Source organism: Camelus bactrianus, chromosome 32 (assembly GCF_048773025.1).
Source record: "Camelus bactrianus isolate YW-2024 breed Bactrian camel chromosome 32, ASM4877302v1, whole genome shotgun sequence".
Classification (NCBI taxonomy): domain Eukaryota; kingdom Metazoa; phylum Chordata; class Mammalia; order Artiodactyla; family Camelidae; genus Camelus; species Camelus bactrianus.
The window spans coordinates 3173885-3462242 of record NC_133570.1 but is presented as its reverse complement, the minus strand read 5'-3'; the positions used below and the strand labels follow the sequence as shown (position 1 = coordinate 3462242).

At 46.3% G+C, this 288358-nt stretch overlaps 2 long non-coding RNA genes and 1 other non-coding gene across 4 annotated transcripts; 2 read left to right on the top strand and 1 right to left on the bottom strand.

The window, feature by feature from the left end:
- Positions 1 to 117945: 117945 nt before the first annotated feature.
- Positions 117946 to 253183, top strand: LOC123614927 (uncharacterized). 2 transcript variants are annotated; one of them, XR_012503580.1, is made up of 7 exons: positions 117946 to 118162; positions 155776 to 155830; positions 155913 to 156012; positions 183526 to 183620; positions 206694 to 206765; positions 223976 to 224098; positions 245704 to 253183. It is a non-coding gene; the product is annotated as an uncharacterized LOC123614927 (long non-coding RNA). The 2 variants fall into 2 exon arrangements; XR_012503581.1 differs by lacking the exon at positions 206694 to 206765.
- TRNAA-UGC (transfer RNA alanine (anticodon UGC)) lies at positions 135149 to 135221 on the top strand. Its single transcript has one exon. It is a non-coding gene; the product is annotated as a tRNA-Ala (tRNA).
- On the bottom strand, positions 241532 to 287502 carry LOC123614923 (uncharacterized). The gene is made up of 3 exons (XR_012503582.1): positions 275679 to 287502; positions 271208 to 271322; positions 241532 to 244585 (listed from the first exon to the last, which is right to left on the bottom strand). It is a non-coding gene; the product is annotated as an uncharacterized LOC123614923 (long non-coding RNA).
- Between the last annotated feature and the right edge of the window lie 856 nt (positions 287503 to 288358).

The window sequence follows — 288358 nt, the reverse complement described above, 5'->3', positions numbered from 1 at the left end:
TCAAGTCTGCTTTTGGATTCTGCCACCACTCTCTGTTTGGTATTGGCTGTACCCAGATAATCTAAGATCATCTTCCCATCTCAAAGCCCACCACCTCAGTCACTCCTGCAAATTCCCCTTTGCTGGGTAATGTAACATATTCACATGTTCTGTGGACTGCAGTACGGACATCCTTGGTGCCCGCCACACCAATAAGCATTCCAGAGTTTTAAAGATGAAGAAACTGAGGCTACAGGTTGCCCATTTGCCGAAAAGCTTGTACATCATAGTGCTGGGAGCAATTGAAGTCTCTTCATACCTCCACCTCTGTGACCTACAGCCCAGCTGGATTATTTCATGTCACATTTCTTCACTTAAACACACATTTACATTCTATTCCAAACATATTTGCCATTCCTGCAAAAGTCATCAGGCATGCAAGATATATGAGCAACCAGTAGCATGTAGTCAAGAGTTTTATGATGTCAGCACAGTAGTATTTGACGACCTCTGCTTCTATCCTTTTCATTTATCTGCTGAATTTCTTTTCTAATTAATGTTTACCACATCGGTCCATTTAAGACATTTAATCCACCTCATAAGAGCTGGTGCCACATGGGAGCAGAACAAACATGAACCTCACCAGCTGTATTTGCTTAAACTATGTTGGAAGACATACCTGGCATCTCAGTGGCTTTAATCTTCACAGCAGTGGAATCACTTTTATGATAAAGCAAAAATCTTGGTGGCCTCAAGCCATCGTGAAGATAGAATTCTGCATGTTGTAGTGATTATAGAGCGAGGACCAGAGCAAGACCGCTTGCGTTCAAATTCAGATTCCATCACATACTGGATGGAACTCTCCGCAAGCTATGTAATCTCTCTTTAACTTGGTGTATCCATCCATAAAATGGGTGCAGCAAAGAGTTATTTTGAGAATTCATTGCATTTCTCCAGACAGCATCTAAATAATGCTTGTTATGTGTTAAGTCCCAGGTAAGGGTTCTTTCAGGTGGGGTAGGGTAACTTTTAGACTATTAATTTCCCCCTCAACTCTAACTACATTCTCTACTGACTTTTACTTAACCTTCTAATCGTGACTCAATACAGTAATTATCAACATGCATTTTGATAGTGTGAAGAAACATGGAAGCAAATGTAAGGTTTATCGAAGTCAGAAGAGAGATTTGCTCCAATAAGTAGTGGCCAAAATGGATGCCTTTTCGAATTCTTATTTCTGCTGTGGGTATACGTGTGCATGTTTGTTTGTCTGTATTGTCTCTTATTAAGCCATCATATCACCTGCCTGTCGCTTAATCCCATTTGCTGGTTTGCTGTTTCTTATCTGCTGTGGGTTGAGACACCCAATAACTAAATTCATGGTATTAATGTGCAAAATAAATTTCTTGTGGAGCCCTGAAGGGCCCTTCTAACTTGATAGAGATGAACTTAATGGGGTTCAGTGGAAGTTTCCACCACACAGAGGTCTCTGACTTGGCACATGTTCCCACACCTTAAAACAGAAGGCAAGAGAGGAGATCCTGGGGCCGAGGGGTGGGTACTGCCCAAATCTGCTCGTGCCAGGAAACAGGAACACCACCAACCGCTGTCTCCACAGGGTGAGACCACCATCTGGCCGCGCAGAGCCCCGCGCATCTCAAGCCAGCCTCCCCTGGTCTCAACGGCCGTAACTTGGACGGTGCTACGCACCGTCCACCCAATCACAGCACGTTCGGAGATCTCACTCACTTCGTCACCTCCATGAACGTCCGACTGACTTACTGACATTTATGTGCGTTAACTAATTAGTCTGCAGCCAGAGGTCAGGACAAGAACTGAAGAGAAGCTATTTCTGGGCAACAGTCAGCCCAGGACTGAAATCTGTCTATCTCTGAGACCCGAGGACGGAAGAATGTCACAGCTCCTGGGGTTCAGCAGCCTTAGGGGTTCCTTGGCTTATTAATCTCACCCAACATTATCCTCTGAACCGAGGTGATAGACAATGAGAAAAAAAAATGGACGGGCCACTTTATTCCTGTTATTATATTCTTGGTTCTAGAATTTTCATTTTTTTCCTCTAAAATTCAACTTTTGGAACTGCTCTAATTCCATATGATTGAGTTTCTCAAAAAATATTCATCACAACACTTAAGCCCAAATTTTAAAAACTACAATATTGATATCGCTCAAGAGTTGGTTCCTCTCTGTTAGTTTTTTTCCCCCTCTCTTGGACTAGTACACTGGAATTCCCTGAGGGTCTTCAATTTTATTTATTTTATTTTTATTAAGTGTTTGAACACCAATATAAACCAAGTGGAAACTCTGGGCCACGTCATATTCTCCTAGAGAGGTTTTATTTTAGTGCTGACCTGCCATTGAATTGGGGGCAATTAACCTTCATCCATCCACAGACTGAGTTGGTCTGAGGTTGCATTTTGGTCTTTCTAAGGTTTTATGGGGGGTTCACTCCTAACCCGAGGTCATAGCCATTCAGGGCTTCCAATGGCAAACATGTCCTTATTATATTTTTTATAAAGGCTCAATTTCTTGGTAGGCTCCAACACGAATTTTCAACCATTTTTAGCCAAAAGCTCAGCTCAGCTTCTCAGCCTCTTAGAGGCAGCTTTCTGTACGCTCCCCAGCATCCTGCCACGAGCCATGTGGGAGTTGGCCAGTGCCTTAAAGGCAAGCAGAGGCTCAGTCTGGTCTTACAGCCTGTCTTCCTTTCTCTGTGGGACTGCATTTCTCTCAACTGTCAGGTGCCTCGATAGCTCTGGACTGCACTTTTTGTCTCCCCATCTCCCGAGGTGCCCAGAAGCCCTCCTTTGCTGTCATCTCCGGCTGAGCTGTCCTCTGGGTGCCCCAGGGTGCTGCCTTCTCCCAGTTTCCGTGCGCCAATGTGCCTCAAGGACCCAGTTTGCCAGCATCACTGGTGCCAGTTCCCCTGCTTTCCATCCTATTTCTCTTATCTCAGACCTTGGAGCTGCTTCACATCTACTGAATCTGCCTGTTTCCATGGCAACCACATCAGAGCATCAGGGCTGGGGAGCAGGAAGTCCAGGATAAAATAATTTTACATAGGTCACTGAAATGTGGGAATGTTGATGGGGAAGAACCAATCTGATTCCATATGAGATCTGTTCCTTTAGCTCTAACCCTGGGCTCTGTTTCCTGGGCTTGGTCATGTTGGTTCTGCACTTTTTGTGAAAGAATGTTGCCTAGAGCTATAAATATACAAGGCAGCCCATTCTCAAGGCTCTGGCCTTTGAGGGTGTAACACTTTTCTATTCATATAGAGATTAACAGTTACAGAACAGAGAATAATATGTGTCTTGTTGGAGGTTTACAGGAGCGTGGTGACCTGACCTGCCTGGACAGCTGCAAGAACAAAGGATTCCGACACCGAGAAGTTTGCAACAACCAGCCACACCCTCTTCCCTCTGAGTATAAAAGAAGCCTGAATTCTAACTCGGTTAAGAAGGTTCTTTGGGACGCTAGTCCACCATCTTCTCAGTCTGCTGGCTTTCCAAATAAAGTCACTATCCCTTGCCCCAGCACTTTGTCTCTCGACTGGTCGTGGGGCCAGCGGTATGAGCTTGGATGCGATAACAATACTGTTTTCACAAAAAAGACTTTGCTGGCCACCCTACCTGCAATAGCCAGCGCTCCCTCTCCAGGCGCTTCTGCCTTTCCTCCGCTGTGTGTTCCTTCAGAGCATGGTCACTCTCTGGGGGTTAGTACGTATTTATCTGTGTATTTGTTTTACTGACCATCCTTCCCTATTTGAAGAACACATGTCTTAAATGAGAAGAGAGGCTCTGTCCCTTTGGGTCACAGTTGTACAATGGTGCCAGACACAGGCTGGGACCTTGACACACACGTTTATTGAACCGAGGGAAAATAAAAGAATGCTGTGAGTGTCTCTTCTCCCGACCCTGTGCTCAGACCAGCCACGTCCAGTCACCTGCGGTGTCCCATTTCCCCCTTTAGGTCAGATCATCATTTTAAGGCACTTACCCAGAAGCTGCTCCCGGAAGCTACCGAGAAGGCACCGGAGCTGCCGATCACCAGAAAACACTGGCCTCGCCAGTCTAGGGTCTGATGTCTGCGACGCTGAGAACTGCAGAACCTGGGCACCGAGAGAGCACATGCCAGTGCAATTGTTAAGATCACTCCTAGTCCTTCCTGATCTGCACTCTCAAAAGTGCGTGCACCTTCAGCCTCAGTTACATCAGAAGGAAACACGGGTGAGAAAGACAGCGTTTTATGTCCCATTTATAAGAATTATAGACTCTCCACCTGTTTTTGAATTCTGGCCCCCCAGCTTCCTTCTTTCTTTTCACTGAAGTTTTCTTGACTCTAAAATTGGGATAATGACGGTCCTTACCCCACAGAGCTGAGCTGTAGAACTGAATGTTAACATACGCAGAGCGCTTAGAAATCCGGCACGTGATCATTTTATATATTTGCTATTATGTTTATTATTGGTTATTATTATTTTAATTTTAACATTCAATAATAAGAATGTGTGTTACCAGCACCATTCAACATATAGTTTTCCTTCACTTTTAACATGAGCATTATTGATCATACTTACACGTTCTAAAGGGGTGGGTGGCAAATATTTTCACTGCAATACACGGGAAGAAGTAGGCATTTTATACCTTGAGCAGGTGCACACACACACACCAAAGCAAAATTTCACAAATCTATTTTTACCTTCCCTAGACGCAATGTTGCCAAATATTTCCTCTTCTGTTCTAGTGTATTCTATTCAGTTCTGTTCGATTGTAACCTAGGATATTCTATCTGATTTCCGAAGTAAATGTTGGTTCCAATCCATTAACTTATTTCACAGCACGTGTGTGCCAGGGACTGCGGTCTGAAAGACACTGCCCTACAAGCGGATCTTGGCTCTTAAAGCAGCAAAACTTACTGGATATTTACTTTTCCTTATTCTCTGATTCCTAACGGCTTCATCACATTTTCTGTATTCGATTTCATTTTTCCCACTGGTTTCAAATAATGTTTCATGTATGTTAGCTTACTGGGTTAATCTTAAAATTTTAAAATACATTTTAGATTTAACCCAGGCAATTTCAATAACAAAATGTGTGTTCCTGGATCTGGGCCTATTCCTACTAATATATTTTAATATTCAAATTGTCTGTTTTACATTTTTACAAGAACAATTTCAATTCTTGGGCGTGGATAATGTATATATTTTTTTAAACCAGCACAAATGGCAACTAGAACGCCCCACCGGGGGGATGGGTCAGACCCAGACTCAGGCACAACTTGTCTCAAATAGCCTCAGGCTTAATTAGGCATAAGTCACCACTGTGGGTACTGTGTCTGATTCGGGAAATGCATCAGAATGGATGAAAACTTAGCAAGACATACATGGAAACTCACCCAACAAATTAAAAAGACTCCACTTGAGTCTGAGTTGGGCAGATACTGGCCACATGATTTTGGACACTTCTTTTAATCTCTTGCTATCCCAGGTGCATTATGTGTAGGAGGGAGGGGCTCCTTTCTGCCAAGTAATGTTGTTACGGAGATTAATAGATTCCCCCCCACCGTGTTGCAAAGAAACATATTGTTTTCTTCAGACAAAGAAGATACTCAAATACAAATTTTATGGCTCCAAACAAACAAACAAACACAAAGGGATGCAAGGAAACTCTTGGCGGTAGTGATTGCGTCCTGGGCGTGGCATGTGTCTAAACTCGTCAAATCATACGCATTAACCATGTGCAGTTCTTTCTATTTCAGTTATATCTCAATAAATCCATTTTTTAAAATGAAAAATATGGATCATTTGATTTTTTTTAAAAAAAACTGGAGGTTTCCAAATAAACTCATTACCAACAAAACCTGTTCATCGAGGGCCTCAACAAGTTTTCAACCACTTTGCGTAGTTTGCAAAATGAGCTGTCAAGCAGAGCATCTGTCTTCTGAAAATGTTAGTTGCATAAAATTGATTCTTTTTTTTTTTTTTTTTTGCATAAAAAGACCTCACTTTTGGCTGAAGTTTTCCATAAATTATTATCATTATAACAAGTAGGTCTTTTTCGAAGTATATTAGTCAGTGAAAGTTACTCTCCATCAGCATCAATTTAGGATGCAGAAAGCTCTTGAACAAAGAGACTGATTCGTTTAATATTTGGCCTGAAAGGGAAACTTGTGTTAGATGCACCAACACTGGGGCTCCAGCCGTAAACTGGCATTGGTCTCATTGTTGTCTTTCTCCCTGAATTGCTGCTGCCACAGGAAAAGAACACATTGTAACCTTTCTGTCGTTATAAAGAGACACTCGAGGGGGAAACAGAATTCAACATCAGAAATTTCCCTTTACAACCAAATTTACCATAGCTCATTAACTTTTATGGCAAAAGCCAAATGAATCCTTACCTGTAAATGTGAAAAAGGAAAAACTAAAAAGCAGAGATTATGCCGTCTTCATGAGACAGTCCACAGAAGAAAGACATTTCACTTAGAGGGCCTTTAAAGGAATTCTTTTTATAGCAAGTAAAACTACTCTAAGTACATCAATTTCCAACAGTGAAAAATTCCACAATGAGTCATAAAGGGTGGGGGGCACTTTGTTACTGACATGTGCAAACACAAAAACATATTTTTTAACCATCAGAAAAACCTCCAGCGCGTTTAACGGTCCCAATGATTTCGGCTCCACTTGCGTTATAAGGTTCTCGTCCAAGTGAGAAGGGTCGTTAAAACCAAGGAAACGTCTCACTATTTGCGGTAAGATCTAGCGTCCGGCGGAGGAGCTGGGGAGTCGGGGGCATCGCCTTAGAGGAAGCAGAAGGACATTGTGGCTGGCAAAATAATGACCCCTTCCTCCCAACGCTGTCCACGTCCTAGTTCCCAGAACCTATGCCGACATGACCTGTTACATGACAAGGGGGGATTAGGGGAGCAGGTGGAATTAAGGTTGTCAATTAGCTGACCTTCAAATAGGGAAATTGTCCAGGATTATCGGGGTGGGCCCCATGTAGTCACAAATACCAAAGACATTTGAGTCATGTGGACAAGAGAGGTAAAATGAAAAAGGGTCACCTGGCCGATGCTTTAAAGATGGAAGAAGGGACCATGAGTCGAGGAGTGCAAGGCAACTTCTAGAAACTGGAAAAGGCAGGAAGACAGACTCCCCTCTGGGAACTCGAAGAGTGACGGAGGCGTCCGGCACCTTGCTCTTAGCCCAGAGGGGCGTGTGGAGGACCTCTCGCCCACAGAGCCGGAGGTCATAAATCACTGTTGTTTAAGCCACCAGGACTGTGGTCTTTAGTTATAGCAGCACCAGAAAGCTGACACAGGGTGTTTGATCCAAAAACCTGGGAGGAGAAAATCACATGTGAAATAAACATGTCTTCCTAAATTGCTGAGTGAGGTTTCTGATCCAGCTCAACGGGGACGTCGGGTTGCCTGTACCTTCATATGAGAGCTGTGTCTGAGGTACGACCGAATGGATGCGACCGTTCTCTGCAAGGCTGGCGTGCGTGTTAGTACTCGTGAGCCAGTGAAGGTAGCTCTGGCCCAAAGTCTGTTAACAAAGTAGCGTGGAAATCATTCTTTATAGAATGAAAATCTCAGGCCTGGAACAGTCAAAGCAGAAACTCCGACATCACGTTCACTGGGGGCTGAGGGGAGGGACCAAAAAAAAAAAAAAAAAGCAGCAGAAATTGTGGTGATTGTGCTCTGTCTCCTGAGATGCAGGTACTGTGCAGGGGTGAGTAATGGTGACCATGAAAATGCATCGGTTGAAGACTTTAAACTAGACATTCTCTGTATGAAGATCATATCAGGAGGGGTTGGCAGCAGCCTCCAACCACTCCAGCCACAAACCCCTGTGCTGTCTTTAAATACTGGACGGAAAAAAAAAGAAAGAGAGAAAGAGTGGAAGGAAGGAAGGAAGGAAGGAAGGAAGGAAGGAAGGAAGGAGGAAGGAAGGAAAGAAGGAAGGAAAGAAGGAAGGAAGGAAGGAAAGAAGGAAGGAAGGAAGGAAGGAAAGAAAGAAAGAAAGAAAGAAAGAAAGAAAGAAAGAAGAAAGAAAGAAAGAAAGAAAGAAAGAAAGAAAGAAAGAAAGAAAGAAAGAAAGAAAGAAAGAAAGAAAGGAAAGAGAGAGAGAAAGGAAGGAAGGAAGGAAAGAGAGAGAGGAAGGAAGGAAGGAAAGAGAGAGAGGAAGGAAGGAAGGAAGGAAGGAAGGAAGGAAGGAAGGAAAAAACAAGAAAATCATACCAAAGATTTTGGGAAATTCATTCATTTCCCTAAATACTTCTCTTTGTCTGTCTCTCTGCCTTGTTCTTACCCTTTAATCTCTCTCTCTCATTCACACACACACACACCCTTACCTAACCACATATTTCCGTGCAGGGCATTGGCTGAGGAAATCTAAGAAGATTTACAGGAACTGGCAGATCTTGAATTTCCAGGTTCATCCAAAATGCCCTCATCAGGGAGCAAATCCTCAGTGGCTGAGAGATCGTAGGCTCCTCCTCCGGGAACAAGGGAGATTTCTGTGTCATTTTATTGATGGAACAAACTCAGTCCGCTGAGTCAGTTGCATTTCTTTTTGCATTCTATTATTTGGTTTTTGTTTGTTTGTTTGTTTTGATTTTTTTTTGATTTTTAATCATTTTACAATGTTGTGTCAAATTCCAGTGTAGAGCACAGGTTTTCAGTTATACGTGAACATTGCATTCTCTTACTAACCAGTGCCAGTGGTTCACTCCCTGGGCCCCGGGCTTTGCTAAATAGGACGGCGGGGGTGCCTGGAATGTCGCCATTTCTACAAAGCTCTGCCCATGATCCCAGAACTCTAATTAAAAACCCCGAGCTGCAGGGCTCGGGTTAGAACTGACAAGCAGAGGGAATTCCAGCTCAAACCTGTCTTAAAATACAGTCCCTGACCTCCCAACCCCCACTCTAGTAAATGTGCTTGAAAGCGGGAATAAACAGGGCAGAGATGTGGCTCGGAGGGGGGAGTGGGGTGTTGCCCTGCAGAGATGCTCAGAGAGCCGGCATTTTCCAAATCACTGGCCCATTTTCACTCTCACGGCCGTCCAATTCCTAGCCAGCTCATCAATGTTAGATACGTTGGAATGAGGGGAGGCAGAGGGGAAAGGTGTTGTAATTCCACCTGCCAAGAGGCTGCAGGAGACTCAGGTAAAAGAAATCGAGAAGGTCTCATCACAGGAAGGGACCCGCCCCGCCACTCCCTGCCTGCTGTCTGCAGGGAAACCTGCACAGTGGCTTGTCTCTCCCTTTTATATCGGCAAGAGGATGCAGACTGGGGAGGTGGCTATTTTTTTCCTTTTTGATGTGGGGAGAAGGGGGAGATAATTAGGCTTTATTTTTATTCTTAGAGGAGGCACTGGGGATGGAACCCAGGACCTCATGCATGCTAAGCATGCGCTCTACCACTGAGCCACACCCGCCCCTGAGGTGGCTATTTTAATCATGTATTTATTTGATGAATTCCCTGCAGTTGAAGTAAGCATCGCACACACGAATCGAACGGATTTACGTGATATCCCATAATATCTGCTTCTACCTGGAGGCGGTGTAAAGACACTTTCGGGTACCCCTGTGCCGTGCGGCCCGCCACCAGCACCCCGCACGCCCACCTCTCATCAGGCCACACTCCCCAGCATCTTTTCGAGCAAAGAGCTGCATCGAACACAGAAGGGGCTTCATCAGAGAAACAGACGAGCTTGTTAATGAAAGGGATGAAAATTGAAGCCATAATGAGCCCCTGTGTCATAAATGAGCACACACTGCATTGTCGGTGCTGTTTGCAATCTCGCGTGCCACGGAGCCTCGTCATGGTGTCTGCCTGGCTATTCCATTCAGAGCACTTTGCAGCAAGGGGTCTTGTGATGGCCAAAACCCGTTTGGAAGCTGGACACGGAAGTTTGAGCCTGCTGTAAATGCCAGGGTGCTGTGTATTCTGAAACCAAACTGTGGCTCGAACGTTTAAAGATGAACTGGTTTCTAGAGAAAAGAAACTCAAAATTTAGACTAAACACTTAACGGTTGTGGTCTCTGTGTGGGAGCAAGACTGAAATATTGCGTTAAACTCCCAATAGAGTTGCCAGGTCAGCATAAGTCTTCCCAGAGAAAGTAAAACCTTGCAGATAAGCAGAGACCACAGGTTTTTATGAGCTTGGAAAATCTTTTAAATAGTTATTTGACATATCGTAAGTATACAGTGGTGCAGTTTACTGCTAAGGACACAAAAAGGCATACTTTCAAGGACTTACAAGTTAAGGACACCTTAAAATAGCCATGATCTACTGATCTCGCTTAAAATTAATATTTCTTACTATTATCAAATTTCATGTAAATATTAAACAGTCCCCCACATCTAGTTATAAGTTGATAGCACGAGATCCCTCCCCCACATGAACATGCCAGGCTTCTATTTCAACTTATTTTCATTAAACGCAACAAATCCTGTGATTGGATTATTTTTCTAAAACTGTCCATGGTTGCTTGTTCTGACAGAGCTTGCTTTGTGGCTGGAATTAAGCTAAATAGCCCAAGGGACAAAACAGTGGTTGGTTTTGTCTAAAAAGCTTTTTGTCTTCATCCTTATGGAAAACGAAAGTATTGACTGGAAGATGTGCAATCAGCTTTGACCGTAACAGGCGTGCACATGAAGCTTCCGGCCCCTCCAGCAAAGGTCAGCGTCACAGCCGCAGGGGGGATGGACAACAGGGTCGTCTTGACCTGTGGAATTTCCAGGGCAGCGCCCCACAAGGCCAGGTGCTGGGGGGCAGCCGTACTGATGCACACACGTGAATGACACCCCCCTGCGGGTGACAGACTGCTCAGATCCTGTCCGACCCAACAGCCAAGAACACGGAGTCCGCCCTGGGGATGCTCAGAGGGTCCTGGCTGGGCACGGTGTCTTCCTTCTGGAAGCGGCACTGATCCCCACTCGTGATGGGGAGGATAAAGGGGGGAACGAGCTTATGGAAATAGGACCTTCGCCAAAAAATGCGTGATGTCCTTTCATCAAGCTAATTGAGTCAACAAGAGGTTGAACATCCCACCGGTCACCAAGGAGGTGGATTTCTTTGAGAGGCTCTGTTGGAAGCAGACAGCCTTTATGGATCTTGGAAGTGTTTTATTTTGTGGACCCTGGGGCTGGGATAGTGTGAAAGCCAGCGCAGGTGGCTCTCCCATCATCACCCAGGCGGCAGGTACGCTGGGAACCCCCACCCCCTCCTCTGCCCGCAGGTGCATCCTCTCTGCTCCCCTGGGGGGAGGGGGAGAAGCTAATCCGCTCCGCCCACCCTAAGGAGACGGGTGGACCCGCGCATCCAGCCTTGGGGGCTCGGTGCCGCATGTCCTGCCGAATTGCCCCAGAGCCGGCGGACCAGACTGCGGGGAGCGGGCAGATGCCAAGCCCCGCAGGACGCCAGCCCGCTTGTCTCCGTCTGGCGCCCTCCTCTCCTCCCTCGGCTGCCCCTGCACGTGCCGGGTCGAGGCTGGTCCAGCAGGACCTGAGACGCTGAGACCAGAGGAAGCCGCGGAGCTCCGCTGCTGGGAGAGGGATGGGGCGACTCTGAAATTAGGAGACGGGGTAGGAGGGGGCGGGGGCAGGTGTTCACAGCAGAAGAGAACGTTCCAGGCCCGGGAGGCCCAGGCCCAGAGTGAGCCTGACTCCACCGTGAGAGGCCAGGCTGCCACCAGCCGCTGCCCCGCGCGGGCTGAGCTCCCACCCCGCACAGGCGTGAGCGCACTGACGGGTGCGTTCATTGATGCGCTCCTTAACAGGTGCATTGATTAATGCTCTCATAAATACACCCATTAATACACTCAGTAATGAAGACAGCGCTGAGCCCCGGCCCTGGCCACATCCTGTGAGGAACTGGGTCTCCGGGCCCCACTTCAGGGAAGCACCAAGGCCTCCTTCCAAACAATGCACTTGTCAGCGTGCACTTGGGCCCTGAGGGTGGAAACCTGGAATCTCCCTTCGCCTGCTTCTTCCTTGGGGCGGGGTCTTTGCTCTTGGCGCCGAGACCTCGGGGCCTCACTGTGCGTCGCACAGGAGCTGCGTTTAATCAGACACTGCGCTAGCCTCGGCCAGAAGACGCAAACCCATCCCGGGGATGTTTCACTGCAATTCATCGTGAAGGAGGACCAAAAGGAGACACTGAGAATCATGTTGCCTAAAAGAGCCAGAGATAGAAAACAGAAGGAGGGGTGTGTGTGTGTGTGTGTGTGTCTGTGTGTGTGTGTGTGTGTGTCTGTGTGTGTGTGTGTGTTTGAGGAGGTGGGAGAACACAATAATGGAATTATTAGGGAATCACCTAAAGGATGAATTTAATACCGCCTTTGCAGGAAGAACAGCTCCCTGGCATCTATGTACATCTTAGACACACTCCATTCAGAAGTTTAAAATGTTTTTTAGGAGAACAACTTTCTGCGTTTTATCTCGTTGGGTTTGAGTGTCAGGCACTGCCCCAGGAGCTATGATTATGCCCATTTTACAGACACGAACACGGAGGGGCAGAGAGGCCGAGAGGGCCCGCAAGGCCGGGAGCAGCAAGGCCCGGGATCCGACCTGGGCAGTGTGGCTCTGAGTCTGAGCTCCCGTCCACACTCCGACTCGGGGGCCGGCTGGGCTATCCAGCCCCCAGGTGACCCTGAATCTCAGTGTACCCCTCTGTGTAGTGGGATAACATGGTTTAGCTTGTGGATACCACTGGGACAGCATATCCTGGGTACGACAGGTTAATCTTCTTAGTCATGCCAGGCTGGGCAGCTGTGTGCCAGACTCCACCCGGGCCATTTGGTCTCTCTGCCCCCCCGTCTCTCTGTGCACGGCACACACTACTCCTTTGGGCGAGCAGCTTCCCGGCTCCACCCTTCCCCCCTAAGGCCCCCCTACTCCCTCACTCTTGTCACTTCTTCTACCTGAAAGGGTCCTCCTAGGAATCCATGAACCATGTATTCTGAGAGGACCCCATCAACCTTGTGGCTCCACACTGTACCAGCACACACAGTCTGCACCTTCTGTGTGCTTGTGTCTTGTCGTCCCAGCCAGAGCTCAAGCTCTCCAAGGGGCAACTACAATATTTAAGGCGTCCCGCCTAGATTTTGCTTCCCAGTGGGTGAAGGTACCCTGTGCTGAAATCTGACGGTGTCACTCACAGATGTCCCCTGGACCACTCTTAATGCTCACTGTATTCCAAAGCTTAATGTCAGTATAGCTCCTCGACATTTTATTCGCTGTAATCAACTCCCTACTCAGGTCGTCTGAACTCCCTAAGAAGACTTCTCTGGGGTAAATCCTCCCCTAGGCAGCAGGTTGAGAGCCTTCGGGGCTAGGCAGACCCCAGCACATCCAGGTGGATTCTGCCTTTTGCAAATTAACCACAAGTATATGACTTTCTATAACATAAATTTCTTCTTCAAAGTGTTTACATTCAGTCGGAAGAGATGGATCTTCGAGAAAGACGATGTTAAGTATTTTGAAATAAAAGTTTAGGTGACTATGGAAACAATTTAAAACTCAGGAATGTCAGGACATAGAACCCTAGCTCAGAATCTTCCCCTGTCTCTAAAACCTGGCACATGCAATTACACATTCTCAGTAGGTCATTCAGCTGTGGAGGGAGGAATGCACTTAGATTTAAAAAAAATTTTTTTTGGCTTCAGCAACACTTAGAATCCAAATTCCCCTGGCAGGGGTGTGTCATATTTCTCCCTGGCACTTCCATACTGGGTGGGGAAGAATGATCGCATGTGTCGATCTCCCTGACTTCCTGCCTATTCGTGGTTTCCAGAGATGTGTGGGGAACACATTTTCTTTGACGGCACATGCTTCCGATCAAGTGAAAACCTCTGAGAAAAATCAGAAGCATCCTTGAAGCTCCAATCCTACTCAAAACTCCTGAATACACAGGGAGTCATGCACGTAAAGGATATGTTTCATGACACTTAAGGATTTTCCTCTAATAAAATTAAGTTCATCAGAAACACCGTATTCATTTAGTGGAAATTGAAAAGAAGATCATCCACCTAAGAAAATGATAAGTTTGGGATTAGCAGGTACAAACTACTACACATAAAAGAGATAAACAACATGGTCCTACTGTAGAGCACAGGGAACTGTATTCAATATCTTGTAATAACCTATAATGAAAAAGAATATACCTGTGTATGACTGAATCACTATGCTACACACCAGAAACTAACACAACACTGTAAATCAACTCTACTTCAATTTAAAAAATTGTAAATCAACTCTACTTCAATTAAAAATAGTAATTTTTTAAATAAAAGAAAATGAAACCCTTTCAGAATGCACAAACACAACCAATAATAATCGACAATTGTTAAGCATCCTATTCTGTTCCAAGCACTTAACACGCATTGAGTTACTTAATTTCACAATCTCTGTACTGACTGGACAAAAGCATACAACCTAAAAGCTGTGAGTGAAGTCTTATTCGGGGAGCTTACTGAGGACTATGGCCCGGGAGACAGCCTCTCAGATCGCTCTGAGGACCTGCTCCGAAGAGGTAAGGGAGGAGCCAGAATATATAAGAGTTTTTCCTGGGGGGAAAAAAGCATACAAACATCAAAAGATTACTGCTGATCACAAAACCCGGACATCTCAAGTAAATGATTTTTAGTGCTTTTCTGCGTATGGGAAGATGCAAGAGTCTGCACTCATTGAAATTACTCTTTAAAGATGAATCTTCGCTATCTAGGGCCAGTCTCTGAAGCACAGAATACTTCCTGTTTCTCTCCATCCTCTCTGGGCACACCATCAGGGGAGGGGGGACACCTGTAGTGGCCGGTGGCTTGGTCCTTGTAGGACTGGAATGGCAGGCAGTGCTCCCTTTCCACAGCAGTAAATATTCACTTTCATTGCATTTTAAAGGTGAGGAGAGAGAGACAGGGAACGTTCACACAGCGAGTGAGCAGCAGAGCCAGAGCTCTGAGTCCCAGGAATCTGACTTCAGAGTCCATTTCCTCAACCATCACCTTGAGTGGCATTTTGACCTTCCAGAGATTAGTCAAGGAGCCCAAATATTGCAAAAAAACATCAACCCCAGAGCCCCCTTTAAAAAGTCCCTCTTGAGGAATAATTCCAAAGGTCACAGGTTGACTCTACTCTAGGGGTGCTGAGAACCTCTCCTTGGCTCCCATGAAAATCAACCCCAACTTGTGTAGGTTTGTGACAACTACATGGGAAATGGAATATTTTTTCTTTAACACAAGAACAACACCTGGTGCTCACCAGCGAAGCCCACCATCCAGAAGTCATGCTAAGGATTCAGTCCTGGAAGCATCGTGTCTTCCAAATTAACCCCAGGGCATTTACTAAAGCCTTCATGGCGTGAATGCTTAGTCATCAAGGAAGAATCCCACGTTAAAATGTTTAAATGCAGCGTGAAGGCTGTGTGATTTATCCAAGCCAACAATGTGTCCACCTATTCCTCCTCTGGCACTTTTCGGACATTTCCTGGGGAAGGAAATTGTATTTTGCTTTCATGGTTAGCTGATTTAGAGCCCTGGAAATGGGGGAAATAAGAAAACAATGACCACGGTGGCTTTAGGATTAACAGGGCGGGAACAGGAACTCACTACTTCATCATCATAAGCATCCTCACCAGGGGACTTGGCTTTGTCAGGCTTCGAGTGAGTTTGTGTTTTGGAAAAATACAAGTGATGGCATTTAGAATAAGAACAGCAAAAAAGACATTTGAAGACTCTTTGGAAAACAGGCTGGAATAAACTGTATTCCCCCCAATTCTGCTTCTTCCTTGGCCCCTTAGCGGCTGCTCTCTGCTGGGTCTTTGCGTCTTGACGCTTACTGAGGACAAGTAAGTGACTGGCTCAGGGCTAAGGGGTTTATACTGTGATGGTCGCCGTTCCGCGCCTCTGTTCTCTCGGGCATGTGGGCGCCTCAAACTTGGACAGCCTTAGTCACCCCGAACTCGTGTTCAGTCTTCTCCAAGTGACGGGGTTAGTGAAGGCTCTGTCCAGCATCTCTGTTTCGGCACCACGTTCTCCTCAGCATCTCAGCCTCCGCCTTGACCGCTGATGATTCAGCCAACGCTGGGCTCGTCTTCAACTGCTTCCTTTCCTTCACGTGGGCTTGGTCCCTCAAGACCTGATGGAGCGGCCAGCTCTGCAGTGCTTTAAGCGGATGTCATTTCTCTGAGCAGTTTATTCATTTTAACATCCCTGTCCTTAGCGGGAGAGTTGGTCTACTCTAAGCTAGCTATCATGGTGAGAATGACATGTTTTTCTAAGAATTGTCAGTTTTTGAGAGTTACTTCTTTTTTTTTATTGAAGTATAGTCAATTTGCAATGTTGTGTTAATTTTTGGTGTACAGCATAGTGATTCAGTTATAAATATATATATATTTTCCTGTTTATGTTCTTTTTCATTACAGGCTATTACAAAGTATTGAATATAGCTCCCTGTGCTATACAGCAGGACCTTGTTGTTTGTTGTATATATAGTGGTTAGTATCTACAAAGCCAAAACTCCCAATTTATCCCTCCCACTCCCTTTCCCCCCTGGTAGCCATAAGTTTGTTTTCTATGTCTTTGAGTCTGTCTCTGTTTTGTAAATAAGTTCATTTGTGTCCTTTTACCCACGTTGCTGCAAATGGCATTATTCCATTCTTTTTATGGCCAAGTAATATTCCACTGTATAGCTATACCACAAGTTCTTTCTCCAGTCATCTGTTGATGGACATTTAAGTTGCACATTTTTAAAATCTCCACAAATAGAAATTAGCCTCTTTGAATACAACTTTTTCAATAAATTTTTTTTGTGTTCAAGTTTTGGGCTAGAAACAACAAATACTGTTAATTAAAATTAAATTTAAATTGATTTGGGCTGAGGCCAGGGAGCTGATAGCTGAATGGAAGAAAAGAGAATATAAATGAATTTTCATTCTATTTGGGGAGAGAAAGTTAAGTCATATAATCTGTACTCTTTCATACTAAGTGAAAAAAAACTATGCCATGTCCTTCCATGGGCGAATGGGTAAACAATCTATATGTCTCATCCATACAGCAAGGTGTTATTCAGCAATAAAATACGAGGTGTCAAGACAGGAAAGGCGTGGAGGAAACTTGGCTGCCTCATACTGCTAAGAAAGAGAAGTCAACCTGGAAGCGCTACATACTGTATGATTCCAACTATACGACGTTCTTCAAAAGACAAAACTATGAAGACAGTAAAAAGATGAGTGGTGGCCGGGAGTTAGGAGGGCTGGAGGAAGGGACAGACAGGTGAAGTGAAAGCAGGGTTTGGGGAGCAGTGAAGCTCTTCTGTGTGATACTGTAATGGCAGAAACGTGACACTATACATTTGTCAAAACACATACAAAGTATAACACAAAGAATGAACTCGAATGTAAACTGGGACTTCAGTTAATAATAATGTACCATTACCAGCTCATCGCTGGTGACAGATGTGCCACACTGATGCAAGATGTTAACAATAGGGGAAACTGTGTGTCGGTGGGGGAGGGGGTATATGAGAATGCTGTACCTTCTGCTCAAAAATTTTTAAACCTGAAACTGCTCTTAAAAAAATTGTCTATTTTTTTTTAACCATGCCGGAAACAATCAGTATTATATGCAGAGTATTGCATGATGGAATTAGTCATAACAATATAATTACATCTTTTCAAGCTTGGCATTTAAAGAAATCATCAGATTTATCTCTCAATGTATTTTTCTGATTTTTTAAGCAACAGTATTAACTGAGCTAACAGAGTGATGTGCATCCTTGAATTTTAGGTAACAGAGCATGTTTGCATGAGTCACCTCTTGGTATTTGCAAAGGATTAGCTCCAGGACCCCCATGGATACCCAGATCTAAGGATGCTCAGGTCTCTTATATAAAATGGTGTAGTATTCACATCTAACCTATGCACATCCTCCTGTATACTTTAAATCATCTCTAAATTCCTTATAATACCTAATATAGTAAAAGTGCTATGTCAATCGTTATAAATTTGATATAAACACTATATAAATAGTTGCCAGTGTGCAGCAAATTCAAATTTGGCTTTTTGGAACTGTCTGGAATTTTTTCCCCAAATCTCAGATTTTTGATCTGGGGTTGGTTGAACCCGGGGATGTAGAACCCATGGGTACTGGCTATACTTGAAGCACTCTGGGGACTTCCATTGAGATACATCCAGAAAATAACTTGGGATAAAAATGGATGAGAGAAAATGTTTTTCAGAGGCATCGACCATTTTCTCAAACTTTATTTGACCTTAGTTTTGATTGCAGGAATTCACCTTGAGCAATTAATTGCTTATTTTTGACATCAATATCTTGCTGTCTTCAGTTCATTCGTTGGATTCCCATCATCTTTCATGTGGTGAGAAACCTGCTTGAAGTAACTGCTCTAGAATCTATTTCCAGGAAAGTGTGATTTATCCGAAGCAGGAGCTGACCTGAACACCAGCGGTAAACCCATTTGGAGAGTTTCAAGGTCAGAAGTAGTGAGGAGCATCCTTCAGGGAAACCAGTAGTCTCTGCTGGAAAATTTAGTCCTTGAGCGCACAGACCAGTGGTCCCCAGCTCTGGCTAAGCACTGAGATCATCTGCGGAGAATGTTTCTGAAATATCAGTTTCTGGGGGATTCTGATTCAGGACGTAGAGATCTGTCTGTCTGTGGCACACTCTTCTCTAGTCACTAAAATTAACAAGGTTCGGGAGCCGCTGGACAGACATACTGCTTCTCCATCTGCCTTCTCGCCTTACTGATTCAGAATTGGTGGACACGCAATAGCTACAGCATAAGCCAGAAAACACGCAGAGGGCTTTTGCCTCCTCTAATATGAGGCCTCTTACATTAGCGTTCTGACAGAGCCTCTTATATGGCCCGGTTCTCAGGCACTGTAAGCCACGACAACAACAAAAATCACTGTTTGGAGAAAACCCATTCAGCCTGAAATGACCTCCAACCAGGGCAGGTGTTGGATGCTCAGAGATCACACAACGTAACTGGCTCAACAAGAAGAGGAGAAGGAGGAGGGGGGCGGGGAGCGGGAAGAAGAAAGGGAGGAACGATGGAAACCTTTCGAAAGATTTTTGAGAGAAATAAATACGGACGTGATGGCATTAGATCAGGTGTTCAAGCCTCTAGGGCATGAGAAATGCGTCTCCCTGTGCACAAATATGTGTACAAATGTGTGTACGAAGCTTTAGGCAACTGGACAGCTCAGATATCAATTCAAGCTGCTCCCTCGCAAGATGGGAAAATGATTGGGTTCCTCAAAACTGCACTAGACAAGGACTCAAGGCTGAGGGGCCACGGTGGCGAAGGGATGGAGGGAAGCTGGGAGCAGAAAAGACAGTATTTCTCAATGCACTAAATTAAAATTTGTAGATATGATTCAATTGCTGCGTTAATTATTATAAATAGATATTTGACTTCATCTTCTACATTGTTTTTAAAATTTATTTTATAATTTTGATTTATTTTTCTTTTAATTGAAATACCGTCAGTTAAAGTGTGTCACTGTCTGGTGCAAAGCACGATGTCTCAGCCATGCAGACACACCTACGTTCATTTTCATATTTTTTTGTTAAAGGTTATTACAAGATATTGAACATAGTTCCCTGTTTTATACAGCAGAAACTTTTTAAAATCTATTTTTATATATGGTGGCTAACATTTGTAATCTCAAACTCCCAAATTTATCCCTTCCCACCCTCTTTCCCCAGTAACCGCAAGATTATTTACTAAGTCTGCAAGGCCTGCTTCCGTTTTATAGATGAGTTCATAGTGTCCCTTTCTTTTCTTTTCTTTTCTTTTTTTTCAGATTCCACATATGAGTGATATCATAAGGCATTTTTCTTTCCTTTTCTGGCTGACTTCACTTAGAATGATGATTTCTAGGTCCATCCATGTTGCTGCAAATGACATTATGTCATTATTTTTTATGGCCGAGTAGTATTCCATTGTGTGTGTGTGTGTGTGTGTGTGTGTGTGTGTGTGTACCACAACTTCTGTATCCAGTCCTCTGCTGATGGACATTTAGGTTGCTTCCATGTTGTGGCTATTGTATATAGTGCTGCTATGAACACTGGCGTGCAGGTGTCATTTCAAATTTGTCTTCTACATTCTTAAAGTGTATGCCCTCCAATTTTTCTTACCCTCTCATGTTGAAAACAAAGAAATGCCTTATATTAAGAATCGTCTTGTTTTGATTCTATGGTATGTAATAAAGATATGCAGGTTTCTGGGAAGTCACAAGATAATATTTTCTTTTCATTTAGGCTGATAAGGAGAAGGCAGGGCCCCTTCCTAGAATGCAGACCCCAGTTTTACAGGCTCTGGCGTGCAACTGCCTGCGGTCAGCCCTCTCCCAGTGTGCAGCCACTGTTTCATGGGAACGACAGCAGTGATGGCTTTCCACGTTGTAGGAATTAGCCGACCTCCCAGGGGACTTTTTAAATTGCTCTTCAAAGACTTACTGCATTTTTAAACATACAAAATATTGATATGTCAATTACACCCCAATAACACTGTTAAAAAAATAAAGGAAATAGAAGAGAAAACTCATTTTTTCCTTATACATGTGAATATAAAAAGTGACTCCACCCTCATCACGTTGGCAGCTCGTTTCTGTGGAGTATAGCACCGTTCTCAAGATGCAACTGCGACCCACCTGCTCCTACGACCTTTCCGTGAATTTAGCTCTGCTCTTAGTGACGTGAATTAGAATCAAGCAGAGCCTCGGGCCCCCTGGCCTCACAGATGGAATCTGTTTATTTGCAGTGAGACTGTTCTTCAGGCACCTCACAAAACAGTGAGAAAGAGTAATTTGGAATTGTGCTAGGACGTACATTTGTGTTGCCCACTGGGGGTGTTGAATGCAGGAGTAAGTCCTGTGGCAGTGGTCCAGCCTGACCCCAGTCTCCTCCACTGCGGTTCCCTGCACCTCCTCTCTCTGCTCAGTGCTGAGCAGCCAAGGATGCTCAAGAAACGACTTTTACTTTAAACCCTCTAAAATAAGCTCTGGTTTCTTGTACAAAAAGGCTAGCCACCGAGGTGGAAAGAGTCAATGAAGGTTTGAAAGCACCAGAACCCATCCAGGAAGTGTCATTTGGGCAGAGCCAGGAAGCCATGCACACGTTTCCATACCTAGTGGGGAAGCTTTCTGTTACATCAGCATATATGTCTTGAGCACCTACTGTGTACCAGGCCTTAGAATGGGCAGTGGAGATGCATGGAGCTGTAAGACACTCTGCACAAAAAAGCCAAACACCCCAATCCAAAAATGGGCAGAAGACCTAAGCCAGCAATTCTCCAATGAAGGCATTCAAATGGCCAATAGGCACATGACAAAATGCTCAGCATCGCTAATTGTCAGAGAAATGCAAGTCAGAACTACAATGAGGTATCACCTCACACCAGTCAGAACGGCCATCATTCAAAAGTCCACAAGTGACAAACGCTGGAGAGGGGTGTTGAGAACAGGGAACCATCCTACACTGCTGGTGGGAATGTAGTTTGGTGCAACCATTATGGAAAACAACATGGAGATTCCTCAAAAAACTAAAAATGGACTTAACATATGACCCAGCAAAAATCCCACTCCTGGGCATATATTCAGAGGGAACCATAATTCAAAAAGACACATGCACCCCAGTGTTCATAGCAGCACTATTTACCATAGCCAAGACATGGAAACAGTCTAAATGTCCATCGACAGATGACCAGATAAAGAAGACGTGATATGTATATACATATATATATAATGGAATACTACTCAGCCTTTAAAACAGAATAAAATAATGTCATTTGAAGCAACATGGATGGCCCTGGAGATCATCATTCTAAGTGAAAATCAGCCAGAAATAGAAAGAAAAATATCATATGATATCACGTGGAATCTAAAAAAAAAGACACAAATGAATTTATTTACAAAACAGAAACAGACTTACAGACACAGAAAACAACCTTATGATTAAGAGGTGGAAGGAGGTGGAAAGAGATAAATTGGGAGTTTGAGATTTGCAGATACACACTACTATATATAAAATAGATAAACAGCAAGTTCCTTCTGTACAGCACGGAGAACTATAGTCAATACCTTGCAGTAACCTATAATGAAAAAGAATATGAAAAGGAATGTATGCATGCGTATGTATGACCGAATCACTCTCTGCACACCAGATACTGACACACATTGTAAATTGACTATACTTGAATTTAAAACAAAATATGCTGTTTGCGATCATAACCCACGGCCAAGTTAGAGGTGGAGGGGATGTAAAGACAACTTCTATTACCACAAGACAAAGTGCTAGCGGAAGGAAAAATATGTAGAATCTGAAGTAGAGACTGAAGGCTGCCAGGGGAGAGTCATTACTGAAATTAAGCTGAAATTCATTTTAGAAACGGAGCAGAAATCCTACAGGCAGGTAACGAGGGATTGGGGGAGGCTGGCTGAGCCAAGCGTGCAAGCAAGCAAAGGCACAGAAAACCCTGGCACGTTCCAGGGAGAGGAGACCGTCCAGGGGGTCTGAGGACCGTTTGCCCGCAGGGTAGAGTCAAACACTTGGGAGCGCTGCCTCCTGTCAGTAACCTCCTTGCGCATCTCACTCTGTCATTAGCAACTCAGGCACTGAGCCGAATGGGTCTGCGTTTCCCTCCAGCCTACTTTTTAATGACACAATTATCTAAAGCTATTATGTCATAAGCTTTAAAACACCCACTAAAAGCTTCCCCCATTATCTGTCCTCCATTTCCTGCCTCACGCCTGCAAGGCGTTCATTCTGTATCACTCTGGGCAAGAGGAAATAGAAGATAGCTCTGTATCCTTTAATATTTATCTTACAAGGGAAATTTCGATTTTGATGCAAGAAAAAAAATGCTATCTCTATACCTGTGAAATCAAATTTCTTCTGTGATTTATTTGTGTGGCGCTCACAGGAAGGATTAAAGGACCATCTCCAGCTCCTTCTAGACTCAGTCAAGGATGGCAACCATCTGGGGCCGGCACCCCTGGGTGTGCACTCTCAGAGGTCTCCCCGTGGCCATCTCTGTATCCTCTACCTCGTCCCCTGTGCACGCACTGGGCTCTCTGATTAATGGTGGGGATATTTCATCCAAGCAAGCCCCATCAGCTTCCACCCTCCTGGAGTCACAAGACTGGAGTACAGTTGTCCAGGTTGTCTACTGGAAAAAAAAAAAGTACAACCTAAAAATTGAGAGTTATGTTTCATTCGGACACCTTCCTAGGACTGCAGCCCCAGAGACCAGCTCTCTTTATGTGCCGCACATGGTGCGAGTTCTCTCATTGAATCCTCACCACTGCAAGGGCTGGGGGAGTCCATCCTCCTCTCTCTGTACAGATGATGGCTGTTAAGTCTATTCGGGCGGTGCTCCTGTCTCCAGCTTCCTTGTACAGTACCTCATCAACACTGGAGATTCTTCAGTAATGAGTTGCGGACTCAGAGAAGGCTGTGTGCATGAGAAATCATTTTTATCGGGGACAGGAGCCAAGAGGAAGAAATTGGCACTTTTTGTGTGTGAAACTTGGTCCGTGTTCAGCTTTAACCTACTTTGCTTGAGAAAAGCCACCTGAATTCCTTGTCTGCAGACACCTGGGGATCTGTGTCCCCTCCCAAGACACTTTCCTGGCTCAGCAAATGAGCATCGCAGGAGGAGGGAAATAATAACACTTCTCTGACGCCGTGTCCAGGATGAAGCGGCCACATTCAACAAGGATAATAGCCACTTTCCCCTGCCCAGCTTGAAAAATAGGTCAGGAAATTAGATAAAGGAGTCGAGAAGCCCCACATATCCCTGTGCCTCGAATTTCAAGGGCGGGAAGTGTGTGTCAGCCTCCCAAAACCGCAGGAGGCTGCAGGGCTGGAAGGTAATTATGACTTTTCCTTCCCTTGTTCGTTTTGCTCTGAACAGGTGACCCTTTATATATATATATATATATATAAAAAATCTTCAAGTAGCATGGCAATTTCCACTAACTTTCTATCATACAATAAAAAACCGCGCTGGGAGCTCTGGGCAGAAAAAGGCAGTTATTGTGTTCAAAGCTCTTTACTGGCCACCTGACAGCGAAAGGCAAGAGTTTGGGGTGGGACACGTCAGTCCCTTCTGCTCCGCCCTTGCTAGCGGTGCTGCTCACCTGGGAGCCTCCCACCAAGGGGGACCCTATTCAGGTCCCTTTACAGAGGGTCTCAATTTTCAGGAAAGAAGAGGGATCTCAGGGATGGAGATGAACAGGAAGGAAAGCGAAAAGCTGGAGATGGCGCTTGATTTTCCACTGTCCAGACGGTGGGACTCAGGTGAATAGTCCGAGATGGGATTTTACAAAACCTTGACCAGCCACAATAGATTGCCCGGGGTTCCTGAGACGTGATGGCAATAAACGTGGCCCCTGTCGTAATTAACCTCATTCTGGCAAGGGGAAAAAATGGATTTTTGTTCCAAGTAACATAATATTTGCAACAGGATGAAAGTGTGATTTATATTCTTCGTTCATCGGAGAAATAAATTACAATGTTGGGATTTGGTTGCAGGAGCAGAATTAAGATTCTTACTTTCTGGTTGACTCACTGGGACCAAACTGGTTTCTGAACGAGGCAATGGACCCAGATGGGTTTCTGAATTTTCGAACACGGCTTCTATGAACTCCGGCAGAGGCTCTTAGCTGGTTCTCCAGCAGCTAGTTCCCTTCCCTTCACCTGGCAACCAGAAAATTACAGTTCTTATTTTTTAAGTGATTTATCACTACCATAATAAATCAACCTGACCACGAGTACATCTTCGTCAAACTGTGTAAAATTATTTACACAAAGCAACAGTAAAATAGAGATATAACTAATACGGCATGAAATCAATATTTCTTTCAAATCGATCATGCAGGATAGGACCCTTGCATAAAAGCAAAGCAACCAAAAAAAGCAAACAAACATGGACATTTTAAGCTAAAAAGGGTTATGTAATTGCTTCCACTGATACAACTTAATTACAGCCTCAGGTTAATAGTCTCAAAACTTACTTAATAACAATTTACTTCACGCACTTATTTTTTTATGGGTACGAAAGCAAAATATACTCATTGCAGAAAATTTAGAGCACATAAATAACTTGGAACATTAATCACAGACCCACCAAGAACAACTGTTTTATTGTCTCTTCTTATATCTTATATTCTTTGTATAAATGTGTACTTTTCTTTGTCACGCGGTATATGTAAAATTACAGCCCCGTTTTCACCCGACAATAGATCACGAATACGTACAATGTATTAAGCGTAGTTTTACAGCATCTGTTTTAATGCCTTCATGAACTCAGTCGAAAATAGATTATATTTTATGTATCTAGTTTCACAAGGTTGAAACTTTAGCTGCTACTTTAACAACTGTGTACAGGTCTGATAATTACATCACCCATAGGATCTTTGAACACGTATCCAATTACACCCCAGGGTAATTTCGAGAAGTGGAATTCCTGGGATTTGCACACCTTTGAATACATCTGCCCCTCCAAAGGTACCATTAAGAGTGTTTCTTGACTTCTATTCATTTTACCCTTGGGCAGAAATTGTCCTCCTGCAATTGCCCCCTCGGTGTGTGCGTTAACAACACCTGGAAAATCACAGGCTTGTGGCAGCAAACCAAATAAAGGCTAGAGTCTCTGTGTGGAGGGGAGGCACCCACCCTCCCCCTAAGATTGGCTCAAAGTCGTCGCTCCTGAGTTTGCAGACAAGAAGCTGAGGGCTCCTGCGAGAGCCCGGGAGGACCTCGGGGACATCGCAACACCTAGGACACCGTCAGGAGGGAGACAGCGTCCCAGTCTCTCCCCAGCCGGCGGAGTCCTCTGTGTGCTGTGTGTACGTCTATGAGCATGTGTGTAAAATTCAGACATCACAGATACAGAAGGCAAGAACAAACAAAAACAAAATTTAACGGCAAATTCAATACTGAATGAAGGTCAAGTCAATTAAACTCTAAACACAGGTGTTCAGAGCAGGATGAAGACTCACAAGCTGCCCGTACCCGTGAGAGCAGCTCCCAGCTCGAGAAGCAGCACGTGGCCAGCCCTCCTGAGGTCCCCGCGCCCCTCCTCACCCACCGCCCTCACTTCTAACAGCAGCCTGGACTGCCTTTTGCCTGTATTTGAACTTTATATAAATAGAACCATACAGCATGTATTTTGATTTTCCTTTGACTTCTTAAGCAATCCTTTGATGCCTAAAAGATTTACAGCTTTTATTTGTGTACATGAATCTGGCTTCTTTTGCAAAACATTATGGTACATGGAGTTACGGACAATTTATTCTTATTGCTATAGTATATTTCTGAGTGTGACTATACCACAGTGCGGTTACCCGTTCTGTTCTTGAGAGTCACTTTACTTTTCTTTGTATCATTTCCAATAAATACTGCTTGAGAATCTCTTTTTTTTTTTCTTATTTCAGTGGGGTGGAGGTAATTAGGTATTTATTTATCTGGAGGTGCTGGGAATTGAACCCAAGACCTCATGTGCGCTAAGCACGTGCTCTACCACTGAGCTGTGCCCTCCCCACTTCTGCTTGAGGACCTGCTGTGGGCCAGCCGTTTTCTTGATTCTAAGAACACTAAGGCGACCAGGACAGATAAAGCTCACGTTTCACTGGAGGCATAAATGACTAATTATTTTGGGAAAAGATTAGGATTCCAGGAACAACGATGCAGTGAGCGTGAAGGGGTGTGAGATGGTGGCTGGGAGATGCTCTGCGGAATGAGAATGGTCCCTGGAGATACCTCCAAAGACAGGGTGTTTGGGCTGAGATCCAAGTGAAGACCAGGGCTCAGACAAAAGGTGGACTGGCAGATCGTTACATGAAAAGGGGTTAAGGAGACAGAGGCCCAGAGTTGGACGCAAACCCAGCCTGTCTGGGGCGCAGAGGGAAGTTTCATGTGACTACATGAGATAATAAGAGAATAAGAGAAAAGAAAAAAAGAATGCATGGTGGGATTTAAAGCTTGGTGAGAGCCAAATGCTGAAGACTCCCAGAGGCCACGAAGAGAAACTGAGGTTTTATTGTGAGGTTAGTGGGGCACCCCTGGGATGCTTCTGAGCAGAGAAGTGACATAATTGTATGCACCATGGAATACTAACTCGTTTTCTGTACTCTTTGCCATCTTAACCTCTGGTTGCAAATAAATGATGGAATAAGTAGGAACATAAGAGAATAAATTGATTTTATTGGGTGTTGGGAACCGAAATTCAACACACGCTCCTTTCAAGAATTCTCATTTCCAGCCTAGCAGGGCCACTGGACACAGATTAAATTCGCTCAGAGAAGTGCTGGAAAATGCACAAACTCCTGTCTTTCTCAGTGACATTCACGTTCCAAATTGGCCACTCTTTGTAGTTCAGCGTGAAGTTTTTATAACTTTGCTAAGCACACAACACATTTCTATGAGATGAGACCAGACTTCTGAATTTCCTTTTGATTGGGAGAGGCGAGGAGGAAGACTGATAAATAATTTGCTTCAAGTTGAAGTCATTCCAATCAAATTGTTTCTTTTCAGATGAGTTACAGAGATGGATTTTACAAGAAACAATTACTCGCCCAGGGGCAGAGTGGACACATTCTCCTTTGCAGCCAAATTCCAAGAATGTCTTCCAGGCAGTTAAGGACCTCTCAACTCTGAACATTCTATTCTGTTGTCTGTGAACTTATTTTTAGGATAGCACCTACATTTGTTATTTTTTTTCCAGCTTTGAACTTTTGTCATTATTAACATGCTGTATTATCACTCATTTGTATTCCGTGTGGCATACTAATATTCATTTAGGAGTAACTGGCTTTTAGGATGCTGTCTTTTGAATCAGTAAAGAAGTATTGTAAGTTACTACAAGATACTGAGTACAGTTCCCTGTCCTGTATAGTATAAACTTATTGTTGATCTATTTTATATATAGTAGTTAGTACCTACAAGTCTTGAACTCCCATTTTGTCCCTTCCCACCCTCTTTCCCTCTGGTAACCATGAGTTTGTTTTCTACATCCATGAGTCTTTATTCTGTTTAGTAAATAAGTTCATTTGTGTCTTTTTTTTTTTCCAGATTCCACATGTAAGTGATATCATATGGTATTTTCCTTTATCTTTCTGGCTTGTTTCACTTAGAATAACGATCTCCAGGTCTATCCATGTTGCTGGAGGTGGCATTATTTTAGTCTTTTTTACGGCTGTGTAGTATTCCATTGTTTAAGTATATCACAGCTTCTTTGCTGTACACCAGAAATTGACACAATGTTGTAAAATGACTGTACTTTAATATAAAAGAAAGTAATGTGAGAAAGAATGTCTTCCTCTCCTGATCACTTGCTGATGTTGCCTCTAACTGGTAATGTTCACAGCATTAATTCACTGCTAGTGGAATTGCAGGACTCCTTAAAGCAACTTATTGGACTGAAGTCCACATTAACTTACTTGTTTATTATCCATTTAACAAAATATTACCGATGCCTTTCACGGTCTAAACACTGACCTTGGCAATGAGGTTACAGTGATAAATTAAAGAAATCCAATTCCTTCCCTTAGGAAATTTAGAAATAAGTGGGAATAAGAGACCATCAGATTGTTGCAACTGTTCCAGGTGCCACATAGGAGAAGCGGAGGGTGCTCCAAGCCCACATGGAAATGTATGTCAGATGCCTTTCTTATGGTAGGAGAGTTTTACTTGAAAAAATCAAGTCTGTTTCTCCTAGAGCCAGTATTTTAACATGATGTTTTAAGAATGCATGTAAATACTTTATTTCACACCACGTAATTTGCATTGATAGCTCTTTTCATCCTAGGTATGGTTAATAGAATTGGAGAAAGATGGACACACACAGAGAAGTCACTAGAGATTGGTGGGGAGGCCCCTTTGGGTGCTCAGCAGAAAACTGATCAGCCCCTGTGTGTGGGAACTGTCTGAGGCAGGAAAAGACTTAGAAGGAACAGTGCTGTGTCATACAAAAGCTCAGGACCATCTCTGCCTTGTCAGATAAACGGAAAAACCTTATAACACAAAAGGAAATATGGTAAAAAAATCAAAAAGGTCTTCATTCCTACTGAGAAATAATTAATGCTGCTCTGAATCTGCCTAATAAATCCTAAAAGCCCAACCCGGCCCCAAATCAAACTGTTTCCAAATGCCTTAACAACAGCAAAGCTCTCAAATATCTATAGACATATTTGTAAAAAATCAAGCCACAATAAGATATATTTATATGACGGAATACTACTTGGCCATAAAAAAGAATGAAATAATGCCATTTGCAGCAACATGGATGGATGGACATGGAGTTCGTCATTCTATGTAAAGTAAGCCAGAAAGAGAAGGAAAAATGCCATATGATATCACTTATATGTGGAATCTAAAAAAAAAAAAAAAAAGACACAAAAGAACTTATTTACAAAACAGAAACAGACTCACAGACATAGAAAACAAATTTATGGTTACCAGGGGTGAAGGGAGTGGGAAGGGATAAGCTAGGAGTTCGGGATTTGTAGATACTGACTAATACATATAAAATACATGAACAAGTTTATACTGTAGAGCACAAGGAACTATATTCAATATCTTGTAGTAGCTTACAGTGAAACAGAATATGAAAATGAACATATGTATGTTCATGTATGACTGGAGCACTGTGCTGTACACCAGAAACTGACACAACATTGTCAACTGACTGTACCTAAATTAAAAAATATAAGATAAATTTCATAGCACATTGCATCCCATCAAAAATTACCAGGCATGCAAAGAAGCAGGAAAACGTGACACATACTGAGAAAAAACATCAATTAATCAAAACTGACCTAAAACAGGTAGAGATGTTAGGGTTAGAAGAAATGGATATTGAAACAGTTATTCAATAGGTTCAAAGAGCTAAGAGAAAGTTTGAAAACGTGACTCAAAAACAAGAAAAGTCTAAAAAGAACCTAGTTGAAATGGATGGTACCCACAACGTGTGAGATGAAAAAAATAATGCTGGTAAAGTGAATGACAAATTAGACCAAGCAGAAGAAGGGATTAATGAACTTGAAGACAAAGTATCAAAACCCCATAAACTGAACCACACAGAGAGAGAGGGAAAAAAAGGCTCATAAAAAAGCAGAAACAAAAGCAACTGAGAGTCATTATGCTGTAGGAGTAACTCAGTAAAGGTTTAACTGGAGTTCCCAAAATAGGAAAGTAGGAAGAATAATATTTGAATAAGTAATTGAGTGAAACTATAAAACCACAGATCTATAAAACTCAATAAAACCCAAGCCCAAGAAACATGGAGAAAACGACACAAAGGAATATCATAATCAAATTGCCCAAAACTAATGACAAAGAGAAAAATCTCGAAAACACCCAGAGTGAAAAGGAATGCTGCACTCGGAGGAAAGACTCTAAGAATGACAACGCGTTCCTTATCAAAAGCAATGCCAAGGAGGAGACAGTGGGGTACCGCTTTCAAAAGACAGGAAAAAAATGTCAAATTGGGATTTTATATCCACAAATACATTTTTTAATCGAAGAGAAAAATGAGGGCATTTTTCAGACTTCCAAAGGCTGAAAGAACTCATTGGCACAACACGTCACTGCAATAAATGGTGAAGGAAACCAGTTTGACCGAAGGAAAGCAGATATGGATGGAGGTGAGACTCTAAATCAAGAAACGAAGACTCAGAAAAGGTAACTACATCGGTCTACATTTGAGTTTTACTTTATTATTTAAATCGTTTTAAACGATGAGAAACTGGACTTAATTCATGTGACAAATTCTTATTAAGCACCAATTAGGTGTTAGGCTTTCCTGGTGGCTTTGGGGACTATTTCAGGAAAGCTGATGTGAAAAAGTAACCCGAGAGAGCTACGTGAAAACGATATTCTACAATATAAAATAATGTGCAGTTCCCGGTCGTCACCATGACCCGCTTTATTAGAAATGCAAATAGTCAACCCAGCGCTGAGTCAGGAACAAGTACGAATTTAGGGCAGCTGCGTTCCCCCGCGAACTCAACGCTTCGATGGCTCCCAGACCCGCTGAGAGGTATGAATTGATGCGTATTGATGGAATTAGCAGGGGCTTTTGAAATAGTTCTTGGTTTCGACAAATGCTGTATTTAGAATGATTTCTCTTTCTATATGCTAAAGGGCTCCAGTCACTGAAAATTACACAGTTATTTTGATTGACTTCTAAAAATTCTGCACGGGTGGTGATGTAACGTTCATACTGTTCAATACACAATTTTCTAGCTCGATTATTCTTTTCCTAACCTGTCTGTAAAACCCAGGAAAGCAGATACGCTATCTTTGCTTGTTTTAAAAGCTCTACGTCCAGCTGTCAAAGTGAACACACAGGGAGAAGGTCTTGATGGGAGAGCTCGGTAAGAAGGCAAGGTTGTTTAGGGGGTGAGAAACAGGCTTTGAGATCAGAATGACCCACATGTTACTTATTTCTCTACCACTTACTAGTTTTAGGACTGCAGCAGCTCCCTAGAGCTACGATAACAAATTATCATAGAATTTAGACAACAAAAGTATGTTCTCTTACAGTTCTAGGTGCTAGAAGTCTGAAATCACAGTGTTGATAAGACCATGCTCCCTCCCACGTCTCTGGGCGAGGACCCTGCCTGGAGTCTTCGGCGCCTGCTGGCCCTCGGATTTCCTTGGCTTGTGTCAGCATCCCGCTGATTCTGCCTCCATCAGCAGGAGGCCGTCCCCTCCCCGGGGGTCTTCCCACCGTCTTCCATCCGTGCACCTATGTCCCAGTGCCCAAATCCCCCCTTCATAAGGACTGCAGTCAGATTGGATTAAGGCCCACCCCAATCGCCTCCCCTGGACATGATTGCATCTACAAAGGCACTGCTTCCCAGGAAGGCTGTATTTACAGCTACTGAAGGCTTAGAACGTCAACGTGTATTTAGGGGGACACAATTCAACGCATAAAAATGACCGTCGGCAAGATCTTGAGTTCTCTGAGGCCTCAGATGCCACCTCAGTGAAATAGAAATGATGAAATTAGCAACACCCACTGGTTTCCTCTAAGGGCTAAATGAGATCAGGGTGTAAACGTCACCATTCTGCAGTGACGGTCCTTTGTAGTGGAAGGAACTGGATGATATTACAAAGTCCTTTTCCTGGTTCGGGTCTTTAAGGCGGAAGAATGTGGTGGTGGGCAAATTATGGGGGGACAGGAAAGGAATGGATGTAAGATAAAAAAAAAAGTTACTTTTTTAAGGCTATCCATAAAATCTATAACAAAACAAGGAATTTTAAAAAATGGGACACTCTTAATCCAACTTGGGAAATCGTAGCATTTCGGACCTTTGAAAAATTAAAGTGCTACTAACTTAGATCAAAATATGAAAAAATGTCCTAAAAATAGCTTGCATTGTAGAACATCATACGCTAAGTGATCTTGAAGTGCCTATACAAAGAAAATCATATTTATTGATAAAGGGCACGATACCAAGCAGATAGAACTAAATTCTGTGTTATATGCCCAAATGGGTATTGTTCTATATTAGATTCCAAAGTCTTACTTTATTTTCAGATATGCCCCCAGGCCACCAATAACTTGATTTTTGCTCAGGGAAAAAAAACACTCGTTTTAGCCTCCTGCTCATCACTGTGGCAACACTTCCTTTGCCTTTGGAATCTCCTCAACGTTCCGCTAACTCAAGGCTCCCATGCAATTAGGTTACACATTTTCTCAGTGAAGAGATTCTCATGGTCCCCAGTGGGTATTTGCAAAGGATGAATTTAGAAGACTGCCGGGCTTCTGGGTACTTTGTTCTAAATACCCATTTGCACATTTGCCAGCAATCCGCAGGTGCACATGGCATAAGTAAGTGTAATAAACCTACTTCAAGAACGATGCAAGATTCTGTAGCTCCAGTACATTCAGTCCCAAGCTGACCATTTGTGCACCTGTTAGAATTACACGTCCTTCTGCCAGGAACTTTCAAAGTCTTTCAGTGGTGGCATCCACACCTAGAAGGAGGCACGCAGGAAGGTGTTAATAGGAGACCTTCATGTGAGATGCCAAGAACGCTGGAGCCACGTGTTACGAATATAATATGTATCCTTCACTCTCTGAAAGACACGGTCCGAGGGGCTCGTGTTCAAAGGGAAATAATTCACCATAAGCTGCTGTGTTTATTACTAAAACAGGAACATCCTATAAGCGCAGGTTCTGATCGGAGGAAGTTGACCCAGGTGGCTGGCTTGGGGCCAGCTAGTCCTACAAGCCATGGGTGCTGCAGGATTTCCAGGAAGTTGGGAGAGATGTTTGGGTTTCGGGGACTCATTTGTATGGCCCGCTAACAACGGACACAGCTTTCTTGCCTGAGCCTGGTTTCCATGCCAGGATATCGCTGGAGATTACAGTTAGTTACTGGACTTAGGGCTGCTAAGCTAGTCTCTGCAATTTCCAGAATCCTTTTTTTTTTTTTTTTTTTTTTTTTGGCTCGTCTTGCTTTGAGTGTGATGGATAATGCAATGGACTTACAACCCACAAGGCTACACCAATCCACTTACTGAAGTTTGTCTGACTGTCCACTTCGGAGAGTCCCTTACTTGGTCAGTGAAAGGCAGACAGAAACCAAGGATTTTTTTTTTCCCAAGCCACCTTAGCATATCTTTTCTCCTGAGGTTTTACGCGTGTGTGTGTGAGTCAAATAACACAGTACAGATCCCCGAATCCAAAAATTAGCTTTTGAATAATTTGTCCACATCTGAGAGAGCAGTTTGCCTGGCAGGCAGGTTGACGGCTGGGAGGCTGAAATACGTCCTGTGGCTCATTTAGTCTGGAGACCTGGTCTTCACTCCTACAGGGCTGATAAGAGTGTCTGTCTTATTGGGACTAAAGGGATGGAAAGTCATGGTCTTCGCAGCTGTTTCCCACCGTCAACAGCCCAAGAGAGGGAGTGGAGGGCAGAGATTCAAAACAGGCACACGTTTGACTTGAATTCAGGCCGCACCTCTGACCTGTCTTCCAAGGCTTTCAATGTACCAACCTGCTCACTAATATTTATCCCACAGTCCATTTTCCATGGAGCATCCAGGCTGATGGGTTTAAAACGTTTAAGTCAGGTTTTGTCTTCCATGCTTAAAACCCTCCACGGATTTCTCAGGTTCACTTACAGTAAGATGCAAGCACCTGGCCACAAGCCACCAGGCTGTCTGGGGGCCCCTCAGTCTTGCCCCCCGTCCTGCACCTCCATCCTTCCCCTTAACCCTCCGCTGACCACCTCCAGCCACCCGGCCTTCTCCACACTGAGTCATTTCAGACAAGTTATCAGAGTAAAACTCTCTAAGATGACAACTCAGCTCACTTGTTACCATAAAAACTCATCGGGGGTTAGAAACAGCTCTTTACAGATTTCCTATTTCTTCTATGATGTTTCCTACACTTGCACAACAGGTCATAACTGATGCATGGTTTGTAAATTCAGAACCCAAGTGGAAACGTTGCATAGAAATGGGCCCCTGAAAATCTCTTAAAATGCCCCTAAAGCAGGCAGTACGCATGTTTTGTTGTGTGTGTAACATTGCTCTCTGTAGGAATGGCGCCCCACAAAAATGAAAAGAAAATGTAATTATCATCGGACTGCTATACAATCTGAGACGAGGGAAAATCTTTCCAAAAAATGACTGCAGCTGATGGGAGAAGCTGCACAGAAGACATCCCTCAGGTCCGAGACCCAGCTCCCCCCTCACGGCTGCCCAGATACACCCGCTGTGCTCCCAAGACCCTGGAAGGTCACGATAGAGCTGAAACAAAAGCTCTCTTTCAAGGATGGGGACAAAGCACCCACAGGCGTATCTGCAGGTAAGCAAGAATTAGCATAAACAGCAGTTGCAAAAGCCCCCCTGGAACGGACGAATAAAGACCATTTCTGCTCCTGAAAGAATCTGCCTGGAATGGTGAATTCATTACCAAGTGCTAACCCAGACAACCAGAGCACAAAAGAGCTATTTTCTGCTGCCCTAGACATTTTTCTGGATTCATTTTTCTAATGAAAATTAAATCTATATTTATGATTTTTTAAAAAAAGCAATAGAGTAATAGGACTGAAGGAATATTTCTTCTAAAATAAGTGAATTTATTATTCATTTTAACTGCTTTTTTTTTTCAGTCTAGAGTGTAATGGGATGATCTTACTCATTTAAGAACAGAGGTCATCAACATTATATAAAGTAGATAAACAACAGCGACCTACTGGACAGCACAGGGAACCAGATTCAATTTCTTATAATAACATACAATGGAAAAGAATCTGGAAAGAAAAAATATGGATGCATGTCTATGTATAACTGAATCACTCTGCTGTACACCTGAAACTGATGTAAATCAACTACACTTCAATAAAAAAAATTTTTTTTTAAAGAATAGAGATGATTAAAAGCAGCCTCACTTGTCTCAGCCCCGAAACTAGGCTGGTGCATCAAACCAGTGCAGAGCTCAGCCCTGCTGAGTCAGAGGCGAGGGAGTCTGAGGATGGAGTGACGGGTAGGTTAACAAGCACGTGCTCTCCTCTTCGCTGGGATCAAGAAAAGTCCTTGAACTTCAATCACTGAACTTCTTTTTTTAATTGATGTACAGTCAGTTACAATGTGTCCATTTCTGGTGTGCAGCACGATGTCCCAGCCGTGCATAGACATACATATATTCCTTTTCATATTCTTTTTCATTAAAGTTTATTACAAGTTGTTGAATACAGTTCCCTGTGCTGTACAGAAGAAATCTGGTTTTTTATCTATATGTAACTTTTAAAAATTATGATTATTTTCTTTCGATCAGACCAGATTTGTTCCAAATTTGATGATCAATAAAAAGCAGATCTTTTCCCCTCAATAAGAACCTGTTTTACTTGATTGTCTCTGTTGAATGGAGGAGAAAGTCCCCTCTAAGGAATCTGTTTTGTCTCCAGTTCCCTGTATTCTGTGAGCTACTAAAGTTGCACTGCATGCACACTCTCTTTTCCCAAAATGTTAATACTGTCTTTGAAGACAGTATTAATAGATCACTCTCCCGTTAAAATAAAGAAATGGTCCTCGAGTCTCTCTTTCTTGCAACTCATTTCCTGCTGAAACCCCTGGCCGCCTTTCACAGGCCACAGTGGCTGCCTCGTGCATCAGGGCATCTCACAAATCTTTCCGGGCTGCTGGAGTCACGATCTCTGGAGGTTCAGCAATTCCAGATGCTGCTCCTCTTTTTTCCTGCAATGCTACAGCAATAACTTGCCCGCAGAGTCTCTTGCATCTTAGTGATGTCAAGTAAGGAGAGAGTCGATTTAAGAAGACACCCAAAAAAGTAGGCAATGGCACCAATCGCCAGCAAGCACTGGATTTAATCAGCGGAACCAGATGTGGCCCAGGATGTGAGGAAGTGATGGGGTGAGAAGGGCCAGAGTGTTTTATTAGCCGGTGGCCTATTTTCCATCAGTGTCAATTTCCTACAGCTACAAGCAACATAAACCCCGAGTCAACCCAGTTCAGCTGGTAGAGGGATTTTTGTTGACTCATGGCTGAAATAATAGGGATGGAGCTGACTGGCTCCAGGCTAGCCTCGAACCTGGCTCTGACATGAGGGCATCAGTCTTGAGTTTCCTCCCTCTCTTCATCCTGTCTTTTGCTGGGCTGGCTTCATCTATGGGGCCATGTGATGTAGCCTCATTGTTTTAGGCGACACCAATCATTTTAGGATTTTAAGCAGAAAATAAATCATCTCTCTCTAAGGCTCCAGAACAAATAGCTGGATTCACTCTGCTCAGAGTTTGACCAATCTGCGTTCGTTTAGGAAGAATTTCCATGCGTAGGACCTCTATCTGTTTAACTCTATCTGCGTTTCATGATCCAGTCCCCGAATCTGGGTATGGAGACCTTCTGAAGTACATGGATTTAGAATAGGAAAAAAGTGTTCTCCAAATGGAATTGGGTGCTTGTACCAGAAAAAAAGCGAGGTTGTGGGGGATGGATGCTTGGTGACCAAGACCCCCCAGTTGTCCACCAGAGCATCTGAATGGAGAACAGTGGGCAATGAGCAGGTGTGTCATCTTGAGATCACAGTGTGTGTAGAAGGTAATTTATTCTTAGCTCTAAGTAAATAATACAAGTACAGTGATTTATCAAAGGAGAGCATGAACTGAAACATTGATTATGATTGGCTTCATTAAATAATCTTATGAAGACTGATGTTAGTATCTCTCACACATAAGAGTCCAGGGGAGAGCAGCCCTGGGGTTCAGGCACTTATGCGACTGAGGGCCTACCACCACACGGTTCCTGAGCCACCTCTCCTGGTCAAGGTTCAGCACAGTCACTAGGGCTGCTCCCGCCCCAGGTATGAGCCAGGCCAATAGGAGAAGGAAGGACAAACGCCGAAGGACCAAATGAGCAAATAAATTCAAGATGGCTTAAAGACTTAAATATAAGACAGGTCACCATAAACCTCTTAGAAGAGAACACAGGCAGAACATTCTCTGACATGAATCGTAGCAATGCTTTCTGAGGTCAGTCTCCCAAGGCAGTAGAAATAAAAGAGAAAATAAACAAATGGGACCTCATTGAACTTACAAGCTTTTGCACATCTAAGGAAACCATAAACAAAATGAAAAGACAACCTACAGACTGGGAGAAAAAATATTTGCAAATGACGTGATGGACAAGGGCTTAATGTCCAAAATACACAGACCACTCATACGAATCAACAACAAAAGCAAATAGCCCAATCAAAAAGTAGGCAGAAGAAATTGCAGCAACATCGATGGACCTAGAGATCATCATACTAAGTGGAGTAAGTCAGACAGAGAAAGACAAATATATGATATCACTTATATGAGGAATCTAAAATAGGATACAAATGAACGTATTTACAAAACAAACTCACAGACATAGAAGACAAACTTAAGGTTACCAAAGGGGAAAGAAGGGGCAGGGATAAATTAGGAGTTTGGGATCAGCAGATACAAACTACTATATACAAAATAGATAAATGACAAGGTCCTACTGTAGAGCACAGGGAACTACATTCAGTATCTTGTAATAACCTATAATGAAAAATGTATAACTGAATTACTGTGCTGTACACCAGAAATTAACACAACATTGTAAATCAGTTGTACTTCAATTTAAAATAAAACAGGCTGTGCTAGGCTCCCCACCCCCGCCGTCTACACACCGAGCTCACACCGCAGTGATCTATGGTGATGCTCCCTTCCTGGAACAGGTCCTCCGTCCACTTTCTTTTAGTCAGTTAAGGGGAAGGTCAAAGGTTCTTCCTGAGTCTTTTGGGGATTGATTATTTTCAGCTTGAAATCACTGGCATGCCGAAGAGACATTCAGGAGTGACAGATTTTGCTCCCCTACACAAACATCCATTATCCTTTTTTTCTTTGAAGCAGATGACTGGATGTCTATCTATCTATCGAGAGAGAGAGAAAAAAAATCGTCTGGAGTCAAGTGTCATTCCTTACAACTATTGAGATTTTCCATGATTTTTTGAGCACCAGCTTTTCCTACCGTCAGGTTTCTCTCCCGTGGTGTTCACACACACAGCCCAGCGCTGATATTTACATGTTTCAGGCTTGGCATAATTCGTTTCTATTTGTGTTTAATTTCCTCATGTAATATTTCACATTTTGCCACAACCTGTTAGGAATGGTTGCTGTTAAGTTATCCAGAGGTGTTATGTTGCTCCTGCATGCCTGCATTGATGTGGTTATTAAAACGGTGACAATACGAATTACCATAGCAACACAAAGAATTTGTAGCCCCTTCCAAACTCTGGAGGCTACAAACATTTATGTCCATGGAAAGCTCGGGCACAAAGAAATTCATACATTTAGGTTCTGAGAAACCAGGGTCCAGCAATACATCAACTTAGATACCAAACCCTCTGAGGCGTCAATATTGGGTAGAGGAGGTTATTTATGTCTAATTGTCCAGCCATCGGAATGCTTTGAGCCCGAGTACGTGTTCAATAATTTCACCTGCAGGGTATGTTTGTGTGTCTTTCAAAAGCAGGCTGCCTTCTGAGAGTTCATCGTGTGGGCAGGAAAAGTCATCACCTTATAAAGGACGCTCTCCTTCACTTGTAAATTTCCTTGAGTGTTGCCCAGAACAGAGGCATCTTTGTCTCCATGGTAACCAGTGCTATCAAAAGGGGAAAGCATCAAAAAGAGAATATCACCAATGCCATATGGTGATGTGCCTAGAAATAGATGAGACACCAGGAGATGATGTTTTCTTGCCTTTCTTTGACAGGGCACATAAAATGACTGTTGAATTGCACACCTATATCTTAGAGCTAAAAACGTAAGATAGCACCAGTGTTCTTACAGAGACTTTTTATTAAAACTGACTAGGACTATGTGATTCAAGAAGCTTCTGTGCCCCGTGTCTTACTGGGTGAGATGTGTCTTCCTTTCATCAATTCATCAGTGGATCTGCTGTGACAGATGAGGTGGACATGAGACCACTGATGTCATCTCTGGATCAGAATTCGTTTTCTTCATGCACATGGTAAATATTCATGGCTACTGACAGAGCCTTTGATCTACTTGCTCTTTTGAAGAGGGGAACAGCCTTGACCTTTCATCCATACCGTCTTACAGAGCTGCTCCATTGCTATATTCACGTCCAACTTTTTGAAAAATTATCTTCTGCCTCAGGCTGTATCTTTCTTGCCCTTCCCTATTATTAGCCTTTTTCCTCCCAATTCTCTACTGCGAAAGTCCAAAGAAGATTTCTATGATGCGGAAGCTCTATGGGATATAAGAGAGTGTTGGAAACTTGGCAAGGCATGCTGGAAGCTTTAGTTGAGGGTAGGAGGGAACATTTATATGGTGAACAATTTTGGGTGGTTACAGATTGATGGATGGATGGATGGATGGATGGGTAGATGGATGGATGGATGGATGGGTGGGTAGATGGATGGATGGATGGATGGGTGGGTAGATGGATGGATAGATGGGTGGATGGATGGGTGAATGGATGGATGGAATTGGGCCCTTTTAGGACCATGGTTAAGTGGGCTCACCTGTAGGAATAAAGGACTCCCAATCAAACCAGAGCACTTCACCACTTCTGCTCCAGCATTCCTGAAAGGGGTATTACAGGCATTTAAAGCAACACAATTCTTCACTGCCTGGGACTGTTCATGCATTTCAGGATGTTCAGAACCCCTGGCCCACACTCACTAAATGCTGTGAGTGCCCTTCACTTAATGAGAAAATCTTAAGTTTCCCCATCGAGTTCCAAATCTCCCTAGGGGTTACAATCCCACCTCTGGGTTGAGAACCAATGAGGACCATTTAATACTGAACTTTCAAAAATGTCATAATAACTCAGTAATGACTTTGGAGGGCAAAGTACTATGTATCTAAAGCACTACTTGGTGTCTGGTTGCAGCACATCCATGTGGGAAATGAGAAAAATTCATTTCAAGAAGGTTAAAAAAAAAAACCTTTAAATTACTCCTCTGAGTATTTGAAAATAATCTTGCTGTTACTGAAGGCAAGTTTATGTGCTCCACGCACAGTGAGGCCAGACTGAAAGGTTAGAGTTTGGAGCAGAGAAAGATTTATTGCAGAGTGCAGCAAGGTGCGCCAGTGGCTTGTGCCAAAAATAAAAACCCCAACCTTCCTAAAGGGTTTTCAGCAGAGCATTTTTAAAGGCCAGGTGGGGTGGTGGTGGGGGGTTGTAGGGGATGTGATCAGTCTGTGCACAACTCTCTGGTTGATGGTGAAGTAACAGCCTCTGATTGGTTGACAGTGAGGTAACAGCCTCTGGTTGGTTGATGGTGAGGTAACAGCCTCTGATTGGTTGACGGTGAGGTAACAGCCTCTGGTTGGTTGACGGTGAGGTAACAGCCTCTGATTGGTTGATAGTGAGGTAACAGCCTCTGGTTGGTTGATGGTGAGGTAACAGCGGTCCTTAGGTGCCAGAAGGTCTGGGGGCTCCTGATCATCAAGTAGTTAATTTCCTCCACTTGGTGATGGTTTTAGCATCTGTAAAACAACTCGGGAAGTGTGCATCAGAGGCTACTGTCTGGGTACTTCAGAGAGGAGCCACAGCAGAGGATGTGGGGGTGGGGTCTCTCCCCGGAAGGGCCATAGGGTCCTGCTTGGTTCCATCACTATGACGTCTCCTCCTCGTCCTTCTTTATCGTAAGTCTTGGAACAGATGAGCTTTAAGAGATACATGTGTCAAAACTCTTGGACGATAGAGACTAGAATCAAAGAGTCTAATCTTGATTAGATTGAGATGCGAGTAGTGGGTCAATGTCACAGTCAAAGAATGTGTCTGCTCATCTCTGTATTTTGCTGGAAAAATTCCCATCACATTGTCTCCCTATGTCCCCAGCTCTAAAAATGACACACCTCAAGGTAGACTTTGTAGAACTGAAAATGTAATTTCCTCTTTAATGACCAGAGTCAAGGCAGAAAACAAGAAGACTTTAAAAACTCAAACGCTCCAAAAGTACACTTGCAGAATTTGCAGAGATGAGTAGAGTAACACCAACTAGTTGCATTTTCCCTTCAAGATAAATTTCTTCTCTGTCCATCTCTCTGCTTCCTGCTGCCTTCACAGACAAGCTCCCTTCCCTGCAAACATCTAGGTTCAAGTCCTAGCTTTGCTACTTAAATAGCCATGGAGCCTTGGGTAAGGGGTCAACCTCCCTAAACTGTGCTGTCCCTATTTATAAATTAGGAATTAAATCCTCCTAAGCAATTGACTTTATTCTAAGGAGAAAATTACCAAATTAACACAGAACGCTGGTCACGCTAAAGACTCAGTAATGCTTAAACGATTGTTTGTTATTAATATTGTTGTAATTTCTTGGGCAATTCATAATTTTTTAAAATCAAAGTACAATCTACATACATGGTCTCATGTCCAAATCTGGAAAACCGACCTCGATGAACTTAAACATAGTGGTACCCACATCTCTACAGCCACTTCCAGACCAGATCTGTAACACATCAAAACGTCCTCACGTCTTCTCCAGTTAACACCTCAGTCCTCATCTCTCCCCGGGGGGACGTGGGGAAGAGGAGAAATCTATTCCCACCGTTGTGTGTATTCCTGAGATTCACGCGCAGGGACTCAAAGGAAATCATGCATATGAACTACTTCGTGCTCGGCTTCTCCTGTGCTTTTCTGTGTGAGGTTTCTGCGTGTTGCTGTGTGAAGCAACAGTCCACGTCTACTGCTCTATTCGGCCCATTGCTATATCACAATATTTGCACTGTGTAAACAGAACCGCCAGCTCTCTTACGGATGGTCCGATTGGTGGGCATTTGTGTTGTTTCCAGATACGGCTCTTATGAAGAAAGCCTGAGGGTCTCGTTCCTCTTGGGGACACACCCAGCAGGGGCCCTCTGGGTCATCAGATACGTGTTGGTTTAGATTTAGTAGATGACGTGGCTCCACATTGTTAAGACACTCAACGTCATTTTTTTTTTCAATTCAACATTTACTAACCTTCCCCTAAGTGCGTCCTCACCAAAAGCGTTTTCCTGACATCAAACTGAAGACACCATTATACTACATGACCCTTATTCTTGTCTTTTATTCTTTACTCACCAGCTTCAGAAACTCCCTTGGGTACTGCCTGTCCCATGAAGGGCAGGAGAAAGAAAAACCAGCACAGCCATCCCCCATCGTTGCCTTTTTTTAAAAAAGAAATTCTGCTCGTCTTTGATTGACTGAAGCTTTCTCCATCACTGTACCTGGAAATCGTCTCGTACTTTGACATCCCTAAACATTCACGGTACTTCAAGTCCTTGTTACAGGGAAGGAAACCCCTTGAAGGGGAAGAAAGATAAGAAAGGAAAAGTAGAAACCTGTGACCTCAGTGCTCCCTCGGGAAATCTCAATCAAACAACATCAAGACACCTCGCCAGGGCCACTGTTTTTATTGCTCTTGAAACCCCCTGGGAGGGTCATGGTTCCAGAAAGCGTAAACACGTACGTTGTAGGCTCCACGCCCACCTGCACCATGAGCCCGCCTTCTGTGTCTGGGCAACGCAAGCTTCTGCAGCTCCGATTTGTGCCAGTGGCTGAGCCAGACCCATTGGTCCAAAACATTCAAATTAAGGACCTGCTGTGTCTTGGCTTCTGGAGAGCAATCCTCAGTGGAACACTTCCGCGGAAGTGTGAAAACAGACCTCGGAATGGGTACATTTTAATCAGGAGGCATGGCCTCATCCTCTAGCAGTTCCAACTGCCTGTATTTCTAAGGTTCCAAACGGGAGAAACAGTACTCTGGTTTTACAAAGGTGCGAAAGAGGCTAACGCGCGTCCCGGGCTGGAACTTAAAAGAGTGTTGGTGTGAGTGTGTGTTTCCCAGCAAGAAGCTCTGAACTTGAGTGTGGGGCTGGATGTTGGAGGGTGGGACACCTGTTGTTGTTTTTCCTATGTGGCTGCCACCACGTGGTCCATAGGACACTGGATCTCGTCCTAGGCTAAGAGGCTGCACGTGTCATCACCAGCCCCAGGCGGGCAGGAGTGGAATTACAGACACAGGTTCATGGTGCTTCTCAGAAAATGAAAATGAGGCAGAGTTTCTGAAAACGGTGATGGGAACTGGACATGCACCCCAATGTTCATAGCAGCACTATTTCCAGTAGCCAAGACTTGGAAGCAACCTAAATGCCCATCCGTAGATGAGTGGATAAAGAAGATGTGGTATAGATACACAATGGAATACTACTCAGCCATCAAAATGAATGAAATAATGCCATTTGCAGCAACATGGATGGACCTGGAGGTGATCACACGAAGTGAAGGAAGTCAGACAGAGAAAGACAAACACCATTTGATATCATTTACACGGGAAATCAAAAAATGATACAAATGAACTTATTTACAAAACAGAGACTTACAGACATAGAAAACAAACTGACGGTTACTAAAGGGGAAAAGGCAGGGAGGGATAAATGAGGAGTTTGGGATTAGCAGACACACACTACTCTATATAAAACAGATAAACAACAAGGTCCTCCTGTAGAGCACAGGGGACTGTATTCAATATCTCATAATAACCTATAATGAAAAGAATACGTATATAACTGAATCACTGTGCTGCACACCAGAAACGGACACAACTTTATAAATCAACTGTACTCCAGGTTTTAAAAAACCCTGTAAAGATAATTGTAGATTCACACTGAGCTGTCAGAAATAGCACACACAGACACTGTGGACACTTTCTCCCAGTTTTCCCCAAAGCATCCCCTAAAACGGAGCAGCCAGCCTTGAGTGAAATGCAGCGTCACACAGCACACGTTAAGGGGCAGTCGGTTTCTTTTGAGATTCCTCTCGTGAAAGATACAGCTTCACGATCCCCATCCCCTCCCGTACAGAGCGGGACGGAGGAGATGGGTCCAAAGGACCTGCTCATTTATTTTAACATCAGCTTTAGTTTCTGGTCTGCTCTTAAACACACCTGAAACTCAGCTCCCAGAGTTTGACAAAATCACTATGTTCAGGGCTGACTGCTCTCGGATCAAGTCCCTGACTGGGGACAGTTTTTAATCATTAACGTGCTAAAGACCAGCCTTTAAAAAAAAAAAAAGTAAAGAAAATCAGGCACAAACATACACCACTTACCATGATTTCTTTCTCTTTGTTTTAAAACTGTGAGTTTGAGTCCTTGGCCCTTAAAAACTTACATCCAATTTATAGATTAAAAAAAAATCTTCCAAATGCTATTTCAATAGCACCCTTACATTTCTCTGTACCTTTCCTATACTTGCAGTGTTGTAAACAATAAATAGACAGTAACAGAAAGTATTCTGAGCCAAGCTCCAAGGAGGCATAGCTGCTTTTGTAAATGCATCAACATTTTATTTTTACATTAATTATAGAGGAAAAAAAGCAAAACAAAACAACCTCCCCCCAAAAACAAAACCAAAATAAAGACAAATGCAGACACACGCACCAAGTGCAGAGCCGTCTACCTGCTCCTTGCTTCTCCTAGTTCCTCCCTGTGGGACTTTCATGTCTTCAGATTTCAGTCTGGCTCAGTGTCTTACACTTGGAAAACCTCCATCGCACATAAACACAAGATAGCATCGTATTACTTAATGTCTCCCTGCTCGTTGAAGACATCTGCGTTATGTTTATTTCGTTTGGCTTTTGTGTTGCTAGATTTCCTCTCTTCACATAGGCAGCCCCCTTCTGGTATTTGCGCCTGATTTCCTTTGGAGGTGCACCCTCTCTGGTCCTGCCTTCATCCCCTGCATCTCCTAGGACCTGGTCCAGAGGGGAGCCTGACCTCAGCCCCAGGATGCAGGAAGTCACCTGACACAAGCCTGGCCAATCAGTGTGTCACATCCCCTAGGGAGTACACATAAATGACAGGCACGAAGGCCAGTGACATCTGCCCTGGGACTTGGCTGGGTCTGTTGAGAGGAAGTTGTTCTTAATTCACTCAGGTTTCTCATCCAGTAGGTGGACAGTTTGGAATTGCATGGATCTCTCTCGTTTTCACTCGGGAAGGGTCTACCTGAGAATTACAGAATAAAACAGAGCCCAAAAGATGAAAGCCCCGTGACCTGAAAACCAGTTTTGAGAACTTAAGTTCTCTCCTGTGCTTTTCAGCAACAGCAGGTGATGCATTATCGTTTTTGTTCATTTAACTTTCATTTTTGCTCAAGCACAGTCAAGTCGGGTCTCGGTCACTTGCACAGAAGAGGCTTCACAAATCCACTCTTGATGGACCTTGAGCCTTAATTACCCTCAAGTCAGCCGTCTCTTGCTTCTTCACCTTGAAGGTGCTGCTTCTTGTCCTTGAGATGCTTGTGCTTCTTGTCAGTCTGGAAACGTAGCAGCGGTGACTCCAGCAATTGCCTTTGACCGATCCCACTGGACTGTGGTGGAGGGTGTGGGGAATGAGTCTGCGCCCCCATCGTTTCTACAGCCTCCCGCACAGCGCTGGCCAGGAAGTAACTCAGTGACGTGCTGAGAGGATGGAGGGGCCGCCACATACGGTTCTTTGTGGATTTTGATCTCTGCCAGGTGTCTGGCTGTCTGAAAAAACGTCCCCTCGATCTTTGGGGATTTCTGAGTGCCTGGCTCTTCATGAGCACAGCCTACTGTACCCTTTCCATCGGGAGAGATGCCAGACATTTACTTCCCGGTTCTGGAGCCTGGAAGTCAGAGGTCAGGGTACCACCGTGATGAACATGCAAAGTTCACCAACCCCTGAAGTAAAGTCTGAGGCTCCTTTCTGTCGTAACCAACGAGAGCAGACGGGAATAAATAATCGTAATATTATCACTTTCCATTGCACCATCAAACTATAATCCAACGTGGCACCCCATTTCAGGAGTGCCCCTCGAACCAATTAGTGGTGAATTATTTATATTAGCAGCTGTTGGAAAGTACATTCCAGCTGTTGCCTCATGCAGAACACTATGTGCATTTCAAATATGGCCCAAGGCCCATGCGAGAAACCAAAGTCAACATCAAAGGGAAGAGATTGCTTATCTCATTTTCAAAGTCAAAGACAGTCACACACAGAGACCCTCTACATGCAAAGCTAAAACAGCCATCCTTCCTGCTCAGTTTTAGCTTTAAGATCACAGGCTAGGGCTCTTCTTGGTCATTGTGTTCTGTGCAAGATCCGGTCTTAAGAGGAAACACAAGTACAGATTCTCCCACCGCCAAATGCAGATGCTTTGAGAGTCAGTCTTAGGTTAGAACTCACCAGTTTATATTGTAGAACTCACGGGATGTCCCCCGAGTACTCTGACATTCCTTTTAATTGCAAAATAAAGTCCCACTTATGAACACGTACACCAGAGGAAAACCTTACTAGAAAGTCAAATTATTAACATCTGCAAAAGAAATGAGATGCAATATTTCTTTCGATGACTCTCCCACATGAATACTGGTCCGTGCATAGGATCGTTCCCTCGATACGCCTCTCCCATTCCCAGGGCGGCAGGGCGGTAACAGGGCAACTTACTTGGACTTGTCTATTCAGTAAATTGTTAACAGATTGACTGAGCTCAGAAGGCAGATTTCCATTTTACTGGGAACTTTTTGAGAATGGAAGGTGGACTCTGCTGGTGGGAATTTTAGCAACAGTCACAAAAATGGTGATGAGAAATATGATCGTCTAGGTGGCGTTTGAGAGGCCCCAAGTGTCCATCTATGGACGTGTGGATAAACAAAATGTGGTCTATCCATCAGTGCATCCATCAGTGTGGGGTTAATACTATTTAACCCTAAATTGGGGGGAAATTTCAACACGTGCTACAACAGAGAGGAAACTCGAGGATATTATGTGAAATAAGCCAGTCACAGAGAGACAAATACTGCATGACTGTAGTTACATGAGGTCCCTACAGTCGTGAAAATCGTCGAGACAGGGTGGAGAATGGTAGTTGCCAAGAACTGGGGTGGGGAGGAGTTAGTGTTTAAACGGGACAGAGTTTCAGTTTTACAAGATAAAAAGCATTCTAGACACATTATAAATGTATTTAATACCACTGAATGGTCTATTTTAAATTGTTAAGATGGTCAATTTTATGTTGTGTGTATTTACCACAATAAAAAAAATGGAGAAACAAAGCTAATAAAGATAAATAATATTCCTTAAGGGAATTCTGAAAAGAAGTAAGCCTGTGGGTGTGCTTAACCCGGTGCAGGAAGGATGGGACCATCCCCTCCCCGCAAAAAAATGAGTTATGGTTCCTAAATCTCCCGGGTTGTTTGTTAGTACTGAAAAAATATTTAAACTGTTCATTTTCATATACTTTTATATCAAAAATAACATATAAAATAATATATTTTAGACTGCACCATATAAACAAGCAAAGGTGAGTCTGAGGTTTTTCACTGAAACACTTTAAGGACAGAGAATGGCATTGGGTGACATGGGATTGGCTGCCCAGGACCCAGGTGCCAATGGCAGGGGAAGCTCAGAAAAGCGAGGGCTTACGACTCTGCCTCCCCAAGGTGACCTGGGGACCCCTATCATGGCAACCCCAGCAACCAGCACTCTGGGGATGGACCCTGGATGCATGGGAGCCACCAGGAGGGACAGAGCTAGGTGACCCGTGAGGAGCAGACTTAATGGGACCTAGAATCGTAAATGGTGGCTGTTAAGAAGCAACAGTGTGCAGATGTCACTGGTTGACCAGGTCACCGGTCAGCATCCGCTGAATCCTGATAATCTCATGTGCTATGACAGTAATGAGATGTCCACTTTACCTAAATGCATACATTTTAAATTGGCTTTAAATATTTTCCTCCACATAATAAAATATCAAATCCTATTAGTTCCATCTCAAAACCAGTTGGCAAATCAGACCCTCTGTCGCCAGCCTGACCCACACCGCCATGACCCTTTCTGGGACATTCGTAAGAACCCTGAGTCTGTTCCCATGATTCCTTTTTTTGCCCAGGGCCAGAGATGCCACTTTAGATCTGAAGTTGCAGGATGTCACTCCATCTCCTCCCAGCCTTCAAGGACATTTTATCACACTTAGAATTTTTAAAAATCCCAAGTGGTCACTGAGGCTCTGAATGACCCAACTCCACTCATTCCATCTCTTGTCGCCTCCCTCTTCCCCACTGAGCACAGCTACCTGGTGTTAATTCCTGGATGCAAAGCAACCTTCACCTTTAATAAAGGGAATCAGTCAGAATGGCCATCATTAAAAAGTCTATAGATAGTAAATGCAGGAGAGGGTGTGGAGAAAAAGGAGCCCTCCTACACTGCTGGTGGGAATGCAGTTTGGTGCAGCCACTGTGGAGAACAGTATGGAGGCTCTATGAAAAAGCAAAAATAGAGTTACCCTATGATTCAGTAATCCCACCCCTGGGCATATATCCAGATAAAACTATAACTGAAAAAGATACACGCACCCCAATGTTCATAGCAGCACTATTTACAGCAGCCAAGACATGGAAGCAACCTAAGTGTCCATCAACAGATGAGTGGATAAAGAAGATGTGATACATATATACACAATGGAATACTACTCAGCCATAAAAAGGAATGACATAATGCCATTTTCAGCTACATAGATGGACCTGGAGATGATCATACTAAGCGAAGTGAGTCAGACAGAGAAAGACAAATACCATATGATATCACTTATACATAGAATCTTTAAAAAATGATACAAACGAACTTTTTACAAACCAGAAAGAGAGTCATAGACATAGAAATTAAACTATGGTTACCAAAGTGGGAAGAGGTGGGTGGAGGGATAAATTAGGAGTTTAGGATTAGCAGATACATGCTACTATATATAAAATAGATAAACAGCAAGGTCCTACTGTACAGCACAGGGGACTATATTCAGTATCTTTTAATAACCTATAATGAAAAAGAAGATGAAAAGGAATATATATGTGTATGTATATCTGAATCACTTTGCTGTACACCTGAAACTAACATGACATTGTAAATCAACTCTACTTCAATTGAATTTTTTAAAAATTAAGACATATTACTATATATAAAATAAATAAGCAACAAGGACCTACTGTAGAGCACAGGGAACCAAATTCAATCTCTTGTAATAACATAATGGAAAATAATCTGGAAAAAATATATATATGTACGTATATGTGTGACTGAATCGCTTTGCTGTGCGCTTGAAACTAACATTGTAAATCAACCGCACTTCAATTAAAAATTTTTAAAAACATCTAAAAAAGAGAATCTTGGTTTTGGCTGCTTTTGTGTGATAAAGCCTAAAATCCTGACTAGGCATCCAGAGAGCTACAATCAGAGGCTGTGTTGAGCAACTTTGTGTAAAAATCAGAATTTGTGGAGCGAGTCTGCACCTGGGCCGCTTCGGGAAAGACGCACGTGGGTCGCGGGCGGGGAGCGGGCGGCAGCTGCCGGCGCACGGGGGACGCGCTCCGGGACGCGCGGGACAGTTCATCACTCCCGGTGGCGAGGCCGGATGCTGATCTGGAAGCGAGCGCGCGGGGGTGAGAGACGCTCCCGGCCTTCGTCTCGGCGCCGTCTTCTCTTCTCTCCAGACGCCCGGGCTGGGGCGCGTCCCCCCGCAGGTGACACGGAGGCTGCTCCGTGGCCCAGAGCTGGAGTAGAAACAGCTGGAAGGAGCGCACGGGTGGGGCCGCTCCCCGCCTCGCCCTCTCTGCCCGCGCTGTCAAATCGGGTACCACGGATTCTAGCCAAGAGGGACGTTCGGGGGAAGCAGGCAAGCCAGCTGTCACGGGGGTGTAACTGGATCGAAATGGGGTGGTGACGTTTTAGGAAAAACCACAACACACACACACACACCCCTCCGAAGCACGCCCTCTGCGGGGTGCGGGGCTGGGGGACTTCTGCTCCCCCCCTGAGTCACTGGTGGAGCGGTGCTCGAGGCCGGGATGCAGTTACACCGGAGGACTCCCAGCGCAGCCCACAGTCACAGAGTAAACTTTCTCACGGCGGTGGGGGCAGGCGGAGCCCTGGGGCCCGGAGAGGCTCTTCTGGGAGGTTGCAAGTGGAGGGCAGAATGGACGGTTCAGGCTGAAACACCCAGGAGCGATGGGGAGGGCAGACACTGGCTGGAGGACCTCTGCCTAAAGACCCACCTTCACTTCCTCCGCCTGGACCACTTGTGCACATGTCATCACGGCGGTGACTGCCCTGCGCTGCCATTGTCTGGGTATCTGCCCATTTGCACTAGACTCCACCCTGACCGCAGGCTGGGGTCGCCGGATTTAGCGCATAAAGTTGCAGCACATCCACTTCAGTTTGAATCTCAGAGATGCAGGAATATATTTTGAGTCTAAGCACGCACCGTGCATGTTACAGAACATTGTGTCAATTGGGAATCTCGTGGTCTGTGGCACTGGACAGGCGCTAATTCTGATGAATGGAGGCACAAGGCATTCGAAGCAGTGTTTAGCTAATTGTCTAAAAGGTGGACACGCCTCTGATTTCACAGTGAGCCTGTGGTCACCTTGCCATGGCGAAGCCAGCACACCAGTCACTTTTTCTCAGCAACACGATGTTCAGCGTGCACTGTCTTCAGGAGAAGCCCTGACTGTCTGTCAGGTGCAATCATCACCCGTTCAGGGCAGTAACGTGGAAACCGCAGCGCAGCCAAGACAGGGAGGCCGTGGTCCATCGGCAGGCGGGTGAACAATCTCATCGCTAAACAGCCGCAGTTTTCGTGTCTCTTGTGTTAAATCATTCAGGGAAGCGACTGCGTGGTTAAATTCGATCGAATGTAACCGCAGTCACGAGGCTCATGAGGGTTACTTTCCTCTTCACTCCATCAGTTAAGACATTCGCCCTGAGGTCCTGTCAAAGGTGAGGTGCCTTTTACGAGGTGAAGGTCTCCTGCTTCTGGGGAGGAGGTCACAGAGGACACGCTGTCCCAGGGCACCCGCCAACAGGCACCGACCGCACAAAACTGATGACGCCGGTAAGTTTCCATTATTTTTTTTCCATTTAATCCACCCTCATCATAGCTATTAACCTCATTTTATGTGGAATCTGAGTCCCTGGGAGATTAAGTCTCATGGGGTCATAGAGGGAGAGAGGGTCCGAGCTGGGACTGAAACTCAATTTTATCTGAATTAAAAAATCTATGCTGAAAGGGGAGGGTACAGCTCAAGTGGCAGAGCACATGCTTAACATGCCGAGGTCCTGGGTTCCATCCCCAGCACCTCCTGCAAAAAATAAGCAAACCTAATTACCTTCCCCCCAACCAAACAATAAATAAATAAAGTGAATTAAACATCTACGCTGAAACAAGTTTATACTGTAGAGCACAGGGAACCATATTCAGCACCTTGCAGTAACCCATGGCAAAGAAGAACGTGAGAGCGAATGTGTGCATGTTCCTATGTGACTGAAGCACTGTGCTGCGGCCCAGAAATTGACACAACGTTGTAAACTGACTACACTTCAATAAAACTAGATTTTTTTTTAAAAAGTCGGCGGTGTTAAGCACCACGTCAGGCCTTCTAGTAAACTTCCCAGGGAGTAAGTTGGGTGAAGGAGGCGAACCTGGGAGGGCTGAGAGGCTCCTGGTCTATAGAATCAAAACCTTCGACCAGTCCCTGAACTTACAAATGGGAAACACCGACTGTTTGCAGCGAGTCTCCGTCAGGGGTGCGTGGGCTGCCTACTGGGCGACTTGACGCTGACGTTTCTCTGCTGCCTTGGCTCTTGTCACATGTCCATTAAGTACCTTCCTTTATCCATTTTACTGAAAAAGCTCAGTGCTGCAAGTCTGGCTTCTATTGGGCAAACAGTGTACTTATTTCTTGTAACTCCTCAAGGCTGAGTGTCCCCTAAAGAAATAGGGGCTTGGGATTATGCTGCAAGTCTCGATCCAGATTTTATCAAGAGCCCTACTCTCCAGTTTCCACAGTCCTCACACCCCTCCTCGTGCACACCTGCGATCACCTCTGCTACCCACTGGGCACCAGGACGTACTTGAATTCTGGATACCTGGAACTTTTGTGGAAACTGTTCTTTTTTTTCTGTCTCTGTTTTTGTGTTCATGCATGCTGATAACTGATTGTGCAAATGGTTTTTTTTCTCCCCAGTCGGAGGGATGTGTGTGAAAATTCTTTGAGAAAGACCAGACAGATAGAAGCAAAGGCATCAATCAGTCGCTGTCCTGCGGGTAGCGCTGACAGAAGGCTCGGTCCTCGAGAGCTCAGAGAGGACACTACGCCTGGTGTCAGACTGGCTGCCCCGTCAGTCCCGACTCGGGGACTCTGTCTGGCGGGAGATGGCACACCCTTGAAACTGACGCACTGGCATACACGGAACTCAAGCCCACCTTCCTGCGGGGGCAGCAGTGGCCACAGGAAGTTAAGGAGCCTACATTTACAGGACTTTGAAGCAGCAGGAAGGTGACCCCCCTCCTAAATAAGGGCGTACATGATACAGGATCCCCAAAATGGAAGTTTCAGCTGTGCCCCCGAGACAATCGATTTCTAAGTAAGGACTAGCAGCGAGGCAGGGACACACATTAATAGCCAACTTCTCACCCTCCCTTAATATTCGTAAATGTGCTTCAGTGCCCCTCAGAGTATAGAAGTTTCCTAAGAACCAGAATCAATGGGGGAAATTAGATTAGATTTAGTTCATTTGATGACTCCTTACCTGGTTGCTGGTTCTGGGAAGCAATGGACTTCCTGAAGCCCCAGCAGGAAGCTGGTAAGAGCTGGCATATTTAACCCCGTAATTAATATGAACGATTATTAATAAATGAGATTTTTGCAACTCAGTAATGGTATGGGAAACCGTTTTTCCCCCTACCGTGGACAATTAACCATGAAGAGAATAATTGTAGACCTCATAAAAGTAAAAATCCAATTAAGTGATTTTCTGTGCTTAGGGAGGTATAAAATGTCCTACTCGTTCACTTTCATAATTAAGAACAAGAAACATAAAACTGCTCAATGATATGATGATAAATAATTTAATCTTTTATTTGGAGTCCACATTATGGCGACTTAGGAAGAAAATGGGATTAAAAGAGGGACAGAGACTGAGAAAATCAGGCTGGGTTTACCGAGGAGCTGCACTCTCTCACACGAGTCACTCCTGTTGTAAAACGAGAATATTAGACTCAGTCGTCTCTTTGGTCTCATCTGGATCTATCTGTGAACTGGGGTCCAAAAGGAGGGAGAAGGACAGAGAGAGACAGGGAGAGGTGCTTCTGATTGTTGATACAAACAGAAAACTTAAAATTGTCTCAAATATTCATGGAGCACATGTCAAGATAGACCATATTCTGGGCCATCATAAAAATTCAAGTAATTTTAAAGGATTAAAGTTATATGATTCATAGCCTCTAACCAAAATGGAACTAAATTAGACAGCAATAACCTATTTTAAAAATCCCCAGGTATTTGGGGATGAAATAACACGATTTTAAAGAAGAACTCAAGCCAGATATGAGAAAGTGCTTTGAACCAAACGACAATGAAACACAATATACCAAGGTTATTGGACAACGCTGAAACCGTGTATTAGGGGAAAGTTTGTTGCGATAAATGCCTTTATTCGAAAAGAAGAAAGGCCTTAAGTGAATGACTTCAACTTTCGCCTTAAGAAACAAAGGGGAAAAAATGAGGAAGAAGAGCAAATGAAACCCAAAGTCAGCAGAAGACGACAAATGATAAAGATCAGAATGGGAGCCAACTGAACTGAAAAGAAGAGTAATGGAGAGAAAAATCCATGAAACAGAAGCCAGTTCTTTGAGAAGATAAGTTGAGAATCCTTAGCCAGACGCATCGGGGAGAAGACGAGAGAAGGCACGATCGTCAGCGTGAGGGATCAGAGAGCACGTCCTACTGCAGACCACAGGCAGCAAAGGAACCGCAAGGAAACATCACGAAGAAGGCTATAAATCCAACAATTTCGTTGGAACAGATACATTCCTTGAAAGACACAGTATCAAAGCACACACGAAAAGAAATACATGAACTAGATACTCCTATGGTTATTAAAGAAATCATATTTGTACTTAAAACCCTCCCACCAAGCGAATTCCAGGCCAGAGTGCTTTATGGAAGAACTCCGCCAAATATTTTAAAATTAAGTAACTCATTCCTGTCCATTTCTTCCAGAAGATTGAAGAGGGAATGAATACTTGCTTTCCAACTTATGAGGGCAGCCTTGTCTTCATGCCAAAAGCTGTCACAAACATTATAACAACGAAAACTATAGACTGATAACTTTCATGAAAATGGATGCAAAAATTATAAATAAATTTAGACTGTTGAATCCAATTTAACATGTATGACTGATCATTCATCATCACCCACTGAGGTTTATTCCAGGAATGCAAGGTTGTCATAGCTTTCAAAAATCAATGTAACCAATGTATTATCAGAATAAAAAATAAAAATAAACCTGAGGGGGTATGTCTTTCTTGTTGGGTTTGGCTGTAAGGGACAGAAAATCTAACTTAGACTGGCTTAAAATATAAAAGCATTTGTCATTGATTTAATGAAATGTCCCTTAGAGGCTATCTTAGGATTCTTTCATAGTGGCTAGATGATATTATCAGGAACACAGGCTCCTTCCACTCTTTCACGCTAGTATATCCAACCTGTGATTTTTCCTCCTAATTCCTGGTGCCTCATGGTCACAAAATGATTGCCCGAGAGCCAGGCATCACATTCTCATAGACCTCATACAAAGCAGTATAGAACGTGAGATCGGTGAAAAGAACATCTTTTTGTGTATCTTTTTTTAATCAGGAAGAATTTTTGCCCAGAACTCATCGGTTCAGACTCTCTGGGATCTCTTTTAAAAGGGCACAACTCCCACTCACAAGAGCTCCATCCGTATGACCTCATCACCTCCCAAAGGCTCCACCTCCCAATACCACCGTCTTGGGGAACAGGGCTTCAACTTATGAATCTGGAGGCGGGGGGAGCAGGGAATGCAAACATTCAGTTTATGGCAGCAGCCAAAGAGAGATGTGGGGGCTTGAAATGATTAAAAAAAATTTTTAAATAATGTTTGATTTTGAATTGTGGACAAATAGAATTCTTTCATGATTCCCTGAGCAAATCAAGAAACTATAAAGTACTTTTAGGCAGAGAGGGAGGTTTTATTTTATATTCAAACAAAAAACAGATATGATTTGTGACTACCTTATCGGTTGAGTTTTCCAGGTTAAATCTGATCATTTCGTGACAAATCATAGTCTACAGTCATTAAAGGAAGTTGAGATGATCCTTGGTGAAATGTAAACACAACCACAATGATAAACTTGGCAATTAAGTCAAAAATATCCTTACAAATAATATGCAAAATTCATGCGCTGTGGTGGCACCAATTTTGCAAAATTGCATCCATTTTTCACAGATGACTCAGATGTGGAATCCATCCATGTGGAATCAAGCCTCGATGAGCGTATTGTGGTCATGGTGATAGCTAAGCCTCTGATGAGAGGCATCAGGAAATAATCATCACACTCATTCAGAGCTCTCCGCTACAGTTGCAAAGTCAGTGATTCATGTATCTGCAACTTTAAAGGGAATAAAAAAAAAAAAATGAGGTCAGGGGAAGTATGAGCCCAAGCGAGGGTGGTAGAACTTGACCTGATTGACTCACAGCGGCAAAGAGCATCGTTCTCCCACCAGCTTCTGTTCCCACAAGACTGACATGAGATGTGAACACTTCAGTATGTGGAGACAGGCCTCTGACCTCCCTTCTGCAAACTACTGACCTCTATCCTTTCTTTAGATGACATTTTAATTTTACTTAAAGAAAGATTTAATACAGAAATGCACATTTATTTTAAAAATGAATTTAAACATAGATTCAAAAAGAAAATGAAAAAAATCCTTCAATTCCGACCATCCAGGGAAAAGAAGTAATCTTTTCACTGGTACAGGGACAGACAGAAAACACACAAAGGGTGTGTTTTCACCATACGGTGCCCCCAGTGACTGGGGTGAGATTGCCTACAAATAGCATTTCATGGACATTCAGGTGGCTTCCATGTCTTGGCTGTTGTAAACAGTGCTGCTGTGAACACTGGGGTGCGTGTGTCTTTTTGAATTAGAGTTTCCTCTGGATAGATGCCCGGGAGTGGGACTGCAGGATCATAGGGTAAGTATTTTTAGTTTTTTAAGGAATCTCCATACTATTTGGCTAAACCAAAGTACATTCCCACCAGCAGTGTAGGAGGGCTCCCTGTTCTCCACAGCCTCTCCAGCATTTATCGTGCGTGGACTTTTGAGTGACGCCCATTCTGACAGGTGTGAGGTGACACCTCACTGTAGTTTTGACTTGCATTTTTCTCTGATGATTAGCGATACTGATCATCAACAGATGATTGAACAAGTGCCACTCAGCCATAAAAAGCATTAAAATAACGCCATTTGCAGCAACATGGATGGACCTGGAGGTCATCATACTAAGTGAAGTCAGCCAGAAAGAAAGAGAAAAATGCTGAAAATTATGTGATGGTTTGTCTTTTAAGAAGCAAGTAGCCTATGGAAAATGTTAATATGACAAACTTCAAAGTGAGTTAGATTAAGCAAATTACTTTGTTTTCTCTTTTGAAATATGGTCAAGTGTGTGTCATAAAACTCCTCTATAAGAATGTGTTTCTGCATTTAAATGATGTTAAATCATCTTTAAACATATTTTTTATTCCAATGAGATTACTCACACTTACAGAAATAGATTTAAATTTGGCGCACAAATTAAATTTTGCATTTATACTCAAAGGAGAAAAGGACTATATTGTGTACAAGCATACAGACACTGATGAAACATGTTTTTTTGAGGTGGGGCAGGGGTCTCTTTTTAAGGTGGGAGAATTGATGGAAAAGTCTTACATCTATCTAAGTCCAGGAAGCACACATCTGGTCTCTTTGCCCTATTTTGCATCAACTCCCATATTTAGCTTAGTGCATTCTTGCAATTTTGCAGTTTGAGAAAAGCATTTCTAATCATGAGGTTCCGTGGATGTGGGCTCACCCCCTACATTGTGCCATTTCATCAGCGGCGGTGCGGTGGTGTGGGCCAGTGTATGGATACAATGAAACAATGGCTTTTTCTCGAATGCTGTTCTCACATCAACGCACAGTACATTCTCTTGAGTTCTGTTAACCAGCAGCTGGAAAACTAACTTTAATTTCTGCCAACCCCTGGCCAGCAATTTCTAGAGTGTCTGAAAGAAACGCTCTAGAAAATCATGGCTTTCCTCAGCACGCAGGAAATAACTTCCTGTGCAATGAAATTCATTTTTGTAGGTTTACAGCAAATGTCAGCAGTCCTAACGGGTGGCTTGAAAAATGTTACCCCATTTGTCTAAGAGCAGAGACTGTCTGCCAGTATCAGGTAACAATAATAATAATAATAATAATAATAATAATAATAATAATAATAATAATAATAATAATAATAATAAATAATAATAATAACTTATCTCACACACATCTATTTACCCAACAATCACCCACACTGTCGGCACTAATGTGTCATTGCAGTAGGCTGCCAGTTGCTACCCCCTCATACCCACGTCCTCAGTCTTCTTTTTTTCACTAACAAAATCCCCAATTTTAGCCGGTTGTGCAGGATAAACACCGCATCCTCCCGCCTCCCTTGCAGCTATCTGTGGTCACATGATTGAATTCTGTCCCACAGCACATGGAGAACCGTGCACACATCTTCTGGGTCAGAGCTGTAAAGGGAGGGGACATACCCCCCTCTCCCTTCATCTCCCCTCTCTCCACCAGCTGCAACAGGATGTGAAGGTGCCTCTTACGCAACCGTGTAGGTAATGACAGTCCTTAAGGGACAGAGAAGCTACAAAAGAGAAAGTGCTCTCACACAAACGTTTCTTAAAGGACGCCTAGTGTTTCCGGAGACTCACATCGGTATGAAATGACCACCAGTCTACACACGAGATGAATTGCCACCATCACTGTCTGCAAGGTGCACAGCCTGGCAATCGGAGAGATGCCCCTTTGAGTTAGTGGCGACACCAGACCTGGACATCAGATTTTCCAGCTGGGGCTCCTGATAAGGTGCTGACAGGGAGAGATAAGAATTTTAAAAGCTAACGAAGGCCATTTCCCCGTGAGAGCCAGCATGCCACTCTAACGGGCAGAGGATTTAATGGAGGAGGTGGTGAGATTATTAGAGAATTGATACCTGGATGTCAGAAGCATTGGCCAAGGACCACATGTAATCAAAGAAAGGGAGAGAGGACCGAAGTTACCATTTTTTTTTTTTTTTTTTTTTTGCCTTGTTCAAGGACAGCTTTCCCTACCAACAATGATGGACTTGCTTGGCTCAGGGATTTTCCACACACATTTGGTTCCAATCAACTTAGGGTACAGCTCTCCCTTTCTTTACTCTGATGAATGAGAATTTTAAAAAATGAGTTTCCCTTCTGCAGGCATGAAGCTGAGAAAAACACTGCCACTTTGGACGAATACACATCCTGCCTCATCTGGGCAACAGAGGCTCTTTAGATCGTCTGCTGTGGGTGAATTATTACTTTTTTTTTTTTCAGGGAGCAAGAGGAAGCTTTCTAGAACGGCTGAGACCAGCCGTTACCCGGGTGGTTGGTCTTGTACGCACACACGGAGCCTAGTGGGAGAAGATCCCTCAGGTTGCCTGAAAGCAAATCTCTAAAGCTTTCTGGACAGCTGTTCATGAATGTTGAACTGGGTATTCTGGGAGGTGGGTGAGACAGCGCTACGGAGATTTCTGATAGGTTTTGATTATTCACATTGAGAGTTCTGTCTCCTGGTACTTCTTATTTAAGAAGATGCTTCTGCTGGTCCTTTATAAAATGAAATCAGTGAACATTTCTAACCCGGTAATGAATGTCTGGTACAGGACTAAGTAAACAGCTGAATTAAATACCAAGAGGGAACGCTCAGAAAACCACTAATTTTCCCAAAAAGAGGTCTGATCTTGACATTTGACCCTTAATACTTGACCCTAGAGTAAAAAAAAAGAAAAATATTTTCTCAACTAACAAATATATATGTATTTATATTTATATATATGTATAAATTTTTGACATAATTGTTCATGGAAGAATGATTCCTAATTGCCAAAATGAGGAAACAGCCCAAATGTCCATTAACTGATAAATAAACAAAAGTTTGTATATCCCTGCAGTGGAAACATATACAGTCATAAAGAGGAATGAATTAGTCATACGTGTTACGACATGAATGGACCTTGGAGACACAATGCTAAGTGAAAGATGCCAGTCACAGAAGGCCACATGTTGTATGATTCCACACATACGAAATAACCACAATCAGAAAACCCACAGAGACAGAAAACCAACCAGTGGTTTCCAGGGGTGTGGGGGGGGGAGGGCAAGTGATTGCTCATGGGTGTGGAGTTTCTTTTTGGGGTGATGAAAGCGTTCTGGAATTGGATAGCGGTGATGCTGCACCCTTATGTATGTATTAAGCACACTGTACACTTTAAAAGGTGAAGCTTATCAAATGATTTTAATCTCAGTTTTTAAAGAAGAACTGATCCAAGCATCCCTTTTGGCGTCTTTCCCTCCCTGCCTCACTCTGCTCTCCACCAGCGTTTCCCGGGAACACCTCTCACCTGAATGACTTGATTGGAATACTGGTTCCCAGGTTTGATCGTGAAGGAAGGCAAATTAAGGCAAAATCCCTCTCGTTCCCAGTTTAAAGTGAAAGGCAAGTGCCCCCTGCTGGTCGCTCAGGGAGGAGCAGGGTTACCACACAGGCGATGCTCTGCAAAGACATCCCCTCTCTAGTATTCAGCTTCCTGGACTGTCGCCCTCTAGGAACGGTGAAGACCTACAGGCGCCGTCTTTACAAAGATGGTCCAGGACCCCACTTTGGAAAGTGGGGGTTCTTACCTCCCCATTGCTTTGCTGAACCTTTAAGTGTCCCTTTTATAATATTCTATTAAAACTGTGAGAATAATGTCGCAGCATTCCATAGTGACTCAGGAATAAAATGATATAAAGCCACTTGGATGGGCTCTGTCTCTCCACCACCATCCTGAATTTGCTGCTGGTCATTTTTAGGGTTTGGTGTGCTTCTTGGCACAAGAACTTAAACACATCACTCAGAACTTGAAAAAAAAAGTACCCGTAAAGTAGAGATTTCAAATCTAGACTTACAATGACCAGATCTCATGCATTTTAATTTTTCATAAAGAAACAATCTATTTCATTACAATTTAATTTGTTTGACCCGACCAATCCACATTCGCAGGCAATGCTGACAAATTCAACAGGCTTTATAAATCATTCATCAATATCCAGTTTGTCATAAATTCACTCCAACTTTGGAAACAGGCCCAGAAGCTAATTTTGTACCACTTCTTGCAAATGATCCATAATTCATAATTACTGTTTCCTTCAAGTCTGACAGGTATTTCATGCTGTAAAATGGCAAAGTTTGCTGACCATTCACAACACACACACACACACACACACACACACACACTCTCTCTTCCCTCAAAAATAAAAAGGGTGTAGCAATTGCCAGCCACTCTTTTAAAAATACTCTAGGGGAAATAAAAACAGCTTTTAGAGGGGAAAAAAAAACATGTCAGAGGAACAGGAAGCTACAAGGAGAATTCCTGTTGCTTATTTCAGCAAAAAGATGTTAGTTTAAGCTTTATGATTGTTGGTGGTATGTGACCTAGAATAACTTTGTCAGAGATTGAAATTTATTTCGGGTGTTCGGAGAGGTAAATTGAAAGCCCTGGGAATTTTTAGCACCGTCAATTTCCGCCGTGGCTTTGGAATAAGTGGGGCATATGGACTTCATCCTTTTTTTCTAAAACAAGAAGTTATTTACTGAGCGCAGGCGCGGGTAAAGTAGCAATCCTGGGACGCGTTCAGCGTTACCCAACTTGGAGCACTTACCCTCCTTGAAAATATGTGAAGAATACCTTAAAAAAATATTTGACTATCTTGTGAATGCAAAGGAAGCAATCCGTGTGAGCCTCAGAGACCATAGTAAATCCTTCCTTGTTAAAAATGTGATCACAAAACCAAGAGTCCCTTCAGAGGCAGGGAGGGGTGTGACGGCCACAGTATTTTTCTCTCCAGATACATTGTTATTCAGTACTTGATGGCTACATAAAAACAGACTGAAAGCGGTTTCAAGTGGGGCTGGCTGGATCAAACGACACTACCCTTTTACACTTCTCACGTTCAGAAGCTGTTGGACAAACTCCCAATTCACTCTTCAGATCTTGGCGATCATGTTCTTTAAGAAAAATGAAATGAGTGGTACCCGTACTGAGTAGTCAATTTCCAACCTGCTCATCCTCGACGAGACTCAGAGTCGGCTCTCAGATCTTCTGTGGTCAACATTCTGCCCGTTAGAAGTGGTGGCCATTCCCTAGACAGGCACAGGCTTCTTTCGGATGAAAATGAAGCTCACAACATATTCTGCGTGAGAGACAGTTCAGGCATCAATGAGTGAATACGGTACAGGGACCAGTGGACCCTGACCAGGTTGCCTGTGTCTATGGACCGCGGTCCATCCGCATTCCTCGTGGACACAGGGGCCGCGCAGCTTCGTGGCGCCCTTGGAGAGGGGGGCGGTGTCCCGAGTTCACTGCTGAGCATGGCAGAGCGGTAACCCGCCCACCCTCCTTGTCGATTCACCCAGTTGCTTTTTTTGGCAACTGGATTCCTCCATCCTCACGGCGACCCTGCTCTAGCGTGACATCCGAATCACCTAAGGCATCTCATTCCTGAAGACCGGACCATCACATGTGAGCTTCTGAGTCAAAACATGGAATTTAGCACTGGCCCCCACTCTCTTCTTTCTGGTAAATTCTGCACAAGTCGTGTACCCACTTTATGTTCAGATGTCCATTAGCTCTCACAAGGGTATAAGGATAGTGAAAGGAAAGGCTCTTTGAGAAAAAAATTTTTTTTTCTGAGACACTCTGAGAACACAACGAAGTCTTAAGGTTATGTTCTTCTGTTGTTGCCTGTTTCAAGTTTTTCAGACAAAAGTCAGCAAAATCAGAAGCTGTTTCATAGATCAGGGTCCAGAGAAGTCCGGACAATCCCATTTGGAAGGTGCGAACACAGGCGGTAATATTCTCAGTATTTTCCATTTCAATAAAGATATGAACTATGTTAAACGATTCAGTGAAGAAATGGCAATCGAGGGTTTAAGAAATTATGATTCATTTTAGATATATAGGTTTCCCAAATTTAATTCCCTCAACACATGGAGATATTTTTATTATAAATATGCTGCTCCTGAGATAACGCCAACGTCTGACAACGTGACGGAGGAACACATGGTAGAGATTTTAGTTTGATGCCAGCACATGGTTTTAAGATCGTTTAATATCATCAATGGTCATTTTTCTTCACCCTTTAGTGTGATGTCGTTAAGTAGCTGAATTTATAGCTTTCTTGAATTTTGTGTCCTCCCCAAAATCATCCCTTCCAGTATGAGCTACCCCGCCCTACTCCGAGAAGGGACTTGCTGAAAAGTGTCTCCACTGATGGTTACAAAAACAGCTGTGGAAAAAATATTTTAAAAATCCCAGGTCTATATCCTTTATTACAAAATTGGAACTCATTAAGCAAAATAATATCCTTTTATCCCCCAGCTCAGACTCTCAGCGCAATGCGTCAAAGCAACGCTGGCTGGACTTCATGCCAATTTTCAAGCCTGCAGCTTTCCTGTTGTCTCTAGAGCCTTATTTTTAGCAGAAAATATTTGTGCTAAAAATGGACATTCTGAAAACACAAGAAACTCTTAACGTTAGGTTCTCCTGTATTTATCAGTTTCAACTTTTCAGGCAATGACCAGCCAGAAAGCAAGGGGGCTCCGTTTACTCAAGAAATTTGAATTGATGTAACTAGGGGCAAATAAGACACTAAAACACGTTAAGATTTAAAATAGGAGAATGGTTCCTAAGGTCGTGTTTTGTGAAAAACAAAAAGCATGAAGCTCTGGCAATTACATACCTGGAAGGGTTCTCCCTAGTCTGAGCGCAAAACAGCACACATAAGAAAGTGTAATCGTTGTCTGGGGATCGCCTGAATGTTGACACTGAAGACCTGTACAGAGTTATACAGACAGAGAGGGAAAAATAATTTTCCCGAGAGACGTGGGAAAGACGAACCGTGCAGCAAGGCTGTGGTACCCGTGACATGCAGTGTTGCATCCCCCGGGAAAGAGCCCAAAGTTAAGAGGCAATTTTAAATCTTCTTAAAAGAAGTTTGTGTCTTCGACAGCTGAGCTTTGACTGGGGCATTTGGTCCATTGCCATTTACGGTGATTATTGACAGACATGAGTTTACTGCCATTTTAAAATTTGTTGTCCAGTTGATTTTGTATTTCTTCTTTGTTCGTTTCTTTTTCTTTTCATTTTTCTTTTTTTGTGGCTTGATCATTTTCTTTGGTATTAGCTTGATTCCCTTTTGTTTTTTATGACTCTTATTGGATGCTTTTGATACCTGGTTGCCCTGGTTTTCAAGCGTGTTGACACATGACTATGTCTGTTTATTTTAGACTGGTGACCCTACAGGCTTTGAACATAGGGCATTCCTTTGAATCCTTGGCACCCATGTACTCTTACATTACACGCAATGTCAATACACTCAACTATTCATTCAACAAACATTTCTTGATTAATTTAAAACACCCTGGTTCTGTACCACCTAGGTGCTAGATGAACAAGGTGACAAGATCTCTTCCTTCAGGAGCTTATAGTCTAGAAGTCACGTGATCTCCTGGGCAAATGTAATTTACAAGAAACAAACTAGACAGTGTAGGACCTGATACAAGGGGAAAAAAAGAAAGAAAGAAAGAAAACGAATGAACGAGCAGGGACAAGTGCCAGCAGACAGGGGGTGGCAGCAACACCATCAAAACTAAAGGTGGAATTTCAAAGAGCTCGTCCTTTGGGCCACTTATAAGGGAACAAGCTGGCTTAGACCCATGGCCTCAGTGACAGTCAATACATTTTGCACTGGTTACAGCAACAACCAGTGAACCTGGGGTGATTCTCAGTCCTGCACCCACTTTAGCCTAAATCCTGCCCCTCATTAAGATTGCAAGAAAGTGGCATGCTTTTAAGTCAGTTGACTCCCCACGAAACATGATTAATATTTAAAGACATTCGCTTTTGCAATGATACATATAGAATCACTCAGCTTTAACACTGCTGGAAACACGAGATTTCTCATCGTCACCTGACAGGGGTCTGGTTCTTTTTGTCGTCCCCACATGCCAGGTCGATGGCTATTTTCCCTTGAACACTTTTTTATTCCCCATCCCACATGGCCAGTGGTGCTGCTATTCCGTCATATCCAACTGCCTCATCACATGGAGGAGGAGAAGGTTGAGGAGATGAAGGTTGGAAGACCCTTCCAATGGCCCCATGTTCTGAGTGGCACAAACCTGCAGGCCCACCTGGGTCGGGGAGGCAGACTCAGGACCATCCAGGCTGAGGCCAGGGAAACACGCAGATGGAGATGGCCCCGCCCCCAGTGTTGCACATGACGTAACGATATAACAGCATTTCAGAGCAAGGGGGTAAATGGAAGACAAACCCTAGGAACAGAGGACCTGTTTCCGGGAATGGGCTTATAACTTAAGAGGCGTTGGGAACTTATTTAATTAAACACGTGGTGGCGGGCATATTCCACAGAGGCGTTAAAAATCACCAAACTTATTTCCAGAGCAGAGCCATTCTTGAGCTACAACTTGCAGCCAGACCTTCAGCCTAGGGTAAGCTAACCGCCAACACTGCTATCCAGAAAAGAGTTCTGAAATGATAAACCACCAGTCACTACAGGACGAGCAGAAGCTCACCGCTATAAAATGCAAAACATCGCTGAATTTTCTGAAACACTGATTGCAACCACCCTAAACCAAACATGTGAGCAGGACTAAAGCCCGTCTCTGTAATACGCCAGACATCCACATGAAACGCACAGATTCCAGCCCAATATTTAGATGATCGGTCTGCCTGTCACCAGTCCTGGGATGAGGATGTTTAAAACCCCAGATGTTTGACATCACAGACACGCTGCTAACTGCATCCCGAGGGACGGCTCATCTGGGCGCACTTACGTCTACCCACATCCTCCAGATTGGTGCCAATTAGTCATCTTTGTGTGAGATTGCATTAGCGCCTCTGCTCGCCAGCATTTCCCTTAAGTAATTTTCTTTAGGGAAGCAGAAAGCAATCACTGCAAAAAAAAAAAAAAATTAGGAGAAGTTCTGATTTTCCAGTAAAGGAAAAAAAAAAAAAGGTGACTCTCAGGAAAATAATTTTCAGATCATGGCTGCCTTCAACGGGTAATGTAGATGGAGTGAGGAAAGATGCGACTTTTCGAAGCTCAAGTACTGAAACAGAAATTAAAGGTGGTGGCTGGTTTATAATGCACAAGGGGCAATCGGCCATCTGACACAGTAACCACAGTAACCCCTTGTCCATGGAAAGGGGCCGGATACCTACATGTTCGACAAGAAGGGGTGGGGGAGACGGGGGAAGGAAAGAAGGGAGAAATACATGCGTCCCCTCTAACGTTTTGCTTTTAATCTTGCCGACCAACAGCCACTAACCCTTTACAGTGAAACAGTTTGGTATTAAACTTGTAAAACATACCAAAATGCACCACTTACACAGAAGGTATAATTTTTTATGGATTGAGTACACTGAAATGACAAATGTTTATAAGATGCCAAGGGAATTCATCATTGGAATTGTCCAAGTGAAATGAGCAGTTTACTCCCTGGACAGGTTCCGTATTCAAATGTGATCTTACTTCCCCGTTAAGATGAATCTCTGCAGACAGTGCAAATATTTGCCGTCTAACCCGGGTCCTTCATCCGCGTGCAGCGTTAGCAGGGTAAGACCTTGGGATTACTTGTTCTTTGCCACAGACATGCATCCAGCCGACCGAGCGCTAGGTGGAAAAGGCAGTCTGAGTGCGCACTGACCCCCCGGCCTCCAGGGGGCAGAGTCCCACGACTAGCTGGCTGGCCATGGGTCTGTTCGCCCATTTGACAGATGGGAATCTCCAGGGAACACACTGTAGCCAAGCCTTGGCAGAAAACTGATAAGCACATCTGAGTTTATTTCCTTGTTGCTCTGATTCCCGCCACTCCCCCCCACCCCCAGTTCTGTTGCTTTTTTCCAATCTTAGCCATGGCTTGAATTTTTCTTTTTTTTTTTTTCTTTCCTTTTCACTTATTAATAGGTACTTACATCTGGAGAATCTGGCCTGATGAAAGGAAAGGCTTGAAACTACCTGCGAATTGCACTGTCATTTAGACATTGACTTTGGGGGGCCGTTTTAGTATCCCCTACGTCATTGAAATCAGTCAAACAAAAGTGTGAATTTAAGAAATCAGAATTTTCGCTTTCTCCCAAAAGTTAAAAAAAAAAATTAAGGGGAAAATGCATTAATTTTATTTTTCGTTTAAAGCCAAATATGTAAGGACAGAGGGGCTGGAAGGGGATACAAGAAAGACACAATTTGGAAAGTTAAATCAAATGCCAAGTGTCAGGCGATCCAAGAAGAAATCCAGTTTATTCTACAAAGATCCTACAGGCTCAGGAATAAACCAGGTACCACCGATGCTCTACTAAGCTCGGCCCCACTAAGCACATCCCTCCTGGACCAGCTTGCTAACCAGAGCATCTGACTCGGAAGAGGGGAGGCAGCCCTTGCTCGATCCACACCCTGGGAGATGGTTGTGTCCCCCCTCGGCTCTGCTGACAGCTTCTAACTGGACATCCCTCAGCTCTGACCCCAGAAGCACAGTGGACTCCTCTCTCCAGGGCATGCTGTCCTCTTGGGCAAGATCTTGTTTGAAATATCAGGCCAGCATCCCTACCCCTGTGTGGGGTCTATTCTAGGTTCCAGGACTCGCACAACGTCAGCCCCCATGGGAGAGACGCACTCTCTCCCCGGCTCCCCCAGGGATGGCTCTCTGTGCTGCCACCGTGGCTGCTCTCTCTTTCTCAGTGTGTAGGACACCTGTCCGCGGTGCCCACCTCCCTGAATGGGACACACATCCAGCTCTGCCAGGGTCCTGGTCGAGACGCTCTCACCAGACCAGGCGTGGGGACAAGCACCCCACACCCCCTGCTCCAGATGAGATGGCACTTACAGTCCGGCTTTGTGCAAATGAACCCTCCTCACCTCCCCCCGTCACCTCACTTTGGTCCACGACCACTTCCAACAAGGGAGAGTCAGCTCATTGGTCATCAGTACATGACTGTGGAATGACCACAGGGCGGCCGGTCTCAAAGCTCACTGAGAAATCTGTTATCTACCCCCTCTTGGTGCCTTAGTCTAAACTCCTTAGAAACCATTCTGTTACCATAATTAACAGAAAACTTCTGTTTACAGTCCACCTCTCCCAACAGACTGGGAATCTTTGAAGTCAGGGGTAATATCCTCATGGCTGTGTCACTAGGTCCCAACACAGAGATGACCACAAGGCAGTAACTGCTTGTGAACTTGATGCCAGAGGGCCTTATAACTGAGGAAATAATAAAACCAGGATGAGGAGGGGCCTGATGTTGAGGTGTTAGAAAGGCTACCACATACTGTTGTTCAGGTTGTGCACTGCTCAACTAAGACGGCTCTATTCACATACACGATCATCTGTCTCTCTTAATCTCTTTCCCATCTCGGGCAGAATCTCGGCTGATGTAACTGAAAGTCTATCAGAACACAGTTGGCTCGAAGATGAGCAAGTGAATCATAGAACTGAATCATAAATCCCACGGGTGTGAGCTCATAGCCGGGACTCTATTCAACAAAATCAACATCGAAACCATCTTATGTCAAACAACAAGCTGCTGCTGTAGAGCACAGGCGACTACGTTCGATATCTCATAGGGACCTGTATGAAAAAGAATGTGAAAAGGAATATACGTGTGTATATGCATGACTGAGACATTGTCAACTGACTGCACTTCAATAAAGACACATAAATCAATAAATAAATTTTAAAAACTATCTTAAGGTAAAAAAAAACTGTTTTACAATGACCAGCACGTATATGTAAACTAAAAAAAAGTGTGCCGTATATTGTATATATGTATTTACATGCAATATAAATGTATCTGTGCGGTCACACTGTAATAATTCTACCTAATGCAACTGAAAAAGGAAAAAAAACCGTTTCATATCACAGTGTAAAGACAATTGCACAAAAATGAATATTCATGCTGGATCTCAAGAGTTGACGATACAGACACGAAGAATCATCTCCTATGAGGAAGGAGAAAATTGTTCTTGATCCAGCATCTAATGCAGCAAAATCTTAAAAGGAATCTCTTTACTAGCCGTTATGAGGGGTAAACATTGGGAAAGTGGTGAAATTATTCTCGGCCAAACTGCCAGACAGAGTAGGGAAGCCCTGAAAAGGAATCTTTCTACAGTTTGTTTTGATGTTTTTCCACAGCCGATTTAAAAAGTCATAAACTGTTTGTTTGTTTCAAAAAGGTTTCTACACAGAGGATTTTTCAAAAGGTTCTGTGAAGCCCGTAGTTCGTGGCGGCGTCCCTGAAGCCTGGCTTGGACGCCGGCGCTGCCGGGCAGGGCAGCCCTGGGCCAGGCAAGGCTGGTGCGAACCAAGGGGCAGAATGGCCAGGGATGAATTTACTAACTGAGGAGACTTCTCGGAACCACAAGGCTCAAGCCTTGAACCTAACAGAAGGCAACCACAACGAAAGATTCTCCTTGAGAAGGAAATGACTCGCCAGAAGGCTGCTAATTCGTAAAGCATGCTCATGAGCTATCTCACCAACGAGACCTAACACAGTGAAATCACTGCCACTGGAAGAGTGAAAACAGAATGTTGCACTCCCCACCAGGGAATGGGAGAGACAATGAGGGAAAAAGAAAAAAAAACACAATTAATACATAACTCTAAAGGCGGCAGGAATGCAGAGGGAATACGCGTTCTCCTCGGTCATTCTGAGTCCTCCAACCGGGTCCATCTCAGCCCACCCCATCTGGAGGAAACTCTGACACTTTATGGACGAACGGTCTCGTTCCCGCTACCCCAATCCCAAAGAATGCGCACGCCTGCCTCATAGCATCCGTCACATGATTGCGACTATTTGATATCTTATTGTTTTGGACACCCAGCATCCATCGCCTCTCCTTCAAACCATGGCTGTGAACAGGTGTAGGGACAACAGCCCCCCTCCCCATTCAGGCTTCAATATGGCACCACTCAGGCTGTTGGGTGAGCGAGTCAAGGCAGCCAGTGAGCCCAGAACCTCCTTGAAGGTTCCCAGTGGCCACCATTCTTGGTTCAGAGATAAACACATGGCATAGAAACCCCAGAGAAACAGCGGTGGTGACTTGGGATGGGGGGCGGTAATGAGCCCTCTGGTGCATAAATCTGAGAGCATTTACCATTTACCACATTTACAAGTGTACGTATCTCAGGAGACAGCAGACGGGGACTTATGTGACGAGCGGCATCTTGATTCTTCCGTTTCATTTAGAGTTGGAAGTGGTGACACTTGGACTCTTCAAGTGGAAGTCCTGTTAGCATTTAGGAAGTCCCGAGGGAGGCTCACCAAGCTTCTCGTCCCCCCAACCACCTCCCGCTAAAACCCTCGCCTGATTAGCTGTGGATGTACAGACGCTGCCTTGGCTACCCACCTCATCAGAATCCAACACTCAAGTTCGGTTCCACTTTCTTGCTACCCGTCCTGTACCATCCTTCTGAATGGTCCACGTGTTATCAACGTTGATTCATTGATACCACATCTTCGCAAATGATTTGCAACAAATTCGAATACCCAGTCTAAGGACAGACCCCACCACCTCAAGACCTAAGAAGGGCTGAGCCTGGGAAGGCCTCACCCATGCTGCAGTCAGACTGAAACCCAGAACTGGGTGGGTGCTACTGGAAAGGAGGAAGACCAGCGTCTTTCCCACTGGATATGAGCCTGGAGAGGGTAGGGCACTCTGGATCTGGAGATGTGTCACATACTGGAGGAGCCTGTCTGACAACAGAGTCCACACGACAGAAGGAAGAGCTGGGAGGTGGAAAGAGAAACCCCGTCGCATTAGCGCCTGGATACAGCTGTGCCTGCAATCCAAATTTCCATTAGATGTTCCAATTCCCAAGCTAAATATATTCCTTTTTTAAGTCAGATCCATTTTTTGTGCATCACTTGCCAAAGAAACAGAGCAACCTGATTCCACGAAGTCAGGACCTCATATTTATCTTGGTCATGTCAAACATGAGATGATATTAACACAAAATGTCGGAAGAAAGAAAGGAAGGGTGGAAGGAAAAGACAGAAAGGAAGGAAGGGGTAGCAGGAGTGATATCTGGATTTTAATCAACAGGAAAAGTAAGAAATAGAAAGGATGTAAGCTGGCAGCCTGAGAATCACCAAAAACCCTTGTACTTCCCTTGGGGCGGCTGCCCATGAAAGAACATACACTGTCTACAAGCTTGATATCACAGTCCCATGGGTGCTTTGCCACTAAACCTCCTCTTTTAAAATCTCATTATTATTTCAAAAAAGTAATTTTAGTTGGATTGTGAATTATTTGGATCAGTGGGTTTTGATAAACAAGCTTGTTCTAAACTGATACACCAGAAAAACCATTTCTAAAGACAATTAAAAATGAATTGCTTTTCAAGCATCAAGAGAACCCTCGGTGCAGGCCTCCTAGGGGACCCAGGTGGGAAATATTCATAACCACAGCACAGAAGACCCACGGCCAACTCACTGATCCCGAAATTTCTGTAATGACCACAGAGAGCAAAATGAAATGAAGGATTCTGGGTCGATATTAAAGCAAAACTTCTTTTAGAATATTTGAAGCGTTTGGGCATCCTTTTTTTTTTTTTTTCCATGGAGGTCCTGGGGATTGAACCCCGGACCTTGTGCATGCTAAGCATGCACTCTACCACTGAGCTGTACCCTCCTCCACCCCTTGCTTTTTTTTTTTTTAACTCTCTAAAAGGGAGCTGAGGGGAAAAAAAAAAAAAAAACTGACAGCCAAGATCACTTTTCAGATGCACATTTTGGAAACACCAAACGAGTCGGCGCTCCACGCTGTTTTAGGGTGGGTACCACAAGCCAGAAGGGCCGTCAGGCAGCGTGAGTGACGGCCGGGGAAGCGATGGCCTGGAGACCCCATGACTCACCCTAGGTCAGCACCTGTGAGTGTTTTCCAGATGTGCCAGGCGTTTTCATGAGTCTGTCCCTTCTCTGCGGCAAACTGGGCGGGTTTAAATGCCCGTGTTATCTCCTGGCTTCCCTGGGTCAGAAGCTTGGCAGGGCAGCTGGGTTCCCTGCTGTGAGTCTCCCGAGGCAAAAGCCCAGGGATCCGGAAAGCAGCTTCCCTTCCCGGGGAATCCGCTCCCCTGCCCACTCAGAATGTTGGCAGAATTAATTTCCTTCTTACACCTTCCAAGTCTCCAAGCCACACACCAAACCCTTCTCGTGTTTCCAATCTGAGTTCTTCCTCTCTCCCCTGGATACAGCTGTGCCTGCAATCCATCTTCCTCTCTCAGGCTAGAGAAAACTCTGCTTTTTGAGGGCTCAGGGATTACACTGGGCCCCCCTGGAGCATCCGGGAGGCTGGCGCAATTTAAAGAGCAACTGAGTAGCCAGAGAGCTGCAAGGTCTTTCTCGGAGTGTAACTCACGGATCCCCAGGTGAGACCTCAGGGGCAAAGGTCATCGCGACATCTACATTTCACGTGAAATTCTGAATGTTCAATTATCTATCGACAGCTCTTCGAAATTTGTTTGAACATTTTGTGAGCCCAGGAGTCCACTGCTTGGGCCCGGCCACAGGCTTTTCAAGTGCATCCTCAAAACACCAATTTGGGTGCTGAAATCACACTCGGTTTTATGGGGTTGCACTTGCCTCAGGGGCACAGCACGGTGCAGCCCTGCTTCTCAGCGCATCGCTGGCCGGGGCAGGGCCGTGGGGCTTCCTGCTCCATCGTGTCATTCAGGGTCCCAGGTACGTTTTTTTTTTTTAATCTTGTGCATCGGCTGTGTTGTCAGGACTCACTCTCTTTTACAATCAGCCATGGATGGGGCAGAGGTGGGGGCTGGCGAAGTCACACCTGCTCTTAATTGCTTGAGCCTAATGTCACACATCATTGCTGCTCACATCCCAAGGGTGAGAACTAGTGATGGGGCTCCCGTGGGAGTAAGGTGTGGGGTGGAGAGACGGCTCTGGGGGGTACTCAGGAAGAAGAAGATGTAGGTATTCCTGGGCACCAGAAGAATCTGCTACAAAGACAAACGAGGCAATCCAAAACGTGCTTTATTACTGGAAAAAGAATTATAATGTCAGCACGATTTAAAAATCGTCAGACTCAGCCACAGAAAAGAATGAAATCACGCCATTTGCAGGATCATGGATGCGCCTGGAGATGATCATACTAAGTGAAGTCAGCCAGAAAGAGAAAGACGGGGGAGGGTCTAGCTCAGGGGTAGAGTGTGTGCTTAGCAGGCATGAGGTCCTGGGTTCAATCCCCAGTGCCTCCGCTGAAATAAATAAATACACCTAATCACCTTCCCCCAAAACTAGAATAAAGTAAAAATAAATTAAATAAAAAAAGAAAAAGACAAATGCCATATGATATTACTTATATATGGGAATCTTAAAAGAAGACACAAATGAACTTTTCTACAAAACAGAGACAGACTCACAGACGTAGAAAACAAATTCATGTTATTGTGGGGAACGGGGTGGGAAGGAATAAATCGGGAATTCCGGATTCGCAGATACTAACTACTACATATAAAATAGATAAACAACAGGGTCCTACTGTGCAGCACAGGGAACTGTATTCAACACCTTGTAACAGCCTATATTGAAAAGGAATACACATATGGATCAATGAGTCACTGTGTTGTACACCAGAAACCAATACAACACTGTAAATCAACTAGACTTCAATTAAAAAAAAAATCATCGTAGAAACAATGGACAATGGGAAATGCATCTGTGGATTTCAATTTGAGAAACTTTGAATTAAAAGCTATTTGGCCAAATACCCTTCCTCATAAAAGTGCAAGTGCTGGGGGTCGCTGTAAAAGTTAGTTTGACTCACAGAATGATGGATCGAAACACAACTCCTCAGAAACCTGGAAGCATCACCAAAAAAAGGGGGGGTGGCCTCTGTAGTGGAGGAAACACTGCCCCTGTGATCAGCCAGGAGGCGTTCGGGGCACACGAGCGGTCGAAGCCGGATGGGAGCCTGAAGCTCCCCCCCCGCCCCGGACGCCTCCTGCGATGTGGGAAAGGAGAGTTTTCATTCTGGACAGGGTGGAGCCGGGAGACCCGGGATGTCGGCTGGACCCCACCCGCAAGGACGGGGACCACAGAGCAGGACGGCGCCGAGGAGGGCAGCAGGAACGGAGCCAGCATCGTGAGCCGGGGTCCGCTCCTCAAATCGCTTCTTTGGGGAAGACTTCGAAGGCGGTTTTCTCTGCTCAGCACCCCAAACGTCCTGATGGAGTCAGAGCTGCCTCCGAGAACGGTCCTCTCCATGAACGGTCACCAGCCTCCCTCATTAAGTGACAATGAAGATTCTGCCCACACAGAGCGCTGTGTGCTGGCCTTCGGGCAGGTCTTGTCTCAAGTAGCAGAGAAACAGAAGTGAAGAAATAAGGACAGGGCAAGAGCTTTGCTTGAAGAGAATCGTCGTGTGAGCTGTTAAGGTCAGTGTCATGCGAAGTTGACTCTCATGGGAAGACATTAGCACGCAGGAGGTTCACCTGCCGGGGCCCCCAGGATGGACACCTGCAGAGGTCGGTGGTGGTCGTTGGAAGAGGCGGAAGGGGTCTGTGTTGTAGCATCAGCACCCGGCCTCAGCGAATCCCGGGGGAGCGTGGAAGCAGCCTCCCCGCGAAGAGAGGTAATGTGGCCACAACTCCTGGAGAGGGCAGGCCGCTGTGGGGTGTCACCAGGATGCACAGCCAGCATCTGGGGAATAACGCCTTCCGTCTTTAAAGGAGGGTCCGCGTGGCGCATCACAACAGCTGCTAACCGCAGGGAAATGCTGCTTCCCTTGCAGGCAGCATCCCTGAGCGTCTTCCCCAGCCTCCCGCGGCATCTCTGCCCACAGACGCCCCTCCCCATTCTCAAACCTGGCGAAGCTGTCTTTGGATGGGAAACCCACTCGGTGGGGGCATGTGCTGAGGCTGGGGGAGAAGGCAGAAGGCAGGCAGGAAACAGCCTCTCCGACTCCCACCGGGGCTCTGCTAAACACCACCTACCCTCATCTTTCACTTCTTGAAATCCCAGTCCAAATGCTTGTCACTAGTGGGTTTTGTGAAGGTGTCACACGGACAAGAGCAACGACAAGTTGGTGCTCATGCCCTCTCCATGGTCAAATAGGTGCGCTGGCTCCATCCTGGGGGGCGTTCTCTGTTAATATCCAGAGCAGCCACAGTCCCAGACTGGACCACACTGCAGGAAAGTTCCACAGTGTCCCCTACAAGTCCTGGCCACGGTCAGGAGCATCAGGAGTAAGTATCTGGGAGAGGGTGCAGCCCGGTGGTAGAGCGCGTGCTTAGCATACACGAGGTCCTGGGTTCAATCCCCAGTACCTCCTCGAAAAATAAGTAAATAAACCTAATTACCTCCTCTCCTCCCCCGCAAAAAAAAATCCCACCAAAATAATTAATTAATTAATTAAAAGAATAAAAATCAAATCAAGTGTTTATAGCAGGCATCCTTTTCAAAACAGAATTCTTTGGAAGTCATTAGGATATGACTGTCCCAGGCGGACAGTGGTGCTTTGCAACGGGGAAAAACAAAGCCAAACTGGCCACAGAGAGGTGAGGTCTTAGCGGCAGGACTTAGGGGGAGAAACAGGAGCACACGCTTGCCGGGGCCCCGTGCTCCCTTCCACGGCTTCCCAGAGGAATGTCGGCAGATTCTGGATTCAGCAAGTTCCAGGGAGACAGAAGCCGGAACCCAGGGGACACGTCACCAAGGACGGTCAGATACAACACAGGATGAAACAGCACAATTTCAATTTCAGAGAAACGGCAAATGCATTTTCAGTATAAGTACGTCCCGAACATTGTGTGGGACACATTTACACTAAAAATAAAACAAAGCGGCACTGTTTATCCGAAATTTAAATTTACTTCGGCGACCAGTCGCTTTACTGGCCAAAGCTGCAGACCTAGGTGGAAGATGAAAAAGGCCACTCGTTGGCATTTCAGCCAGATTCAAATTTCAGTAGTGTGGACTCTGGATTGAAGTGTGCCCCCATTTGGATTCTAACATTTCCACTGGCGATATCAATTTCTTTGGCTCAGTGAATTTCACCCCATTCAAATTTCAACAGCCCCATCTGGAAATTGGCTTTCATGACACTCTCAATCAACCAAGATGCGTTGCTACAACAAACAGTCCCTCCAGCTAATGGCTTAACACCAGGAAGGCTTATTTCTCATGCACATCAGGGTCTAAGTGGTCAGTGACTGCCCCCCGGGGTGGCACAGGGGCCCAGGATGCTTCTCCCACTGTCAGTTCTCGCGTGGGTCCTCATCAGCTGGCCAACACGTGGCGCGCCTAAGCCATGACTTTTATTAGGCGTGTGTATCACACCTTAAAATATGTTTTAAAACTTCCTGGCACAAAGGAAGATGCATCCTAGACCTCGCCTGTTACGGTAATTATTTAAATTGTTATTATACCATATCGTTGTGTTGCTAGAAAGATTACGCCCACCGTTTTTGGTTTTTTTTTTTCCACCCCAAGGTAATAGAACATTGTGGGTAAGAAAGCCGTGTTCCTGAGCTCAGATTTGAGAAGGGGGACATTCTCTTTCTTCTCTGCAATGATGTAGCCACTTCTGTACCATTTCTGTGATGGCTTCCAAAGTGGCCCTGGCATTTATCCCAGCAATAATGAAATGTGGTCTGTGCCATGCCCAGGGGTCACCCAATTGTCTGCTTTTTTTGTGCTGGGATAATACATAACAATCAGAAAATGAGCCTCACAGCACAACGGAGAAGGGGAAGGAGGCTTGCAAGCCCTGGGAACAATGATCAGGATTTTGCTCCAAAGCACCCACCATGTGGGCTCTCTGAGGATGCGAACTGGGGAAACAGAGGGGAAGAAAGTTCACAATAAAATGGACAAAGAGAGCAACATCGTAAGCATTATTATTTGCTACATGCATATAATAGAGATACATTATATAATATGTACTATGTATCATATGTCATATCTTATACCTTATATATATAATACATTTGTTATAATAAATTCCTTGGTTGAAAGACAAGTTAATTACGAAAAAGGACAAATGTCTAATTGGCCCCGTGGCTGAAAGTCGGCTGTGACCAAGGGAAATGTTTCATAGCAAAGATGATTTAGTGATGCCAGTTTACCAGGTCTTAAGTCTTACAAATCACCCCCGATTGAAAACTGCTAGAAATATAACACAGCCTCCCAGGAATAGACTAAGCAATGTATTCCTGTGTCCCCATTTTTGGGCTGAAATTCCCGTGGCCTGGGAAACCCTACAGGCATGGGAAAGCCGGGCCAGTGAGTCACCCTTACTCAGGAAGAGGTGATGTGTTTACCCAGAGAGCAGGAACGCCAGTGGTGACTTGCAAACTGTGGCATTTGCGCATTCAGAGTTTCTCCGTCCATCTGTGCGTGTGGCCGTTGCTTTCCCTGGGCTGGGAGCATCTGGGGGCAGAGATAGGGACATACGCATCTCTGTGCTGGGGATACAGGGGGCCTGGTACGGGGCCAACACTCGTTAAAAGTTCATCTCAATTATAAATGGCACTTAATTGAATGGATTCATATAGAAATTAATGACATTCAGTTGGGAAGAACTCCAGGCTCAGGCTGTGAAATGGGAGCTGTCCAGGGTCTGAGGCTGCGGCCCCAATGCCCTTGACAGGCCTTGCTGCTTTTAACCCCTCACTTTGAGGGGAGCTACCCAACCCGACCTCGAGTCTAGGGCCCGGCCAGGGACCCAAGTGGCTCTCAGGGGACATCAGGCATTCCTTCCCCAGGCAGGAGAGAAGATGAGGGCTTAAAAAAAGACATTTCTCACGGCTCTTTGATTCACTCAATACCTCAAAAAGCTTGCCTTTCACTTTAAAAGGTTCAAAACTGACCGGCAAGAGCCTGCAGCAAAACCACTCTGGCGCTAATGGTGAGATGGCTGCAGGCGGGCAGCCTCCCGGGGCCGTGCTGTGAGGCGCGGGCAGGCTTCAGGGGTGGAAGTGCGTGTTCATTTCTAATGACAATGTGATCTGTGAAGTCACAAGGGCAATTTATACAAGCGAACAACAGAAAAGGAGAAACATCACAGATGGTCCCTACGTCCTCCTTACCAGAACTTTTCGAACCAGGACGCCCCTACCCTCCCTAGACGGAATATAACTATAATGTGTGTGTGTGTGCGTGTGTGTGTTTCTTAAATTGTGAATATGTATATTGTTCGCATCATTTTTGGAAAGAAATGCACTCACACAATATACATCTATACCACCATGTAAGCACCAGGATTTGCACTTTGCCCAGACCAGCTTTTCCCAGCAGTAATGAATGATACAAAACCCCTCTGCTGAAATCACCAGACTGACAGAAGTACCGATAAAATGAAGACCAGAAATACAGAAAACCATGAATTCAATTTAGACTCAGAACAATTTAAGAAAACAGTTCTAACTAAATCAACCGAGCATTTGAGAAGGTTTCGCTCTCACCTACCAGCAAGCAGACTGATTGCTGAGAAACAGCGACCAGAATAACTGCCATCTTTCCTTTATTTTTTTACTTCCATGTTTTCTCTAAATTTAAAAGCTCAGACTGAATATTAATATTGTGTCTTTCCATCTTTCTAGCTTAAATGTTGAAAATGAATCAGTCAGACGAATGTTTTTTGTTTTAAAAATTCCTCCAGCCATGTGATTTTAAACTATCTCAAGAAAAAAAGAAAAAAGAGGGGACACCAAGAAACACAGCCAAAAACCAAGAGGTGAGTAAGAATGTTCTCAGATCTTTTCAGTATTTGATGGGGATCCTGGCTGTGAGCACTTTTAACTGCACGGACTTTACCTAATGTGATGAATGGCCAGAGCTTAAAGTTATGGAGATTCATTTGTCTGGCTTTTTTTTTTTTTTTTTTTTTTCTCCAAAACCTGCTTGGTGACTGGAGGAGGGCTGTTTGCTGTTGGATGTTTAAGCCAAACCCTCCTTAGCGACCTGCTGCAGACTCCTGCCCTGGAAGGCAGGAGGTGGATGGCTGAGTGAGGAGGAAGCTGATTGGCTGGACCAGCTCCAGGTCTGGAGGGGACTTTCTGCAGAGGAGGAGGAAAGCATGTGTTTCATCCTTCGCCTGAGATTCCACCATCCCGATCCAGAGAGAGAGAGAGAGAGACCCCTCCTCCGTTCATTGTCCTGGGACAAGACTCAGGGAGGGAAGATACCCTCCTGATGACAGCCTCTCAGAGAAACGGCAGAGCTGGGCAAGGCCACGAACCAGGAGCAACGATCAGCTCTTGACTTGTGAGGATGCCAGCTCTGTCTCTAACACACCCGGGAAGAGCCTGGAAGAGAAGGAGGAATGCAGGCTGATGCAGTGTGTGTGTGTGAGGGAAACACAAGGCAAACTATAATGAAAAAATAGGAAAAAGAATATATATATAAACTCAATCACTATACTGTACACCAGAAATTGACACAACATAGTAAATCAACTCTACTTCAATTTAAAAAAAATTAAAAATAAATAAATAGGAACAAGCAAACCTCTGGGCACAGTGATTATCCGCATCATCTGTGATTTTCCTACATGCAGAAATGCCCGGATAAAGACTTAGAATCATCCACACTAAAATATTAAGACTGGTCATCTCTGAGTTGGACACACCATGAGGTAGAAACATACCAAGTTGAATTATTTCTATTAGATGGCAGTTTAATTTTAATTTAGCATATTTTATATTTATTTTTAGACCTTTTGCCCTGTAGTCCTTTTTCAATTAAAATGTCTAATTCTAGTGTTTGTATACGTTTGTGTGGGGGCATTCCTTGTAATAAGTAAAAATCCATTTAAACCGACTTTCTTTAAAATGAAAACAATGCTGTTTTCTACACAGGAACAGTGAAAGGCTCTCACACTGTTTGCCAGAACGACTGCAGGTCACGCAACTCACCCACGGGTGCTCACGTCAAATGGCCAACCTCAGAGCACCGATCAGCTGTCGTGCAGAAGAGCAGCGGGGGCGGGGATGGTGCAGACCTCAGAGGGGCACATCTCCTCCTCTGGAAATGCTGATCACGCATCAGCTAAATGCAACTTGTCTACCGACAGGTGGCAATAAACTCCCCTACTCTTTAGCAGAGAGGGATCCATGCTCGCCACCACGGATTCCAGGGGCCCGTGCTCCCCTGGGAACCTCAGACGGGTCCCTGGTCAAGGTGCCTCTAACCCCTCCCTCCACCCATCCCCCATCCCCGAGAGTGTCCATCTGCAGTGTCATCACCTCTCCAGGACAATGTGGTGTCTCCAACATCTGGGGTATATAAATCATACCTACATATGTGTACATATGGTGTATGTGGGTATGTGTGCACATACATGTTCCTATCACCTAAATATATATATACTCCTATACACACACACACACATACATATACATGCCTGTATACTATATCTATCCATTCCTATATATAGTATGGATAATGGATCATTAGCTCTCTGTGGGTTTTATCAGTCTCAGAGCTGAGAGAAAAATGCACATAAAGGGAAAGCAATCAGCCAACAGGAGCCTGGCCCAGACTCCAACATCTTACTAGGATCACAGCTGGCTCACTGTCCCCCCAACTCCAGCCACGCTCCTCTCCGCCTTTGCATCTACCTTCATGCATAATTTATGGGTGAAATTAATAGAAACCAATCAAGCAAGGCTGTGCACACAGTGCCGTGTTCGGCGACAGATGTTCCTGATAACGATCATGTTAGAGTAATCACAACACGGAGAAAAACGCCTGGTCACCAGTATTGGATGCGGAGCGCTAGCAAGACTGATGGGCGCGCCGGTAACCCCGCCAGCGAGGGAGCTCGGAGGCTGCTGCAGGCGGGCCTGCTGCCGTGGGAGCCGCCAGCCCCACTCCCTGAGCCTCCGCTTCAGTTTGTGCCCATCCTGGGGGAGTTGTTCTGGGAGAAAGTGGGGAGGCGCGTGCTTCTCGGGCCGTTGAAACAGACTTCAGCCAGTTACCTGTCCGCCTCTGGGCCGGAGGATGGGGAGCTGCCCCCTGCCCGCTCCAGTGGCCCCGACTGCAGGTCTGCGCTCCTCCTGCAGAGCCAGAAGGTCACCCTTGCGTAAGAGAGAGGCGGGTCCGAGGCCTCATCCCACCACGGCCCCTGCGATGGGATGTTACGGACTTTTCTGCACCTCTCAGCCCCTGGGTTTCGTCATCCACGACGGGTTACAGGGTGTCACACAGGTGAGGCACTCAGGAGAGCACGTGGCCCACAGCCAAGGCCCCAAGGTCAGCTGAGGTCACTCTTACATTTTCTAGGGAGCTTCCAACACGCCCAGCTGCGTGCCCTGTAACAACACGAGACTCCTTCACCTCGTGATGGAATCAGCTAGAGAAACAAAGAAGAGTTTGGGTTCGGTCCTCACACTCGTGAAAGGCCTCTCAGAATCATTACACTTTTGAAGCCGTCTCCAAAGGAAGGCGCGAGCCCACTGATGGAATCACACAGGGTGGATTGCTCCAAGACCCTTTCATCGTGACACTTAAAACCGTAACGCGTGGCCCCAGCTGCGCGTCCACCTGCAGGACCAGGCGCCGCGCGGTGCATTCCCGCCCTTCGGCGCTAGAGGGCGCGCCCGCGCACAGCCCGCCCGGCACCGTCTCCAGAGACGCTCCAAGGGGCCGACAGGGGGCGCTGTAACAGGGACGGCCGGAGCCCAGCCCGGAGATGCAGAGCTCTCCGCCACCTGTCCCGATGCAGGAGGCTCCGCAGCCCCGGGACGTGGGCAGGGCGGGAGGGAGGTTTTCCCTCTTCCCAGAGGAAGAGACCCCACCTCTTCCAAATTCTAAGGGCGCCTTTTGCTTTGAGGAGGCTGGAGAGAGTGTTGCAAAGAGTCCAGTGATCTTTGCAAAATCCTCTCCCAGGATGTTTCCGAGGCAGGTGTCCCTGAAATAGAATCTCAGCTCTTTCCTTCGCTGTGCGACCTTGGACAAGGAATCCACCTCTCTGAACCTTGGTTCCCTCCACCCCTAAAATGGGGATAATACTATGCCTGGGTCACAGAGTTGGGGCGAGAGTTAACGGGCCCCTGCACCTGCAGGGCACCCACGTAGCAGCGCACCTGGTACATGGTAAATCCTCAACTATTATCTTATCATTATTAATGTTACTCTTATTACCTATCATTGCTACAATAGTATTATTACTATATGATTACTGTTACTGTATTATTGTTTTTATACATTGGGCTGCAGTCTGGCCATTCTAGACTCTTGCCTCAAAAGAAATGTTTCTTTGGTTAGAACAAGTGGTTCTAAAATGTTTTGATTTTTCACATTCTTTTTCTGTATTGTGGTATAGTTGACTTACAACGTTGTTTATCTATTTTATACGTAGTAGTTTGTATCTGCAAACCCCAAACTCCAAGAGGAAAAGGCGGGGAGAAGGTGTAATTTTACATTCTTAAAAGTTATCCAAGGGCCTAACGTGTTTCTGTTTACGTTACTCCCAGGCAATTGAATTTAGACCCACTTAAGTTGATTTGGCTAAAATACCTCTGTGGGCAGAGCATTGAGATAAGGACACGCAATTGCTGGCTTGAAAGATTCCTGTTGACTCCTTGTAGGAAAGAGCAAAAAAAGACAAAAGACAAAAGACAAAAGACAAAAGACAGCCTCCTTAAAGGTACTCTAGAAGGAAGGCCGTTCAGCCCCAGGGCCCCGGGCTGGGAGGCAGGGGCTTCAGATTCCGGCGCTGCCCCGAACTCCCGTGTGACCTCAGTGGGGTGCCCCGCCTCTGAATGTGTGCTCGGCTGCACACAGATCAGTGCAGTAGCATCTCTGTGGCTCCTGGTTCTTCCCATCTGTTAGAAGAGTATGGTATTTACACTGCTGGATGGGGTCTGAGGAAGTAGAACCCAGCAGTTACCAACCGAAGGCCCCTCAGAGAGAGGACACGGATTCTCAAAGGCCTCTGCTGGACCCTTGGTTCAGCCATTCACTGCACGAACTTCGCAGGTCATTCCTGACTCTTCTCCCAGGGGTCAGCGTGTGGTGACATTAAGGGCAGGACACATGACCTGCAGCCAGAACCCCAGCCCAGAGCACTGCAGAGAGAGACATGGCCAGAGGCGTCTGTCACCTGGAGCTCAAGGCCACCAGGGCCATGTTATGAAGGGAAAAGTGCCCAGAACTGATTGATCTCAGGGTCCGGTCGGCAGGCAGGTCTCTCTCTCCCTCACGGAGCCCTCCTCCAGCTGAGCAAGGTCACATGTCCCCTGCAAGGGCTCTGGATAACGGAAGACTGGACCATGTCCTGGCTCCGTGTGTAGCTGTGTGATGCTGACCCAGGGGCCTCACCTCCGAGTGCCCCCTCCCTCCTCTCCACCCCGCCCCACCCACCGTGCTCACCCTCAAAGCTCATGGCAAGAGTGTAAATTGTGAACCAGGTTCCAAACACCAACGATAAAAAGCCTCCAGGAGACGCCGGCACAGGGGCCGCAGCGGACCCTGCCTGATGCCCGACACGCAGTCACAGACCCGAGTCTCCAGGACACCCCCGACCGAGGCCTGAGCAGGGCCGGACGGAGGGGAGCAGGTGGGAGGCGGCCGGAGACGGGCAGGAGGGAGCCCGGGGCTCTGCCTCCCGAGGGACCGAGGCCGGTGGGGCGGGGGTGGGGGTTGCAGGGCTACACCCGGCTCGTTCCAAGACTTCCCCGCTTTAGGCAAAAACAACTCCACTGTGTTCGTTCTTAATTAGCGATGCTAAAGGTGGGGGACAAAGGATGGCGTTAACACTGGCACCGCAGTGATGCTGAGGGGAGCTGGGGGACGGGGAAGCGGCAGTGCCCGCCCTCCGGCCAACAGGAAACACGCGACACGTCTCCACTGAGGGCGGGACAGTGGAAGCCCCGTCACCTGCAGAGAGAAGGGCGGACCGGGCAGCCACGTCCCCGCGGCCTGACGGCGTGTCCTCAGCTGCCCGGCCCCCGGGGAGGGGCGAGGGGAAGAGGGTCACGCCCAGAAACAGAAGGTCACTGTTTTCTGCAGGAATGTTTGCCAAGCGTCGCCGAGACAGAGGGAAACGGGCGTAAGCCTCCTCAGGACTCCTCTCCGTCTCCTTCCAGTAAAATCAGGGCCCGTGTGAGCGGTCCCCTGGGGGCCCGCGGGGCCCACGGCCGACCAGGGCCCTCCTGAGACACATCAGTGCCGACGGACTGCTCTGAACCGACTTCATCAACTCGGTGGGGCCTCCCAGGTCCTCACGCCACCTCGCCTGTGACTGGGTCACCTCACGTCAGGTTTACCTGCTCCTACGGAGCACGACAGACGGAGAAGGTCAGACTAACAGCCCTGGGCGAAACGCATCTCCACATCTCTGTCAACTGGATGGCTTGCCAATATTGCAAAGTCAAAAATCTGACACAAAAATCTGGATTTTTGGAAACATCTGTCCTTAACTGAGAGATGAAACAGGAAGGGGCTGTTTGTCCTATGAATTCGGATACACAGTGGACTAATGTTAATTCAAAACTCACCAAGTCCAGACACTTAAACCCCTCGGGGCCTCAGCTTCCCGGGCTGTAAAATGGGGATAATGCTGGTGCCCGCTGTGCAGGGGCGCTGGGCGGGCTGGGTGCTGCGGTGTTTAAAGCAAGTGGAGCAGAGCCTGGCCTGGTGTCGCCGTGTGTGCGGCTGTTCTTACTGCTCCTTCCAACAGACACTGCGGACAGGAGGAGAAGGGAGGCCGGGACCTGTCCTAAAAGGGGCAAACCTGCCGCCAGCGTGGGGACACACAACGCGCTGAGCCCCGGACCCCTGAGGGGGTGCAGAGCGGCAGGAAGGAGGTGTCTGCACAGAGCAGGGGCCCCTGAGCTGAGTCCAGAGGACAAATGGGGTTCCTCCGGGTGCAGAGAGCCAGGGAGGGAGGGAGGACAGGAAACAGCACGAGCACAGGGGAAATATGCGCAAAGCCTCCGCCTGTCAGGGACCCAGGTGGGTCCCGTGCTCCTGGGACACAGCGGGATGAAACCTCCCCTGAGGAATGACCCCCCCACTGTCTCGTGCCGGGTCCACGAGCTTCAGGCTAAGCTGATCCCACATCCAGCCCCACAGGTGGACGTGTGACCCAGGCAAGGCCAATGCACATATTCTGTTCTGTGACCACAAGGCTACAAGACCAAGAGTGGACACTGGACCCAATTCTGATCAAACCTGGGACTCCTATTGGAGGCGTAAGAGAAGAGAAGCTTTATTTTTTTTTTTAAACTTGAATAAGAAATGACATAAACCTCTGGGTGTTGGAGACCAATATATAGAAAGTCCAGGTGAGTATAAATAGAAGATAGAGGCTGTGGGGGGAGGGTGTAGCTTGGGTAGAGCGCATGCCTAGCATGCACGAGGTCCTGGGTTCCAGCCCTGGCACCTCTGTCAAAAAAAAAAAAAAAAAAAAAAAAGACAGAGGCTATCGGAACGAAGGGCTGGAGAGGAACCGATTCCTCCTGAGCTTCTGACCTAATTTTGCCTGAAGCCATCACGGCCCCTTTTAGTCACTTGAGCCAGTGGACTTTTTCTTCCCTGCCTCAAGCAAGTGAGAGGATTTGAAACAACGACATTTGCCTGAAAGCTTAACCAAGGAAGTCACTCCCCTCTGCATTCTTTTTCTTTCTTGGGAGCTAAAAATGGTTCCTTTATAACATTCACTGTTGGACTCTAAAAGGCACCAGTCTGCTCCGTGTTCCAGAGGATGGCTCTTGAAAGACCTGAAAGGAGCTGTCACGTCTCCCTCCCTCGTCACCTCTCCCTGGGTCCTTTCTTCTCATCCGCAGGCTAAGCACTCACACTTGCTTCCATCACTGATCCTGTGCTTTGACTTCAAGGGCCTGCAGCCCCCAAGACGCTCTCTGACAGAACACAACCCAATTTCCAGCATCCCTCTTATGCCCAGAAAGTTACAGAATTCTACTCACAGAGTGAGCTCTATCCTCTGTCGCTTTTGCTCTTCTAGAGGCCAGGGGGCAAGAAATGTCTCTTTCCTCTGAAACCTACTATTGGGAAAGGAGCAGCGCAGGTGAGAGGAGAGATCTCAAGTGTCCCTCAGCCTTTGTGCGGGGACGAGAGGGAGTGGTGGAGCGTGCAGACCCGCCCTCTGCACAAGGTACTGACCCATCATCTCCGGACCATCGTAGCCCAGTATTTTCCTCTGAAGATCGGGCTGTCTTTTCTGGCAGGAAAGTCCCATCTTTCTGCAGCTATAAGAGTGACCAAGGAGCACCTAACGACTGTTTTCCAAAATGATGTGATCGCTCAAGTTGGGCAGAGGGGATTTTGAGTATGTTTCTGTAGAGGAGAGACAGTCAAGTAACGTGGTCACAGCATCTCAGCCCTCCACGAATTTGGACTCTCCTCTGCAGGGCAGAGCCCTCCAGGGCAGGGGAGTGGGGACCCCACCCTGAGGGGAGCTCCACACCAGGCTCCCAGGAGGAACAGGCTGAGGGAACTGCGGAGGGGGGCCACCTGTGTGAGCCCATGACAGCATCAGCGCACGGATGCCGCCTGCACGGGGGTGATGCGGAACGTGCATTGTCAAAGGCAACCAAGGGCAATGGATCAATATTTTTCATTCTGTGCAGATGAGTTTGGATGACTTGGCTCTGATCTTTCCAGGCTCAGAACGCAGAAGGTGTTGGACTTTTTTCATCAAACCTGCCCACCGAGCACAAGGCCTGCCCAGAGCCCCAGGGCAAGGCCATGTGTATCTGAAGCTTGTCCACCTGCTGTCTCCAGGGGGAGAACGGGCACCCCCAGCCCAGGAGGCAGGCTGCACCGAATCTGGGTTCCTGAGGACTCATTTCTTTCTTTAATTAGGCCTCACAGACACATCAACTCTTCCCTAACAAAACCACCTCTGGCTGCAGGCACAGCCCCCTGCAGGCACAGCCCCCTGCAGGCCACAGCAAGAAGGAGGCAGCCCCTCCCAGATCTTCTCCACCCCGGGGGAGACACAGCGGCCTCTTCTGTCCACCACAGAGTCCTTCAGCTGGGGCCCACGTTTCACTTAACCTCTGAACAGGAGCCGGCCGATTGTAAGGACGGCCGGCCGGACCTCAGCGTTGTTGTGGTTTTGTGCTGTGTTGGGTTACCGTGTTGTGTCGTCTAATGAATGAAGAGGACCTGGGGGCTCTCCTAGCAACGTAAAGGAGAAAGGCTAGTTCTGAAGATTTCTGTCCTTCCTCCCTGAGTTCTCTGCTGCAGAAGGAAACTGCCAACCAGGGTGCCAGGAGAACACAGGCAGAAAGTCTAAATTTGGTGATTCAAACAGATTCCCACAAAGATATGAAAAAAAAAAATTCATGGGCTGATTCCTGGCTGAATTTGGAATCATAAATCCAGCTAATCAGAACGGAGAACCAGCAGAAATGTCCCCTGACCAGATGCCCCAAGCTGTGAGCTGTGTCCCACTGGTACCCATGTGAAGTCAGGGGCACATGGATGTATGTCTTCCAAATAGTCTTTGAATTTAATGTATACGAAGAAAAGAAAAAGTCGATCAAACGCATGATTTTTCTGTCATGTAGTGAGGTTGAAGTTGATCTTCCTTCCTTCCTTCCTTCCTTTCCTTCCTTCCCTCCCTTCCTTCCTTTCCTTCCTTCCTCTTTCCCTTCCTTCCTTTTCTTCCTTCCTTTCTCTCTTTCTTTCTCTCTTTCCTGTGTTTAAAGTGTGTTTTTATTTCGCTCAGCCTGTTTTGCAGAAACCACGGTCAATACCTTGTCATTCAGAACATGTGAAACCTTCTAAGTTATTTGGCATCAGTTTTGTAACACACACCACATAAAGTTGATTTGTAAGTTGAAAAAAGTGAATCATGTAAAGAAAAACTATGCTGAGAAATAACATGTGACATGAGGCGTTGGCAAAAATTATGAAGGGCGTATGCGGAGGTGGGGGGTGGGGGGATGACTTCTGCTCGAGACTGAGGCGGGGTCCCCATCCCGGGGAGGGAAGCAGCGGCGAGCAGCCTCCTCTGATCCCCGGAGAGCCCCCCCCCACCACCACCACCACCGCGCACTCACTCCCCGGGGTCCTCCCGCCTCCGCCCCTCGGGCCCCGGGACGCCCGGAACACGCCCGGGACGGCGGAGGAAGGGGCAGGAGCGGCCCGGGCGCGGGGGTCTGGGCGTCCAGCCCGCGGTACCTTGACGACGTCTTCGTCCGCGGACCTGCACTCCACAGCCTCCGACACGTCCACCACGGCGCCGTCCTCCTGCACCGCCACCACCTTCACGGGCACCGAGACCGCTTTTCCGGTGAGGATGGCCGTGTTCAGCAGCTCCGCGTCCTGCGCGGGGGAGAAGGGGGCGCGCGTGAGCCCCGGGCCGGCCGGAGCCCCGGGGGCCTCGCCATCGGGCGCCTCCCACGTGCTGGCCCGCGGAGGTCGTCCTCCTCGTGACCCTGTGACCTCTTCCCGCACAACCCGTTCAATTGCATGTCTGTTTCTGGGCATGTCAGGAAGTTACTCCTTTTCCCCGCCCTGCGTTTCCCGCCCAGTTTTCCTCCCAGCTATGTTAAGCCAACTCGGTATCCATCCTCCTTCTTTGAATAACAACCTTCCATTGTTCGTTCGTCCCACGTATGTCCAGATCTTCCTGCGCTTTTGATGGGGGACGGGGAGGGGGGTGCGAGGGGGTCCCAAACCAATAAACCCATCCTAAGTTGAAAATACCATCAAATTGAAAATGCATGTCATGCTCTGCCTTTCTCTGCCACAGGGACAGTGACGCTGTACCAGCCCGGGTCCCGGCGTGAGGACAACACAGAGTGAGGGCCCAGCTGGCAGGGGCGTGGGGACTGAGAACCCGGCTACCTACCTCTGCTGTTTTAACGATGAAAACTCAGGGATCACGGGTAACATTTGCACTTGGACTTGGTCATCTCAGTTTAAAGACAGGAAAAAACAAAACAAAACAAAACCTTGCAACAAATACTACACATATTTAGTTAGGCTTTTAAAAAAAAACTTTTCCCCAGAGATAGGGGTTGGCTATTCCAAAATCATTTCGCGCATTGCAGGATTGGGAAACCCATCTATCGTGACTCGTAAGAGCGCCGTCTCTCGCTGACGGAGAACGAGTTACAAAGCACCTGACGCTGTGGCTGTATTGGAACTGGACGGAGAAAGACCGAACACACTCGCTTCTTCAGGGCAGGAGAGGCCAGACAGGGAGAGGGGGCCCGGGAGATGGTAAAGAAAACACACTTTTTTGCCTTTGTTTACATTCTATTTTTTAACAGCTTTATGGAGATGTAACTGCTAGACATGTTTTTAAACCAGTTAGACGGCTAAATAAAGAGACACAGGAAGAGAGACAGAAGGACGGTCGGGGGCGGGGAGGGTATACATGAGCTGAAACCCCGGCCCCTGCTCTGGGCATCCCGCGTGCCCCCGCTTCTGCTGACCCCATGCGCGCTGTTCCTTCATGCGTCTCAGCTCTGACAGCAGATGACAAGTAGAGAAGTATTTTGTCTAACCCTCTCCTGTACTGTACGTACTATTATCACTTCTCCAAAGCTCTGCTTCACTGCAGTGGTTCCTCTGTTGTCTGAAATACACCTCCTTACACATCTTGGGCCAAATGAAAACTGAATCAAGCTTCCGGTTGCCACAGAACCAGCAAACAGAGCACAGCTGCTCAATGAGAACCCGGACCTGATTAGCTGGCGTCGCCGAGAGACATGCCCCAAAGGAGAAGCAGAGAACTATGGAAACTCAAGTCCGCGGTCATGATTGCATTTGAATATGAATAAGCCCTTCTGTGCATGTTTGACTGTGAGCTGGCTGGTGCCGTGGTGACTTCACTGAGCGGCGAGGACCTTGGCTGGAGGCTCAGGGCTCATTCCCAACCTTATGGTCAGTCCTTAACCTTGGGGGGATGGAAAGAGGAGGGAGGGCAGAGCAGGGGTGAGAGGAAGATGAAGACAGAAAAGTACAGGGGGAGGGAAAGAGATGGAGAGAGAGAGGGAGATAATGTGAAGAAAAAGAGAGCATGGAGGGAGGGCATAGCTCAGTGGCAGAGTGCATGCCTAGCATGTGCAAGGTCCTGGGTTTGATCCCCAGTACCTCCACTTAAAACAGAAATAAATAAGCCTCATGACCTACCCCGCCAAAATTTTTGTTTAATTTTTTTTAAATTAAAAAAAAGTTTCAAAAATCTTTTAAATATTAAAAGAGCAAGAGAACACGTAAGTTTAAATGAAATCAGAAAGACTCAGAGACAGGCAGAGGGAACAAATGTGTGACAAACTGAGAACCGACATCAGAAACAAGGTGGTGAGACCCACATGGAAAGTCCTGGAGCTGACGGGGCAGAGGCAGGAAGTCCGCGAGGCCGGGAAGGGCAGATGGACAGACAGACAGAGGTACCAAAAAGACAGCACACGGAAAAAAACAGACAGGTCTTTCCACCTCACCAGGCAGGGGCTCTTGGTTCCCAACCAAGAGAAGAGCCGGCGTGGTGGCTTCCTGGTGGGCGTGTGGTGCAGTCAAGGTCTACTGACCACTGTGCTGTGTGACCGTCCAGCTCAGGCTGGACTAGCCCCGCCCCACCTCTGAGACGCACGTCCACGGTGCCAGGACCCTGGGGAGAGCACCCTTCAAAATGGGGAGCACGGGTCAGGGATTCTCCACCCGTAACATCTCCTGAGGCCTCCCGGTGGCCACAGACAACACAAGATTTGTGCAGCCGGCGCTGAGGCCTGTGGACAAGGGACACCAGGGAATACAAAAGTGTCCCCAAGTACTTAGGATGTGCAAGAACTGTTTGCACTTGGCGGGCCCTACGTATGTAATTCTCACACCGAGGACAACCTCTGCGTGGCCCCCCTGCACGAATGAAGCCATGAAGGCCGAGACAGTTTGCACCACATCCAGCTATGAGATGCTGGGCCTGGTTCTCGAACCCAGGTGGTCATGCTCTTAAACACTCTGCTAGTTGGCTTATCAACATCAAAATAGACGGGGGAAGGTACAGCTCAGTGGTAGAGCGCATGCTTAGCATGCATGAGGTCATGGGTTCAATCCCCAGTACCTCTGTTAAATAAAATAATAATAATAAATAAGTAAAAACCTAATTACCCCCCTCAAAAATAAAGTTTAAAAAAGTAAATAAAAACCATAATGATAGGACACTAATGCCTAAAACCCATTCACCACTTCCAACTGTGCATCATGGCGTAACGCACTTTGCACAAAATATGCCATTAATCCCCCGAGAGAGAGCCTTTCTTGAGCACTAGATCCCCTGCATTATTTACGCATCATCCACACTAATTTTTATAGCGATAACAACTCTCTTTATTCAATTTGCATATGATCTGTCTTGTCCATTAGATTAATTCCAGCCTTCTAGAAGAAGTGTGTGCTACCAGAATTTCCCTGTATGCCATCCATAGGGAAACAGACAAAACTTATACAAAATACCTGTATTAGGACCCGGCACGGTGGGTAACTCAAGCCTGTGCTGGCTGAGAGATGGACCAGCACCAGGGGAGCCCTCCAGCTGTCACAGCCGGGCGCCTGGTGGCCGTTCCCAGGCAGCAGCGCGCGGAGGAGGTAAGCGCACAGCAGTCGGGGGTCAGGCTCAGCGCAGGACGCGGAGAGTGAGGCTCAAGGTGGCTGAGGGATGCGGGCCGCAAGGGGGGTGCCCGCAGCGAGCACCTAACATCTTCAGAGACGGGCCCGTTCTTCTCCGCGGAGTGCTGGGTTATACTGTCTGCGTGTGCAGGAGCCTTCGTATCCCACTCTAGAAACAATAAACACAAACCTACGAGAGGAGTCCCCTTGACCAAACTGGGTTCTACTAAACGCAGGTGAGTTCAGTCGTGGCGTCACTTCATTACGGAGACGAGTCTGAATGTGAGGCCAGACCCGCCACACACCCGCTCCCCGCCCCCCAAAACTGGAACTCTTCGTACGACGACTTATCCGGTTCAGACTTTTTTAATGAAAAATGTACCAAGGGAAGATGTCATTTCGGGCAAATCTGACAGAACTGCAACATTTTTTTCAAAGTGTCTGAAATTTCTATCACTGGAAAACAAAAAAAAGTCTGAAAGAAAACAGCAAAAAGCAGAACTCAGCAAAAATGAACCCCAGCCTCCATGTCTCCTATGTTCACTTGTCAAGTGGAGCACTGTGATGTTCGGATCAAATCCAAGCTACTGTTATTAAAAAATACAAGTTATAGGACCTATTAGAACGTGTACTCTTTTTCTACATCATAAATTATTCACTATCTTTTTCTTAAAAGACAGAAGTCTATGAAAGTGACTGCTTTGCGTATTTATTATTATCTAAATTCTAATTCTAATTAATTCTAATGTGCTGCCCCAGCACTTACGAAGTGCATTTGAAGAATCAAATAACTGTTAGCTATAGATCTATTTTTGTCTTCACAGCTGTCTGCTGTTAAAGCCAACTTCGTTTCTTTTGCCTGAATCTTCAAGCATCTAAGTGGGCTGATTTCTCAGGAATGACCTATATTTTTCTAAAGAAACACACACACACACACACTCGCGCGCACGCGTGTGCAAACTCTTTGAACCTCTCTTAAATTTAAAGAAAAGAAAAATTCAGTCTTTCTCACGGACTATCAGTTCTCTGTGTCAGATAAATCAACATTCTTTGCCATTTGCAGAACAAACTCAAATTGCAAAATAATAGATCACCTGCTCTCTTAATTCCTTACTGAATCATAATATCCATTAACGTCTAATAAGAGCTCATCACACGAGAACTCTGGTTTGTCAAGACAATAGCTCCTAATCAGGCTGCCACCGTGAACTGGCTAAAATGTGGAGCCAGGCGGACAGCCCCGTCCGAAACCTCCGCACAGAGGTCCCCACTGCCATCTCTGCTGAGAAAAAAAAGTCCAGTGACCCCCCCAGGCATCCAGTAAAACTGCGTTAGCTCGGGAGACCCACACCACAAGTGGGGCTATTATTTCAATCTGCGTTTTCACCAGGAGGTCAGAGCCACTACAGATATGGTCAGGACATTATCTAATACTCTGGCATCACTTGAGAAGCAAAGTGTACAGGTTATTTTGTTAGACAGAGTTGGGGGTTTTGGAGGGTCATTTTTTTTTTCATTAGTATTTCTCTTGCTCAAAGGTGGTGCATCGTTTCACGTTTGGGTCATTTCTTCTTTTTATTTGGGGTTGGGCTTATTTATTTACTTAATTTATTTTTGGTGGAGGTGCTGGGGATGGAACCCAGGACCTCGTGCACGCTAAGCACGCGCTCTACCACTGACCTACACCCTCCCTGTCCTGGACAGTTTTAAATGAGCTTGAGTACTGATGTAGAACACAAAGTGACAGGAAATGTTTCTCCAAGGAAAGGAAGGGAAGATGGAGAGTTTCCTTCTTTTTCTCACAGAGACGATCAGACAAAAAAGGACCCGTTTAGCCTTTGGTTGAAATCATTCTCTTAGTTCAAGATGTCGATCTGACAGGTAAAATCGGACTCCAGTCACCTATTTAAAAAGTCATACATATATATATATAAAATAGATAAGCAAGTTTATACCATACAGCACAGGGAATAATATTCAATATAGCAGCTCACAGTGAAAAAGAATATGAAAATGAATATACGTATGTTCATGTGTGTGAAGCACTGTGCTGTGCACCAGAGACTGACACAACCTTGTAAACTGACTCTTCTCCAATAAACAAAAGTAGAAATAAAAAAAAAGTCACACATAGACATGTACGATTTGAATGTGAATTCTGTCTACAAAATGTATTATGCTCTCAAAAGTCCACACCTGACTTTAAGTTTTTGCACATAGAGTACATTTTGAATTTTATAAAAAACATTAATTTTTATTTTAAACAGTTCATATAGAACTGCATTCAGTGTTACAGACTGGGGGTCTTGCGGGATGCATAGTGAATATTTAAGGCTTGCAGGCCACGTGACTGTTGCAACTACTCCATTCTGCTGTTGCAGTTCAGCAGTGACAGGTAATACACAAACAGGCATGGATGTGTTCCAATAAAACTTTATTTACAAAACCAAGCAGCAGGCCAGACTTGGCCTGATGTTATAATTTGCCGACCTCTGCTGTCAATGATGGTCTTTCTAGATGCACCAAAACCACTTCTCCTTAAAGCTTTAGGGTCCCAGTTAGCTGTGACTCTCTCCTGTTTTTTGAGACATAAATCTTGGTGACATCACTTTCACATCCCACAAGAAATTCATCAAGGAATTGTCTCAGATCCCCCTTCGAATATCCAGACAGCGGCCCCTCCTGACCAGCTCCACCTCCGGAACGACATCCCTGACTTGAGCTACCATTTACTGCCACACAGTAAGTGCCACCGTCTTGGCTTTTGTCCTTAACTCCTGGTGGGTCTCGGTTCGATATGGCGGACAGAGCAATTCCATTAACATATCAATCTGATCTTGCTCTTCCCAAACCCTGTCTCACACAAAGAGGAAAGCTTTATACAAAGTCAAAAGCCCACCACGGGACCTACCAGGTCGGACATAATCTTTCCCCCTCTCCCTTCCTCACTAACTTACCGCCCTGGGTTTCCCTCATCCTCACTGGCCTGAATGCTTGCCCCGCACCCCCTTTGTCTAGCTGTCCAGTTTTCGTTTACTCATTCAACAGCCATCAACTCTCGTTTACGATTGTATGCTTGCTTAGATGATGATGTAATGAAGGCCCCTTCACACACACTGTCTGCGTCCACGTCCCTCATGTCTTGGCAGGGGCGGGTTCATCTTGCCCCTCTACCACCCACGGCTTGACCCAAAATGCACTGTTATAAAAAAGATGGGAGAGCAGTGAAAATAAAGAAGAAGACATAGGAGGGGAAAGTAAAAGAAAGAAGGGAAGGAAAAGAGTGGGATGACAGAGCAAAGGGGACAGGCAGAGGGGACACTCGTCAGAAGACGGTATCCATTTAGAAAGCCAACATGGCTGAAGTTGTTATTTCTGTCCTTTCTCAGCCTACTTCTTTCAACAAATATTTATTGAATGCCCACCAGACATCAAGTTGTCTGCCACGCAGTGTGGGTACAGAAACAGACAGACAAACTTGACCTTCCCTTAGGGACTTAACATGCTGGGCAGGAGAGAGATACAAGAACAAACAATGGAACAAGATGATTTGGGTGCTAGGAAGGAAACAGAAAAGGCAGGTGTACTGGGGCAGACGAGGGACTGGTCAGGGGGTCCTTACAGCCACCCTGTCAAGAGAGGATGTGGTTGGGCTCAGGTGTTGTCAGGCGAGATGGGATGCAGTGGTTGGATTCTGGGTAGATCTCTGAGGTCCCATAGGATGGTTAAATGTGGAGAATCATCATGGATGTCCCCTAGATTTTTCTTCTGAGCACCTGGGCGGATGGGGGACAGTTCTGCCTGTCAACACGAAGAATGGGACTGGAAGGACCTCCTGAGCCCTGGCATTACCAAAAGCTCAGAAAACCCTTCACAAATTAGATTTCCAAATCCAAATGCTGCTGAAAGGGCTGGTGAACAGGAATTTCGCTCTATTAGAGGCTTGTTCTCAGACTTACAAATGAAGCCCTTTGAACTGGAACTCACATCAGAATCACCGCGTAATCACTCACGGACCGGGAATAAAACACACAACCGATTGGCAGTGGAAAGAGAATGAGCTTTTGGTGAAACAGCAGTGGCCTCTGTCTAAATGGCTGCCCAACGGCTAATTACTTGGGATGCACGTGCTGGTCGGGTGCTGATGGAGGCCTGTGTGTCCTGCCTGGGACCCTGGCATCCGACAGCCGCATCGCGGAAATGAGTGAGACCGCCCAACCCAGCCACGGTTATCTTCACAGATGACTTTTCACACCGTTATTCCTCATCCCAGGAAAGAGGGCTGGGGCTGGGGGGACAGTTTGGGGGTCAGTGCAGCTTCTGCCTGGCCGGGTATCATAAATTTCTGAGTCTGGAGAAGAGCAAACACATGACCTGGCAAAGTCACCCCCATGCCTCGGTTTCCCTCGGAGGTTGAGCCTGATCTGATGCTGTCTCATGTCACCATCCAAATCAGATACCATCTGTCACCCCTCAGCTGTTGAAATACATCTGATTGAGACAGGGATTCAGATTCCAATGTCAACAGGAGCTGAGCTGGGGGGATGGTAGAGCTCAGTGGTAGAGCACATGCTTAGCATGCAGGAGGTCCTGGGGATCCCCAGTGCCTCCATTAAAAAAAAAAAAAGATTATGTTTCTAAAAAAAAAAAAACAAAAACAAGAGCTGAGTGTGGAAATGAGGGAAGCAGACCTGGGTGGGGGTGGACTGGGGCGTGGCGGGGGAGGGGTGGCAGGTGGCAGTGAACTGGGGTAGTGGTTGAAGGTGGATTCTGGAGCCCAACTGCCTCCGGCCCTCCCAGCGGCCTCTGACCCGCATTATTCGGCAGGTGGGCACATCAGGGCTCAGCGGTGTGCCGGGTCTCGCCCCAGCTCACACAGCCGGGGAAAGCGGCAAGGCAAGATCTCAACCCAAGCTGGCCTGACTCCAAATGCCCCCCGTGTCTGTAATTCGGTGCTTTGCCGTCTGCCGTCTCTCTGATCCACCACCTCTCTCTCCTCCGCTGCTCAAAGAACTTTACAAGTCAGTTTTCACCCGCAGGGCCAGGCAGCCCATTGACGAAGGCTGGGAAAGCACTGCCAGCCACCCCCGCGGGACAGCGACACGCGGTCCCAGCTGGTCCGTCACGCTGGGCTCCGGGGGTGGGGACACAGAATGAAAACGCGGACCCCCTCACTGAGGGCACCGTCCACTGTCAGCCACCTTCCTGAAAATGTTGCCAGTCGGCCACCCTGCGCGTTACTTCTTTTTACAAATTTGAGATAGCAATTGTATATTGGGGGGGAAAACCCACTTTTTAAAAATCTTTTTTTATCTTAAAAAAAAATCTTTTTGTTCTTTTTATCAGCCGTCCTGGGCTCCGCCTCTCCCGTGGAAGCTGCGCGGAGCTGCGCGGTGACGCCCCTTCGGCGGGAGCGAGCCCGCTCTCCCGTCTCCTTCCCCCGCCCGGCGCTCACCCCACCGCCTTCACGCTCCGCCTGCGAACCTGGTCCTGGCGAGCCGACGTTAAGCCCCGTGCCCTGCAGGCAGAGCGGCGTTTTACAAGCCTGTCCTCGGAGGCTTGTGACCCGAAAGACAGGAACCCGGTGGAGCGGGTGGCGGGGGGAGGGGGGCCCAGCCGCGCCTCCTGTTGTCTCCCTGTCCCTTTGCCCCTGGGAGAGGCAGACCGGTGGCCGCCTCCCTGCAGACTTCGCTTTGGCTCTGACCTCTAACCGCCTGAGAAGCGTCACCACCCAGAGGAGCACGCGGGCGGGGTCGGCCCCACCTCTCAGGACCCGCGTCCTCCCTCCTCGGGGGTCAGAGGAAGAGAAGGTCAGGGCCAGCCCGCCACGCGGAGACCGGAGCGGGGCAGCTCGTCCCGCCCGGGCACCGCTCGGCTGCAGCGGGAGCCGGGCTCCGTGCGCGGCCTCTCCGGTGGGAGCCCCGGGCGGCCCTGGGGGAGCCTTAGGGAGCTCGGAGGTGGGCGCGCGTCCCTCCCCAACCTGGACCGCGCTCCCTCCAGTCCGATGTCTAGGGGCCCGACAGCCCCTCCTGCTAATTTATCCCTCCATCGCGAGCTCCCCTCCCGCAGAGGGGGCGGGCCCTGAGAGCCATCCCCAGCCAAGGCTGGACGTCTCCCAGGCGGCTCTGGGGACGTGGGAGAGGTGGCAGGTGGGCCCGAGGCCCGGAGCCCCTCCCTGGTCTCTTCTCAGCGCCCGGCCCTCTTCTCAGGGAGGAACCGGCAGCCCCTCCCGCCGGGCCCAGAGCAGTAAAGGGACAGTTACTCCAGGCGAGGACGTCAGGGTTTCTAGTGCGGTCTTTCATCGTGGGGTGGAACGTTTCATCCTTTGATAAAGAAATGAAAAAAAAAAAAAAAAAAAAGAATTCTCTTCCTGAGCAGAAAGCCCTCGCTGAAGTCACTGATGCCAAGGACTGTCCCTCACCCGTCCCGGCTCCCGCCCCGGGGCCTGACGCACAGGCCACCAGCAAGTGTGTCAAGAAGTGATTGACAGCCTACCCCCTAAATCCGAACAGCGCTCTACAGCCTCAAAAGAACGTTGGGATCCTGGTGGACGAACTATCGGGCTAATCTCATTCATCCTCTAAATCACATCAAAATGAGAGCAAAGGAGTAAAAACATCGTGATGGCACAACAACAAGGGGAAAAAAAGGGCCATCGGCAGATAAAAGACGCGCATCATCTCTGAGGACGGAGAGAAGCAGATGGCTGAGGGTAACTGGCGAAGCAAGACCTGAATAGTCAGCGAATTAACAATGAAGGGACGCGGGAACGGGGCTCCGCGACGGGTGATCATTACAGACGCTCACGGTGTAAAAACTACAAAACCAATAAACACCCAGGTGGGGGAAGTGGCAGGAAACCTCAGAGTGCCGTTTCCTGTACTTTCAAGGCAGGGAGTCGATCTGGCTGGCTAAAATTGCCTCAGGAAAGAAATAAGAGATGGTGTGACAACAACAACAACAACAACAACAACAACAACAACAACAACAACAACCATAAATTGTTCCAAACCTTGGTGGGTTTTATATACAGACTTTTCTTTCACAACCTTACTAGGATATTTTAAAAATCAAAATTTCTTCTTGCCAGCCGATTTTGCATGTGTTTGTTTTATGAAATACGACAACTCTGCTTTGGATTCTCTGTCTTCTTTTATCTATAAATAAAAAATGAATTTAACACGTTCACAATAATGTCAGCTTCTAAGATAGAGTAGGATTTCCTCGCTATAAAATATGATGTCAAACCACTATCCAAGCAGCCATCCAGCCATTCCTCTCGCTGTGTATTTGGAATGATGGTTCTCTAACATAAACCATGTCATATGGGGGGGGGGGTGCTGGGATTTGGGTTTTTTTTCCCTTATGTTTAACATTTTTATAATGACTATGTATTTTTAAAAATTAAAATGATAAAGTCTTTCGAGAAGAGAAGCCACACGCAGGCGTCCATCCAGCCGCAGGGCGGGCAGGGGTGCTGGCTGAGAGGCAACCCCTTTCCCAGCTGCCAGATGCGCGCGCCAGGTGCGGTCAGGTGCGCGGCAGGTGCTGTGCCGAGCGCCGGGTGGGGCTGCAGGAGGGACCGTCACGTCTCACACTTGAGGACATCTGGAGTCCCAAGTGAGCAAAGGGCTTGATGAAGCAGTTGACTGGGGAGAAGACTGGGCCCCGGAGGGCAGGTGCGTTCGGGAGCTAGCGTGGAACCAGCTGGTCGGTCTGTGAGCGCCATCTAGTGGGCACCTCGGGGACTGTCGCCCGTGATTCCCTCTCCTCGGGGAAATAGTTGGAGCCAATCAAAAACGCCATCTTGGCAATTTGCAAAAATAAAGCTACTTGGAAAAAAGTGTGCTGGGCTTTGCAATGAGCAATGCGGGAAAAAAAAGAGCGCTTTGAACATTTTCTTGCCGTTTCAGGCGGGGCTGATGTACAGCTGATTGCACTGGGGGGACGGCGTTGCAACAGTTACAAGCTGCAACTATTCCGCTGTGTCAGTGACCATGCCGCCCTGCTAGGAAATATCTTTAATTTCACTGCTATTCTTAGGTGGCCCCCGTTTGATCACGCTGGCATAATAATCAAAAGAAGTTGCTGGCATCCATTATGTTCTTACCTGGTAACAAGAACTGTGCACATAACGTTGCCTGATTTCATCCTGGAAGTAACCAGATGAGGTTGTCCTGGGAGGAATTACACTGTCCCCTTTACAGAGGAGGAAGCCAGGGCTCCAGAAGGCTCAGGAGTGTGTCTGAGACCACGTGGCTCAAGTTAATGTCCGCACTTAATCACACGGGCTTGCTTCCCTCCTTGCAGAAGATGAGGAATCCTTCCTCTACTGATCAGCGCAGAGGCAGAGAAACACTTGGTAGGCAGGGCCCAGGTTTAGCATTTCTAAGCAGAATCTCGAAATCAGAGGAGATGGAGGTGGATTCGACAGCGACCAGATGCCTCTCGGTGCTCATAAATGTTTGCATATTTATGATTCTGCCTTGTGATAAATAATTCAGTTCCCCCCTCAACAGGAAAGGTGATTCTTTTTTTTCCAAGAAGAAAATGATTTTCTCTGAATACAGCTTCTTGATGATTTTACCACCTTTAAGGGTGAGTCAAACAGACGCATAAAACCCGTCACATAATCACTCTCAATGTTGTCATTCGGGGCTCAGCACCCAACAAACAGAACAATTCCTGGGCAGGAGTCTTTGATGGATGTGTTGCTGACGGACCTTTTTTTGTGAGACGGGTCATAAATATTAATGGTATTGACAGAGTCTTAGAAATTTGTCATGTCACATGCCTGCAACAGAAGCACTCAGAATTCCACCACTTTGTTCCTCGGACTGACGCCCCCAGTTTCTTTCACGAACTCGCTCCCTGGTCCCTTTCTTCCCGAGCACCCTCAGAAGCTCTCCGCCAGCAAAGGTTTCCCCGAGCAGGCACAGGTCGGCTCCATTCAGCGTCTCCGTAGGCTTTCCCTTTTTCTTTCCTACTTAGCTGACGTTCGCCTGCATTCAGCCCTCAAGCCCTTTGTTTTCCTATTTTTTAAAATTATTTTTAAACCCTTTATTGAAGTAGAGTTGATTTACAATGTTGTGTTAGTTTCTGGTGTACAGCATAGTGATGCGGTCACACATATATATTCTTTTTCATTATAGGTTATTACAAGCTACTGAATAGAGTTCCCTGTGCTCTACAGCAGGACCTTGTTACTTACATGTTTTATATACAGTAGTGTGTATCTGCTAATCCCAAACTCCCGATCCATCCCTCCTCACTCCTGCATCCTTATATTTTCGATTGCGAACTAAAAGATGGCATAACATCACCCCCACCCTCCCATTAAGCGAATGTTGCAGAGATAAAAAAAAAAAAAAAATTCCGCTGTGCAGCACAAGGAACTCTACTTAGTATCTCGCAGTAACCCGTAATGAAAAAGAAAATGAAAAGGAACATATGTATGTGACCTTTTTAGACTGGCATTTGTTCTTCACTAAGCAGGACGTCCTTTGCATCCACCCGGACATTCCTGTGTCTCCGGTCATTCCTTTGCCTTGCAAATCGCGATTCTGTTGTATGGGCACAGCAGCCAGTGTTGAACCGTTCACCCCCTGAAGGGCACTTGGGTTATTTCCCTGTATTTTTCTCCCTACAGATAAAAGCTACGTGTAAACATTTATACTCAGGTTTTTGCGTAAAGCTGGGTTTTCATTTCTATGGCATAAACGCCAAAGAGGGTGATCATTATTGGGTTCTATATGGTTAACTATAACTCTGGAAAAACTCTTTTCCAGAGCAGCCACACCATTCTACATCCCCTCCAGCAAGGGAGACCCGTTTCTCCGCATCCTCACATTTTATCTTCCGGTAGGTGTGAAGGCTGCTTCACTGTGGTCTTCATTTGCATTTCCCTCAGGGCTAATGATGGCAAACACCTCTTCCTGAACGCATCTCCCCTCCTTAGCGCCTCCACAGCGAAACAGCTCTATTTTTCACCCATTTTCTAATAGGATTGATGGTCTTGGTTGTCTTTCCGCTGAGTTTTGTGAGTTCATTCCATATCAGGTCCCCTTGGCCCAGAATGCTCTGCTTGACTGATTTTGTGTGTGTGTGTATATCTCTTTTTGCCTTAATCAGGTCCTCCCTTTCTCGCTCACTTGTGATCACCGCTCGTAGGTCACACGGCTGTCTGTAATTCGAGCTAATCTCGAATTTCCCAACTGGATCCCAACACTTTGTTTCGTTACCAGGTGTCTCCCCGGCACCTCGCATGGTGCCGAGTATCCAGTCGGTGCTCAGTGAACGACGTGTCTACAATCAGAGCCCTCACTCACTGGCTGGATGGTGCTTGCTTGCCTGGGGCAGGGTCCCAACCGTCCCATTTGACCTTCTTCAGGCTACACAGTGGTACTCTGCTTCCCCTTCCCCTCGTGACCTGCCGGGGCCTCCCCAGGCGCTGGCCTGAACCAGCTCACAGCTTTCTGCATCCTCCTCCTGTGGCTGGAGATGCCCTTTGGACCTTGCTGTCATCCCCAGTCACCCACCACCTCTGACAGCGCCAGGCCTCTGGGGACATCATCCTCCCGTCCTCAGGAAGCACCTTGTCTGCACTCTGTTCTTCCAGAAGGTCCCACAGCAGAGCTGCTGGGCTCAAGGAGCTGTCCCATAAAGAAATAGGACAGGAACCCCGGACACCACTGACTGGGGAACACTGGTCACAGCAGGGAGACAGGCAGAGACAACCAGCATCTTGACTTTGTACTGCCCTCCGTTCAGCTGGGATCCAATCTGTGGGCTCTTTGCTCTTCCAATCCCTCCCCAGACACCTCCCTCTCCAGGTCTGTTCTCTCTCCTCCGTGCCGTGTCCTGCCATGGCCCGCACCTCAGTCAGCACCCTGGTTCCTGGGGGCTCCCCCCAGGGCGCCATGCTGGGCCTTGAGGCAGCATCACGAGGTAAGACTTCTCACCACAGAGAGAAACTGACTATTGGTGGCAGACTTTTCTGCAGGAGAGACTTCCCCAGACAAGAAGACCGAAATCTCCGATTCTGGGAACAACCACCAAAGTCTGGCTCCCACGCACCAGCACTGCTGTCCCTGGGGCTCCACATGCACACCAGATGCCGACCTCGAGGTCCTGGCCAGACGCCAACATGCCATCGTGTATTTTAAAAGAGGCTCTAAACCACGAGCAAACTTCACAAGGAAGGTCCTTGAAATTGCACACCCGACTCACGTTCATGTCACGGTCAAAAAAAGAGGAATGACGGCTGGAAAGGGAGGGGAGGACTAATGAAAAGGACGGTGTTCTGAGACATGGCCCCCGAGCCCGGTCATAAGCGGAGCTTCACCCAAGTTCCCAGCAGAGACGTGGTCACCTCCAGGCCAGAAACAGAAACATAAGTGGTTTGACGGACTCTGGGATCCTATCCAGGTTCAGCTGGTCATTTCCCAACAAGGCTCTTTTGGTCCATCTGCATTTTAAAGTCGGCCAGTCCCCAAGCTACCTGCAAACTGTCAGGGCAAAGCTGCTTGGCCAGGGGCCGGTCACTCAGCACACAGAGCGGCTGTCCCCACCACCCACCCCGGATGCATTTCAACGCGTCCGTCTTCACCCAGCCCAGCACTTGGTCCTGAGATGGACACAGGCTGATACAATTTTAAAACAAAAATGAAAACACACACACACAGGCTCCCCGGGAACCAGTTCAGCCACATCCACAAAGGAAAAGAGGATTTACACAGCAGACCCTGAATAGTTTCCAAGGAGGCGGTGTGGAAAGCAGGTAAACAAGATGTAATCAAAGTGCATTTCCCTTGTTCAAACACCTTCATCAGGTGCACAGAAAACAGCAGATTATAAAGTGCTCGTTTGTCTCTGGATATTAAAGTACTCTAAAAAAAAAGTCTTCGCGACTCCGATTTCTGAACCTGGACTTCTCACCATGGCGAGAGGCACGATGCCCACGAAGGAGGTCTGGCTGACGAAGATCTCGGAGACGACCAGCTCGCTCACGGAGTCCTCCACCGGGTACTCCACCTGCCAGGTGATCTGCTGGGCCCCGGCCAGGCCACTGCTGTTGTCAACTCCGAAGTCCACTTGCAAGATCTCGTAGAAGGAGCCGTTTGCTCTGGAAAACAAACACACGGTAAAGTGCAGTTTAAAACGGGAGACTCAGCAGAATGTCAAGAACGCGGTCAATGTGCCGTATTCCTCTCTGTCAACCCAAGAGTGATGGCCAAGTTCAGCAAGTCGTACGGCGGCACTGGGAGGGCCTAATTCACAGGCTGCCCGTCGGTGACCCACTCCCCAGCGTGGACGGACCATCCGTCTCCAGGGCTCTGTGGAAGCAGGCTGTCCTTCCCTGAGTGAGCAGCTCGGACAGCACCTCATCTCTGAGCACCGCCACAGCTCTGTCCTCCCCAAGCCCACGCGCGCGAACGCCACGACCCAGGGCCACACACGGGACCTGGCCCCGGACCTGCATCTGGTGTCACCAGTACTCCTGGCACGAGGCGCGTGGATTCTGGCTGTTTCTAACTCTGCCTTCTACTTCGACCCCTGTGTCTACGGCCCGTGGTTCAGACTCTGAGCTTCAGGGTTTGGGGAGAATATGGGTGATCCCACGGGCTTGTGGGGGCGTCGTGAGATCAAGAACGGGAAAGGGCCCCATCAAGTGCATGGTTCATGGCATAAACCATGAGCCACATAATAAGGTGCTGTAGTGGATTCTTTATTTCATCAGCTTCCAATGACATCTCTATGTGCAAAATTTTCCTTTAAAATATTGGAGGACACATGCCCACAGATGAGAGCAATTTCAGGTATTGGGTACATAGATTATTTTCTAGACCTTTCTGAAATCTGGCATGTTCTTTTAATTGACAGCGCGCATCCCCAGGTCTCTGGTTTGGTGGACCCTGCTGTTGTCAGTTTCATCTCGAACACGTTTTCCCAGCCAGCGTGTCCTGAGCAGCATCCCACCTGACTCTTCCATTTTCCCTGAACAAGTCATCCAGCCCCTTGCCCCACTTTCTAATCCCAAGAGAATAACCTTTTTCCTCTCTCTCTCTTTTTTTGGAAAGTAAAATTTACCCTGCAGACGAGTTTGAGTGAACTTGTTTTTGCTTTACCAACAACTTCCCAGAGCTGAAGGAAAACAATACATCTTGATAATGAACAAACACTTAGCTTTCTTCTGCTTTCTCAGCTGCCAAACCTGCAACCATTTCTCAGGTTAACAACTCCCACTCTCTTCCAGCTTAGCTGATTTTATCAGCATCATCGAGACCAACTCCAAACATAGCTAAGGAAATGGCTGTATTTTTTTTTTCTTTGCCTCTATTTTTCCTGACAAATCCCAGACCGTCCCAGAAAACAATGGCTCAGACTCATTTAAAACTAACTCCCTAAATACAATTTTTAGAAGTTGTCTTTTTAGTTTCCTCTTGTTATTTGATCTTGATAAAAACACTTACTTTGCAGAAGGACTTATGGAATCCATTTCTGTACAGCTCTGTGTAGCTCTCCCTCCTGAGGTAGAAAGACATCTTAATCTGGGTGATTTAAGAAGTGATGCAATGGTACAGCACAGGGAGCTACGCTCACTTTCTTGGAAGAACATATAATGTTAAAAGAATCTGAAAAGAAAATAGATGTTTGTGTGTATGTATATGTATAACTGAACCACTTGGCTGTACACTCGAAACTAACATTGGTTTTTGTTTTTGTTTCTGTTTTTTGATGAGAATTTTTTTCTGTTTTTCAAATTGAGTTATAGTCAGTTTACAATGTTGTGTCAATTTCTGGTGTACAGCACAGTGCTTCAGTCATACATGAACATACACATATTTGTTTTCATATTCTTTTTCACCGTGAGCTACTATAAGATCTTGTACATATTTCCCTGTGCTCTACAGTATAATCTTGTTTATCTATTCTATATATACCTGTCAGTATCTACAAATCTTGAACTCCCAGTCTGTCCCTTCCCACCCCCCCCTTCCCCCTGGCAATCACAAGTTTGTATTCTATGTCTGTGAGTCTGTTTCTGTTTTATATTTAAGTTTATTTGTCTTCATTTTTTTTTAGATTCCACATATGAGTGATATCATATGGTATTTTTCTTTTTCTGGCTTACTTCACTTAGAATGACATTCTCCAGGGACATCCATGTTGCTGCAAATGGCATTATGTTGTCATTTTTATGGCTGAGTAGTATTCCATTGTATATATATTCCACAACTTCTTTATCCAGTCTTCTGTCGATGGACATTTAGGTTGTTCCCATGTCTTAGCTGTTGTAAATCGTGCTGCTATGAACATTGGGGCATGAAACTAACATTGTAAATCAACTACACTTCAATAAAAATTTTTTAAAAAGAAAGAAATGATGTGATCTAAGCTGGTGACATGCTCAGTGGAAGGGTTTTGGGGCATTGATTGTTTTCAGCTTGAAATAATTAGCAGGCCAAAGAGACATGTTCGGGTGGCAAATTTTGCTCCCCTGCAGAACTAGTGTGCAGTCTGGGTGGGAATGTAAAATGGTACAGCCTTTGTGGAAAACATTATAGTCATTCCTCAAAAAATTACAAAAAGAATTAGCATCTGACCCGGCAGTCCACTTCTGGTTACATGCCCCAAAGAACTGAAACAAGGTCTCAAAGAGATACACATGTCCTCGTATTCATGGCTGCATTATTCACAACAGTTAAAAGGTAGACAAAACCCAAGGGTCCTCTGAGACGGATGAATAGATCAGCAAAATGTGATGTCTACCTACAATGGAATACTGTCAGCCTTAAAAAGGAAGGGAATCGTGGCATATGCTACACCATGTATGAAACTTGAGGCCATAATGCGGAATGAAATAAGCCAGTCACAAAAAGATAGAAACTGTATGATTCCATTTACAGGAGATACTGAGAGTGGTGGCTGCCAGAGGCTGGAGGGAAGGGGTGGGGATGGAGACATGGATTCAGAGTTTTAGTCTCACAAAATGAAAAGAATTAGGAAGATGGATGGTGATAACGGTTGCACATTATAAATATATTTAATACCACCGAAGGGTTCACTTAAAATGGTTAAGATGATACATTTATTATATTTTTATTTGATCCAATAAATATAAATTTTAAAAACAGAGAGAAAAAGCCAGAGGCAGGCACGTTTATGGGCTGAATGTCATCAGTAAGAAATCAGAAGTTATCCTTGTGACTTTCAATTTATCTGGTTTTCAATACTTCTCAGTAGGGCAGAAATTCAATGGAAGAAATTTTTATAGGCTCCTGAAATCCCAAAGGGTATAAATCTGCCTGAGTGAAGAGCTCTCCTTTGGGAAACGTACATTTCCCCAGAATCTAATTCATTAAAACCCAATGATTCCATCACAGCCACTACCTGTCCCCACTGTATTCATTGCGAAGACATCAAAATCTCTCTTATAGGCCAATCACTCCAAAGTATTTAGGTCTTAAGTCCACCATCCTTATAAGGATTGTGTGCATGTGATTTCTCCGACTTCTTCACTAATTACACCTATGCAAGTACTCCTGAACTTCTTTTGATGGAAATGTGCTCTTATCTGTAATGCACTGATTATGATATCATTTTGTCTGGCAAATCAAGTATCAGCTAGAATCAGGAAGGAGGATATGGTAAACTCTATTAAAGAGAAGTGTTTCTTGAGGGGAGGGAAACAGATCAGAGGTAGAGTGCATGCTTAGCACGCATGAGGTCCTGGGCTTCAATCCCCAGTAACTCCATTAAAAAAAAAAAAAGTGTTTCTCTTTTGCCTTGCAAAAGCTGCTCAGATCCAGGGAGAGAAAGCAAAAGAAAAGATGGCCCAAGATAGAGAAATGGCTACTATGTTTCTCACTGGAGCGGTTGTTTCTCTAGACTCTAGGGAAGGGAAGCTGAGTTCATGGAGGGTTCAGATGCCCCTGCTGGTGCACCGGCCCCGATGCTCAGCTCACATCAGCAGAACTGGGAAACCTCATCTGGGGAAACAGATTTATTAATGCTTATTTCCAAATCAAAACTTGGGTCTGCTCGCCAGCCTGCAGTTAAAGCCAATCTACCAACACCGGGGTTGTGAGGATGGAAAGTGCAGCGTTTATTACAGGGTGCCAAGGAAGAGCAGGCTTTTTGAGCCACTGATTCTGAAGAGTTTCAGGATCCGCCTGAATCACGCCGTCTGAGTCTCTCCACACAGGATCAGACGGGTGGGTTTGAAAACACAGACAAGACGTGGCCTATCAATCACGTCTTTTTCTACAATAGCAACCATCTCTTCCAGAATGTCATAGATTGCACTTCTAATGCATGCTGATAAGCCCATTCGCAGCAAGATGAACTGTTTCCAGCCAAAAATGAGCCTTATGCTGAACAGACTCCTGAGCACATGAAGGACGTTGCTTACCACACTCTGGGTTAATTGGATGCCTTTCAACGACATTGGCTGGTTTATTGCTTTATTTTCCCAGTGTAAATGGTTTACTGCACACAAGCAGGGCAACTTCCAAGCAATAATTCTTACAGAGAAATGCCAAGCTTTCAACTCTTAATATCCCCATGCAGATTGGATCATCCTTTACTGTTCTTCCTATTATTCTAATTGTTACTGTTATTCTAACGATACTAATTGTTTTTCTGATTATTCTCCAGCCTTGTGACAAAGACACTTTTCCGACCTGCTGGTTGAACCTTCATCTTGCCGGTAAGCCCTGAGTTTAAAATGAACGCACTTTTAAGATGTTAAAATCACGAGTAACAGAAGCAGACAATGGACTTCCTGATAAAGCACTGCAATTATTTTTTCCTCAAAAAAATAACATCATGAAAAAATAGTTGAGGGGCTGCCCAAAGGCCTTTTAGGTCATATTTAAAATAATAATAATAATAATAATAATAATAATAATAATAATAATAATAATAATAATAATAATAGACAATTGTGCTCTAAATGGCCAGCATAACTGACAACAATTTCTCTTGCCAAGGCGTTCTGACGGATCCACTGGGAAGTCTTTCCCAGAAATCCTCACTTCAGTGAGCTGCGTGACGGTCCCGCGGGACCCCCCAGAGTCAGATGCATTTACACTCAGTGGATGGACCCTGAGACCCTACTGCGTGGCTGTCTGGCACCGCTACTCTGTCCTTGGATGCATATCCACTTGCAACTGTCCAGTGAGGTACCTGCATTCCTGTTCTGACTGTGGATTTCAAGCCAGAGTTTAACAAAAGGGGGGAAGAGAGAGGGGACCTCTGTTCCCAGGGCCGGTGTCCAAGAATGGCATGGATGCTCCAGTGGAGGGTGGGGGGGATGCATGAATTTGCCCTGGGACCCCCCCTACCCACCCCAAACCACTGTTTCTATGTCATATCTCTCCAGCTTCCCTTCTTTCTCTACACAGTCCAGCCTCACCTTCCACAAAAGTCTCCAAGGTCAACCGAAGCAGAGGTTTACGTTTCATAAAGTCGACGAAACCATCACCATTTCCCCTGGTTGGATGACCACCCCAGTTTGCACGTATGTGCTCGGCAACTTCTGATCACTGGAAGGTAAGAAACGGAACTCCACAAGAGGGTTCCAGCAGAAGGATTTTCTTGTTCCTCTCCTGTGTTCATTCCACCTGACCAGTAACAGCAAGAGCCTGGTAGGACCAGGACAGGATGATTCCCAAATTCATCCTTTCAAACATCTGGGGTCCTGACATTTGGGATTCTTGATTCTGGGGATAACCCAGATGCTGAGGATTTGGAGACGCAGAAAGATGGCAAAGATAATCTATTTGATATAAGCAAATATTGAAACCCAGGGAGAGATCAACACGGAGACTTTCAGAAGCACAGATATGAGACCTCCAGGAGGCTGTTTGAAAATATTCCTTTTTTGCCGGTTACATTAGTAAATCCAAAAAGGATTTCAATATTGTCATCCAGCACGGATGGACCTAGAGGTGATCAGACTGAGGAAGTGAGCCAGACAAAGACAAATACAATATGATATCACTTATATATGGAATCTAAAAATAATAATAATACAAATGAACTTATTTACAAAACAGAAACAGACTCACAGACAAAGAAAACAAACGTATGGTCACCAAAGCAGAAAGAGGTGGGGAGGGATAAATTAGGAGCATGGGACTAACAGATAGAAACTACTGTATATAACACAGAGACAACAAGGATTTACTGTACAGCACGGGCAACTATGTTCAATATTTTGTAAAACCCCGCAATGAAAAAGCATTGGAAAAAAAAATACATATAATTGAATCACTTTGCTGTATACCTGAAAGTAACACAATATTGCAAATCAACTACACTTCAAATTAAAAAAAAGATTTAAAAAATATACACCCTCGAACATTAAAAAAAAAAAGCTTTCAACCCAAAGGGCATTACCTACTTTTGTCAGTAAAATTTATCAAATCTCGTTCAAGAGATACACCCATCGCTCTTCCCAGCAAAACTACTGTAATTAAGCCACAGCAGGTCTGCGTTCTTTAGCAAAAGAAATGATTACCTGTGCCCCTAAGGCTGATTGCTAATCTCAGTCTTGGCTGCTACTCCCGCCTCTGGTCTGGAAATTGATTCAACATTTGCTTACTAATGGAGAGAAGCCTTTCATTGCAATACAGACCAGGAAGACTAAAACCATATAAAGATTGACAACTCAGGCAGGGGCATTCATTAGGATGCTTTGCTTTTCAGGTAAGATAATACAAGCATAGTATTCTAAATAATGAAGAAAGGTATTGTTATTCATAACAAGAAGTCTAGAGATAGCGTTCTGGGGACTGAAGTGTGTCATAAATGCACGGAGGGAAGACCTTAAATGGGAGAAGAGAAAAATATTCGTAGTGGTTCTTTATACTTCGTACTTTCCAATTTTTTTAACTGTGACCTATATCGGGTTTTCTTTTTAACCGTTATTTAAAATTTCTGAGACTATTATGGATTCTTACACAGTTGTAAGAGATGAAGCAGAGAGAGTCCATGTCCTGCCCATTAACTTCTCTCCTGTGGTAGCCTCTTGCGTAAATAGAGCACAGTATCACAACTGGGACGTGGACACTGATACAATCCACTGACATTGTTCAAACTTGGCTAGTTCTGCACACACCCAATTGTGTCTCCCGTATTTAGTTCTGTGCAATTTGTGTAATCACCACCACAGCCAAGAACAGTGTCATCACTACCGGGGACGTATTCCTTTTATAGAAATGCCCACCTTCTTCCCAACTTCCGCCCTCAGTGGTCCCTAATCCTGGCTACCATGAATCTGTTCTCCTCCCCTAAACTTCTGTCCATGCAAGGATGGTCTATAAATGGAGTCATTCAGTATGGAACAATTTGGGATTGGTTTTTTTCACCCAGCATAATTCCATGGAGATTCATCTAAATTGTAGAGTATATCAATAGCTTGCTCCTTTTTCATCGCTAAGTAGTATTCCGTGACCTGGCTGTTACCCTGCTTATTTAACCATTGCCTCACCGAAGGACAATTGTTGTTTCCAGTTGTTGGCTATTACAAAGACAGCTGCTATGAGTATTCATATACAAGGTTTCGTGTGCTCCTAAGCCTTCATCTCCCTGGAATAAATGACCCAGAATGCCACATTGGGTCACATTGTGCCTTGTATTACTTTTAAAAGTAAAATAAAGGGGAGGAATCCAAATACAAAGCATGTATAAAAGTGAGATATTCCAATACTTGGGATTCCTTGATCTACTTACAGGCCCCCCAATTTTACAGGCAGATGAGGGTAATTACTTAACTTCATCTTTAAAGGAAAGGGTTGAGAGGATTTATAGCGAAGGAAAGATATTTCTCCAAACCAACAAACTCCATAAATAGAGGAAACTTTTCTCAACTCATAGAAAGACAGGTCAATAAATTTCCACAGAAAGAAGAACGCTTTTCATGAATCCCACTTTTCCACTATCCAGCTCAATCTCACAGTGCACAACTGTCTTCTTTTTTATTGTCACTGAGGCTCCAGAGAAAACAAATGGAATAAAGACAACCATTATTAACAGGTAATAGGTATGTTTCTTGCAGTTTCGCCGGTATATTTAACTTCAGTGGCACCTGTTCAAAATGAAAAATGTGACTATCTTAGTGACAAATACGCCCAAACTGCAAATGTTTAATTATAACCTATTTCTGTTTCAATTTTAAATAACTTCACTTTCCATCTTCAGAAAAACATGTTCCCAGAAAAACAGACTGGAAAAAAATATGTAGCTCAGTGGTTGTCCCCCAGGTCCCTGGAACTTCCCAGCAGGGACCCCAGAAGTGCCACTTCCAGGCAGTTTTGGTCTTTCACGGACTGACAGGTAATCGCAGAGGAGAAGCCATCAGCGCCCCCTGCCCAGTTCTCAGGAAGTTCTCCGGCTCTGCCGGAGTTCACAGAGAAAGAGGTGGTCCTAATGCCCTCCCTGCACCAAATAAAGCAAGTTTGCAACAGCGGACACCTCATGAACGCTTCTCCCGCAGGCGTGAGCATTACCAGCAGCCCCTCCTCCCCAGTGCAGCTGGACATGGCAGATTCCTCTAGAACCCCAAGAGGCAATTTCCACTGCACACCTGGTCCCCTGCTATGGATCGGGGAAAGGAAAACCAACGGAAACCCACTGTCTTCCTTGGAGAAGAAAAACAACAGAAGCGCCTCAAGCAGCATCACCCAGAAATGCCGCTCAGAGACTCCCCGGTCTCAACACGATCTCTCAGCAAGAAAGGGCCACAGCAACCTGAGGTGCTGAGCAGCATGTAAGGGAATCGTAATCATAAGTGAAAACCTGAATGTATCTGTCAACTGAAGGAAAACACACAACCCAAAAGTCGCAGGTTAAGTTTTGTTGGGGGAACCTTACTGAGGACTAGAGCCCAGGAGACAGCTTCTCGGATAGCTCTGAGGAACGGCTCCGGACAGATGAGGAAGGAGCCAGGACGTATGGGAGGTTTTTGATTGGGGGGATAAAAAAACAACACATAGTCAGACATCAAAAAATTACCACTAATCACAGAGAACAGACATAGCAAGTTAATGAATTAAGCACTTTTCTATATATGGGGAGATGCAAGGATCTGGGTTGATTGAAATGATCCCTTAGATATGCACCAACTATCTGGGACCAGTATCCAAAGCACAGAACGCTTCCTGCTTTTCTGCATCCTGAATTTCTGGTTAGAACTGTTTTTACCTTTTCAACACCGTTTTTACCAAGGGCTGATTCCACTGTGGTCTGGGCTCCGACAAAGCAGTTATTTTATTTGTTGTTGCCCTTGAAGCACATAAAATGAGAACCCAAAGGGGTTTCTGGGAAAAAACACAAAATACAGCATGAAATTATCTTTGAGGATCTGCTTTCATTTACCTAACTGTGTGTTGCCATTTAAAAAATAAATCAGTTTTGTCTTCACGGTTGAGGAAGAATTTAAAAAAAAAAACAAACTGCATTTGGATTAAATTCTTTAGGGTAGATTTTTACTGAGAGAAAAAAATCTTTAATGTTTTGAAGCCTGGGCTGTTCTTCCTGTTTTAATTCATTTAATCCCACGGTGAGACTGCAAAGGAAATTCCCACTTTACAGAAGAGGTTCAGAGAGAGCATGTCATCTGATGAAATTCACACGGCGGATCACAGATGGAAATGCCACCATGGAACCCAGCTCTCTGCCTCCAAACCCCAGGCTACCCCTGTTCTAAAAAGTCCCCTTTTCCCTGGATCTGAGTGACTCTTTCCAGGTGACAGCGGGGGCTGTTTCTGTCACAGCTCGAGGGTAGGCGGTGGGCAGGGGTCTCGATGCCTGAGGGGCTGGTAGACATGCTCAGTGGGCGAGACCACTGCAGGTGCAACACACAACACCTGGAAAGCAACACTCAGCTTATTTGCATGTAGAAAGGAGCCCTGCTGAAATCTCAGCCTTTTTATAAGTTCATTATATTTTTCATCATCTGTCTTTTCTGTGAATTTATCACAGTGGTCCAAAGGTTTATATCTAATGGATGTTGTAAATGAATCCTTTGAATGTGTTTTTCTGACATTTGCAGGGTAATCATAAAAGAATATTTTCTTTGGTACAAAAAGGGTGCTTTCTCATTTATCTTGAAATCCGTTGCTCTCCTCCTGTCTGTCCTCCCCCCACTTCTGATACAGCGTGAATAACAAAAATATTAATTTAATCAATACTTAGTGCCAGACACTGCAGCAAGCACTTTACATAGATAATATACATAAATAGTTTAACCCCACAGCGCCCCCGTGGGGTGGTGGGACGGGCTGGTAATGTCTCCCAAGAGTCATGTCCATTCCCTAATCCCAAGAACCTGTGAATGGGACCTTCCTTGGAAACAGGGTCTTTGCAGATGCAGTCCAATTCAGGATCTTGAGATGCAGCGATAACCCTGGATTATCCAGATGGGTCCTGTAGCGGCTTGGAGGGTTCTTTTAAGAGATATGTCCACTTATATACATGTGACCAGATTTGGGAAAAGAGTCTTTGTAGATTTTTGGCTAAGTGACCGAGTTTGCCACACACTCATGGATTAGCCAGGTGGGCGCTAAATCCAGTAACTCGTGTCCTCGTAAGAAGAAGAGAAAACACAGAGAAGAGGGTAGGACCACGTAGAGATGAAGGCAGAGATTGGAGCAATGCTTCCACATTCACGGACAGCCAGGAGCCAGCAGAAACTGGAAAAGACAAGAAAGATTCCTTTCGGCACTGCTTTTGCTTCTTGGCTTCTCCCCGTGCCTTCACATGGTCTCCCCTCGGTGTGTACCTGGGTCCTAAACTGCTCCTCCTTTAGAGACGTCAATCAGATGGAATCAGGGCCCATTCATATGGTCTCATTTTACCTGAATCATCTCTGTAAAGCCCCTATCTCCAAATACAGACACATTCTGAGGTCCTGGGAATCAGGATGTCACCATGTGAATCTGGACAGAACACAGGTCCACCCACAACAGTTCAGGAGGCCCGGCTTGCTATTGAAAGCAGTGCCTTTCCTCAGCCGTAACTTTTTATTCCCTCTATTAACTGGAAACTGACAATTGGCTGTAATTACTCACTCAGAGGCCAAGTACACCAAATCCATCACTCCTGTTCCTGTTTTTTTTGCAAACGATGAAATATTACTTTCGTTCCGTTCGTCGCGTAATCGGAGTGACAGCCGATCCGTCAGCGTGTCTGCTGTTGTTTAACGACAGCATTTTGCATTCATTATTCCCTACTTATCATTCTTTAAAAAAGAGGAATAACTTAATTCTGCCTCTTGACAGCAGGGAAATTAAACGGTGAGCCATAAAGATGAACATTACCCTGGAAAATAAAACACCAACTGCAGAACTATAAAACCAAGCCACATGTGCAGCGCCCCGAAATGAGATACCCAAGCCCTCGTTTCTGGAGAAATCCTCCCCTTTCAGGGACTGAGGTGACCTTCTAACCGCAAAGGCCACCTGCCAATTGGCACCACCATTTCGGGGAGCAACATGGCAACGTAGAAAGTTACAGATAAGTTTACCCAAGGATGCAAAGATGCTACGGCCGTGTGCAGACTCTAAAAGCGTGGCATCCCATTTCTTACTGTAACGCCCATTATTAAAGAGCTGTTGCGTACAACTCAGAACACACAGACGTGCACACACACACACACACACACACACACACACACAAATCTTTATGGGCACGTGGTTGGACCAAAATATTAGTTGACAGTGCTGCTCAGGACTAGATTAACACTCCCTACTTTCACAATAGAATCTACATAATCAGCAAGGTCCTACTGTAGAGTGCAGGGAACTACATTCAGTATCTTCCAATAGCTGATAATGAAAAAGAATATGAAAAGGAATATATATATATAACTGAACCACTATGCTGTACACCAGAAACTAACACAACATCATAAACCAACCCTACTTCGGTTAAAAAAAAAAAAAAAGGAAGAAAAAAAAACCAAACAAAATATACTCTACAGAGCTCTGGACTCCCTGGACATCCCACTGAAGATCGTGTTGGTCCACTGCATCAGTGACATCGTGCTGATTGGACAGAATGAGGAAGAGGTGGCTAGTGACTTTGACTGGAGGCCTTGGAAAGACACCTGTGCTCCAAAGTGAGAGGCAAATCGCTGCATCTGATACCACAGTGAGGAAGGCCCGGTGTCTGGCGGGTCTCTTTGGATTCCAGAGGAAACACGTTTTACACTTAGGAGGGGCACTGCTCCCGGGGGATGGCTATAGCTCAGTGGTAGAGCACGTGCCTAGCATGCACGAGGTCCTGGGTTCAATCCCCAGAACCTCCATGAAATATGAATGAATAAACTGAATTACCTTCCCCCTCACCCCAAAAAAGACAGAAAACTAACCACTTAGAAGTGCTCCTCCAGACCATCAACCAAGTGATGACACACATGGAGCCAACAATAGGAAAGGGGACTCTATTCAGAGCAGGGTTTGGTGCAATCAGTTCTAATGTTTGGGGCAAACCCTCAGGTCCATGATGCTGGAGGCACCCATGGGGAGGAAGGTGCAGCATGAAGCTTACAGAAGCCCCAGTAGGAGAATCACAACACAGGCTCTTGGTATTCTAAAGCAAGACCAGGCCACCCAAGGCCAGGCCACCCAAGGCCAGGCCACTCAAGACCAGGCCACACAAGGCCATGTCACCCAAGACCAGGCCACCCAAGGCCAGGCCACCCAAGACCAGGCCACCCAAGGCCAGGCCACCCAAGACCAGGCCACCCAAAGCAGCATGCTGTATACTTTTTAAGAAACAGCTCTCACTGGGCCCTCCTAGAGACAGGACATTGGATCACAGGGGAACAGGAGCCCTGTGTCTGGAAATTCCCAAAGGCGGGATTCTGTCCAAGTTTTAAAGTGATGAGCGCAGAGATGCAGCCCTTTTTAAGAAGAGTCTTCCTTACCCAGTCTGGGTCCAGGATCCCAGCCCCAGGGAGCTGGCAGAGGCCATAGGTGCCAGGGTTGAGGGCTTTAAATCCACCCCTCCCCCCAGGCTTGGCTCCTGTTTCTCTAGGAGGACTAGTATTGGGGGAAAGAGATGGATTTGTGTTTCTTTTCTTGTTTGGTTTTTGAAAATATTTGTTATCAGGATGCTAGATGGTCTCTCATAACCAGGGAAGAGGGTGGCACGTGAAAAAGACAGGCTTCCTTACCGCCTTTCTGATGCTCCCCTGAGCCAAGTTAGGGGGAGCAGGGCCCCTCCTAGCCCCGTGGGTGGGAAGCTCGGACCCCCAGGCGAGGGCCAGGTGTTGCGGCTTGGGGAGGTGCAGCCTGCCGGGAGTCCAGGCCTCTCCCTGCAGGTTTCTGACTTCTCATTTGTTCCTCTACCTGTGACATCCAGAGAAGTGTCACAATCCTGCCCTACTGAGGCTCGGCGTCTTCCAGGGCCCATAAGGCGTGAGTGGCACTCCTCGTGGGGGGCAGCAGGGACTAGGTCCTCAGAGGGCGCAGCACGGGGGGTGCGGGCGGGTGGAAACAGAGGGAAAACGTGCTGAGGGTGGAGCGTGGATCTCCCAGCCTCACTACGCAGAAGCCGCTACTGGGCAGCCCGGGCTCCTAGTTGTTTCATCTGTTTTTTTGTTTTTTAAATTTGTTTGCTTATTTTCTTGAACAGACAATACAAGCATATTAAGAAAATAAACCAAACAGTACAGAAAGAGCACGAATTAATCAGCTAGTTTTTCCCCTGTCCCCTTCTGCAGGGTACCACGGTTTCCGGTGTGAAAATATGGACGTATATAGTCCCGAATTTTCCACCTTGTTTTTTCCTGTTTACAAATACAACCTGAAACTAACATTGTAAATCAACTACAATAAAAAAAAATAAAGTTAAAAAAAACGGCAACTATAAGAGAGTAAATCTTAAAAGTTCTCATCACACACACACAATTATAACTAGGTATGGTGACAGGTGTCAACAGGAAAAAAATGCAACTATGAACCTGTCCATGTTAAACCGCAGGGGGCGTTTTTAACCCCACAGCTTCCCCGCGCCAGGGCGTGACCCGAAAGTCGCGAGCTGCGGCCGGCGTGCTGAGTGCCCCGCCCCGCAGGGTCTCGGGAGGGTGAAGGGCCATCTCCAGGTCAGAGTCCCGGGGACCCGGGCCGAACTCTGCAGGGCTGCGACCCAGAGCGCGAAGGCAGCGGGCGGCCACAGCGGAGCGCTTCCGTCGGAGGAGCGCCTTCTCCCGGCGCCGCGTCCTCCCCTCCGCGTCTCCCTTCTCAGCACCTGTACCTGGGATTCTGGAAGGGTGCTCCTGCCCGCGCGCGGACCCCCCGGAGCTCTGGCCTCACCCCCCGACCGGGTGAGCGCGGCTGGCGGGGCGGCGGGGCCGGGCGGGAGGTCGAGGACCGGGGCTGGGGGAGCGGGGAAGGGGCGGTTCCGAGAGGTGGGGAGTGGGGTGTGGGGTGCGGGGTGCGGTCCGGGGCGGTGAGGAGGGGGAGTCCAAGCTGGGGCGGAACTGAAGGCAGGACCGACCTGGAGGCGGGGGCGGAGCCTAGGCGGCTGGTGGGCGTGGCCGGGGCGGTCCTGCCTGGAGCGCGCGAACCCCAGCCCCGGGGAAGCGGTGGCCCTGTAGCTGCGCGACCGGCGGCGCCGCGGCGTCTTCCGAGGGGAGGGACGGCGCGGGGTGGGCGCGGGCCGCCGAGGCGCAGCCGGGCGGGTGACTGCGCTGCGGGTGGCGCCCCGGAGCCCGAGGAGGCGGCGGCGGACGCAGGACGCGCTCCGAGGGCGCGGTCCCAGGCTGGGCGGGCGCCCCGGGCCGAGGTAAGGCGGGGGCGGGCGCTGTCGCGGGGGCGCTCGGGGCTCGGGAATCCCCGGGGGCTCCCAGGCGGAGGGAGCCTGAACCAGGAGTTGCGCGGCGCACCTGGCCAGACGGCTGGTCGCTGCATTTTGGGGGCCCTTCTGGGACCCACAGCTGAACCTAATCCTGTTTGGTAAACCAAGCAAAAAAGTTCAAATTTTATTTCAGCCTAGAGGAAGTGTTCGGAGGCTTTTAAGCCAAGGAGTGACATGACTTGTGTCAGGTTTTTAAACGCTCACTCTGCCTGTTAAGATCAAGCAGTGAGGCTCCAAGATTAGAAGGAGGGCAGTCGGTTGAGGGCCCTTATAGTTACTGGTAGAAGGTACTAGTTGGATTAGATGATGGTGGAAGTTCTGGAAATGCATTTGTGTGCTGTGTATGTTTTGGTTATCAAATGTGTGGCTTTTTTAAAAAATTAGCTTTATGGAGATTTAATTTATAATTTAATTATTTTCAACGTAAAGACTGATGCGTTTTGATAAACATGTTTATATTTGATAATAAAATATATATTTACATATAAATATGCATATCTGTGTGTGTGTGTGTGTATATGTGTGTATATATATATATATACACACAACTACCATCACAGTCAAGGTCTAGAACATTTTCATCACCCCCCACAACTTTCTTGGTTTTCCTTCTTGATCAATGCACCCATGAACTCTAGAACCAGAAGTTGTTCTTTCGGTCACTATAAATCATATAAGTACAATTGTGAAGCGTGTTGTATCTAGCTCCTTTCAGTCAGCGAATGCTTACAAGATTCACGCATCCTGTTTTACAAGTGTGTGGTTTACTCATTTTTAGTGCTGAGAAGTAGATACACCACCATTTGTTTATCTTCTCTTCGTTTGTTGACTGACGTTTGGATCGTTCAGATAATTTACAGGTTCCTACTCTTCTGAGCAAAGCTGCTACAGACATTCACAGGCAAGCCTTCATTTGCTACGAGTGGAATTGTTGGCCCGTACGATTCTAGGTTTAAGCTTTTAAGGGACTGCCCCGCCTTTTTTTTTTTGCAAGTGGTGGTACTGTTTTGCGTTCCCACTAATGATCTGTGGGAGTTCAGGTTGCTCTTCATTCTCACCAACGCTTTGTATTGTCAGTGTTAAAAACTCTATCCTTTGCTTACAGAATCCTGGTCTTGTTCCCACTGCTGATGTGCCTAGGCAAAAAGAAAAAAAAATCATTTCCCAGCAGACAGCGCGGCCACACGACAAAGACTAAGTTGCAAGCAGGGGTTCCTGGGTTGGGCTACGGAGTGGGGGGGTCTCTAAGCTGGACACAATCCCCTCTGTCCTAGGTGGTGGCACTGGGAGAGGCCTCCCCCCAGCTACGCGGCGTGTGATCAGGGCTCAGGCTCTGAGATGCTCTTTTTACCATCCTGGTGGTTTCTGGTCCTGTGTAGACAGCTTGGGGGGCTCCTGCCTGGGTCCTTATTCTCCGCAGCCGAATGAATAATTCTCAGAGCAAGTTTTCATTCCTTGAAGCTCCCTGTTGGGGTCTGGGATTAATCCCTTTGGGAGAGGTAGCCAGTCTGGCTACACCTTCCTCTACTTGGGTGTTGGTGGTTCCTGTGTCTACAGCCCAAGGACTGAGAGGCCCGAGTTGGGCAGAGATTCCACTTTCTTGGGTGATTTATCCAACCTTGGTGAAAAGACAACTTGTGAATTTTAAAAAGAGACATAGGAGCCTCCAGTCTTAGCTGCTCAAAGAAAATAGACTCTGAGTGAGAGAGGAGGAAATGGAAGCTCATTTAAATCCAGGCAGACCTCGCAGGTACCGCAGGTTCCGTTCCAGACCCCAGCAGTAAAGCAAGCATCACGGTAATGGGACCCCCACACGTATTTTTGGTTTTTTCCCTTGCCTGTAAAAGTTATGTTTACACTATACTGCCATCTGTCAAATTCACTGTGTCTAAAGAAAACAGTACATACCTTAATTAAAAAATGCTTCATTGCTTAAAATGCTAACCATCGTCTTGACAACTCGGGGCGGCCGCAGACCTTCCGTTTGTAAACAACACGGTATCTGCAAAGCGCAGTAAAGCGAGGTCTGCCTGTCCACCACACGTAATCAGGCAAGCAAGTAACACCTTAAACTCATTCGTCACTTGCCAACTTTCCACGGTGATAATATTTCTGGATCTTGTAGAATCCTTTGTGGGGCAGTTCCCACAAGGAGTATGGCATTTCCAACCAAATGGAATTCAGGATTTCTAGTGCCCATTTGTAAACTACTCGTTGACCTAACTCAGCTTCCAAGAATCCCATTCATAACTCTGTGGGTTTTTTTCCTCCTTTCCACTGTAGTGACAGAAGGTCCAAGAGTCCATCCATATACAGACTTTTCTCATCACAGCCTTGTCTGTCTGGCAGCCTTCCTGTAAGAAGTGCAGAAACTTCCTTTTTCTTAGGTCAGAGGTCAGAAAGCTACAGGGCGGGGCCAAGAGGTCCAGCCCATCATCTGTTTTGTAAATAACATTTTAGAGCTCAGCCACACATTTTCGTTTATTTATCTTCTCTGGCTGCTTTCAGAGCTGTGTGGGTCTGACAGAGCCTTGAAGTTCTCTTTTTCTTCTTCAGTCCTTAAACTACTTGAGTTGTACAGCGTAAAGCACAAAGAAGACCTGGCGAGTACTTGTCTAATGAAAGAATTTGTGAGTGCTGAGTGAACGAGGGTGTGCAGGATTGGCTGGAACTTCTTTTTCTGGTGGAATTATACAGTGAGGGCTCTGTCCTTGGGGACCCCAACAAACCTTGTCTGGGACAGTTTTTCCCTCTGTTTTAGAGGATCTCTTTCAAAGACTAAGAAGTGACTGAGGCTGAGTAGTCAAAACCTTCTAAGTAGGTAGCAGTTGTTCAAGATTCTTAGGAACCCAGGTGATTCCAAACTCAACACTCTCATTCTCATACTCAATACTCCGTGCTATCCACTGAGAAAGCATTTCATGGTGCAACTTTGTGATGCCACGGGGCTTTTGGAAACCTACACACATCTGATGAACATTCCCCAAGTCTCAGTTGCAAATTCATGGAGAGGGCATGAGATCTGTGTGTTCCTTAGGATGAGGTCAGCTGCAGTTAGTATAATACCACCCCAAAGTGGCTGAAATGATAGGAGTTTATGATATTTCATAATAAGAAGCATGGAAGTGGTTGATTCTATGGTTTATTAATCCAGCAGCACACCAGTGTCATCCAGATGTTTTGTTTTTCCACTCCAAGATCCAGTGCCCTAGCTGTCATTCTCCAGCTTTTTTCCTCATGATCGCAAAATAGCTGCAGCTCTTCCGGACATCACACCCTCACCCAGCTGTATCCAAAGGCAGTGAGAGGGATGTTTCTCTTCCAGTATATCTCTTTACCAGGAAAGAAAACCCTTCCACAAACCCTGCCACTAGTCTTCCGATCCCACTGGTCCACAGTGGGTCTTGGATTCAAAGGAGTTTAGTAAGGTGAAGACTGGACATTTTTAGGATCTGTAGTTGGGAGCAGGCCCTGTGGTCAAAGATGAGAGGAGGGACTGCTAGATAGGTAGCCAGTAATCGTCCTCACTCTCCAAAGGCCATATCTGTTTGATTCTCTGTTTTTCACAAAGGCCCTGGGTGTATGTGTCCCTGCTTCCTTTGATTGCTGAGGGTGTTTATCCAGTGGGCTTTGTCTGATTAATGCCCTTAGCTACTGCATGAATGAAGCCCCAGCAGAAAGGGCTCCTAGGCTCCTGGTGCATATGGAGACTTTGGGGAGGAAGGGGCAGTACCAGGGCTGTCTGGGTGCTGTATCCTTAGCAGCCCGTCTCCTTTTCTTCGTCTGGGTTGGCATCATCTTCAGCAAGTTGACCTCCAGCAGCTCCGAGTGTCCCCCCTGCTGGCTTGGTCGCTTCAGGGAGATCACTGCTCTTCCCCATCGGGTCCAGCACAAGTCCTGGGGCTGCAGGTTCCCGGCTCTGTTGGGAGTAACTTGGATTATGGACACACCCAGAACCAGTCTCTGTAGCCAGCCCCAGGAGCAGGGTTGCGGGAGTGGTGAATAGATGGACCCCACCTGGGCTTTGAAAGCAGCAGACGGGTTCTAGTTGGGAAGATGCTGGGGGCGGAGAAACCGGAGGTGGCCAGGCCATCACTGTAGTCATACTGATCCAGGTACTGGGCCTGAGAAGTCCAAATGTGATACTCCAACTTTCTGCCCTCTGAAAACACTGTCTGTCTGGAAACTAGTGCTATCTATGGATTTTGTCTCGTAGGGCATATATTTTCTTAAACTATTTGATCAAGTAGTGATGTTTTCAAACTCAGAGAACAACACAGATGGTGTTTATGACTTCTGTGAGAATGAATTTTGCATTCCTTTCCGAAGAGAGGGGAAAGATTGCCTGAGAAGAAGTAAATACATAACCGGAGTTGCATCACTGGGAGGCATCCTCCCATTTCCAGCTTCTTCCCCTTTTCCTCTTTGCCCTTGTGAGACGCGCAGGACTGTCTGCTTTGGGAAGACAGGGTGTGCCTGTCTAGCAGACCTGAAAAGCCCATCCCATGATATTAATAAATACTGCTTATTTTAGCCTTTTTGTTGAATTATGCTATCAGATGAGATGTTAAATGCAGGCTCATGGCATGTGTCTGGCAGAGTCAGTATATGAATATATTCCTAGCAAAACAGCCTGCAGAAGCTGTAATCTTCCGAATTGTGACAACCTGGGGTGGAATCGTTTTTTAATAGAATATAACATAAAACTGCCTGAAATACTGTGATAAGCAGTTCAAAAGCTGTTAAATGTGAAGTCCCAACGCTTTGGGTGAGAAAGGCAGCTAAGGTCCTGATTTAAAATTGTATTGTAATGAACACTCACGGTGAGGCGATGTGAGTAAATGAATTTGAAAACCACATGATTATAAAGGAGGACAGAAGAGAACAGAAAGACAAGTAAATGTGAAAGTGTTCTTACAGCTCAGGCCAAACCAGAGGAAGTGGGAGACAGCTAACAGACTCCTTGCATGGAGACTAAATACATCCAGATGGCTTGGCAATGGGGTTGTTCCTTCAATAAACATTGCTGTCCCTGTTTCCTTGTGTACACCTGTGGATTCCTAGCAATGAAAGTACTGGGTCAAAGTATATGTACAGCTGACCCACAGAGGCACAGACTTGCAGTCTGAAGAGCTGCCCCAGCTAACGTGATAACTGATGCTTATTATTTATGCTAACCTGTTGGGGGCTGATTTGTTATGCAGCAGCAGCTAACTGATACACCCACATTGATTTCTTTTTTCTCTTCAATCCTTTGACCCTTTACTATGTATACAGCATGTTTTAGAAACAGTTTATCTATTTCCCCCTAATAGTCTCTAGCTCCATTAACATATTATTTTAGACTGAAACTGATAGAGACTTAATGAAAACTAGCTTCATGCACGGGGGCAGTTCGTTCACTCACATGGTGAGAAATCCACATGGATCAAGGTGGTGAAATCATATTATTAGGATCTCCTTTTGCTCAGCTCAGTGCGGCTTTATCACTTTCCCTTGTGGTAGGAAGTTGAGCCCCCAGAGGCTCCAAGCTTTCGTTCAATCAGTTTAGGAGACTCAGAAACAGAAAGGAAAAAAAAAAGGGGCTTTTCTTTTCCAATAATTACTTAAAGGATCAGGTTCAAATTTACAGATCTAGGGGAGCCCCATGTCTCTCTCTAAACTGTGCTGATGGGGTGGGATGCCCTGATTGGCTTATCAGTGGCTGGCATCCAATTAGCAGTATGTTAAGCCTCCCCCTGAAGCTGGCGGTGGCCTTGCCCCGTTTTCATTTCCTGGGCTGAGAACGGGGAAGAGGCGGTTTGCGTGGGAATGTTAGCGTGCTGACGTCAGAAGAAAGTAAAGGGGATGGTGGGTGGGCTGAAGCCATAGACGTCTGTCCCCTGGAGTTGTCACCTGAATTAGTAATGCTCAGTTGGAGTCTATAAACTGGTATATGTAATCACTCATTTAAAATTCCCTAACAGATATGCAATCATTTATTCTCTTTTTCATTATTTATTCAATCTGTCTGTTTGTTTTTTCTCAGAGTGGGGAGTTAATTAGATTTTTTTAACGGCAGTACTGGGGATTGAACCCAGGACCTCGTGTGTGCTAAGCACCCATTCCACCGCTGTGCTAAACCCTCCACCTCCATTATTTATTCACTTTTAAGAAAACTGAGTACCTTCGGTGTGCCAGGCCCTCCACTGTTATCATGTGTGGTGCTGAACCACCCGGGCACGGTTTCTGTATTCAGGATGTTACAATTCTAGCCGTAGAAGTAATTCTTAAAGACATAAATAATGAGTTACAACTATGATCAGAATTTTAATAAAAATTGTATCTATTCAAGGTGTGCAGTGTGATGACTGTCTGTCTACCTATTGACAGACACAGGTGTATCATAAAATGATTATAGTCAAGCCCAGTCACATGCCATCTCTTCGTGTAGTTACCTTTTTGTGTGTCTGTGTGATGAGAGCGTCTGGAGTCTACTGGGAGCAAGTTTCCAGGGCTAAACGCGGGGTTAGTAACCATGGTCAGCGTGCTGTGTACTGGATCTCAAGACGGTTAACCTGCTGGCCTTGTGCAAACATATCTGCCTTGAATACTGGAGCGCAAGTCTTTTTCTAGACCCTCCGATGCCATATTTTGTGACGCTGCTCCATCTTTGAGCTGATCTGGGGAATTCTTGATAATCCCCTCATGTAGCCGCTCCGCAGTGTGGCTGGAGTCTCCTCCCGGGCCTGGAACACGGAAGTTAAGTTAACACCCTTGTGTCTTTCATTATCAAAAAAGACAGTGTGAGCGTCTGTCAGTTTGCTGTGTGACCTGCCCCTCGCCGGGCGGTGTTGCTCAGGCACTAATGAATCTTCTGTGTGAGGCAGTCCCCTGCCCCGAGCAGCGTCCTGCACATCGGATCATCCGATTCCGTTTCAGACAAGAGTGCCCTCAAGGCGCCCAATTAGCAGTGTGTCTCAAGGGCGTCGTGTAATTGCTTATTTTCCTAAATAACACAGACACACTGCGACTTAATTACCATTGTTTCACCGTGAAATAGAATTGTGGTAATTTCCAAATTAGTGTAGCTTAACATTAATGAGATTTGCTCAGTCTTATTGGCCATACTGTGACATGCCTCTACATTTGAAATTATTTTGTAAATTGCTAATGTCGTCTGTAGAAGAAAAACATTTCCAGATCTCTTTCTGGAGGTGAAATGGGGGTGCTTCAGGAAAAGTCTCTGTGCTAAACTTTCCTGGGTGATAAGGCTTGACTGCAAACAAAGGAAAACAAAAGACAGCTATAGTCTTTCCAGTCTTTGTGTATCTCCAACATACCAGTGTTTGCTTTAATATCCACCGCTGAACACCCAAGTATGAGGAAATTTTTTTTTTCACTAGGAGTCTGGAAAGCTGAATCCACCAAGAGTCAAGGGTCTTATATTTGAGACCTATCTCTGCCTGTGGGGTGTCCCCATGACCTTAGACAGATTAGGTAACATTTTTTTTTTTCTCCAACAGGCTTATTTTATAAGTGAGCCACTCATTCCTAAGTAGCTCCTGTGTGTAAGCACTTTTCTAGGCATTCAAGGAAGGAACAGCACAGGGGGTGAGACTAGATTCTTAATTTCTCAGAGTTTACATTCTAGTCTAGCAGCCTAGACAGAAAAATAAATAAATAAATAAACACAGAGATGAATAAATAAAGCATCATTAAGCAAAGGCTAATGCGAGGATGCAAATACAACCAGGTAATATAATTGAGGTGGGAGCTGCGGCTTTGGCAGGAGGACCGGGAAAGCTGCTCTGAGCATGGTAACATTCGAGAGGCTGTGTGATTAATAGGGAATCAGCTGTAGAAAACTCCGAGCAAGAACAATCCAGGCAGACAATGGCACAGAGACCCTTGAGGTGGGAACTTACTGATTTCTTAAGATGCCTTCAGTTGCACATTTCAGTGGTTTCTGCTCTGCAGAAGTTGCCAAGCAGTGTCCCACACGCCGCATCCTGGGGTCCCCCGTTGTCACGGGCTGGGATTGAACCGACTGAGCTTTCATTCAGATGGTCTCACCATGAGTTGGAGGCGTCTAGTGAATGAAATGTGCGTGATCCCTGGAATGTGTGTCCACCCCTCCCAGCCTAGCACGAGCCCCCTTTCCTGCCAGTTTTCCAGGGTCATTAGCCAGCCAGTACAAAGGCAGAGAGGGACAAGACAGACTTGGCTGCTCAGACCTTACAGAGCGCTGTATCCCAGTTCCTTCCCGTTCCCCAGCAACTGCCCAAGAAGGTGTATCCAGTTTAAGTTGCTCATTTACAGCAGGGTATGATGATGAAACGCCCCAGCACCTCTAGGTAGGAGCGGCAAAACCGACATTGATAGAGGTGGTTAAAATCAGGCAGCTGGTATGTGTCTGACACGTTGATGAGGTAAGGCGTTGACTCTGCGAGGGAATGCGTGATGCTCTGATGGGTCCACCTGCTGCCTAGAAATATACCAGTCAGCAACGGTCGATGCCCAGTTCAACTCAGCCCACTGCCAGAACAGTCAACAGCCAAGAGTCAAAAGTTCTGTTGCCATCACTCCGTGCCCTGACGCAGTAATGTGCTGCTCTTTTTAATCCGTGATTCAAAAAAAAACCTTCTCGGGGAGGGAAGAGAGAAATGATTAGGAGTTTGGGATTTGCAGATACTAACTACTATATATAAAATAGATAAACAACAAGGACCTACTGTAGAGCTCAGGGAACTCTATTCAATGCTATGTAATAACCTATAATGGAAAAGAATGTGAAGAGGGATATATATACATGTGTATAACTGAATCACTGTGCTGTGCACCGGAAACTAACACAGCATTGTACATCAACTGTATGTCAATAAAAAAGAAAATGCTTCAGCAGTACGACAGCCAGCTACTAGTGGGGTGACCTTATGAAAAAGGTAATTCAACTTTTGCATTCCCCTTAAAATCAGAGGTAGGAACAGAATCTCCTTTGCAGGATTGCATGAGGTAGCTGACGCATGCCAAGTGGTGAACAGGATACCGGCCAAGGGGACCGATGGTTGTCACCAGTTCTCTCCCTCGTCCTCGTCCTCGGTTGTCAGCTTCAGCGGTAGCTTCTCAGTAAAGCTCTCCTCGAATGCCCTATTTAAAATAACCACGTTTGTCTTCAGTCTCTTCCTTTATCCTGCTTTATTTGGCGTCTTTGCATTTATTAGCATCTGACATGTTGTATGTGTCTTTGATCGGGGTCTGTTACACTCTTAAAAAACAACAACTTCATGATCATCGAAGCTTAGTTCTCCTCCTGGCAGGATTATCAGTGTCTAGAGAAGAGCTTGGCATGTAGTCGGTGCTCCGTAAATGCTTGTGGATTAAACCAGCCAATGTGATCCCAGTCTGTTGTGCCCTGCTGGGGTGTTACTGAGGTGAGCTCTGTGGACTGGTCAATGGCTGAGTTAGAGACGATGTTTGTCTCCTCTCAGCACATTCGCAGTCGGAGAATGAGCTGGAAAAGAATTTGGATCACTAGTTCAGGCTGCCAACTCAAGGACTTTAACTTTGGGGGGGGGGGCGGGGAACGTCCTTCTGATACGCCAAGCATCACAGATCGACCGTATCACATGGTGACCGTCAGGGAGTTCTCCCATCTCCCTGCACTCCGCTGAGCTCAGATCCCTGCAGGAGAGATCTGGGGTCTACGGGATTATGAACCTCCCCTCTTCCACAAGAAGGAGGATGTTAGGAAGCACCTCGAATGTTCTATCCCACTCAAGGGCTGATGGGGGAGGAAGAGGCAGTGGTGGATGGAAGCATCATTGAATGGCTTTGGAAGACATGGCATGTGAATCGCTAATCTGGATCCTAAATCCATGGGATGAGTTGAAATCCCATGCAATTAAAAAAATAATAAAATGCTGGACCTCATAACAATTCACTGAATTTCTTGCCTGGCTGTGGATTCTAATTTGGAAGCCTTTTGTTTTCCTCATTGCAATCCATGAAATATACTGTCCTCTTAAGTTAATTTTCTTACAAAATGCACTTATTAAAATGCCACAAAAATTAAATCTGCTTAATTAACTTAAGCAAATGTAATTTTTTTTATGGAGTCCCTGAATATGACCTCGCATATCCACACTTACTTATTTCTGTTACGTGCGTCGGAAGTATGAAGAGACTAGTTTAACGGTCCCTCTGCAGACTAATACTTTTGTTTTAATGGAAAACAGAGTTCATCTTACAACAGCTTCCTCTAGCAGCACAGAATGAGTAAGTCACGGGAGACGGTCCTTCTAGATAATTAAAGTTCAGATTTAGCGTCTTCTTTCAGAAATGTCTGACTTGATCATTTGTAATTGACAGTAAATACAGACTATCTGGAAGCCGAATTTCCCTCTTTTTTCCTAGCCTGTCGGCACGGGGCTCCATGAGCCTGTGGTTTTCCTGGATGGCCGGAGGAACGTTAGGGACAATGATGCTGGCAATTATACAGGACACAGACATGTTCCACGTAACATGCACCGTCACGGGATGTCTATGGTGGGTTGGGGACCTCACTAAGGGCTTCATGTGGCCATTCAGTTCTTCCTGCACCCATTCTTATGGATGAGTAAACCGAGGCACTGAAAGGTTCATTGCTACCTCGTAGGCTGACTGGGGTTTGAATCCATAATGTCACGTTACGGCAAACACTGGTAAATAAATAAGTCAGATGGATTAGGTAAGGGCAGTGAGAGAATGGCCGTGTCATAGAACCCCAGGCGGTAAACGTCCGGCTCCCTGAATGGAGTGGGAGAAACATCTGTCTTCCCAGGTGCGTCCCGCAGGGAGCCGGCCTGGGATTCACGGGAGGAACTGCTCTCTCGTCGGGTGCCCGGTGGCCGCTGGCTCCAGCTCCTCCGGGTGTCTTTGGGTCCGGATGCTCAGGGAACGTCGTCAGGACCCTACTTCCCTTTTTTCCACATCTGAGCTCTGCTGCCGCCTGTGCGGTTCTTCCCCACCGGGTTTCCCCCGCGTGTTGACGGGCAGGACCACCAGCGTCCATGCCTTTCCCTTCCGGCTTAACGACTCTGGGAGGAAGGACATTTAGAAGGTCCCTGTCAGCAGCGCATCATGCAGACTTGGGTCCTTTGCTGTGAAGGGCAGACGTGGGACATTTGGTGGAAGTCGCATGAGATTTGATTACTAAAGTGTGAGTCATGTACCGAGGTGAAAGTCTCGATTTCTGTGGCTGTGCTGAAGGTTTGTCGGTTTCGGTCGTGTGGTGTGACATACACACTCCGGTCACTTCAGAGTGCTCAGGCAGGAGACGGGCAGTTTGCTCTCAGGGGGGAAAATATTTAGTTCCTTCTACTGTACTTACAACTGTTATAAACTTTGAATATTTCAAACTGAAGAAATATTAAAGTTGTTAACTTATTATCTCTCAAACAGCTGTGCTCTGTTTGGGCCCCAGGGGTGTGGCTGCGCTCTTGCTAGAGGTGGCTCTCCTCCGGGTGTGTCCCATGTGTGTCCCACCGGCGCCAGCAGACCAGCCCCGCCGTGCTCTTTTCAAGAAGACCGCAGAGGCTTGGGGAGCGGTTAGAACACCCACGACCTTTGAAATCCGAGGCTCAGACATGGAACCTCTTTCTGTTGGCCGGATCAGAGCTTTGGTTGAACTCCCAGTCCAAAGGGCCTTGTGGTGGGGTGGATTTGCATCGTCCTGTGGCAACAGGGCTGAGCACTGAGGCCAAGGACACAGCCCTGCCGCCGTATTGTAGGTGAAAGGCTGGGGGGGGGTGGTGTGGGGGTGCTGCAGGGGTGTCTTCCCCACCTGTCCAGTATGCCAGGGTGAAAAGCTCATGGAACAAGAATAGAGAACACCCAGCACCATGTTTGATCCATAACTAGCAATTAATAAAAGTTAGTTCTTTTTTTTAAATTGAAGAATGGTTGACTTATAACACTGTGTTTGTTTCTAGTGTGCAGTGTAGTGATTCTGTTCCACATATATACATATGTATTCTTTTTCATATTCTTTTTCATCATAGGTGATTACAGGATATTGAATATAGTTCCCTGTGCTGTACAGTAGGGCCTTGCTGTTTATCTGTTTTATAGGCAGTAGTGTGTCTGCTAACCCAAACTCCTAATGTGTCCCTCCCCCTCCCCCTTTTGGTAGCATATGTTTGTTTTCTATGTCTGTTAAATGTTAGTTCTTTTTATTTTAATTAGGTCCAATCGCCAAAAGTGCCTATTTTTAAAACAGGTGTTGGACCAAGAAGAAAGACTGAAGAAACATCTTAATCCTCCCTGTACCTGCCTTTATGAGGATGAAAAGAAATTAATTTTTTTTTCTGGTTCCAAGCAGATGGTTGGAGTTAAATGTCTCCAGAGCATTAGGGTATCATTTGCATCATTAATTAAACTTTATACAATATTGCCTTCATAAATCTCGAGTATAAAAATAGCTGAAAAAAAGGTAGCTGCAAATGGACGTGGCTCTGGTTTCTAGACTGGTGATGTAAAAATGCCATCTACCTGCCTATCTTGTATTTCAACCACAGTGTGTTCGTGTTAAGATTTGGAGAGCGTGGTAATAAAAATGGAGTTAAACATTTGATAGTATGAGCCAATTTCGGGTTTTTTTTAAAATGAAAGAAAATAAAGGAATAATGTTTGAAAACAGTTATAAAAATGGAAAGCTTAATGTGCAGGCCTGGATGCCAGCGGAAACACTTACTTTTTAGGACCCCCTGCTGTTTGAAGCTTGATTTTTCTCACAAACACAGCCCCTGCTGATTAGAAAGTATCCGAGAATTCAATCTAATTACATGCACCATTTTAGGACTTGGAAGTGATTCTTTTTTCAATTTTTTATTTTATTTTTCAAATTCTATTTTTTATCGAAGTGTAGTTGGTTTGCAATGTTAGTTCCAGGTGTACAGCAAAGTGATTGTTAAACGTATACATACATATGCACGTACATACATATTTTTTTTTCAGATTCTTTTCCATTATAGGTTAGCACAAGAAATTGAATACAGTTCCCTGTGCTCTACACAGTGGAGGACTTGGAAATGATTTGTCTGAAACATAATACAATTTAATCTCCCTCTTCACCCAAATTTATGCTTGCTGGTGGATGGGAACTTAGCGGATGTGGAGGACTGGGTCTATTTCAGAAGGAAATGCCTGCTTCCGGTCAGACTCAAGAAGCCACCAGTCTAATTCAGATGTACCACCAGCTCTGCCAGGACCAGTCCCTCTTCAACCCCAGGCAGATAAGAATTTATGTCTGGATGATCTGAACTGCTGACAGCCCACGGAGATTTGAATCAAGCCTGAATGCCCAGCCTTCTCTGTAGAATGATATATATTTTACTATCCTTTAGAAGAGGTTGAGTGTGTTATAAAAGATTTCAAATGCAAAGAAGGATCTCCTCTGAGTTTAAAAATTTTGACAGGAGAAAATTGAGCCAACCAGATAGTGAAATAACTCAATCATTCTGATGTGCGGTACATAATCTGTCTTTCTCACTTAATCCACCCCTGTGCCTTCCAGGAGAGAATTCTGGAAAAGTATTTAGCTAAAATGGGGAACTCTGTCCTTTGCCTGATTTATCTTTCTCAGTAAAATCCATTAATTTTTTTTTCTACTAGAAACTGAATTTATTGTTCACTTTTTGAGGCAAAATTCATTGTTGGGGCAGGAGGGGAAGGTCTTAAATTTCCTCAACTTGAGATACTCTTGACCAGCTACTGAGCATCATGTGAAAATTCAAACCTAATCATCTGGGCATTCTGGATTTGGAATTTGTCTCCGTTTCAAGTGAATCTAACAGACTTTGGTCTCATGGATTTCTGTGGACTGGAAAGTCTGGGTGTAGACCGGGGCTGAATCCTTGAAGAACTGAAAATGCTTCATGATTGCCCAAAAGTGGAGGAATGGGTTTTTCCTGAGCCCACCTTGGATGTAACAGCACAACAGCTCAAACTGAGCCCATGAAAGGAGCAGAAATGAAAAGAGAAGGATCTTTTTCTGCAGAACAGGGTCAGACTCGAAAAAGGACTCTACAGACAGCTGTCAGAGTGGAAATCGATCCAAGTTAAAAAAAAAAAAAAGAAAAAAGGAAAAACGGAGCGGCAGAAAGTGACAAGGAAGGGCAGCGGGTAATCAGGGAGCAGCAGTCATCCTGCCGATGGAAAGTGGCCCGTCGTGGCCGGGATCGCGCATCCGTGGTTTAGGAGGTCATCCTCCTCACCCCCCACACAAGACCAGAGCCCTGAATAGTGGTGGGTTGTTTTTTTTTTTCCCAGCACATTTGTCAGAATTGTGATCTGCCAGTTACGACTGGTGATGACAGCTCCGTCTTTTATCTGTTCCCCGACACCGCCTCCAAAGGCGTCTGTTTCAATGTGCATCAGCGAGCCCCCCGCAGCATCCCCCCAAACAGCGCCTCCCGGCTCGGAGGCGGCTCATTACACACGTCTGGTGTCTGGCAGCGTGTGCGCGAGTCCCTCTACCCAGACCTGCCGACTGCCTGTGACACAGGCCAGGGCTTGTCTGCAGACTTGGGTGAGGCTCCATGTGTGTGTTGTGTGGACTGGCTGCTGGTCTGCGTGCTTCAGCAAGCCGTGGATAACTCCCAAGTCAGCGGGGTAGTTCTTCCTCATAGGTTCGTGGACCTCCCTCCCCTGATGGGATAGTAGGAGTGTCAGTGTCAAGTGAAGATGACGTGAATGTCTGCTTGCAGACATCTTTGGTCAATGCAATCTGCCATAGGTTTTACCCTGCAGCAGGTGTAAAACTCCAGTGGCCTTGAGGGAAGTGCCCTATTCAAGATGAGGTAAAAGATGCTATAGTTTTTTAATTGGGAACAGAAAGGGAGCAGGAGACTTTGGGAAAGATCCAGAAAGGGGCGGCAGAGATTCGCAGGGCAGACTTGGCCACCTTTTCTCATCTCCCTAGAATCATCTTGCTTCTAGAAAATATTTATCATTGGCTGACGAGGCGGCTCATTCATGGAGGATCTGATTACGAAGCCCCGATCTCTGTCCAGGGGAGCACAGTTTGCGGACGGGAACAGTTACTCAGCACAGCGAGCTGGCCAGGCCGTCGGAAACCTAATGGGACAAAAACAAGGTCGAGTTTTCTGGGAGAGCCAGGCCGCCGCCCTGTGATTTTACATCCAGTCGGAGTCCCTGTGGGCTGTTCGAAGTTCCCATTTAAGAGGCAGCTTTGTAGACCTGGGGCAGGGGGCGAGGGCTGCACCTAACCCTGGGTTTGTAAGGCTGCCCTCGCGATCCACCTGTTAGATACCCGGTTTGCCTGCCTCTGCACCCCTCTGACCTGCCAAGGCACCGGGGGCCCAGAGCAGAGTCGCACCAGTCTGTGCACATCTCTGCTAAACAAGGTCAGGCCCACGGCTCCGGAGAGGAGTGGGGTGTCCACCTTAAATACATGCACACTCACAAACAAGCCCACGTGGAAATCACAGCTCAAGAAATGAAGTGTTACCAGGGGGAGAAGGATTTCTTTCCAGACACTCTGCCTTGTGAGTGCTCTTTGCTTGTTTATTGTATCATCTGCCTCTATTATTAGTACATGGTTCGAAGATGGGAAAAAAAAATGCCCAAGAAGGGACAACATTATAATAGAATAAATCCTTCCAAGCCAAAATAAATCAACAAACCCAACAACAATACGGAAGTTTTTCCAAGAGGATGCCATGACTGAAACGTGATTTGAATTCCAGAACCGAGGCCAGCTTGGCCTCCACGGCCCCCCAACTGCATCTGCGTTGAAACCAAATGCTTTCTTGTTGGGCAGTGAAATCCCAAACATCCTAGGGCGGGCATCCTGCCACTGAAATGCCCCCCCCCCCGCCCTGGGACTGGACATCATCGTAGACCAAGATGCTCATCTCTGTGGCCATCCAAGACATTTGTCGACCAACCACTGTTTCCATCCCATCTGGTCCAGTCCTTGGCCCCGAGTCCAGTGACGAGAGAGAGAGGGAGAGAGAGAGAGATTGCACAAAGTCATCTCTCAGAACGCCATGCATCCCCGGACAGGATGAGCAGACTCTGATGTGGTCAGTGCCTACTTGGGAGTTTGCAGCAAGAATGCTGACAAAGATGGAAAATTGTATCCTTACGGCCCTTGGAAATATCTTCAGCCAGGCTGCAACACTGAAACTGAACGGCATTTCTACACATAGCACGTGGGTGTACACAAACCAAAGCTGCCCGCGTCTGTAGGAGAAACAGCAGCCTCTGCTTGGTGACGTTTAAGCAAGATCACGGCCGGAACGAGCTGCCCCAGACGCAGACCCGCATCATCTCGGGCCGTGTCCATACACTCGAGGGGCCCAGGTGTGAAGCAGACCCTTATTCCCCGGGGTGACGTCTGTAGAGCCCACGCCAGGCTGTTCAGTCCTCAGTGGAGATCTCGGCTCCAGTGTTAAGTTAGTTTAGCCATCATCTGTCCCCAGGCAGAGGTGGGCTGAAGAGGTAGGTTTTCCAGAATAAGACTGGGGGGAGGGGTGCTGGGGCAGAGTGCATACCGCCCCGCTCCTGCGATGGGCAGATTCGGCTCCCCGCTCGCTGTCCACTTCCGGGCTGTGTGACCTCAGGCAAATCCTCCCACCCTCTCCGAGTATCTTTTTCCCCATCTGCCAAGGGGAGGTGATACAGCTGAGAGAATACAGAGGGTGTGGTGAGCAGAGCGCCCTGCATTTTAGCAAATGCATGAGAAATAAATCATAGCGCAGAAGGGGCCGGAATTGTGGTGACCAAAAGAGTATTAAAATTGCACGCTTGCCTCATTTCACAGAACGTGCATAACTGTAGTTTACTGTAGGCTGGACAGATAAAATATTTTGGCCCACAGAATATATTTTCTTCCATTTTTGGACATTAAAAGACTTGAATTTAGCAGGGGGAGGGTATAGCTCAGTGGGAGAGCATGTGCTTTGCATGCATGAGGTCCTGGGTTCAATCACCAGTACCTCCATTAAAAATAATAATAAATAAATAAATGCGTATATAAGTAAGTAAATAAATAAACAAACCTAATTAACTTCTCCCTAAAAAAAGAAATTAAAAAAAATTGTTTTAAAAAGGGCAATCCCACTTTAAAAAAAAGATTTGAATTTAGGAATGTTACTTGAAGTCAAGATTTCTGGCTTATCGTGGAAAAAAAAAATGAAGATATGGCAAAAATGAATTCACCTCCCCACTCTGGAAACAAGGAACTGAAAGCTGGGAGTTGCAGCCCCATGCGGACAGGACAGTGCCCTCCAGTGGTCATAATGATAATCACACTTCATGAGCAGGTGCTTTGGTTGCCCATTTTACAGATGTGGCCATTGAGGCATAGAGTTGAAAGAACTGGCCAGGTGGCCAAGTATGCAGAAGTCTGCCCTAGCGTCCATGTGTCCATCAGCACACCACCGGACAAACAGCGCCGTGCCTCTCCAGACCTGCTTCATCCGCTTGTCCACCTGCCTCTCCCACACGGCAGAATGTTTGCCCTGCCTCCCTCAGTTCCGGTCCAGAGGCGGCGCGTTCACAGGCTGTATCTGATTTGGGCAGAGACCTTGCAGATTACCTCCAAGTTCCAGGTCGTCATCCTGCTCCTCCCAGGACGTGCGCCCTGTCTTCTGGGCAGACCCTTCCTCTCGCCTGCCTTGCCGGTAGGCGTCACTTGGACGGAGGCCACTTGCATTTCTCACCGGAAGGCTCACCCTCATTTCACTGCCCTTCCACTCCGCTTTCTCCTCCCAGGCGGGGGCCGACCGCTCAGTCTTTTCCCTGTGAGTTTCGGTTCAAAAGGCAACGTTTGTGATGCTGACAACAGTGGAACACCTGATGTCACGAAATGGGTGGATGGCAAGTGAATGGGCGAACATAGAAAGACGCTGGACGCCATTAGTCATTAGGAAAAGGTAAATTGAGACGACAGTGAGGTATCGCCACACAGCTGTCAGCGTGGCTCCAATTTAAGAAAAGACTGACCATTTCAAGTGTTGGTGAGGGTGTGTGTTGGGGGTGCTGGAACTTTCTGCCGGGGGCGGGGGGAGTAAAATGGTACCACTGCTTTGGAAAACAGCCCGGCAGTGTTTTTTGAAAGTTAAATATATACCTTCCCTGGGATTCAGCCATTCTACTGAAATTTATCAGGTATGTATAGATACCTAAGAATGGCATACAATTTCTCTAAGATATTTAGATATTTATCTAAGAGAAATGATGTATGTCCGCACAAAGACTGGCTCATGCGTCTTGATAGCAGTCTTGTTTGCACTTGCCAAAACCCGGGAATAACACACATCAACAGGGGACTGGGCAACCAGCGGTGCGTTCCTACAGAGAAATGCATCTAAACAACGAAAAAGGAATTTACTCCTGATACACGCGACAACGTGGACGGATCTGACGAGAGCGATGCAGATTGAAAGGGGTCCTGCAGGAGACGTGTGAGTCCGTCTTTCTGGAAGTACAGACTGTGACCCAAGTCGACAGCTTCAGAAATCAGAGCAGAGGTTGTGTGCCGAGCTGGCTGAGTCCCAGGGAGTGGTGGCGTGGAGGGATGAAAGCGGGAGAGGTAAATTGTTTTCAACCTTGTCTTGATTTTAGTCCTGATTTCCCAGGTATATACAGAGGTTGAAACTTACAAAATATTAGGTATTTAAAGCACATGCCTTCTGTGGGGAGGGTCTAGTTCAGTGGTAGAGCACATGCTTAGCATGCACAAGGTCCTGGGTTCAATCCCCAGTGCCTCCTCTAAAAAAAAAATAAACCTAATTACCTCCCCCCTGCCAAAATAAAAAAATAATAAATACATGAAATATTTTTAAAAATAAGTAAGATACATGCATTCCATCTTAGATCCTGTACACCTCAACACAGTTCTTTAAGATGGTGTTTGACACACGGTAGATATTTGAAAAGTACATTTGGTGAGGTCATCACACTAAATTGTGGCACAGAGAACAGTCTTTCTCTGTGTGTCCCTCTTTTTCTACCTTCTGCTCTCAAAGATCTGAGTACTTGGGGGTGCCATAGCCCGCCGGGACGCGGGTCGGGGTGGCGTGGGCTCTGGGTGTCCTTCTCCCGGGAAGGGAGGGAGGTTCTGGTGCTGCGTCTCTGCAGACCTCTTCCTCCTCGAGACCCACCGCGTGGACAAAGAGGAAATACCTGTATTCGTGGACTGCAGTCGACAGTTTGAAACAATCTACTTACTCTGTGTGCACACGGTTTTAAGCTACAGCCTGCAAAGCTGAGCGGTGGTGGGGGAAAAGCTCACTGCTGTGGGGAGCCTGTGGGCGGAGGCTGGAGGCAGGAGGGAGCCTGTTATTTCGGGAACGGGGACAAGGCAGCAGGGCGGGCGCGCAGTGAGCGCTGGGGGGCGGGCAGAGCGAGATGAGGGATGCACTCAGATGCCCAGTCGTGCACAGACTCCCAGGATCATGGAACGAGGGTGGTTGTTTTTTTCTTTTTTCTCTTTTCCCCTGAGAACACTGGGAAGTCACTGAGGGTTTTAAGCAGTGTCTTACTTCTGGATGCTTGCAACAGTTGGATCTGCAACAAGTCTGGCTCTGCGTGGGGAGGCGATTGGAGGACGGTGAGGCTGGGAGGGAGGATTCTGCTGTGCAGGCTGCTGTCCTCGTCGAGGTCGGGGGCGCCGGTGGCAGGGAAATGGCTCGGACCCATCTTGAAGGGCAGCCCTGAGATCATTCCTCCCCCTGAGTGGAGTTGAATGGGGGGATTCTGGACTGGACCGAAGGATCCTTGGTCAGGGACATTTATTATGACTAATGATCTCTTTTATTTACTCATTTTGCTTTTTTTAATGGAAGTTCTGGGGATCGGGGACCTCATGTATGCTAAGCACGTGCTTTACCACCGAGCTATTTCTCACCCCCTGCCCCGTGACCCCTTTTAAAGTTGCTTTTGGCTAGCAGGAAACTCAGCCCTTAGACAGTTTCCAGGAATAAATCATCTTCTAGAAACTATAAATGGAAGCACCACTGCGGAAGACAGACCTGGCAGCCTGTTGTGACACGAGGCTATCAAAGCGGTGACCAGAAGCTGCGGGTTGACTCAGCTGCCAGGTGGTTTCAAGGTTGACCTCCTTTATTTTGGGGGGCATCCATCTGAGTAGCTCGGTGCCTCTCTGGTTGAGGGGCTGCAGAGGCTTGCACCCACCCATCCTCTGCCCGCTCACGTCCTGCGGTGCGAGGCACGGGTCACATTGTGACTTGTTATTCACTGCATCACCCGCAGGAGGAATACGGGTTTATTCCTTTTCTATTGTGGCAAGAAGATGGAAAAAACATGCCAGCCATCCTCTCCTGGGAGCTGGCTCTCAGCTCTCCCTGCACCGTGGGACATGGCATGCAGCCCTCTAGATTGTCCAGACACACTGGGTCCTTCTGTAATCTTTACCTAAAGGTAAACAGAGAAACAGTGAGGAACCGGAAACACTGATGGGAGCCGGGGCTGGGGAAGGGCGGGGAGGGGAAAGAAAGTGAAACGGACACATCGATTTAGGGTTCCTCGGTGTTCAGTTAGTTTGGGAAATCAGGCCTGAACTGGCTTAAAGTATCAAGGAAGTCTCCCCCCCCCTTCTTCTTTTATTGCAAAGCAGAAGCAAATCACGTTTGGAAGACCACATGGGTGTAGTAAAATGTGTGCCCACAGATGAGGGCATCTGGGCAACGGTGGCCGTGGGTCCTCCGTGCCGCCTTCAGACCCAAGGTCCCGCCACATCCCACACCTGCGCGAACGTGTGTCAGCCGCCCGCAGAGTCCCGGAGGCCCATCCACGGGCGACACTGCACAGTCACACCCACAGCCCCTGAGAAGTGCACGCCTGTCTTAAGGAGTGGGGGGCAGGGTGCGTTAAGGCTGCTGTCCTCTGTCCCCCAGGCAATTCCAGTTCCGACCGGGGAGCCGGACTCCTCTTGGGTCACCCCTCGAGGCACACATCCTTTCTTTGTCATCAACATTAAGTGCCCTTCAACTCCCCCGGGACATCCCCGCTGGTGACTTGAGAGAGCAGGTGCAGCGGCACCTCGGTTGAAGGTGAGAAGACCATTGCAGAAGGACCTGCGTCCCCCCTCCCTGCAGGTTCTTGGGACTCGCAGAGTTAACAGCAGAAGGAAAGTGCACCTGTTTCGTGGAGACTGTTTCAGTGTTAGCAAAAAGGAGGCAGAAAAGCAATTAGCACAGCCCTTTGAAGAATTAAGCAGCGGGGGTGATGGTGGCTGAGATAGAGAGCCAAGAACGGTTTGATGAATTCAAGCTGAGAAATCTATCAAGGTTGCATAACGTGATAACTTTTCAAGCAGAAAGGCTATTCTCTTCCGAGCCTCTGTCTTTTAACTTGGGACTGCCTGGACCAATTCAGATAAAAGAGAGGAGGACTCAGACGTGAGATAAGGCGCCACACAATTCGGAAGGTTGGGAAGACTTAGGGCAATCCATCAAACAACGGCCCCGTGCGGCTGTGATTTTTGGCTCTCAAAAGGGCACGTGGATTTGGCGGAGGAAGGTGTAAAAACTTAACTTAAATACATGAAAGTCCATTTCACCTCCCAGCGAAGAGGCTGTCCCCTCCAGTGTTGTATTACCTTAGAGATTCTCTGTGTCTCACAAGAAATGTTTTCCAATCCCATGTTCCCAACAGATAGGATCACAAGGTGATCAACTGGTCAACTAATTTTTTTTCCCACCTTCCCTCTTCCCTCTCTCTCTCCTCTGCCCCTTTCCACAGGATGCTAGTGTCCCATCTGTCTTTTTTTTTTGTTTCTTTCTCCTGTCCTGGGCTTTACTAAGTCACTGGGAGGAATGGCTCATGTTACTTTTTATTCTTGTCTGTGGCCAGCCTGTGCCAATTAGAAATGCTTTTGTCTGTGAGTAACACAACAGCTAAACCACAGGAGCTAAAACACACAGCTCTGTATTTGTCTTCGGGGCAGGAGGTCTGGAGGCAGGCAGTCTTTGCTTTGGCTCTGTGGTTCTATGCTGTCAGGACTGGAATCTCTGAGATTCTTTTGGTCTGCATACTTGTCGCCTCATGGTGCCAAAAGAACTGCTAATCCACCTGCCATCACGTGCGTATGTCCAGATACAGACACATACATGAGGAGCTGAGATGGTGCTGGAGGAGGTCCGGGAGAGGATGTGACCACTGTTGGTTGAGCCACGAGCTGGTCCCTCACCTGCTCTGTCCTTGGGATGTCTGCTCCGCCCACTGTGCCCACCCTGGGAGCTGTTTCAAGGACCCACCTCTACAGAGCAGGTGTGGTGGAGACCTTGGGACTATGTGGGTGTCTGAACCCCAGGAAGGGGTTCTATAAACTCTGAGATGCAATGGGTGGGTGGGCTGAGATCTCCTGGTCCTTTGGAAACCAAGACAAGCCCCCGAGGAAAGTTCCCTGCCTGTTAAACCACCACTTACCCGTCTGGAGTGGTTGCCTCCTCTTTTTGTCTGTCCCTATCCTCCAGGAATGGAACTGCTTTCTGATACCACCTGGGTAGCTCCTGAGGCTTCAAACCCACAGATGGTGACACAAGTCATAAAGAACCCAGTACAACACAGGGAAGGGGATCAGGGAGGCCGGAGGAGAGGACAGCTGCTCAGGGAGATCCCCCCAAGGAGGGATGGTTCCAGGCAGGGGAACAGCAAACACGACAGCTCAGAGGAGGACCGTGTTTTGTGTGTTTAGATGATTTTGATAGTTTTACATTCAGTAGTCACGGTAGCAGAATGAAGGAACCAGAATTAGTCCCCCTGGTAAAAAAAAAAAAAAAAAAAAGTAAAAAGAACTTTAGGAAAATCATTTAGTGCTAGGTTAAACTTCATGCATGACCTTGGCCGAGCCAGTTGACCTTCAGGCCTCAGTTTCCCTGTCTATTTCCGTGGAATCATCATCTCTGCCTGCTCTCCTCCCGTGGTGGTTGTGAGACTCACAGGAGCAAAGGTGATCTCAGAGGCAGGACAAGCCGTGGAAAGAAGGTGCGATGACCATCACAGACCCATGCCAGACTTCCTTAGGTCAAGTCATTAATCATAGCTGCTGCGCGTGTGGCGTGGGTCCACCCCACTGCACACGATACCGGGTTATTTCTCGAAGTGAAGATTCCGTTTAAAAGGAAGCAGCAACTGAGCAGGACTTCACGTGATGACCATCAGCCAGTCTGATGGTTTCTAGGTGGAGCCAGCGTCCGTCCCGAGATCACAAGCTTCTCCTGCCCTCTGGGGTTTACAGGAGAGTTTCAGCATTTACAGCGTCACCATTGAGAGCCATTTAGAAATTCCATCATGACACGTCAGCGTGGAAATTAGGTGACCTCTGGGTGTCGGCGAGCCCCTTGGCCGTCACCCCATGTAAATCTGTAAATTCCTGGGTTCAGTCGCTGTCTCTAACCCCCTGCCACGCTCCACCTGCTTTCCTGATAAAAAGAACTGCTCCTCAAATTGATCTATTAAATTCAGGGTTATTTCTTCCCTGTCTCATAACAGGATCAGCGCAAATCAAATACCCAAAACCACTACCCCAGCGCCCCTCTTCCAAATTGGATTTAGAGAAGTTTATTTTCGGGATCAGCAAACCAAAGGAAATCACTGAGCTGCCTTCGGTTTCCTGCCCCCCACCACCGTGCAACCGTAAACATTCTCATTTTCCTTCCCTGGAAGAGGTGGGCAGTGGGACTGTCCCCCCCCACCCCATTGACCCTGTTTGGTCACCGCCGACCCATGCAGGGCTAGGCAGGGTGTTATAAAAGCCTCTCCTCGGACCTGCGATCCCTTTAGACCAGGACACATTTTAGAGAAGAGGGTGTCGTGGAGAGCATCGGAGAGGAGAGCGTTAACTGCGTTTCTTTTTCCCTCGGGAACATAAATAAGGGTCATTTTCTGGCGTAGAACCTTTGGAGGCAAAAATGAGACCTTTCTGATGATCTTGATAATAATAAGCCGATGTGAGTTTTTTCTGTTAATCGGGGAGCCAAGAAGATGGTTGTTTTTTCTGTTTTCTTTCTTTTTTTCTTTCCTTTTTTTTTTTTAAATGGAGGTACTGGGGATTGAACCCAGTGCATGCTAAGCATGCGCTAGACCACTGAGCGATACCCACCCGCCTCCCCCATTATTTTTCTCTTGTTTTCTTTCTTTTTCTTTTTTTTTTCTTTCTTTTTTTTTTTTTTCTTTCTTTCTTTTTTTCTTGGAGTACAGTCAATTACAATGTGTCCATCTCTGGTGCACAGCACAATGTCCCAGTCAGGCATATACATACATATATTCGTTTTCATATTTTTTCCACTAAAGGTTATTACAAGATATTGAACATAGTCCCCTGTGCTGTACAAAAGGAACTTTATTTTAAAGTCTATTTTTATATATAGTGGCTAACATTTGCAAATCTCCCCCGTTGTTTTTCCATTGAAGAGAAGTTGGCGATTTTTAAAAAATGGGACGCCAAATCATTTCCCCAAACCACTGAGGTGTTTGTCGGAGGATGAGAGAGATTTTCTGTCCGTGAAGACGAGGGCCATCAGACTTTGTGTTTTTCTAGCCGGGTGCATGCCAGGGACTGAGGAGATCGTGTCTCGCTGCATGAAGCCGTGAGAAACGGGCCCACCTGCACGCTCCGAGACGGGCAAGGACACGATGGAGCTGGCTCTGCTGTAACTAGGAACCAAAAGCTAGCCTTGCGGACGTGACTGCAGGCGTCCCGCGCCAGAGGCCCCTTTGCCTCTCGGTCCGCACCTCTCTCTGACTCTCTGCGACTCTTGATCTGTCTCGCCATCTCGCTGCTCTGCGGGCCTTCGTTTCTCTTGCCGTCTCTCCTGGGGCATCTCTCTTTTAAGCCAGTCTGTCGTCCTCATTCTCTGTCTCTCTGCTGTCTTCCTCCCCGGTGTCTTCCCGTCTGCCTTCCTGCTTCTCCGTCTTTGACTCCCTCAGGCACTCGCTCCTCGGTCTGTATCTGTTTATCACTGTCTCCCGCGCTGGCTTCCTCCCCCGGCCCATCCCCGTCCAGAGAGCCAGAAACGGGGTGTGTCCACGGTGTCCCCGAGGGTTGGGAAGCAGCCGAGACCCAGCACGTCTCCCCTGTGAGCGGACCTACCAGGGACCCGTGAGCAGGTGCGCGCGGGCCCTCAGTGAGGTCTGTGCTGCCCGCAGCCGCGCCGTCTCACCAGGTTTAGGTGTTGATTAAATGACTGATGTTTGCACGATCGTTCGGGGGCAACTTGGCGTCACATTGAAGTTTTAATTTGGCCTAAGCTGCATAAGCAGATTCCCTTGGTCAACAAAGACGGCTGCATTAGCAGGTTACAGATGTAATTAGATAGGGCTCGGCCGAGCTGCTAATAGATTCAGGTGCCCGGAAGGAATTAAGAGAGAAACACTGAGACACTCATTATTCGGTGTTGGCGCTGGGGGTGTGTGAATGATGGAGGAGCGGGGCGTATATATGCAGAATCCATCCCTGTTCAAACTCAGGCGTTCTCGACGTCTTCCCCCAGCCTCTCTTTTATTCCTGGGTCTCTCTAACTGTCTCTCCCCACCTCTCAGCCGTCTCGTGCGCTTCGCTTGTGTGTTTACAGTCTCCTCTCTCTTTCTTGATGGGCCATTTTTTTCCTGGGGTTGCTGTGACAAATCACCCCAAAGAGGGTGACTCAAAAGCAGCGGAAAGGTGTCCTCTCACAATCACAAGGTGAGCAGGGCCAGGCTCCCCCCACCCCAGAGGCTGCAGGGGAGACCCTGGTCCTGGCCCCTCCGGCTCCTTGGCTTGTGGCCGCATCACCGCCGTCTCCACTCCCCAGGCCACCTTGCCTCGCCTCTCCTCTGTGTCACATTGTCCTCTGCGCCCCCTCCTGTGAGGACACGCAGCTGTGTTCAGGGTGCACCTGGGTATTCCGGGACGGTCTCCCCATCTCAGGCTCCTGGGCTGAGTCGTGTCCGTACGTCCCTTTTCTGCCATTAAGGTGACGTGGGAGATGCCAGGGTTTAGGAGGGAGGTGCCGGTGCTCAGTCCCGCTCGTGTCTCTCCTGTTTCTTCTCCCCCTCACCACGCAGAGCAGGGCCCCCCTAAGGAACCCTCAGCTGCTCCCTTTTGGCCCGGGGCCACAAATGAAGTGATTTTTTTTTAACCGGTGAGACAGGCAGGAACATCTGTCTTGAGCTGTATCCCCTCCTCAGAGCCCTGCCGGGGGAGGCCAGGGCTGCAGAGCCGGAGACTCCTGACTCCCTCTGACCCTTCATGCAGTAGGACGGGGAGTGGGCAGGGCTGCGCGGGGCGTCCTGTTCGCCTTTTACCCACACAGACAAAGCCACCACATCTGTCCTGCGGCCTCTGGGACAGTAGAAGTCCCTCCCTCTCACAAAATCCATCTCCATCAAGCGGTCTGGGGCATTCGCTGAGAGCTGGGTCTTTGGAGCTGGGCGCCTGCTGCTTGCCCCCCACCCTGCTGCTTATTCCATGTTGCCCTTGGGCACATCAGTGATCACGTCTGAGCCTCGGTTTTCCCTCCGATAAAATGGGCTTGATCACGGCACCTCCTGTGGGGGTTACTGTGCACTGAGCGTGGTGGTCTGTGCACAGGCAGGTCCACCTGGACTGGCAGAAGCACAGGGCACAGGGAGCAAAAAGTGCAAAGGTTTCGTTTAAATTTTTAAAAAATTGCAAAGTATGGTTGATTTCCAGTGTTGTGTTAGTTTCTGGTGTACAGCATAGTGATTCAGTTTTACATATATGTGTGTATATATATTCTTTTTCATTATAGCCTATTACAAGATGCTGAATATAGTTCTCTGGGCTGTACAGTAGGTCCCTGTTGTTTACCTATTTTATATACAGTAGTTTGTGTCTGCAAATCCCAGACTCCTAATTTATCCCTTCCCACTCCCCCCCCAACCCCATTAACCATAAGTTTGTCTTCTATGTCGGCGAGTCTGTCTTTGTTTCTGGCGACCCAGCGTGGCCGCCAAGGTCCCTCTTGCCGTTACCAGGGGGATGGACATCAGAAAAGAGAAATTCCAAACGAGTGTCAAGCAGAGCACCGGTGCCTGGCTTCACATCCATTCAGCACTCCTGAGATGGCCACTCGCCATATGCCGGACGTGAACGTTGGACTTTCCAGTCCCCCCCCGCCCCACCGTTTTCTACAGGAGGAACATTTATATTTGTTACTGCTTCCCCAGCTTCGGGCTTTCCATGGAGGGGTTTCAGCTCATCTGTTTTATATTCTGCCGTGCAAGTCGTGAAGAAGTATTTACTCAACTAAGAAAACTTGCTGAACCATACGTGAAGCCCGCCAGCCCACCATCTTCCTTGCAGGGACCCCCCGAGGGGGTTGGATGGGTGGACGTTACCGTCTAGGTCATCTTGACCACTGATGGACGTTCTCTGTCCACGGGCAGAGTGACCATGGAAGCTTCCTCCTGTTTTTCCCTCTTTGACCCAAGAGCTGTGCTCTGAGCCTGCCTGAATTTTTATGGCATTTCCTCTAAGTACTGTCTTATTAGAAATATCTCTCTTCATTTTCTTCGGGACCGGTAGCTAGCTGGATTTTAAAAACATATGCTAGCGGGCGAGCCTGTGATCAAAGACTCTGAAGACGGAGTTTAAATGGTGGGCTAGGCAAGCTTCAGAGGTAGCGGAGGCTTGGCACTAAAATTAAAAATCTATATTGAAGTTGTAACAAAACCCCTAGGTTTTCTCCAGTTGAAGTTTACAGCTGCCTTGAAGTTTTATAAATCATAAGTCAATCATAACATCTGAGGCAAAGGGAGAAAAATGAAATAAAGTTATTGGGAGAATTCCCTTCGGAGGCTGGCCTGGGGAGGCCGGTGGAGAGAAGGTGAACGAAGCTGGTTATTTCTCCTGGGGCCTTCTGGCCACAGGGCGACCCAGTGTAGGAAACACCACAAGCCTTGTGCTCAGTATCCATGAGCTCTGGGACTCCTTGGTCATTTCTGCTACCAAGACAACTTCACATCGTGCAAAGCACAGTTAAGCAGCTTCTGTTGGTCATTCTTGCCGGTTTGTTTGTTTGAATCAAGGTTTTCGGAATTTGATTTTTACACTCAGATGTTCCTTCTGGGTTAGTTAAGAGAACATTTTAACTTCATTCATTGGGGCAGGTCGCTGGCTGCAACGATACCGTGGTGGCGCCAACAGTGGATGCTGACTTCGAAGTGTCTCTGTTGTGATGTTGGCTGTGCCACTGGGCCAGCCGTGGCTTCCACCTTTCCAGCCAGGTGGGAAGAAACAGAACCAGGAGTGCATGCATATGTTAAGTGAGTTGTTATAGGAGATCCCCCTGGGCACTGGTAGGGGCTGGCGAGACAAGCTGGAAACCCACAGGGTAAGGCTGTCAGGAAGCGGAGCTGGAAACTCAGATGGGAGCTGACCTTGCAAAAACACAGGCTGAAGGTCTTTTTTTTTCAGGGAAACCTCCGCTCTGCTCCTAAGGACTTATCTTCGCATCTATATTTTTGTCCAAACTTGAATGAATTCATTTTATCCCCAGTTCCTCAGATCTTCCCTTCCTTAATGGATGCCTTAAATATTTATTTATGGGTGTTGAATCTCCCTGGTGAGAATGGATTCTTCCAAATTCATCCCTGTACCATTTGATCGTTTGCTGCTTTATCATCTTCAAGCCCAGAATAGAAATTTGACAAGAGTATATGTTCAGGTAACATGTGGTTACAAATGAATGACTGCAATTTTATCTATGGGGGAAAAACAAAAAAACAAAAAAACACACATAAAACATGCCAATATTTCACCTTCCCTAGCTCCATGATCATGTTTTCAAATTTTTGCTCCACATTTTCTGACCCGTTGACAAGTAGCTATTAGTTCCAAATTTAATGTCCATGTAAAGCAAAACATTTCTATAGAAAAGAGAAGAAAAAGCGTATTTATCACATCGATCGTTGAGAAGGTCAAGTTTGCACTGTACTTACGTGCACCATTCCTCAGATTTGCTCGCCTCGTTTCCTAAAACCGTAGCTCAGAAGAATGTGACCTTTGCACCCTGGTCTCTGTCAGAAGTGAGCCATGAAAGGATAGAATGGTCAGGGCCAGAATTTCCAGAAAGATCTGAGTCGTGGGGGGGAAATCAAGAGTGTCCCTCAGTAACTCATCTTCAAAATTAACATTCGCCCTATCCAAAAGACCCATGCTGAGACTCCCTGGAGCAGAATGTTGAACCCTGAATGCTCTACCCTTGCTTTGGGCAATCTGGGAGTCCAACTTCATGTCCCTTGCCCCTTTGTACACGCTCTGTCATTCCAGGTCGTGTGGTGAAGTCTTGTGCCTCACAGGAATGTGTTCTCTCAGTGGTGTTCACGGTGGTGCCTAGGGCCCCAGAGACGGAACCACAGGAGAATAAATCAGAGAAAGTGTCGGTGTTTACCTGGTGCGGCGGGAAGAAGGCTCGTGGCTGTGAGGAAGGGGAAGGGCTGAGAACTCTTCTTAAGGGTTGGGAAGACTCATCATGTCAGTGGAGTTTTTTTTGTTTGTTTGTTTTAAGTGGATTCCAAAGTGGAACTTTAAAGGCAACCAATTTTGGCTCAAGATAAAGAACCACCATCACAACAAAAAAATCACATAGTCTGGGGATTAAACTTGCAAGTGCCAGCAGCTTGATCCAGCCCTGGCCTCCCCACTTGCTAACTCCTTGAACTTAAAACTTGAACTTGAACTTCCTTTGTCTGTAGAAGGATGGCATTAATCCTGATACAGAATATTAGTTCCAAGGTGACTGTGTAGGGGAAAACTGTCAACAGTCCAGGTGACCTTTGGGAAGTCCTTAGTATATTTCTCTTAGATCTCCAGGACCTGAATTCTTAGAAGCGCAAATGTCAAATTTTACCTTTTTCCGATTTCTCTCTGAACTTGCACGGTGGCCAAATTTCCTGGCACAACAGAGACCAAAATCTCATTTTAAAGAGGGTGCTGGGGAGTCAGAGAGTCAATTAGATTTTTCTCATTCCTCTTTTCTTTCTTTGTTTTCCTCCTTAGCCCCAGTAATGAAAGTACTCATTTGTGAAACATGTGGACAGTGTTATTTCTACTGTGAGGTTTGGGAAGGATAAAATAAAATGAACTTTATAAAAGAAGACATTGCACAATGCTTTCTTACTGACTGAATTTCAGGGAGACAGGTCAGCCCACGAGGCTGTCAAGAGATGCAGTGAGCGCCTGTAGGAGTGGTCCATAGTCTTTGCTGCAACATCCCCAGTGAACGTCCCGATGTTGGAAATCTTCATAGGAGGCGTGGCTTGGTATTCAGAACATCTTCATTCACGATTTGACTTGGGCTTGAGACCTGAGGGATTATGATCCAAGTATTCTTAGGTTTAATAAAATGCTTTTGTTCCGATACGGATAAAGATGACCTTCTCTGAGCAGAGCTACGTACAAGGAGCTTCGTGAGCCACCAAGTTGGGCTGCAGGTGCCTCCTGCCCTTAGAGGCGTAGAATCCGGCTGATGAAAAGAAATGGTTACTATTTCGGGAGCTGTCACTGTGCGCTGGGCACTGTCCTGAGCACGTTTGATGGACGGACTCATTGAAGCCGCGTAAGGTTTTGAGGTAGCTATTATACACACACACACAAATTACTATTTACCTTGTGACTTTATCATGTGGAGACAGAGGCATGGAGACCTTAAGTAACTCGCCTGAAATCACCCAGCTGCTTGGTGGTGGACCCGCAGGTGCTTGCTGGGGTCAGAGCTGTGCGCATCAGCTCTGGAATTCTCAGTGTGTTGTGCAGATACAGGACATTCTTAAAACTATTAGGAAAAGTACCCCGGATACTGCTTTTCCACGAAGGGTTCCGTTAGTTACGATAAGCTTCATTTATTTTTTTTTTATTTTCAGAACACGTGTGTTTCCATCCACATCTATAAAGCCTGTTTTCTTCATTTCACTAAGTTTCTTTGAAGGTCTTCTGGGGACGGAAGAGAAATGTGATTTTTCAGGGTGTGATTGTGTCGTAACCTTTGAGAGTCTACCTTTCAGGCTGAAAGTTGGGCTCATGTTTTCGTGTTATTTGGAACTGAATTGTTTGCCAGTGAACCTTGGCTTCCAGAACGCCAGGAACCAGTCAGGAGTCAGCAGCCTGGGACCGGATTTTTTTTTTTTTTTTTTCACTCTTGGCGAGAAATAAATAAAACATGATTGCTGCTCTGGAAGGTAGCGCCTGCCAACTTACTGAGCAATAATTAAGTCTTCAGGCTTCGGTGTCAGCTGGACAAGACACTAATGAGATGCTAAAGTGCTCAAAGGAGTTGCATTAACATGTTTAAAGCCTCCCCTGCCCCAGGAAAGCATCTTGTTTTCCACCTCGGTCTGTGATGGGTGAGGTAAGGCAGAGGAAGTCTCCTGTGACTTGCTGCTGGCTCAGAAACGTCAAGGACGTTGGTCACTAAATAGAACCCAGTGTCACCTCTGGGGAGCGTCAGCCGCTTCAATACGGCAGCTGCAGTTCCTGGGTTAACTGCGCAGTGACTGCAAAGAAGCTCTCCCACCGAGGTTTCCTTAACAGGCTGACTCTGCAGGCAGGGAGAATGGCCGGTGACGTGCGCCTTGAACAGAGTCCTATAGAGGGGCATGCTTGAGTCTCAGTAACTGAGGTCAGCACCTCACAGAAGGTTCTGGCTGGAGGAACCGGCACCAGGCTGGTGGGCAGTGGCGACTGACAAGTCCACCGTCAATTTTTAAAATAATTGTGATGTTTTGGTGGCATGTAGTAGAAACCCACATCAAACTGGCTTAAGCGCTCTCTCCGCACAAAGACAACGCCTTGACTCGTGGAACTAAAGGTGCCATGATGGTTTTATGACAAGTTGGATCCTGAGGGTCTTCTCTGGTTAAAAGCACACAGTCAGACTTTTTCCCTCAGATTTTCCATTCCCGATAGAGGCCCTCCGGACTCTGATATCCTGGACCACATTAGGTCCCCACACCTGCCGTCACGTGCCTGTCTTTCTCCTGAATACACATCTCTCTGGGGCGTCCTCTTTTCTTCCACTCCCTGCGCCTGAAAAACTGCAAGTCGTTCCCCAGGGCCAGCTCAGGTCTGTCTTCTCTGCAAAGCCTCCTCCTCCTCGCCTCTCCCACCCCAAGGGTTCTCTGTGCTGTGCTGAGACCGCCCCGTGCAAACACCTCTCTTAGCAGCCTGGTACGAACATGTTCACGGAAGGGGTTTGCCTCTTCCCTGGGATTTCACTTTCTTTTTTGTATTTATATTGCATTTATTTTTATCTCATTCTTTGACTTTTTAAACATTTTTTAATTGAGTTATAGTCATTTTACAATGTTGTGTCAAATTCCAGTGTAGAGCACAGTCTTTCATTTATACATGAACATACTTATATTCATTGTCACATTTTTTTCGCTGTGAGCTACCACAAGGTCTTGTATATACTTCCAAAATTTCACCTTCTTGAAAGCAGAGACCATGTCTTATTTATCTCTGTATTATCCAGGACTGTCTTGCTCTGAAGACTACTATCGACAAAAATAATTATAATAACATTATTGTTATTACTAGACGTTAGTACTATACAGAGGGCACTTTGATATGCACGCTGACATTCTCATTCACACATACGTAATGCGCATATAAATTCATTTGATATTACAGCAACCACGGGAGCTCGGTACTATTTTTAGCTTTGTTTTAGCTATGGGAACAGAGGCACAGAAATTTTAAATACGTGATTTTTAGGGTTTTGACTAAGTGTGAGTTTATATAAAATTGATAGAACAAGTAATGAATGCAGTCCTTCCTCCTTCCAGTCCCTCTTCAAGTCCAATTAAATACAGTATTTCTAAAGTGTAAGGAGGAATTAAGCATTCTCCTGCAGGGCTGGCCATATTCATGGCCAATGGAGATTCGTCTGGTCATATAATTGGGTGTAGGGGGCCAGGTGGAGAATATGGGAAACCATAGGAATATTTTTTTCACTGCCTGTGCTCCAGCTAAAATCCATAGCCCCATCTCAGCTAATTCAGTCTCTTCCAAACAGGAATGCAAGCCCAGTGTTGGCAGAACTCCTTCTCCTTAAGGAAAGTTGAAGTCCAGTTTTAAAAGAAAACCTCTGGATTTGTTAAAACAGCTTTATTGAGATATACTTCATGTATCATAAAATTTGTGCTTCTCATGTGTAGAGTTGGCTGGATTTTGGTACATTCGCAGAGTGGTGGAACCATCACCACCATCAGATTTTAGAATATGTTCATCACGCCCAAAAGCAGCACCAGACTCACTCAACAGTCACTCCTTATCACCTCCCACACCCACATCCTCTGTAAGTACCAACCTACCTTCCGTCCCTATGAATTTGCTAAATCCTGGCTGTGTCATGGAATTGGAATCATGCAACGTGACTGGCTTCTTTCGGGTAACATAACGTAACATAGCATCGCGTAGGCTAGCTTAGCACAGTGTCTTAAAAGTTCATCCTATTGTGGCATTTACCAATACATCTTTCTTTTTAGAGCTAAATAATATTCATTATATGGACAGACCACATTTTGTTTATCTACCCATAAGCTGGTGGACACTTAGTTTGTTTCCATTGTTGGCTATGATGAAAAATATCTGTACAAGCTTTAATGTAGACATATATTTTCAATTCTTTTGGGTAGACGGCTAGGAGCAGAGTGGTTGGGCCATTAGTAACTCCGTGTTTAACGTCTTGAGGAACTCCCAAACTGTTTTCCAAAGGTGAGACCTTTTAAAGTCCCACCAGCAACGTATAAAGTTTCTAGTGTCTCCACACCCTTGTCAACGCTTGTTACTGTCTGGTTTTTTTTTTTTTTTTTTTCGTTTCTAACCATCAAAATACGTGTGAAGTGGTATCTCACTGTTGATTTGATTCATGCTTCCCCAGTGACAACGAGGAACATCTTTTTATGTGCTTATTGGCTATTTGTATAACATATTTAGAGAAATGTCAATGGAAGTAATTTGCCCATTTTTATATTTGGTTGTTCTTCTTCTAATTGTGACTTGTACAAATTCTTCTAGATTCAAGTTTCTTATCGGTTATGTGATTTGCAAATATTTTCTACGGTTCTGTGGACAGTCCTTTCATTTTCTTGATGGAGTTTCTGGAAGCAAAAAAATTGTAATTCTTGATGAAGTCCGCTTTATCCATTTATTTTCTTTTGTGACATGTGCTTCGGTGTTATGTTTAAGAAAGTGAGAGTGTGTGGTTTAAGATCCACACACATGAATTTCCTAAATTATGTTTTACTATTGACTTCAAAATTCATCTATTGTGATCTGAAGAAATAATTTGCCTAGTTTCAATCCTTTTAAACTTATTGGGGCTTGTTTGATGGCTAATATACAGTTTATCCTGGAGAATGTTCTATGTGCGCTGGAACAAAATGCACATTCTGTTGTTGAGTGGAGTATTCTGTATTTATATGTTAGGTGTAGTTTTTTTAATAGTCACGCATAGATCTTCCGTTTCCTAGCTGATAATCTGTCTAGCTATTTTGAAAATATTAAAAGTGGAATATTGGAGTCTTCAAAGATTATTTTTGAATTTCCTGCTTATTTATTTATGCCTCTAGATTGAGCCACATGTGTCTCCATCACTTTTTTCTTCCTAATGTATTGAACGCTTTACCATTGTCACATATCTTCCTTTGTCGTTGCTAAGTTTCCGTTTTGTTTGATGTTAGTATGGTCACTCCTGTTCTCTCTGGGATCCTGTTTGTGTGATATTTTCCCTGTCCTTTTTTGTTTTCTTTTGCGGGGGGAGGGTAATAGGTTTACTTAGTTATTTTTTAAAAGGAGGGACTGGGCATCGAACCCAGGACCTCGTGCATGCTAAGCACACGCTCTACCACTGAGCTACACCCTCCCCACCCCATCCTTCAACTGTCAACTTACTTACCTCTCGGAATCTCAAGTGTAGCTCCTATTGACAGCATGCAATTGGATAACGTTTTTAAATCCATTTTGCAAAAGTCTACCTTTTCGTTGTCAGGGATTTCCTTTACTAATAATATGGGATGCGTCTACTGACAATGAATTCTCTGTGTTTGTTGACCTGGAGATCTCTTAATTTCTCCTTTATTTCTGAAACACAGTCTTGCTGGATTTAGATCTAGTTGCTTGGCAAATGGGCCATACTTTCTTCTTTTTTTTCATGTCGCCTACAGTTTTGTTGAAAATTGGTATCTTAAATACTGTCATGGGGAAATTCTAGAAAAATTGACCCTCTTCACTCCCTGGGTGTTTTGTTGTTGAAAAAGTTGGTTTTGGCCATTTCGCCAGGGTTCTCGTTTCTTTACGAGAGGAGCAGATGTTGGGAGGCCGCCGTTTTAGAAGTGGTTCTCCAACATCTTGATTTTCAAATGTTGCTGATTTAACAATTACAATAATAAAGCAGTGCACCCACCTCCTTAAAGAGGGCTACAAGCAAATTTTGCTTGGTGACTGATAAGTTTATTTTACTCTTTGGGGACAATTTTTTTTTTTTTTTTTGTAAAGTAGAAGATGGATCCACAGAAGTGGGTAAGGATGAAAAATATTTCTGAGAGCCCTGGATTCTCCTGGTGACTCGTGAAAAGTATGTGAAATTGAAAGTAAGTCCGCGACACCTTTTGTACATTGCTCTTTCTGGAAGGTGCCCTGTCTGCTGTGGTTAAGAGGGGTGTTCTGAAGAGAAAGGCAGAATGCTGCTAACCTGGACTCTCACAGCCCAGTATGCAAATAATTACGTATCTATCTTAAAAGTAAATCAATTAAAAACATAATACAAGCTTGAGATTTCCCCATTTCTCCCTCCCCTTCGTAAAATCAACGCTCCTCCAGCATTTAATACCTGAGTGTAGAGTAAACACAATAAACAACATAATGGCAAAAAAAAAAAAAAAAAGAATGATGCTAACTTGATTTAGAAGGAGACACACAGAATATTCAGTGATGCTCCAGGCTGTGTCTCCTCCTCGGCCATCAATGCTAAATAACATTGCCTACAAATTACTTGCATGGATTTCTTTTCCTTTGTCACCAGGAGCCAGGAATTTAAGTATAAAATGTCAGGCCATTTGGATGTTATGGCCTAATTCTGTCTTTCTTTATATCAGTAATTTAGACATTTATTATTCCTTCCTAATTGGAGATACACGATATATTTCCTGTTGGCTGGACTGTAGGTGTTTCGTTCTTAACCTTCTGTTCCTGCTGTGTAGAGTGTGATTTCAGTATTAATTAGACAGTTTTTTTCACTGCTGTTTTGGCTACCTCAGTTAAGAAATAACATTCTTTTTTTCTTTAATTCTTTTTTTTTTTTAATTTTTTTTTTTTTTTTGGCGGGGGGTGGTGATTAGGTTTATTTAGTTATTTTTAACGGAGGCACAGGGGATCGAAACCCAGGACCTCGTGCATGCCAAGCACACACTCTGTCCCTGAGCTCTACCTTCCTCCCATGAACTAACGTTCTTAATTGAAATCCTTTAAAGTGGCTCTTAAAGCCGCAAGCTTCCCACCTTCCCTCCTCAGCCAGAAACGTCACCGAGGACTTCCTCCTCCTCCTCATCTCCGCCAGCCGAAGCTCCTTTCTCAGGACGGCGAAGCTCCCGGAGCGTGGGGTCTGGGCAGCTGCCTCAGATCACACACGTGGTCTAACCCTTGCTCTTAGGGTCTTCGTTCTTTTGGAGATGTGTTAATTTTGTGCTCATGCAGGGAAAAGACCTTCGCTTCTGTTTCGGTGCTGTACTCAGAGTATAAATTCCTGCCACGTGCAGTCAGTCAGCTTCCTGTTCCTTCTGCTGGGTTCCTGCAGAAGCTACCAGGGGTATTAACCGGGATTCCTTCTGTCTCATGGGACAGAAATTCCACTCCAGTGGGATGAAGAGAAGTGGCGGGGTGTTGGCTCATGTCCCTAAATGGTCCAGACCGAGGGACCTTGGCTCACCAGCCAGGCGTGTTCCCCGATGTTCCACTCTCTTCTCCTCTCAGTTACAATCACCTGCGGGAAAGGTCACCCCGATGGGTCCCCGACAATCCTGCGCTTACAGCTTCTCCACCCGGCAAGCCCAGCATTAAGGGAAGTTCTCTTTCCTAAGAATTTTGGCAAACGCCCTGGAACTGGCTCTGACTGAAGCATTTCAGGCCACATCCCACGTCCAACATGATGGCTTTGGTCAAGGGCATGACCGTGTCTGTCCAGGTCTGGGTCACCTGTCCGCTCCTGGGTCCAGCCTTGCCCAGTCGGCCTGGACTGAGAAGTGAGGAGTGGGGGTTCCTCAAAGGAAAATCAGAGTATTGTCCTAAAAGAAGCAAGAGTGATTATTGGGCAGTCAAAAATAGTAATAAATTCCCAACTCAACGTACCTGCTCTCTTTCAAAAATGCCTCCCAGGATAGGAGAAATAGCATTAGAATTAGACAACAGGTAATATTTCTGGAACGGTCATTACAGACTAGTTACCCTGCTAAGGAATTCATGGATCTTAGTGAATTCAGGGCCTGATAGTTCTGAAGGAGGTAATGCTACTCTCTCCATTTTACAGATGAGGAAACTGAGGGACAGAGGAGCCAAGTAACTGGGGCAAAATGTCACACACGGTAAGTGGCCAGGCTGGAATTTGAACCCAGGCACTTGGTGTCCTGCTCTTTGTGCTCATAACCACACCCTGTTTTGCCTCAGATACAGAAAAGTGAGGTTCCTCTCTGGATCACTGCCTCCATGACCTTCAGCAAGTCAATTCAATGCTAAGAATCTCAGCTTTTTCCTCTTCACAGAAAAGGTAAGCCTGGGCCACTTCCCAAGCCCTGTCAGTCTATGAAAATAACACAGTATCATTATTGATCAATCAGTCAACCAGCGTCCATGTTTCCAGGTGCCTCTTGAGGCAAAATGGGCGACATCAGCGAGTAAGGCATTTCGTTACGTAACTGGCAATTTGTAAAAGGCAAATCATGTAGCAAATTTAAGGTTTATTACGATCATGATTATGGTCGATTATTACTATTGCTGTTGCTGCTTTTCTTAAGGATGCTTTGAGCCACAGGTAACAGAGGCTTAAACAATAAATGCATTTAATGTCTTACGTAACAAGATTCAGCCTTCTCATTGAGGTCTCAGATGCCTTCTGTGTTTCTTTCCCTCTATCCTTACACATATTAAGGAGAAGCCTTTCCTCATGGGCACAAAGTGGCTGCCACAGTTCCAGGCATCACATCCCTTCACACAAACCCCTTTCCCAAACAGGAAAGGAGTCATGGCAAAAAAAAAAAAAAAAAAGGGACTTTCTAGCCATGTGACTCTCTGCTTTATGAGAGAGGGAACTCTTTCCTAGAAGCTGCATTGCTGCTTCTAAGACTAATTCAGGGGGCTTCTGGCTGTGTCTCTGGAAGGTTAAAAACCTAAACAGGAGAGAATTGTCCAGGTGTGTTGAGGACAGTGCGGGGCATAGCTTACCTATTTCAGCCCTTATTGGGCTCCTTTTACCAAACTTTATAAGGTGCTAACAGCCACAGCACGAAAGCTGTCAGATTCTCCCTTTGTAACCATTGTTCTAACACAAAGTGACACTTAGAAGCTCTGGGGCAAGACTGTCCTCCCGTCGCCTTCACCTCGCAGCCTCGCCTCAGCCCTGGCAGAGGAAGCCGGCCAGCCCCGGAGGGCACCTTCTTCATGGAGCTTGGTTTTTACCACTTGCCTCCATCTCCGAAAGCTGATCTTTCTGTAAAAAACTCCCCTGGTGAAGCTGCTTCCCCTTACGAAGGAGAGACCCAGGTGCTTCTAAAGATGTGTGTCGGAAACTGAAGTTTCCCCACCAGTTGACATGGAACAAGATAGTGGCCTGGCCTTTTGCCGAGTGTGGCAGAGACGAGGGGGCAGCTCCGGGCAGGTGGCCCGAGCACCACGGGGCGTATCTGCGCTCTCTCCCAGTTCCAGGAGGGCCCGGTTCCCTCCCTCCCTCTGAGTGCCACCCGGAGTCCAGGAGCCTTTTATATTTACTCCCTCCTGCCCTGAACGTCCTCATGATTAAATCAGGTTCTGTAAACAGTCGTCGTCTTCCCCCCACCGTCTGTTCACTTCTGCTCTCCCGGGTTCTCTGTTCCTTTACTTCTGTGCCCACATTTCAATCTCTCCATCAGCCTGAGGTACTCTGTTCCCTTCTCTTCCATATTGGTGACGACGCATTTCAGTCTTCAGCGCTGTGATTGTATGTGGGTAGATAGCTGCATAGACGTCCCTACAGCAGAGTCTGGAGTCACATGGCGTGGATTCAGATCCTGGTTCTACTACACTGCCCGTTACCTCGGGCTGGTCGTTTCCTCTGTCCAAGGCTTGGTTTCTTAATCTTTCCAAAATACTTACTCTGTGCAACTGAAGGGTCCTTTAGGACCAATATTGTCGCAAGAAAAATTGGGCGGGAGAAGAGGGTCACGTCCCAGGTCCCAGGCGAGTCCCTGGGACACGCCCTGCCAAGTGAGGGTCCTCGGCTTCGTGCAGGAAAGAATTCAAGAGCGAGCCATCGCAGAGTGAAAGCTAATTTATTTAGTGAGACACACATTCCAGAGGCGGAGTGGGGGCTGCCTCGGAAGGCAAGAGAGCGGGGCCTCAAGGTGTGGGGGTGTTTAGCTTAAAGTAAAAGTAGATGCACACCTGGGCAGGGTGTGGGCCGTCTCACCCAGGAGGGGGCGCGGCCCCGAGGGCGGGGCTGTTAGTTTTTATGGGCAGGAGATTTCATATGCTAATTAGTGGAAGGACTATTCCCACTATGTTGGGTAAGGGCTGAGGGTTCCCAGGATTTGGCCCACTTTTTGGCCACTTTTGGTCAGCCTGGGAACTGGCACGGCGCCTCTGGGTGTGCCACGAGGGCAGGGTCTACTACTGGACGCTGACTCTTCCGCCATCTCGGTTTTATCCGGGTACCCTGTCCTCCGTGGCTGTGTCATGGTTTTAATGCCCTGCCCCCTTTCCCTTCCTGTCTCAATAAGAGATTTTCCCACGTCCCCAAGTTTTTCAGATCGTCCTTTCTGTACAGCAGCCCGGAAGGCAGAGAGTGGAGAACCGAGTTTGCTGAATGATTCTCAGGCGCCTGCCCCTCTCCTTGGGCCCTTTTCATTGGTTATTTAAAGTGCTGGATACAGCAGTCCTTTAGGATATAAGTGATGTCATGTCCGTTTCGCAGGAAGAGACTGAGGCTCTGGAAGTTCACGTGGCAAGATCACTCACATATTCAACCAGTAAAACGAGCTTTGAGCCCCATTCACCCCACCCCAGAGTCTGTGCTGTGTCAGCCGTGCGCTACCACCCAAGATGATGCAAATGATAGGAGCACTGAAGGAACCTGCCGGCTGTTGTAACTTGGGGGTGTGTTAGTGGCAGGGCCCCACGCATCATGACCGAACACCAGTTTCCTGATGAATGCTGAAGGGTTCAGGTGAGCGTCCTAAGGTCAGTCAGAGTCTTTGACCCTCTGGGGACGCACGTGGGAGCAAACAAGTCCGTGCGGAGCCAGGTGGGTGTGAAGCATCTCGTGCCGGTGTGGGCTGAGGAGGAGGTGAACAGCGGAGCAAAAATCACAAAGACAAAACGAGATGGGAAACGCTTAGAGGGAGCTTCCTGTGCAAAGAAGGCACCCCCTGAGGTCGGATCGATGCAAGGCCACTCAGATTCTGCATTGCACGTGGGTTCATTAAAAAGTCAGTGCCCTCACTGATCGATAGAGCCTCAGGGACCGGGCTCTGTCTGACAGCACGGAGGCTGCAAATTGCAGAAAAGTTGACGTCTGCTCTCCAGGAAGGAGCTCTTTAAGTCAAATCAATCGGCCCACATCGCCAGCCTGCATAAACCATGGAAGGTGGATGGAGATGTTTCAAAAAAAAAAAAAAGCAAGGCTAATAAGCTCTGTTGTTACTTGATTTAACTTCAAAGCTGGTGGTGTAACCTCGCCAGAAGAGAGCAAAATTAAGGAAGGAGGAAAAGTGCTTTTCACATGCATCGCAGGGAAGACGCTGTAAATAGAAATCCATTCTTTTAGCAGGGAGACTCCCTCCGCTGGGGGATGAATGTTTGGGGGATTGACTTGCAGATGCAACCTGCCAGTTAGCCTCCCGGGGTGGAGGGTAGCCTTTAGCCTCAGGGCATGGCTTTTACAAGTCCCAGGCATGCATGTACTAGCTAGACTCCTTGTCGTAAGTGATGAGTCTGAACTGATTCGGTTTCTCAAGCCTGACATTTGAGGTCTGATCATCCTTCGTTGGGAGGGTCTGTTCTGCGCATTCTAGGGCGTTTATCAGCATCCCTCGCCACCATCTGCCAGATGCCAGTGGCAACCACGTGCTTGAAACTACCAAAAATGTCTCCCAAACTCGGTAAATGTCCCCTGGAAAGTCTTTACCTCCAGGGTGAAACTTGCTGGGTGAGAATCTGAGAATGGAATTCTGCTTCCAGAAAGAAAAGGTGGAAAGGAAGGTTGGGCCTCATAAACTCATCTTTAGAAGGCTGGGGACTTGGGGATGGTTGGAACCAGAGATGAAGCTATAACTGGACCCTTTCTTCTTGTTTCTCATTTCTGTGCATTAGTTTTATTTCTCCAGACAAGCGTCTTGGGAAAATAGGGACCATGGCCAAAAGCAGCTCAAAGCTCATTATCTGTGCAACAACTCTGTAATGAGGAAGGAAAAGAATCGTTTCCAACCAGGTTCAGTCCAAAAGCTCCTAAGAAAAGCTCTAGTCCAGCTTAGGTAAAAGGTTTATGGCAAGTCACTTCTGGAGCTGTCTGCGTTTGGGGGTGCTGACGGACTCCGGTTGGCTCACATACTCTCCCACTGGGTAGGGGTTTCGTGCTAAGGAGAAAGGAAGAAGCTTTGCTCATCCATCCATCCATCCATCCATCCACCCATCCATCCACCCATCCATCAGTCAGATACTTTATGTCATTCACTATCTTGAGCGTTGAGAATAGAAAGATGAAAAACTCACTGGTGTCTTGCCTCTGGAAAGTCTTCAGTGCGTTTTATTGGATGTGCAGCTCAGCTGGGACCCAGTGCCACGTCATCTCAGCAGCTGGTGATAAACACTCTATTTTAGCGACTCGGGCAGTGATTGAAAAGGGTCTAGAAGGGGATATGGGAGTTAGGAGGGAGTAGAGAGAATCTGATGAAGAAGACAGTGAGAAACAAGGCATTCTCATAATAGAAAAGGCTTCGGCTATTTTTTTAAAAAATAAATTCCCAATGTGCTTGAAAAATAGAGGCGATGTCAGTTGTCCCCACTTGTAGGGGACGTGCTGGAGAAGATACTGGAGGACAAGCATGAAGGGTGTGTGAGCTGAGCTAAGGAGTGTGGAAAACATGATGAGAGAAGGGTCATTGGACAGTAGCCGTTGGGTGAGAATTTTTGAAAATTAGCTGTGAAAATAATGAAATTGAGGCAACAATGGAGGAAGATTATTTCTAAAGTTCTCTTCCAAAGATCAGAACAATATTCTGGAATCCTTGTTTCCTTTATAGCTTTTACCACGAGCTGGAATTTTCCTTTAGTGTGTTTATTTGCTTGGTTCTACCTTTTACCCACACTAGACAGTGATCTCTGTAAGTTCTCACGAGTCTCGGGGGGTTGACTCCTGGCTCCACGTCCAACACAGCATCTGGTATCTCCAGGGTGTTCCGTAAATATTCACTGAGCTTGTTCGTTCATCCATGTAGTATTCATTTATTCAGTCATCATTCAGTCTTGCATATACCTAGTCATGTGCTCAGCGCAGCATTTAATGAAGATCTGGTTCGTTAAAAAGCGCATTCTTGGTTGATATGTGGGTATTTGAAAGGAAGTCAAGTCCAGATTGATAAACAGAAGCTGACAGATGTTTCCACTGGTGCGTCCATGTCTCAGTGTAGATTCGGCAAGTGGTACCTTATGTACAGGGCATCCTTCTCAATGGAGAATTTTTCCTTTTGACAGGCAACCCAAGGAAAGAAGGTCTTCCCAAAATGTTTGCTGCTGGATGGGTAGAGAAGTTGATTTGTAATGTTGTGTTAATTTCTGGTGCACAGCATACTGATATATGTATGTAGATATACATATACACATATGCATATATATATATATGTTCCTTTTCATATTATCTTTCATGAGAGGCCATTACAAGCTATTGAATATAGTTCCTTGGCTCCCCCAGACATTTTGTCCTTATTAATGTGTTTTTAACTAAGAGGGAGACTAAACTGTCTTTTCAGTAGCCTCTGCTAATGTTCTTAAGGATCTACAATTACATAGCTATAAAATTCAAACAAACAACAAATACATGTTTTCTTCCCTTTTTCAGTTTTATTATGAAGAATTATTACAGTTCGACTGCATATACACATTATATTGCATGTAAATACGTATATACAGAATACTGCACTTTTTTTAGTTTTCGTATATGTACTAATTATTATTTCTAAGAACAGATTAGACCCCTAGCTTTTTAAACTTACATAGTTATCAAAGGAATAAAACCATTCTTATTTTGTAGTTGGCTTTATTCCAAATACGTGTATTTTTAAAATTTTAAATGTCTGGAGATTACTATTTAAATACCAAGTCCTTTTTAAAGGATGTGATTATGGCTTGTGGAATATTCAATAGGAAAATAAACAAGTCAACACTTTAGAAGCCGATATGAGTTACTTTGCTATGGGGGAATCCTGCAAATTATATTATTTCCAACAATTTAACTGTTGCCTCTCAGGAACCAGAATGAGCCAGGATTAGCATTACTGCTGCATGCACTAACCTGGATTATTAACATGTACGTTTTGTAAATCTGGGAAGTGGTATTTCCATCATGTTTGACTGGCATGTTTTCAAAGAGGAATGAGATTAGGTATCTTTCAGTGTGATTGAAAGTATTTGGTATGTTTCTCTTTACTAAATGTTCCTGTACTGTTTTTTGTCTATCCTCATATTATCTGAGTAGATCTGCGTCTCAAAGGAGATAAAGGAGATGCTGAGTAAATAAGGAGAAAGTGAGGGATGGGAGCGTCCTAGTCTCTGATCTTGGCGGAGCGAACAACGGTGTAGGGCTCACAGACAGGTGCTGCGGTGGTTAGATGCCTTCATGCACCATCACGAGGTCTTGGTTCCATAGTAACATTCGAACACCTGGGGTTGGTGCTGAAATATGCAAACAGAGGGAAACACAAAGGGAGCATTTGAATGGACGACCGACTATTTCTGTTTTCTCACCGGTGTTCTTCTGGTCCATCCTCCAGCAGTCATTTTCTTATCTTACTATCCTTAAAACTTATTATTCAGTAGACATTTGTGAAGCGCCTACTATGTGTCAGGTGATGCGTTTGCATCCGTGGGCTACACCAGTGACCCAGGCAGAGAAAACCCCTAGTCTATTGACTATACCGGACCTGACAGAGTAAGAAACAAAACTAACCAGCTGGCTTCCCTGATGCTAAAACTTTGCAGATTCATTCTGAGAAATACTGCAGGTTGCTTTTTCCCCCTTACTGCCTTTGTGTTGAATAACCCCCAGACTTTTCCATCATGCTCTCCCCTCCCTATATATTCTTTACCAAGAATAGCTTTAACCTGGAGGCTATGCTCCAGGAAGGAGGTAACAGGCTGATCATCTCAGAAGAATGGGCAGACCCTCCGGGGTTCCTCCGTGACACCAGGAGGATTCACGGAGGTTGAGAGGAATGTAGCGCCCTGTGCAACACCCTGATGGTCACCACCTTTTCTGTTCCATCCAGCGTCTCTGTAAAACCTCAAGACCCAACCCCAAGGTGAATTCACAGTCCCTAAGGCATGAGCCCATGGTGTCTCCCCTTTGTTTGGCAAAGCAATAATGCTGTTCTTTTCTGATTCTCCCAAAACTGCCTCCGAGTCTCAACCTGGCTGTCGGGGTGCAGAGGCCAGTGTTGCAGCAGCAGACCTTATTTTTTTGCTCAAGGTTTTGAGAGATTTCTAGAGAGATGCGAGACAGCTCTAGGTTAGTGGCATCGGGGACCCGGATGAACAGCCAGAACTAATGTCATCTCCAAAGGTGGTCGGTGTCTTGGTCCAGTCTAGTCCCTTTGCTGGGCCTCAGTGTCAGCCTCTGAAAAATGAGGTGGGGGTACTTGTGATTCTGGGGAGAACCTTTCTTGGATCTCACATCTTTCTCATAAGAAGTTATAATTACCCGTGCCTCTTCTCCATCCGTGGACGCATATGCTGCTTCCTGAGCACCCAAGAAAGAACGTCACAAAGTGCGGTATTTGTTCAGCAGGGAGGCGTGAGGTAAAACGGGGCCGACTTACCTCGTTCTTAACCTGCTAATGCGACGGCTCTCCCAGAAGGTTGAAGACAAAGGTCAGAATGCAAATGTTATCCATCACTTTCATTCTGCAAAATTACAGTCTAAAGGAGTTAAAAATACACTCTTTTTTTTCAAAGCCTCTGTTGAGCGCTTTGCCCAGTAGAGTTTCAATCTGTCACAAAACTCTCCTGTTTAAATTTTTTAAAGGATCCTGTTTATGGTTGGCATGAAACTATTTCTTAGTTCCATATGGCCAAGACTTATGAGTTGTCAAAAATGGCCCAAGCATAAAATTTGATGCCCCCGAGGCTTGATTTATGGAGAACTGAGTGCATCTGGTAAGGAATACACACACGCACACACACAGCATGCACACATGTGCACACACATGCATGCACACACACGTGTGTGCACACATGCACACATTGCACACACGTGCATGCCCACATGTGCACAAGCACACATGTGCACACGCACATATGCGCACACACAGAGGCAAAAGAGATTATGCACTTCTGTTGAGCAAGGCTTACAATTTTGCTAATCGTGATTGACGAGGACAAAATGCTTTTTCTGGGACTGACTGGTCATCATTTGTCACTAACTAGTGCATAAAACCACGTTTGATACAAGTCCTCTTCTTCTGGTTCTTTCGATGCCCAGTAAATCAGAGCTGTTGTAGTTTCATGAACCTTCACTGCTGTAGATTTTTGCCTGCCCCAAGTCCCTTTCACATCATCACAAAACGAATTCCAGCTCCATCGATTTGCTTTTATAATATCTCTTGCATAAGGGGTGTTGCAGTCTCTAAAGAGACGTGGGGGATAAACACCCTGGCTGTGGGGCAGGGGAGAAGAAGAAACGCAAACTCCCAAATACCATCCTAAGTAAGTGACTTCTGTTGTGACTGTTCTGCACTGACTTGCCGAATAGTTACCAGCCCCGAGAGTCAAGCATTTTGGACTGAGTGAACCCCCCAACATTGGGGTGTAATGAGAGAACGGATCACTGCCTGGGGCTGGAGATCAGATTTTTCCAGGGCAGAAGTAGGGCTGAAAGGAGAAGATACAGTGCCCATCCTGCCGTGTAAACAGAAAACGAACTAGAGAGGAAAGCAGTTATGTCCGTGGAGTGTAACAGCCTCTTCACGGGACGCTGTTGTTGGAGAAGAAGGGCTTCCTGCTAACGGCCCCTCTGCTCATCTCCTTGTCTGGCAGCTGCACAGATTGAAAAAGAGAGATGAGAACTGAGTTCTGCTCAGTGGCAGAGGGTTGTTAAGGCTGTGGGTGCCAGTGGGGGTCCCGATGCCCTTCTCCGGGAGACAGAGGGCAACTGGAACGAGCCCCATGGTTAGAAATCGGGTCTACGCAGGAAATACTCACAATGATGATGGCAGTGAATGTTCCCCCGAGAGCTGATGTCACGTTACGGACTGCTTGGGGCATCGCAAGAAGTCTATATTTAAGACATCATCCGTTGTTCTGGCTAAAGTCTCCCCAATTTAGAATTTAAGTGGTAGGAACCACAGAGCATCTTTTGTTATAATCTTTGGTCTTTTATCTTCTGTTCAGAACCATGAAGGTGGCATGAGTGTTTTGTTATTCCTAACAAGCCCCTTTTCCCCACAACTGCTTCCCTAAGGTCCAGGGAGTCATGCTTCCTCTGTGTCTTGCAAAGCCTGTGCTAAACCCCGTGAAACATCTCTTTGCATCATTAACAGCCATCACTCTTACATTATATTGAGCACATTGTGCCAGCCTCCAGCCAAATGCATTGCATGTGTCATTTCCCCCAGTGCTTCAAAAGTCACATGAAAGGTGGGCGGGGCAGGTGTGATTTTAATCATGCAGAGGGGTGAGTCGCCCAGGGCAACGCGGGACAGCCAGCATCACTCTGGCCTTGGCCCTGGAACCAGGGTCCCGCTTGCTTGAGAAACACAGAGTTCACATGGATGGCAAAGTCGTATTCATTCAGAAAGCTCCTTTCTGAAATCCTGCCCTGGAGTTGGAAATCAGACTTGCTTTTCTGTGTCAAAGTGACCTAGACCCTCCAGGCAAGAGAAGGTGGTTCCTGCCTCCTGATAGGGTTTCAAAGAGCCGGGATTTCCACAGCCTTTGAGTTTAGAGAACGGTGTTGCTCAGTGAGCTGAAAGGCAGCAGCCACCCGCTGCAGGCTTTGCTGTGAGCCGAAGCTGTGGCGCGTCCTGGGGAGGACTGTTGTTTGCAGCGAACTTGGCAGGTGACTTCTGGACCTAATGATCCAGGGAAGCCGGAGGAAGGGAAGGGCAGGTATTTGCTTTCTTGATCTGAGCTTATGTTTGCTTTTCCAAGACATCCCATGAGCAGAAACCTGAGAGCCCAGTTGAGAGTTTAAAATGATTGTGCCAACGTTATGTTTGAAAAGAAAACAGCCACCTGACTGTAAAGCTCCACTTATCTTGTAGGCATCCTTGTATTCACCTTTACGCCCTCTGCTTTTTGAACAGGGGAGCCATGACTTTGATCAGCAACAGAGGATGATCTAACAGAGCTTCATTTGTGGAGGTCTGGGGAGATTAGAGAGAGCAGTGGCAGCTGGGTGTCAAGCCAGGATGTGCCCTGAGATGAGCCACAAGGAGATACCAGGAACCTCACAGTGCCGCAGAAAAAATGTGTGACAGCTCAGTGCTACAGCTCAGTTGCAGCAACCTGGATCCGGGCGAGAGACCAAGCAGCACTCGGAGAGTTGGACAACTCAGGTTAATTACACCAGCAAGCCCAGAGGAGTTAACACTCCAAATTCTGGACCCTGTCTGTAGGTTTACACAGGCTTTTATTGGCTGCTAGTTTACACTTTGCAGCATCATAGGCAAGTGAGGTATAACCAAAATTAACTAATCAGGAACAAGCTTTGTAGAAATGGACCAATCAGGAGGGAGAGAAATAACCAATCAGAGTGAGGGAAATGGACCAATCAGGAGTGAGAGAAATAACCAATCAGGAGTGAGCTCCATGCAAATGAAGTACTACAAATGGTCCAATCAGAAGTTAGAGAAATGAACCAATCAGGAGTGAAGGAAATAACCAATCAGGAGTGAGCTCAGGGAACCAATAGAATTTTAGGGGTAAGTAAGCCTTTTCAGAGGCAAAAAGCGAGATAGAGCCTCTGGACCAGGGAACCGGATGGTGCTGGCAGGAGAGTAGTGGCCTTGTCTGGGGTCTTGCCAGTCTTTTTATGGGGCTTCCCGCCTCAACAGGACATTTAATACACTTCCCAGGATCAGCTCAGTGCCGATCCAGTGAACGTGGAACTAACTCATGGATGTTACTCATTATCTCGGGGTGAACAGTCAGTTGGAATTAGAAAGGACTGGGGAGCTGATTTTCTATTCTTCGCCCTTTGTAAAAAGCACAGTGGTCATTACTTGTGTGTGGCCTGAGAGTAGCCATACTGGGAAGATAATTGAAAGTAGCACCCTTGTTAACAGTGAACTGTGCTCACACTTTGATGCACCTATGTACAGGGCAGGGATGGAGGTGTGGCTGGGTAACCAGGACGTGCACTGCACAACACTTGAGATTTGGGCCTTGTTCAATTTTGTCCCCCTGCTCGTCTTTCTGCACCACCAGCCTCTGCCCTGCCTGACCATCAAAAACTAGTTTTCTTTGGCTTCTAGAAACAGGAATTGGGCACGGCGGCGGGGGGATCAGTCTTTTCTTCAAGGTCTGTTTGATTGGTATCGAAGTTTTATTCTCTGGGACTTGTCACTCATGTCCTTTACTGGGTACCCAGGCTGGATGTTGGTTCTCTCTGCTTCCCTCCCTTCAGGGTTCAGGGGCAGCACCCAAGTTCTCCTCTCTGCTTTCTCTCGCCTCGTTTTCCTTATTGAAATATCTTGTATCTGAATTGGACAAGAGATTTTATTTAGTAAATGAGTATCCGTGAAAGAGTGCTGTCTGGCCAATAAGCTTTACATGCAGCCTTTTTTTTAACATGAATTTTGGGGAAATGCTGAGAACCATAAACATGTTTATTTTTTCCCCTCTGGTACCTCCAACTTCATGGGAAAGAGATGGGGTTCGTGTCTGTGGGCACAGTCGCTCTGTTAGACGACTTTTAGATCTATTTATGCGAGCATTGTGTGAGCCTCATTTTTTACCTCCACTCTGACATCTAAAAATGGTATTGCTGTGCACAGAAAGGAGATTGCCTAAGAAACCATCTCAGATGAGGCTTGCCGTTTGCCTGGATAAAAGTAAGAAGAAGGGGCAGGGTATAGCTCCGTGGCTGAGCGCGTGCTTAGCATGCACGAGGTCCTGGGCTCAATCCCCAGTACCTCCATTGAAAAAATAAATAAATACAAAAATTTTAAAGTAAAAAGGAATAGAATGATATTGCAATCTAACAGTACTTAGACACCCATCTATATGATGGCCAGTGAAATATTCACAATTGCTTCTCTGGCGGGGACAAAGCAGTGACAGGATGCACACGGAGAGAGAAAAATGACAGGTGTGCGCATCACGCACACACGCACACACGCACACATGCACCAGAGAAGGAAGCGGCTACTCTAAGATCAGGAAACCGTTATCAGGAAAAACACAGGGACTGTAAATCGGTGGCAAAGAAGAAATTGCATTCTGCATGATGCTTGCATAACTTAGAAAAAATAAAGTGCTACCTGGTGAACTCTGGGGACAGTGTGAAGCAAAGCAAGAATTCAAGAGTCGGAAGATTTAATACAATTTTAATTTATTAAAGATGGCATAGCTGCTGAGACGGACATTGGGTTAGAGCGGCCCATGACGGTCTCTGATGAGCCATTTCATCTCTAAGAAATAAAATGTTATGAGAGTATAATAAAAAATTTTAGCCTTCTTATTCTTAGTTGGTCTAACAGATAACAATCTGCTCAAAACAGCAGTTGCAGCAACGTATTCAATTATGTGTGCTTCCGCATCAGTTGAATGAATGACAGCAACGATATAAGGGACAGGAGAGGGGAAGCAAGATTTTTATTGTTTAATTTTTAAGCTGAATCTGTAACGTTTTCTTTATTTAAAGGAGACCTTAAGCAAAGACGACAAAGCTCGCCCCTTAAATTTCTGTGGTCTGTACCTTGGCCTCTCATTATTCTATAATTTCAAATTATTTTATATTACAAATTTTTTTTATTAAAGTAGAGTTGATTTACAGCGTCGTGTTAGTTCCTGGTGTACAGCAGAGTGGTTCAGTTATACATGGAAATATATACATATATATTCTTTTTCAGATTCTTTTTCATTATCGGTTATTAGAAGTTATTGAATCTAGTTCCTGGTGCTCTATAGTAGGACCTTGTTGTTTATCTGTAGTGTATACAGGAGTCTGTGTCTGCTGATCCCAAATTCCCAATTTAGCCCTCCCCCCTTTTCCGTAGAAATGATCACACTAAGTGAAGTAAGTCAGAGAAAGGCAAATGCCATGTGGTATCACTTATACGTGGACTCTAAAATCAGACGCGAACTTATTTCCAAAACAGAAAGAGGCTCACAGACATAGAAAACAAAGTTATGGTTATGGTTACAGATTTGAATGTGAACGGTCGAGCTTAGGGCGGCACCCAGGATGCCGTGACTGCTCAAGAAACGCTGACTGCTGCTGCTCCGACCCTGCCTTTTGCACGCAGCCGTCTCATCTGAACAATGATTCTCCCTCCTGACTTTGTCCACTTCCAAGCCAGGTTTGTGTGGGGGCGGGGCGGGGATGTCTTACTCTCTGTGACTCAGTTTATGGAACCTTCTGTCCCAGCTGTGCTCACCGCTCACGGGCGTAACAGCCTGGGTAGAGCTTGCACATCTGATGACCAAGGCTAGGAAGTGGAATTTTAAGGAGCAGGAGTTGGAAGGAAGGAAGGTCCTACAGTAGTCATCAGAGGTGGCTCCAGGTCTCCAGATGGGTGATGGAGGACCCAGGTACCCACACCAGGGCACAGCCATCCTCTTTGCATCATTGTCCATGGGTGGGAACTTCCAAGCCCGCTTCCACTACGTTCTTCCTGAATCTCATCCACGTGTGTGTGTGTGTGAGCGTGTTGCCAAATCCTGGCCTCTGTGCCTTGACACCGAATTGCAATCTGGAGACAGAGTTTTGGGCGAAGTGGGGAAGAATAGCTTTATTTCTTTGCCAGGTAAAAGGGCGACTTACACCTTAGAGACTGTGAGCCCCATTCGGGGAGGGGTAGCAGGGAGCTTTATAGCGATCGTCCAAGGAACAGAGCTTCTGAGCAACACCTCTGCACGTGCAGAGGGTGCATTTTTCCCTCCGTGACATGGAGGCAGTGATGTCAGGAAAACCTGGTGACGGGCCTCCTGTTTCTGTGGTTGTCAGACCGTGTCCTCTTCCTCCAGTGGTCCCTGTGCTGGTGTTTGTCTTCTTTGCCAGGAGTTAACGCGTCATGACTCTGGACGTTTCTGTGCCTGGAACAGAGGGTGCTGAAGGGGGACAGTGGGTCCTCTAAAGAGGAGAGAAATGTGTGCAATTTAGAGTCAGGCTAGAATGTGCTTTAGCATGAGGGAAGCCATGTTTTGGTCACTGTGACCTGGGTACTTCAGCGAGGAGCTACAGCAGAGGACACCGGGGAGGGGTCTGACCCTGGAAGGCCCCGAGGGTCCTGCTCAGTTGTATGTGTGTGTGGGAACAGGGTGCAAGTCATAAATCACGGGTGATGAGGGCCTATCCCCAGGAGCTGGTGTTCCGAGTCCTGTAGGTGTCACACCTGGGGTTGAAAAGTGCAACTGGTAAAGACTGTTTTTTTAAAGAAGAATTTAACTGGAAAATGAAACCACAAGACCCAAGTCATTGACGCAAAAAAATGAAAGCCAGTGTAGTGGAGGCAGAGAATCATGGTGTCCTGTAAGAGCCTCTGAGACATTGCCCTGAATGTGTGAGCACAGTGACCTAGGGGAAAAAACCAGACTCACTTATCCCTGAATTTTCTCTGCTAGAAAAGAGAAGGAAATTTACATTATCTTTGTAAAACCCCTGCCTCTCGTCCCTGCTGCACTTGGCCCAGTGGTTCCCCGTGAGAAAGGAGGGAGCATCTTACTTTACTGGAGGCGTCACCAGTCGTGGTGCAAAGCCCCTCTGGAAACAGCAGCTCTAATACGTGTGTGTTGTGAGCAGGTCCACGTGTGGGTGCTTTCAGGACGCTCAGCCATCCAGACCTGGACCCAGATTACGGTTCGTTCCGAAGTCCTGGATTCTGTGCAGTCTCCATCTGTCTTAGCTGATTACTTTCGCGATAATAAAGGGAATAAGCATTTATCATAAAGTATCTAGAAAATGCAGGCACATGTATGAAACAAATGAAGATGGCCAGCAATGACCACTAACAACAGCAAAGATGATTTTAAAAGATGGCCAGTGCTTGTGGGAGGAGCTCTTGTGTTAGCCGGTGTGGGGTAATTCCTCGGGTCTCCACAGTGACCAGTGGAGAGGAGGTCCCTCGTTGCAGAGAGAGAAACACATGCTAATTCAATGTAATTATTCAAATGAAGCCCGCCCCTCCTCGGAGTTACGTTCAGCGTTACCTCCGTTTGGATACTTGACATTTGTCCCAGGCGTCATGGGAATTCGTTTCTGAAATAGAAGCATCTAAATTCAATTGCAGGAAAAGTCATCACAGTCAGCCAGCCATCTCCCTCTGGAAAGGGAGACTCTGTAGAGTTTAGGGGATGGGGAAGGGGGGCGTGCATGGGGAATGGGGAAGCAAGGACTGTCCCCTTAGGGATGAGCCCGGAGCCTACTGAAAGCAGCAAACTACAGATATCCTTATGGCAAGAGAGCTTGGCTTCCTGCACGAGGCAAACTCAGGGAATAAAAACATGACAGAGGCTCCCATCAGAGCTGAAAATGCACCACCTCCCTCCAGAGGGCTTTGCAAGGAGGGAGGACAGAGTTGCTCAGCAAGATGCAGACAGCCCTGTGCAGGCACATCGTGGTTTTGATTTGCATTTCCCTGATGACGTGTGATGTGTTGAGCACCTGGCTGTGTGTTTACTGGCCATCTGTATGCCTTCTTTGGAGAAATGTCTATTTAGGTCTTCTGCCCATTTTTGCCCATTGAATTGTTTGTTTTCTTGATATTGAGTTGTATGATTTTGTTAATCATTTGGATTATTCTTCTGACGATTTGGACATTAACCCTTTATCAGATACATTATTTGCAAATACGTTCTCCCATTCCCTTTGTGTTTTGTCGATGGTTTCCTTCGCTGTGCAGAAGCTTTTTAGTTTAATGTCGTCGTCCCATTTGCTTGTTTTGTGTTTTTGTTTCCCTGGCCTGAGGCGATACACACAAAGACAACATTGCTAAGACCAATATCAAAGAGCATACTGCCCGTGTTCTCTTCTAGGAGTTTAAACTCTTTAATTCATTTTGAGCTGATTTTTGTGTATGATGTGAGAAAATAGTCCAGATTCATTCTTTTGCATGTAGCTGTCCAGTGTCCCCAAAGACATTTATCAAAGAGACTGTTTCTTCCCCGTTGTATACACTTGCCTCTTTTGTCATTGGTTAATTGACCGTTTGAGTGTGGGTTTATTTCAGGGCGCCCTATTTTGTTCCATTGATCTATGTGTCTGTTTTTGTGCCAGAACCATACTGTTTTGAATACCATAGCTTTGTAGTATAGTTTGAAATCAAGATTCTATTTCATTTATTTCTTCTCTGATCTTTCTTATTTCCTTTCTTCTACTAACTTTGGGTTTTGTTTGTTCTTTCTAGTTCCTTTAAGTGTAAAGTCAGGTTGTTTATTTGAGATTTTTCTTATTTCCTGAGGTGAGCTTGTATCACTATAAACTTCCCTCTTAGAACTGTTTTATCTGAATCGTATAGGTTTTGGATCATTATGTTTTCATTTTCATTTGTCTCCAAGTATGTTTTTGGATTTCTCCTTTGATTTCTATGGTAATCCATTGTTGTTTAGTAGTGTATTTGTTTTGCCTTCACGTGTTTGTGGGGGTTTTTGATAGTTTTTTTTTTTCTTGCAGTTGATTTCCAGTCTCAGAGGATTGTGGCTGGAAAAGATGCTTGAGCTCCGTCCAAGCATCCGTATTTCCAAAGTCTGTGTTTCCAAGTTCATTCTTCCCCATCAGCATTATCTCATAAATATTATAAATATATATATTTTCCACTAATAGCATCACCTAGGTGTTTTTTGAATGGAAGACAGAAGGACGGAGCCATTTCAGTCAGTAAGAACATTTTCTGAGACTTGCTTTGTGACCTAGCATGTGATCTATCCTGGAGAACGCTCCATGTGCATTTGAAAATAATGTGTATGCTATTGATTGGGGTGGAATGTCTGTGTGTGTGCATGTACACACCTCTGTGTATCTGTGTCTGCGTGTGTACACATGCATGTGTTTGTATGTGTCTACGTGCATGTACGCATCTGTGTGTGTTCCTATGTATGTGCATTTGTGTTGGGGGCAGAAGCTTACATAAGTCCAAGATCACCAGGGTCTTGATGCTGTGGACCAGGTAAAGCTTTAGAGACAAAAGAAAAATCCAAAACCACTGGGAATTCTAGTTGGATCTCTGAAGATTTCTGCAGATGTTTCAGCTGCAAAACAGGTGGGTGTATCTGCCAAGTGCCCTACGGATTCTCTGTTAGATGTGTGTGCACTTTTGAAACTAACAGCGTGACTGTGGCCATTTTGGCAAATGCCACATTTTGCTTTCAGGATGGAACGCAAAATCTCCCTGGGACTCCAGGGTTTGAATAGCTTGATACGTCTTAATAATCCCCTCTACGCCAAGCCTTCTCTTTGTTCTAGCCCCACAGGAGCCTGTGAGTAAACGGGCTTAGGTGGAGGGGGTCTTTGTGAAGCTGAATGTGGGAAACAGCAGTGTGATTTCCTGCTTCAAAAGAGTTGGCAGAATATGAATTGAAATGCTCACCCGTATTTCCAAGTCCATTTTTCCCCATCAGCATTATTTCAGAAATATTAAAAAAAAATATATATTTTTTTCACTAATAGCTTCGCCTCATTGTTTTTCGAATGGAAGACGGAAGGACTGAGCCCCCAGACACTGAGCATTCCTCCCGGAGCTCAGCGTGTATGTATAAACTTTCAGTATAATTGGATTCAAAAATAGAAGGAACAGAGAAAGTTTGAAATGAGGTTCATAAAAGAACAAACACTTTTTATTTAGAAGTTTCTGTGCAAAGTGCAGAGACTGCACTCAAGATTTCTTTTTTGTCTTGACATTCTTTAGTACCTTCTGAAGACGTCTTCTTGAATGTATACAGTTTATATGCACTACGGTGCGGGGTGTTGCTTATTTTTAGAAGACTTAAAATATATAGGAAAGTACAGAGAAGAGTTTAATATAAATTCTTCCCTAGCTGGAGATCGGTGCAGCACAATTACTTTGTAGATGGAAAAATAACATTCAAGGGCATTAAAATCGACCAGGGAAAATTTCCTCTTACTCCGAGAGGAAGCCTGAAACGTTATCAGTAGATAAAACCAACTAATCTTTGTGTTTTAGGAGAATCGTGAAAATGAGCCTGGCTTTAATTGTTGGTCTGGGTCTATGGCTTAGATGGAATTTTTTATTTTATTTTACGTTCAGGATGGTCTCTTAAGATACTGCAGAGGCTGTGGGCAGAGGCCACCTTTTTATTCGCTGGGATAAAGCACATTAGAGTGAGATGGCTGTTGTTCTGAAATCTGGGGTCTGTGTGGGGCCGACTTTTCTACCCATTCGAAACTATTTTATGTGGTTAAATGGCTGAGGTCGTGATTGACCTGTCACTGTTCCCTTTATTTCTTTGGCCTGAAATTATGTAAAAAAGAAAAAAATTAGAGTCGTTCACAACTTTGATGTTTTATTGCAAGTTTAGAATTATTCCATTAAGTTGATGATGAAATCTGACCCAATGAATGGAAAGACCAGAAAATGACAGGTGTGTAGACACCACCCGTAAAATGTACTTAATTCACATCCTTCTTGCTTCCTTCCTGATGAGGCTGTCATTCCCTTTGCAGTCCCATTTTAGGATATCTGAACTATCCAGGGATGTCTAACATCCATTTAGAATATCCAGGTTCCCTGGATGCTCCTGCAGAATGCAGGCATTTCCCAAAAGTATAAGCCATTTCGTTGGACTGGGTCAAACACAGCTGGCATCGGTGACTCACACCTGCCATCACTCAGCCCTTTCGTTTCCATCTTCTGGTCCGAGGAGTCCACTTGTGCATTTGTCCTGTCGTGGAGGACCCACCACTTCACAGTCGCCCTCAGGCACTAGATTGTGCAAGATCTCAACAGCCACATGATGTGCAGGGAGGTCCCAGGATTTACACAGGGCAGCACGGGGGTGCTCCTCCTCACCACGGGACACGGGCTCAGTGTGGCAGTACTGGTTTCTCTCAAATCCACAGCCTTTTCGTATGTATGTACAGGGTATGGACGTAACCCGCTGCCTAAAAGGGTCCAGTTAGAACCAGTCAAAGGAAGGGATGCTTGGGGAGGGGTCCAACTGACCTCTCCCTGTGGAGCGCTGGGCAACACCGCTTCCTCCCAGTGATGACGTGTGACAGTGTGCACAAAGGCAGCTCACCGGGGCTGCTTTATTGGAGCCTCATGGCGGAGGTATGAGTGACTGAACCGTGCCCACGTGGTTGCACTCAATTTCCAGCCCCCTCCCCTCCCTGGAGGTTGCGTTGGCATCACCTGACTCAAAGCCCCAAACCTCCAAGCAGCTGGTTGGTCATTCCAGTCTGGTCGACACCCCCCCCCCCACGGATTCACCCCATTAGCATAAACCATCCGGGGTGGTCTGAGCGGCTACAGCAAAGATGTAGTCATCACTCGGGGGGTTGCAAATCTTACTTTGAATACAGTGAAGTCGCTCCTAGCCAATGGTTTGCTGTTTAAGCATGAGCAGAAACACAGGTCTCCCCTGAATAAATCTGAAAGGGGCAGTGGGAGATGAAATAAAATTTTGTGTTATGGTCCCGAGTCACAGGCAAGGCATTCTTTTCAGCCACGCACGGACGTGGGGGAGATTGGAGTCGACACTGTGCTGTGGACTGTGTCACAGTCCTGACAGCGTGATCTGGGTTTTCTACTCCCATCCCTTGCGACCCCAGGGAGGTCAAAGCACGATGCAGGGTCTGGCATCTGTCTTCCCGGCGCGACATCCCAGTCCCCGGGGGCGGCAGTCACAAGGAAGAGAGCCTGGTTGGAGGCAGAGTTTGACTTAAACTTACAGGTACTTCGTATCCTGAGAAAAGCCTTCCCACAGTCTCCTTACTTTATCTGTTCAAAAGCCTTGGAGGCAGGCAGGTCAGGACATTGGTATTTCATGCTTCGGATGAGCTTGCCCACCAGCCCGCTGAATTGGTGCACAAACTGGGACTAAGGTCCAAGCCTTCCTCCCAAGCCATGGCTCATTCCGACAACCCCAAGCTGAAAGTCCACTGCGGGCCCTGGGACGTGGAGCATGAGGCTGCTCCCACTCTAACATGTGGCACAGGAGGCCATTCAGCATCTTTCTGTGCACCGTCCATCCAGCGCTCTGGCTGAAGTAAGAGCTGGGCTCACTTCCCCAAGGTGTTGAGAAAAGAAAATTGCACGATCTCTTAAGGTACGTGGACGAAGAATGCCATGCGCTGTATCAGTAAACAAAGGGTGCTGTGACCATCAGGCCATCAGCCATTGCGGCCGGCCACCAGCGGTGCCCCTGAGGAGTCAGGATGCGAAAGCACAGGACACTGGCCCTGGAGCGCCAAGGTGCAGATCACAGGAGTGATTTCAATGAGCCCAGACTCCTGCATCTTCCCATTCACAGGAAAGCGCTCAGTTCCTTAACTTGAGATACCCGGCTTTCTCTAATTAACAGTGATCGCTTGATGTTCCGACTACCTGCTGTTTGTTGCAAAAGCTCCTGTATATCCTGGCTCCTCCCTTACGTCTTCCGAGCAGTCCCTCAGAGCTCCTGGAGAGGCTGCCTTTGGGGCTCGGAGTCCTCAGCAAGTTCATTGAGTAAACTACAACTCTTAACTTTTAGGTTGTGCATTTAGCTTTCGATTGACATAAGAAACTATCAATGCAGCACCAGAAGCTTATGCCAGCACCATGCTTTTTACCCCCACAAAGACGGATGAAGGTGGGTCAGGAATTGCGTGATGCTAGCGGATCCCGAGACTCGGAATCAAAGCACCGTGCGGCACTGATAAATATTCATCCAGCGGCACGTCCAGTTGCAGTCCATTTAGCATGAAGTGGTGAGCTGGAAGACAAAAGCCCGAGAGCTCGTTATCATGAGCCGACTTGGAAAAGTTTGGAGCAAGTTCTGAAGCAATTAAGGTTGCATTGGAATAATGTGATGAACATGCTCATTTATTTATTGTTGGGCGGCTCCGAGATGCCCAGCTACATCCCGCCGGCGGATGCCTGGCAGCCGCGGGACGGCTGATCATCACGTGGAAAAAGAATTATTTTTAACTCCCCATTATGAGAGGAAGCACACATCTGGAGCCTTGCAAGGAGGGATTATCAGCTGTTCAGCTGAGAAAAAGCCGGGTGTCTACAATGCATCGTTTTCCAATTATTTTGATATTTTTCAATGCCTTAAATGCTAGAGGCATATAAAATTCAGCTCATTTAATCCCTCTAAATTACAGTTTCTCCATCTGTCATGGTTTTACAGTTTAATAAAATCATTACTTTTTATAAACCCAGTAAAATCATGGAAACTATTGGAGTTAGCACAGCTTCAGCTCAACTTTCTTTCTTTTTTTTTTTTTTTTTTAGGAAGAATAAATATATCTGAACTGGAAAATAAATTTCATATTTTCAGTCTGCTAAGAGAGTTTGGGGATTTTTACTGGGTCACTTATTCAAGCTGACAAAAAGCAATGTACTTTCTTATTTTTCTTATGTGATATTCCCAAAGACTGTAGCATCGGAAAGTTGTGCTTTTTTTGCTGAAATAAAAAGAAATAAGCCAGACTCCCTGACCCCCATAAGTCAATTCCACATCCCTATGGCTTTGACTGCATTTAGCAATCTTTCTTTATTGAAACTCACACATCCAGGTCAGAGCTCTGAAATGTGGAACAGAGCGATGGGGTGGGTCTGTGTACTTGGCTGAATGTGTGTCATGAAATAAGTCAACACGAACATATGCATGAAAAAGTGTTTGAAATTTGCACTGGCAAAGAGAGGGCAGTTGTGTTAAGGTCAATTTCATGCTGAAACAATAAGAAATGTTTTGCATTTTTTTAGAACCTCTGGGAAAACTGCATGGGAGCCCAGAATACATTCCTAAACTATGTATTACAGTTTTCAGAATTTCACCATTAGAAACTCAGTTTCTTTGGGAAGCCTCCAACCAACTTGTCTCCATGCCCACTAGCAAATACTCAGGTAGATGGATTTATAAAATAGGGATTCATTATTTCATACAATACAGGTCTAAAGCTGAATGACCACATGGTTGGTTCAAAAACTTACAGATACCTTCAAATGCCCAGAATTTTTCCATCTTTCTGCTCCAGTTTCTTCAGTGTGTTAGCTTGGTCCTTATGTTTCTTGCTTCTTGCCCCAAAATAGCTGCCAGTGCTCCCAGCATCACATCCTCATCCAATCACAGTTAAAAGCAGGACAAAGTCAGGTGTCTCTTTAATGAAAAATGCCTATCTTTCTCCCAAACCTCTTCTCCTGCTCTCTAAACAGCATTTTCCAATTTCAGATTTTTGCCAAACATGCTCACAATTTTTCCCATAATTACAATATTTGTACTATTATTTCTGTGATATTTACTTTAAAAGTCTTATTTTACTTAAAGAAATATATTTGAGAAGAAAACTTTTAAAACAGGAAACTGTCTACATACTATGAATGGAAAAAACCATTATTCTGTGTCAAAAATAGGTAATTATGGAAATAAATAAAATAAATACGGGGCATCATGACCTTGATGCTGCTACTTGCCTTAGGCTTTGAGCCTGAGTTCTGCACCCTTTATGTCAGAAAGGAAGCTTCCAGAGCATCAGAAAGGGGATATAAATGCATCAAATGGACAGCAACCTTAGTGCAACCAGAAGAGCCTGAAGACTTTTGTACAGTTGTGACTATCAGTTAGTCACAGTGAGATGAAATGCAGTTCAGCTCTACCTGTCTATACTGCAGAATCATGCCTGACCCCCTGGAGAAGAGATCCCACCTTGTGGCTGACCAGGTTGGGAACCCACAGTGGCCAGCAACATTAGCCCCTCCCCCATCCCGGGGATGAACCATGGTTGGTCTAATCCAATCCAGATAATCCCACTGCCCTGGCCGTGACTGGGCCAGACATGGGGCATGTGACCCTGTTACGGCCAATCAGACATTAGGAGATGTCTTCTAGGACCTTCTGGAAAATATCTTCCTCTTTGATAATAATTATAGTCCAAGAACGCTCCTGTGAGCCCCTGTTCTTACTGGCCGAGTCCTCTGTGCCCTGTACCTGCTCACATTTAGGGTGTATGCATGTGTCTCTTGGGTATGGCTTATGCCTCGGTTATTTACAGTGTCTGACCTTGTGTGTCCTGTGCTCTGCACCAGCATAATCCTCCTCTCATTAACCTACACAGATCCCAAGCATCTTTTTACCTTCAAAAAGCAGGTGCAAGGAAGACTTCTATGAGTTAATATATTTGGGGAGGAGATGCTAACGAGACAAAAATATTACACAGCAAATGCAAAAATTAAAATACAAAAAAATTCTTCTGCAAAAAAAGCAAAAAGTCTGGGGAGTGTATCTGTATCAAGTATTGGAGGTTTAATAGGTTTAATAGGTTTAATGTTGGAGTTAGAGTATGGCTGGACCTGGGGAGGGAAGGTCTGGAGGCTGCAGCTGGACAGCCAGAGGAAAAGTCACTGGCGACTTCAGCCCGAAGCAACGGCGCTCAGTCTGATAAGCTGCTCTGAGCTTGTACAGAAGCCGCCACATCCATCTGCCATGGCCTCACGGTGATAACGGCTTTTGCTTCCTTTTTGCCTTCCAGATCTCATTTGATTTCCTCTCATTAGAAGAGATTTCTGGGAAGTAGTCCCCAGGCTCGGAAGGGAGTAGTGATGGGGTTAAACTGGCAAAAAAAAAAAAAAAAATACAGATCTGTATGTACCAAAGGAAGATGAAAGACAAATTTGGAAACTTCCTTCTTTCACAAAATATTGGATAATCGTCGACTAGACACTGGTCCTGGCCTATCCTGGGGGGCGACCGTTGCTGGGGAGTGAATGTCTTATCCCCTCAGAATTCAGATGCTGAAGTTCATGTCCCCAGATTTGATGGTATTGAGAGATGGTACCTTTGGAAAGTAGCTGGGTTCAGATGAGCTCATGAGGCTAGTGCCCTTACAAGAGCAGGTTCCCGGGAGCTGGCGCCCTCTCCCTCCCCCTGCTGTGTGAGGACTCAGCAAGCAGTCACCAGGCAGCAGGAGAACGCTCCCCTAGACCCGAGCTGGCTGCAGCCTTGAGCTTGGACCACTCACCTCCAGAGCTGTGAGAAGTATATTTCTGCTGCTTATGCCACCCAGCCTACGGCATTTTTTCTTTAACGGCAGCCTGAGCTGAGGAAGGTGACAGTGAATAAAGGAGATGTAATCCTTGTCCATGATTTTTCCTGCAACTAGATGATGACTATGTCCCATTACAGTCCTTGCACCTGGTAGAGGCTTACAGGCTCCTTTTATTTCCCTGGGGAATAAATGATATGACCCTTTTATAGGGGCCCGCTGTTCAGAAAGCCCATTTTGGACCATTTAAATGCAAAACTCTGTCTGACCCCAAACTAGGTGGGGGTTTGGAATAGTTGAGATGGTTAAAAAAAAAAAAACTAACTAAAATAAAAGAAACAAAACAACTTATATCCCTTTTTATTTTTCCCTTCTTATTTTTTTCCTCTAGAAATTAGATTTTTGTGGCATCTGCTTCTCCCTAAATTCTGGGAAGCCTCGTCCAGACGGTAAGAGGCACACTTTAATCTTTTCTGATTAAAGGGATGGACTTTGGAGATACCACGTAATTTGAATTTTTCTCCTTGACGGATGATTTTCCATTCCTGTTGAGATAACCCAGGATGCAGGCTTGGATGATTATGAGACGAGAGGAAATGCGTAGTCCTTTCAGGAAGAAAGGCCATCACCAGACTCAGGCGTTCCTTCCAGCCCTGCAGGAGAGGGGAACCAAACACAGCTCCCAGGCAGGTTCCCGAGTTTGCTCTGACAAGTTTCCATGTTCCCATGAGTGAGTCCAGCAGCAACTACCACTGTTTGGGTTCAGAGACGTCCACGGAGGAGAAAGGAGGACAGCTCGCCGTTCCTGCGCTGGAACGAAGGACGTGGTCTCATGAATTTCAGGCTCTTGAAGGTTTTTTTTAACCTTAGTGGATCCATGACACCAACAATTGGGGAAGAAGCATATTAGAGGAGAAACACATCCCATGAGAGTTGCTGAGGATAGGAGGCTCCTGTCCTTTATTGGACTGGTTATAAAACTTGACACAAGCCTGTACTATTTGTTTTGCCACTGCGGTGCCGCTGGTGAGATGAAGAGCTACGTCGTGGGAGTGCTCAGCAGAGACCCCTCCCACCGTTTTATGAGGCTGGGGGCACCCTGCCCCCCAGAGTCAGAAATTAATATCACCCTCACACAGCAGGGCGAAAGGAAGGAAGATATGGGGTGGAGACGTTTTGGCCTCAGAACAATAACTCTGTCGACTGAGTTAAATGTGTTCGACTCGGGCAGAGGGACACCCGCCTGTGTGAAGTCGTCCTGGCTCCCGGCAGCCGCGCGGAGCCTGTGGAGCAGCTCAGCTGGAGGGGAGGAGGCTGGTAGCCCAGCTGTCCCGAGCTCCCGCGTCTGTGTGTTTCGAATGTCCTGGAATTATCCGTGGGGACTGACAGATTGAGATTCATAGATGTCTCGAGCGCAGAGCTGTTGTGGGAGATTTCCAAATTCCCCACGTTCATTTATAACTGAATGTAGGATTTCAGTCGCTTCCTCTGTATGGTTGGAAAGCCAGCTTAGTGGGTCCATATGTGCTCCTGGGGGTGCATTTTGAGGACGTTTGCTGAGAACTATAAATGCGTCCAGTAATGTTTCTCTCGGCATCTAGAACAGTGCTAAGAGGAGGCATCTGGGAATCGAACCATCTCACACCTGTCGCACAACACTCGCACAAGTCCGATGGGCCCCCGGCCTTCAGACATGGTCCTATAACTCCGGGTTGTATGACTCTGGCTCTGGGTTGCCTCTCACCCTGCAGGCTGTAGACCCGTCCTCTGCGTTCCTGGATTCTGGGCTTGACTCCTCCAGCCCTGAGGGGACCAGCCATTTGCCACAGTCCTCGATCTCTAGTTTCCTGTGACCTGAGCTCTTAGGACGCCTCTGTACCTAGTTCTCATATAATGTTACCTCCTTTGACCCATGGAGCACAGATTCTGCTCGACTGAGGGGACCCCACTCAACGTTTCCACGGACGGGGATGCGAAGTTCGCTCTGAACAGGAGCAGCTGCTATGAAAACAAACGCTGAATGGCTCATTCCACTTCCCACCCAGCGCACACTTTTTGATCTTTCACTTTATGTCAGCCCAGGGGGACAGAGATGGGTAAGACTCTGTCCCAGGCCTGCAGACGCTTGCAGCCAGATGGCAGATGCCACCGTGGATGTGATAAATGAATAAAGTGCATCGATGTCTAACAGTCAATGATACGAGCAAAGGATAAGAGGGGACAGAGGGAATGACCATTCATCTGCAAGGGGGAGGGTGAGAGGAGAAAGTTAAAAAGAAAGCTTTGGAGTTCGAGATTTGCAGATACTAGTAAATAAAATAGATAAACAACAAGTTCGCACTGTGCAGCACAGGGAACTATATTCAATATCTTATAGTAACTTATGGTGAAAAGAATATGAAAATGCATATCCGTATGTTCCTCTGTGACTGAAGCATTGTGCTGTGCACCGGAAACTGGTGCAACATTGTGAACAGACTACACTTGAACAAAAATTAAAAAAAAAAAAAAGCTTAACTGGGGAGGTGATATGTGAGCCTTGAGCCCATGGTCATAAATCTGCTTCCAGGAGCAAGAGGTGAAGGCTTCTTGGCTCCAGGAGACTGAGCTTTAGTTTTGGATCCACTGCCGATGACCTGTGTACACCTGAGACGCTGCTTACATTTTTTTCTCTTCTGATGTTTGGCGTTGCTATAGTGTGAGCCAACATTCACAAATAAAAATTCAAAACACTACCAGGGCTCCAGAAAACCGTCTCCTGTCCCCTCCCAGCCCCCACTTTCCCCCGAGAGTAACAACGACCCACCCTTCTGACACTCTAAACTCAGTAGAGCAAAATGAGCCTCTGGCTTGGACAGGCACCTCCCCAGAGAGGCCAAGGGGCCAAGAGGCTCCGGAAGGGGCCTCAGCCTTCCCCGGGGAAACACGGCGCCGTCCCGCTGCGTACCCACCAGCATGGCTCAAGTGAAGGCGCAGTTTGCGAAGTGTGGGCAAGAATGTGGGGTGGCCAGATCTCTGATGTTCTGCTGAAGGAGAGTCCGTTGGTACCAGTCCTTTGACAGATTCTTTGGAAACACCCATCAAGGCCGTACGGGCATGACAGCCGAGTGGCTCCTGACTTTCTCTCCACCAAGGATGGCTTTGGTACTTTCCCTCCATCTTACGCGGGACTTAGGAGGTCCTGATGATAACGGTGCTCTCAAGAGGAGTAGCACTCTTTCGTGAGCAGCACCTACCCTGTGCCCGGAACTCTGCTCCGGGCTTTGCATTTATTAACTCATTGAAACTTCACACCCCTGGAAGCGGGTCCTGTCATTATCACCTGTATGCTGATGAGGAAGAAGAGGAAGGAAGGGAATTCCCACATCACCGGGCCAGCAGGCAGCAGAGGCGGCCTCTCGGGTCCTGTTTATGGGGCTGCAGACACAGCCTTACCCACTCTCCTCTGTATTACAGGGAAGACGGAGGGACACTGCATCGGAGCTTGGACGCTGGGGTCAGACTGGCTGGGTCAGTGCCTGACTTTTAGCTTCTTGCCCCGTGTGACCCAGGTAAGTTTTTTTTTAAACTAATTTTTAATAGTTGATTTACAATTTTGTGTTAGTTTCTTGTGAACAGCAAAGTGATCTAGTCTCTTTTCCAGATTCTTTTCCATTATAGGTCACTACAAGATACTGAATATAGTTCCCTGTGCTCTATAGTAGGACCTTGTTGTTTATCTGTTTTATATACAATAGTGTGTATCTGTTAATCTCAAACTCCTAATTTATGCCTCCCCACTCCTTTCCCCTTTGGTAACCATAAGCTTGTTTTCTATGTCTGTGCATCTGTTTCTGTTTGTGGTTTGTTTGTTTTTTTTTGTAGATATACATTTTTATTGAAGTATAGTCAGTTTACAGTGTTGTCAATTTCTGGTGCACAGTATAATGATACTTCTGTTTTGTAAATAAGCTCATTTGTATCATTTTTTAGCTTCCACATGTAAGTGACTTACTTCGGTTAATATGATCATCTCTAGGTCCATCCACATTGCTGTAAATGGTATTACTTCGTTCTTTTTGATGGCCAAGTAGTATTCCATTGTGTGTATGTGTGTGTGTGTATATTATCTCGTATCTTTATCCATTCATCTGTTGATGGATGTTTAGACTGCTTCCATGTCCCAGATGCTATAAACAGTGCGGGCAAGCGTTTTAACTCTTATTCCTCAGTTACCTTACCTGTAAAATGAGGAACCAAGTGAGGTCATCTGGGCGGACAGTACTGGCGCCCAGTGAGGGCTTTATAACTGTCGTTCATCCTCACTGTCACTCTGTTACTCTGCCGTTGCGTCGCTACGCCGAGTTGTTCCAATGGGATCACCTTCTCAGTGAGGAATTCCCAACCATTTCCTAAAATGGTACCCCGCCCACCAATCCCACTCTCTCCACCTCCTCCCAGCCGCACTCCTAGTGGCCTCCGAGGCACTGAACCTTTCACTAAGACACCTGCTTAGTGTCTGCCTTCCCCACTGGAACCTAAGTCCCCTCAGAGAGGGGCTTTTCATCTGCCTTTTTCCCATGTTTTACACCCAGACCCCAGGCAGTACTGGACACACAGCAGCTGCTCCGTGAAGCACTGTCGTCTTCTTAATTAAGATCATTGTCAAGTTCAAGCCAAACAGTCCTGCAGCGCTAAGAGGGGAGGTGGGTTTTGACGGAGCCTCGCTCCTCCTGAGAAGCCCATCCTCCCTCCTAGACAAAGCCCCTGGTCAGCCGTTGCACGTCCTTTGTTACATCCAGCCACCTGCACAATGACCACTTTATTACCCCGATTCATCGTGTTGTCTGCATTTTGAGGCAGCTGGTCCTAAGTTTCACCCACGTGCTCACCCACTGCAGGGTCTGTCTGCGTCCGGTAACTCCAGGGGGAGGGCCAGTGCAACCGGCAGCTGTGAAATGCGTGCCTGGGGTGACGTTCCTCCAGTTTCTGGACGGCCGCTTGGTGACCCGAGTATCCTGGGGGGAGAACCTGTGTGTCCGCTGAAGACTCGAGGGCGGAGGCTCCCCAGACGTGGCGAGCGTGACTGTCACACGTGCCTGACGGTCAGCTGCGGAGTGGGGACGTCTGCCTGGGAGTCACCTGATGGTGACGGGGTCAGGGAAGGCGTGGGACTCCTCTTCCTAACAGGGTGGGAACCCATCATCCCACCGGGACCACCTGTGGGTGTCCAGGTGTACCTGCTCCTACTCCAGACTTTATCCTCCTGCAGATCGGCTCTCAAACCCTGTCCCTGGAGCTGAATGCAACCTTTCTGCTCCATTTTCAGAGAGTCTCAGTTTCCTCACTTGTAAAGTAGGGGTAATGAGAGCTTCTGTTATTATCAGCATCACTGTTAAATGTCCCGATCCCTCGTGCTTAGATCAGGGCTTGGCTCACGGCTAAGTGTCTTAAATCTAGGCTGTGATTTTCTTCTAGCCTCCCCCTCTGTGGGCCTTTTTCCTCCACCTGCTCTGGTTTCTCTCCTTGCCATGGCTTTGAGGTCTCACGCAGGATCTCAGACCCCCTGTCCACCTGATTTTGGACCTCAGCTCCCTACAGCGGGCCCACCTGGGGATTCCAAAGGGGAAGAAATGTGCATGTCCAGCCTGAGGTCCCTCTTGAGACAGAAATGAGATTTATCCGAGTAGTCAGCTGTGTTTGTTTTGGATAAAAAGCCGGCCCGGCAGCTGCAACACCGCCCATCTGCAGTAACGCAGCCTCCTCAGCACCAGGAAGACAGGCTGGTTGTGCGTGTCGAATGCAAGGTCACTAGTGGCTCGAGAGACCGGGTGTGGAGCTGGCCTTGGCACACCCGTAGCGCCCTGTGGTGACTGAATTCGCAGCCCCGTGCTTCGCCGTGGAGCCCCGGCTAGCGGCCTGACTGCCCACCAGAGTGCGCGCTCTCCCTGGCACAGGGCTGGTGAAGATCGCAGCCCTGCGAATATCTGTCCAACGAATGAAGGGATCCGGGAATGATCAAGAAAGCAGAGTGCGGGTTTAGTAATAGATGGGACGCCTTCAAGGGGAGAGCGGGCAGACTCAGGCGCGCAGCTGCCCTGAGTTTCTTTGACAAGTTGGTTACATAGGGTGTGAAAATGAATGGGTGGAATATTCAATGGGGAGGAAGGAGTGCGGGGTCGCATTCCCTGATTTCCACCCGGCTCCACCTTCCTGAGGGGAGGAGGGTTTTTGTCCTTGTTTAGTCTGGATCAGAAGTGTCCTGGCGTCGGTGCACGATGGGCGCTTCTAATCTGCAAGGCTAATTTTATTGAAATGAGGGCACAATGAGCAAAAGGTTACATTCAGATGCTGGAGATGCCTGCCTCTCCCCGTCTTTCTTTGTCGGCCCCCAGGACACTTGTCACCCCAAAATGTGTGATTTCTTACCAATCCAGAGGTTCCTGCTTTTCTTTTTCTGCCCAAGGACCCCTGTTGTTCACAAGATGTGTGTTTCCTGCCACTTGGCTGGTGCCCCCCTTTCTCTGCTCATGTCTAGCTGCCTGCCTGCGCTGACAAGGCTAATTCTGTCCAGGGTGGGACTCGTCTAGGGGGCAGCCTCTGCTCCGGGCCTCCCCACTGTGTTGGCTGCAACTTGAGCAGATCCGTTTCTCGAATCCTCTGTGCACAATCATGCTTTCTTCTCTTTCGTCTTCCACAAGCATCACCCCGCAAACTGCATGTGCTCCCAACTCTGTCTCAACACCTGTATTCCAGAGATTCAAACGAACAGCATGGTCTTGCCCATTGATACGTCAGGGACTCCAGACTATTCAAGAAGTTTCGAAAAATTGAAACATATGACCACAGATAAAAATTGGAAACTAAAAAAACTGCGGCTTCCTGGGAGCCAGCAGTGTGCTCGGCCATGCGCTCTGGCCACATGCCCACCGCTGCCTGCGGCCCCCAGAGTGCAGCCCCCATGCCCTGCTGGCCCTGGTGATGCATGAAATAAAGCTGGGAACAGGTCGGAGTTTTGCTTAATTTGTGCCTTCGGTGACGAGGAGATGCACAGGGTCTGGAGAAGACGCCCACAGCGAGCGCTGGGTGCAGCCTGGCTTCTAAGACGAGCTTCACGATTCTTGACTTCAAGATGGGGGCCTCCCTGGGCTGGGGAACCCGATACCTTTGCTGAAGACCTCATCCAGAGAGCGGCCCAGAGTGTGGTCGGAGCACCCCCGGGGCGCTCCTGGAGAACCCGGTTAAGACACCCAGCAGAAACCTCTTCGCTTTGGACACCGATCTGTATCGTGAGCGAAGAAGGCTGGCAGTTAGATTCCAAATATCCCATCCCACTTCTGAACACTGTTCCCAAACCAGGCGGCACAAAATGGCAAAAAGTCTACGCGCTCCTCTTGCACATGGTGGCTCCTCCATCGACCACGTCGCTCGTCCGGGTGAGGGCGGCCTCTCCACGGTGACTCCTGTCGGGAAAAGGGATTGATGATTTCAAAACCAGAGCCAGAGGAAGCGAGTTCCCTGTCGGGGAATTTCATGATGATGAAAAAGAAATTTGAAAAGAGAGGGAGGAGGGAGGTGGGAATCAGAGAAGACGTGTTGAGGGAAGCAGAGGTCCCAAGACCTGACAGGATGAGGACCAGGGGATGCTGGGCCCTCGCAGCTGGAAAAGGCACGGAAAGGGGGTCCCCAGCAGAGCCTGCACTAGGAACCTGCCCCTGCCGGTGCTGTGGCTTTAGGACTTGGAATCTCCAGGAATACGAGATAATAGATGTGTGGGTTTTTGTTTTTAAGCTGCTGAGTGTATGGTGGGTCCTTACAGCAGCAAGAGGAAACAAACACAGTGCCCAAGTCGCTCGCTCCCTGATGCTAGAGAGCGGAACTCAGCATTAACAGAGCTCACTGGCAGAAGGACCAGAAGTGAAACCAGGAACGGCACATTTGTGTCACAAGATGATGACAACAATAAAGCTGGTCTTCAGCCGGTGAAGGGAGGCACAGCCAGAGTGCTTTTGCTTTTGCGGCTCATTGAGTCCCAACAGCAGATGTGACACAGGCATTCTCATCATCTCCACTTCACAGATGGACAAACGGAGGCCCAGAGACGCCAAGTACGTGACTCAGAGTCACACAGCCGGCAGGGCAGAGAGGCCAAGCTGACTCGGGCTGTGAGGCTCCAGACCCCATGGTCTTAACCACTGCTCTGAATTGCCTCTTCTAGGAGGCTGGGTTTGGAATAGAAAACTTAGAGTAAGAGAATCAAAAAGCCCATTCGAATGAATCAAAAATCTGAATGGTAGGAATCTGTGCATGTTAGATGTCTGTTCTGAACTTGCGTGAAGATTTAACAGTGATATCCAAGGGGGGGACTTGCCGATGCCTTTTTGGGAGAAAGATCAGCTGGCTTTTGTAGTCACTATTATTACTGTTACTGTCTCTTATATGCAAATATTATGCCATTTTAAAAAGCACTTCCATCTTAATTTAAGTAGCCACATTCCTCTTCACTTCCCGGCTCACCAAACCCTTTCATCTTCTTCGAAAGGTTATGCTGATCCCAAATTCAATTAATTGCTTCCCAGACTCTGCCTTAAATAATGGAATCCAGATTAATGGGGCTTCATTGACGTTGAAGACGAGTTACTGATGATGGTGGGCTTGCCGTTTGGCGGGTAGACCCATGGACGGTTTGCACCGCCTGTGAGGGACTTTGTAAATAGTTTTCAAACATTTGGCTGCTCTGGGCTATAAATAGCCCTTTTGCTATTATGTTAAAATCTATTTAAATTAATGTTTAATTACACTGGAACTGCCTGCACGATTTAACGTAAAATTAAACTTTTAATATGTGAGTAAATCTCTTTAAGATCCTAGCCTTCATCTTACCTCCTCTCCGCTAACAATTTCAGCACCTAATTCAGAGGGAGGCGGAGGCTGGTCCGGGGGGTGCTCATCCCTTACCTTCACTGGGCATTTTTCTCCATAACAGACGTAACTGGGTGTGCTGTCTGGCTGGTCTCCATAATACATCAGAATGCCTTTTGTGTGTTGCCTTCTGCCCGACTCAGACATTTAGTCAAGGACGGAATCAACATCCTCATCAAAGGCTTATTATCCTCCATCATCAGTTACCTCTCCCAGCTCTGCCCTTTTTTTTGGGAACCTGGTGTCAGGTTGTGACTACCTTACACACCCCCCTTCTTTATCCCAGGATGGGGAGAAGGGGGTCTCTGGAAGGTAAGGGAGGACATAGCTTCTGCAAAGCTCCTTCCAGCCACTCAGCTTCTGCCTGGAGGCCCCCCCACCCCCGTCTCCTTAATCATTTACTCATCTGCCTCCTCTTCTGACGGGGCTGCGGCCCCCCCCCCAAGTCTGAGTGACGCCCTGGATTAAATTTCCAGAGTCTAAATGCAATCCCCTCCCATTGCTCAGAAGGCTGCCGTTTGGCTCAAACGGTTGAAATGGGCCTTTCAGGGAATTTCACCCAATAACTCACGTGGTGCCGAGTGTCACCTCTGAATTTATCTTCAGTAAAAGCTTGTCTGGGTTCAAGGAATAGAGGGAACTTCCCGGGCTCTGGGGTGGCCTGAGGAGGGAGGGGAAACGCCACCTTCCCTGGTCACCTCTCCGTGTATCTAACAAATCACTAAGCAGATTTGCTGGAAGCCCTTCTTTGAGTTTTACAAGGAAGGTAACATCCTATCTGACAGATCTTCGTTCTGTGCTTCAAAAACCAACGAAGAACAATCCTTTCCCATTCGTGCTCCCCGCATTCTGGGCAAGTGTGAAGTCTGGGAAGTTCGATTTTTCAGGCCGTCTGTGCGCTGGGTACCACTCACCCTCTCATCCCTCCTTCTCATCAAAGCATTTGGTCCAGATAAGTGTGCGCCAACCAGCTGGGAATTTGGGACGGTTTCTTTCCTCTCAGGATTTAGGGATATTAGCCTCTTTTATTTTTCCTGCACTTTGACTATATTCTGGTTTTCTCAGCTGAATTCGAATCATTACTTAAAAATGACTCATTCGCACCGGCCCCATGCCTGGCTGTGCGTCTGGTGTCAGGGACGCAGGGAGGAGACCCCGGCCCCACCATCCAGGCGAAGAGACGGCCAGGTGGAGAGGGAAGTCCCTCAGACTTGCGGAAACCACCCTGCGTGGGGTTGTCGCTGGCTTCCCACTTCACTGGCATGGATTTCCCCAAAGCTGTTCTGCATTTCTAGTAATTTCTCTTTGGAGGCTCCTCGAGGAAGACTGAATGTCTAATAAATTATCCAGCCTTAATGAGACAAGGTGTCCTAAAATCACGGCCGACTGTCAACCACTAGGACTGTTGCCACTGGCTTTTCTTGACCGTTTGTGATGGTTTATAATTAATTACAGCTCTTAAAACCCAGGCATCCATTATAGAGATAACACAGAACAGAGCCTTTTGTATTGGATTCTCTGTCTTTTTGTGACTTCCCTTCCCTTCCACCAGAAAGCTCCTGCAGTGGGTCTTTGTGTGCAAATCCTATTTATCCTTCTTAGGGCTTGCAAGCCACCTTTTCCTCCAGCATTGGGGGGGGGGGATTTTATTTCTTGATGATTGTCTATTGTTTCAACACAAAAGGAGACAATCAAGTGAACATTAACCTTGGCTTGGGCAGAACATTAATTATTATTGGGATAAAGGCCACAGTGCCTTCAGGTACCATCAAAGAAACAAATGTTTGATTTGCAAGTGCGAAGTTAGGCGTGAAAAGTGAGGGGAAGGAAGAAGGTCCCCACCGCTCAGTCGTGGAGCTGGAGTAGGGCCAGTTCTGGGCGATGTCTTCCTTCGGGTGTTCTGCTAAGGACAGAGTAAGAGCCTGGTGCTCCTTTGTTATGAATTGTAGTTTCTGTTTTATTTGTTTGTGTTTTGCTTTTGTTGTTGTTGGGGCAAGGAATAGTGACTTTAGTCGGAAAGCCAATAGACCGAGAAGAGGGTGGACCAGTGTCCCAAAGATCCATCTTCCCTGAGTTGGAATTCAGCCCTCTTCTAGATTGAAAGGGAGCTGAACTGTAGTTCTGAAGCGCTGGCAAACTTTCATGAAGGTGTTTGCTCTGGAAAAGTCAGTTTTTGATCCTCAAAGGGAATCACCAAGACTACTAAATTGAAAAGCAAGCAAACTAACAAAAAAACAAGAATTGACTTGAGTAAATGTAGTTCTCACTGCCACAGACATGAAACTCTGTGGGGAGGGGGTAGCTCAGTGGTAGAGCGTGTGCTTAGCATGCGCGAGGTCCTGGGTTCGATCCTCAGTGCAGCCTTAAAAAAATTAAATAAATCTAATTACCTCCCCTCTCCCCAGGAAAAAAAAAAAAAAAAAAGCTTAAAAAAAGATGAAAATCTAAGCATGTTGCTTTTCTTCTCTCAAACTCATTTCCCCTCATCTGTAAAATGAGGGCTCTGAGTAAGGCCCAGGCAGGTCTCCCAGGAGTATAGTGGGAAATCCATGTGACACGTGTGCTGGTCACATCAAAGCCCTTCCACAGTGAATGCTGGGAGGCCACGCAAACCGTATCCCTGCCTCGGAGTGTCAGGAGGGGCAACGACATAGCAATGATTGTGAAAAGTCCTGCAGTAAAGAAGCCTGTTTAAATGTGCTGGCATCTTCCATCCATTCATCCGCTTCCTTCTCAACTGTTTGCCAGGATGTCTCATATGAAAAAGGAGGGAGATGAGTGGAACTCATGCCTAAAATACACTTATTCAAATAAGTCAGACACATGAGTTTCTCACCTTTAGCCGAGCGGAAGTGTCACAGCTTTGAGCAGCCGCCGTCACCCGGGCCAACGCCAACACCTGGTCTTGTCGGTAGATGGTGGTTTCGTGTTGCCGAGTGGCCGGGGCTGAACACGGACATAACACAGCTTTCTGCAGAAACAATCAGAAGGCGCTTAATCCCTGAATAACTCAACCACCTGAAACAGGCTGGAAGAGTCACTCTTGTCTGTAGAAGAAATCATAAGGCAGTTTATTCTAGTAATTACCGTTCACGTAGGTGGATAAAATTTGAGGGAAAAAATTATGGCCACAAAAACTTGGAGCCCAAACTGATAAATTAAAACTCTTGAAACAGTTTCTTTCTCTGGTAATTGCCTTTCAATCATTTTGTCCGTCTTTGGGATCTGAAACAAACCAAAAACATGTCTTTATCCCATTCTGGGCTTTGAACGGCAGATTGAACCCGGGGCCTTGTACATGCTAAGCATGTGCTCAGCCACTAAGCTGGCGATATGTACTGCCCGGCTGTGACGAAATTCTGGCCTTAGATGCCTCCGAAATAATGGGGGCATTCTGTTAACTCCAAAATTGCACTTGGAGTTGAATTCTCTCTTCTGTCTTCATGACTCTTCTCTGTCGTTCATCTCTTGGGAGCAGGTCTGTGTTAATCGCCCAGCAATGGTTTAGGGGTTTGTAGAATACGAAATACTTGGGCTCTGGGCTTTGTACTATTTCTTTTCCATGTGTCATAATGTCTAGGAAAAAAAAAAATACCAAAACTGTCCTTGGAAGACCAGGTTCTAGAGGAGCACACAGAGACTCTTGATGGAATGAGCAGAGATCCCGCCTCGCTGTCACTTCCCCAGAAGCGCGTAGGTCCTTTCTGTGCTTGGCTGTTGACGCCGAATTTATGTTGCTGAACATAAAGTCATAAAAAAAAAAACAGCCTCAGTCGCACTGTTTTATCCAAGAGGTGTTTCTTTATTGGCCTCTTATGAGTGATTTCGACTTCAAATTGGCATCAATTCATGGCGTAAGTGGGACGGGGCACTCAGTAACTGGAATGTAATCGTGTCATCTGCTCCATTAGATGGCATTATCTGAAATGATTTCCTGGATCCACCCAAGGCGTGCATCCAGAGCGGACCCTGCTGTCGTGCATGCGGGAAATGATTTAAACAACTCTAAACGTCTCCAGGTCTTGTCAGTTGAGAAATCAGTAAAATGGGGTTTGCAGTGAAGCATCTGTTTTTCCTCTTCCAGCCTCGGTACCTCACTTGCAAAGGGCGACTGTTCAAGTAGGATGCGAGAGTTTCTTCCATAAACCCCTCAGTGCTTGGGTTGGTTCATGCCCTTTTGGGCACCACACCAGTCTTCATATGGAAAAGGAAATTCCCCTGGGCGGACAAGGTTGACACTTCGACACAATTGTTTTACTCCCGGTTCTTGGTACGCAGCATACATTCAAAATAACATTTGTAGAAAAAGGGATAAAGAAGGGAAGTCTACGACAGGAAAGCGAACGTGCTCGAAAGAATGTTCTCCCACGCAGAGTCACAAAAATGGAGCTGTTTCAATGCACAGAGATCTCTGAAAGCCATTCATTGCCAGAAGAATGACAAAACTTCCACCATTAACCACGTGGGACGTTATGACACAATGACTGTCCCTCGTGCTTTGTGTGTTTCATCTCCCTGAGACCACCGGCAGCCCCGTGGAGGGAGGTAGCATTGTTAGCACTTTGTAGATGAGAAGATTCAGGCTTGGCGAGAGGAGGTGAGTTCCCCGAGGTCTCAGAGCACCCAAGTGGTGAAGTCAGGATGCATACCCACCCCGTCAACACCCAGAACTTGTTAAACCTGGATATTAGTGACCGTGAGCCCCAAACACCCCTTTTCTCCTCCCACCACCGGACACACAGGCTGAGGAAGGTTAAAGCCAGTCATGTCTAGTGGTTTCCTAGACTGGATTTGATCACATTTTAGAAAATGTTACTACCAACTGGATGGGCAATGTGTATATAGTTCTCCCAACTCCGGGTGATAATTCCCAGAGCATGAGAGGCAGTAAGTGATCAGTATTGGGAGAACCACAGAAATGACACTTTCAATTAGGAGGGAAGGTCGGTTATGAAGAACCGCAGGCCGCAGCGGGGACCCGTTCTGGCGTTGACACGTTCTGCGCTTCGCTCTTCACGGCTTAGCAGAGAGTAAAATAAATTACCCATGAAAGCAAAGAAAACGTTTTCTCTGATAAGGAGTGTATCAAATGTGCAAACATTGGACTATGCAATAGGGCCGATGATCAAATGAGCTTGGTACGTCCCCTTGACGGAGGGAGTACAAGGCTTCTATAGGAATTCCGGCAGGTGGGCGGCTCTGCAGGCTTTATCTTACAATTCTGTCACCTCTGTCTTTACCGGTTCGTATGACACACCGTTGACATCTTCGTAAATGGATGTCATGGTTGAGACAAACTTTGATGGTCAGAACTTGGGGGGTTGGTAGAGTCATCTTTTTAAATTTGTCTAGAGTTTTTTTTTTTTCTCTCCCTTCCTTCTTTCCCTCCTTCTTCCCTCCCTCCCTTCCTTCCTTTTTCTTTCTTCCTAGGTAAGAGCTTTAATTCACACTTGAAAGCATGTTTCTCACATCAGGACCACCCATCTCTTCTTCTTAGCTGCCTTCCAACTCCTAACATTAGCTGTTAAAACAGGTACATTTCAGCCAAGGCGGTCTGATTGTCTACATGGATGGCTTGACAGGCACCCGGAGCCCCAGGCTCCCTCCATTTCACGACCGCACTGTAACTGCAGAATCACCCAAAGTGGCCCTGCCCTGCTCCTAACAAGAGGCCGGGTTGTCTTTCAAAGACAACAGAGCAAACCTGCAAGTCATGCAGCTGAAGGATGCGTACAGCAGAGATTTTTGACCTCAGGTAACACCCAGAACCCGCGTTCCAGTCCCTTCTACTCAGGAACACAAAGACATACAAAGTCAACTGCGTCTGTTTATGATGACAAAGTCACCTTTTTTCCCCCCAAAGTTGCACACAGTTTGATTTTTGTGAAAAAATGATGAAAACATATTTTAAAAAGACCAAGCAAGCCAAGAGGGACCTCTTACGTCTTCTGTCCGCTTCGACTTGCTGCAGAAATGGTTGCCCAACCCTTCAATCTGCAAATAAACGCCTGCAGCTTGGTAACTGCTTCCCGTGGTGCCCTGGGACAGCAGCAAAGATCAGACCCCGTCATATGTCCCTTTCTGAATCTGCATTGATTGACTGGGATTCGGGGCCGATCTAATGATAATTAATTACTGGATCTCAGCCTGCTAGCATCCTGTGATGATTGACGAACCATGCAGGGAAAACGGGGAAAATCTGCATTTCTTACACAGAATCAACGCGACAGGTAAGTAAAAGGGATCGTTGGCTACCTGGTTTGGCAAACAAAAAACTTATCTTTCTATCTTGACATTTCAAATGATGACCGTAAACTGCCATTTCCTTGGCTTCCTTTCTATGTCTCACCATTTCTATTACCAGTTACGACTATATTCCTATTAGCTGTCGCTCAGTTCACGTAAAATGATACATTCCCTGCAAGACGGTAGATTTCTGGTATAATTTGAAAGCTGCAGGCTAAATGAATTGCTCCTGAGAGATCGTTTTATTTCTGCAGACACAATATCGAGAACATTGGGAAAATATTTGTTGCATTTTCAAAATACACACTTCAGTCGTTGACGTCTTTTACAAAGAGAGCAGGCGTGAGAAACGAAGACGATGAACCACCGGAGGGAAATTTTACTTTTTGATTAGATAATTCACCTTGGTGATGACAGACTCGACCTCTTTAATTTTATATTCAGTATTTGATTTTCCAAAAGTCACACATGGGTTCACTCCATCAACTTTACCCTTTCTCTCATGGCATGACCTTAACGTTTTTTGTTTTTTTTTTTTTCTAAGAATTACTTTTTTGTACTTGCTGGAGAGTCAAAGCGCTATCTTAGTTTTACAGCGATGGTGTGTTTAGAGTTAAAAGAACTGTCAGATGACCAAGAGGAGCTGATGAAATGGCACAGAAAGAAGGCAGGTTGCCACACATCAGGACTGCACGCACCAGGTCTGAGATGAGCAGTCCTCAGAATGCCCCGCCCATCGGCGTCCCCCGTGGCGGTGATGTGATGTCAGGCGTCCCCCCCACGCTGGGACTGGGAAGTGAGACCAGCCATCTGGTCCTTTGGATGAAATGTGCTCTATTCAAATGGTGCATATTTTAAGGGTGTCAGAGAGACCAACTTCAGCCCCACGCGCTTTATTGGATGTCAGGGCTCAGCAAGAAATGACCGAGAAAATTCGATGGTAGTTTTTAAATTGCCGTGCTGGGTCTTTCTTTGCACCGTGGTAGCTGAGCCCTTGTAATTCCACGATTCTTGTCTGAATCTCAGTTTGGGTATTTAAGCCGCCCTAGGCTGGCTGCCATTTTTTTTCTAAAGTTCTCATGCAGTAAACGAATAGCTCCATTTTTACGATCACACCTGGTGACTTCACGTTCTGCTTGGGTCTCTCTGTTCTGGAATTTTTCATAAAGCCCCACCTTCTCCTCCACTGGGAATCTGTTCCTAGAAATAACCCCTGCAGCTTCTGGACCGTGTTTTCTGTGTGTAAGTGTGCTCCGAAATGCCGTCGGATGTTCAGCCTTCAGGACCCTCCCAAACGCCTCTTCCTTTAGAGCCAAGAAAGGGAGGTGGGGAGCAATGGCTGACGGGCTCTGAGATAGAAAGGGTCCAATGATTCCACAACCAGAAATGCTGGTTTTAGCCTCTCCGAAACTCTGGTTTGTGGCTGGGCTGAGATCAGAGCTTTATCTCCTCAACCCAACTTGCAGAAACTCAACACCCTTTCCTTTTTAGTGACTCCATTAGCTCCCAGGCTGCACCTGGTTTCTGACTTTCCAGCCTGGCTCCCAACGTGAGTCCAGCTGGATATCTTTGCAGACCACAGCCATGGGCCAGGTTGGATGGGGAAGAAAGTCACTTCTGGGTTAAAAACAGAGCAGAAAAACAAAACAAAACAAAACAAAAACACAGCATAACCACATAACAAAACCATCATAACAGCAGACAACAGCCATCTGTAGAATGCTGTGGCAGCTGAACAAGCAAAAATGATTGTCTGTGACACCGGAAGAGTTGGGGACTTTGTAATTGCTGAGGTGGGTAATCCAGTCAGGTATCTAACCTGAATCACAACTTGATTTCAGCTGTTTTGTATACTGTTCTCCCCAAAGGTCTGAAACAGAACTCAGTGGAGAAATGCCGTGTGTGTGTGTGTGTGTGTGTGTGTGTGTGTGTGTGTGTGTGTGTACGCGCGCGCAAAGTGTCACGGGAAGCATTGATTATTTTATATATTTTTTTAAATTTTTATTTTATTTTTTGCATGCACAAGTATTGGTCTAGGAAGCCACTTTTTTTGAGGCGGGAGGTAATTAGGTTTGTTTGTTTATATTAATGGAGGGACTGGGGCTGGAACCCAGGACCTCGTGCGTGCTAAACGCATGCCCTGCCACTGAGCTACACCCTCCCTCTCCTAGGGAAATACTTTTAAACCTACTGGTTCTCTTTTTATATGACTTCCTTTTTTATACGACAAGCTTTTTAAAAAATCTTTTTCTTTTTATTTTAATCTTTTTCCAGTGCACGCTTTCTACCACGCACCAGCAACGTTCTCGGCTCGGTGCGCTCCTGGGGCGGGCCCCGCACCATTGAATTTGCTCCTGTGCAGCGCTTCCCTGGGAAAACAGATGACCTCTTATTTTAAGAGGGAAGGGGGCTTGTTGTCCTGGTCACCTTATGCCGAGCACGCGGCTGCATCGTAGCCAAGGCTCATCCACTGTTTGTGTCAGGAGTCACTGAAGAAGTCCCTGCCATCAGGGTACAGTAGGAAGGAACCGCTCGTAAAACCCAAAGGGCCTCCGTTTTCCTAAAGCACACGGGCATGAGGGCATAGACTCGGGTCTATTCCACCTTCGAAGAAGCTTTAAAAAGACCCTCCCCATCATTGGCAGTGTCATTTGTGGATGCACCGCTGCACAGCAGAGACATCCGTTCTGGGTGCCCAGGAATTCATGTCCATTCATTTGGGGAACTTCTCCAGCCGTCTCTTCTAGACGGGTCCTTGCTGATTAACCTTTGGGAAGTCTCCATCCCGCGGGCCACTTGGGCGTGGCCAGGCGGCCACGATGCTGAGAAACGCTGCAGGGGCATTCTGACCACGGTGGCTTCTCACATACTTGGGTCTGCAGCGCGTTCTTGGCCGTCTGTCTTTTCCAGAAACGCTCTTGAGTGTGCTCAGCCTTGCCTGCAGCCGTTTGCGCGCACTCACCTCTCCAGGTGAGCAGGTCCTCTCACTGGTCAGGGACTGACGCGGGTGTGAGGGCTGCGATGTGTTTCAGTGTCAGGCACTGGGGAGCTTTTCTCTGTTCCCTCATTTCTCTCACAAATAAAGGACTCGGGGTCCTGAGGACAAAGCTTGGCTCCCTCTTCTGATGTGTTGGGTAATAGACCCAGGGAATCCGCAGGTAGACTGCAGCGATAAAACCCCAGGGGGCAGCAACTCGCATTGCTAAACGGAGGGCTTTCCTTCAGATATTTTTGCCCAATGAAATTCTAATGATTTATTTTCCTCAATTTAATTGTGCAACCTTCAGAAATCTCAAAGTTACGAAATGACCCCTGCCCACCCAGAAGTCGTTGCCTTTGAAAATAAGAAACATTTTCATAGCTTTTATTCGAGAGTTCTGGTAATAAATGTGTCTGATGACTTCGTTCCCCCAAAGTATGCGACTTTATTTACATCCTAGAAGATATTCACTGGAGACTTTTGAAAACATAAAATCCTTCATAGGAATACCAGGCTTTTAATAGGACCTCCTTATAAATTCTAGTTTCCAAAGTTGGCATTTATTAGATGCCTCAAACATGATTTTATGCTGCAGCTTGGATTATGCATAAGCTTCATGTTTGATTTCTTTTTCTTTGAGATTAAAGGTGACAGATGACAGTTAGGAGAGGGTGTTGTTAAAATATCTTCTCTTTGCAGCTCACTCACAGTAGATTGACAGCCCAAAGAACTAAGAAAAATATACAGTAAAAAGGGACTGATTATGCAGATGTTGTAAACACACTTCCCGGAATATCAGGCAGGTGAAGCTCACGGTTACGGGGGAAGGTGTTTGGGAAGAGGATGCTGGCAAAGGAAGAAACGAGATGAAATACTGGGCAAATACAGGGAATTTCAGGTCTGCCAGGACTGTATGAGAAAGGAAAATAATGATTTTTGTTTAAGGTAGGGGACAAAGAAGATAAATAAAATTAATATTTAATGCTTCTATTTTATTAGTGAGTTGCTCTGGTTGCACATTTTCAGCGTGGCTTTCGGCTCACGCCGTCCTGTCTGAGTGTATGATGTCTGGCCGGGCTGAACCAGTTCCGAGATGCAGCAGGAGAGGGAGGGAGGACCAGGATCCCTGCAGGTGGTCCAGCCCCGGCCACTGCTGGCTATGTGACCGCGGGCAAGTAGCGGGGGCTGCGACTTCCCAAGTGGGATTAGCGATCCCAGCCTCGAGAGCCTTGCGGGAGGGCAGGGACACGGCGAGGGAAGAGGTACAGGTACAAATAGTGACTAGGAAAAGTTCACTGTAAAAGTGACTTAAAATATTAAAGCGTTGTATCCATGGAAGGTCAGATCTGACTTTCCCCAAAGCTCATCTGTCTTCTCCACTGCCCCCAGCAGGTACGCAGTACGTATTTGCTGTGTAAATAAATATAAATACGTATTTATTTGCATGTGTGTGGACAGATGGACGGATCCATCATCAGAGCCGGCACACCCATATTTAAGGCCCTCGACACACCTCCCTCATGGTCACACTACATGGCCGAGAGCAAGACACATGGCAGTTTGGTCCCTCCCTGGTGGCTGCTTCCAGTGATGTCATTCTATAAACGGACCAGCAGTGGTATCTGGGCGACAGCCCGCCATCTTGGCCACCACGTGGTGTGTTTGTTGAACCCTGAGTCAGGTCCAGTACTCTGCTTCCGTACTGTGCTGTCTGTGTTAATCTGTGTGTGTGTGTGTGTGTGTGTAATGAAATCGGATCCCTGTTTTCACAAAGCTTGAAAATACATAGTCACCCCAGTAATTTCCTTTCTAGTTTGTATAATTACTCCCTCTTTCTCTTCTTCACTAAAACGTTCACCATCCGTGTCTGGTCTCCGACAGACAGAACGTTCACATTCAGTAGTTGTTACATTTATTCCATTAAGGTTTTAAAATTTAAATGCATTGGGTGGGATTAGTTATGCGGGATGGACACAAGGGATTCGCAGAACTGGAATAAAGAGGGTACGCTGGGCGAGGCAGGTGCATAGCCGCCCCAGAAACTGAAACCTTGGCAGAAATCCCATTCCAGGAATTAGCTAGAAAAGGAAAGATCTTGTCCATGGAATGGACCGGAAGAGTGTTCAGCTGCTTGGTTCCTGCCCTAAAGGAGCATCCTGTCCTAAAGGGACATCGGCATAGATGAATGTTGGCGTCATGAGAGTTTCACGGCACCCATTGTACCCATAGTTCATTCATTCGAATGTGAGAAATTGAGGGGCCGTCAGAAAAGAGACCACGCACCAGGAAGCCACAAGGGAAACAAAGCCGGAGATGACGCAGGGCGTGACCTTTTTCTACCCTCAACTCAAAGCACAGCGTCCCCTTTGGGGATCAGCACCATTTGCATAACAAGACTCTTAGCATCCATCAGTGTATGAAGCGCCTTTAAAGGAGTCCGGCCTCTCTTGGCTCATTTGCCATTTAACATCTGCCTCACCCATCATTATGTAAACAAATTCCAACCTGGCAAAGTTGGTTCAAAGGAGGCAAACCGCTAATTTGCCAATAGTATGGATTTGCAATTTGTCATTATGTTTCATAAATTCAAGCAGAAGTCCATCAGATTACAGCAATTACTAGTAAGAATGAAAGGCATTGGTTTCAATTATGAAAAATAAAATTTAACCTAATAAAAAAACGCCCAATACTGGAGTTAAGACTCTGCTTTTCACTCTTTTTAGAAATTACAGTATCAGCATAAATATTCACTACAAACAAGACCCTTGAGACACAGGGGGAGTTTTCCAGGCTTAAATCTACCCGTGTTTCTTTGGCACATTTAGCTGAGAATGTGAGCCGGGGAAATGCATGTGATTTTATTCCGTGGGCTTTGATTATGTAATAAAGGGCAAAGGCCTGGGAAATGTTCACACTCTGCTTCTCCGTGTTGGAATCACTTTAACTCTGCCTGCCTCCGTTTTCCTACACAGATATGAAAGAAAATTCCCAACTGCTCACTTAAAAAATACGTGTGCACACGTTCGTTTTTATTGCAGGCTTAGCCACCAGTTTGTTTTGAGCTCATCATCATTCCCCAGGGGTCTCCTCTCCCTTCACCTGCCCCCGAGGGGTATAATATTTCTCCTTCATTGATCTAGCTCCAGAATCTAACATGGCCTGTCCCGCCCTTCCTTCTGTGATGCGTGACCTCTTCCTGGAACTTGGGGAGTTATGACGTCTCCTCACTGCTCTCCCAACCCTTACTATCCCTCTGCCCTAAGTCAGCCCCAACCTTAACCCCAAAGTAACCCCCCCTTCATATTGTAGACACTTTTGGGGATGCCTCCTTGCCATTTAATTGCATAAAATCATTAGCTAGTGTGCAAATATGGAGAAGAAGTGTCAAAAGAACCAGAGAGGTCATTTCTTTGAAAACCAAGTTGAAAGTATTGGAAAAACTATATAAAGATAAACTACTAAAAAATCATTTTACCAAATTAAGTATACAGAGATGAACTTGATATATTTTTTAAGTCGTAAAAATGCAGAGATTCTCGACTCAGATTGCTTCACAACATTCTCTTATTTCTTGCCACTTTAAAGAAATAGAGGAGGGAAGGGCTAAGTTAGGAGTTTGGGATTAACAGATACACACTACTATACATAAAAGAGATAAACAACGAAGACCTGGCATATAGCAGGGAACTACATTCAATACCTTGTAATAACCTATAATGGAAAAGAATACTTATATATATGTATGATTGAATCCCTCTGCTGTACACCTAAAACACACAACATTGTAAATCAACTACACTTCAATTGAAAAAAAGAAAAAAGAAATAGAAGCTGGGAATTATGGGTGGTTTACGTTGAATATGGCACAGGACTTCCAGTCGGCACATGTGCTGATGTGAAGAGACAAGGCCTTCCCTCCTGCAGGGCCGAAGTTCCCTGGAAGGCAGGTCGGAGGAAGGACTTGGGTGCAGGTGGTCCTTCGTGGAAGTCTGGTTGGGAGAGGGAGGTTGTCAGTTTCCTGAGAACATCTCTGCTTTGCTGTGTTTCTTCCTCTTTGTTATCTTTTGTCTCCATCTTTACAAGGCCTGTCTCTGTCGTGGTGACAATAGTCATTTCAAAATCAATGACTGAGCACAGCCGTCTGCAAATCTGAGTCAGCACTTGGCATGGGTCAAGGAGAGATGCTTGAAAAAATAGCTATGAAGCGCTGGTGTGGCTTTTATGTTTTTCAAAAGGGACGTTATTTCCTAGGTCTGCATTATTATGGTAGAGTAGCCAATTGTTTCCGAATATAAAAGAGCATTTTAAAAAGTTGGACGTCGTTTGATTCAAGTGTGGCCGAGAGAAAACATTTTCTGTCTCTTGATCACCAAAAGATGGTATTTCTTCCAAGGAAATATCCAAGCAGTCCACATTTTGTTTTCTAAAGAAGAATATTGGCTTTCGCCTCAAGTGTTTTCCAAAGGAGATGCTGCGAACGTTCTCTGAGAATTGAGTGTTTTTCTCTGAGCTATGACGGCCAAATGTTTTAAAGATAGTTATATGAAACTTCAAAGCAGTGCAGTGCCCCCTGGTGGGGTAACTAGTACCAAGTCCACCCGTGATGTGAGCACCTCCCTTTTGCAGATGGCTCGAGAAAGCTCTCACCGCCCATTAACCCCAAAGATGCACCAACAAACTTCGACAATAATAACCAAATAGCCAGAGTTTCCAAATCACTTTCCCGGATAGGCAATAAAGTTAAAATGTTTGCCAAAACGTTGTTACCACGTAAGACTCATGCCACCCGAAATCAGACTCATGTATTTTCTGCCGAATTAAGAAATGTGAATTCCGCTTGCAGCTTTCTGTGACTCAGATAGGCATTTATCGATTCCTCTGAACTCTGCTCATTTCTCTGTAATATCTTTACTTCGTCTATCATAGTAAAAGTGTTTCTGGCAATGGTCTGTCTCTGGGGAACAGTAAATGGGGTTAAGATGATCAAAACCAGTAATTAGAAGCAGATTCATTTTTATGTGTTTGGCAAACCTTGCCTTTTGATAGAATTAGACATCTTGTCACATCTGAAATCAATGATAATTAGAAATGATGGATTATTTGCAAGAAAGCACAGCAAAGGCAGCCACTAGGCCTGCTTCCAAATTTAGAATAAATGCGTGAACAATTTAATAGTGACCAGTTATCTGTGAAATCTCTTCAATGTGTCAGGACTGCTGGTGGCATGGGATTTATTAGAGTAAGTCATGTAAAGTAGAATGAAATAGATTAAGTCCTTTTTATGAAATTAATGGTACCCATTAGACTGGGAGCTCCCAAGTCAAGGTTGGAGTTACCCTCTTTACAGATCCTCCCACTCTGAGTTGTCATTGGGGTCTTTAAGCTCTCATGCTGCAGACAAGCCTGTGGCTCAAATTAAAACAGCCACCAAGAATGATAAAGATTTAGAGAAGTGGTGATCAAGGGTCCTTAGATGTCTGCAGCTGTATTGTAAGATCCAGCGTTGGTGTGTTAGCCTGGGTCTTCAGAGAGCAGAGACCAAGATGGAATGTGATAAGAGATTGATTAGGGGAAATACTTTTTGGGAAAGTTGGCAGGAAGCTGGGGAAGGTGGGAAAAGTCTTCAAATCAGCAAGTCCAACTGTGAACAAAAGAGGGAAGGACGGGTGAGTGGAGGCATCTAGAACTCCAGGAAGTCTGGAACATTTGTAAATGTCCACTGGGAACCCTCAAGCCAAAGTCACCATCAAAGAAGCCCGGGTCTTCAGGGCAGCCTGTCTTCGTGTCTGGCCGGGTGGCCCCTGGGGGGCGGGGCGGTCCTCGGGGGGCGGGGCGGCCCTTGGGAGGAGGGGCGGCCCCGGGAGGCGGGGCGGCCCCTGGGGGGCGGGGCGGTCCCGGGAGGCGTGGTCTCAGCGCAGACCTGGTGGGGCCTCCAGGGGGCAGCAGCAGGGCCTTGGTCTGTCACACGCTCTTCGGGGCCACCACTGTCGGCCCTTTGCAGCCCACAGACCTCCTGCTCTGTGCACGTGTGGGGCGAGTCTCCCACCCGGTCCCCGTGGGACTCTCCGGGGCCGGGAGGGAGGCAGGGAGAGGGCTGCGTGGTGTTCAGTGGCTTTTACCAGATGTTCCATGTAATTAATTTCACATCAGCTGATCGTGGCAGTTTTTCTTGTGTTTCCCAATATTTATCCTTCTGCACCCTGTCGTTCCTTGTTTTCGCTTTGTTTACTTGTCGCGTTGGTTAGGAACGCTTGCAAAACGTGGAATGTTATTAGTGACGGAGAAGTTGCCTGACGCTTCTTTCTAAGCTTCGAGCGGGTACTGGCGTGGAGTGAAGAAATTGGCATTATTTCTAGACCATTGAGGGTATGGGACTTTTTAATGTTTTATTTTCAGTTTCCTTTGTTTTGGGGGAATTTAAACCAACGCATTTTAGCAGTCTACTGACGTGATTGTAAGCTCTGTCTGCTTTTCATCAATTTTACATCAGTAGATTTTACTGGGGTTTTACATCCCTGAGAGAAGTCACCTTCGGTCACAGGGAATAACTTGTAATACACTAAAAGGATCTGATCTTCTGATAGGATTTAACCCTGGTTACCTGTTTTATAGATAAAAAGGATTACTCCCTCAGATTCTTCTAAACCATTGATTTTCCTCACTTTGTTGAGCGTGCTTTGTGGTCTGTGCTGACCCAGGAGACCCCTCGCTGCTTTCCTGTCTGAGATAATCCCTTCTCCTGTTGACACTGACGTTCCTCGGGGGGCTCCTTCCCCCCCCCCGAGGACACAGGTTTCTCTGAAGCCTTTAGGTCATGGCTGGCTTGTGTCCTACATCTGTCCGCTCATCAGTTGGCCGGTGACAAGCGAGGTGGCATTCTGCTTCTCCTCAGCACTTTTTCCAGAACGAGGCGTCCATCTCCCCTAATATGCTCCAGCTTTGAAACTGCTTGTATGTCACCCCTCCCGTTCTTTGCTGCAGGCACCTGGTTCATCCCTCCCCGGTTCTGGAAGTTTCTTACATTGCTGCTATTCTCCATGCTATCGAATATCAAATTTTCATACATGTCTGGGAAGTTAAATTTCTGTTGGTCACTCAGCCATTAAAAAAAAAAAAAATGAAATAATGTATTTGCAGCAACATGGATGGACCTAGAGATGATCATGCTAAGTGAAGTAAGTCAGACAGAGAAAGACAACTATATGATATCATTTTATATGTGGAATCTAGAAAAAGTACAAATGAACTTATTTACAAAACAGAGACTCACAGACATAGAAAGCAAACTACCAAAGGGGGAAGAAGGGGAGGGTAAGTTGGGAGTTTGGGATAAGCAAATACAAAGTACTATGTATGAAAGAGATAAACGAGGTCCTACTGTAGAGCACAGGGAACTATGTTCAATAGCTTGTACTAACCTACAGAGAAAAAGAATATGAAAAAGAATGTGTATGTGTGTGTATAACTGAGTCACTGTGCTGTACACCTGAAACTAACACAACATTGTAAATCCACTCTACTTCAATTAAAAAAAAAAGAAAAAAATACCCATTGGTCGTTGTGACCACCCTTGTCCCCATCCCCCACTCCTAATTACTACAAAGAAAGAATGCAAGAAATCCCCCCCCCCATTTTTTTTGTTTTCATTGTAATAATCATTTCAGTTATTCTGGGCTTGGCAGAGTTGATCCTGGGGATCCATCTTCATTGCAAGAGAACATTATTTAAGCGAATTTGCACGAGTGCTGGAATGTATGAAAAGCGTGACCGCCTCTCCGGCAGAGGCACGCCGTGTGCTTGGGCACAAGCCAGGGCTGCAGGGTCCGGAGGAGAGTGCTGATGCTGTGGAAGTGGCGGTGATCCTAGGACCTACCCCATCTGTTGCTGTCAAGCATAACGTAGGATCTGTTGAAGTGTGCAGCCCGCTCCACGGAACACGGGAGACATTTACTAAGTGATGGCGGACTTTATGATGATTTATGAAATTCTGGCAATCTGAGTGGTATCACCCAGGGATGTTAATTAAGATTAAAGCACCTAATATAGAGAAAGAGAGGAAGACTCAGTATAAAGCAATGGCTGTCCCACACCACCTTTAGGTAACTCAGGTTACTCTCCGCTGGTTCTCTGCCTTTCTGATGCTTCCTTTCTCTTTGCAAATCCATGTCATATACCTCAGGTGGGATTTGGGGAACAAAAATATTTTAAAAAGGAATATATGCTGCTCTTTGAGCAAAAAAAAAATTGGGGGGCTGGCAGTGATTGTCCCCAACCTTTAATTGGTCAAATTCTTGGGAGTAAAGCTATTGCAAATAGTGTTGGCAGTTAGCAATGCCCAGCTGATTTCTGTGGAAGTTTTAAAAAGTCAGCGTGTGACATTATTCTGATAGAGAAGACAGACACACACAAAACCCCGAACTACTCTTCAGAGAAAAAAAAAACCAATAAATGACTTTGTGACTTCTCTCCGGTAATGTTTCCTGGTCTTTCTTTCTAGTAAACCTTGAAAGAAAGCAAGAAAAAAAAAAAAGAAAAAAAGGACACCTCTCCTTGAATTAGCATCTACCAGGTAATATGACAACCAGTTCAAATCAACATTACTAAAAAAAAATTTTTTTTAAGTTAAAATGCCACAAATAGGAACAGATCAATACTGTAAAATGTCCTCGTTTCTCTCTGTAATTGATACACCCATTTTAGAATTTCAAAAATATCACAAGCATTGAATAAAGCTTTGAGAGGGAAAAAATGGATCAATGGGAACAACACGCCTGGCTTATTTTATAAGGAAGCTAGAGGCGCTACAAATTGGTTGCGTGGTGCCCTGCCGGAGCCAGCAGGCAAATCAGCAGGTCCTGATGGCGCGGCTGAGAGACTGAGAAAGAAAGAGACAAGACAAAGAGTGGGGTCGAGAGGGACGCACTTCAAGCCTGCAAGACGCTAGGCTAAAAGTCGCCGCCCGCTTTATTTTTCAAGTTACTTATATACTATTTCTACTTTTATTGATTTACTACATGTCCAGTTGTAAAAGACAAATGTCTCAATCTTTAAGGTTTACATTTTCTAGCAAAACATTTTAACTATAGCTTTTAAGATCCTTATCACTCCGGCCATAAACTAGATCCTACTTACCTAAATTCCTTAACCTCTCTGAAGCAGAGCATCTTAAAGAAAAACATTTGGTGGCTATATATCTTTATTAACTCTCGGGGTGGCGGGACAGGGAATGTCTCTTTGATCATTCCCAGAGCCCTGCTTCCAGCACTTTAAGGTTTTTAGGCCTTTTGTCTTTGCTTTCAGCCCTCAGGTTATGAGGTGGCTCCCCGCAGTGCCCCACATGTTGAAAAATCCTTGTCAATATCGCTGTCTCTATAAAATCATAGAACAGGATGGGGAGTGCTTGGGAAACATCAGTGTTGCCACAGGGCTATGCAAATGTTTCACATCGATACACATAGATCACCTGTGTTGCATACAGCACGTGCACGTGCACATGCTACGGAGATTGTACACGGTTATACTCCCGCACCCAGAGGATCGCTTTACCAAAAGAACGAATGCAGCGGGTGTGAAACCAGTCTGGGGAAAGCTCAGTCTCCGGCTGAGCCCCAGGAGCCTTCCCTAATATCTGTGAGGTTGCTTTCATGTACCGATGATATTCGGGGTTGGACCGGTTGCCCGGAAAGTTAACCACGGCTACGTTTGATGGGCATGTACTGTGAGTCATGAATGTGGGGTCCTCGGCACGTGCCCCGGTGATTTCTAGAACCTGCTTTGACTTTGTGTCCTTCATCCCCGGAAATGTATTTTTTAAAAAAGATTTAAAGGGGGAGGGTACAGCTCAGTGGTAGAATGCATGCCTACCATGCACAAGGTCCTGGGTTCAGTCCCCAGTACCTCCACTTAAAGAAATAAAACCTAATTACCTCCCCCTCAAAAAAAGGAAGAGACAAGTAAGCAAATAATAAATAAATAAATAAAATAAAACAATGTTTAAAAGCAATGGCAAAAAAATAGATTTAATTTTTTTTATTGAGATTCATTTTGATTTTATTTTTATTAATAGAGTAAAAAGAACTCCTACTCCTGGCCATAATGAAATAATAGGACCAAAACCTTCCTGGTTTAGAGAACTTAAATAAATGGGAAAAGTATATATATGAAACAAGACTGTTATTTTTTAACACTGTTATTACGTTATGATTCCTGTACAGTAAACTACACATGTGTCAGATGTACGATTTGATGAATTTTGATAGAGGTACACAGCCATGAACCCACCACCACAATCAGGACAGCGAACAGCTCCATCACTCCCCAAGAGGTCCAAATTTTGAATTCCCCATTTATCCCTTCCCAACCCCTACGCATCCTGGTAACCATAAGTTTACTCTCTATGTCTGCGAGTCTGAAATGAGAATTTTAGACATTGGGCATCAGATATCAGGGCAGTGACCACTGAGAGATGAGGAATAAGTGAGGAGAGCCCTGGAGTGAGTAACTGTTTTAACTTGCTGCCTGGAGAGGCTTTCCGGGCTGGAAGGTGGAAAAGGAAACTCAGGCAGAACCCAGGTAGCTCCCAGTTGAGGAGCCAGAGTTAGGAGCCCAGAGAGACAAAATCCCCGAGACAAGAGAGAGCGACAGGAATTCAGCATCCATCTGCCAGACACACCGGCCGCGTCTGCACTGTGCAGCACACGCAGGCGTGAACACAGCCTCCATCACAGACCTGTATCGCTCCTAGAGGAGAATTCAGGAGAAAACTTTGTGACCTGAAGGAAAGCATAGTTTTCTTTACTACACTATTGAAAGAATGATTCACTGTAGATTAAAAAAAGGATACTGCACTTGACTTAATAAAAATTAAGGTCTGCTATTCAAAAAACACTGTTAGGAGAATGAAGCAGGGGACAAGGTAGCTCCATGGTAGAGTGTGTGCTTAGCGAGCACGAGGTCCTGGGTTCAATCCCCAGTACCTTCAAAAGAGAGAGAGAGAGAGAAGGAACAGAGAAGAGTTCAGCTGGGGTAAATGTCTGTGAATTGTACGTCTCTGATGAAGGACTTGGATCCAGAATATATAAAAACTACCCCCCTCAGTAATATAAAGTCACATAGGCTAATAAAAAATGAAAAGGATGCGAAATAAAGCTGTAAAGACACTAAACATTATTACCCACAAGGGAAATGCAAATTAACACCGCGATGAGATACACTACGCTCCTGTTAGAATAGCTGAAGTTAAAAAGGTTGACTGGACAAAATATTGGAGAGGCTACAGAGCAACTGAAACACTCCTAGTGGGGATATAAAAATGTGATTTCTTTGGAATACTTTGGAAACAGTTTGGCAGTTTCTTTAAAAAGTTAAATAAACACCTCCCTATGACTTAGCTCTCCTTGCCCCAAAGTATTTACCCAAGAGAAATTAAAGCACATGTCCATACTTCTGCTTTCATTTTATGTGGATGATTACAGCATAAATTTACTTGCAACAGCCGAAAACTTGAGCCATCTTAAATGTCCATCAACAAACAGATACACTGTAGTATATCCATACGATGGAGTACTACTCAGCAGTAAAAAAGGAATGAGCAGTTGCCACATCCAGTAGCATAAATGGATAACCAAATACTCTGAATGAAAGAAAGCGTTTTTTTGAAATGACTACATAGTGGGATTCCAGTTATGTAAAATTATGCAAATATAAACTAATCTATAGTGACAGACAGCCAATCAGTGGTTGCCTGGAGTAGGAGGGAAGAATTACAAAGGGACATAAAGTAACTTTTGGAACTAAGGGGGATGCTCAATATCTTGACTGTGGTAGTGTTTTTTTTTTTTAAACATTTTTTATTGATTTATAATCATTTTACAATGTTGTGTCAAATTCCAGTGTTCAGCACAATTTTTCAGTTATTCATGGACATATACACACTCATTGTCACATTTTTTTCTCTGTGAGTTATCATAACATTTTGTGTATATTTCCCTGTGCTATACAGTGTAGTCTATTCTACAATTTTGAAATCCCAATCTATCCCTTCCCACCCTCCACCCCCCTGGTAACCACAAGTCTGTATTCTCTGTCTGTGAGTCTATTTCTGTCCTTTATTTACGCTTTGTTTTTGTTTGTTTGTTTGTTTTTGTTTTTGTTTTTTAGATTCCACATATGAGTGATCTCATATGGTATTTTTCTTTCTCTTTCTGGCTTCCTTCACTTAGAATGACATTCTCCAGGAGCATCCATGTTGCTGCAAATGGCATTATGTTGTCAGTTTTTATGGCTGAGTAGTATTCCATTGTATAAATATACCACCTCTTCTTTATCCAGTCACCTGTTGATGGACATTTAGGCTGTTTCCATGTTTTGGCTATTGTAAATAGTGCTGCTATGAACATTGCGGTGCAGGTGTCATCCTGAAGTAGATTTCCTTCTGGATACAAGCCCAGGAGTGGGATTCCTGGGTCATATGGTAAGTCTATTCCTAGTCTTTTGAGGAATCTCCACACTGTTTTCCATAGTGGCTGCACCAAACTGCATTCCCACCAGCAGTGTAGGAGGGTTCCCCTTTCTCCACAGCCTCTCCAGCGTTTGTCATTTGTGGATTTTTGAATGACGGCCATTCTGACTGGTGTGAGGTGATACCTCATTGTAGTTTTGATTTGCATTTCTCTGATAATTAGTGATATTGAGCATTTTTTCATGTGCTTTTTGATCATTTGTATGTCTTCCTTGGAGAATTGCTTGTTTAGGTCTTCTGCCCATTTTTGGATTGGGTTGTTTATTTTTTTCTTATTGAGTCGTATGAGCTGCTTATATATTCTGGAGATCAAGCCTTTGTCGGTTTCACTTGCAAAAATTTTCTCCCATTCCGTAGGTTGTCTTCTTGTTTTATTTCTGGTTTCCTTTGCTGTGCAGAAGCTTGTAAGTTTCATTAGGTCCCATTTGTTTATTCTTGCTTTTACTTCTTCTAGGAGAAAATTTTTGAGATGTATGTCAGATAATGTTTTGCCTATGTTTTCCTCTAGGAGGTTTATTGTATCTTGTCTCATGTTTAAGTCTTTAATCCATTTTGAGTTGATTTTTGTATATGGTGTAAGGGAGTGTTCTAGCTTCATTGTTTTACATGCTGCTGTCCAGTTTTCCCAACACCATTTGCTGAAGAGACTGTCTTTATTCCAATGTATATTCTTGCCTCCTTTGTCAAAGATGAGTTGACCAAAAGTTTGTGGGTTCATTTCTGGGCTCTCTATTCTGTTCCATTGGTCTGTATGTCTGTTTTGGTACCAATACCATGCTGTCTTGATGACTGTAGCTCTACAGTATTGCCTGAAGTCTGGGAGAGTTATTCCTCCAGCCTCTTTCTTTCTCTTCAGTAATGCTTTGGCAATTCTAGGTCTTTGATGGTTCCATATGAATTTTATTATGATTTGTTCTAGTTCTGTGAAATATGTCCTGGGTAATTGGATAGGGATTGCATTAAATCTGTAGATTGCCTTGGGCAGTGTGACCATTTTAACAATATTGATTCTTCCAATCCAAGAGCATGGGATATCTTTCCATTTTTTAAAGTCTTCTTTAATTTCCTTCATCAATGGTTTATAGTTTTCTGTGTATAATTCTTTCACCTCCTTGGTTAGATTTATTCCCAGATATTTTATTACTTTGGGTGCTATTTTAAAGGGGATTGTTTCTTTACTTTCTTCTTCTGTTGATTTATCGTTAGTGTAAAGAAATGCAACTGATTTTTGAACGTTAATTTTGTAACCTGCTACCTTGCTGAATTCTTCAATCAGCTCTAGTAGCTTTTGTGTGGACCTTTTAGGGTTTTCTATATATAGTAACATGTCATCAGCATATAATGACACTTTTACCTCTTCTTTTCCAATTTGGATCCCTTTTATTTCTTTCTCTTGCCTGACTGCTGTGGCTAGGACTTCCAGGACTATGTTGAATAGGAGTGGTGATAGTAGGCATCCTTGTCTTGTCCCAGATTTTAGTGGGAAGCTTTTGAGTTTTTCACCGTTGAGTACTATGCTGGCTGTAGGTTTGTCATATATAGCTTTTATGATGTTGAGATATGTTCCCTCTATACTCACTTTGGCGAGAGTTTTTATCATAAATGGGTGTTGAATTTTATCAAATGCTTTTTCTGCATCGATGGAGATGATCATGTGGTTTTTGTCCTTTCTCTTGTTGATGTGATGTATTACACTGATTGATTTGCGTATGTTGAACCAGCCTTGTGTCCCTGGGATGAACCCCACTTGGTCATGATGTATAATCTTTTTTATGTGTTGTTGGATTCTATTTGCTAAAATGTTGGTGAGGATTTTGGCGTCTATGTTCATCAGTGATATTGGCCTATAATTCTCTTTTTTTGTAGTGTCTTTGCCTGGTTTTGGTATCAGGGTGATGGTGGCTTCATAGAATGAGTTTGGGAGTATTCCCTCCTTTTCAATCATCTGGAAGAGTTTGAGAAGGACTGGTATGAGTTCTTCTTTGTATGTTTGGTAGAATTCCCCAGTGAAGCCGTCCGGTCCTGGACATTTATTTGTAGGGAGGTTTTTAATTGCTATTTCTATTTCCTTTCTAATGATCGGATTGTTCAAGTGTTCAGATTCTTCTTGATTCAGTTTTGGTGGACAGTATGTTTCCAGAAACTTGTCCATCTCCTCTAGGTTATCCAGTTTGGTTCCATATAGTTTTTCATAATATTCTCGTATGATATTCTGTATTTCTATTTTGTTTGTTGTAATTTCTCCATTTTCCTTTGTTATTTTGCTAATTTGTGCTCTCTCTTTTTTCTTCTTTGTGAGTTTGGCCAGAGGTTTGTCGATTTTATTTACTTTTTCAAAAAACCAGCTTTTGGTTTGGTTGATTTTTTCTATGGTCTTGTTAATCTCTATTGTATTAATTCCTCTCTGATCTTTATTATTTCCTTCCTTCTGCTGCTTTTTGGGGCTTTTTGTTCTTCTTTTTCTAATTCATTCAGGTTAAATTGTTTATTTGAGATTGTTCTTCTTTTTTGAGGAAGGCCTGTATCGCTATAAACTTCCCTCTTAGCACTGCCTTTGCTGTGTCCCATAGGTTTTGAGTGGTTGTGCTTTCATTATCATTTGTCTCAAGGTATTTTTTAATTTCAGCTTTGATTTCCTCATTGATCCATTGTTTTTTCAATAACATATTGTTTAATCTCCATGCTTTCCTTTTTTTCTCCTTTGTTTCTCTGTTGTTGATTCCCAGTTTCATGGCATTGTGGTCAGTAAAGATGCTTGAGATAATTTCTATCTTCTTAAAATTGTTGAGGTTTCTTTTGTGCCCAAGTACATGATCGATCCTGGAAAATGTTCCATGTGCACTTGAAAAGAATGTATATCCTATTTTGGGGGGGTGTAATGCTCTGAAAATATCCACCAAATCTAGTTTTTCTATTGTAGTATTTAATTTCTCTGTTGCCTTGTTTATTTTCTGTCTGGAAGATCTGTCTAGTGACGTTAATGCAGTGTTAAAATCTCCAACTATGATTGTATTCCCATCAATATCCCCCTTTATCTTTGTTAGTAATTCTTGTATGTACTTAGGTGCTCCTATATTGGGTGCATATATATTAACGAGTGTAATATCCTCATCATGTATCACTCCTTTAATCATTATAAAATGTCCTTCTTTATTTTTCTTTATGGCCTTTGTTTTAAAGTCTATTTTGTCTGAAATCAGTACTGCAACACCTGCTTTTTTGGCTTTTCCATTTGCATGGAATATCCTTTTCCATCCTTTCACTCTCTATCTATATGTGTCCTTGTCCCTAAAGTGGGTCTCTTGTATGCAGCATATTGAAGGTTCTTGCTTTATTATCCAGTCTGCCACTCTGTGTCTTTTGACTGGAGCATTTAGTCCATTAACATTTACAGTAATTAATGATAGATGTGTGTTTATTGCCATTTTGAACTTATCTTTGCAGTTGAATTGGTATATCCTCTTTGTTCCTTTCTTCTTCCTTTTGTGGTTTGGTAATTTTCCTTTGTATTATCATGGATTTTATTTAATTTTTGTGACTCCTTTGTAAATTTTTGGCTTGTGGTTACCCTTTTTTGTAAATCTATCAACCCATTACTGTAACTGTTTTTATTAAACTGATAGTAACATGATCTCAAACCCATCCTACTGTTAAAAAAATTTAAAAATGAAAGAAAAAAAATTCTATATTTCCCTGCCTCCCTCTCCCACTCTCAGTGATTTGTATGTCTTCTTTTATAATTTCATGTTTACTTTATTTGTAATTCATGAGTTATCACCTTTCCAGTTGTGTGTTTCTCATTTCTATAGCATCCTGCTGCTTTTCTATTTAGAATAGCCCTTTCAATATTTCTTTTAGCATGGGTTTAGTGTTGCTAAACTCCTGCAGCTTTTTTTTGTCTATGAAACTCTTTATTTCTCCTTCTATCCTCAAGGATAGCCTTGCTGGATAAAGGATCCTAGGCTGCATCTTTTTTTCATTCAGGGCTTTGAATATATCTTGCCACTCCCTTCTGGCCTGTAGTGTTTGTGTAGAGAAATCAGCTGAGAGCCTTATGGGGGTTCCCTTGTAACTTACTCTTTGCTTTTCTCTTGCTGCCTTTAGAATCATTTCTTTATCCTTGACTCTGGCCATCTTGATTATGATGTGTCTTGGTGTGGGTCTATTTGGGTTCTTCCTGTTTGGGACCCTCTGAGCTTCCTGTACTTGGATATCTGATTCCTTCTTTAAGTTTGGGAAGTTTTCAGTCATGATTTCTTCAAAAACCTTTTCAATCCCCTTTGATCTTTCTTCTCCTTCTGGGACCCCTATTATGCGAAGATTGGGACGCTTTATATTATCCCATAGGTCCCTTATGCTATTTTCATTATTTTTTATTTGCTTATCTTGTAGTTCTTCTGAATGGGTGCTTTCTATTGCCCTTTCTTCTAGATCTCTAATTCGTTCCTCTGCATTATCTAGTTGGCTTTGCACAGCTATTAAATCATTCCTCATCTCTGTCAATGAGTTTACCCATTCTACTTGGCTCTTCTTTATAGCTTCAATTTCACTTTTGACATATTTTATATCTGTAAACACTATCTCTTTTAATTCCTTCAGCAATTCGATCACTCCTTTTTTGAAATCTTGATCTAGTAGGCTATCGATGTCTATTTCGTTGATCTTTCTTTCAGGGGATTTCTCTTGTTCTTTTAATTGGGAAAGGTTTTTCTGCTTCTTCATCTTGCTCATACCTCTCTGGCACTGTGGTTTATGGAGTGTCAGTTGTTTATTTTGGTCCTTAAGGAGTTTATCTATCTAATGCCTATTTAGGAATAGAACTTAGGAAAAAAAGAAAAAAAAATGAGAGAGAAAGAATTTTAAAAGAAGGGAGAAAGAGGGTTTGAAAACAGTGTATAATGAATAATAGAAGAGTGAGTTGAAGCAGAGTATTAATCGGGTTGAGACGTCCTTTTAAAACCTTTACAAAAAAAAGGGGGGGGGGATGAATAGATGTATTTGAAACCTGTGTCTAATCAATAGAAGGACATCAAAACCCAAGAGAAATAGAAATGAATTAAGAAGTAAAGATTAAGAGAGTAATAGAAAATAGAACAGGTAAAAACAGATTTTAAAAAAAGGGGGGGGGTTGTCGGTGTTCTCCTGGAGCCTGTGTGCTTTTAATGTGAAGTCTTTCTGTCTTCGTCCTGTTTTGGAAGCTCAGCTTGCTGTTTTCAGAGGCCCTCCGTTGGCGCCCTCTTCTGTGCTGCTCCCAGCACCTGTCGGCAAGCAGAGCGCGCCTCCTCCTAACACTGGGTCAGGTGCAGCTCTCTGCTGTGGGCGGGCGGGTCGCTGCCCCTCCGGATGCCGCAGTCAGATGTTGCAGACTGGCCGGGTAGGAGGGCGGGTCGTGCCCCCTCCCAGCACCTCGGTCAGGGGCTGTGTTCCTGCCCGAAAGGCGGGGGGCCGCTCTCGCTCTACCTGCGTCGCCGCCGGTAGCTCCGCTGCTCTGTGCGGCTGCGCGCTCCGCCCTGGTCGGCGCTCCGCGGGTGGGCTCGGGGAAGACCGAGGGACAGCCCTGTCCCTGCTCCGAGCCAGAACCCAGCTCCTTGTTTGTCTTTGTGGAGCAAGTTCTCTGAGGGACCAGGATGGAAGGATCCTGTCTGCCCCGGGCTGCAGGCCAGTCTCAGTCTGGCCTTTGAGGCTGCTGAGCCCTTCGGTGCGGATGCAGGTTTCGCCCCCGCCCCCGCCCCCGCCCCCGCCCGAGTGCTCAGCGCGGAGGATATGGCGGCTGTGCCTGAGCCCCGCCTCTCTTCCCCCGAAAACTTTCCGCGGGTTTTCAGAGATGGGGGTGCGCACCCTTCCCCCGAGAGCACATCAACCTTGCTGTTTTATGGAGGGCCCAGGTTGTTCTGCCCTGTGCACCCACAGCCACGGCGCGCAGCCCCTTGTAGTCCCCCAGGGTTGCCTCCGTGCAGCCGCCCCCGTCCTCCGCCCGGCTTGGGCAGCCTGGCCCTGCCCGCCGCTGCCGGCCCGCGTCTCAGGCTGGGTGTCGGGGGGACGCTCTGTGCCCGTTTAACATAGTTCTGTCAGACAAGGGCTGCTCTGTACAGATCCGAGCCTCGGAGGCTCCCCCTCTGTCCCGCTGGCCTCTCAGTTGGAGAGGGGAGACCCAGCGAGCGAGCGCCAGTCCTCCTTTGCTGCTCCCTCCCCGCGGGACCCGTCCCGCGCTGCTTTGCCTTTTGTGCTTTCTTTTTTCTTTTTCTCCTACCAGATTTTTGGCGTCTTTATCTTTTGAAGAGGGCGATGTTCTGTCGGAGTTCCACAGGTGCTCTGGTCGGCTGAGTGGGTCTGTAGATGTGGGTCTTGGTGTATTTGTGGGAGAGGGTGACCTGCGAGCGTCCTTCTACTCCGCCATCTTCTCCCGGAAGCCCCTGTGGTAGTGTTTAATGGATACAAACATGTCAAAGTTTTTCAAACTGCATGCTGTCGATATATAGAGTTTATTATATGTGAATTACAAATCAATAATGCTGTAAAAAAGGCAATTTCGAAGGATAATATAGCATCATTTAAATAGGAGGAAATAAATTAGTCTATGTGAAATCACATGTAATTAGGTAACCAAATTGCTTCTCTGCCATGCGAAAGTGACAAAATTAAAAGTATTGCTTTCCTTAAGCAATTCACTTAGAACCCTACCAGAGTCAAATTTTTGAGTCTGCACTTTGCTTAAAGGAAAACAAAATAAGGATTAATCATGCAATTTTTAGCTTAAGGTTGAGCCGATGAGTTTAATTTCCCAATTTATTTTTTTGGGAAACATGATTTGCATATATAAATACATATGCGGTTGTATTTTTAATATTGCCTTTAGTGTTATTTATACAGAGATAACAAGAGATGCGTTATTCACTTCTAACGCACCCGGCAGTCCCTGGGTGGCACCAGCTCTGGTGTCTGGTGGTACCCGTGTTAGACTCGGGGTGGGGAGGATTTATGGTAGGAAAGTCTCATTACTGGCTTTGTGTGGATTCTGTTAATCTGGAGTTTTTCTGTGAAACAAAAATGATTTAGGTTTACTTTGACAACATCAGTACAGACGTTTAATCACTATTATCTTACCACGATGTTGTAAATTGGGGGCAGTACATACATAGAGGCAAACCACGTTTACCCGACTTATATTCATAGCAGACATCACTAGTCGATCATGACTCTCTGACCCGGCTCTGCTCTCTGAATCCCTCTCATCACGTGAAAACAAACACCACCTACAGGGGAGTGTGCATGGCAGCCGAGACCAGTTTGCTATTTCACCTCTAGAGAATTCTGCAGGCGTCAACTGCTCTGCTCTTGTGCAGCCTGGGGTAAGATGTGTAACAGCTGCCAAATATTAGGACACTTGTTAAGTGTGACAATGGCGATGCATTTCCCATTACGTAAATGCCTATTTTCATACAAACGTTCATTAGAGAAAATTGGGAAGACAGCCCACAATTACAGAGTAAAGTCATTATTGTACAGAATCCCTCCACCAAGATAAAAACATCAGTGTTATCTTTAAGTGATCTTTTTGAGATTGTATATATGATGTAATATCATATATTATATAATATCATATATTATATCATATATCATAGCATATATCATATATATTATATCAGATATCATATATCATATATAATATAATATCATATATATTATATCATATATTATATCATATATTATATCATATATTATATCATATATATCATGTATTTATATCATATATATATAATTTCTGGAGATCTCCTTTGGGTTTTTCTCTCCATATCTCTACTGAAACTCACACTTTCCACACAGAAGCTCAGGAGGACAGGAGACTTTCAGTGCGTGGATGTTGGGGAAAGGCAACAGAACCAGTTTGCACTGGCTGCTGCTTCTGCTTGGATCAAATCAGACTCCCCGTGTGTGCAGAGATGGGGGACAGACAGTGGCGTGAGTTTTGGAGTCAGGGCAGGACTTACATCCTAGCTCTGGCAGAAAGAGCGTCTGCTGTCTCAGACGACTCGAGGGCCAGGTGTCTCAGCCAGCTCTCCGATCCTTAGACACAGACTCAGAGAAGGAATGAAGGCGACCCTGGGCGGGCTGGGGTGGATTTCCTGCCGTCCTGGATGACTCGGGGCTCAGGAGAGGAATGAAGGTGAAACGTAGAACAAAAATGATGATTTGGGGGGAAATTCTCCCAAACCTGAATTTGTAAACTAAGATCCAAACCCACCATCCAAGTGGGATCCTGAAATAGCATCCATGACCTTGAAAAGAAACAAACAAACAAAAAAACCCATAAAACCAACAAAAATAAAACTGAAGTATCATTGACTTAATGTGGTTTATTTCTTGATTTTTTGTTTTTAAATTAATTTTTATGCTTTTATTCTTTTTAATTTTACTGATGTGCTTTTATGGTCCTTCTTTTCTTGAGTATCTGAAATAAGCCCCACCCACCCACTGCTGGGTTACTGGCACCTCGAGCTCTGGGAGAAATGGGAGAGCTGATTATTTGTTAGCAGGAGGTAAAATGTGACTGTCAACAAAATAAAAAAGAACCTCCACGTGGAACCAAATCCTTCCTTTCATGGCCGCCTTTCTTTATGTCTCCTGGGTCATTTCGTAGGAACCTCGTTGATTGCCTTCAGCCCCAAGGCTCCCAACACCTTCCTGTAAAACATACTCCAAGGCAGGGGTTAAGTGAAGGCGGTATGACTGCGTTTTTTTTATTATTGCTATGATTGTTGCTTCCATAAAGGCAGCCTAAGTACCCCGTTTGTTACAATTATAGTCTAGTAATAAAGGAGCATCCTAAGTGAAGCAAACACTATCGCCTGTCTAAGCTCAGATGGAATTTTATGTTAGAAATTAGCATCACCAGCCTTTATCCCGAATTGAGCTGTAAAAGAGCCAGACATTCAAGGACCAAATCCCGGCATTTATCACTGCACACTACTTTGTTCTTTTTTCTGAAAAAACAAACAAACAAATGTTTCTAACGCCTGTAATAAGGCTCCAAATTCCCAGTTTTATACAAATGGTCCTCTCAAAAGTTATTGCAGGTGAGAACTTACCAGCCAAATTCAGTGGTTCAGTGTCTCTACAATAATCAAAGTTTTCTAGACACGATTACTCGCGTCTTCGCACGCCAGCATGACGGGGATTCGAGTGTGCAAGCCTGTGGCTGTGAACGGAGAGAACCAAGAATAGAATATATTCCTTTGACTCTAAACTGCCCCCTGTTTTCATAGTAATTTAGTGACACCTTTTCAGGAATAGATACATACCCTCCTGTAATGAAAACAGTATTAACCTTCTATCCAGTAGCATATCTCCATCCCTGAAAAGCTGCTGCTGCTTCAGTGACGTGTTAATTTTCTGACACCTTTTCTGCACCTGAGAATCCTGCAGGTGACCCCAGATTGAGTTTCAAAGATGGACCAGACACCGGTGATTGGACTCAACCATCCGCCCACCCCTGGATGCTCCATTTCGTCTGCATTTCAAAGAGGACGATTCAGAGGCCGGGACACATTAATTAACTTTTTCAAAATCAAACATCTGGTGGACCGTGGAGACAAAGGCATCGAGGAGCTTGGAGAACGACACCTGGTCTAATTTCTGTGACTCGTCATTTTACACCTGAGATCCACGTGCGACCTTTGTCCCTGGCCCTCGTGTCCTGAGAAAACTCTTACAGGTGCAGAACCAGCAAGCCCCCGAAGTCTGGGACTCTGCGGAAGTGACCCCCGTGTGATGCACAGTCTACGTTCCCCACCCCCCCAACCAGGGTCTTTTCTATAATTCGCCATGTAACTAATTATTTGAAAACCAGCAAGTGCTCCTCAAAGCCTCGAGGGAAGTAAACAAACCGTAATAATGGATTTATTAGTTTAATGAGTTAATTCTCTCGCACGTTCCATCGGGCAGCTAGGAAGCCAAATGAAGCTAATTATGTGGGGTTGACAAATAAAAGGTCAAGATGGTCAATTAATTAAAAGGCCCCGAGGACGAGCAACTGGGGGTTTCCTTCATCTCGGAGGAGGAGGGAACAGGTGGGAGGCTCAGCCTCTTTCGCAGCCTGGCACCAGGGAGCTGCTGTGGGTGTTTTTTTTTAGCATTTTATATGTGTGTGTGTGTGTATATATATATATATATATGTAGAGAGAGAGGGAGATTGATATATATTGGTTGCGTGATTGATTGATTGAAGTAGAGTCGGTTCACGATGTTGTGCTCATTTGTGGTGCACACATAGCGGTTCAGTTATACATAAATACATATTGGGGTTAGCAGATAATACACTGCTGTATGTAAAACAGATAAACAGCAAGCCCTACTCTACAGCACAGGGAGCTAGATTCAATACCTCGGAGTATCCTATAATGGAAAAGAATACGAAAAGGAATGTATATACGGATCAGTGTTTTAAGGAAAATGCTCTTCCTGTGTTCTGTCTACTCACAGAATCCTCTGTTCTGTTTCTAAGACTTCTGATCACCAAATGTTGACACTGAGCAGGACCCTGCGGGGCCTTTCCGAGGAACAGACCCCACCCCAGGTCCCCGGAAGGCCCCAGAAGGTCCTGCTCGGTTGCAGAATGGTTCAGTCACGCGGAGTCCTTTGCTCCGTTGCCCTCAATCAGTCGCTTAGTCACTAAGCTTCACTAACTTCGACAGACTAAGGCCCTTTCCTTCCCGGCATGTCTAAAGGGATCACACAGTGCTTCGGAATAGGGAAGCCAACAGTATGTGTGTGCGTGTTACTTAAAGGAACAAATTAAATGGCTGGAATTCATCAGTGAGCAATGTTGTTAGTATCCATTGGGAGAAAAAAATCTTACCCACGCTGAGCAAAACTCCTCTTTCCTTAATACACATCGCTGCGTGTTTCAAACTGGTGACATCAATTAAACCCAGGGTTCTCTCTGAACTAATGCTGGGGTGTCTTCATCCTTTCGGTTTCCATCCAGATCGAAAGTCTCAGCCTCCCTTGATTAGTGGCAGTGGGTCAGCTGACTTGCACAAAACTCACGGTCCCTTCTAATGAGCTGCTCCAAACGTATTCTGCTTGGGTTTTTCAACCCGGTCACAGGAAGGAAGATGAGAATTGCTTTCAAGCAGCCACTTTAGAAAGGCCAGGACTTAAACAAAGTGACGCCTTGATACCCTCCTTTGTTCCGTGCTGGAGGTGGGAATGGTCGGTTCGTGGAGACTGTCCGATTTTACTAACACTTCTCTTCTCTCTGATGCTTCAGAGATTCTGGGGCAGGGCCGGTGGGGAGGGGACTGGAGAGGAGGTTCTCCCAATGTCTCTCTCTCCTTCTTTCTTTCTGCAGGGGAGCAAAATTTACCACCCCCAAAATGTCTCTTTGGCTTGTGGATTATTTTGAGCTGAAAACTATCAAAACCCAAAAGACTCAGGAAGACCTTTGACCTTCCCCCTAGCTGCCTAAAAGAGTGCAGACAGGGACCTACTCTAAACAGGGAGATATCTTAATAGATAATTACAGTATGAACTCAGTGTGTAGATGGGAGGGAACCTGCAAAACCTGTTTATGAAAGTTCCTCTCTGTGTCCCATGTGAGTTATAATGCTGCGCTTGCTGTAAGTCATTAAAATGTGGGTGCGGGGCGATTTGTTGTACAGCAAAACCTCGCTTGTCCTGACTAACAGAATGGATGAACATGCAGAAGAATGGCTGTCATTCTGCCACGGCTAACACTTCGTCCTGTGTGTTTATAGAGCTGTTTCCTCTCCTCTAACTGTGCATTCCGTGGATGAAGAATGTCTCAGCTGTATCAGGAAACAAAGGATGCTGTGGCCACTGCAGCCCTCTCCCCCTTCTCCGACTAAGCACCCCGAGGGGATTCAGGATGGAGGAAACAGAATACTGGCCGTAGATAGTTAAGGTGCAGATCAAAGGAATGATTTGAACAAGTCCAGAGTCTTGCATCTTCCCATACATAGGAAGCCCTAAATTCATTGACGTTAACTTGAGATGTCTTTCTTCTTTCATAAACAGTAATCTTTAGATAATCTGACTACTTGGGGGTTTTGTTTTGTTTTTGTTTATGTTTTTCAAAATGTCCTACATCTCCTGGCTCCTCCCTTACCTCTTCAGAGCCGTCCCTCAGAGTCATCTGAGAGGCTGCCTCTCAAGCTCAAGTTCTCTGCAAGGCCACTGAATAAAACGTAATTCTCAGCCTTTAGGTTGTGCATTTTTTTTCAGTCCACGACTTTATATACATACGTACATGTTCCACATCTATGCATATACACGTATGTCCATGAACGTGTATACGTGTGTATTTGTGTATTTACGTGTCTCGGATACACACATGCTGAGAGGGAGTTATGGATGTAACTGTAGGCGCAGCTGGACCACAGGTAGGAGGGCAGATGTGCAGACAGTTATGTAGGCAGATGTAGATGTCTTGTTCAATCCAGGTCCATCCACACACCTCACACCTACTGGCCCTCAACAAGTTCTTATAAAACAAACGCACGAGCGCTAGACTTCTAAGTTTGGAGAGCTGCTTATGTATTCATGAGTGTGAGCCCACTCCAGGGAAGGGAAAATATCTCTGTCTTTCTTTCCTGGCACATGGCCTGCTGACCCTGGAAACTTATTTGTGTTTGATGAATATTTATGAAAACTGCCACTTTAATTAAAATATAAAAGCCGCCAGCTAAATTAATTGGGCTGAAGCAAAAAAAAACCCACTTGCACTCTAGAAGATAACAAGTGAGGGGCAGCGGTTGACTTTGCTCAGAGCCACGGAAAAGAATTCAGGAGTTAAGAGCTGGGGAAGGGACACAGCGCAGAAGCATCTCTGAAGCAGCGGACTTGGAAAGTCTGCATAGGGACTCGCTGGCCTGAGTCTCCAGGGAATAGGGCTGGGTTCAAGCGGACATCCTGACAGGTCCCCTCTAAGTAGGCCACTATGTCGCCCAAAGGCCAGCGGCCACATCCTGAGGGCACACAGAGCACCTCCTCTGTTTTCACTCGATTCCCCACAAACCTGCAGGACACATGACCAGACCCCACAGTATTCAGTCATTGTGATCTCAGCACAGACCACATTTACCACCAACTGACCTCTCCAAACACCTGCTGCTGACGGGGAACAGGCGCAAGTATTCAGTAAGGACTGATGAGAAGGCGATGTGAGGGGCGGGGCACCGTTTTTCTCCAACCCCTTATGGTCGCTATGTTGATTTTCTTAAACTGTATTTTCTCACCAGGTTGCTTGGCCAGATCTCCTTCCATAAAGTTGCACGAAGCCCCTTGGTCCTGGGTGCTTAGGAGAGGACACCTGTCGCACAGAGCGTCCTGGATTTTCCCTCCTGGATCACAGCGCTGAGAAGGTAAAGTGACTTCGGGGTCCGCCTGATTTTCTGTCCAAATTTGCATCTCAAGATGGCGCGTTGGGTCAGTCCGCACCCTGCTGACCCGGGGAAAGCAAATCCATCCTCATTCCAGCCACCCCTCCGGGCCCCCCTTCCTGCGGCATTTCAGCAGGTGGGGGCGCTGGGCGGGGATGGGGCACTGAGACCTGTGTCAAGGACACCCTGGGTTTGCTCGCGGGGGCAGCACCATTGGAAAGGTCTCGTCTCTCATTTCAGTGAAGAAGAGCCTTTTGTAATGTGGCTCAGTTCTACTTTATTGAGTTTGAGGCTGCGTGTTCATAGAAAATTCATCCTTTTGTTGTAGTCTCTGAGGAGAATTAGAAGGCACGAAACCAAACGAGTGAATCATCACAATATTTTTAATTAAATATTACCAGGTGAAGACACTTGAGAAGATTTCCATTATTTAGAGACACAGACAGGCAAAGATTTCAATTATGTCTGACCGTATCTACTACTTTCAACATTGAAAAAGTGCCACGGAATAAAAAATGGAATGCACCCTACTGATGCGATTTTGAGAATAATTCATTCGCTTTTCATTCACTTGACTGTAATTGGTAGAAATTTAATGTGGGCAGTCAATTAGAAGCTTTTAAAGACTAAAACTTACGGGTAAGAAATCCTACCCGTGGTGGGTAAGTGTAGTTATTTCAGTCATCAGAGGAGAAAAGTAGTCTAAAGAAAATTAACGTTCAAAAATCAGTTGCATTTCTTTACACTAACGATAAATCAACAGAAGAAAGTAAAGAAACAATCCCCTTTAAAATAGCACCCAAAGTAATAAAATATCTGGGAATAAATCTAACCAAGGAGGTGAAAGAATTATACACAGAAAACTATAAACCATGGATGAAGGAAATTAAAGAAGACTTTAAAAAATGGAAAGATATCCCATGCTCTTGGATTGGAAGAATCAATATTGTTAAAATGGTCACACTGCCCAAGGCAATCTACAGATTTAATGCAATCCCTATCCAATTACCCAGGACATATTTCACAGAACTAGAACAAATCATAATAAAATTCATATGGAACCATCAAAGACCTAGAATTGCCAAAGCATTACTGAAGAGAAAGAAAGAGGCTGGAGGAATAACTCTCCCAGACTTCAGGCAATACTGTAGAGCTACAGTCATCAAGACAGCATGGTATTGGTACCAAAACAGACATACAGACCAATGGAACAGAATAGAGAGCCCAGAAATGAACCCACAAACTTTTGGTCAACTCATCTTTGACAAAGGAGGCAAGAATATACATTGGAATAAAGACAGTCTCTTCAGCAAATGGTGTTGGGAAAACTGGACAGCAGCATGTAAAACAATGAAGCTAGAACACTCCCTTACACCATATACAAAAATCAACTCAAAATGGATTAAAGACTTAAACATGAGACAAGATACAATAAACCTCCTAGAGGAAAACATAGGCAAAACATTATCTGACATACATCTCAAAAATTTTCTCCTAGAAGAAGTAAAAGCAAGAATAAACAAATGGGACCTAATGAAACTTACAAGCTTCTGCACAGCAAAGGAAACCAGAAATAAAACAAGAAGACAACCTACGGAATGGGAGAAAATTTTTGCAAGTGAAACCGACAAAGGCTTGATCTCCAGAATATATAAGCAGCTCATACGACTCAATAAGAAAAAAATAAACAACCCAATCCAAAAATGGGCAGAAGACCTAAACAAGCAATTCTCCAAGGAAGACATACAAATGATCAAAAAGCACATGAAAAAATGCTCAATATCACTAATTATCAGAGAAATGCAAATCAAAACTACAATGAGGTATCACCTCACACCAGTCAGAATGGCCGTCATTCAAAAATCCACAAATGACAAACGCTGGAGAGGCTGTGGAGAAAGGGGAACCCTCCTACACTGCTGGTGGGAATGCAGTTTGGTGCAGCCACTATGGAAAACAGTGTGGAGATTCCTCAAAAGACTAGGAATAGACTTACCATATGACCCAGGAATCCCACTCCTGGGCTTGTATCCAGATGGATCTACTTCAGGATGACACCTGCACCCCAATGTTCATAGCAGCACTATTTACAATAGCCAAAACATGGAAACAGCCTAAATGTCCATCAACAGGTGACTGGATAAAGAAGAAGTGGTATATTTATACAATGGAATAGTACTCAGCCATAAAAACTGACAACATAATGCCATTTGCAGCAACATGGATGCTCCTGGAGAATGTCATTCTAAGTGAAGGAAGCCAGAAAGAGAAAGAAAAATACCATATGAGATCGCTCATATGTGGAATCTAAAAAACAAAAACAAACAAACAAAAACAAAGCGTAAATAAAGGACAGAAATAGACTCACAGACAGAGAATACAGACTTGTGGTTACCAGGGGGGTGGAGGGTGGGAAGGGATAGACTGGGATTTCAAAATTGTAGAATAGACTACACTGTATAGCACAGGGAAATATACACAAAATGTTATGATAACTCACAGAGAAAAAAATGTGACAATGAGTGTGTATATGTCCATGAATAACTGAAAAATTGTGCTGAACACTGGAATTTGACACAACATTGTAAAATGATTATAAATCAATAAAAAATGTTAAAAAAAAAAAAAAAGACAACAAGACAGATGAGAAGGGACAACCACACCCACACCACGCCCTATTCAGACTCGCCAAAAAGTGGAAACAGCCCCAATGTCCATCAAGCGATGAATGGATAAGCAAAATGTCAGATGTCCCTCCAGGGGAATGTTATCTGGTGCTAAAAAGAAGTGTGGTACTGACCCCTGCAACAGCATAGAAGGACCTTACAACATCCCGGGACGTGAAAGAAGCCAGTCACGAAAGACCGCAGCCTGTATTATCCTGTTTACACAAAATGTCGAGGTTAGGCAGATCGCTAGCGGTAGAAAGTCGATTTATGTTTGCAGGGAACCAGAGGGACTCAGGGGGGACTCAGGAGGGACTGACAATGGGTATGAGATTTTCATTGGGGGGCTGAATATATTCTAAAAGTAGATTGTGGTCTTGGTTGCACAACTTCAAAAATATACTAAGAAACACTGAATTGTGTCCTTTAATTGGGTGAGTTGCATGGTGTATGCAGTCCGTCTCAATAAATCCGTTTACTTAAAAATGAAATGGAAGGTCATGGAATCACCACCCCCCAAAACACCACATGTAAATTTAGAAAAACTCATTTACCCTATTTTTTTTTTAGTAAAAAACAAATCAATTATATCTCTCTATTCATCTTCCAAAAGTAAAGCCTTGCTTGCTAGTGTATTTGGTTCTATGTGTATTTAAGTTTCTCCCTCTCTGTATATATATGTGGAAATATTTTATATATTTAATTTTTTAAGTTTAAAAACATATATTATATATATACATATATAGTATATGTAAATTGTATGGGTTTTTTTTCCTCTTGGCAAGGATGCCCTTAATGAAAAACTATCAGGAAATAGATGTCAGTGGGGTCCTTCTGGACCAACAGACTAGAGGGTGCTATGTCTTGCCTTTTGTTGTCAGCATTGCAATGGACACCTTATTCAGGGATTGGAAATACAGATGTCTACAGATATGAATGCCACCGCGTCTCTAAACGATCTGTTTCTCGGAGCTCCTGAAAATAACCCGACCATTTAAAAGCCCTTCAAGGGTTAAGAGCAAATGGATTCTGAACTTACAACCAAATTAAAATAATTTATTAATAATAGTGATAACAGCGTACTTACACAGCACTTAACATAAACCATAAGCAGTGGTATAAATACCTATTGCATTCTCAAAATAAACTCTATTAGCTTGATTCTATTATTATGTCTACTTAAGTGGAGATAATTTGCTTTAAATTAATTTTTGAAAATTAGAAGTATTAAATGTAATTGCCCTATTAGCTTAACAGAAAGATGTAAAAATATAATCCATTGTTTCTTTTAACTCAGTTAATTTGGGATTATATCAGTTGGGGTTTTTTCCATCACATTTTCTTTTAGGGCACATCTGATAAATACAGGCTTGAGCACACAGATGTTGGTTTTTTTAAAATCATTTAAAACCAACGGCTTATCTGCTCATTCAGTCTAATCAGAATGTGTGTTTGCATCTCCAGTTGGAATTTTCCATCGCCTACTCTTTGCTCTTAAGATCATTTATCTACTGTGTCTAGTAAACAGACTAATAAAAACCTTTAATTCTTTTTCTCTCTACTGATCTTAGCTGCCCTTTCCTCCATCAGTATTCATTCTGTGTGCACTCTGAGCCTGATGTCCCAGGTACATGACACTGGAGGGTCACATTACTTCTCAAAGGATTATTGAGATGATGATGGTGGTGATGATGGTGATGATGATGGTGTGATGGTGATGATGATGGTGGTGATGATGGTGATGATGATGGAGGTGATGATGATGGTGGTGATGGTGGTGGTGATGATGGTGGTGATGGTGGTGGTGGTGATGGTGGTGATGATGATAGTGGTGATGGTGGTGGTGATGTTGGTGGTGATGGTGATGATGGTGATTATAGTGACATCCTTGCACTCCATGCATGACACAAGTGCTCACAAATGCTCAGTTTCTCTCCTCAGTCTGTTTTTGCCTATAACATCTATTGCTGGGCACCAGGACGATGACTGTGCAATTTTAGGTCAACTTAAACTCTCACGACAACCCTATGAGCTAACTTCTAATCTTACCCTATTTCACAGGTGTAGACACTGAGGCACAGGGTAATTTTCCCAAGGTCATAAGGATACTGGATTGAGAAATCAGAATTTAAAACTGGCAGGGACTGTCTCCAAAGCCCAAGCTTTTAACCACTAAGTTTTTTTCCTTCCCTGTAACTCACACGAGTGATGCTGTGGCTGAGCTTCTCGGCTGCAAGTTCCCTTCGACCTTCCTGGAAGAGCACTTCTCGCGCTGCAGAGATGGGAAACATTAGTGAGTGTGCGATTTCCCAGCTTCCCTCGGGGTTGGCGTCGGCATATAACCCAACATGGTTCCTGGCTGTCAGCCCCTCAGCCCCTTGGAATTTCCTGAGTAGTAAGAGCAATGGGAGCATCTCTTGTTATAATATTTGGTTTTTCTCCTCGGTTCCTGAAATCCCTTCCGTGCCGTAAATGTGAACTGGCTCTTATTATTCATAATAAGCCCCTTTCAGTATCTACGGGGTTTATGTCACTGAGGTGACTTTCGAAATCCCTTGAAGATGGGGGCTGGTTGCCAAGGAAACCAAACACGAAGAGAGGGTTGGCACTTTCAGTCCCACCCCCTGACGTCCTGGGAAGGGGGCGGGGCTGGAGGTTGACTCAATCACCAATGCCCAATGATTTATTCACTCATACCTGCGTAATGAACCCTCTGTAAGAACCCAAAGGCATAGGGTTTGAAGAGCTTCCAGGTTGGGGAACCAGAATTTGTCCGCATACCACCATGCCGGGTCCCAAAACTCCACAAGGACAGAAGCTCCTTTGTTTTGGACCTCGCCCTGCGTATCTCTGTCTCTGGCTGTTGACTCCTAGCCTTTAATATCCTTTGTAATAAACCAGGAATCCAGTGAGCAGACTGAGTTCTGTGAGCCGTCCTGGCAGATGAGTTGCACCCAAGGGGTAGGGGTAGGATCCCCTGCCTTATAGACAGGTGACCTGGACTTGCAATGGTGCCTGAGGTGCGCTGGGGGTGTCTTGTAGGACTGAGCCCTTCCTGTGGCGCCATCTCCGGGTCAACAGCGTCAGAACTGAGCTGAACTGTGAGACACCCAGCTGGCGCGTAAGCATTGGGTTGGGTGTGTGGGGAAGGCCTCCGCGCACTGGAGCTGGTCGTCAGTGATGCTCTCTGCATAATCCTCCTGTCCTCTCCTCTGTCCAGTCCTGAAGCCCCTCACGCTTAACAGTCCAGGGGTCTAGTCCTAACCCTGACGGTCCCTCTACGCCCTGTGAGCACCGTATCATGTTTTTATCAACCCATCTTCAAATTTTCAAAATTTGTACCAGAGATTTCTTGCTTGGGGTGTCAGTTTTCTGCTCACCTCTCTTTGACCACAACAGGGACATAGATGTTCAACTGCAAACCACAGCAACACTCCTGTGAAAGTCAAGTGCAAGTTCTTTCCACCCTGTGCTAAGTGCTCTAAAGCCTTTGTTACGTATCAGTCAGCTCTATAAAGGTGTGAGATTTGCATCTGAATCCTTTCAGAGCTCTGAATCAAAGCAATGTGCATTTTACAATCTTTTAAATCACCCTGGACGTTGGCAAAAATCATGATTGTTCCAGCTCTAAACGGCTTCTCTGTAAATGGTTGGAACAAAACATAGTCGTACCACAGAATAAAATCAAAGTGCACATAATCCGGGGCGTTTGAGGCCATTTCTGTGGCAAGATGCAGGGAACAGCGTCAAATATCTCCTCTCGCAAGTCTGCACCGAAAACCTTGTTTGACTGAAAGCACGATTTCGTCTCCTCGCGTGCTCAGTCTTTTTTTTTCCGGTTGCTGAATTCGGCCATGTTTCCTATATGAATCCTCGCCCTAAATATTATGTGATCTGCAGACAAATCATTGATTTTTAATTATGTAAATGATCGCTAACACTTTCTGCACATTTCTTCCTCCATCTGCTCCCAAACTGGGTTCTTACCCCTTTGGAGTGGCCGCCCCTCTCTCCCCCCTCTTCTTCTCCAAGTCTGTGGAATCACACCTTTTGTCCTTTGCGTTAGCCCTTAAACGCGTTGGTCTTACCTTCTTGCGGTTTAGGGGGAGCTCTCACTTTGGGTGGAGCTGGATGAGTGGTACCACGAAAAAGGTCACGGGCCCCCATCCCTTCCCCGCCACGCACAGGCGGTGCGACCCGGTGCCGATGGTCCCGCTGCTGTGGGGCTTGGTGTCCGCATGTATAAAATGGGGCGTGGTGACTCATTGGTAGGGCTGTTGTGAAGATCAGTTAAAACAAATTCCAGTTGTACGTGGAAGACACACACATTTATTCCGCTGGAGGAAGGGAGGCATGGACAGAGAGTGGACGTATCAACACGGTTCTATCAGAGGAAGGAAGGCAGAGGGATGCCTGGGGTGTGGGCGCAGGGAGGAAATCGGTGCGTGCAGAGGGCAGCCAGCTAGAGCTCGTCTGCTCTAGACTCTCAGGAAAGGTCTGGAAGGAGAGGTGCCGGCCCCTTGAGAGGAAGCGTGGAGCTAATGAGGAAGTGGGTTGGACGGTGAGGACCCGCATCCCTTCTGCTGTCCTCGTTACCTGGGAGCCTGCCCTCTGCCCCGGGGGAGGTGATGGGAGACGGACAGGGGAGCCTGGCTCGGGTGAGCTGGTCCCTGCCGCACGGGCTGGAGGGGCTTGGATGAAACAAGACATGAGCAAGCCTCCCGCAGATGGACTGGGAGGGTGAGAGGGCCTCTCTGCTCAAGACTGGCAGATGGGGCGGGATGTCCCTCCTTCGCCCACGAGCGCAGCTGTGTTGAGAGGCAGCTGGACTTGGAGACGAGCTGCCAGCGGAGGGCCTGGACTTGAATCTGCACTTCGCGGCTGCGAGACCCCAGGCCAGCCATTCAGCGTGTCTGCACCTCAGCTTCCTGGTCTGTAAACTGGCAGAACCCTCGTGCCAACTGCACAGGACTGTGGCGAGGGTGACAGGAGGCGATGGAGGGCGGAGGGCTTTAGAGCAGGGCTGCACAGAGGAGGTCCTGCTGAAGTGTCTGCAGCAAATCATCATGTTGTTTTCCAGGACACACACCGACACACACACACACTCCTCTAGAAATGTGTTTTCCATTTATATTTTCCTGATCATGACCTAAATTTTCTTGGCATTTCCCACGATGCCCCTAAATGGTCCTTAGATATTTTTCTGAGACTCCCCAAATCATTTCCTGATTTAAGTGGAAACAATGTGCACGTATGAATCGTAAGATTCCGCTTCTGTTCCTCCCATTCAGACTGTGAACGCTCCTCAGCTCAGCGCTCCCCCTTGACATTTGCAACTCGGAAGATTTAAGCATCGTCTGCAGACTTAAACGTTTCATTAAAAAAAAAAAAGATCTCTCTCCTCCAGACAATTTTAAATATTAAGTAATGCTAATCCAGAAGCAGATCGGACAGTGATTCATTACCCAGAGGTATTCTTTTTGCTTCCTGCTAAAAAAAAAAAACAATAATTATTTCCTGCTGACAAAATACTGTTTCTGATCCCAAGATCTCGAATGCGATGAGCATGTCTGGGTGTCAAACGTTGTCAGAGTGTTCTTGAATAAAAGCTAAATTAATGAGCTCATTTAACTCTATATTTTCTACCTGCTCTTGTCTGGAATAAATGGGCAATTTGCATGTGATATTTAATAAAAGCCAGTGTCCCCTTGTTGGTGTCTTGTCGTGAGTGGTACCATCTCAGCGTAACGAGTAGGGGCAGCTGGGTACATAGTTCATGGGCTCTCGCTGGGTTGAGGCGATCGGTAACCAGGGGGCAGAGGCACCCGAGACCCCCTTGATCAGTGTTTCTCTGGGGATGGAATCTCTTTGGAGGACGCATTTCTGCCTGGCTGTAATTTCAGCCCTGCTTCCCCTGATGTCCAGAAGCTGTAAATCATTCCAAGCCGCTGTACATCTATTTACAGGAACTGAGTGTCAACAGTGTGTAAGATGCTATTAGAGACTTTAAATGACCTCATTAAATCATGGAGGAAGCCTTAATCAGCGGCCCTCCTCCCCAGTTTACAGTTGAGGGTGTGATGATTCAGGACACCGAGGCTGGTTTTAGAGTCACACGTTAAGCCTCAGAGCTGGGATTGGAACCCAAGTCGATCTCATGATGAGGTCTTCACTCTCCCTCCACATCACTGTCATCACCTGATTCCTGCAGAAGTCGTGGGTCTCAGTGACGCTGTAAAATCCGCAAGATGCATCCACCTGCCAGCGGACTTCAGAGTTATTTCCATGTCTTGGCTACAGGCAAACACATGCAGTGGAATATTATTCAGCCTGGAAAAGGGAAATCTCACCATTTGTGACAACATGGATGGACCTGCGAGGCATTATGTTATGTGAAATAAGCTTTGTGGGGATTTTTTTCTAAATAAATGCCTTTGCCAAAATACAGTTTTATTTTGAAAGTCATTTGAAAGACAGTGGGTAAGGGAGGACACCTAAGATTGAACGGCTGTATAAATCAGACTCGTGGTCTTTCTAACCGATGGTCTTCATTGTGCCCCAAAGTTGCTTTCTTTAGCAATTCCTATTTGCAGATTCCTGGAGAAGGGATCTTTTCCCAGAAGCCATCTGCATTTTTATTTGTAGGGTAGAGCTTTATTTCCAAAAAAACAGTGTGCTACTTGGTGATGGGTAATTTTTTTTTAAATGTCAAGGGAGATCTAATTTGTTCATTCAAGTGAAGTGGGCTCCACCAGGGGCGAAGAGGAAAGGTTCTCTAGGATTTGCTTATCATTTGGCTGCAAACAGAAATCCACACGTGGAAACGGCCCCAGCACCTCCATCACAGCGCTCTCAAAGCCTCCTGGCTTCATTGGGCCAAACTGGGGCTGATTATTCACAAAGCAAAGTTGGCTTCCATGCTGGGGAGGAGCAAAGAAATTGCAGCTGCTGCCAGAGGAGGAGGCGTTGTCTGTGAGAAATCAGGACCCTTGGCTGCTCCCGTTCACAGCTAGGAAATCAGCCTCAGCGCTTGCCTTTGCTGATGTCCTGGCCGCGAGGCACGCCAGCGCGGAGCAGGGGAGCGGGCACACCTGCGGCCTCTCCCGGCCAGCGCACCCGGAGAGCGCCCGGCCAAGGGCATGGCGCGGACCTCCCTGAGGCGGGCAGCCCTTGGCTTGGCTTTCTCTGTAATTTTGGACGGTGTCCGCTTGTTTTACAGAATGATGGGGTTTGGCGTAATAAAGTCGGCTTGTATCAGTGACATGTGATTAAAAAGTGACAACTCTGAAACATACATCCCATAAACGGAATCCACCTACCCCTGGAGTTTGTCTGTTTTGTTTTTCCTGATCCCTGGTTCCAGCTCAGAGGTGTGAAGAAATACCAGTGCCTGGGACCCACCCCCGGAAGCACAGACTCAAGTTTTCCCGAACGAGACCCAGCCGTCCGGACCGTGAAACCACCACCGCCTAAGGCACAGAAGCCTTCCCGGGTGGGCCGAAGGCGCGGGCAGGGGTGAGACCCACAGGCCGGCTGCGGGGCCGCTTGCCCTGCGAGAGTCTTTGCGTGGATTAGCGTCTATGTCAGGGCAGTCTCAGGTCCCAGCGGGATGCGGAGGATTTCCCCCATGACAAAGTGTGCTGACAACGGCAGAAATCCTTAGGAAGGAAGGAAACAAACAAGCCTCCAGGTACTGGGTGCAGGTGTCGTCTGTCACTGACCAGCCAGCGTCCCACCTGGGCTGTGCTGCGTGGCCTCAGTTGTGCGTGCTCTCCTGTCCTTCACGCCTGGGAGCTGGGGGCTTGTGTACCGTCGGTGCTAAGGAATGGTTTCCAGGCACGGCCGCGGCCCGGGAGGGTGAGCTGTGACGCGGGGCTGAGTTTAACCAGGGGAAACATAAGATGCTTCGTGGGAAGGGCTGCCGTCCCCGTCGTGCACATGCCGCTGCCTCAGTCTGACGACCTCGCACAGGGATGCGGGGCAGAAATGGAGGTTGTGTTACCGTCTTTGAGATAAAATGATGAGTCATAGACTTTTAAATACCCACGTAGTGACGTTGGGGACTTGTCAAGTCTGCAAATGCCTCTAAGTTATGCATTTGGCTTCACGGCAGCTGGGTGCCTGAAGGCAAGAGTTCACCCTTTCTTTTTTTTTTAATTGAAGGATAGTTGGTTTACAAGATGATGTTAGTTTTAGGGTGTACAGCAAAGTGATTCAGTTACACGCGTGCGCGCGCGCGCGTGTGTGTGTATGTGTGTGTGTGTGTGTATGTTCTTTTTCAGATTCTTTTCCATTATGGGTTATATTGTACACAGTTCCCTGTGCTCTACAGAGGGACCTTGTAGTTTATTCATTTTTATAGACAGTAGTGTGTATCTGCTAATCCCAAACTCCTAGCTTTCCCTTCCCCACCACTTCTTTCCCCTTTGGAAACTGCAGTGTGTTTCTGGTTTGGAAATAAGTTCATTTGTGTCCTTTTTCTCTAGGTTCTACATATAAGAGGTATCATATGGTATTTTTTTCCGTCTGACGTACCTCACTTCACATGATCAGCTCTAGGTCCATCCATGTCGCTGCAAATGTCAGGATTTCATTCTGTCTAATGACTGAGTAGTGTTCCATCGTGTGTGTATGTATCACATCTGCTTTGTCCAGTCGTCTGTCAGTGGATGTTTAGGTGGCTTCCCTGTCTTGGCTCCTGCAAACAGCGCTGCTGTGAACATTGGGGTGCGTGAGTCCTTTCGAGCTACAGTTTTCTCCGGATACATGCCCAGGAGTGGGGTTGCTAGATCATAGGGTAAGCCTATTTTTAGTTTTTCAAGGAACCTCCATACTGTTCTCCACAGTGGCTGCACCCGTTTACATTCCCACCAGCAGTGCAGGAGGGCTCCCTGTTCTCCACAGCCTCTCCAGCATTTATTATTTGCAGACTTTTTAATGACGGCCATTCTGACAGGTGTGAGGTGATACCTCACTGTGGTTTTGACCTGCATTTCTCTGATGGTTAGCGATGTTGAGCATCTTTTCACGTGCCTGTTGGCCACCGGGATGTCTTCTTTGGAGAGATTCTATTTAGGTCTTCTGCCCACTCGTTTTTGTTTCTTTTTTATATTAAGCTGTATGAGTTATGTGTGTATTCTGGAAATTAATCCCTTGTCAGCCTCATCATTTGCGAATAAGAGTCCACTCTTCTTGCTCACTAAGCGTCTACTTAGAGTCGCTCGTGACTTTATAGAGTCCGAGTTGTTAGTGACCGACAATCCAGATTTACCTGGAAATGAAAGCTTTCCCAGGTTGCAGGCTTTCCAGTGCGAAGACCATGCCATTTACAGTCAAATCAGGATGGTTGGTGACCCTAACCCTGCAAATCATTTTCTTTAATAGGTAACCCCGCAAATGCACGTGAACCCTAAGTGTGTGCTCGCTGCCCCCGAACCTGTGAGTTGAAACTCTAAGACAGTTGTCTGTGGCAGCTTGCCCCCAAGCATTCTAGATTTGTCCAAATGATGCCAAAACACCTCGCTCCCTCTGCTCTGCACTTTTTCATGGTGGATCCTTTCATTTACTCTTTTAAGATCCTACTCAGAGCCAAAGAACCTATTCCATGTGTTTTAAAAACTGGCAAGAGGTGGGTGGTGTGGAGTCCATAGATGGCGTGCAGAGGCTGGCCCCAGAAAGTCTGGATGGACACCCTGCAGAAATATTCTCTGCAACTTCGCTAAGACCGATGAAGAGACACCTTTAGCTAGAAGTGTTAGCCTTTGGTTCCTTGTCCGGCACCTCTGAGCATCTGTGCATGAAGCAAACCTCATAAGAAAGCCATTAGGACTAAGTCGATCAACACTGCATCCATTATTCATCCATGATACCCACTGAAGTGAAGGATCTATCATTCTGACGGCTTAGTAGCGAGGGAGGGAGAACAACCAGGACCATTCTGGTGGGGTCTCGCGGCCGGGCTGGGCGACCTGCAGGTAGTCCTTACAAGGCGGGGAACGGGTCAGGGCTAGTTTGGGACGGGTGGGCACAGGAACGGCCAGGTCTTGCAGAGAGCCTTGACGGGAGAAAACGGTAAATCACGGAAAGCGGGCTGTTTTTGGTTTGTTTGCAGCTTTATTCCGACTCAGGTATTCCTTGGAGCGAGAAGACAAACCGTGTGTGCTTGCTTGCTCCGAGTAGAAAATGTGCCGAGCCTTGTTTAATGCACAAACAGGACGGTATCCTGGTTTTCGTTCTCAGATATTTTAATATTGATTTTGCGGGCTGTCATAGACCTCCTGTTTTGTTTTGTTTTTTTTTTTTTCCTCTGGCAGATTCTCTCTCTTGAGAAATATTAAGCCCCATCTTGGTGGGACCATTAACGTAGATAATGACGCCCGCCCCTGCAGGTGGGGAGGCTGATCTGGCTGAGCAAGTCAGACTCGGCCCGGAATTTGATTTGGAAGCAATATCCAAGGACGAAAAATGGCGGTGGGAGATTTTTCCAGTTGTTGAAGATTAACCGTTCATTCCTGCCACCTGCCTCCCCTGAAATGACCTTGTGCGTGGTGATTTTTGAGACTTTCCCTTCACACACTCTCCTATCATTTCAAATTTGTTCTTTTTTTTTTTTTTTTTTTGGAGTTGTCTCAGGGAGCCAGAATTTATCCCTGTTGGATTTAACGCCCCCCCCCAAAAAAAAGATGATTTGATGCATCTAACAATTATTTACAAAAATATTACTTTCTGCCCAGCCTGTACCTGGTCCCAATCCGTCACGCCAGTGAGTGAATGCCTCAGAAAACCAAGCTGGAGAATGATTTACCTAAACCATCTAAGCAACTTCCTTTCCCAGAGGCGGGAGAGAAGCTTCTTTTCATTCGGAAATATTTTTCTTTTCTGTTTTGTTTTCTTTGTTCAGCCCCCGGATTAAATGCCTGCCACGTGCCAGGCACTGCTTTAGGGACTGAGAATGCAGTCAACAGAACCCCTGCCGCCTTCATGGAGTGAGTGGTCCAGGGGCTGCAGACGGTGAACAGGGGGACATCGGACATGTCAAATAGCAATGGGAGGTAAAGAGAGAGAGAGAGAGTGGGATAAAGGTCGCCGGGCAGTGAGGCGGAGGGCCGCTGAGCTCCCAGCTTGGGCCAAGGATGACGTCGTGGAAGGGTGACTCTGAACAATGCTTTGGAGGTTGTGAAGGAGCCACCAGGCCCTCGGGGGTCAAGGCAGAGAGGACGGTGTGCCGAACAGCCCCGGGGCAAGGGCGTGACTGGCACGTTTGAGGGGCAGCAAGGCCAACGTGACTGGTAAGGGCTGAATTCAGAGAGGGGACACGCAGGTCTTCCAGCCCTGCCTGTCTGTGTAAGGACTTTGTCTTTTACTTGCAGCAAAATGCAGCCACTGCATGACATGGTGGATTTCCATTTAAAAAACCCCATTCATCTGGCTGCTGTATTATTAAAAGGCTGAAGCAGGGGCAAGGATTTTTAAAGAAAGGGAACTGCATACGAGACTGTATCATAAGCCAGGTGAGGGAGCGTGGTGGTGAGGACAGGAGGCGATAAGCGGCTGGAGGTGTCCAGAAGTTGTTAGGTTTGGAGTATGTTTTTGCAGAAAGACCCAGCAGGATTTGCTCCTGGGTTGGATGTGAAGTGGGAGAAACAGAGAGACGTCGAGGATGAGCCTGAGGTCTCTGCCCTGAGTCACAAGAAAGATGAAGACATTTGCTGGCATGGGGGGAATCAGTGTTGGGGTGGTTCAGTGCGGGGGGAAAGCTAGAACTCAGCTTGGACATGAAGTGCGAGACGTCTGCTCGCATCCAAGACCAAGATGTTCAGTAAACAGCTGGGTATGGAGTATGGAGTGCGCGGTCGAGACGTTAGCTGGGAATAAAAGAATCCGCTGGCAGCCAAAATAGGTGATTTGAAGCCCTGGTCCAAGGGTGGAGATCTGGGGCATCTCGATATGTCAGGGAACGTGAGATGCAGAAAACAAGACTAGGAAACTGAGAAGTGGGCAGTGAGTTAGAATCAAAGTGACTGATGCCCTTGAAACCACGCGATGGAGGTTTCTCAAGAAGGAGGAGCCACTGCCTGGGTTCAGTGTTGTTCAGAGGTCACGGCAATGCCATAGTAGCTTCTTCAGCCACGTGGCCACCCAAACAGACACCGTGGCCACCAGCGTGTGGAGAAAGTCTGATACGCGTGGGAAAACCAGTGGGGGGGGGGGGGGCGCACGTCCTTGGCTCCCCAACAACTAGCCAGGCCGCAGTGCTTATAACCGGCTCCCGGGACCTCAGTGGCATCAGCGCTGGGCTTTGCCTGGCTGAAACAGTGCTTTTCTTCTGAAACAAGTTCAGGAAAACACGGAGCTGAGCGTAGCCTTGAAGCTCTATGAGGTCCTCCGGGCAAGACCGGCAGCCTTCGTCAGGAAATGTCAGTGTGAGTCTCTGGCTCCTCCTGACAGTCCTCGGTTTACCAGATCGACCTCGGTCGTAATACCACTGTTCCAACAAAGTGCTCGTTTCCAAGAAAATAAAGAAATACGGCAGAATCCGGGGTGGCGGGGGGGGGGGGCAAACGAGGCTTCGGGCACCCAGCTCAGCCTTGGAAAACACTCCGCCCCTCAGGCGCTGTAATTTGTAAGCAAAACTGTGACCAAACAGGTTTTAAAACATGAGCAATAAAATTGCTTTAACTTTAGGAGAGGTTACAGTGTCATCATGACCGCTAACAACATTTACATTGCAAAAAAAAAAAAGTTTTTTTTTCCCCGGATGGAAACATTTCTAGCTAAGTATGCAGACGAAACACTAGAATTAGAAAATCAATCGTTCTGGGAGCCTTAATGGAGATGTGGATGGAGACTATGAGCAACAGGGCTGAGGACATTCAATGGGAGGCGGTTAACGCTGGTACCATTCGACCCCAGTGGCCAAAACCTAACTCCCTCCCTCCAGGTGCAACGCAGCAGCAAGTTCAAACACAGCCCCTGAAACATCGTTGCCGAAAGACATGAACTTGAACTGATCAAGCCTCCAAATTCTTCGGCGAATAGATGACAGGGAGGAAGGGGGGAAACTTACAGGTTACAAGACTCTTCCGAGACATGCCAACTAAATGCAAATGCAATGTGGTTCTTTTTGCTTTTGCTATTTTTTTGCATCCTGATTCAGACAAACCAGCTATAATAAAAGACATTTGGAGACAATCAGTAAATTTCAGAATACTGCCTGAATACTAGATAACATTAAAGAATTTCATTAATGTTAGAATCATAATAACATTGTAATTGTGCCCCCAAAAGTCATTATTTGTTAGCTTTTTATGCAAAGGCATTTGTTACTGAAAAACGATTGGTGTCTGTCATTTGTTTTGAAATACACCCGAAAAGAAAATGAGATTACTCACGAGCGGGTAATTGGTGCGATAATAAGCCTGTAGACATTCATCCCGTTTTCATCTCTACTTTTTATTATTTCCACCATAAAAAGTCTTAACATGCATAAAAAGAAAATCGTAAAATATTCTGTGTCCACGTCTAGTGCTCTCTAGCCTTACCTGGGTTTGTTTTTCTTCTAATCACTTTATTTCCCTCCTATAAAGTAAATTTTTTCCCCCTCCAGAACGTGAGCTCGTGGAGGTGGTCTTTATCTGATTTGTTGGTGGGTGGGTCGACCTCCGGTACCTAGAACAGGGTCCGGGGCATACTGGGAGCTTGATGAACGCCCTGATTGTTCAATGAGGTGATGATAAAATAAAACAAAATTAAATAAATCATAATAATAACAATGAAATAAAGTTAAAAAATAAGCGAGTGCTCTCGCTCGGTGGAACACGAGTCCGAGTCCGGGGGGGAGCAACGCTACACTTCACGCCTCCCTCGCAGACACTCACAAAGCGCGTGAACACGTCCGTGCCGCTTGGAAAGCTCGCCGTAAAGAATGTTGCTCATTTTTGAAGAATCCCCATATTTCATTATCACACGAACCCCTCCCAGGATTTGTCGCCACAGACGACCCTGCCGAGGACGCTGGCTGCCGGAGTGAAAGGGACACTGTGGGGAGTTACGCAGTGAGAACCAAGCTCGGAATGCACTTCAGTCTGGAAGGCGCAGGTGGAGAGGGGGCCAGGGACGGGGGACCACAGGAGCCCGAGCCTCGTTCTTTTCTCTCCACCCGCACATTTTGAGATGATTCAACCTCCACCTGCCTTCAGGAGCGAGGCGGAGGGGAGCTCAGGGCCGGAGCGGCGGCAAGGAGAATCCTCCCTGAAAAGCCACACTGACGCTTCGCGGGGAGGCTGGGGGGCAACCCACGTCGCCAAAGAGGCACCCTGACACCGCAGCCGCCCGCCGGGGCGTGGGTTCGCAGCACGCTTTCGGGTCGCCACCCGGGCCGGCAGCGTGTCTCCGAAGCTCACCCCAGGACGGTGCGATCAGAAGCCTCTCGCGTTTCTGCCTCACTTAGAAATACCTAAAAATGTTTCCAGAAATGGCTGATTTGGAATTTTTTCTGTTCCCCAGCCTCCAACTGTGTCGAAGCCACTTACCCTTCAGCGTGTAGAGAACTCAGCTGGCGGGGGGGGGGGGGGGAGCCAGAAGAGGAAAAACAAAAGTGTGTGTGTGTGTGTAAGCATATATAAAGAATATATATCTAATCTAATATATATTAGATATATAATATAATATATAATATACCATTATATAATCTAACATATATAATATTGTATATAATCTAATATATAATATATATTCTTCATATATATAATAATGTATATTAGAATATTGAAGACTTTTTATTTTTATTTTTTACTTTTTATTTTTTTAATAGAGGTATTGGGGATTGAACCCAGGACCGTGTGCGTGCTAAGCACGTGCTCTACCACTGAGCTCTACCCACCCCCGAAAAAAGTATATTTTTTAAAAAAATCCGAACCTGATAAGAGCAGAAAGCGAAGTCCTTCACAACTGGACTAGCCTAGTCCCGCTGAAAACACCGTGATTTGAACAAATTCAGTACATTCTCCACTGCTGCCTGTTTTAAAACAGGTCTGAAGGTGAACTGAGCTCAGTGAACCATAAAAATCTAAATCCCCACTGCTGAGGAAATTAAACAGAAGGGCCCTAAGGCACGAAGCGAAGGCGAGCGTTTTTACGGTGGGTGAGGAAGGACTGGGGAAAGCCACGCCAGCACCCATCGTCCCCGCCACGGAGCAGAGCGCACTTTCCGTTTGAAGGAGCTGGGGTGAGCGGTGCAACTTACAACGTGAGGGGGAGCTACCAGGCTCCCCTCAAACCATCTTCTCTCAGCTTGTAGGACGCCCGCCTTCCCAGAGGGCGCGCACCCCCCCTGAGCAAGGACATGTGGCGGTAAAGACAGGATGCCCTGCCCCCCCCCCCAGCCCCCCAGCATCGCTCGTCAAGCACCGGACGTCCTCGGGTCACCTTTACAGCCTAGACGACTTCCAGCCTGGACCATTCGTAGGAGCGCAATTTTTCTTCCCGGGAAGTAAACCTAATTGATCTATTTTCCAGTGTGTCACCTCAGTCCTGCAGGAACCCGTGAAACTAAATTAAAACCTATGTTTCGCATTTTGGAGGAGAAGGTAGTCGTGTCTGTAGTAAAATTAATGAGGGCCGAGGCCCCAGCCACCAGCTTCAATTTCTTCAAGGCAGCGGGAACGCCCTGTCCAAGGTGCCAAGGGAGAAGATGCTGTTTGAGCCCGCGACCGTGTGTTAAGCTTTAATAACATTTTGTTTGGAAACGAACAGCGCTGGTCCCGTCTGATTTGAATCTTCATGTTCATTACTTCCTTTCATTTCAAAGATGATTATCTTGTAATAGCAACCCTTGCATAACGCTTACTGTTTCCCGGGCACGGCTCTGACAGCCTTACACCTGCCCACTTACTCAATTCTCTGACCAGCCCTACGAGATAAATATTGCAGTGATCCCTTTTTTTTTTACAGACCAGGAAACTGAGGCTCAGAGACGCGAAACCACTTGCCCAGTTACACAGTCAGTAAGGGTCAGCTTCAGGATGTCATCTGAAGCACGTCAGCTGGGGGCTGTGTTTTTAACTCTGCGGCAATGACCTGGGGCACTTTAAACACATCCCGTGCCCAAGCTCAGTTCAGAACAAGTAGTTGAGAGAACCTGCCTGGGGGAGATTGTAGTGGAAGGACATGGAGACAAAGAAAGCTCTATCACTCTAACTGAGGTGAGGGCGGGCACTCAGGGAAATCAGTTAACTTCGGTAAGCCTCAGTAGTCCTCATCTGTACAACGGGACAGTCCTGGCGCTCACCCGGCGAGGCTGTTGTGAGCATTACAAGGTAGGGTGGCCACTGGTCCTGATTCACTCAGACTGAGCAGGGGGCCGGGACCTGGGACTTTATCTCTTAAACTGAACAGGCGAGGATTCGTGCGTGATCATAAAATAACCTAATGCCACCGCATCGATGCACATTTCCCCCCAAGCACTCGTGAGCAGGCAGGAAGCAGCAGTTATGAAGTTAATCTTTTCTATACACCTCTTTTGCTTGAAAGCCATCCCACATCGAAGGGCTTTTTACGGCAGGAATGAGCAGGCGTGTTTGAAGGTCAGTGGAAAGCCAAGGTGACTGGACCACATAAAGCAAGAGGTCGCTATGGGCAATTGCAGGGGTGAGGAAAGTAATGGACAGACAGAGAACAATACAGCGGGACAGAGATTCAATCTGGCCACAGTGAGTGATCCTCACCCCTGAGAGTTTCAGGTGGGAAGAGGGCCGGAGAAAGGCCCCCGTCTTTTGTGCGCTTGGAGGCTGTGGAGCTGGCCTCCTCTGACATAGTCTGGTGCCCTCCTCATCTGCAGGGCCAGCACATGGAGGTGAGGGAACAGAGGGGCCGGGTGGGCGGCAGTGGTCAGGGAAGGCTGCCTGGAGGAGGAGAAAATGGAGAGAGCACAGTGGGGCCCGGAGGGAGGGGAACAATCTCTTACAAGCCTCCTTTAGCAACAGGCGGTCCTATTCTCCCAACCAGTCACCACGCTGGAATTTTAACTCAGATGACTTTGTTGGGAACTGAAATTTCTATTGTTTAGAGTTTAGTTATTTTGCTCACTTATTTTTACATTGCAGCTCGTGTCGTAGGAAAACATTTCATAGTTAACTATATGTAGTATGCATGATGATTCTTTTCAAGTCAATTTGCTTTTTCCCTTTTCCCTGATTCCAAAGAACTGATTACACCGAAAAATGTCAATACAGTTATTTTTCGAGCTTATGCGTCCATTTTCAAATATCTGCCGAGTGCCAGACACAATGCTGCATCCCAGCAGCCTAAGGGCCCCCAGAAAACACCTGCATCTGAATGAGCTGCTCATTGTGGGGGACCCATGGGGCATCTCAGTGAGAGGGTGTCAGAAAAAGCCTGTTAGTGGGGTTTGGGTTGGTGCTGGGTGATTTGAGGAGAGTTCAAAGAAGCAGGAATTTGCTCCGGACAGGATGCTGCCAGCAAGTGGGGGTGATTCATGACTGGGCATTCTTCTCAGGCTTCTCTGGGAGGAGGGCAGAGCAGAGCCAGGCCACCCCTGACGTTGGTAAAGTGGCCGCAGTTACTGTTTCAGCCGCAGAGCGAGATGCCTGCGGCCTGTGGCGCGGTGAGGGTGTGCGTTTGTCCGTGTTTGGACAAGATTACGGAGTGGTCGTGGCAGGATCCGTCCTGGTGGCTGGGTGGGCTTCCCTGATGTCCATGTCCTGTGACCGTCTGTGTTTCACAGGAGGGCACCAGCGCCGAGCTGAGGTGCCAGGGGCCACTCTTCTGTTTTCTCGCTGGGATACTACAAAAAATGAAACGAAATGAAATGAAATGAGATGGAATGGAATGGAATGGGTTGAAATGAAATAGTAAAGTAAAAGAAAATAAAATCTGGGCTACTACAGAAAATAAAATTAAGTAAAATAATACAATATAAAATGAAATAAATTAAAAAAAATGATAACATAAGGTAAAATAAAATAAAATAATTAAATGAAATTTAAAATAAGCCCCTCATTGATTTTACAATCAGAAACCAAGGATTGGCATTAGGCAAACAGTTAGTCACATAACCAACTGATTCCTTAATCTTGTGATAAGTCCAGTGAAGAATAATTTAACAGCAGTCCATATGAAGGATGTCAAGTCTGTCTGGGGGGAGAGGGTGGAGTGGAGGAAGTGAACAGATCTCTCAGGGGTTGAGAAGAATCTAGGCCCATGTGTATTTTATTCCTGTTTGTATACTGAAAAATGAAGAAAGCAGAGACAGATTTTGTCGTGGTTTAAGGCTGACAAGTTACATTGATTCTGCACTCGGGTATGACGCCTGCCTTTGAGATCAGGACAAGCGCCCACACTGGAAGCCCTGTGTGGGCACGAGGCCTGGGTCAGGCGCCCCTTTAATCACACTCTTGGTTCCCAGGGAGCCCCGGGGACATGCTCGCGGCAGTGTCACCTGTCAGGGTGAGACGTTTTGAGCAAGCAGATGTCAGCTTCCAGTGAAAGCAGAATATAGAAGAAATAAGTCACTGTTAAGCTAACACTGTGGCATCTGCCTCATCTGGAAAATAGAGGGCGTTGCTCCTTTAAATATCCGTGTAGGATTGATTCCTGGACGAACTGAAAGGCGCTGGGGTCGCCTCTTCCTTGTAACCCGCCGAGGGTGAAGGGGAATGAATGTCCACGCCATTAGCACTTTCCTGCGGAGCATCGTTCCTTCCTGCCACCGGGCATGCCAGTTTCAGGAGTGACCCTGGAGTCAGTTAACAGCGAATTATTTATCCTAGAAAGGGCTGCAAAGGCTTTCCCAGCTGCTGTTTCACAGAAGACGTCTTGTTCTTTACAAATGTGGCTCCAGGCGTGAAGGTAAGTGACCAAATCCATCATCAGAATGAAAGGGGTTTTCTTTCCCTTTTCCAGGTACCAAGACCTGCTCACCCACAGGCTCCCTCAGCTCGCCCTTGGGAGGTTGAACTGTCAGTCATCGCTGAGCGATGTTAGGCTGTGGATCTGCTGGACGGGGACCCTTCGCTGCCGTGGGGCTGGACCTGGTTAAACGCAGACACACATGAGGAACGTTCTTTCATCACAAATGGAGCCGTTCTCAGAGTCGGCTGTGGGTTAGAAGTTACAGGGTCCCGCCCTTCAAGGACCCACCCCCTCCCCTTCCGCTCCAAAGTGCTGGTTAGAAACATTACCCACTTTTGCTGTAACCAAAACAAAAGCTCACCAGCAAGGCAGAATCACAACACCTTCCAAAGAACTTGGCTGAGGCTCTCCGGAGCTTTCCCTCTGTTGCCCTCCGCATCCAGACCAACCCGTGCAGGGTCCCAGTTCCTCTCCGAAGGTCTTCCCTTCCCCGGGAGCCACCAGCCAGTGGGTACATTAACTGGGGGAAGGACGTTCCGTAAATGCTACTGTGCTGGCTACGTTCAGAAGACAGGCGTTCACCTCTTGAGGAGTCTTCCGGGAATGTGAAGCGGGAGTCGGATCGGAGAATTCCTGGAGGAGCCAGGGAGACGCCCAGAATCGAAGTCTGGGTGGCATTTAGTTTGCTGACAGCCCCAGGGTGGGGTCTTTGTCAAGCATTACGTCCCATCTTTTCCAGGCACCGAGGGGCGGTGGCGGGTGAAGCCCCTCTGCGTCCCCCACGTATAACCCTGTTAAACAGGATGATCGAGGTTTTCTGCTGCTTCCTCTGCTGTGTCATTTTGGTGAGAGAGAGAGAAGGGAAGGAGAACTAAGCCACAGGTAATGCGTTCCCGGTGGGTGTGCGTGTTTTCAGGTCTGAGAACAAACGCGCACCTCTTTGGGAAAGTCACCACCGCACGGGCGCACACGCTCCCTTACGCACGTCCATGGGAAGAGCCACCCCGACGACAGCGTGCACCTCCGAAGGCGGCCGTGAGAAGCTCTGCCGGGCTGGGCCCTGGCTCATGGGTCGTCTTCCACCTGCGAGTTTCGAGCTGCGGCGAGGCGAGCGCGGGGTCAACAGCCTGCAGGTGAGTCGCACGCGGGCTTAGCGCGCCGCCCTCCTTGTCACATTGTTACAAGGGCTGCCTTCCCTTTTGCAGCACATTTCCTGGAAGCGCCGTGCTGTGGGCGCAGCCGTCCGCCTCGTCGTCCCCGAGGCATACATGCTCCACCCATCACTTCCCAGGCATGGGTGCCCGGTGGTGCGGTGTTCGTTCTCCACCTGCCCCAGCGTAGCTTTTGTCCGCTGGAGCCATTTCCCCCAGACGAGTCTGTCAGTGCCGCACCCGTGGGCCCGTCCGCACGGGTCCAGACGGTTACTGGGGGCTCCCCGGAGAGACGCACCTAGGAGAAGCACCCCTAAACCCAGAGGACTGGCCCACTTGTGTACAGCAGCGTGGACACACCCCAGAGGGGGTCAGGCTTCCTGGAGACCCTGCATCGGCAGGTCTGAAATGACGCTGCCCCCACCCCCCACCCGGAATGTTAGAATCCAGGTCGCGGCCAGGCGGAGGGCAGAACTTGGGAGCGGCTTTGCTTTCTTATTATCTGCTCGCTGTATTTATCTCTTGATTCTTGCCCTTAGTGAAACAAGACGGTTTATATATGCGTGATTGGAAACTCAAAGAATGCTGACTTCTGTTTGTTTGTTTGAGTTTTAGCCATAGAGCAGAAAAAAATCATAGGCTGAGAATAAGGAAATATCAAATGGTAGCTACTTACCATGTGATCTTTGTCAATAACAATAATAGTTGTAGTGGTAATAGATATAATATTACTGCTGCTAATAATGATTATTATTATGTACCTAAGGTCTACCACGTACCAGACAAGGTGCTAAGACATTTGCAATCATCGTCTCATTCAGCCATGGCAACAACCTTACGAGGAGTGCGCTATTGTCGCCCCATTGTGCAGATGAGGAAACTGAGGCTCAGCCAAAAGAAGCAGTGGGCTCAGAGCCGTGCACTGAGAAGGGAATAGAGCAGAGGTTTTAAATTCAGGTGTGTTCTCTGCTTCTCGACAGTAGGGCGTGTATATTCTGCCTGACCTGTGCCTGTCTTGTTAGTGTCTCTTGTATCAACCCCAGTTAAAACCATCAGAAATATTCCACTTGCCATATTCCCCCTAAGGGTTCAGTAAGACTCCTTATTAATTTTTATTTAACACAGTGGAGCATTTAGCCAACTTCCAGTCCTATGTTCCAGTTCTTTCAGCCTCAGAGAAATGATTACAAAGCTTAAACGCCTCCCTGTCTTCATTACCGTCTGGGAGTTCAGCCAAATAACGTCCTTGGGGCTGAGAAAGAAGGGGGGCTGGCAGTTCTTGTTTCTTTGTTTATTTCTGAGCGAGAACAATGCGGCCATTTCTTCAAGGAATATGTGCCTCCTCAGGGGAGAGGAAGGGAGGGAGGACCTAAGAAAGAGAGAGAGAGGAGGGATGGGGGGAGGGCCGGGGGAAGAAGGTGCCAGGGAGAGAGACCGGCAGGTGCAGAGGTGGAGGTGGGGATGGGATGGGATGGAGGAACAAGGTGTAATGGAGGAGCGTGGTGTCCGGTGTGGCTGGAGTCCAGGGGGTGGAGGACGAGCCATGGGAAATGGGTCCAAGGAGGCAGATGGGACCACATCACCTAGGGTCCTGTAGGTTACCGAAAGGATGTTGGATCTGCTGCTCAGGGTGATGAGAAGCCATTTGCGAGCTACTGAACAGAAAAGCAGCATCACCTGATTTGTATCTTAAAAAATGGCTCTAGCCACATCCCCCATCCCCCATCCCTCTCCCCTCGTGTCTGGGATTGAGAGACACAAACTAGTACGTATAAAATAGATACACAACAAGGATACACTGTGGGGCACAAGGAATTACAGCCATTTTCTTGAAATAACTTTTAATGGAGTGTAATCTGTAAAAATACTGAATCACTGTGCTGCGCACCTGCAATTAATGGAATATTGTAAATCAACTGTCCCTTCAATGAAAAAAAAATAAAATGGATTTTAAACATTGCTCGAGCTCTTCTGTTTGAGAAGAGGCACTAGAAGATGAAAATGAAATCCTGGAGGTCCCGGGACGGGATCGTGGCAAGGACCTTGACAGAAGGTGGTGCCTGTACCTGGGTGGCAGCAGTGAAGATGGTGAGACCATTTCAGAGTCAGGATATGTTTTGAAGGTAGACGTGATGACAGAAGAAGGGAGCTGTGATTCACTGAGATGGAAGCGCAGGGCCATTCGCTTCCAGAAGGAGATCTAGGTGACCCTCAGTTTGTGACAACTTTATAGATACAACCCCAAAGGAACTATCCCTGGAAGAAAGAATTAGTAAGCTGCACTTGATTAAAATTAAAAATTTCCATCCTGCAGAAGACACTCTCAAGAGGATGAAAAGACAAGCCACACACTTGGAGAAAATATTTGCAAAAGACGCATCTGATGAAGAACAGTTATCTTTAATACACAGAACATACTTAAAACTCGACAGCAAGAAAACAGACCACCCAATTTAAAAGGGGAACAAGGATATTAACAGGCATCTTTTCAAAGATAATACACAGATGGAAAATAAGCACATGAAAAGATGCTCCACGTTGTACGTCATCAGAGAAACGCAAATTAAAACAACAGCGAGATACTTCTACACAGAATTCGAATGGCCAGAATCTGGAGCACTGACGCCAGATGCTGGTGAGGCTGTGGAGCAACAGGAGCTCTCAGTCACCGACGGTGGGAAGGCAGAACGGTCCAGCCACCGTGCAAGACTGCGTGGCAGTTTCCTACAAAACTAAACGTCCTCTAACCGTGCAGCCGGGCACCTGTCCTCCTTCCTGCTTACCCAAAGGGATTGAAAACTTGACATCCGCACAAAAACCTGCACACAGCTGTTGACAGCAGCTTTATTCTGTCCAAACCCACAGAATGAACAACATTAAGAGGGAACCCTGGGGATAAACTGTGTGTTCGAGGCTTGCAGATACTGAACTACTAAATATAAAATAGATAAACAATGAGTTTCTGCTGCAGAGCACAGGGAACTGTGTTTAATATCTTCTAGCAACCTATAATGGAAAAGACTATGAAAAGGAATATACGTGTGTACACGGATGACTGAACTGTTAAACTGCACACTAGAAATTGACACATTGTAGACGGACTAGACGTCAATAAAAAAAAAAAAAAAGCGAACCCTAACATGAACCAGGGACGCTGGGTGGTACTGATGTGTCAGCGCTGGTCCTCACTTGTAACAAATGTACCGCCTGGTGGGGGAGGTGTAGGCGGGGAGGCTGTGCTTGGGTGGGAAATCTTCATATTTTCCTTGAAATTTTCCTGTGAACTTAAAGCTTCTCTTAAAAATAAAGTCTTGAAAAAGAGTCCCAAGAGTGGTTAGTGAGGTCCTGCATGACCCGGCCCCAGCTCACCTGCCCTCCTTCATCTGGGGTGCCCCCAGCCCCTTCCTCCCCAGGCACAGTCACTGGACTTAATTTATCCTACGGATGCAAAGCACAACTCGGCTTCCAGGAAAGGGGTCTGGTTTCCAGAAGCCTTTAAGCTCCTAACTGAGCACACAGACTTGACTGGCGCTGCTGACAGACTTGGAGAAGACGGTGAGGTTTGTGGAGAGAGCCTGTATCTGGCCGCTTCGGGAAGACGCATGTGGGTCACGGGCAGGGAGCTGGTGGCAGCTGACCGCGCACCGGGGACACGCTCCGAGGAGCCTGGACACTGCGAGCAATCCATCACCCCCGGCGGCGAGGCCTGGATGCTGATTCAGAAGCGAGCCTGGGGGGATGAGAGATGCTCCCGGCCTTCGTCTTGGCGCCGTCTTCTCTCCGGACGCCAGGGCAGGGGCACGTCCCCCCCGCAGGTGACACGGAGGCTGCTCCTGGCCCAGAGCTGGAGTAGAAACAGCTGGAAGGAGCGCACGGGTGGGGCCGCTCCCCGCCTCGCCCTCTGTCCCCGTGATGGGAAGTTCAGCGCGAGGAGCAGGAAGTGCCAAGCTGGTCACACGGGGCCGGAAAGAAGCCTTTGGACGACACCTGTCAGGGGACCCGGTCGTAACCCGGGAGCGCTGCGCCGGGGGCGGGGAGGGGCTCAGCAGGGTCCTGGGGGACCCCTGAGCCTCCACCCTGCCGTCCGGCCCGGGGCGCAGGGCGCGGGGCTGACCGGCGGGAGAGGACCTGGGCCCTGGGCACGGACAGCCTCGCCCGCCCGGCTTTTGGCTCCTGGTGCCCCTGCCAAGGCCAACGGCACAAGGCGTCTTCGGGTGCAGGCACACTGACGACTTGGCATCGGCTGGTCTCTGTCTGGAACGTCCCCCCTCAGAAGCCCAGGCTCCAGTCTCGGCTTCCTTTGCATCTCGTTTTCAGGAGTCAGCGTCTCAGAGCATCCAGCCAGCGGCATCACCCCTGTAATCTCCCTCTGCTCTGCGGGGCACGTTTCCTTGGCACTTACCGTTGTCGCATCCGAGTTACCCGCCCCGACACACACACACACACACACACACACACACACACCCTCCTTGGCCTCACACTGTCTTCACAGTTATCCTTAGTGAGTATCTGTTATCAGTCTGGCATGGAACCTTCCAAAATTTACGAACGTGTGAAAATGCCTGTGTAAAGCATATATAAGAACATGTGTGCCCATATGAGACACAAGCACTTGTGCCAAGTTATATGGTTTGAGTCTGTGCTTCTTAATATCATAGGTGGTATCAGTCTGTGGGTTCACTGACAATGCGTGTCTTCATCACTTAATACCGATGGCGTGAGTGTATGGAGACCAGCTTCGCTGTTTGGAACTTCTGGGAGGATTACTACAGAGCCGCTAAGATTAATGACTTAGTTGGTGGATATTTGATTGTTTCTAAAATTTCTCTCTAATCCCCAACGAGCATCTTTTTGTGAAAGTGTCTTGTGCGTGTTTCCTTAGACACCACTTACTGAGCATTTATTAGGTGCCAGGGGCAACTATGTTTTTACATATAATTTGTCATTTAATTTTCAAACCACCCGATGAGGACATGGAGACGTGGAATTCAGATCCAGGCCGTGGTTTCCGAGGAAGGGTGCTACCCTACCCTCAGGACGTCCCTGTTTATGACTGAGAAGGTCACAGGGCAGCACAATTTCCTTTTTTTTTTTTTTTTTTAGGTGTTTTTTTTTTTTTTTTTTTGGAGGTCGGGGTAAGTATGTTTATTTATTTATTCTTGGAGGAGGCACTGGGGACGGAACCCAGGACCTCGTGCGTGCTAAACCACGCTCTCCCACTGAGCTCTGCCCTCCCCCATCACAATTTCCTTTTTATCTTCAAGTTTTCCGAATTTTCTATACCGTGCACCTATGATTTTGCATCTATAAACAACACACACATCTACGGTGATGTGTGTGTGTGTAAGAACCTCTAAATCAACCGTGGTTAGAAGGACTGGGTGCAAGCCAGTTCAGAGGACAGAAAACAGAAGTGCCTCCAAGGAGCCGTCACCTAATTCTTAAAGCTCACACACTTTATCATCATTTTACCCCTTCTCAGGTGCTTGGAAAAGCCCTAATCAGCCTACTGTGCAGGCAAGCGAGTCTGGGGGAAAAAAAATTTCCATTTTTCTGAGACTTTTCTTTGCCTCTTTTTCGGCTCCTGCCATTGCCTCTAGATCTGAGAGACATTTTAATGACCCGTGACATGGTCTGTAAATGCAGACTTGCCTTTCTGTCAAATGTGGATCAGAAGGAGGATGAATTCAGAGTCATCATTTATTAACCAATGATAAGTCTAGACGCAGATTTCCTTGTTTGAATTTCAGGTTGATATACCGGCAGTTAAACACCATGTTTCACCCGGAACAAATAAACATTCCACTTCTGACACAATTATGATGTACGCTTCAATTTATCCACTTATGTAACCTCTTTTTACCAAGAGCACACTCTGCCAGACAGCGGCACAGACTACAGTTGGATTTTTATTTCTGCAAATGGTGCAGACATCCAAGCTCTGTGTCCTTAAATGCCTTATTTTATATTTCTGCTCCCCCTGCCGGGGTGGGGCTGACGCTGAACAGATCACGTCTCCCCTCACCAGGAATCCGGGGATTTCTACCCTCTCCAGGCCCTGCCTGTGTCTGGGCTGAAGACATCTCAACCATGTGGGTGCATTTCTATCTCATCCCATCCAAAGAGAAAGCCAAGCCTGATTCCTGGAGCTGAAATATGAGCCCCATGTATTTGTCTGGGTCCAACTGAAAACAGATTTGCATTTGAGAGCAAGGGCACCTTCCTGGTTCCAGGGGAATATGTGAGTCTCTCAAATGCCTGCAGGTCTCTCGAGGGCCAGGCCTCTTCGCTTGTCTGTAAATTAACATCGGACCCTGCACTTGCCAGGAGAGATAGTGAATTGTCTCAGTTGGCAAGAAAACACGGTGAACCCTCTGGAACATCACCTTCCTCTCACTCCAAGTTCAGTTACAGAAACTTCAGGGTGGTCAGATAACTCCTTCCCCAGCGGGTCCCGGCGACGGCCAGTCTTCACACGGCAAGATGCCATTCAAGTTGGGATGGTATTCTGTCCTCTGAATCCCTTAATCTGATCCTACCTCTCTAATTAAAGGTTCCCCCAAACTTCTGAAGATTATCCCTTGAGTCGAGGAAGATGCATTTTTAATTTCCTCCTGCAAATGAGACAGGGCTTTGCTTTTCTGGAAATACCAGATGAGGGAAGATCGCGCAGCTCTGGGGCCGAGTTGCCTCCCTTGGCCGCGCCGATGTGAGAGGAACGGTATTTGAAAGACAAGAACTCAGTGGGCTTTGTGAATCGTAAAGAGAATTACAGCCACGTCTTGGAGCTTGGATGGGGAGGAGGGCGGAGAGCTCGTGAGGAAACCCTGTTGCCCGTGGGGCCACTGGTCACTCCCTCTGGAGACGCGCTGGAAGGGAGTCTTGAGTCTTCGGTACCTCAACCAACTCTACCAAACCCATCAGCAGGTGAGCGCTGGGACCTGTTCCCTCTGATCACACGCCGGACACTGAGGGACCACAACAAACAGATGCGGCGGCACGCTGCCCTCCAGACACTCACAGTCTAATTGGGGAAATGATGGGTCAGAGGTTAGGATGCCTCCAACCGTGAATAACACACCGCCCACCAGACAGAGCAACCGGCAGGTAAGCACACGTCACAGTTCAGACTTAGAGTGTCTGGGACGCTCACCCTACACTCAGATACCCTCTTGCTACATCCATCAGTCACCGCAGACCTTTCATTCCAGATAAGCGGTTGTCAGAATCACTGCACATTAAAATGAGGTGAGAATCTTCGAAACACAGCCGTCCGGGCTCCACCCCAAACCCATCTCCGGTGGTGGAGAAGAGAAATCAGTATTTTTTTTTAATTAATAGAGAACTTGAGAGCAGTTTTGAGCTTCCAGAGGAACTGCAAAAAAGGCAGAGAGTTCTCATACAGCATCCCCAGCGCTACACAGCTCCCCTGCTGCTAACATCCTGCGTGAGCTTGGCGCATCTGTTACAGTGGGTGAGCTGACGCTGAGACAGTGCCGTTACCTCAAGTCCACGGCTTCCATCAGAGTTCACTGCTTGTGCTGTCAAGCTCTGCGGGGTTGCGCACACACGTCACATCCCACGCCCACCACTGCAGCATCGCTTGGTCCCCCTGCCCTCCCGTGAGTCCCCTGGAAACCACTGGCCTGTTTATGATCTCCGTGGCTTTGCCTTTTCCTAAACATTATTCAGCTGGGACCACGCAGTAGGCAGCTGCGGTTGGAATCGGCATGGTTCAGACGGTTGCCAGGTAATTCTACTGTGCAGCAGCACTGAGAACCACCAGATGATAGCATGTGAGACCTGCCTGCTAATTTATCTGGAAGAATCTTCAAGAGAATCCAATACAGATGAGAAAATACGTCCTGGGAGGGACGTAACTTGGCCAAGATCACGTGGGAGGTTCAGGAATCTTCTAAGTGCATCTCATCATCTTTCTGAGACAAACTGTCCAATCCACCTGCAAGGGTTATCTTCCTCAAGGTGCTAAAATTCACGAATTTAACCGACATTTGTTGAGGATCAGTTCTGGGCCACGGCATCCCGGGTGCCATGGACGCAGCTGTAAACCCGAGACACCTGCTGAGCTGAGAGGCTTCTGATAAGGGGATACAGGCAAGTCAGCAGCTACTCATCCTCAGCAGGGCGAGGATGGCGACAGTCAGCACCTACGTACCTGCCCACTGTTCCAAGCACTTTATAGGGGCAGCTCACTGAATCCTCACAAGAGCCTCTTGAGGTAGGTTTCATTGTGGCCCCATTTTACAGATGAGGAACTAAGGCACAGAATGGCAAAGTGCTTCACCGAAGGTCACATTAAAAAAAAAAAAACAGATGGAAAGCCAAGATTCAGTCCCACCAGAGACGGCTCCACGCGCTAAGCCATCTACCCCGAGCGCACCGAGCCTCCTGTGCTCTGCAGTCTCTCGCGCTTTCGTTAGGGTGGACATGGGGCTCTGAATGGCCCCTCCTCATTGAACAACCCCGTGACAGCTTGATTCTGGAGGTCATTGTGGAAGCAGGACACATTCTACCATGCGTTTTATCTGAAAGCTGACTGCTTTCACTGGCAAATATTCAAATACCCTGGAACAAACCCTCTTCCTTACCACAAAGGGTTTGGACATCTTCACGTCCAAGCATCTCTCTTAAGAATGATCTCACTTCTGGCAGCTTGTCTGCTGCTCTGTGTGTGTTGTTCCGGAGCAGCTTTCCATCCGTGGAGGGAAATGGCTCGCCTAACTAGGTCATCCCTTGTTAGCACTTACGAGTTTCAAAGCTAAAGCCCACCTGTATGTTAATGCGTGCCAAGCAGCACCTAGAAAAATAGTCACTTAATGAAAACGGTATTTTTCCTTTGGCTCTGATGAATAATGTGAGGTGTTGGGCGAAAACATCGCTCAGTAGGAGCAATGGTATGCCGAGCACCCATAAAAATGATCGGGACCTGAGCGATTTGGAGCAGGGTCTGGAAGTGCCCCTGGTCCCAGACAATTAAAACTAAGGCAGTGTCACATATACCGGGAGCAGGTGCATTAAAGAGACTGATGGGCGTAACTTAAGAGCGATGCCGGCATCCGACGTACCCATGATTCGTCTCCCCACGGCCACTCAGGTGAAACCCCAGGGTTGAGTCTCGTTGGTCCGCCTTGGGTCACGTGACTACCCCAGGCCCACTCGTTCTGGGCAGGGCCAGAGGATGCGCTGATTGGCAGAACTTTGGCCTCACGGCCACGAGGTCAGGGGCCCTTTCTAACACCCAACAAAGACTCAAAGTAGAGAAGAGGCGGCTTCCTGGGAAGTCAGTGTCCCCTTGCTGGTGGGGTGGGGGCATGGGTGCTGATCTCACAGAAACATCACCCGCTGTCCCACCTTCTGGACCTGGCTAACCCTTGGCTTGTCAAATCAGGTTCCCTCTGGATGCAGGCGCCTTCCTTTTCCTTGTGGAACTCTGCTCAGTGCCTTGTCCAAGCGTCCCAGGGCAACAACGGGGAGAAGGGCATCGAGGGCGCAGTTCAAATAAAATAGGAGCCCCGATGGCACAGGGGCGAGCGTGAGCCACGCCGTGAACAGGAGAAAAAGCCTGACGCTGAGACAGCCTCCCGCACACCACGAGCAGGTGCGTTGAAGAGACCGCAGGGAACTCAGGGGCTGGCGTCGGGCTGGTAGCTGGGCAGAACGACGCATCAGGCTGGCACAGAGGGCCACTGGCTCCGGAAGCCGAGTTCACGTATAAGGATCTCCTTTGAGATGCTCGTTGTACTTGGGCCCCTGAGAGCGCCCCGCTGAGCTAGAAGCTTGGCACTGCCAGCGCGGCTGGTTCTGTTGCCTGTAACAGCGTCCTTTCTGGGTGATGGGGATGGTGAACACAAAATTGCTACCGTTTACGGGGTGCTTGTTAAATTCCAGGAACGGCGCCTACCGCTTTGCACTGGCCACTCAGCTTAGCTATGACCATGGCTATTACTGTCATCCCAAATTTACCGATGAGGGAATGAAGCCCGTGTCTCAGGCCGGCGTCTGTGTTCTTAGCCGCTACCCCCCCTTCCTCAGCCTCACAGTGAGCGCCTGTTGCTGGTCGATCCTGATTTCTGACTCTGCTTGACTGTGACACAATTCATGCAAGTAGATATTAAAGGAGAGAAAAAAATAACTGAGAGGTGAAACTTCGAAGGCCAAGTGAAAACCTTTCCTGCCAAGAAGACAACCCAGTTCTTGCCGCAGGGTCTTGGTAGATTCACAAGGGGAAAAAAAAGAGAGAGAGAGAGAGAGAAATGCAGAAGATCTTTTAAAGCCAAAAAACCCCCCAAAAAACAACTCTCCCCTGTTAGGGGTACAGAGTCGCTGCGTGGGGTCGCTTGCCTGGCTCCGGCTATGTCTCACCTTTGTGTAAGTATGTAATTTTATAATTTTTCTTCTAAAGATTATGAAGACTGTGGTTATCCTTCTTGAGTTTTTAAAAATCCTGCCATTAAGATTGAAGACAGCTTGAGGGGAGGGTACAGCTCAGTGACAGAGTGTCTGCTTAGCGTGCATGGGGTCCTGGGTTCCATCCCCAGCACCTCCATTAAATAAGTAAATAAATAAATTAACCTAATTACCCACCCCCTACCCCCCAAGATTTAAGACAGCTTACCTATTTTGGGGCCCTGAGCATCTAACATTGTGAGTATTCACCTGTCCGGTTCTCAGGTACCAGAATATGAGATTCATTTAGTTTAAATGCTGATACAATATAGATTCTGGGGCAGACGTATTCCCTCTTCACCTACTATTTTGTAACATGACTCTCATCCAGGGTCACCAGTGGAGAGAACAAAGTCAGAGGTGACTCTAGGAAAGCTCTCCAGAGCCAGAAGAAAAGAACCAGAATCAAACCTGTCTGTCCCCAAGCTTCTCTGCTGCCTCACAGGACACCGAAAACACACTTCCTTTCTTGACAGCAGTCACGCCACGTGGCTTATGAAATGCCACATAAGGACCCCGGTGCCTCCCTGTAACTTTTATCTCTGGGGTAACATCAGAGGCAGCAGCAAGCCAGTGACAGGCTCAGACAATCAAAGGCAAGATGACCCATGACGCACTGGTGGCTTGACTAGATCCAGGTATATGTTTCACTTACGGGGCTTGTAATATTTCTATCCACTTTTTTTTTTTTCTTTTCTCAAGTTTTCCTCCCCCTCCCCTTGATACACGCGTGTTACTCTGGAGGCAGAGATGCCGTTGCTTCGTGGGGAGAGAAGGAGACATTCACAAATGGAACAAGACATGCTTTTTTAAGGTGGTGCCTTTTCCGGACCAGAGCATCCGCTCTCAGGAAGCGCCCGTTCTGGGGAGGCACGTGGGTGTGCAGGCAGGCGTGTTTCCTCGTGCACGCTCTCGGGCGTTCCAATGAATGGAAAGTTAAAAAGAAATGGCCAGGCAAGTCAGCCCCGATGGTTCCAGGGGTCCGACACCCGTCAGCTTTGACGGATTCCTGGACCCCGCGCGGCTCAGCAGCTAAGCGGTCACGTTGCATCCTGCCTGAGCTGCTAAGAGCTGTACGCTTTTCTTCAGGCACGAGATTATGAAACAAGCCGTGAAATGCATGCTTTTGTTGCTATGGTAATTTATATTTCCGCCGTTCTCATAACCTCATCAAATGCAGGCAATCAGAAGCAACATGGTACCTCTACGTAATTTAACTCTAAACCCTTCATAACGATGCACGGTGCCATCTGAAACATTACCCGAGGAAATTAAAAGCAAATACACGTCAGTCATCTCAAGCCCGAACGCCGCAAATATTTGAGGTGGATGCAGAAGCACTTCAAGAAAGCTCTAATGATGGGAAGAGATATTTCAAATAAATGGCGCACAACAGTGATACGTTGTAAAAGGAACACCTCTGAGCCATTTTTTCCCCTGTCTTCAAAAGGGGTGGGGGGGGGAGGAAATACTGCTTTCAAATGACGAAGACACATAACATCAAGTGATTTTTCTACTGGCTTCAGTAACGTGTTAATAATGGTTGGCCACTGGACCATGAGTGTGAGCTCTTGCATGAACGTCGGTATTTAAAAGGTATGGTTGCTACAGACTGAACTTGTGTCCAAAGCACGTACAAGGGGGTAAACTGTGACAGTTCTCAATAGACGATCAAAGCCTGTGTCTTCTGCGCACACACACGCGCGCACACACACTCATACGCACAATCAGCGTGAGAGCACGTTACTGGGAGAGGATGTCAGTTTCGCTCGTCGGTTTCTGGCTTGTTGCTGGTTTGTCCTTGTCCTGGGGGCTGATGAACTAGGCTGTGTGCTGTCCCCGCTGCCGCGGGTCCCAGAAAGCTGTGCTTATGCGATCATCAGAACTCAGACGCTTCTAAAATACAGTCAGGTCGGTATGTGCGGCTGGAATGGATCTCAGAGTCCGGACAGACCCTCAGCATCATCATCCCAGAAACACGTTAATTCCTTTATCCCAGACAACGAGGCACAGGGATTGGAGCGGAGGGTCGTGCCCTGGGTGTGTTTGCAGCACTGCCGGGGGCACGTCCACGTCCCACCTCCCCTCCTGCACTGAAATGTGCTTTCCTCCAGTTTGATGGGGTGGTGAGATCGCTTCAGTGTCAACCCTCGGGGGAATGTGAGTTGGCTGTCGGTCCTGAATGACGGACGGCCGAGCCGGCAGCCCAGGGCAGGAGGATGCACGTGGAAGGGGAGGGGATGCTGCAGAGTGAGAGGAGAGGCCGGGCCAATCCTGCATCCTTCATCCACTGCGCACCTTCTGCGGACAGGGCACTGCTTCTGGAGTGGACGCTGCCCTCCAGCTCTGAGCCCCGGTCCTCTTAACACGGCTCTGATGCCATTAACGTGCCTTCCCCTCTCCCACACGGCACAGCTTACGAGCTGACTCCAGCCCCTGCTCAAGACTCAGCTCCCTCCTTGCCTAAGGCTTGTCATTCCCTTAGCAACTCTTATTGGCCAGGTGACATCGCCTAAGTTGGCTCACACAGAATGCAGCCAAGATTCACCGAGTGTGGCTGGGCGAGTTTCTGGGCACATCTATGTATCTGTACACACAGGTGTGATAGAGAAAAAAAATAAACGTATGGTTCTGCCGTTAGAAGCCCTCTTGCAAGGACCAGAGGAATTAGGGTGGTTACAGAAGCAGAGCAGAGGGGCGGGAAGAACCTTGATCAGTCATGACCTTGTTTAGCTGCTGGATCAAAGCTCTCAGTAATCTTCCCCAGATCTCGATCTCGCATGTGAGAGGAAGCAATTGCCTTCCTGTTTAAGTGAGTCTGAGTCAGGGTTTCCAACTGCCTACGGCTGGGAGCAGGCCAACCGTTCTAGCGAGGAGCTTTTAGGTGACAGAACAGATCCGACCTACTTCACAGTTCTGACCGTAACCTCAGGAGCGCCGGGGAAGCCACCCTCGGAAAGGTGTGATCCTGGTGGCTTCATCTGGCCCCACTCGACGGGGCCGGGAGCGGAGCTCCCCGGTGACTGTGGAAGGGGGCGCCCTGCCACCACCAGTCACTCCTGATGCTTTTCTGAAGGTGGCGCCTCTGACCCATGCTCTGTGCATAAGGGCCTGGGGTTCCTTCCAGGAATGGTAGCAGCTCCTTGGAATCAACCTCAGGTTAAAACAAATTTGGATTTTAAGATCTTCTTTCAAAAAATACTGGAGGGGGATTTCTAGCTTCAGCTCCAGCACGTCAAGCACTTGGTGGTCAGTCTTGTACTTAGAACAAGGCACGCCTGGGAAAAACTGGGAGGCGGTGACTTTTCTTAGATCCAGCAGAGCACTGGGGTTCCAGGCAAACCATCATCCTGAACTCCAGATATTCATGATAACTAAGTGCATCGATGGAAGAAGAGACAAATCGCCCGAGCAAAAGATTCCAGGCAATCTTTGCCGACACTACACCCTCGAGGAGGCGGAGTCTCCACTTCTTAAGCAGCAACAGCCTTGCAGAGACAAGGTGTGGTAGTGAAGACGGGGCAGAGCTGAACGGACGGAGCCGTCCCACCTTGCATCAGATGAGATCAGGGTCCCCACGCTCCGCTCAGCACAACAGGGCCGTGAAACAGTCACACAGTCATCTATAAAATATAAACATGCGTTCTGAGCGCTGGACTGCGTGGTCCGAGATTCCCGCCTGCTGCAGGCACGTTGTTCGTGGCATTACTGGGGCCCCTGCTTTGTCAGCTGCATTCAGCGGCTGACCTACGATTTCTGCGCACTGGCGTCGGCTCATTTCTGCGCAGAAGGCGCAGTGCCTCACACGCGGCTGTGTGCGCAGGGCAGCCCCCTCAGAACATCAGGGCGAAAAGCTGTTGCTGTGTGGTTCAGGGTCCGAGGGGACGTAGGTGACACGCATAGCGTGGGATGAGCCGGGAGAACTTAATAGACTCGCTTGAACAGTGTCGTGCGGGGAAACGCGGGGGATTAGTAACAGGTGGGACAGGGCCACCTCTGGCACGCAGAGGGGAGGGACGGGAGCAGAGTGACGGGCAGGGCTGTGCTGAGAGGCCACGGGGCAGGACCCGGGACTCCAGGAAAGGAAGCAGCCCGTCTCAGCAGTAGTGCGGGGGGGGGGGGCTTGCTGGGGAAATTCGTACTTTGCCTTTGCCCTTCTCCCTCCCTCTGACCCCCTGCCGGTGCATGTCATTGTCAGATACCAGCCGAGATCCCAGGGCAAGAAAGCTCTTTGATGTGCAGGAAATAGAGAGGAGAAGGTGGAGAATGCTGCCTACAAGATATCCATTCTCTCTTTCTCCTTTAGAATCAAAAACTCAGTCATATGCAAGGTTACACTATGCCCGACCTCTCTTGTAATTAAGTGTGCCCCAATTTTAAGTGCTGAATAGTAGAAATGTTACGTGTGAGGGTTCTGAAAATGCTCCCTAAATGGAGCTGATGCAAGTGAGAGGTGAAACCCATCTGGTTCTCCTGCCTCTCACCTTTTCTTGCTGTCTAGAATGTGGATGTGATGACTGGAGCACTAGCAGCCATTTGGGGTCATGAGGTAAACTTGACTTTGTCAGTGTACCAGAAAGACAGAAGACAGTGGAGGCACCCCATCGTTCTTTTTGATCTGGGATTTTTTTCCTTCTTCTGATCATGGTGAAACATTTTTTTTCTAACTGAACAACTATTAGGGGAAAAAATGTTGTTGAAACTTCTTGATTTATCATTTTAGGTGGAAGACCTAAAGGTGCACAGTAAAAAGAGATAAGCAAACAAGAAAATAAACTGTTTTGCACACAGAGAAGCTACGGATTTGGGAACTGGGAACAGTAGTGAGAAAGAGTACAACAATAAGTTACCGGGAAATAGAGAGGGGTGAGGCAGCTGGTGGAAATGGTGGCCGATGATACATCTCTGGGGGGAGGGGTCGTGGAAATTGGTAGGTATGTTTAATATCTAACTTTCAGTTTATTTATTCATTCACGAGTTCAGCTGATACTTGTGAAGGCTCTTTGGTGCCTGGCGCTTAATCAACCTTGGGGCTACAGAGGTAAAGAAAACCAGGTCTCCTAGGAGCAGGGTGGATAAAACAGGTGGTGGTTGCAAAGATTTACAGCGAGGATGGGCCCTGGGCAGGACAGACGCAGAGTGTGTGCTAGGGAACAGTGGTGCGGGGGGCGCAGAGAAGGGTCCTCCCTAAAGACATCACGTCCGTGCTGAGACAGGAAGAAAGAGAAGGCGCCACGGGCGGGAAGCCCCGGGCATGTTTCTAGAAGGTGATGGAGAGACAGGGCTGTCCCGGGACGAGGCTGCTCTTGCAGGGAATGGAACCCGCGCGTCCAAAATGCTTCATTGGTTCTTGTTTGTAGAGAGAGAAAAAAAACAATCAAATATCTACGAAACAGCTTAATTTCTTTTCTTGGCTTGGATATAAAAATCCTACTGAGGAAGGTGAGCCTCTGAGCCATGGTTGAGGGGGGGTGGGGCCGGATCTGCAGAGAAAGAACTTGAGCCACCTCCGCGTCCCTGGTCGTTGTGCACTGACCTGGGTCACGACCCTGTCCTGGCGGGAACTCCCCAAAGCGCGGGGAGACCAGAGAACTGGACGGAAACGACCTTTTATTTTCCTGAGCTCCGTGTAACTGAGATGAAACATCTGAATGTGGCAGCCAGTAACCGGGACTGTTTCCTAATCGCCTCTCAGAAGCCCCCGCAGCCGAGACCCCCAGACGGTCACTGTCACGGGGGCTGCGGGGTACCGCCTGCTCAGTGCCCCCACCCAGGGCCAGTGGGGCCGCCCAAGAGGGGAGGGGAGGGGAGGGCAGCTTCCAGCCCGACTCCTTTTCTGGCAAATGAGCTCACTTTTCTTCTTGAGCAACTAATCTGTACGGGAGGATGAGCGTGGGGGAGAAATGCATGTAATGACTGTGGGTTAGAGAGAAGGCAATGGGGGGAGGTTGTAGCTCAGAGATGAAGCACCTACTTGGGATGCACAAGGAGCTGGGTTCAATCCCCAGTGCCTCCATTAAAAAAAAAGAAAGAAAGAAACCTAATAAATACGAAAGCCAAGTCCTCCCCGCCAAAAAAGAACGAAGGCAACAATTTGTAGCAACATGGATGGACCTGGAGATCATCATTCTAAGTGAAGCAAGCCAGAAAGAGAAAGAAAAATACCATATGATATCACTTATGTGTGGAATCAAAAAAAAAAAAAAAAAAGACACAAATGAACTCATTTACAAAACAGAGACAGACTCACAGACCTTAAAAACAAACTTATGGTTACATGGTGGGTGAGGTGGGAAGGGATAAATTGGGAGTTCAGGATTTGCAGATACTAACTGCTACATATAAAATATGTATAAAACAAGGTTCTACTGTGCAGCACAGGGAACTCTATTCAATATCTTGTAATAACCTATAATGAAAAAGAACATGAAGACAAATATATGCATGTGCACATGTGACTGAACTGCTACGCTGTGCACCAGAGACTGACGCAACATTGTAAACTGACTAGACTTCAATTAAAAAAAGAAGGCAATAAATGAACTGTACTTCAATTAAACGAACAAACGATAAAAGAGGGCAAGACCAGAGCCTTAGCTCTTCGCCTGGGGGTCTCAGGTCACTCACAGACGCCAGCTGGCCAAGGGGGCCTCGCCTCGGCCGGATGGAGTTCCTTGGACAGCGGCACCCCCTCGGGGGCTGCAGACACCAGCTCCCAGCAGGGGGCACCCGCTCTGGGATTCTGTTTAGACTCTTTTCCAAGCCGGGGGGGGGGGGGCTTTCTCAGAGTCGTATGAGTAACATATGTAACTGGGCGATTTTAACTGAGAGAGAACTTAACAGAGCGTGTTCGAACCCCCAGTCTGAGCTGCGTGGGGGTGAAGGGAGAAGGGGCGGGGGCCGCTCTCCAGGCCAATCTTCCTGCCCTCGCCCCACCGTGTCGTGTGTGACTCCCCAGCGACAGAGACGCCCCCCTTCATATTCAGGGGCTTCCGTGTAAATCGTCTCCTCCTTCTGCATCGCCCCACCCTCCGCTGAAAGACAAAGGCAAAACGCTGTCTGAGAGACCCTCCCTGACCCTGCAAAGTGAGATTGGGTTGTCAGCACCCCAACCTCCTCACTCCCATGCCTGTCTCCGTTTTTGGTGATGTCAGCCCCCTGCATTGCCCTCTCCATCCCAGAACATTCCCCACCAGATGCACATAACACAGATCAACTCCCCTTCTCGCCTCCTGTGGCCCACGTCCACCTGCCACACCTTCTGCACTTAACCCACGTCCGTTTGTTGAGTGACTAAGTGACAGTGCAGGTGAAGCATTATTTGAATCAGAGGTCTCTGAGGCTGGCGGTTCTGGAGAGGGCTGACCGATTCGTTTTGTTTGCTTGTTTTGTCTTCCCTCTGGCTTCAGTCCACATGGTGATGTCTGAAACCAAATGTGCTGCTAGCAATTGAGAGCTTTCACCATCAGTACGCACAGAGTTTTGCTGAGAAAAGTCAATCTCCCTTCCAAGTTCCGGATACTTCCAAATTCTGTGCTCAATTCCATCTCCCTTGGATGGCTTGCCCGGGAGAGATGCTTGGTCAGATTGTAAAATTGCTAATACAGGATCCAAGCTTTCTTTGCTTGCACTGAAGGCTCCCTTGAACGACCAAGAAATGGAACAGAACATGCTCTAGGCAAGTCCTCAGGGCAGCCAGTTTGCAACCTGCCCAGAGGCTGCCCTGGAGAGACGGCTGCAGGGGGCGGGGTTTACCAGCTGGCTCCCCTCCACTTTGTGTGTGTGTGTGTGTGTGTGTGTGTGTGTGTGTATTTTAACTCTGATACCTCACGAGTCCCTTATCTTCTTGACGCTGCAGAGACTCCAGGGCCTGGCAGTGACCCTGTGCTGGATTTGCCACAGCTGCATCTGAACGCCCCTCATCTGATGTGACCTCCGGACGCTCTGTGCAGGAGACTTCCAAAATATTTTTTTTTTAAACAAAGCTGGAGATTTCCAACATTGTAAACTGACTATACTTCATTTTTTTTTTAATGTGAAAAAAAAAAGAAATTCCACTCCTAAGAAACTTTTCTAGAAAAGAACCCAACAGGCATGCACCCCAGACTAATTATATTCCTGTTGTATCAGTGCTCAGGATGCATCTGGTTTGAACTGAACCAACACTTGATGAAGTGGGATACCGGTTAGAGTAACTGAATGTGGTCATTGTAAATCGTTGCAGAAATAAAGGCGGTTTTGAGACCTCTAATTTTCTGGCTGGCGGGTGAAGCGAAAGTCATTTTCTTATGGAATTTCGGAGCCCAGTTTTCTAGAGAAATGCATTCATATTCATCCTGGAGTTCAGAGACCAGTCCGGATTTATTGTATCTTCCAGGAACCAGTTTATCCCCCAGCGGCTCATACAGAGAAATGTGTCTTAATCCTGGTCGTGCAACTGGCACTCAGTATTTTAATTTATTTTCTCCACGAATGGAAAATAAAGTTGTGAGTTTATTATGTTGCGTGCTCCCTAATGGAAATTCTTTGAAACTTTTTTTTTTTTTGCTAGCATGAACATAGTTAGGTGGGTGGATAAATTACACTAACCAACAACTCTGTTTTGAAATCCTTAGACATCATGTGTACCTGTCTGAGGTTTTAGCCGATGCAAAATGGAGCTATTAAATCAAGACTCGGGGGTTCCCTGTCGGGCCAGCGGAAGACTCAAGGGCCATTTGCTGCTTTTGAAGCTTCTTCCTGTGAGCCTTGTCTCCAAGGTCACCTCTCTTCTGAAATCTGGATGGAGGCTGAGAGCAAACTGGACAGCGGTTTTGACAGCAGGGCTGGTGAAAAACACATTCACACAGCACAGCCGGAACTCTGACCCACAGAGTCAAAGGCGGATGGAAAACCCCGAACCTCAGGACCAGTCAGCATGATGCGGAGTTACATGCCCAGAGCTCTGTGGCTCTATTTTTTCCCTCTTATATAAAGTAAGCAGACGATCACAAGAATATCCCGCAAGATGTGAATGTGGGCAAGAGCCTTCACTCCCGTGTCCATGAGCAGGAGCAGGCAACAACAGGGCAGCAGGCTTGGGACTGGCTGGTAGGAACAGTGTCAGTGGGCTCGGGGCATAGGGGCCACCCCTGGTTGTCTGGTCCCTGGCCCCGTGGTGATCAAGGCAGGCGGGCGGCGACTCAGAGTCTGAGAGCTCAGTGGAGGAGGGGGTGGGGGGTGGGCTCTGCATTAGCTGGTTTACAAATGAAAGATGGGCAGTCCTTTGCCATCCTAGAAATTAGCTAACCCTGAGAGCGGGGAGTCTCCTTAATCAGCAAGACTCCAGATGTCAATTCAACAGAAAACAGAAATTTTTTTTCACCAAGTTTCATTAATTTCTGGTGTACAGCATAGTGGTTCATTTATATATATTATATATATATTATATATGTATATATTTTTCCACATTCTTTTTCATTATAGGTCACTACAAGGTATTGAATAGAGTTCCCTGTGCTGTACATTAGGACATTGCTGTTTATCTATTCTGTATACAGTAGTGTGTGTCTGCAAATCCTGAACTCCCAGTTTATCCCTCCCCACCCCTTCACACATGCCCCCCCTCCCCCGTAACCGTAAGTTTGGAAAACAGAAATTTTAAAAGTGCGTGCTGATACACACGGTCCCCTCGCCCTGCAGCCTCAGGAGAGAGGTGGTGAGGACTCCCCGATCGTGCATCCTGTGACCGCACGAGACAAGCTCACAATTTCACATCCTTGAAATTCAGGGCACAGAGATACGTGGGATGGGGAAACGTGACCCTCTAAGAGGATCTGAGCTTCTTCACCTGCTAGACCGGCCGACTGCATTACCCTGGGGTGGGGGGAAGACGGTTGTTCGCACACGTTAGATGCTGAGTCTCGACCTGGTCACAGTGTGAGGAAATGCGTTATTTTTCTCTGTCCAGAGGTTCATTGGTTGAGTCAAGAGAAAGCCCTCAAGGAAATTAGGGACACAAATCCCTAGGCTGGTCCCTAGACGGGAATTCAGTGGACTTCTCTTAAATAAAAATAGAATAAATCTAAACCTGCATACAGGTTGCCCTAAAGGTTGCAATTTCTCCTCTTCAGTCCCGACGTGAATAAGACAACCTCATGCGCGTTTCTGGTACCGATGTCAGCGCTCTCTCTGGGTGATGTAGTCATGCCACGCCCTTCTTCTGTGACACACGGGGAAGGTGGTCTCCCTTTCGCAACCACCGTGACGGACACGTTGCACGACGCTGGTCAAACAATGTTTGTGCTGATGGGATAATGTTGGCCCTGACGATCTGGGTATGATTAGCTTGAGGGAACGAGTCTTCCAAAAATGGCCTCGATGTGCTCTCCCCAGAATGTGGATTTTGGAATGGAGTGGTCTTTGGTGATTGTCTCAGTCACAGAATGTGCCAGAAGCTGGGCTGCGGGAATTCCGAGTAAGCATCGACAGGGCAGTGTTGCCTCGGCTTGGTCGCCCTGGGACGCTCACACGTGGAACCCAGCCCACGTGGGAAGGCCCAGGGAGGTCCGAGGGGGTGGCCTCGTCAGCCTCGGATGTGACGTGGGCTAAGCCTTCAGATGACTCCATCCCGGGTCTCAGATGGCCTGGCTGGTGCCAAGCAGAGCAGAGACCAGCACGTCCCTTCTAACCCAGACCAGGGGGAGTAGCCCCGGGAAAGTGCACATTGTTCTAAGCCTCTATTATTTTCAAATAAAACGTCTGTAATATTTAAGAACCCTATTAACATCTGGGCAATTATATTTTCTAGTCAGTTGACCTCAACTGTCCTCCTCGCCCCGAAATAAGATAGATAAATTCAAAAGAGAGAGGTAGTCCTGATTTTTCAACAATATGTGAAATTGTGCACAGTACATATTGCCATGGGAAGCGGTATTTCTTTAACAAATAAATACTAAAGAGTAGACTTTTCTATTTGTTATTTCTATGTGTATATATGTATGTATGCATATGCATGTGAATGTACGTATACATACATGTATGCATAATTATATATGCATGCATACATGTATGCACACATTCATATATATACATATATGTCTGTATATATAGGTGTGTATATATACATATATATATAAAATCATTTTCTTTTTCAGGTTTATCCATGTATCCTTTCATTCTATGATCAGGACAAAAAAAACCAAAAAATTTTAATTGTGTTACAGTGTATTCTTGTATTTGATAGTAGTTTCAGAACCTGAATGGTGTAAATTTCCTCTTATCATAAGCAAAAGAAAAAAAAATAGAATCCTTCAAAGTCTATGGATTTGTCTCCCTTTCCACTGAAAGATTGTAAAAAAAATGATAATAATACAAAGGGAGCCCAAGAGTAGATGCAGGAAAAAAATATCATAATTATAATGAGCTTATCACTTACATCTCTTACAAGTGCCTGTTTTAAAAAGAGCAAAGACTCGCATCCGCAGGAGGAATTCTCCATTCACTCTGAAATGACTGTGCTTAGCTCGCTCCGTAATTCTTTTCATCTTTGTCAGCTAAATGAGTAATAGAATCTCCTTAAAGACGAACCAGAGAGAAGTAAAAAAAATCACCGTCATTATTAACTCAGAATCAACACATCTTCCTTCTGCGGTAGTTTAACCCACTGAATATGTCTCTTATAATGTATTTCTCAAAAGCAAGACTGCCTTCTTTTTTTCATTCCTAAAATGACCTTTTACACACTTTGCCCTTTAATCAAGTTGTGGGGGCTTGCCATCCAGCATTCATTATGGAAACACACTAGTTAAAGTTAATGCACCGCCTTTGATTACAGTGCACATAAAATATGAATGCCTTCTTTAGAACGGACTTTCTTTGTTCAGAAATGTCTGCTTCAACAGGGACATAGACAAGCGAATCTCTACAGCTGAAGTTTTATACTGTGGAAGCCAGTGCCGTCTTTCCGTCCGACTAGGAAGGATAAAATTTTGGAACAAAAATCTTCCAAAGGTTGACCAAACCACGATACAGTCTGCATGCTTGAAAGCAGAACCAATGCATTCCTTGTCAAGACTTGTCGGGAGTGATGCCACCGCTTCACAGCACCCTTCCCAGCGTGTTTCACTTAATACAGGGAACAGCAAATGAAACTCAGGTGGACAGAGGCTTGGGGGCTTGGGGAACTCAGGCCGGGGATTCCGCCGGCCAGGTCTAGTCGCCGTGTGGGTGTTTAGTGCAAGGTGGTCAGACACCCAGGAGCTCTTCTGCTCGCTCACGGTCACTGAAGCTCATCACGGTGCCGGTTCTGAGTCATCAGAAAGGTCCAAAATGCTACTTCAGTTTTGTAGGCTCTCTCATAACTCTTAGTTTTTTTCTTGTTCAGCTTAATAAACTCAGCTGATTCTTGCAACCCAGTTGCCCATCAACCCCAAAGCCCGTCCTCTTAACAACTGTCATGTCACTTTCTGTGAACTGGTCACTGAGCTTGTTTTCCCATCAGCTGCAGCATCGGAGTCTCAAAGCCTCCCTCGCAGAGACCAGTGGCCCTGAGGTAAGTATTTCTGTGTGTGGTGCACACTCTATTTCTCAGTAAGGTTAGGAGGGGAGAGATAAAGGACTCAAACACGTAGAAGAAAATGCCAAAAGCTTACCCTGAAATATTTCGATTATCTGAAACGGTGGTAATTTTAATTCCTTGCAAGGCTGTCTCTCACTCTGCTGTTACATGAGTTACATTTTTGGTGTCCGTAATCCTCAGCAACCTAAACAGTTGATCTTGGTCCTTGCTCGTTCTGAGTTCCAAGGCTCACTGGTGTTCCTCTGGACACAGGTGGAATTACTTGCTGTTCCTCTGTGGCAGTGCTCTGATCTGTCGATTTTCTTGCTAGATGTCCACCGTTAACTCGGACCATGGTAATATGCAAAGCCATTAAATGTTGGTCTTTTCCTGAGACTGCTTCATGGCTTCTGCTTTGCTGGGGGAGAGTTACAGTTTGCTCAGTAGCAGAAATGTTCTGCATTGCCATCGCCTCTTAACCATCCAATGAGATCTTCAGCATCAACAAACGTTCTGTCAACTGAGCAACTCATTTTCCAATCGGCTGTAGCAATGGAGTCCTCAAGTCTGCGCTAACTGACAGCCTCACAGGAAATATTGCTAGATGTGTGGATATTTCCCCAACGAGAAGGGGGCAAAAAAAGAGAACCTGCATATAGTAACTTGCAGGCATGTGAATGAAAAATTCAATAGCCTACTTGTAATACTTACTAACTTACTTAAACCGAATTAAAATCAGGCATTGCAGAGGATGTTAGAAACATTGTTTTCCTTCTTTTATTTCCTAAAGCAATGTGTTCAAAATTTTCATATATACATGTGACAGCACCATCTTTGTTAGCCTAGAATCTCCTTTCTCACCCAGCTTCCCACCTTTTCAGTTACCTGAAATGAAGCACGTCTGGAATGTGCATTTGATGTTTCGGCTGGAAGTTTCATCCCGAGTGATCAGCGCCCGTGTGTTTAACCTCAGGACGCTTATGTTGCTCCCTTGCCCAGTGGGTGTGCAGAATGACCGCCCAGTAACGTCCGGGTCACTTTGTTAAGCAGTATTTACAACAGCATTTAATGCTCATGATTCTAGAGTCATATGCCAGGAACTAGCGGAATCTCTCCATCATCCTCCTCTTCTTGGCTTTTTTCATCTTCTTAAATATTAACTTTTTCCCTCCTCTAGCCTCTTATTTCTTCTTTAATTAATCATGTCAAGTGAGCTCTCAAGTATCTAAGCATATATCTATGCGCATATATCTATATATATGGTTATAAATTAAGTCAATACAAGAGTGCCCTCTAATATGAAAGGAGTAAGTCTCTCTCTGACTGTGAAGTGAAGATATATTAACAGCTATCACATGCCAAGGAAACTTTTGGACAAAATCGTAAGGTTTAATTTTACCTGATCAATGAACGCATCGCTGTCAGTCAAGAGTCTCCCAGGCCAACTGGCTGAAACCGTCATCTGGAGAAATGTGCACATTCTTGGGTCCCACCTGAAGTCCAGTGAAATGAATCTGAATCACACACAAACGTACACTTTAAACGAGCTTCTCAGACACCCTGGCTGCCCAGCCCGAGCTGTGAGCCACTGACCAAGGTTATGATGGAGTGTCTCTTCCATACAGAGGGTGGCATTTTTTTCTCCCCTGATGATATGAAAGTCAACCTTCTGCCCCATATAAATTATAAATCACAGAAATAAAGCCTAGAACAATTGCTCCAAGGAGGTCTCTCACTATATTATTTATTGTAGTGTGAACAGAAATAATGCCTGAACTTAGCAGCTGAAAACAACAAACATTATCTCACAATTTCTGTGAGTCAGGAGTCCGCGAGTGGTGTTTTCTTGGATGGTTCTGGCTCAAGGAGTCTTAGGAGGTTGCGGTCAGGGTGTCGGACAGGGTTACAGTGATCCAAAATTCAACTTACAGGCAGACTCGCTGGGCCCTGGACAGTTCTCAGTCCTCTACCATTAAAGCTCGTTCACCAGGGTCCTCATGACAGCTGCTTTCCTCCAGAGGCGGTGAGAGGGCACACCTCCCGTTACAGCTGCAGTCTTTTTTGTAACCTAATCTCAGCAGCGCTCTCTCGTCATTTCGGTGCATTCTGTTCAGTGGACCCAAGTCCAGCACACACTGAAGGGGAAGGGACTCATCACACACGGGTGGGGGTGCCAGGGGGTGGGCACCTCTGAGGGCATCTTAGAGGCTGGTACCCTCCCCATACGCCAACTGATGGAAATCCAGGGTAAGGGTGGGTCAAAACAGCCAAGACAGTTTCATCAAAACCAGAAAATTAATTCCTCTAAGCCTTTCCAGGAGCCAGTGTTAGAGTCAGACAAAGGAGCATGCAACTGAGACTTCTAAACCAAACCTTTCATTTCCACCAAAATGACGAGCCCAAAGCGTACCCTTATATATTTATGTGAAAGTCATAATGGGGTTTAAAATATGCAAATATGCCCTATTACCAAAGTTACAGAAGTGAAATTAAGTTGCTTGTAAATATATCTTCGCCGCAGTTTTCCTAGTAAATTTTGTCTGTAATTGCCAACGCTGCTGTCGGTTACAGTTTGGCTAATTCCACAGAGCGCTGTGGTAGACGGACGACTTACTGTTTCTGGCGTCTGTCCCTGCACTCAGCGGAATCGCGTTCTAAATCACACATAATTGTTGGGGATTAGTCTCCGCTGCATTAGTGTGGGTTATCTTTGTCTCCCAAGCTAGACTGAAAACTCCCTGAGAATAAGGAACCGCTCTTCCTCATGGCTGATAGCCTCCCTTCTTGTTTTCGCTGTTTAATGTGACCCAAACTGAAATTGTTAAAAATGATTTTAATGAAATCAATTTGATATGTGTTGCTAAAAATAGACACAAGGGGGAAAAAACTGAGATGACATCACAATCATTTATCTTTGAGAAATAAGAGGCCAACGTGTACGTGAGAGTTTGGGGGATTTTTAGAAAATGCCAACGCCCTGTGCACATCCATTTCCAAGCAAGATGAGTCAGCCCCCAGTCTGCCAGCTCTCCCACTGAGAACTGCTACGTTCCTAGCTAATAGACATGAGAAGCAACGTCTCTAGAGATACTAGAGAGCTGCCCCAAACTGAAAATGTGAATAAACAAGCACATGAAGAGACCATCCCACCAGGGGAGCACAGCCCTCTACGCCGCTTTGCATGCCAAGGCTTCTGATAAACCATCAGTCACCTGTCCCTCAGCAACCGTCCCCTCCCCGCCCCTAGTGTAACTGCCTAACATAACGTCAGCCCGTTTTTGGCTCATGCAGCGTCACTGTGCTCTAAGGTGCCAGCTGTACTGCTGTGACGGGGGAGGACAGCTCGCGTGGCCGGCAGGCTCCCGGCTGTGGCGTGTCGGGGGGAGGGGTCGCCATCCGGAGGCGCTCGCCGCGGAGCTGCTTCGGCTCCCTCCCAGCGTGGCAGCTGTTTCCAAGAGCAAGTGGTGAGCCACGTGGGGCCTGTTTCATCCCCCCCCCCCCCCGGGCTCTCTTCCTCCTGAGTCTGCAGGGGGCGCCAGGCTGCTCAGTCCGCAGTGGTCCAGTCTCTGCCCCAAACAACAGCAGAGGCAGAATCTGCCCTGTAAAACCGGAACCTCTGGGCTGGATCCCCCCACCAGTGGCAATGCACATGGCTTTGTCCTCTTTCCTTTGTCCTTCCGGGAGGGGGCCTTGAGGGAGGGGCTTCAAGGGTGGGAGAGAGAAGGGTGAAGAGGAAGAGGAGGGGCTGTAAACCCAAGAAGCGCGAGCATGGGTAGTTCCAGGGCCCGTCTGGGTCAAACGATTGAAATGTACACTTGAAACGAGTGTGCTGTACGCAGATTGTGCCGGGGTCGGTTTGATTTAAATGCATGTGTTATGTTTATACGCTCATGTATTACAGTTGTGCTATGTATAGCGTTTAATACACGGATGCATATGCGTGTACCCACACAGATGTACGTGTAACACAGAACAACCAGGAGTCTGTGATGTTCTTGTGGGACGGCCTCCCTGAGCACGTGGCCGCACTTCTGGGGCACGGTGTCTGCAGAAGCGATCACGGAGTCTCCCCAAGTTTGGAGCAACGAGACACAGACTCAGAGGAGGGAGTTTCCAGGTCGCACTTGGAGAAGGGCATGCGAGGCGGAAGCTCCTGCTGTGGCCACGCTTGGACGTGGCCACCTGCTGCCAGGGCCCCGGGGAGAGAGGGACGCAGGCCGAGGTTGCGGGGGCTGCTCTGAGGCAGGGAAGCGGAGCGGAGAGCTCGGGTGTCCACAGAGCCGAGGAGAATGAAGGCAGAACCGCAGGGCCGCGAGGGCTGTTAGGACCTAGGGGCCAATAGCACAGAGCAGCGAAGACAGCAGCCTGAGCCATGCTTCTGCCCTCAAGACGGGCACTGAGCTTAAGCGACGGGTCCAGGAGGCAGAAGACGTAAATTAACACTGAAGAAACCCAGGAACTAGCCAGAGCTTTCGGTCGTCTCAAAATGTGAAGAGTCATAAAGTCGGGATACAGGGCTCCGTGAGGAGGAGTAACTCAAACGTATGTCAGAGCCTGTAAAGGGCTCCAGAGATAAAGGCGAAGCAGAAAGATCTCGGCCTCTAACACCATCAATCATGAACAGGAAGAAAAAGTCACGTTCCCCTCCCCTAATCCCCTGCCAGGAGCTGAAACATTAAACGTTCAAAAGCACAGGAGCAACAGAAACCAGCCAGCACAGGCCCCAGGTGGCGCCGAGAGTGAAGACGCTACATACACCGAACATTTTTTAAACCATGATGAACATTCAGTAAAACAGATGATACAATGTTGGACGTTCATCACAGACAAAAGGGTTTGTAAAATACAATCAAAGGAAAATTCTGGAACTAAACCTTGAGAGCAGATTGAATACATGTAACAGCTTTCTGGACACAGCTGAAGAAGAGATTCATGATTTGGAAGACATGCCAGTTGTAAATGTGCAAACTGAAGCATAGAAAGAGAAAAGGTGGGGGGGGAGCAGAATAATTACATAGAATATGGGGGAAAAAATCTCCAAAGGGTGTGCCTTCAAGGGCCAGAAGGGAAGGAGAAGGAAGATGAAACAGCAGAAGTATTTGGAGCAATACTGCCTGATAGTGCTCAAAAGACCGTGGAATAGAATCTGTACGTTGCAAAGACCATGACTGTTAAACTGGAATTCTCTTCTCAACAAAACTATGGTTACAAAGAGGCAAGACAAATTGACTTACAAAAAAGCAAAAACTGATAGAATTCACTGCTAGCAGACTCACACTAAACTAAACCTAAAAAAAGAAAAATTTCATTTGCTTACCGACGGTAAGAGAAATGAAGAAAGAAAGAAAGAACATAAAATAGAATAAATATGAAGGTAAATCTAAATGAATGTTTACAGTACAAGCCAATACTAATAACCGTGTCTTGCTGGGTTTAATTAAAATGCATGATTACACTGAAGAATGGAAAATTCAATGAAAAGATTCCAGGGTGCTTACATTGTTCACAAGTGGTGGGTGTACAGATTTATATTAGATTCCAAAAAGCCAAATATGCATGTGGTAATCCCTAGGGTGAATTAACTATGGATATAATAATTTAGCAGAGAGAGAAATTAACTCAAAGTGACTTAATTAATGTCTCCATTTCAAGGAACTCCATATACCCTGGTGGATAAAGTGTGCATATGAGGGTAAATTGAAGAAATGTGCTTTTCTCCCTCTAATATAAACACTTAACCTTCTCCTCCTCACCCACTCCCCCGGCCCGGCCCCGCCCCGAGCCAGTACCCTCGGCCCCGAACCAGTACCCCCCACCCCGCCCTGAGCCACGTGTGCACACAGCTGTTCAAATGAAGGGGGACCACTCACCTGAGAACAAGCAGAAGGAATTTGCTCTAAACTTCCTGTACGAAGGGAGTCAGCCACCATCACTTGGACTTGGCGGAGACCCAAAGGGAGACAGATGAGCAGGAAGGGTTTACGGTGGGTAAAGGGGGGCTTCAGGTCTGCCCAGCTGGAGACCACGGCCACAGGGAAGCTGTGGGCAGCGAGGGCCGGGAAGGCTCCTTTAGGTGTCACAAGGATGATGTCCTTAAGGAAGGAGGGCGCAGAGGGGCGAGACCCAGGCAGGAGCTCCAGGCAGAGGGCAACAGAAATGCGTTCTTTGTTCTGGAAACAGAAACAGCCCAGACGGAGTGAGTGTTGACAACCTGACCTAAGGCATCAACAAGCCCACTTAGGAAGCAGGTCTGAAGCACTTAAATTCCAAAACAGTCGACGAATATGGAGAGTTTCCAGCGACGTTCTTGTGTTCATTTCTATTTCTAATCAGCTTCCATTTGGATCAAGAAGAACGCTTCCTGAGGCCGCAGGTGGACCACAGCACATCACAATGCAGTGTCGGCGGTCCTGTGTCTGTTACAATGCCGGGCGTGCTCCCGGGACAACTTCTGCTTGACAGACAGTTGCTCCTGAAAACAACGGAAGCCATCAGAGGTTGGTCTGCGGCAGTTCTGTTTCAGACCATTGGCTTCCTCTGTGTGCATCTGGGGTAGCGGATACATTTTAAAGAAGCCCAGGATGCTTCGGGAATATTACAGAGTTAAGAAGACGCTGCGTCTACTTCCTCACCCCGGTTCCCACCTCTGCTACTGCAATTAGAAGGTTAATGTTCATTTTCATTCTTTAAAAACACAGCTTTCATTTCTTCCAATCCAATACTGGAAATTTCCACTAGGCTGGTACCACAATTCATTTTTTAAACCAAGCTAAGCCTGGCTCTGTCTCCACAGTTTGGTTATTTGGCTTAACGCCTACAGGAAACCAAGCGCCACCGACGTGACAGAATGAGCAGCTGCAGCAAGTCCAGCAAAGATGAATGCAATTACGGGATTTGCTAAGTTTGGTGGAAAGAAAGTGAGTTCAAAGGTGGATGCTCACCTACGGAAAAAAAAATGTAACATCTACTCATCCTGTATTAGAGGTTTAAAACTAGGCTCAGACGTGCGGGGAATTTGAACACTGACTAGATTATCTGATGATATTAAAGACACTATTTTTATTGTACTTAAGAATGATAATGACATATCAGTCATTTTCAAAAAGAGGCATATGTTTTTATCACACATAAGGAAATATCTGTGAAAGATATGTTAAAAAATAAAGGCAACTAACCAAACAAACAAACAACTCAGAAGGGATTTTTCAACCCTTGCAAAAATTTATGAATGCGTTTTCTTTCCAAATTTTGTTTTGTTTGTTTTGTTTTTCCTGGTAGGAGGATGCTGGCCTGACTGCCATGATATTTGGAATTCAGCTCAGTATTTCTACAACCACAGAGACAGGTCACAGTCATTGGGCTTTATTCCTAAACATGTGAACATCTCTGCAGGAATTTGCCAGTCTTTAGACTGGCATGCCATTTTCTTCCAAGTCTGTGATGATGAACGTTTCATAGCTAGTTTGGAATCCCATGTACCACAGAAGCTTCTAAGTGGACTATTTGGCTACAGTGAGAAGCCTTTGTTGGGAAAAAAAAGCCTCTGAATGTAATAATTAAATAGACGTTAGAGCAAGGTTCTGTGCCATGTGAAATTGTAAACAGCACCGACAATGTGACTTACGCTCAGTTATAACACAGTGGCTCATCATGGCTCCAATTTCATTCCCTTCATTAGCCGAGCTCATCTGTTCCTCCGATCGGAATTGCTTTTATTTCCTCTGCAGTCCTCTGCCCCTGGCCTACGTGGAGAACGCTGCGGAGCTTCTGAAATGGGGGCTACCAGCCCCGGGACCCCAGGAACAGGTGCGGGGGCAGGTGGATGGGTCACTCACCCTCAGATTATCTTTGTCAAGTCAGAATGTGCTTCCAGAATTTCCAAATGATCCAATGCTTCATAAAAAGCCAGAAAGTGAGACTTTTCTATAAGATTTTTAAAAAAAATTTTCCTATGTTGGATACCAATTAAACATTTTTCTAGATCCAGGGCGCCAGGCATAGTGCGTTTGGAGGATGCGTTGGGCTGGACGGCCATCAGTTCATAACCTTTGTTCTGAAAGAAGAGGGCTTGTCCCCGGGGAGTCTGCTCCCAGTTCCACCAGAATGTTCAAAAACAAATGCAGGTCAGGGCTGGAGCTTGCTCTCTACTCATCAAAGACGAAGATGAAATTCTGGTGCCATAAATGGAAGTGTCTGGAATAAGGAAGAGTGTCAGCAGAGGGGCTAGGAGCATAGAATTTGGAGTGGCAACCTTCAGTTGTAGGCTGCCTTCCATGGCTACGTTCAGTTATAGAGTTTATCTCCTCTGGAAGCCTCTGTTTTCTGTCTGTAAATGCAACACACACGTATAAAACACCAGGTCCCTGTGCGGAGCTGATCAATGCTGCAGGTCAGATCTTTAGCATATGAGCCAAATCCAGTGAACTCCTGTATAAATGGTATTTGTTCCCATGGTTCAAGAGTAAGCAGCCGGTGGGGGAGGGCACAGCTCAGTGGTACAGCATGTGCTTAGCATGCAGGAGGTCCTGGGTGCCATCCCCAGTCCCTCCATTTAAAAACCAAAATAACTAAATAGATGAATAAATAATAAACCTAATCACCTTCCTCCCCTCATTAAAAGAAGAAAAAAAAAAGAATGGCAGCCAAAACCCTTAATTCAGCTCAACAATATATCGTTTGTTTAACTGGATTGTGAGACAGCAAACAGCAGATCAAGCTGTGTTTACTGCTCAGTCATGTGAGCTGCCGCAGAGCCCGGGGGAACACAGGTCCAGGTGGCCCTGGGTTTTATGGACGCATGATGGTCGTTGCTCTGTGGCTTCCTGGAAGGGACATCCTGTGGGTTTTCGAGCCGCACTGACTTGCAAGTTACAGCCGCAAAGCCCTTCACGGTTCCAGGACTGGTGGGAACGGACTCATCTCGGAAGATGCCCGGTGAGGGAGGGCGCCTTCTGTCCATTCCTGTGTGGACAGCCTTGGGTGCGTGATCTCGTTTCCATCTCTTACGCTCACGGCAGCAGAGATGTCAGCCACGGCGGGAGGAAAACTGTGCCGGTGGGAGTCAGAGCAGGGCTGGCTTTTTTCTTCCCCGAGCTTTTCCCTTCTCTTGAGGACAGTGGCCCCCTTTTCGTTGCAGATATTTACTTTGGGTGTTATTTTGATAACGGTGAAACCCTTCCAGAGGTGTAATCATGGGACCCTTTGTTTCATGACTGGAAAGGAAATCGATGTAGACATTTTGTCGTGGCTCTCCAGGGACAGACCTCATGCTCTTACCCCCCCAGCTGTCACTGGCTGCATTAGCATTTGGCCTGGAATGCTGGCCCACCCAGCTTGTGTGGGGCTGGCTTAAAGGGGTTCCTCCTGTTGGGCAGGAGGGGGAAGGACGCCTTCTCAGACTTGGCTGTGTTTCTCCCAGTATAGATGCTGGATTAGCAATTGAAATTGAAGAGAATGTATGCCTTTTTTAAAAAAAAAATAAATAAATAAACCCTTTTATTATTATGAAATAAAGCTTTTCACAGAAAAATTTAAAGATCCAGTAAAACGAGAAGGTAGGAGAAAGGGCTCAACCAAATGTGTTGGCTGTGAATGTATCGGTCCCTTTGCTTCATTGTCCTCTGCACATTTTAACTGTATTGTGTTCATCCCGACACGTATTCTGAATCCTGCTTCATTCACTCAATGTTAAATAGATTCTCCATGTTCTCCCAAGTTCTTCACAAACCTATTATTAACGTCAAAAAGTATTTCATCTAGAGTTCTGAGAAGACTAAGCAGCTCCTACTTGGCGCCCTTTAGGTGGCTTCTGATAATTTGCTGTTGAAACCAGGCAGGATGCTGTGGGGTCCTCCCGGGAACAAATCCTTTCCGTGTCCCCCATTCCTTGTTTGTAGGAAGTAGGCGTCATTCAGCCTCCTAGACCTTCCCTGCGTTCCAAAGAGCAGATTCCAACCGTCGCTGATCAGAGAAGGAGGGAATGCAGAGACGAGGCGGAGCAGTCAAGAACAACAGTGCAGCGATGGGGCAGGGGCTGGGTCCTCCCCAAGGGAGATACATCAACAGTACCTCTGAGATCTTCTGCAGGAACTCAGGCCCCCACCTCGGTGAGGAATGGCACCTTCAGGCCGAGCACAAGATTCCCAGAACATCACCCTGTTACCTCACCTCCAACCACTCGAAGGCGGCCACACACTCTGTAGCCCTTACCCCAAAGTTGGCCTGTTAAAGCTCCCCTCAAACCATCCAGGAGTTTGGGATTTTTGAGCACAAGCCATTCTCCTTCCTCGGCCCTACAATACACCTTTCTCTGCTCCAAGCGCTGACATTTTGGTTGGTTTGATCACTCTGTGCGTCAGGCACACAAACCTGCATTCCGTAACACTGTTATGCATTAAATTAATAGAAAAAACCAACAAGACTGGCACTCACCTGTGCCAGGCACTGTTAAGTTTTGATCTGCGTCATTGCACGGGCCCCTCAGAAGTGGCTAAGGCAGACTGTACCATCATTTTCATGGATGTACGAGGACACAGGAGCTTAAAGAACACAACCAGCAGGTCCGTGGGCAGGTGGCTGGCACGTCAGAGGCGGGGTTGACAGCCAGGCGGAGCTGCAGTATCTCCTGTGTTTGGATTCACAACCAGGAGGGCAGGGCAGAGCCTGGCTATGCTTCTGACAGCATCACACCGTGGTCATCTTTGGGGAGACCGTGACACGTGGGTCAGCCCTGGACAACTTTAAAAAGCTAGACCCCAGCCCCCAAGCCAGGAGTGTCTGCTTTCAGCAACGGCATGTGGAGAACAAGCACTGTTGCCCCAGAGCTGGTCTGTCCCCAGAGCTGTGTCTTTCAAACTGCTGGTGGGGGCAGTGTGCCACGGATACAAAGGAAGTCTCATGGGCTGGTGCCAACTCAAAAAAAAAAAAAAAAAAAAAAAGAATGGCTTAGAACACAAGAGTGAGATCCATCAGAGCGCACAGCGGGGAGCAAGGCTCTGTCCAAATTCGGGGACCTCCTGCTTCAGTTTGCACGCGTGTGATTCTGTGCAGAATCATGACAGAAAATGGGTTTCTTACTCTGGGTTGTGGTTTAAAAAAAAAACAACAGGATTTGAAAAATATGTCCTTAGGGCTTATACTGTGAAAATGATAGTATTTATACTTAAAAGCAGAGAACAGCCATGTTTGGTGATACGGGTGATGTTGATTGAAAAGAAACACTGATCTTTGGTTTTTGGCGTTAAAATTGTAAAGAAAAGAAAAGATACTAAAAAAAAGATAATAAAGCAACATATATACCAGTGTGTGTGTGTGTATAAAAACATTATATATCATATATACAATATATTATATCATATATAGTATATTATATAATTATATTACAATATTTAATAATTAAAATATATTGATATATTAATATTAATTGTATATTAAAATATTTAATAATATATATTGATGTATTACATAAAATATATTACATTATATATTACATTTTTTATATATATATATATATATATATAACCAGGCCAAGCTCTGAGTGCTTTTTATCATTAACTAACTAGTTATTATCTCATTTAGTCATCACCAAACCCCATGGAATTGGTACTACTGTTGTCCTTATTTTGCAGATGAGGAAACTTAAGCCCGGGAAGGTAAAATATGAGAACTTATATGAGACCTGATCCAATGTGGTCCTGTGTTTCCATGATCCAGTTTAGTGTTTTTCAAGTGGGAGCAACTTCTCCCTCAGGGGACGCTCAGCAATGTGTGGAGATACTCTAGTTTGTCACAAGTAAAGGATGCTACTGGCGTCTAGTGGGGACAGGCCAGGGGTGCTAAACATCCTGCAGGGGGCCATACGGCCCCCGCATTAAAGAATTGTGGGCCCGTAACGTCAGCAGAGCCGAGACTGAGAAACCCTGATCCAGGTAAAAGCCTCGTAAGCAAATGGACACTGAATCCCTCTACTGTGCTGATGGTCTGATGCGGTTGCTATGGAGACCAAGTGATGCCGGCATGCAGATGCAGTGGCTGTGCAGAAGTTTCAAGGTCAGGATGAGGGGGAAAGACAGCCAGTGAGTGAAACTGACAAGCAGGATTCTGTAGGTGCGGACCAGTCTCATCCCTCACACTTCGTGCACCCGGAGAGCCCCCTTCGGAGCAGAGGAACTCCTGAGAAACCCCCTTCCACGTCCATCTGAGCGTTACGGTCAGGAGGACCACCTTGTTGTCCCTTCCCACCCACACTCAGAGAGGTCCCTGCAAGGACAGAGCGGGCTCCAAGAACCCTTCGAGAGACCTTTCAAAGCAGAGATACTTCAAAGCATGGGCTGGGGGGAAGGGAGGTTTGGAAATCCAGAAAGATTTAGAGAGTTTCCTACATTTGGTAACAGATCCACGGTGATATTTCTTCTTGTGATAAACCTGACGTTGAAGCAATCATCTTGAATGTTTTTGTTCCCTTCTGGTTTCAATTTTCTTCTATTTGACTTTATTGCTACCTTTTAGAAAATAAATATATTTTAAAACTTGATATTGATTTTCCTACCAGTGAGAATGGAAAACCGTGGCCATCTTCCCGGACCATTATTTATGCTAGAAGGGGACAACTGAGGTCTATCTGTTCAGGGAGAAAGTTCTGTCTTCTCCAAAAATGATCCATCTTGGTTTATTCTCTGTCTCTCTTGTCTTTCTTCCTTCCTTTTCTTTCTTCCTTCCTTTTCTTCCTTCCTTTTCTTTCTTCCTTTTCTTTCTTTCTTTCTTTCTTTCTTTCTTTCTTTCTTTCTTTCTTTCTTTCTTTCTTTCTTTCTTTCTTTCTTTCTTTCTTTCTTTCTTTCTCTCCCTCTCTCTCTCCCTCCCTCCCTCTCTTCCTTCCTTCCATCTCTCTCTGTCTGAAAGCTAATAACAGGGCCTCATATCAGCTGTAACTGAATCTTGAGCTCATGAACCACATTAGGCAAACACCTAGAGAAAGCGTTCAGTTGTCAAAACTCAACTTGGTATACGCCAAGCAATTTTATAAATTCTAGCTTTATTGCTTTAAGATCTTACACCACACACACACACACACACACACACACACACAAAAGTCACACAGGGTTGACTATCTAAATAAACAGGCACATTTTGTTTTGAAAGGCAATTAGCAAGGGCATCAGAAGCCTTAGAAGTGTGTTTACAAATCTGAATCCATATTTCACTTGTAAGAGTGTACCCTAAGGACATAATTTCAGCGATGTAGTCAGCTCTTGTTCTTGTCTGCCCCAGAACCATGATCATTCCCTCTGCCACTGTCACCCCCAAATTCCCTGGGGGGCACCCCTCTTCCCCACTGTCCACCCATGTGTTTAGGGGGACCTGAAGGTCCCCTCAGCTCGGCGAGAGCGGCCCATGACTCAGGTCTAAGAAATTGGCGCTTTTCATTCTTTTGCCACCATGATGTTCAGCTGGGAACCTGACCCAGTTCAGTCCTAGGGAGCCTGGACCTAGAATATGAAGGGACTGAGGAAATAAGTTCTCTTTCAACCAAAGTTATTACTGGAAGGATACAAGGCCAGGAAATCTAGGCACCACGGTGTGGCGAGACCTCTAGCTAAGAATGGATTCACCATAGAAAATAGTAAACATAGGGGAAAATGCATGCCGTCTGTGGAAGGAACGGCGCCATGGTAATTTAGCCACGTCACCAGTAATGATTCTCTGAAATCACCGTTTTCTGTGCAAATTATAAACTCTCTAACTCATGTTGAAATACATTCCTGTTTGTTCAGAGCCCTCTTTGTTCCCCCCCAAACGGTGCTTTATGCCAGCAGCTTTATGCACTTTGTATGGAAGACGTCAGAGTGAAGTGATCTTTTTACTTTAAATGGCATTTTCCATACACTGTCCTAGTAATGAGGCCTCTCCCCTCCCCGTGGGCTCCCCTGACGGGTGCTGTCGGCACCTGGTCAGAAACGTCTTTCTGTTCAGGGCATCCTCCTCCAGGACTTTGAGCGCCTCTGGGCCCAGCCATCGACAACCCCGAGAATTCCAGAAGGATGGCCCGAGGGCGCGCCACGTCCCGGGGAGGGGGGGGGGAGGCCCACTGTGGGCTAGTGACCCTTCTCCGTCTCCGGCTCACTAGGCACCCTTTTCCCCTCACCTGTTGTGTGCTCCGGATTTGGTGGTCATTTCAAAACGTGTGGCTCTTCGTCGTAAGTTCCCCGTTGTAAATTCGCCAGTAGGAGGTTGCACCTGGCAGGTAACCTTTAGCATTTTCTCTGGGCCTCGGAAATTCTACGGAGGAGGGCCTAGATTCCCTGCCAGTAGAAGGGCTCAGGCAGTAGCTCCCTCTCAGGGGCCCCTGGCATGAGATCTGAAAGTCAGGAAGTCATTACTCTCCGGCGGGAGGTGCAGATAAGCAGGTGGGCAGTGGGGGACGATGCGAATGAAGTTCCACCCTCAGTCTCCTGGTTTCCTCCTGAGGAGCAGACACTTGGGCGATGCGGGCAGGGACATAGTGTAGCTGAGCAGGACCTCCCGGGGCCTTCCCGGGACAGACCCTTCCACGGCCTCCTCCTGCCCTTCGTTTGTAGAGAACCTTTAGCCTCCTAGTCTTTCCCCAAGTTCCAAAGAACAAATTTAATCACGGAAGTGAGAAAATGCAGAAACAGAGGAAAACAGTTAAGCCAGACAAAATAACAATAGCCTAGCCATTGAACAGAGTCAAGGACCTTTAGTTCCTCCTCCGGGGCTAGAGAAGATGTTCGGAGCCCTGTCCTCAAGTTGCTTTGCGGATAACGAAGCCCCCACCGGGTGCAAGGCGCTCACTGTACGCCGACCACCAGCACGTACACCCCAGAGCGGGCGGAACCCGAAGGGTGAAGACGGTGACTCCCGATGACATCACCACCAGCCAATCAGAAGAAGGTCCACGAGCTGATCATGCACCCGCGACCCTCTCCCCGATCCTGTCTTTAAAACCCTTCCCTTGGGAGCCATCAGGGAGTTTGGGCCTTTGGATTCCTAACCGCGCATTCGCTTCGGGCACCTGCAGTGAACGCCGCACTTCCCTTCGCCACAGCCCGGTGCCAGCACCCTGGCCTCACTGTGCTCTGGCGAGCGGACCCTCGTTCGGTTTGGCAACAGTAGGGCTTTGCTTGCCCAGTTCTTACCATTTTTGGGTAAACCTTTAATTCCCTGTACAAACAGGTCCTCCTTACAGCTTCTCGTGGTTTCAAATTTATTGGTGGTTTGTTTTAAGCACTACATTTTTTTTAATTGTGGTAAAACACTTAGAACATAAAATTCATCATCTTGACCATTTTAAGTGGACACTTCATTTTGCTGTGCATCCGCGGTCCAGAGCTGCTTCCGTCTCACAACACTGGGACTATGTCCCCCCATCTGCCCTCTCCCAGCCCCTGGCGTCCCCTTTTCTACTTTCTGTCTTCATGAGTTTGACCTCTCCGGCACTTCATGTAAGTAGAATCATACAGTATTTGGTTTCCATGACTGGCTCACCTCACTTAGGATACGGTCCAAACAAATTGCTTTTCAATTGATGTTTCATACATAGATTGTTGGCTGGGACAGAGGACTTGTTTTAGACTCGACAGCCTAAAATATAGTCCTCTCCTAGAATTCCAAACTGTATCGTCCATGAAAAGATTTCACCCAATTTCTTTTTTCCTGACGTCTCAGTTAACTATTACCTTGACAGAAAGCAGAGCCAAGAGATTGATCAGAGGCGGGTTAACCTGCCAGAGAACCCCCACTGGCTGCCATCGCCCCGGGAGACCTCCCCTTCTGGTGGGAGCAAGGCTCTGCATCAGACGCACTCCCACCCACGCTGACTGTTATCTAGACGTAATTTCTCTTCAAATTCTGTTACCGGCCTCTGGGTGCAGACACGTAAGTTACTCCACAGCCACGTCAGTAACTCCGTCACACTAAAAACTGAATCAATGAATTTAGTTAGGTCTCCACGTCTGCTATAACTTGGCAATGATAGCTCTCACAGTGAGGTGCTTAGATTAAATTACTGGATGTCAGAAATGAAATAGGCTGGTCCGTGAAGAATTCGACGCAAATTCCCTGGCTGGAATAGGGGTTGTCAGCCGCGGGTTTGCTTGGACAGCACTATGGCCAAATACCGGGAGAGAAGAAGATGACAGTCTGAATATGACCACCAGGAGACTCGGAGTCAGAGCTCCTAACGCTCCGCGTTGGCTGCCCGGGTTTGGAGGGCCTTAAACGTCTGCGATGAGAGTAAGAGGTCAGTGGTCCCTCGGCTCTGGGGCCACATCAAATCGAACGCCTTCTGCACAGCAAAGAAAACCATCAACAAAAGGCCATCTACTCACTGGGAGGAAATATTTGCAAATCACATATCTGATAAGGGTTTAATATCCAAAAGCTACAAGAACTCAGACAACTCAACATCAAAAAACATGGAGCCCAATTTAAAAAATGGGCAGAGGGTCTAAATGGACATTTTTTTTTTTCCGAAGAAGACATACAGATGGCCCACAGACACACGAAAACGTGTTCGACATCGCTCATCATCAGGAAAAGGCCAATCAGAACTACCGTGAGCTGTCACCTCACACCTGTCAGAACGGCCACCATCAGAAAGACCAGAGATAAACAGTGGTGGCAAGGGCGTGGGAGAAGGGGGAGCCTGGGCGGCGCCGGTGGGAAGGTGAACAGGCGCAACCACTGTGGAGACCGGGACAGAGACTCCTCAGGAAATTAAAAAGGAGCTGCCGCGCGGTCCAGCAAGTCCACCTCTGGGTATGTGTCTGAAGAAAACAGAAACACGGATTTACAAAGACACACGGACTTTTACGCTCACGGCAGCATGTTTACAATGGCCAAGCTATGGAAACAACCCAAGTGTCTGCTGACTGACGCCTGGAGAAAGCAAGTGGAGTGTGTGTATACAGGGGAATATTATTCAGCCGTAAGAAAGAAGGAAGTCTTGCCATTTGTAGCAACATGGATGAAGCCTGAGGGCATTATATTAAGTGAAATAAGTCCAAGAGAAAGACAGAGACCATATGATCTCTCTCGTATGTGGAATCATTCAAGACAAAACAAAACAGAACAAAACAAAACTCATAGAGAACAGGTTGGCAGTTGCCAGAGGTGGGGGATGGAGGTAGGAGAAATGGGTGAAGGGGGTCAAAAGGCACAAGCTTCCAGATATAAGATAAGTAAGTCATGGGGATATAGTTAATGTGCAGCTGGGTGATTATAGTTCATAACATCGTGTTGCAAATTTGGAAGGTGCTAAGGACTAGATCTTAAAATTTCTCACCACAAAAAAAATTTTTTTGGTATCTATGTGAGTCAATTGATGTTAACTAGACTCGTGGTGATCACTTCGTGAGATACACGCATAGAACACCATTATGTTGTACACCTGAAACTAACACAGTGTTAAATGCCAATTATACTTCAATTATTGTAAAAAGCGTCTTATGACGGTAGAAAACCAGTGGTCCCTCACCCATCCAGAAAACTGAAAAAAAAATGTAGTTTTGAAATGAAAATACCGCGTATATACTCTAAAAGACCTGCACTGAAATACGGACTTCATCTTTTCCAGATACATGCCCAGGAGTGGGATTGCTGGATCATGTGCTAAGTCTATTTTTAGTTTTTTCAAGGACTCACCATACTGTTTTCCACAGTGGCTGCATCAAACTGCATTCCCACCAGCAGTGTAGGAGGGTTCCCTTTTCTCCACAGCCTCTCCAGCATTTGTTACTTGTAGACTTTTTAATGATGGCCATTCTGACAGGGGGGAGGTGATACCTCACTGTGGTTTTGATTTGCGTTTATCTGCTGATGAGCGGTGCTGAGCACCGCTTCATGGCCAGCTGTATGCCTTCTTTGGAGCAATGTCTCCATAGGTCTGCTAAGGCAGGCGCCTTTATATGCAAGCTGTAAGATCATGTGAGGCTTCGTGAAGACAAATCCTAGGACCCCTGTCCTTGTTACATAATTTTCAATGATGAAGTTTCGGAGAGAAGGTTAAAACGTAGCATCTTTGGGCTGGAATAAATATAAGGACGATAAAGTAACTTTGTTCCAATTCTGTGATTCAGAGTTACAGAGAAATGGAAGTCTCTCTCCTTATGTGGTCTTCCCTGACCTTGTTCCATCTCTCCAGAAAGCTTTTCCCCTTTATAAAACATTAAATGTGACCACTATTATTAGCACTAAGAGTATTAATGGGGCGCTCGGAGCAGGCAAGGGCCAGGCTTGAAAGGCACGAGCTCCCGCCTTCACACATGGGCACCGCTCCATTAAAATGCTGCATCATTTGCCCAACGTCAAGTAGACTTCAAGATTTCAGACCCAGAAACATTTGCCTCGCGGCATCAAAATAATTGAATACGGTAATGGCTCAGCACCCTGCTCAGGGTTATTAATACCAGGCTTTACATGATTCTTAGCCACAGGCACCAAGTCCCCGGAGTTTAACAACTCGTCCCACCCGCCATGTGATAACTAGCATGTCTGGTCCAGCTCTTAAGCACCAATCCTTGAAGCATGTCAGCTC